At 38.1% G+C, this 288,358-nt stretch overlaps 1 protein-coding gene and 1 pseudogene across 3 annotated transcripts; both read left to right on the top strand.

Moving 5' to 3' along the window:
- The first annotated feature begins 50,586 nt into the window (after nucleotides 1-50,586).
- Nucleotides 50,587-182,073, top strand: Hnf4g (hepatocyte nuclear factor 4 gamma). Of its 3 annotated transcripts, XM_060385805.1 has the most exons (11): nucleotides 50,587-50,986; nucleotides 103,671-103,729; nucleotides 158,847-159,018; nucleotides 161,861-161,955; nucleotides 164,611-164,717; nucleotides 166,117-166,272; nucleotides 169,391-169,478; nucleotides 173,858-174,010; nucleotides 174,118-174,354; nucleotides 175,233-175,355; nucleotides 179,475-182,073. In XM_060385805.1, the coding sequence occupies exons 3-11, from the start codon at nucleotides 158,873-158,875 to the stop codon at nucleotides 179,594-179,596; spliced, it is 1,227 nt and encodes a 408-aa protein (XP_060241788.1). In that variant the 5' UTR covers nucleotides 50,587-50,986; nucleotides 103,671-103,729; nucleotides 158,847-158,872; the 3' UTR covers nucleotides 179,597-182,073. The 3 variants fall into 3 exon arrangements, with proteins under 3 accessions (XP_060241788.1, XP_060241789.1, XP_060241787.1); XM_060385806.1 differs by lacking the exons at nucleotides 50,587-50,986; nucleotides 103,671-103,729 and adding an exon at nucleotides 115,593-115,695; XM_060385804.1 differs by lacking the exons at nucleotides 50,587-50,986; nucleotides 103,671-103,729 and adding an exon at nucleotides 154,761-154,950.
- Nucleotides 182,074-274,269: 92,196 nt separating this feature from the next.
- On the top strand, nucleotides 274,270-280,762 carry LOC132654886 (bifunctional phosphoribosylaminoimidazole carboxylase/phosphoribosylaminoimidazole succinocarboxamide synthetase-like; annotated as a pseudogene).
- Nucleotides 280,763-288,358: the final 7,596 nt, after the last annotated feature.

The following is a 288,358-nucleotide window of genomic DNA, read 5'->3' as shown; positions in this document are numbered from 1 at the left end:
ATTGAGCATGCCAGTCTCTCAGATAGTAATTTAATGGATTTCAAATGAGTGTTCATCTGAGGATAATCCAAGAGGTCAAAAAGGTCTTTGTCCTTTACAGAGCCTTGGCATCTAGCTAAAACTTGCTCTAAATATTCTTTTTTAATTGTTCAAAATTAAACACAAACAAACCAGAACAGGACTAGCCAAAGAAACAGAAAACTAAGAACCAAAGGAAGAACACACAACTCACATATAGGTGTTGAGATACACATATTTGTACACACAGAAAACCCATAAAAGCAAAATTGGTAATAGATAAACAACAACAACAAAAAATCTGTAAGGAAAAAAGAAAAGCTCAGAAATATCACTGTGAGCCAACAAAACCTCCAAATATACCACTGAGTTTATTTTGTGTTGGCTGTGTACTGCTGAGCGTGAACATGCCTGTTAAGGATGGTCTGGGTATTCAGTGAAACTTGGTTGGAGAAAATGAAGTTTTCCTTTGCAAGCAGTTCTCAGTTGGAGACAGCTTCTGTGTTGGGGCCTGGGGCTTGTGTGTACGTGTGTCTCCTTCCTCTGTCCATGCTGAGCCCCAGGTCCCTGCAGATGGTGCTACAGCCACTGTCAGTTCCCATGTGCTTCAGTCCAATTGGTCTGGAAAGCCCTGTTTTCTTGTGTCCTCCATTCCTTCTCGCTTTTGCAGGTGTTCAGCTCCTCTTCTACAGGGTTCCCCGAGCCTATTCTTAAAGGTGCTCTCTTTTAGATATGGCAGAAATTCAACTGTCTGTCTCTCCTGTACACACCCTTTATTAGTCAGCTCCTTCCTTTATTGTCCACCCTTCCTTCTCTCCCTCAGAAACACCCCAAGTCTGGTAGCTGTATCCAGCTATTCGTCTGGATGGAAAAAATTAGACACACTCAAGCATATTGCAACCACGGCTCTCTCAGTATTCTCTAATTTGTCATTGAAAACCAAAAGTGAATTGCCCCTTACAAATGGTCTCTGTTTTCATAGGCCAGCACTTGCCTTCCATCAGATGCGGGTGATGTATTTTCCTTCCTTTCTGATTTCATGCTGTGCCCCCAGCTCTATGGCACTTTTTTTTTTTTTTTTTTTTTTTTTGCCACATTTGCCCCTGTGCTCTTAGTTCAAACAATGAATCAATGAGACATGGATTAATCTGGCTCCAAGACAAAAAGAAAAAAAAAAGTGAGCCCACAGCAATGGAAGACTCTAGTTATTAGTCCTTCTTCCATACCTTAGAGCCATCTCGATTTCTACACCCCCCCTTAGCAACTCTTACCTAATGAGAAGAGCAAAGCAAATATTACTAATGTTAAACATTTGGCCTCAAAATGTAAAGTTCTGCTTGCTCATTCAAGTTCCAAACCATTCTGAGAGGAGGTCAGTTTTGTACCCCTCAGTAATAGTTACAAGGATCTAAGGCTTTGGGCACTTAGCTCTTTGGTGTGCGTATCTGACATTCCTCGTGTCTTTTCACATCTACTAAAAATTCAACTTCCTTATCTTCTCACTTCACTGCTCTTTCAGGTAAAAAGCATCTCCAGTTCGACTGCCCTGGCTGTCCGGGCTCTAGTAAATAGTCTTTAACTGTCCCTGTGAATGTGTAGAGTAGGAACTGCTGTCACCATGGGACCCCCTTCGCTAAAACTCAACCAAATACAACCCAGTTCCCCCACCGGGAGCCTTGTCTGGCTATCATACATGAATAGTTCAGACCCAATATCTGAAGGTCTCTATCTAAAAGACTGACAGCAGAGTCTCATCTCCAAGGAAAACAACCATACAACTCATTGAATATAGGAGGTCAAGCAGGTGCCTGAATGGAGACGCCATCCCTCTATTCTAGTCTTTTGGGTGTGGATAGGTAACATTCAAGCTACAGAAACAAAAGCCTGGGCACCAGCCGAGCCACAAAACACGCAACCTACAATCTGTCCCTCCTGCAAGACATGCTCCGGCAATGGTGGCACAGAACTTGTGGGAGTGACCAATCGATGTTTGCTTTAACACCACCAGAGGGACCTCTTGAACCTGAATAAATTCTATCTTAAGATTCAGAAATAGGGACTCCAAGATTATGGTGTTTGGGGCACAGGGAGTCTGGGTAGGAGGATCACAGTGACCGCAGAGAGGGTGACTGACTATGCCGTGGACTCCAAAACAACAGTGTCTTTGTTTCCTGGTGATAGGAGAAGCCCATGAAGACTCGGAACTCACCAGTTCCAGCCCCCCACCATCTGGCTATTCTATCCTGAAGAAAGCTCCTTGATTCTGGGTGTGACTCCTGCTTCTGGCTACGAGGCTATTTCCACCCTCCCTGTGGAAAGCCTGGGACTCCCCAGGTGCTTGGTTCTAACCACCCAGCTAGTTCCACTATCCAAAGAACGCCCCTGGGTTCCGAGGGTCCATGATTTCAGCCTCTGGCCACCTACCCAATTCTTCCTGCCTCTAGAAACAGTCCCAGTATCCAGTCCATAGCTCTATCTGTCTCCTTGAGAAGACCTGCACCTGCCAGACCTCAGGATCACACAAGATCCCACTCCAAGAGGGCAGTGCCCAGAGCACAAGGCATATAAGGAGCGGGGGCTCAGGGACAGAGCAAGCGAGCAAGCAAGTGGTGGGGCTGCTGACCCCTGGAGTTCCTTCAGCAAGAAGAGCACTCCCAGGTTCCTGAGGAGACCTGCTGGTCCTCAGGACCAGGCAGGTTAGACACCCTGCATGTGTGTCCAGCTAAGGCACGCCCACCAAAGGAGAGTTGCCGAATAGTCCTTGAGAGCCAGCCACCAGTCTATAACCCTACCAGCCATTCTAACCAAGGAGGGCTGCAGGACTCCAGGAATAGATAGCCTCCAGCCCAAGGCCCTTCCTGAACCCCTGAGAAATCTAGTGAGCATCAGAAACAACCAGGCAATGCCAGGGAAAAAGTGGCTAAAGGCCAGAATTAAAACAAAATCAACAAAAGCCAGGACAATATTGCACCAACAAAACCCAATTATCATGCTACAAGCAGTCCTGGATACGCCAACACAACAAAAGCACAAGGAAATGACCTAAAGTCTATACTTATGAAAATGATAGAGGCCTTTAAAGAGGAAATGAATAAAGCTCTTAAAGAAATACAAGAAAATACAAACAGGTGAAAGAAATGAATAAAAGGCTTCAAGATATGACAATGGAAATAGAAACAATAAAGAAAACACAAACTAAGGGAATCCTAGAGATGGAAAACTTAGGGAAGAGAACAGAAACAACAGAGTTAAGCATTGCCAACTGAATACAAGTGTTGAAGGAAAGAATATCAGTCATAGAAGATAATTTGAAGAAATCAATATATCTGTCAAAGAAAACATTAAATCTAAAAATTTCCAAGCAACCAAGGACACAATGAAAAGATGAAACATAAGAATAATAGGAACAGAATAAAAAGAAGACTCCTGGCTTGAAGGCCCAGAAAATATTTTCAACAAAATCAGAAAAGAAAAAATTTCCCCACCTGAAGAAAAGAAATGCCTTTAAACATACAACAGGCTTACAGAACACCATATAGTTAAGCCAGAAAAGAAATTCCTGCAGCCAAATAACAAAAACACTAAATGTACAGAACAAAGAAAAATATTAAAAGCTGCAAGAGGAAAAGGCCAAGTCACATATAAAGACAGAATTATTAGAATCACATCTGACTTCTCAACAGAGTCTACAAGCCAGAAGGACCTGTGCAGATGTATTCCATACTCTAAGAGGTAACAGATGTCAGCCCAGACTACGATACCCAACAAAATTTTAAATTATCGTTGATGGATAAAACAAGATATTTCATGACAAAAACAAAATTAAACAATGTGTATGCACAAATGCAGCCCCACAGAACATACTAAAAGGAAAACTCCAGCTGAATGAGATAAACTACACCCAAGAAAACACAGGAAACCAATAACTCCACTGCAGCAAAACCAAAAGAAGAGAAACACACAAACACACCACAAAACACCAACATCCAAATAACAGGAAGTAACAATCATTGGTCATTACTATCTCTCAATATCAACAGACTGATTTCTTCAATAAAAAAAACACAGGCTAACAGAATGGATGTGTAAACAAGACCCATGATTCAGCTGCATTCAAGAAACACACCTCAGCAACAGAGATAAATATTACCTCAGAGCAAAGGGCTGGAAAAAGGTTTTCTGAGCAAATGAACTATAGAACCAAGCTGGAGTAGCCATAATAACATCTAATAAAAAAATTTTTCATATAACATTAATCAAAAGAGATGAGGAAAGATACTTCATACTCATCAAAGAAAAAAAAAAAGCACCAAGATGATATCTGAATTCTGAACATCTATGCCCCCAAATACAAGGGCATCTGCATTTGTAAAAGAAACATTACTAAAGCTTAAATAACACATTGATACCCTCACATTGATAGTGTGAGACTTCAATACCTCACTCTCACCAAAGGACAGGTAATAGAGACAGAAACTAAACAGAGGAATTATGAAACTAACAGATGTCATGAATCAAATGTAGCTAACAGATATCTACAGAACATTTCATCCAAACATAAAAGAACATACCTTCTTCTCAGCACCCAACGTTCTACAAAATTGACAATCACAAAGCAAGCCTCAACCAATACAAGAAAAGTGAGATAACCCCTTTTATTTTAGCAGATTACTAGAAACTAAAGGAATGCAGGGATCATTCAATAGATGAAAATTCATCAATGTAATCTGTCATGTGAACAAACATGAAAAAAATGTTCATCTCATTAGATGATGAAAAGCGTTTGACAAAATACAACACCCGTTCATGTTAAAACTATTGTAGAGATTATGGATACAAGGCACATAAAACAAAATAAAGGTAATATACAGCAAGCCTATAGTCAACATCAAACTAAATGGAAAGAAACTTAAAGAAATTCCACTGAGATCAGGGACAAGATAAGGCTGCCTACTCTCTCCGTATTTCTGTAATATAGTACTGGAAGTACTAGCTAGAGCAATAAGACAACTAAAGGAGATCAAGGGATACAAACTGGAAAGAAAGAAGTCAAAGTATCACTATTTACAGATGATATGATAGTATATGCAAGTGAACCCCAAAATTCCACCAGAGAACTCCTACAGCAGATAAACAACTTCAGCAAAGTGGCTGAATACACGATTAAATAAAAAAAAAAAAAATCAGAAACACTGCTATTTCTGTTTCTCCAACCAAGGACCATTCATGGATATAACCTAGAACCCATGCCCAGATGTAACAATGGCAGCTCAGTATCCAAGTGGGCTCTCTAGTAAGGGGAACAGGGACTATTTCTGACATGAACTCAGTGGCTAGATCTTTGACTGCCTCCCTTGGATAGGGAAGCAGCCTTGCCAGGCCATAGAGGAGGACATTGCAGCCAGTTTGAATGAGACTGGATAAGCTAGAGTCAGATGGAAGGGGAGGAGGACCTCCCCTATCAGTGGACTTGGAGAGGAGCATGGAAGGATGAGGGAGGGTGGGATTGGGAGGGGAGGAGAGAGGAGGCTACAGCTCGTATACAAAGTGAATAAACTGTAATTAATATAAAAAATTAAAATTAAAAAAACCTCAAGTGACAGCAGATGCTGGCAAGGATTCTTTAAATCAGTGACAGAATAATTTTAACTGTTCTATTAATATTTTGATTATATTACCGTGGAGAAATTTTTCCAAATCATACAAAAAATCTTCCATAAAAGTTCATCGTAGATTGTTAAAAAAAAAAAAACTGAAGGCAGGATAAGAAATCATAAAAAAAAAAAAGAGGAAGATGATGCAGCCAGCCCTGCTGAGACCTGATAGGTTAGGGTCAGATAGAAGGGGAGGAGGACCTCCCCTATCAGTGGACCAGGGGAGGGGCAAGGAGAAGAAGAGGGAGGGTGGGTGGGACTGGAAGAAGCCCAGGATGTGGGCTACAGTTGGGATACAAAGTGAATAAATTGAAATAATTAATTAATTAATTAATTAATTTACAAATAAAGAAAGACACTAAAATGTGTGGTTGAATAGGTATGGTCCCCATACCCCATAGGCTCATATGTTTGAATGTTTGGTCACAGAGATTAACACTGTGGAGGTGTGGCCTTGTGGGAGGAAGAGTGTCACTGTGGGGGTGGAATCTGAGGTCCTATATACTCAAGCTATGCCCAGTGTGATATAAGGTCCCCTTCTGCTGCTTGTGGATCAAGATAGAGAACTCTGAGCTCCTTCTCGAGTGCCAAATCTGCTTGCACACTGCCATACTGCCTGTCATGATGCTAATGGACTAAATCTCTAAAACTGTTATCCAAGCCCAATTAAATGCTATCCTTTAGAAGTGTTGCCTTGGTCATGTTGTCTCTTTACAGCAATTAAACCCTAAGTAGTTTATCCTAGAAGCCCTAACTGAGAACAGGATGCTCTTATGAGTTTCTCAATGGCCCCTTTCCCCTTTTCTTTTCCATAATATAAGGCACAGTTTGGTGACATTTACTGTGAGATGCTGGTCATGCTTACAGTGGCCAGTCTCACAAGAGCTGAGCCTTTCCCATGACTAGATCCTGTGTACCACATATGTTTAGAGTGAGCCTCCCTCAATACAACCTTCACCATTCAGACTTTTTATTTCCCAGACTGGGGACCATTGAGGTTTTGCCCCACTGTTTCTGTTCCTGATAGTTGTGGTCCATGTCTGCCTGGCTGTCTCTGTAATATGAGGGAACAATGATTTGTCCTGTGACCTCTGGTCTCTCATGAATCTAAGAAGAGTTATTACTTATTTTGGTCAGCATTTTCTCAGGTGTTAGGGTACACTTCTTCTACACTCCCTCCATGAAGTACTGGAAACTATTATGCCTTTGACTTAACATGTTTTCCTATATGGACTCTACAAAGAAGTGATAGCTGTCTGACATAGTACCATACGAGAGGGAAGCTCAATTAACTGGGAAACGAAAAGAGGGAGTGTCAGTTAGTGAATGAAAAATGGATAAGGTTATGGCTTGATCCATCAACTAAAGAAGATATGATAAAGAAACACTAAGCAAAACCAGTGTTGATGTAAGGTCAAAGGGCAAGAAACTGAACTTGGCACAGCTTTGTTTAAAGGATGACAAAATCATAATAATTATAATAATAATAATAGACTAATTATATATATGTATATATATAATTATGCTTAGATAAATATTACTATTTACTATACTAGTAATATGATTACTATTTATAGTTAGAGAGAGTGTGAACTAGAGGTTCAGAGAATAGGCCATTGACTCAAAGTTGCAATGGCTACGTGGTACAAGAAGACCTAGACTTTCAGGCACACCAATACTTTATTTATAATTAATTTTGAATACTTTACTTCCCCCAAGGAAATGAAATACCAAGAAGTTTCTGTAGTAGGCAGTCTGTATTTTATAACTACTGTTACTTGTCAGACATGCAGTTTATAGGGCTGTCTTGCTGCTGCTGCTTTTGTTGATTTTAGTAAACACTGCCAGAAGCCTTTTTAAGAAAGCCACTATTACAAACATGGTCCTGTGACTTTACTTTGGGCCTTTACCCTGCACAGTTGTTTCTTCTGAACATGAAAGGACTGTTATACTGAGGTCTGCTTCATCTTGATTACATCGGAAATAAATGAATGCGTGTGCCTTTACACACGGGAAGGCAAGAAATGTCCATTTTTTTTTCAAAGTTATTATGACATCAAAAGAAAGAAATACAAATGATTGGGGAAATGGGTCACAAAGCAGCAGGAACAGATGACAGAGTCACACTTTTGTCAGTAGATGCAAATCTGCACCACAATGATGCAGTTGTGTGGATGCATGATGCAACAAATTAAATAATATGTCAAGTAAGTACTATTAAATCACATTTAAATATACTACACTTGATTGCTAGAGTGGAGCTCTGAGTGTACGCCTGGGAAATCAAGTTGTTTTGAACTTAGTTATCTGGCCCTTAAGTCAATTATGCTTTGCTAATGCATTTGCTTTTGAACAAATTTCAGTCTAGACAAAAGTGGATACTAATATAAATCTCCTATGTATAATAAGATTACCAAGATTTGTTCTTACCATAATGAGAAATGTAATCATTTTCTAGGTCAAAAACATGATCTTGATACTATTCAATTAATAGAAGGGTAATATTTGGGGAAAATGGCATTACATTTTATTAAGAAAAATAAATTACAGAGTAGTCTTTGTCACTAATGTGACGTTGGGCTAATCAGTTAGATTTTCAAGGCTTCAATTTCCCAATGACATAAATGGCAGCATCGTAGCTCATAATTCTAAGATGTTTGATCTTCTTATTAATTACCATGTAAAGAGAGGTTACTATTGGCTAAACAATTTAATAGTCTTCTGATTTTTTTTTCAGCCACAATCATCTATAATGGAAATGTCGTCATCATCATCTGCACACAAAAGAGCAGAAGTTTGAAATGGCTAACGACTGTATTTACAGCTGACAGGTAGTTGGTGGTAGGACCAAAATTCCTACATATCTTTTAGTCTTGAAAGAAATCTTTACCAAAACAGCTATGAGCTGACACATCCAAGCTTTGAAATTTTGCTGCAAGTGCAATTATTCCCACCCATACCATGGCTAAGTCTAGTCACAACTGGAAGTATGTATGGTTCCTTTGAGATATTTTATTAATTCTTGGATATTCACTTTCTCTTAGTAATAACGTTGGAAGGAAAGCCTGGTATTAGACATTTGTTATTAGATTCAACACATAAAAGGCCAAGTCAGGATTTGAGTTGAGACGAGAATGGGTTACATAACAAAATTCTATGAAAGGAAAAGAGGAGGAGGGGAGAAAGGAAGGAGAGAAGGAAAAGAAAACAAAGAGAGAGAGAAAGAGAGAGAGAGAGAGAGAGAGAGAGAGAAGGAGGAGGAGGAGAAAGAGGAGGAGGAGGAGGAGGAGGAGAAAGGGAGAGATGAACTGGAAAGATCCAGTAAATTTCCAACAGCCACTAAATATTCAAAAGAGCACCAAGAGCTCCCTCAGTGCCCCCAAACTGCACATGGTTTTTCATTTAAAAACTGAAAGGCTGAAGGAGAGAATGGTCTTATATGAACAGGTGCTAATTAAAATTTCAACACAGTTTACACAAAGAAACTCCACAAAGAGATCTTTTCATATAACAACAGGGACAAAAATAAAATAAAACTTAAAATAACAGTTGTACATTGAATTCTCTCTTGGTTCACCAAATTAATTTTATTTAGGGGGAATTTTGTGGAGTGCAAGCTCTTTGAAAATTTGTAACTGATAAATGAAAACAATTCAAAAAAAGAAAGGAGGAAAGATCCAAAGGCTCACTGTATAGTAAGTGTAGTGTTGTAAGATATTTTTAAACCTTAGAATTGAATGTTCACTTAACCTCAGGGAATTGCCCAGAGCCTAGGCCTTGAACGTAGCTGGAGCTTCCACAGAGATCAAGTCATGCTGAAACTGTTAGAGAGCTGAAGGTTGACTGGGAAGCCCAGATCAGAGAAAGACTGAATTATTCTCATGTACTGCAGACATCTCTTCAACTCTAGAAAAATGTGCCCAGAGAAACATGTCTAGGTGACTACTTCCAGGTGTTCTCCAGGGTAAAGAATTCATTCAGCAAATATTAGTTAAGACGTAATATCTGCAAAACAATACTATGAAATAGTGTGAACACCTTCCATTTGGTTCTAGTTATAAAAGTCTTTATAGGCCCAGATCATCAGTATGTTATCTTTGTACATTTTAAAACCGTTGTTTCTTTTTTGTAGTTATTGGTTACGAAACTAGAAAAGCCAGAAATGGAGGAGCATGAACTTAATATCAGCACTCTGGAGGCAGAGGCAAGAGGATCTCTGTGAGTTTGAGGCCAGCTTGGTCTACAGTTCCAATTCCAGGACAGTTAGGACTAAATAGTGAGATCCTGTCTCAAAAATGAGCGAAAAAAAGATGTAGAAAAAGAAATAAAGACAAGAAAATGAGAGATTAATATATAGGTCTTCCAACTAGTTATATACTTCCCCTCAGAGTTTTTTTTTTTTCTAAACCAAGCCTTTATCCTAATAAACTAAAATAAAGTTTGTCAGATATCATTCATGAAAAATGTCATATCGAAATGCACTTTGACTTTCTTGATTTCTTTTTAATTATTTTATTTTTATAACTTATTCGTTTTACATCCAAATTCTAACCTCCTCCCTCTTCTCATCCAGGCTCTACCCTCCCTCCCTCATACCGCTGCCCTAGTCCTCAGAGAGGGAAGGCTCTCCTTCCCTACCATCTGACCCCAGCTAATCAAGTCTCATTAGGATTACCTGCATCCCCTTCCCCTATGGCCTTGTTTGGCTGCCCTCCCAGGAGGAAATGATCAAAGAGCAGGCAACAGAGTCCATGTCAGAGTCAAGCCCTGCTTCACTCACTAGGGCATGCACATGGACACTGAGCAGGGAGTTTAGGGTGTTCTCCAATCATTGTCCTTGGTTGGTGCATCTGTCTCTGCAAGCCGCCCTGGGCCCAGATGTGTTGGCTTTGTTGGTCTCCTTGTGGAGCTCCTGTCCTCTCCTGGTTCTTTAACCCCAACTCTTCCACAAGACTCCCAGAGCTCTGCCCAAAGTTTGGCTGTGAATCTTAGCATCTGCTTTTATTTTCTTTTTTTTTTTAATATTTTGATTATTACAATTTATTCACTTTGTATCCCAACTGTAGCCCCCTCCCTTATCCCTTCCCAGTCCTACCCTCCCTTCCTCTTCTTCTCCCATACTCGTCCCCCAGTCCACTGATAGAGGAGATCCTCTTCCCCTTCCCTCTGACCCTAGTCTATTAGGTTTCATCAGGACTGGTTGCATTGTCCTCCTCTGCGGCCTGGTAAGACTGCTGCACCCTCACAGGGAAGTGATCAAAGAGCCTGCCACTGAGTTCATGTCAGAGACAGTCCCTGTTCCTCTTACTAGGGAACCCACTAGGCGACTAAGCTGCCATAGGCTACATCTAAGCAGGGGTTCCAGGTTATCTCCATGACTGGTCCTGAGTTGGAGTATCAGTCTTAGAAAAGACCCCTGGGTCCATAATTTTTGGTTCTGTTGGTCTCCTTGTAGAGCTCCTGTTCCCTACAGGTCTTTCTATTTTCCCCTTCTTTTGTTTATTTCAGATTCCCTGCACTATGTCCAAAGTTTGGCTATGAGTCTCAGCATCTGCTTCGATACCCTGCTAGATAGTCTTTCAGAGGCTCTCCGTGGTAGGCTCCTGTCCTGTTTTCTCTTACTTCTGATATCTACCCCATTTGCTTTCTGAGTGAGGAGTGAGCAACTACCCTAGGTCCTCCTTGTTTAGCTTCTTTAATAATATAGATTTTAATATGTTTATCCTATATTATATGATTAATATCCTCTTATAAGTGAGTATATACCATGTATGTCTTTCTGCTTCTGGAATAGCTCACTCAGGATGATCTTTTCTATTTTCTAGCATTTGCCTGCAAATTTCATGATTTCCTTGTTTTTAATTGCTGAGTAGAATTCCATTGTTTAACTGTACCACAATTTCTGTATCCAGTCTTCCATTGAGGGACATCTGGGTTATTTCCAGATTCTGGCTATTACGAATAATGCTGCAGTGAACATGGCTGAGCAAATGTCCCTGTTGTATATGCATATTAGAGCTAAACAGAGAATTCTCAATAGAGGAATATTGAATGGCAGAGAAACACTTAAAGAAATGCTCAACATCCTTAGTTATCAAGGAAATTCAAATCAAAAGACCCTGAGATTTCACCTTACATGCATCAGAATGACTAAGATCAAAAACTCAAGTGATAACACATGCTGAAGAGGATGTGAAAAGGGGGAACTCTCCCCCATTGCTGGTGGGCATGTAAACTTGTACAACCACTTTAGAAATCAATCTGGCATAAATTAGGAATTATGCATCCTCAAGGTCTAGATATACCACTACTAGGCAAATATACAAATTTTGTGCAAGCCTCTGCTTTGATCCCCTGGTGGGTGGATTTTTTAAGATGGCATCTGTGGTAGACACCCTCCATGTTCTCTCTCTTCAACCACTTCAGGTCTCTATTCTATTTGCTCTGTGAGTTAAGAGATAAGCATCTTCCCTAGGGTCTTCCTTGTTATTTAGCTTCTTTAGATCTGTAGGTTGTACTATGGTTTTCCTGTATTATATGGCTACTATCTGCTCATAAATGAGTATATAACATGCATCTCTTTCTGGTTCTGGTTTACCTCACTAAGGATGATCTTTTTTTTTTCTTAGTTCCATCCATTTGCCTGCAAATTTCATGATTTCCTTATTTTTAATAGCTAAGTAGTTTTCCATTGTGAAATGTACCACAATTTCTGTATCTGTTCTTCAGTTGAGGGACATCTAGGTTGTTTCCAGAGTCTGGCTATTATGAAGAAAGGTGCTATGAATATAGTTGAGCATGTCCCTGCTTTATGGTGGAATATATTTCATGTATATGCTCAGGAGTGGTACAGCTGGGTCTAGACTTAGCTCTATTTCAAATTTTCTGAGAAAGCACTGCATTGATTTCCAAAGTGGCTGTACAAGTTTTCACTCCCACCAGCAATTGAGGAGTGTTTCCCCTTTCTCCACATCCTTACAAGCATATGCTGTCACTTGATTTTTTTTATCTTAGCCATTCTGAGGAGTATAAGATGAATCTCAGAGTCATTTTGATTTGCATTTTTTCCAATGACTGAGGATATTGAGCATTTTTTTTTCACGTTTCTCTGCCATTCAGTATTCCCCTGTTGAAAATTCTGTTTAGGTCTATCTCCCATTTTTAATTAGATTGTTTTTTTTTATTTGTTGGTGTTTAATTTCTTTAGTTCTTTATATATTCTGGATATTATCCCTTTGTTGAAGGTAGGGTTGCTGAAGATCTATTTCCAATCTGCAGGCTGTGGTTTTGTTCTGTTGTATCCTTTGCTAAAGATAAGCTTTTCAGTTTCATGAAGTCTTATTTATTAATTGTTGATATTACAGTCTGAGTTGTTCGTGTTATGTTCAGGGAGTTTTCTCCTGTTCCAGTAAGTTCAAGGCTCTTGCCCACTTTTTTTTTCTAGCAGATTTGATGTGTCTGGCTTTATGATGAGGTTTTTGATCCACTTGATCTCTTTATTAAGGCAGTTGGTGTTATACACTTTCCTCTTAGCAGTACTTTCATTGTGTTCCATAATGTTGGGTATGTTGTGCCTTCATTTTCACTAAATTTTATAAAGTCTTTAATTTCTTTCTTTATTTCCACCCTGACCCAGTTGTCATTGAGTAGAGAGTTGTTCAGTTTCTATGTGTTTGTAGGCTTTTGTTATTTCTGTTATTGTTGAGGTCGAGTTTTATACCATGGCGATCTGATAGGATATAAGGCATTATTGTATCTGTTGAGGCATGCTTTGTGACCTACTGTATGGTCAATTTTGGAGATGGTTCTGTGAGATGCTGAGAAGAAGGTATATTCTTTTGTATTTGGGTGAAAGTTCTATATATATCTGTTAGGTCCAGTTGGTTCATGACATCTGTTAGTGTCAGTATTTCTCTGTTTAACTTCTGGTTTTTGCCTATCCTTTGGTGATAGTGGCATGCAGAAGTCTCGCATTATTACTGTGTGGGGCTTGATGTATGGCTTAATCTTTATTAATGTTTCCTTTACAAATGTGCGGTCCTTGTATTTTGGGCATAGATGTCAATAATTGAGATGTCATCTTGGTGAAATTTTCCTTTGGTGACTATGAAGTGTCCTTCCTCATCTCTTTTGATTAATTTTGGTTAAAAGTCTACTTTATTAGGTATTAGAATGGCTATTACAGCTTCTTGGGTCCATTTGCTTGGAAAACCTTCTTCCAGCCTTTTACTCTCATGTAATATCCATCTTCATGGCGGAGATGTATTTCTTGTACACAGCAGACAGAATGTTGGATCCTGTTTAAGTATCCATTCAGTTATTCTGTGTCTTTTTATTGGAGAGTTGATTCCACTGATATTGAAAGAGATTAATGAGCAGTGACACTTCTTTTTATTTTGATGTTGGTCATGGTAGTAGGTTTGTGTGGTTGTCTACTTTTAGTTTTGTTGTAATGAAGATATTTATTTCCTGTGTTTTCCTGAATGTGCTTAACCTCCTTGGGTTGGAGTTTTCCTTCTAGTATAAGTTATGTGGGGCTGATTTGTTGACAGGTACTCTTTAATTTTTTTTTTTTTTTTGGCATGGAATATCTTGTTTTCTCCATCCATGGTGATTGAACTTTTTGGTGGGTATTGTAGTCTAGACTGCCATCTGTGGGCCCTTAAGGTATGCAAGACATCTGCTCAGGCCCTTCTGGCTTTTATCATCTCTGCCAAAATGTCAGCTGTGATTATGGTAGGTTTGTCATTATATGTTACTTGGTCTTTTTCCCTTGAAGCCTTTAATATTTTTCTTTCTTCTGTACATTTAGTGTTTTTATTATCATGTGGTAGGAAGATTTTTTTCTGGTCTAATCTATTTGGTAGGCCTCTTCTATGCTTATAGGCATCTCTTTCTTTATATTGGGGAAATTTGGGGAATCTTCTCTTTCCTCTATTCCTATTATTCTTAGGTTTAATCTTTTCATGGTGTCCTTGATTACTTGGATGTTTCATGTCAGGAACTATTTAGATTTAACATTTTCTTTGATAGATGCATCAATTCCTTCCATTGTATCTTCTATACCTAAGATTCTTTCCTCCATCTCTTGTATTCTGTTGGAGAGGCTTACCTCTGTATTTCCTGTTTCCTTTTCTAAGTTCTCTCTTTCCAGTATTTCAACAGTTTGTGAGTTCTTTGTTTCCATTTACATTTTCAGATCTTGAACTGTTTTATTGATTTCCTTCACCTGATTGTTCATGTTTTCTTGTATTTCTTTGAGTGATTTATTTATTTCCTTTTTACAGGACTCTTAAAGGATTCAATCTGTTCAACTGTATCTTCCTGTATTTATTTTTGGATATTATTCATTTCCTCTATTTTATCTTCATAAACATAGATTTAAGGTCATTTTCCTGTGTTTCTTTTGTGTTAGTGTTTTCAGGGATGTTTCTCTAGGGATAACTGGGTTCCAGAGTTGACATATTTTACTTTTGTTGATTGTGTTTTCTTGCTAGTCTTTAGCCATCTAGTTGTCTCTGGCATTAGCCGTCAGTTTGTGTTGCCTGCTGGAGTTATGGGGTGAGTGGGAAGGGAGGATGCAGGAAGAAGCCCTGGGTAGAAAGCTGGATGCTCCTGCAGAAGCCCTCCTCAGATTGGTGGGTATGGTCTCAGGTCAGTGGTTGGTTGCCAGGGGATTGCCCACAGCCATCCTCAGACGTATGATCCTGTGGACTAACTGGACTCCTCAGGAGCCCAGGGGCTCTACTCTCACCAGGAGAAACCCCGGAGACATCTGCCCCACTACTGGTCCTGTTCTGAGGTTAACGAACTGCAGCTGCCCTGACACTGTGCTTGCTGGGCTCAGCCAACCTGGAGAACCAGAGAGCCCAAATGTTCACTCAGTCTCCCTAGGGAGACAGGCTGAACTTTAGATTGGCATCTGTGGTGTTGCCGTGGCTCCAATGTTGGGGCTGCGTGCCCCAGTACTCAGAAGGTACTCAGTGGCTCAGGAGAGTAGCTTGAAGGCCTGTGGCTATAAGCTGAGACTTGGGTTGTCAGGAACCTTGGAACTTTTCTGGAGAATAGCCATATAACCAGAGGTCAGACTGGCTTATTTCCCTCACTTTGGGTCTTCTTCTCTTGACTGGGAGACCCAGACACTGGTGTTTTGGCCCACAATTCATTCTGGGAAGGTGAGTGCAGCACTCTGGTGTGTGACTAGATACTGGAGATGGCTGGTCAGTGGGAGCCTGGGAAGTTTTTTGGAGATGGGGGAGGTGACCTGAGATTGGGCCCACCTGTTTCCCTCATAATGGGGTCTCCCTTCATCTGGGAAACAGAAACAATGGTATTTTGTGGCCCACAGTTCTTCAGTCTGTCTGTCTCTGTGCAGTCTCTGCTGTCCTGCTGATCAGACACAAAGATCTTGGAATCTCTCTCTTTTTATGTTTTTAAATTCTTTTACAACACATAAATAATGCACTTGATCCCTCTACTATCATCTTTTCTTCTCAACACCAAACAAATACCCCTCCATGCTTCATTTGTGTGTGTGTGTGTGTGTGTGTGTGCGCGCGTGCCTGTGTGTGTATGTTCCACTGCATTTAATGTGAGTTGCTTACAAGAGTCTGGGTAACAAATTATTTACTTGTGCAAAGATATTTATTTGTAATTATTTACTTGTGCAAAAATTACCCTCTTTTCTTTGAAAAATGTTCTAGATTTTACTTGTAAGGTCAAGAACATTGCTAACCATATCAGAAAATTTTATTTCAATCCCTTTTTTTACTGAAGTAGAAATTTTGCACATTCTAGAAAGGATAAAATGTATTATTTCTCTCTGCTCATTTTTTTGCAGCTAAAATAACTGAGATAACTAAAACTGAATTCAAAACATCTCAATGTGTTTGTTACCCCTGCTTGCATGTTAGATAAACATACTTACACTCAAAAAAATATGTAGACCAAAAGTATTTATCTTTTAAAACTTCACAGAAGTGGAATATGGGAAAAAATGTCAAAATTGTAATGTATGAAAAATTCCAACTTTGAATTGTAAATCAGTATAGAAAAGGAGACTGGATGACTTTGCCTCACGTCAGTAATCAGATATGCAGAAAGCTAATCTCGTATCTTTCATTTAGTCTCATGGGAACTGTGCTTCATTCCTGTCTACCCACTAGCTAGATGTTTAAAATGAAAATGTCAATCCAACTTAAACTTTATCTGATCACGGGAGCAATCACAGGAAGTGGCTGTGCTCCATGATGAAACAATCAGCCTTGTAGCCTACTGATATGCACTGGAAGAAACAGAAACATGAGTCCTCCATAGGCACCCTAATAAGAAACTCAAACAGAACCCCACTACCCCTCCCCACCTCTCTTGCCTTATGTCTTCTGTCTATCAAGACATCATATACAAAGAGCTAGAGGGTGGCTCAGAGCTTAAGCATTTTGCCACTTAAGCATTTGACCCAAGTTTAGTTCCCAGAACCAAGACATAGCTCACTAGTCTCTGGGAGATCCAGTGCCTTCTAACGACTTGTATACACACACACACACACACACACACACACAAAGAGGACACACACATACACAAAGAGGAAGACATTCACACAGACACACACAGACACTTGGTATTTAGGATAATAATTAAAAATAAATCTTCAAAATAACATCAAGCAAGTAAAGAAGTTTTTTCATTTTTTTTAAACCCCATTTGTCTTATTGTTTTTCATGCCAGGATTGTGAGGCCAATTTTTTTCTTTTGTCCTTTTCTGTCAACTATCAACTATCCTTAAACTTAACTTATTTGTCACAGACAAAAGGTCTATCTTCTCTACCTGTGAGACAGCTCTAAAAGCTATGCTCTTTTGATTCCTTACTGATCTGTAGGAAGAGGAAGAGAACTTCTGGCAGAATTTTTTTTGCACAGTGAGAACTGGATATAACCTTGTTTGTTCTGTAGAAGATTCTGTGACTCTTCTCAATTCTAGTCACTGCTGTCAGTAGAGACAAATGCCATTGGCTTGCCAGGATCAATATATCTTCAAGGGGGAAAAAAAAAGAAATATGTGTTACCATTTCTTCATGCATTACTTCCTCACAGTTACGTGTGTAGGAATGCAATGTGAACTCCTAACAGGCTATTCCTGGGACCCTCTTACACTTTTCTAGTGAGCTAATATTTCCATTTGGGAGAACAAATGCTTTCTGTACAGTTAGTCCTCCTTTTTTTCTTTAGTCATTAATTCCTTCTTCCATGTATGTTGTTATTTTCAAAAAAGTTCCTCACAGGTTCATAGACGCTGCTTTAAAAGTATTAGTTCTACTCCACCACTTATTCCCAACTCTCCTCAGCCAGCTGTGACCATTGTGCCTCTCCCTGTGGCGTTTGTTTGGCTCGTGAAAACTAGGAACAGAGGAGGCTGGATAGGAAGCTGCACGTTCAAGGAGAAGAAATCCTCTTTGATGGCCATTGCAAACACCCTCAACATAGCATGTAATATCATGTCCACTGCTGCAGTTGCCATAACCCTTTCTTCGGATGTCACTTGTTTTCATGAAAGACAGGGACTCCTGCCTTTAAATGCACTTTAGTGACTAATTCACAGAATTTTCCTGCTTCTGAAATTATATCGCAGTGTTTTGATAGCACTCTGCTTGCTGCCCTCTCTGCCACCCCAAATTCAAGTCACAAGGCTGAGCCGCAACTTCACGCCTTCACAAAAGGGATTCACCAAAAGCTGCTCTTACCTCTTCCTCCATCTTTAGTATTTGTAGCAACAAATAAACAAATAAAGAAAAAAAAAACTTTTACAGTGTACTGCTTTAAGTCAGACAATGAACCTATCTATTGGCATATATTGATTATTAATCCATGTGTAAGTCCCAAAGATGAACACTGCGATTTTCTAGGACACAGAAGGGAGGGGAATAACACCGCACAGATGTAAGTAACATGCTGTGTTTTTACATACATTTTAAAATTGTTGCTGCAGGATTTTATAACCAGAGAATACCCTAAACTTTAGAGAAACAGTGATCTCCATGAAAGTATATGAAAAAATTATCTTTGTATGTGCAAATATAGATGCAAATGTAGTTCTTTCCATCTAAAAGACTATATCTGTAGAGCTGGATTTGTTTTTAAACTCTAAGAACAGTTACAAAAGAACTGTTGCTTCTTTCTCATCAAAAAAAATGCATAGATAAGATTTTTAACCCTTTACAATATATATAAAGACTCCAGGTGGTAATAAGTGAGCAAGTAAATTAATCAAGAAAAAGTAAATGAAATCACTATTAATTTATTACTCACTTCTGCTGAATTATAGTGATCTGTGGAATGTAGAAGTCCAAAAGCATACAGCAATAATTTTGTCAAGGCAATGATGATATTCTCTTTCTCAAAAGACAAATGATAGCAAAACTATGATAAAGGTTACTCCATGAAATCAACGTTGTGATAATGAGCTTATGGAAACATAAAGGTCACGTTTCACCTTTAAAATTGAAAGTTTTTTATGATTCCTATAGAATTCATATAATAATGGTTATATATTTGTTTTGAATTATTTTAAATTATTTGAATTATTTTAAGTGCCTTCTGTAAAAATATTTAAACATTCTTTTCTAATACTGTCTTGGCTCAATGTTGGTATCTCAACAAATATAATTTAGGTTCTTAATGGTCCTAAGAGCTCTAATACACACAGAGTCATATGCACACTTCAAACATCTAATTTGTAACTACTCAATACTGGGGTTACAAGCATGAACAGCCGTGTGCTGAGGATTCAAACCCAGGTCCTCATGCTTGAAAAACAAGTATTCATACTCACCAAGCTACCTTCTAGACCCCTTAAAAGATATACTGGTAGCTGACAAATATTAAACAAGCATTCTACGTTGATGCTACTTTTTCCAATAATGTTCCCAGTTTTGATATTTGTTTACTTTGCAAATGATTTCACCTTATAACAGGACTGTTCTAGAATATCTGAAAATATAAAATGAATCTTTTGAAACAACCAAGGCCCAGGTGTGAAATCTGTAGGGATTTCTATAGTCCCAAGATGGCATTGAAAATAGTTTATGTTTGCAACTCATGGCAGATTTGTCTTGAAAATAACTTGTTCGTAGCCCTGTGCGATTCTCCAGTCCTGTGTCATTATGATAAAAAAGGCAAGAGGGTTTTAACATTCAGTATATTCTGAAATGCAATTTTCTGCAAAGATGTGAAGGCTCCTCGAACATTTGCTACTTTGCTTACTTGTAGTCCTCACTTGTACGCCTGTTTCTTAGGGCATTGCCTGCTCAGTGATCAGTGAGTATTAAATCTGGGGTCTGAAGCATGCTTGGCTCACCGGAAATTCAGTGGTTACTGCTCAGTTATGTTCATCTTAGAGATGTAAACCGACTGTCTTCTAAATCTGTAAATGTTCCAGGGTTTATTCCGCAAACACAGCAAGTTCATGCACACAATGGGAAAAAGGCCAAAATACAAATACATTATTTTTACAAATAAACCCAAATGTTTCCACTTGGCTCTGTCACTGGTTGTGTCACTCTAAAGTCTTCACATGAGCTATCTCCGTGACAGCCAGAACCTGGTTCTGCTGTGTCAGGTGATGTCACAGCTAGTCTGAGTTGGACTGAATCTCATATGTGCTAAAAATACCATACAAATAAAGGAAAAATGTTGGAATATAATATTCTCTATTTCTTAGGCAATAATATGATAATTTAAGACCTTATGAGCTACCAGAAAGATCAAAGAGACAAACTCATGTCACTCAGGGTTGGAATGATTAGATAGTTGCAACCAGAGAAATGACAAAAATGAGTAAAAATTAGGAAAGTTATAGACAACCGAAAAGCTCTTTCAAAGCATCAGCATGAATTAATGTCAGCATAAAACAAACAACAACTCTCATTAAGAGCAAAGTACTCCATACTTTGTCATAAAACACAGTCTTATGCTAATCATTTTGTTCTGTTCTACACAATACCATCAGACTCACAAGAACAACAGCCATTTTCTACAACAAGGTTAATCTCGAGCCCTGGGCAGTGAATTAGAGGTCTGGAAAATTAATTTATATTTATCATTCGTGCCCAGGAAGAAAACCAAGGAGAAACTGAAGAGGTAATTAGAGTCCATTAAGGTAAAATAATGTCTTGTTATGGTGTTGGCTACCTAACTGAGACAGAGGGATGAAAATATAAAACATAAATATTACATGAAATAAAAATAGTAAAAGTTATTGTGTTGTTAGAGAACCCTATATTATAGCTCCAGTGTCTCTTCCCCACTTAATATTAATTTGAAGGTGATTTAAGTACACTACTGTATCTGTCCCACAAATTTCCTTTCTTTCTACTAGATAGATCTTTTCTTTTTATGAAAATGTATTTGTCAGCACTGAACACAAAACAGGGTGTTACAAGTCACCAACTACATATGTGTTTATATTTGTAATATAATTACAGTGGAAAAAATTTAAATATAATTACAGTGCTCCAGGGTCTTCTATGAGACTGTTTATCCAACCAAGGACCATGCATGGATATAACCTACAACCACTGCTCAGACCTAGCCCATAGTAGCTCGGTATCCAAGTGGGTTCCCTAGTAAGGGGAACAGGAATTGTTCCTGACATGAACTCATGAGCTTCCCCTCCCCCTGAGGGAGGAGTAGCCTTGCTAGGCCACAGATAAGGACATTGCAATGATCCTGAAGACACCTGATAAGCTAGGGACAGACAGAAGGAGAGGAGGACACCCCCTCTCAATGGACTTGGAAGGGAGCAGGGAAGAGATGAGGGAGGGAGGGGAGGATTGGGAGGGAAAGAAGGAGAGGCCTACAGCTGGGATACCAGTGAATGTATAAAATTATTTAAAAATTAAAAAAAATAAATAAATAAATACAGTGCTCTAAAATCTTGTAATATTTATTCACCCAGCAACTAATTTTTTTGTGGCTATCAGGTGGATATCTCAATTCAGTTGAGTTCTGCAATTAACTAATAGTTAAAACCACATCCCACAGTTAAGATCTCAATGCCCTAAGATGTTGCCCTCTTCAGATTCTGTCTGCAGGTAGTAGATTGCTACCTCTACTTCTGATGGGGTAAATGTACATTGGAGTTGCTATGACAATTTCTTCAGTTTGATTAATATGCTAGCACAGATCACAGAGCCTGAGTAGACACATTCTAGTTTATTGTATTGATAAAGGATATAGTAAGTGAGATAGATGGGCAGCCATATGAAGGGACCCATGGAGTGATGTTGAGTTCCATCAGAGTGGACCTACATGCCGTACCTCACCTGCACTCAAGGTTCTTAATCCAAAACAATGCATTTGTGGTGATCATTCAGATTCAAAGACTATCTTTGAATATTTTAAATTCCTTTCTGAAGTACTTTGCGACCCCAATTAGTCTAGCACTTAAAAAAGCATATACTGGAACCCCTGCACAGATGTAGCCCACGGCAGTTCAGTGTCCAAGTGGGTTCCATAGTAATGGGAACAGGGACTGCTTCTGACATAAACTCAGTGGCTGGCTCTTTGATCACCCTCCCCTGAGGGGGGAGCAGCCTTACCAGGCCAGAGAGGAAGACAATGTAAACAATCCTGATAATCTTTGCTCCTGATGAGACCTAACAGACTAGGATCAGAAGGAAGAAAAAGAAACCCTCCCCTACCAGTGGACTTGGGGAGGGGCATGTGTGGAGAAAGGGGAGGAAGGGAAAGGTTGGGAGGGGAGGAGGGAGGGAACTAGAGGGGGGGGATACAAAGTAAATAAAGTGTAATTAAAAATAAAATTAAATTAAAATTAAAAAAATAAAAGATCACTCAAAAAAAAAAAAAAAAAGCATATGCTGATAGTCTACTATGTCCCTAGCCCATGCTGGTCTGTAGCAGCCTAACAGACACTAACATGGTCTTTTATTTACACACAGTCTAAAATTTAAAATGTCTAATTTTGACAGTAGAGTTTTAGCTTTCATAGTTATTATTTAAAACTAAAATTAGGTATCTTCAACAGCAGGAAATATTTGGCATAAGTAAAATGCTTAATAGTCATCATCATCCATATAAGTACCATTGAAGGCTCAGATATAATTACAGTGCTCAGCTTGCTTGGTAAGCAGAAACATACCTTATTCATTCATCTACATTTAAGTAAGCAAAATACTTTTAAGTAAAATCACTTTATTGTAATGAACCCACCAATTAAAAAATCAAAATCACTGACCTAGATTATGGTAGGTACTCAAACACTTCAGAGCAGCCATTCTGAAGCAATGGAGCTTTGCTTAGGGTTTTACACTTTCACGATCAAGCTATATACAAATATGGAGGGGGAAAAGGTTGGGAACAAAGAATAATCTCCTGATACTATAATGACAGCTAAAGTTCTGTGAGGTTTTATGGACTCCTGTGTTTTCTGATGCCCTTTTCAGGGACATAGCTCAGCAGTAGTCAAGCCTTGCATAGCCTATGCATGGCCTTGGTTTCATTAACAAGAAGCAAAGGAAAAGTGATTCTTTCTTTTTGGCTACCAGTTCTTGTGTCTAGATTAGCAGTGTGGTAGAATCTATGTCGTTTCTTCATTTTTTTAATAAAACCCCCTTATGTAAATTTTTATTCTGATATTCTACATAGAGGATTAAGTAAATAGTTTTAATTTTGTTTCAGTTAGATTTGATTATTCTCAGCAGATAAAGTTTACCAACATGGTGATTTTAGTTCCATTTTGGCTTTTAGAATCTTTAAAAATCGTTTTGCTTTCTAAAATGCTCAAAATAAAAGACAAATGTAATGTCTGAAAGTAGCACGTGTATATTTAAGCTATATGACTGTGTGCAGTGTTTTGGGTACAGACTTTTCAATATATTTATTTCAAAGCTGAAGAAAGTCTCTGCAGGGACAGGCACCATTCAGGTTCAGCAATTATTCTGCCTCCAATAACTCGCCTCCATTCTTCAGTGTTCAAGGGAGAGCTTGAATAGATATTTAATCAAAAGCTATTGAGGTAACAGGAAACTTTAAGCAGAATCAGCTCAGATACAAAGGCACAATTCAGGTGGGGTGGGGACACTTAACTGAACTCAAAAAGTAGTTTTAATTGGTAGTGAGGTTACAAGATGGAAAGCAGATGTCCGCGGAGACAAGAGTGTTGGAAACGTGGTGAATCTAAGTAGCTGAAGGCATGGAAGATTTTGCTTGTTCGCTGGAGGTCGTTCTTCAGGACAATTTCTCTTCCACAGCAGTATGTTTTTCAACATCGCCTGTGAGCTCATTAAAAATGGTACCTGCAGCTCTAATCCAAAATGAGAAGCATTGATTTAGAAAATAAGGTGTAAGAGCAAAGAACAAAAAGCATTTTGTATGTATTTATTTGCTTTGAGAAAAGTAATCAAGAGTATCATTGAAAAAGAAAGGGACTCGGAACTGGTGACATGGCTTAGTAGGTAAGAATTTTTGCAATATATGCTTCATGGCATAAGTTTGATCCACAGATCCATGGCAGAATGAGAAAGCTTCTATGAGTTTTCTTCTGTCTTCCACACACATGCTGTGACATGCATGCGCCTATACATACACATAAACACACAGACATGCAATAATTGTAATAATTTGAAAGGAAGCAATAGAGAAAGAATAATTGAGATGTTGAAATGTATATGAAAGCCAAATCTATAAAATAACATACTAAAAAGTACCGGCTGTAGCTTCCATGAGATAGAAAAAGGCTCAGGGTACAACTCAAATTTCTAAGAAAAACAACAACAATAAAGAAATATCACTACCAATTGTGCATGATTTGAACTTCAGAAGGCGAATGTTTGTAATTGTTTTCATGAGCTGATACTTAATTTATAATTTTATAATACAATAAAATACTATATTTCTCTGTAGTGATTATTAAAGTAATTCATGTAACATTTAAAAATCATTTTGAGATACCTAGGCATCAGGAAAATTTGCTACAAATTTATTAAAAAGCAGGGATGTCACAGTCTTGAAAATTTTTAACTTTAGAAATAAAACTGCCCTCTTCCAGTGCTCCATACCTTACTGCTAGTACTCAGAGATGGCATTGGAAAAAGCAAGTCTCCTCATTTCTTTCTATGTGAACAAATGTTCAGGCTTTTCTTTACTCATTCTTGAGTTCACCTGGCTCCTAGCTACTGGATATTAAGTATCCATCAGGCATTTAAGCAAGGGCACAGATTCAGTGTGAGCACAAACATGTGCATTCCCTCTTCCCCAGAGCTTTCCATCATTTTCCAGTGATGATGCTGAGAATCCCTGGTTAACAACCAAGAAAGGGTACATGTAAGCAACCATCTTAAAACTATCACTAACATGTTGTTTTGGGTTTCTAAATATCCAATCAGTACAAGTAAGCCAGGTTGATAAATGAATGACTTGTTCATGCCCAAAGAGAAAATAAGTATGTACAAAAAATTTATAATGAGAAATTATTCTTGAGTGTATCACTGTCTTTTATAGTTAAGTAACAGAACATTGGCTAACATATGCTTCCTGATCTCACTTATCAGCAAAGAGAGAATAAACACAGCCCTAGTTTTCTTTTTATTGTTATAATAAAGACTAAGATGTAAAGAAGCTTAGGGAAAGTCACAATCATGTACATCACTAGTGAAACCCAGGGAAGGAACTCAAGGCACGAGCCTGGAACCAGGAACTGAAAACCAGAAGCCATGGAGGAATGCTGCTTGCTGGCTTGCTCATGTTTGCTTTCTTACACAACCCAGAACCGCCCATCCAGGAGTGGAATCACCTACAATAGGCTCCATCAGTCAGCAATCAGGGACCTGCTCTATGGGCTTGCTTATAGGCAATGTAATGAAGGCAATCTGCCTGACTCCCCCTCTTTCTGGAGTAGTCTTACTTGTGCCAAGTTGACAAATAAGCAGCATAAACAGAAAGTTAAAAGGAAAGAAGATAAAATGCATAAAAGCATCATGTAAATTATGAATGACTATGGACACCTCAGAGGACGTGTAAATAAGGTACATTATAAAGAACTCCATCAACATGGAACTCATATAGGGACATGCTCAGTGAGTCTGTTTCAAGAATTAGTTATGAGTAGTACGAATTTGCATATTGCTAATCATATTGTTACCTAATTACCAAATTAAAGTCAACAACTGTTAAAATTTTTTCAGTGGTTGTACCTTTAGAACTTTATTTTGGGGTTTGGAGTGGTATGGAAACTCCTCTTCTTTGTTAACTTGTCACTGCTTAGTTTTCAAGAGTCTCATGGTTTGAAATTCCTACTTAAATAAACAGAACTGTAGGGTAGCCATAGTTCCATATGTGAAGTTACAGGGTAAACTCAGGCTTCTCCAAATGTTCCTTAACAGAAACATAAATAATCAAGCTTTCCAACTTTTGTAAAATGGGTAAAAATTAAACTTTGAGAATGAACTGTTGACAAGACTTTGGAACATCGCAAGATTAAATTTGGCTTCACTCACAATAAACCTTCTTCTATCTAGATAGTCACTGCATAACCATAGCTCCAGAATTCTCGTTTTTGTTCCAAAATGTCACTGGAAAAGATTTTTGTCCTTGCAAAGTGCATAAAATTTACAGTAGAATATTTGTAAAAGCAGCATGCTGAAATAGATCTGCTCTGATTCCTCGGTAAAGAGAAAGGAAGGGCAGGAAGTCACAGCTTCTATTTACCCTGGCATTAACTCAAGATAAGCCTGAAAATTACTTTTTGGTGTACAAACAGTGTGGTTTTGCCATCAAAAGGTTATTTTTTATAAAAGGGTTTTATTCTGTAAGACATTGGGTACATTCACTTTTTAATTAGAGCTGCCAAACCCCAGGCCAGTGTGAGGTCAAAATCATGTCTTTTTATGTTATACCTTTTCCTGATTATAAAGTTAAAACAAGTACGACAGAGTCAATTCCTTTCCCTGAGGATTCTCCAAAGTTAACAGTGATACTGATACATACGTACATACATGTGCATATATATTATATATAATTATATGTTATATAATCATAATGTATATATACATACATGTATATTATATAAAATTAGGATTAGGAGATATGTTTACGAGTGATATGTATATTCTGTACTTTTAATGTTCTCAAACCTTTTAACAGGGCAATGTATTAGAGAGACTGGGTTAAGGAGAGGATTGTGTTGCCATGGCAATAACTGTAGTTCCTTTTAGATTCATCTAGCTCTGCATGAGTGAATATATGAATAAATAACTGAACGAGCTTTTATGTGAGGCAGGTTACTTTGCTTTCCTCGCTTTGCCAAGTGAGTGAGCGACAAATAGCAGAGGTGATCAGATACCAGTCTTAGGCTGGTTAGTGTGAACTGCTGGGTGTTGTGATGTAACAGCAAAACACAGTTTCTACCTGGGAGGTTTTCCACCTAGTCTTCATAATGAGACTTTGAGAGTCTACCTACTATGACTTCTGGCTTTTGTGTTTCTTCATATATTTATTTCTTTAATTTATTCTTTCATTTACGAAAGGTAAACTATTTTCAAATAAATTATTATTATTCAAATTTCAGACTCAAATACTTTCACTGAGAAATGAAACTCTGGAACATTAGGTAATGCTCAAAGAGACGATCTTGTTTTCAGCTCACAACCTACTGTAAATCCTAAGCAATTCTAGTGGCCAGTAGGCAGAGTTTTCCTAAAGGAGCTGCAGTAGAGAGAATGTAAATAAAGTTGTGTAATCCAAATAGAAATGACCAACTTTTAGCATCATGATGGAGTTAGGAAGATTTGGAAGAAAACACCATGATGGGGGTACAACTTCCCCTTCTCCATTCCTCGGGAAATGGTGGAAGAGAAGACTGGGCATCGAGGTGTGAGCTGACACAAGACAGGGAAGGGCAAGCGGGCTTACACCAAGGCCCCTGCTCTGCCTGAATGCTTCGTAGCAAGTGATCCTCAGGGCACATAATAGCATCAGCTACATAATAGTTCACCTGAAACTGCAGGTGAGGTTTCAAGCCAGTTTGTCATTGCGTATGTGGCACACTCAGAGGTCCCAGATGCTGAATAAGAGGACATGGAGATGATGAGAAGTCCGGCAGGCCCATATCATCGGAGTGGCCTATGCTGGGTAGCCAATGACATAAAGGCCTCAGAAACAACTCTATGAAGACAGTGTACCCTGGGAAAAGAGCAACACCCAGGAAGCCTTTCTACCCTAGCAGAGAAAGCAAGAGGTGACACCTTGATCATATAGTACCATGTTGTTGGGGGAGGGGATCCTTGCAGGCCACATGAAGTTTGAAGTGACTAACATCAGAAATAAACATCACTTAAGGCAATGAAGGCCTTTTGTTTTCTTTATTGTTTGTCTTTCGGCTTTGCTTAATCACTGGGAAAATGTACTTGAGATCAAAGTGAAATCATTTATAGAAGACTGTTTAATATATCTGAATTATAGTGTATAAACTCAGACTATAGAGAAGTGATTCCATCACACACACACACACACACACACACACACACACACACACTCACACTGCCTCTATTTATTGCCTAGAGACTTCAGCAAAGTAGTATTACCAGTCTTGGGTTAATGGTCAGTTCGCAACAGGAAAAATACAGCTTGTTCATTGTGAATAAAATCTCCCAGTTGTAAAAATACACAACATTTTCTCACATATAAAAGAGTACATGGCCAAATTTATTCCAGTAGTATTGATTATAATTTTAAGAACAGTTTTACAGAAGTAAACTGAAAGCCATATGCTAAAATGTTTAAATAAAAATATTTGGATACAGTTCAGAAAACTATAACAAGTCAATATTTTTAATAACGGAATTTTAACTTAAAATACATTATAAAAACATTTTCAGACATACATTACATAAAACAATGATATTAGAACTCTTTCCTTCCACACTTGAAGTCCACAGCAGATGTGATACAAGCTGGTTCTCAAGGGAGTTAATTCTTCATGTCTTTGTACTCTCTATCCTCTTGGGATGGGGATGTCAAGTATTTGTTTTGACACAATACTGGCAGCTTTAGATGATGTCCTTTGAGGAGCCAGCATATTTCTGAGCGCTGCAGCAGCCCAAGGAGTACTTTGAAACATTCCAAGCTGTATAACTTGCACACCCTTCTTAGTGCCAGAGAGAAGGATGGCTGTTTCAAAACAACCCATCCTCCACTGCATTGAGGAAGCAGCGACCCTTGTGTGAGGGACAAAACCTGTACAGTTTTCAGCTATGTGTGGAAGAGCAAAAAGATACTGTCGATCTTCAAAGATCATCTCTAGTGCTTGTCTTTAAACTCTATTTTATTTGTGGTGCTTAGGCCTCCAGCTCCTTTCCGCCAACCCTTTAACCCTAGGTAAGAAAGAGATGGTTACTGGAGAAAGGGGTGCAGATCCCTTTATTTCTCCCAGCTGTTTAGGGTTGATGGGTTCTTTTAGTGTCTGTCAACAGCAAAAGCAGCAAAGAGTCTACTCTGTCTTTCTCCTCCAAGTGCTGTGTCACTAAGCATCTCCAGCTCTCTATCCCAAGCCGCTACACCATGTCTGGTCTCTCCAAACTGCCACCTGCCACAGGCCACACTTTCTCTCTTAGGGCTCTCCCATTTTTATCCCTCAGAATCATAGACCATGCCCCTCTCTGCATGAGGCAGGCCAGAACCAGCTGGCAAAGACCATGCCCCACAACAGGCAAGTATCAGCTGTGGAAAAATTAGACCCCAAACTAAAATCCCATGCTTGGAATTAAAACAAAGACATATACTTAACATACATGAGCTTTTAATGAAACTAAAACTTCCATGACAAGCGTCTCTGCCACTAGCATTACCTCCTCATTTTCTAGGGCAGCATGTGTGCAGTTTTGGCCAATACTTGTGTGTTAATTGTGAATGAGAGATGTGGCCAGGAGGGAAGGAAATGGTTAGGATTGTGTTGCTTAAAATTGGGCACTTATTGAGTAAGAGTTGAAACAATGAATAGAGCAAATAGCTAATTGCTTGATCATATGTCTAGAATATTTTGCATTTTCAAAAATTTTCATAGCATCATCAGTGAGGACTGTGAAAGACTGCTCTAAGAGCTGTGCAGGCTTAAACCTACACCTAAGGTCTAATGATGCCAACAAAAGACAAAGTCAGTTTCAGAGTTACCAAAACTGCCATTGGAGAGCTGGAAACCGATTTTCCTTGGAGGGAATATAAAACAAGAACATTCTTCCTTAGAGTGCTAATTTTTCAAGTCAGAGAAGTATCCTTTCCTAATTATGAAGTTATAAATATCAGTGTGTCTGTCTATCAAAGACACTGGCTCAAGTATTGTGTGAAGGCTGAGGAGGCAGGAGAGATGCAAGAAAAGGGCCTGTGCTCTCAGAGTGGAAACTTCTAGGGTTCTTGTTTGGTTGTTGTTTGTTTTTTGTTTGTTTGTTTTGTTTTTCAACATTGAGTCCTCAGACTTCTACTGGAAGCATTCAGCCACTGACAATACACATTTCATTGAGTTAGTTCAAGGTTGAATGACTTCAAAAGCCCTGGGCTTGAGAGGGATCAGCTTTCATATTGATACAGTGGTTCACTGAAAACACAAAACCTTTAGATTAGCAGAGGTCCAAAATGCTCCATCTTCAATCATGAGATTCTGGATATACTCAAGGCCTACATCTGGAACTACACTGTAAAATATTTCAGCCATGTGTTAAATGTCTGAAAATTTTAATTAAATGGAAACATACCATACTGGTTTTGCTTGTTTGTTTGTTTGTTTGTTTTCTCAAAAGAAAACCTAATTTTTTTAAAAAAAGGAATCCTAGAGAGAGTTATGACACTGTTTATTTTGGTTACTTCTTATAATGACATAAAAATAATTATATTAAAGTCTGTTATGTTCCAGAGAAAAATATGTTGTTAAAACTGTAATCATCAAAATGTTTCAGATTTGTCTTTTGTGATTGTCCTTATAAATTTATAAATGTACTGTTGGAATAAAAGCAGGGTGCATGGCGGGATTTCCAAAATAATGTAAAGGAATGACACTTTTACTTGTGGGAAATTTTTTCTGGTCCTTTAGTGCCATTTTTCTAATATGTTTGAACTCTCCTGATTTTGCCAGGGGAAAAAAAAAGCCCTAAATGAACAGGGCAAATCTTTCAGATCTCATGTTCTTACCCTGGAGTTTAGACAAAATGACAGCTACAACGTCAAGGTTTCAAAGTTCTGTTGATTGTGGATTATTTAAAATTCATCCATAGTCATTTTATTGCTTACAATAAAATCAAAAGAAACAATAATGCACACACTAGCCCTGTCTATATTGTATTCATATTTTAGTTATTACAAGTTTCTATACAAAGCATATAAAGAATTAGTTAACCCCTTTTTTTTCGTTTTCTGTAATTATATTCTTCCAGCTCTTCTTGCAAATGACTTAATACTTTGACATATCCCAGATTTAAAATTGAGGTGATTATAAAACTGAGATATTCTTCATCCATGGAAAAATCACCAAACTCTCCCAGTAAGAAAGAAAACAAAAGTTTTCAGTTTGTGGTGATTTTAAAAGGGAATTTTGTTTGATACCTTCTCTACTGAGCACTTGAACTTAGGGATATTATTGTTTTAATTCTTTATTAATTACACTTTATTCACTTTGTATCCCTCCTGTGGATCCCACACTTCTTTAAGGGGAAAGGGAAGAAGAACCAAAAACCTAAATTAACCTTTTCAATTGAGACAAAGTCTGTATAGCCACCTGGTGGCTACTTAGGAAAATACACTATTGCCTTTCTGTACAGCTAACAGAAAGATGTATTTCAAAAAGGAAACTATTCCTATCCTAACATAGTATTTGTTTAATTCCAAAAAAGCATATATTAAAAGATATTTTAATTCTTTATAAATGTCTATTTGCTGTTAGTTTTTTGTAAATGTAGGAGCTTTGTACATGCTTGTACATGTGTCACTAGGAAACAGTGCTGTCTTTGACAGTCTTGTAAAATGTGTAACCATCTTGGTTTAATGATAATAGCTCTGTGGAAATATAAGGATTGAATAAGCTAAACAAAATTGTGTGTTTATAAATGAGTGTTTTTGAGTACTGTGTTTGTATGTGTTGTGCATAGCTGCCATGAGTTAACACTCATCACCACGGACTATGATTAAATACATAGACAAACCGATTCCTCTCTTCTGTCAATGAACGTTTGTGTTATTCCCCCATGTAGTTGAATCCTACGCAAAATCAGCATAAAGATCTTACGCATGCCACATTGGAATATGCACATGTTCTCTAAGGGCCATACTTTACATACAGCAATACGGCTGCACAGTAAATAACACTGTCACTGAGTGATTTGCTATAGCTATAAAGAGAAGAGCAAGAAGACAAACTTTGGGTTAAAAACCATTATCCAGAATATTTTTTAAATCACTTTTCCTAAATGGATCGTGTTGATGAACATGTTTTAGTGACTATGCTTGGTGGTCTCTAAGACATGCATGTAGGAGTGTGGCCGATGGGTTAATACACCTAGGGTATATGCTCTTCTGGAAAGCCAGAATTTTTCTCCCAAAGTAGTCTCTACAGTGTATAATTACTTCTGTAGCTGAAAGTGCTTCTTTTACTTCAAACCATTTTGAGTGTTGTAGAGTCAAAATTTTCAACACTTAACTAATAGCAAGTTACCCAATGGCACCGTATTAATGCCCTGTTGCATATTCTTGATTACAAATAGTTTTGACTGTCTTTTTATCTGTATCTTGGCCATTCGTATTTCTACTTTTCTAAAGTGTATCTTTAATTCTCAGTGATATAGAGACAGTGTTATGTATATAGTTATGTATATAGTATATAGTTATGTATTAGGCTTTTATAGACAACTGGTATAGCAAAAATCTTGAAACACATTGTGACTTGCTTTTTTATAATTCTCTTTAGTGTCTCTTACCAAATGAAAGTTAAGTTTTATTGAGATATAATGTATATATAGTAAAATGCTCATTTTCTTTATTCTTCAGGAACATTCATGTACATTGGCTATTGTATTAGTTACTTTGCCAATGTGACCAAATTAGTAGACAATCTTTTATTTTATTTAGTATGTGTATTCCACTATTTTTAATGATATTATTACTATTATTTGATTTAAGTCCACCTTTGTATGTGTTTTTTTTTTCCTTGTGTATTACTTTGTTTTTGCTTCTCTTTATTATCTTTTTTTTTTAAATTACTAGTCCACAAAGAAAGAAAAAAAATTGTTGGGAAAGAATTCAAATGATATGCTTTGTCCTAGTTAGGTTTCTGTTGCTGTGGTAAAATACAATAATCAAAAGCAACTTTGAGAGGAAAGTATTTATTTTGTTTCATTCCTTGTAGTCCACCGTCAAGGAAGTCAGGATAGGAACCTGGAGGCAGGAACTGATTGATGCAAAGGCCAGAGAGGAGTACTTCTTCCTGGCTTACTTTTTCATGACTTGCCAAGCCTGCTTTCTTGTAGGACCATCACCCCAGGAATGGCACCATCCACAGTAAAATGGAATCTCCCACAGTAATCATCCATCAAGAATGTGTATCCACAGGTCTATCTTATGGAAGTACCTTCTTAAATGAGAGTCGCTCTTCCCAAAAGACTCCATCTTGTGATTAGTTGATGTAAACTAGCGAGGACACTCTTCCTGAATATTCCAACTTTAAGTTTAATTGTTCTGTCATTAGTATCAGGTAAATGTTATGTCTGTGAGTGGAAAAAGCTCTGACAAAGACCGACATGATCCAGGGGCTTCTTCCCTATTGTCTTTTTCTTTTCCTGAAGCATCATTTCCTGAAGACTGCTTTCCTACTTATTCAGGTTCATCCCTCTTAGATCTTAGGAATGAGGTAGTGATGTGAGAGATAGAACACTTGGTCTATGTACACAAAATGTGGAGCTCTTCCAAGAGGGACACTGTGAGCAACAGGAAGGCTACATCCATGCTGAAGATTCTGCAGACTGATTGAATGGTTAGAATGTTGTGATTTTGGAAAGTTGGAATATTCCAAATTGAAAGTCAAAGTATCTTGAGCTACATTTATAACACCTTTATGATCACTTGATTTGATATAAAAATTCTTTTGACTCTTAGCCCAAGGCTTTGGAAGATCATAACTTTTCCAACAATGAGTTCCCACCATATGCAAAGCTCAGAATGCCATCAGGTAACACCTCAGGCTGGAGATGTCTCTGCCTTGTTGGAAGCTACCCACAGAATATTCCAAGCCAGGAAATGGGTAAATGTGTATATTTGTGGGCTTCTTTTCATTTTATGACTACAAAAATTAATAAAAACTCTTTCACACCTGGGTGCATCATTCAAGATAATGTGGACACAGTTCTCCAGCCATGATCACTCACACTTGGCCCAGATGAAATCCCCTTTGGAGGAAAGGAGTGAGAGTTTACAACATATTTTTCTTAGCACTTCACTTTTTTGTCTCTTTAATTGGATTTTTTGACTATACTTCTCTATTTTCAGTGAGTTTTTTCCAAGGACAAAAGTGTTCATGCCTAATAAACTACTTTGAATTATGATCTTAAGCATTTACCCAACTCAGAAAACTTAAAACACTGTAAATCTTTGTTATCCCTGTATCCATCTTGTGGTAATACTGAATATGTTTTGTTTTCATAGATCATATATGTCATATAAAATTTAAGATTCACAAAATATATGGGCACAGGGTTTTTTTCTGAGACTGATACTCCAACCAAAGACCATTCATGGAGATAACCTAGAACCCCTGCTCAGATGTAGCCCATGGCAGCTCAGTATCCAAGTGGGCTCCCTAGTAAGGGGAACAAGGACTGTCTCTGACATGAACTCAGTGGCTGGCTCTTTGACCACCATCCCTCCCTTGAAAGAGGTGCAGTCTTGCCAGGCCATAGAGAAAGACAATGCAGCCAGTCTTGATGAGACCTGATAGGCTAGGGTCAGTTGGAAGGGGAGGAGGATCTCCCCTATTAGTGGACTTGGAGAGGGGCATGGGAGGAGATGAGAGAGAGAAGTTAGGTTTGGGAGGAAATGAGAGAGGGGGCTACAGCAGGGATACAAAAAGAATAAACTGTAATTAGTATAAAAATTTAATTAAAAAAACTTAAAAAAATCTAAGGTTCAAATAATGTGTATTGTCATCTGTTTCATTTGAAGGAGGTCAGATAGAGTGTGTATCATGAAAGGGATATCCTTTAAGGGCCCACATAGTACATTCTGTCACTTCTTCAGGCAGATTACTGTCTTACTTTTTTATTATTCTTTATCTTAAGATGTCCTGGGTTTTAATGATGGCTGTTGGGCTGATGTATAATAATCCTAAGATCTGATGAACAGTTCAAATAAATTGGGCCTGAGGAAATTAGACCTCTAATTTCTCTTTGTTCCCACAGTGTGCTATAGCCATGCCCTACTCTAAACTCTAATGATTGTTTACATAAATATTAGCTTTTTTTCTTTTGCTGAATAGCATGCTGTAACGAAGGCAATAAGTTCTGTTTAATGGCAGGCAATTGGTCTCTTGAAGGGAGGAAGAGTGAAAGCAAATGTATATTCTCCATGCTCACTAGCTTTATAAAGCAGAACAGTAAGTAAAATAAATTAACTGCATTTTTGAGCATGTGTCTTAGTAGATCATTTCTAGGGGAAAGAGGTGCAATTCGTACAGTCCTGTTTATTCTCTTCTTTATTCTCTTTAGTGCACTCAGTGAGGATATAAAACAGCAGAATCAAGGGAGGTGAGGCACACCCAGGATACATGAGGAGATGAAAACAAGAGCAGCTCATGAGTTGAAGTTGATAACATGTACTTTGTAATGCTGGGTATGGTATGGATTTAGCAGTTTCACAGAGTGGCTTCATACATGGTGAGAGGAGACCCTAAGATTGGTCTCTCATCTGTCCTTAGCAGTGCAGTCATGGCAAAGATAGTCCTCAAACAGAGGTAAATGTTCTCGGGCTACTGAGTCTATGCTTTCTCTATTTTTAAGTCTCTACTCTTTTGTTTTTTTCTTCCAATTTATTCATTATATATCCTGATTGAAGCTTTCTTTCTCACTCCTGCAGTCCCACGCTCCCTCCTTCTACCCCTCATCCTGTTCCCCTAGTCCCCTGAAAGGGGGAGTTCTCCACTATTACCATCCACCCATAGCTTGTTAAGTCTCATTAAGACTGCCTGGATCCTCTTCCTCTGTGGCCTGGAAAGGCTGCATCATCAGGGGTGAGTGATCAGAGAGCAGTCATCTGAGTTCATGATAGAGGCAGCCCCTGCTCCCCTCACTCAGAGATTCACATGTAGACTGAACTGCCAATCAGCCACATCTGAGCAGAGGTTTAGGTCCTCTCCATGCATGATCCCATATCTATCACCCAGAACAAATTTAAAGTCCAAGTGTATCAAAGATCTCAACATAAAACCAGACACACTAAATTTGTTGGAAGAAAAAGTGGAAAAGAGCCTCTAATTTATTGGCACAGGAATTTCTTGAACAGAACAATAACAGCTCAGGCTCTAAGATGTACAATTAATAAATGGGACCTGGGAAACTTCTGTAAAGTAAAGGACACTGTCTTTAGAACAAAACACCAGCATACAGACTGGAAAAGATCTTTACCAACCCTACATCGGATAGAGGACTAATATCCAGAATACGTAAAGAACATTCTTAATAGCTGATGTAATCTCATCATTGATTATGAATACAAAAGACTCACTATGGGATATTGGCATTTAAGTTCTTAGTGACAAAACTGCAGTTTTTGTCTTTGGATCCTTTGATACTTTATGATCCTTCTTGGCTAGACATAATAAGAAACTTATGCCTTGGGTGTCCTGGGGAGTTTCTTCTGTCATCTTCACTCTGCTGGATTAGAGGGAACAAGTGTCTCTTGTCTTCAGCATCTCTGTGAGGAGGCAAAGAATTTCTAAACTAAGGGGGCCAAGGTTTCATTAACCAGGCAAAGGAGACAGAAAAGCAGGAGGACAGCCTAGCTTATCCCAGAGGAAATAAGTAACAGCTTGTTCTGAGCCAAATGAGTAATCATTCTCCAAGGCAAAAATCAGACTTTGGTTGCCTTGAATGACATTTTCCATTGCTAATAAGGTACCAGAACTATTCTAGTCACAGTACAAACAGAAGTCATAACTAAGTATATTTACCAAATGGCTTGACACGGACAACATGTAAATGAGGCACAAGCACACACACAGGAATCTCTGCCATAGTTTTCTGATATTACTTGATGACTGACTTAGCTTGGGAATTAGTCAACGTTACTGGTGGTCTGCTAAATTAAAGCATTACAAGATTTGACTTGCCCAAATATTAGGTTAGATCCAGAGGTTTTTTGATAAGTTGTTACTGTCTGTGTAACCTTCAGGGTGATGAAGAGTAGGTTGGAGGGAACATGCAGCCAAGACCTAAAGTTAGGATCAAAGAATAAAGAAGCCACAACAGGGTAAACCAAATACCAAGAATACTTAGCAGTGGGTACATCTCAGTAGAAACCTTCGTGGACCCTTCCCTTGCTGCTCAGTGTCTGGGCACAGAAATATTGGTAAGGAGTGGAGTTGGGAAGGATCCTGAGTAGAAAATTTATCCTTAATTGACTAAGGTTAACTTTCTGTCATAGAAAGCCTTAGAGAGTCAACATCGGCAATAACTTCAGTCTCAGAAATCAATTTACAACTGGCTTTGTAAACTGAGCCATGATTGGCAATTTTGAAAAGCAAAATTGTTTTAGGAAATCAGCTAAAGAGATAGCACAGGTATTGCAATTTTCCGAACTTTGAGGGTTTTTATTATTCTGGGAAATTACTTAGCACACAGAGAATACAGAGCAAGGCTTCCTCAAAAAAGAAGCTCAGACCTAGAAATGATGCACATGCTCCCAGGTCTGCATGACTGTTCAGCAACCTGGACCTGATGCCTGGGAGGACATAGGTCCAGGCAGAGTGGCATGCCTTTCTCATTGCCTTCATAAAATGCCCAAGTGTTGAAGGGAACAAAGGAAAATGCCCTTCAAAATTTCATCCAAAGAAAATAGTCACAGACTTCCTCAAAGAACAGGTTGATGGAAGAGCCTGAAGGTCTTTGGCACAGGATGTCTTGTGTGGCCATAGGATGTGTACAAGTGACTGAGTGGAAGGGATTCCTTCTGTTCTGGCTTCTGGTGGGGGGAGAATGATCCCTGCCCTCCCTCACGACCTCATGGTGTTCCAGGCTCTGCTCCAGAGAACAGTGACCACTGGGGCCAGTGAAAACAAGGGGACTTATGAAAGAGTCTTGGAGAGGTGAAGGGAGAAGTAGCAGTGGAGCTATGACACGTGCTCTTTATACTCCTTTACAATAAACTTGGGGCAAGAAAATGATAGTGCCCGTTTCAAATGTTTAGGCTGTGTGGTGACTATGCCACCTGTTTTGGGGGAAGAATGGCTCCCACGTTATAACTGACCCACTTAGCGAACGGCAAAAACAATAAATCTGTGAAGGAACATCAGCAACCTTTCCAGAAAGCAGCAGATAGTTACGGAGAGCATGCTCAGAGACAAAGATTGAACAAAGGCTGAGGCTCACTAAGCCCTTCTTCCACGATGCATCATTTTTCCTATACTTGGCATAACTGTCTGTGCGAATTAATTTTATTCATTTTAATTCCATGACCTCTCGTGGAATTGTGAAATGATCATCATTTACAGGTTGGATTCATTAGCAAAAGAAGACATGGGTAGAGGTAAATAACGTGCATTTTATGTCAGGGATCTCAAATGCTGAAAGAAGTCCCGTCTAAGCACAGTTTAATAATGACTCAAGGATTTCTTCATGCAGTTTATGGAATCAATGCAGTCTTGAAATTTAGTTTTTTCTAAAGTGAAACATCAGATGTTACTGTGAATGTTACTCTGAATTCAATTAACATGGTCAAAGTTAAATACAACATTTGTATTGATAATTGAAAATAACACATTTTTGTGAGTCTTGACACTATAATGTAATTTCTAAATAGGAAAACAAATACACTATGAATAACCTGCATTGTAAGCATAATTTATAAATGTGTACGTACATTCATTTCTATCTTGGCTATATCAAATTGCCACAAACTTAATGCCTTCAAATAACACACATGTCATCTTGTGTGAAAGACCTATGAAATCTTAGATTTCAATAGGTCAGAACTGCAGACTTGTTTCTCTCATATACTGCAAACCAAACACATACACCTTGTACACATTCTAACATAGCACATACTCTCTCATAGCCACATATACCACACATGCATACATACATCATGTACATCCCAACACCCAGACACACATACACACGACACATTCTCATAAACATTCCTCCCTCCACATTCACACACAGCATATACACACACACACAAACACCTCACGGTCAAGTACCTCCGCACATATATACACACACTTATATACCATATATATATATATATATATATATATATATATATATATATATATCACGTGCCACAAACCACAGTACATACAAACACATCTCCTACCTAATATATACAAATATTCCACACATACCTTCACCACCACATACAACAACCTAATATATACAAATATTACACACATACAACCCATACATTTCACATAGTATATACCCACACCCTTCATATTCCAGTACACACACACACACACACACCACTTCCTATGAACCTTGCAACAGCACTGTTTCCTCCAGAGCCCACCAGTTTCCAGCTCTTCTAATCCACAGAGCCCCCTTGACCCTACGCTCCATCTCAGAGACTATCTGTCTCTGGGTTTCCTGGGCTCTTTCTCTTTTTCAAGTACCTTTCTTAGTATCTCTGTGTAGAATGATTCTCTCTGTCTAGCTCCCGTTCACATCACAGATAAATAAACATTTTTTCATTCATTTAACTTAGCTATTTAGGTAACGTAGGCCCCTGAACCCCAAATCCAGGTGAATCAGAATCCATTTCTCCAATTCTAAGCATAATTCACTTTGAGAGTTCTGTTCACTACTGCCTCATAGATGTAATCAGCTACGTCACCAAATATATCATGTTTTCAGCTCTATTTTCAGCAAGACCATAAAAACATCTACCCAAGGTTGAATATCAGAATGGATTTTCTGTAAACATGATTCAGTATTAGTGGTTATTGGTTATACTCTAAGTAGACAATAAATAGATGACAATTCATAATCAGAATTTCCAAAGCCTGAGCTGCGCTTAAGTAAGGGCAGATACAGCAAATATACAAGTGGATGTCTGGGAACAAGGAAAAGAGTGACCTGTGACCGGAAGGATTCTCACAAGCTTTGCCCTCATGGGAAAAATCGTAATGTGTAACCTTGAAGACACTGTAACAAGCAAAAGAATATGTTCTTACAAAGCAGACTTCTACTCTTGAAGAAAGACGATGAGATGTTCTACAGAGGAAGTTTACAGTGGTTTGAGTTCACTACTCAAAGCCTGTGACGGATTACACAGGAAAACACCCAGTTTTCAAGGCTCTCACTCTCTCACCCTTCATCACACTAAATTCGCCTTCCCTTTTCCACTTTAATAGCTAAGGATGTTATCACTTACACTGAGGTCACACACAGGGCAATGCTGAGCTTGGTGACGCTAATGAAAAGGAACAGTGGTGGCAAGAGTTAATTGCATAGTTACCACACAATTACCAAGCATGTTCTACTGACGCTACCAGAGAACAGAAGAGTGCTGGCATTCTGTGCATCACGTATGGCAGGGCATGACCAATATAATGACTATAATACTATAGTATGGACAACATTGGGTAGTGTCTGACACTGGCATGACTTTTTGCCACAAATAAAGATGAATAAAAAATAATTAAGTAAAAGCATTCTCAACTTAACTACTCTAGTCCGTGCTTGAAAAGAGACCCTATAACAATGATAAGGTCTTTAGTTTTAAACTATTTTTTTTAATTTACATTTCAGAACTCTGGGCACCACATTGCTTTATTACTTTATGTCCTTTTATTTTGAAACACATAAGCCAGCAAGCCTATTCCTCCTGTTTCTACCTTCACAGTCAGCCATTCTTGTGCTCCATGTTGGCTGGTAACTACTCTTAGCAAACTGCATTTCAGATTACAAAGAAAAAAATAATAATAATGTTACTTGAAAGCACAGCATCAGTTGGATTTTATCTTTCTGTAGGTATGTATCTGCATACCAAAACACAGCCTTATACTTAGAGGTATATGTAGCTCTCACCTCTAACCAAAAAGCTTCTCTTTACCCCAGAGACCGTTACAGAAACCACAAGTAATAATGCAGAGGTCAGTAAATTACATAAGCCCAGCCCCAAATGATACATCATAACACATATTCTCCACCACTCGTACAGGAGAAGAGGGGATGAACGGATTATCAGAACCAGGGGGCTGGAAATTCTACCTAGGGAAACTCTGCCCATGATACCTCTACATTACGGCTGCTTAAATGAGACTTGAAAATAGTAAAATCAATAGTCAGGCTAACACAGAAGAAAGAACTCTTGCAGGGGCACACCACTGGACAAAGATCTACAGGCAACTAATAACTGCTGAAGCAAACATTAGCCTCGCATTCATTATCTCCCTCCATGGCTTCTTCAGTGCTGAGGTCATGGATGTCCACCATCCCATTCAGTTCTGTGTTATACTTATAACCCTTAACATAGTAGATTTGTTTATGTCAGCGTTGCCTTAAACACGTGAGCTAGTGTTATGACTCTATGTCAGATGTAAGGTCACCAGGTGAGGGATATACCATACCGCTTCCAGCTCCATTCTCTCATATGACCACCCTATCTATCATGATGGTTTATACTGCCTGACCTGAATGTCATTACACAGTGCTTGACTGTATTCATTGCTGGTTCACAGCCTGTCCTCTCGCATTGTCCTTCCGTAGGGTGAATACAGCTTAACGGTAAAAAGTAAACTTACCTATTACTTTTCTTTGGCATGTATTTCTGCTCACATGTTCTTCAAATACTTCCCTGTTTTCCCTAACACTGTCCCTCATCAGGACGTTCTCCTGGGACCTTAACAATCATTCTGCCCCTTTTGCCAGGGATTGTCTGCACAATACCTCTGCATCAGGATGGAGGTCAGTTCACTGACCCAGACTGGGTAAGAAATACGTATTTTTAGATTCTGGAATTAAATTAAGAACTGCAATTTTCTAATTCAACCAGTCCCTTAAATGTTCCAATTCTCTGTCCTCTCAGATTGTATAACGGTATTTTCCTCCTTGTAGTAGGTTGGCAAAGATAGCCAGTGGCAAGAGTCACTGTTGCTAATGTCTGAATGTTCAGTGTGTTTCCTAGAACTGAGCTTAAGTAGACATGGAATACAGTCAATACTATGAGCAGCTTAGCAATCGTTTCCCTGGTACAATATTCTATAGACTCCAATATGGAAATACAGCTTTCCTAACCATGAACACACACCCAAGTCCTTTAACTCTTGTCACATGCTTTAAAGGGCCCAGCATCCTTAAAATGAACATCTAACTTCCATTCTCTGTTAAAACTGGATAGTTTAATCTGGGAGTGGTGGCTCATCCCTCTAATCCTAGCACCCTTGCAACTGAGGCAAGAAATTTGTCTGAGGTCAACCTGGCCTAAACAGTGAGTTCTAGGTCAGGTTCCACTTTAACCGACTAGTAAAGTTCTGGTTCAAAAGCAAAACAAAGCAGCTGCCTTATGTAACATTATCAAAGTCACACATTTCAGCTTTGAAACCGAGTTTCTTTTTCTCTCTCCAGGAAATATCCGTAGCAGTGAAGGTGGAGACTCTTCTGTACTCACTTCTGCCATCAAAGTTACAGAACTCTCAGTATCTGGATCATGAGTATATGGACCAAGTTCTTGCATATCAAAAAACCAATTCTGAGTAGGCTGCATGCAGCCACCACAGAGACAACCAGCTGTAAATAAGACTAAGCCCAGTTGATGCAGCATCTTTTGTCTTCTCAAATAACAATTGAGCTAATTTGTGTGTGTGTGTGTGTGGCTCCTAGACCTCAGTAATATAGTGTGCTCAAAGACCCTCAAAGGGAATAGAAAATACTACATGTGTGTTAAGAAGTACCTGTCTATGAACAAAACATTGGAAATTTAAAAATAAAAAAGGAGCCTAGATATGTAGCTCAAGGGTAGAGCACTCGGGTTGTATGCCCCAGGATAGTGTATTTCATTCCCCAGTTGTACAAAAGGAATAGAAGATGATTTTTTTGAAAATGGTGAATGTAAATTCTTGTGAAAATAGAGGATAGTTTTGAGAAGGTGGTTAGCCAACCAAAACTTCTGTAATAATGACACTTAGGGGAAAGCTTTAAGTTTGAAAAACAAATGGAATAAACTGACAAACTTTTTAAATTTTATTTATTTATTTATTTGTTTGTTTTGGTAAGGTTGTGTAGAATTGACAGAAATAAAGCAAAAACTTAGGCAACGCTAGTTGTTATGGGATGGTTGGAGGAAAGAAGTAAGCATACAGACAAAAGAATACAGACAAAAGAATGCTAAAATGGTTAAACATTGACATGGGTGGGCTTAATATAAGGGCTGAACATGTCCTTGCTGGATTTACCAATGAGGAGACACTCAGGCCTTTTTGGAGAGCAGAGTCTGTGGAGTGGAACCAGCTAAAGCCGGATTATGGTGGGTTGAGGAGCGAATGGGAGGTGCAGATAAGGAGAAGGTACAGAGCCTTGCCTGGTGAATCTTGGCTGGGCTGCAGAGGATGATACAAAACAAGGTAACACCAGAGGGGGGCCTCAACAGAGACAGCAAATTTTATTCTTGCTTTTTAAACACTTTTTGGTTTGTTGGTAAGACTTGAACTTATTTATAGCCTGCAGAGAAGATGCTATTGAAGAGGGAGCATTTGAAGATATAAGAAAAAGAAATAATTGATAGAACAAGGCCAAGCATGGCAGGAAGAGACAGGATCAAGAACACAGGTGGAGGGATTAACCTTAAACAGACGTTGAATCTCCTCTTCCTGTGAAAGCGTCAATATTTCTTCCTGCAAAGGGGAAGGTACACTTAGATCTACATGGATACACAGGAGAGATACAAAGAGTCTGACTGCTGTAGTCTTTGCTTTTATCTGCTGTCTGATCTTGATTGGAGGGAGGTAGGAGATCAGGAAGGCAGAACTGGTGGGTTCACCCAGGAATATTAAACCACGGCAGGAATCCTAAGCCAGCTGCTCTTCGTTTTGGAAGGCCGACTCTACTCTTAAATCAATTCCTATAAAGCACTGTGCTTCCTAATAGCCAATGTGTTGAAACAGAACAAAACAAATAAACAAACAAAACACTTTTTGTCATTGACAGATCCCTCATGTACCATTTGAAAACTTATCAGTGGAAGCAGGGACTGGCTCCCAAGGCACACAAAAGAAAATCAAATTCATCAAGTTTTAGTTTGTTAAGTTTTCAATGTCTAACTTGCTGATATTTATAAAGTGTTCTTTAAAAAGGATGTATATCTTCCCTATAGAAAAGAAAACTGTTTCGAACATACATACATCCTGAAAAAGAAGCATGAAATAAGAATGAAGCAATAAGAGAAAGAAATTGAGCTGAATTCAAGAGTAAAACTCTGCCATCTCACAATTTTCAAGATCTGTATTATCATAAATAAATTCATTAAATGGAAGCAAAAGTGGGCGTGGACTATAGGAGTAATCTATAATAAAGGATCACATTCTATTTGTTAAAAATTTTACAGACATACAGGCTGACTGAATATATGATTTGCTTTTTGCAATGTGTGTGATTAGTACTGGATTTTTACAAGGAACTTGCATCAACTTTTTTTTTTAAGTTGAGTATTAAGATTTTGCACACAGTGTGCATTTAAGCAATGTTTCTGTTGGAACAGCATGCCTCTGTTTTCTCCAGCAATATGAATTGCAATGATGCCTTTTGTTGCTTTACTCTCTGGGCAGCAGAAAGACAAAGAAGAATCTAGCATCCTTCATCAGGAAGCTCATCAGCTCTGGGTTTTTCAGAATCTTCACCTATATAATGGTGTTAATGTTGCAAATTTTCTAGGAATGTTATAAATACTAACGTATTAGCTAATTAAAACCCCAGGAGCAAACCTTTGGTACCCACTGATGGGACATAAGGGGGTTGAGCTATCATCAAATATGAAGCAGTTTTTAAATAGCTGTTGAATTCTGCAAACCATCCTGCACGTGCTATTATTTTATGATGTGAACTTAAGAAAACCAAGTTGCCGTACCAACTAGGTTTAAACCTGATTTTGGTATTTAATCAGGTCAAGTTTCAGAGGAAAATAATACAGCAAGACATCAGATTGAGCTTGGTGGCTCACACTTGTAATCCCCGCACCTGAGAGGTTGGGATAGGAGAATTCTCAAGCTCTGGGTCAGTCTTAGCTATATGGAAAATTCAACATCAGTCTTGTAAATAAAGTTAAATTCTGTCTTAAACAGCAAACAAGCTAGTGTGATTCTGGTTTGTTCCTATTATTCGGGTATAACAGTGACTGATCAAGGTGGAACACTGTGAGTTCTAGCCCAGCCTGGACTACAGGTATCAAGACCAGTCCAAACAAGCAACAACAAAAAGGAAAGAAAAAAGTTTATAAGTGAACGGAACGAATTCTCTCTCAAAAACAGGGGTGGTATTGGTGATGATTTGGTATGCTTAATTTCTGAGTTCAAACAGGAAGAACCAATCAGCTTCCTTTTCAAGGGTTCATTGCAACAGGACTGAAACTGAATTGAAACCAAAAGAGGAAAGATAGGACAAAATTTACAGGATGAAATCTGTGGAAGGAAAAGCAGTGTGATCATAAATACATTTTCTGAGTGAAGATGGAACATTAATGTTTTCTAAGCTGGTGGGGGGGGCAACTGAAGGGAAAACAACCATTACATTGCAAAGCCCACTCACATCCTTATTTAGTTCCTTTGTTTTAGCTTTAAACTTTTATTTTATTTCTTAGACTTGATTTGAAGAAAGAAAGAAAGAAAGAAAGAGAGAGAGAGAGAGAGAGAGAGGAAGGAAGGAAGGAAGGAAGGAAGGAAGGAAGGAAGGAAGGAAGGAAGGAAGGAAGAAGCGAAAAAGAAAGAAAAGAGCCAGCTGCAGTCTTGAGAGCTGGAGTGGGCGCTTTCTCTTGTGCCCACTAGATGGCAGGTGTAGGATTTGGAATGCCTTGCTGTAGCTGCACTGTCAGAGTCTGCAGCAGCTCCAGATGAGCAAACCCACTGGGATGAAAGCAGGAAATGTTAGAAGCAATTCTCTTCCTTTTCCTCATGGCCCATCTCCTCCTCACACACACCGTTGTTTATTTTTCTTTTAAACAAAAAATAAAGGAAAGAAAATCCATGAAAACTGGTAAAAGCCAGTAGAGTTTCAAATATGTCATTTAAGTTTTATGTAGAACTATATACTGTGAAAGAGGAGCTGCTTTGAGAGTTTTCAGATCCTGTTTAAAACAAAACAAAACAAACAAACAAGACATGAAACTACAGTACTTTAACAAGTCATATGTTCTGAGAAATATTCTGGGTGTCTTCCTCCCTCCCCTTCTTTCCTTCTTTCTTTCTCTCTCTCTATTCTTTTTTTTTTTTAACTCTGAACATATACTGTCCAAAATCATGTGTTGCCTCAGTGTGAGATCAGTGCTTTAATTTTTTTCACAGTTGAAGGCAAAGGAACTGAGTTTTCTGTTTCAAAGGGTGTGTGCCTTTCCAACAAGGGGCCAAGGCTTTGGAAATGTAAAGGGGCAATCTTTGTTACAGAGGGGCTCATTGCAGAGAAAGGTGTGTTCTGTAAAGACAAACAGGTCTCACAGATAGTTGCCAAGGGCACCAAACACATCTTTGCATTACACCGTGAACTAGCGTGCTCATATCACCTCTTTTATTGCATGCACCATAAATGACTGTAAAAGTTTGCAAATCTTGCAGAGACCTTGGCAATCAATACTTCAACAGGAAATTTACAAAGAGGACAGGGGAGGGGTCCATCCCAGTAATTTGCTTTTTTTTTTTTTTTTTTTTGGCACAAGACCATGTGCTGACATTGAGAATTATTAAGTGGTCGATTTTCACAGTGTCTCTGTCAGGTGCATAACATAGTCAGAGTGGCTTCAGTTTAGACGCTCAATTCGAAATCTTGGCTTTGCATTTTTTATGAACAGGTTAGAGAGCTTGGAAACAGTCTGGTGGTCTTCCGTATATAAACCGGTCCTCCTGAGCTGTGACTGGAGTGCCAAAGATAAAGTAATTTTAATCTGGGTCACAGTGGACCCAAGTTGGATGACAGGCTGGTTCCTAATGTGATTTTTATTTTTAAGTCTCTGATCCATCTTGTCACCCAAAAGACTAGGAAAACACCTGGATCCTTTTTTTATTTTGTGTAGGTGCTGAGATTCAACCTGCCAGATGTGCTGGTATTTCTTTTCCTCTTATTTTGCCTCTCTCTTGTTTATATTTTGTTCAGTCTCTTTCTTGTCTTGTTGTACCACTTAAAGTTTAAATTGTGGAAAGATGGGGACCTAGTGGAAAGCTCAACTAGACAAACCGTGGGTGAGGGTACCTGAGATGAAACACGGGTTTGCTACTGCCTCAGGCCCAGGGACCTTCCTCTTTGAAGGTTACTACCCAGAGCCAGTAAAAATGAACTGGGTCCCTGCTGGCAGGCTGTGGCCTAGCCTCAGGCTGCACTTGGGAGCTAAGGGAGTATGGATCCCCTAAGAGTTATCCAGATCCCGGAAGAGTAATCAGGATCACCCGAGAAAGCATGGTGCATGGTGCCTGCAATTCAGACAGTCCTGTTCCTGCCTTTACCCTCATCCTCCCCCTGCAGCAAGCCCTTCCCCCAGCTACCCACCAAAGCCATGTGACCTGGGTCTTGGCCTTTTCTACCTATGCATAAAACATTCGAGGGTCTTCAGGGAGTTTTGGAAATACCAGCGGAGGCTGTTTTATCCAGTGCTTTGCCCTTGGGTCAGACACAGCTTCCTCAGCTGAGCTTTGGCACAAACCCAGCACAGCTCAGGACTCATTTCAGCAGAAGTCTTCTACAGGCAAGTGGCTTTTTTTGCCCAAATCTAGAGGGTGGAGGCGGAGGCATGTGTGTGTGTGTGTGTGTGTGTGTGTGTGTGTGTGTGTGTGTAGAAATGTTTGAGCTTCATACTTTTCTTTGTATGTCTCCTGCAGGTAAACTTGAACACGCTGTTAGTCCCCTTCACTGCGCCTGCCTGCAGTTTTTGGCCGACTAAGGCCTGGGTACCCCAGAAAGCGCTCCAAGAATCATCACTTTAATACTGCTAGCAAAAGCAGCCTCAGCTGGCGGCTGTGGGGGTCGGACTTCGGCCCTTCACGTGGTACGACGTGTTTAAGTTCACCACAAGTGGGGCGGGATTGCCCCAGCAGCCAGCTTCAGAAGCTCCGAGTGGGCTTCAAGATTCAGCACCCCACTCCGCAGCATCCGCAAGTCAGCGGCTCCCTCTAGAACTCATCAGCTCTCCTTGCGGGGTGGGGGTGGGGGTGGGGGTGGGGGCGAGCCACATTTGTGAATAGCGGTGTCGCACTCTTCCTGGGAAAACTGGACCTTTTAGATCATCAGTGTGGCGTTGGGAATTAGAATGGTAGGAAGAAGGAGGGATACGTTCAGGAAGTGAAGTGGAGAGGGTTTCCAGGCCACAGTCTGAACGGTCAGTGTTAGGTTAAAGGGGCCGATGAGGCATAAATACGCGTGTATAATTTTCCTCCTGCCAGCGGCTAGCGAAAGGAAGCTTCACGTGTCTTCCAAGAACCTTTCCCCGAAACAGTCTCGCGATCTCTCTCTCCCTGCTCTTTGTGGGCCCACGCCCCACCCACGCGGAGCGTCAGGGAACAGCTCTGCACAACGGAGAGTTTCCATCTCCCGCAAGTAAAACCCATGCTATGGGGGAATCGCAATAAATTAGGTTCAGTAACAATAGGGTCTCAGGCTCTGTGCTTTGGCTTCCCTGGTAAAACTGCCAATCTCTGGAGCTTGGGCCACCTCTTCGGGTCACCTGTTAATAGCTTGCGTTCACACATTCGCCCAAAACCACTCCCTTCACCTTCTTGACCCAAAAAGTCGTCCCTGTTCAGTGAGTTTTCCGCTGAACGAAATTCAGTAATTCTCTCCCATGGTTTCTGAGACTTCACACCCTCTACCTCCTGACTGCTCCTCTTGGCTGCGCCTATCCTCATTAGTCAAAAAAAAAAAGCTGTTGATTAAATTCTCTGGCATACCTTTGAACAGATCCCAAAATTATTTCTTGGTAGATGAGAGAGAGTGTACCACACAGCCAGCAGGCATCACGCAAAATCAAACCTTACTGATATTGTGGATCCAAGGTGAAATGAAGAGTCCTTTCAAGGCAAATACGATTTCCTTGCTGGGAACAAGGGTCAGGTCTCAGCTTTTGCGACGGGAAAAGGGTGAAGTTCATCGGAAAAGTTTCAAGGTTTTAGGCTGATTATACATTTACATTTAGCATCTTACTAGACAATCCGGACCATCCGAACATCTGAAAACTTTTGTTCTTTTTAAAACAGACTCCTCAAGAAAGCTGTAAACAACGTTCCCGCGGGCGATTTGCATAATCAGTGGCACCCGTTAATTCTAACTCCGCCGCCTTCGCGGACCGGTTGGTATTCTGAGGTGACCTGGATGGCAGCCACTTTCCTCGCACTGTGTGTAAGGTCTCGAGGGCAGTGAGCACCTAAACCATGTGTTTTGCTCTGGATATTCCATTTAAAGAAAATTATATGCAATCTGTCTCCTTTGTTCGGATTTCTAAAACGACTAACCCCTTGCTTTTAAAGGACCCTTTCAACAAGATATTCAGAAGAGGAAACTGAGAAAGTTTAGTAAATCCCATATAAATAGAAAAAGAAAAGAAAAGAAAAAAAATCACACCTCGTTGTTTGAGCTCTCTGGCACTGTCACAATACTGAAGTAACAGCCAATCCCCTGGATAGAAAAGAAAAACCTGTGGATTAAATAACTGTTTATCTCACGAGCATAATTACTTGTTGGACCTGAAGCTTTTCATTCCTGCAAACACGAGTTTAAACTGATTTAAAAAAAAATCGCAGATCTGTCTGTTCCTGTTACAAACTCTCGGGCAAGGTGACCAGCTCTAGCAAGGATGTGTCAGAGAGCATTTCATAAGGAAGAAGGTTCTGGAAGGCACAGATGGGCGCGGGACAGAGGGAGGGGGAAGTTTTCCCTCTGATACATATGTAAAAAGGTACTTGTAGACTAGAAACCGCGGGCCACTGGAAGGGAAGCGCCTTCTCCCTTCCCTGTCCAGAATTCCTGCATAACACAGCACCCGCAGGAGTGGGTCCACTCACAGGCCCAAGGCGCAATTAAAGGAAGTGCCCATAGGGTCCGCTAGCGGTGTGGCTGCAGTCCTGCCCTCGGGAACCCATTTAATTCCCTCTAACGATACTTCCTCCCTTTTCCTGGACCTCTCGGGCGATGAATTAGATTCTCATCCTAGGATCACAGTCTTCTCCCTGCCACCTGCTCTAAAGCACTTCCTAGCCTGAGTAAATGCAGCCGCGACAAGCTTTTGCGCCTAGGGGAGGGGAAAGCGCCAGGTTTCGGGACTCCCGGTGGCAGGGAGGTGGGGAGCGGTCAGCTCAGGTTGGAGGCATCAAGCCGCGGGGGTCCTCGCCCTGCTGATCGCAGAATCCGGAGTGTGGCAGTCCCTGAGCAATGGCTGCGAAGGCCCCGAGGGTCGCGGTGGTCCAGGCCCGAGGGCTCTGGGAGTCCCTGGCCCGCGAGCCCCAGGGCTGGGGAACCGGGAAATGATTGCTCCCGGGCGGAGGCCGCCTCGCTGCTTTCAGTTTTCATTGAGGCTCGCTGGTTACTGTTTAACATCCCCACCCACGATTCAGTTTGTTTAGTAAATCGATCTTGCTGTGAGAGTCAGGCCCCGGCCCAGTCGCCATTGAGCCAAGCTAATATTCTCCCGGCATATGGTCCCCCAAAATCTTTGCTAGAGATCCGGGAAAACAAACAAACAGACAAAACAACAAAATCCCTGAGCCACCTCTCCTTGGGGCCTAACCCCACCTCCCAGCTGGCAGCAAACTTCCAGGCCCCCCGGACCGTGCACCTCGGGACACCGCTTTCAGGGCGGGTGGGGACCTGCTGCTGGGATGAGGCGCAAGCCGCGCAGCTGAGTGCGACGACGCGGGAGCTTCGGAGCCGCTGGAGTGGGTGAGTCGCTCCGCCCGCCTGCGCCCAGTGCCCGGGGAGGACCCACTCCACGCCTGGCTCCTGTCCTCCACTGGGAGTCTCTTTTCCCCCAAAAGGCGGTTGAGAGGCGGAGCACCCTGATCCCTAGGCCTGATACTGTTTGAAAGCAGATCACCCCAGGCCTCCTCCAGCCCGGTTGGGCTAAAGAAAGACTGGAGGCTGCTGGAGCTTGAGCATGTTCAAGCCCCTTCACCTGGAAAGGGAAAACAGAAGTTGCATTTGTTTGGGTGTTTGGAAAGCTTAGGTGGCTGTCGCTGGTCACATGACTGAGATTTGTTGGTGGTGTTGGGGGATTCCCTGGAGGATTTTTTGGGGGAAGGTCCAAGCTAGGACATATGACTGAATATTAAGGGACCATAGAGGTGTGAGGATTGGTGCTCTGTGCAAAAGCATCCCCTCCTAAGGCCTTTGCTCTAGTTTGCTCCCATATAGTCTGTCAGACATTTGGGGATCAGGCACCTTCTGGTGATGCTGTTGGGAACAACTGATTAGGTTAGGAAAAGGATCACTTCCTTTTGGAAGATTTGACCTATTGGATGTTGAGTTAATCCACGTTTGGATTAAGTGGCAGTCATTCCCGTGCCTAATGGGAGTAAGCCAGTACGTGACAAGATCTGAGAAGTGGCTGTCATGATCCATGCCTCAGGGGGTGTGTTTTTAAGGGTGTTTGCCTACAGAGCTGAAGTACTCCTTTACAATATGAGAGCTAATCTTGGTTTTCATCACAGGACAAGGGCTGGAAAATGTTAAGTACAGGAGCTCAGAACCTTGTGGGAAACCTCAGTGGTGGCAGCACTTCCTGTTTGGACTTTAGTTACTCTCTTCCACTTGACAACTTATTTTACACGTGACTTTTTTCTTGTCCCAAGCATGTGCTATTCCTCCATCTGGGCTACTACCATTCATATCATCTTCCAGTTCCTCCCCTCAGAACCCTCCCTCGGGTCTCACTCTTCTGACCAAGTCACTGTCCGAGTCCCTTGACTGCACTTCAAGACAAATGAGTTGTTGCTGATAAACTAGCCATTGTTTGTTCTTCAAAGCATGGTGGAAATTGATAGTAATTTGCCTTCTCCTTGCTGGTCCCCTGGCTGGTCTTCACTTAAGCATCTACGAATATGGGACCATTCTCGGCAAGCTTTAGAAAGGCACAGCCCTTAACTAAAATGTCACTGCAAAAGATTTCTAGAAACATTCTATTCTGCAATTGTGGCTATAAGTTTATGGGATAGGACAAATTAATTTTAGGGATTAAAAAAAAAAAACAAAAACAATACCCAGCATGGGAATAACTGTAATCTGAGTACGCCATTTTTAAACTTGAAAACTGACAAGCAGATTTTCAACAAGTGGCAGCATCTCAAACACGGGGCTACACACAGCGTTGCAGTCCCAAGAAGAGTGTATTCACTAGAGTGCTTCAGTACTTTCAAAATCTTTGTTATTTTCTATGAAGTCCAGAAGTCATTCCAGTTTGTAGAGCAACATGCAAATCGTAGTAAAATATGACGAGAATGGCTGGCCTCTTGTGTGTAGAGCCTTTGTTGACACTGGGGTGTATGTTTTCACAGTCTTCATGTGTATAGCTCATGAATGTTTTATTGCTGCAAAGACTGCATAATAACTCATATTATAGCAAAGTGCCTACTCTAAGGTAACCATGCTTATGCCGGGCACACTGAATAACAATTTTTAAAATGTTGCCACTCTCTAGTTGAAAAGTGCTTGGCAGTTTGGAGATTACTATGTGAAGATTATTTAAACCATCCCTGGGTAGGTGAGTTCAGGAGTTTGAAAGTTTTGCTTTGCAGGTAAAAGAAGGATTGACAAAGTTTGGGATGCTGTCATGGGCTGGGGATGTAGCTTGGTGGTAGAGCACTTGCCTAGCATGTCCTGTGTTCCCAGGACCGAAGTATTTTTGAGATCCTTAAAGATGCTCCTGTATTTGTTACCATGTGCCCGGGGATGGCTGTAGATTCTGGTTCCTGGTGAGAATGTCAGTATTCTTGGTGCCATGATGGTCTCACAGTAGTTGTGATCAGTGTAGGTAGTGATTTCTATGCTTTCCCTCTTCCTAAAAGAGGATTCTCTTCCTAGGAACAAAGCACCATTTGAAATGGAATGGGCTGTGAATTCATTTTTCTCCTCTTTGTCTACTTTGCCATCTTCATCTTCTTTTTTCCATTTTCCTTTATTTTTTTTTAAATTTTTTTTTTATTTATTTTTTGAGCCCGGCCTCATTTGTCTAATCCTGGCCTATCTTTGAGATTGCTATGAATTAATGGATGGTTTTGAATTTATTGCTTCTTTTTTTCTTCTATCTCTTCAACTCTGGGATTACAAGTATGTCCCTATCATACTTGATTTAGGTTATGATGGAGAATGAACCCAGGGATTTTGTACATGGTAGGTGAACCCTTTACAAACAGAGCTAGCTTCTCAGATCTCTTTGTTTTAAGCACAGGGTAGCCCCAGTTTCCAGGGATTTTCCTGTGCTGGGATTGCAGGAGTTAGCCACCATGCCCTGCTGGCTTCTTTAAAATTATGTAACTGATTTTCCAGAGGGAAGTCTCCAAATCTGGCATTCTGAAATGTCTTCGACAGCCTTGCCTCAGGAAGTAGAGGTAAAAAGAACTAAGTCCCAAACTGACTCCTCTAAACCATGGAATGCTGTCCCTGGTGACTTATGTTGAGGTTTTTTTTTTTTTTTTTTTTTTTTTAATAAATCGCATCACAACATCCACTTAAGTTTCTTAATTTGTACCATTCCTTTAAGTAAATAAATATAGAGCTAAGGAGACAGCTCCATTAGTAAAGTGCTTGCCACACAAGCATGAGGGTATGAATTTGCTCCTCCAGAACCAATGTTGAAAAGCCCAGGCATGCTGGGGAAGACTCTTGTAATCTGAACACATGCAGAGAAGGATGGATACCTGGCATTTACATGCCAGCCAGTCAGTCCTCATCTATGAGCCCCAGGCTGAAGAGAGACCCTGTCTCAAAACCACAAGGTGGATGGTGGATGGTGCCTGAAGTACACCTGTGTTTGTTCTCTCACCTCCATCCACACATGCATGTGGATACACACATTATATGCAGAAGCTCATGTATCCATAAAAGCACACAAAGAAACTCAGTACAGAAGGTCCACAGCACCACATTTACAAAGAAGTTTTCCTGTGTGGGTGGCAACATTTGGTTATGCTGTGATGCATAGTTTTAACTGCAAATACTTCTCTTATTGTAAGGAAGTATCCTCTTTCTTAATTCTGCCACTCATACCCAGGCATGGGTGGTTTCCAAACACCGCTTCCCTTCAAAGCTAAGCCAGTTAAGGAAATAATCATGTATGTACATGCACATATACACATACACATTTTAGTTAATTCTGAGTTCTTAATATACAGGTGAGATTGTTCTAAGCAATTTTCATGTCTCTATAATAATTCTGCACAGTCAGTACTAATCTCCTTATTTTACAAACAGCACAGATGAAGCAGAAAGAAATAAATTGAGAAAGACATTCACAAGGGTCTAAGGCTCCACATACTCCATGTGGCTCTGAGCTAAAAACAAACAAACAAACATGGATGACCTGTGTAGTCATCCCGTTGTTCAAGCCATGGGCATCCCCAGATGAGGGGAAGTGAGGACTGAAACCTTTATACTACAGGCAAAGCTGTGTTCCCTTGTTCTTGGACTGGAAAGGTACTTCCAGGCCACAAGGTATATGTGAGAATTAGTTCCTGCTGTGCCCTGTGCAAAGCTCCTTGCTTACATATTTGGGTTCTGACGTAAGTATCTCAACATGCTCTTGCCCATTCACCTTAAGTACACCTTAAAGAGCAGCACTGCCCATACTTGCCATCCTGTATCACAAGACACTGTGGTGGACTGGGTTGTTTATGTGGTAGAGTCAGCTAGCATGGAATGCCACATTCTTGTGAGTACCTTTCATTAGATCATTGTGGTTTTCTGTCAGATTCATAATTAGTTCAGAATGTATTACCAATGCATTTAAAATGCATTTAAAATGTAGGACAAAATGATTATATTCTGAGACAGGGTCTTTCTGTGTAGCCCTGGTTGTCATGGAACTTGCTCTGTAGGCCAGGTTGGGCTTGAACTCAGAGGTCTGCTTACCTCTGCCTCCTGAATACTGAGATTAAAGGTGTGTGCCACCACTGCCTGGCAATTTGTAATACTTTTTTAGAAATTTATTTTTAGTTTTGAGTTTTATATATATTCATGTGTGTGGAAGCCAGAAAAATGGTGTCAGGTTCCCTGGAGCTGGAATTACTGATGCTGTAAGCCCACTTATTATATGGGAGGTCGGGACAAAAGTCTGGTCTTCGACAAGATCTGTGTGTTCTTTTAAATGCTCAGCCATCTCTTCTACCCTGATTTATATAAAAATCATTAAATGTTATCTATTTTTGTTTCTTCTTACCTCGTGATTGTCATATGTATACAAGCAAACAAAGGGCATATGACTTCAAGAATGTATGAATCCCATAGGCCCTGGATCTCCAGTGATACCAACATATACTGCTGCTGTCTTCACAGAACCTTTGGCTTTTGAGTATGGAGGAAAATCACCCCAGAACTGTTCATTGGCTTGGAACATGTGTTTGGGCCTTGGCATGACCTGTGTGCAAATCTCAGTTTTGTTGAGAGCAAGTTACTTCATGTATCTGTGCAATAATGTACACAGTTGTGAAGCCATATTCCCTTACTCCCACACACTCCAAATAATGTGTGAATTCTTTCATTATTCATAAGAGACACTTTATTTCTTAGATATGACAGCAAAAAGTTGGCACAAACATCTGGACAGTGGATCTCCATCTGCTCTAAGTGTGTTTGCTGACATCACTTGGGCCTGGTGATTTTAGTTTTTGAAAGAATTTCACAGCTTCTGTGTTTAAGTGCTGTCTTTATTAAGGTCTTATTGCTGTGAAGAGACAACATGACCATCTCCTACAAGGGAACTCTTAGAAGGCAACATTTATAAGGGAACACATTTAATTGGGGCTGGCTTACAGTTTCAGAGGTTTAGTTCATTATTATCATGGCAGGAAACATGGCAGAGTTTTGGCAGACATGGTGCTGGAGAAGGAGCTGAGAGTTCTGCATCTTAATCTGTACCACAGGCTAGCTTGGGCATAGGAAACCTGAAAGCCCACCTCTACAGTGACATACTTCCTCCAACAAAGCCACACCTACTCCAGCATGGACACAGGCTTGTTTACTTTAGATATGGTTATGGCTTGCAAATGCAAATGATTTATATTAATTTAGAAATGAGTTAGAAGGATATTACTAAATTCATAGAAGGCAGGAAGAAAGAATAGATGCCTAGGAAGCAAAAAGAATTCAGTATCCCCACCCTCAAACATAAATAATTGACTGGGAAGACAAACATACACTAGTCAGGATGGAATACAAGGTTTGTAATTGCCATAATGCTGTGGAAAAATGGAAGCACAAAAATGCATGTAGCTTGTATCACCCAGAGAGACTTCAGGGAAGAATTAATTCTGTTCTTATTAGAATGTGTTAGGGGGGAATCAGAAAGGTGTTGGAAGAAGGTGGATTTTGTCTGGGGGAGGAGTCCTGCCGGGAGGCAAAATGGGGAGAAGCTTGGGTCCACAGGGAGGCTACAGTGAATGTGGGTGACAATGGTTGCAGCTGATGGGCTAGTCGAAGGGGAGCTGACAAACCATTCAAGTAGGTTGGATTATGACTAGTTTCAGATTTGCAGCATTTTGGAATATGGATTTCAAAAGGCTAGATGAGAGACACAGAAAAAGGGTAGGAAGCTTCACTCAGATTTAAATAACAGTGATGAGGAGATAAGGATGGGATTTAGACTGAGAGAGAGTAGAGAGGCTCAAGTCCACAAAAACTACATTCTCTACATTTATGTGGGGTTAAGGGAGTGAATTCTGTTTGCTTTCCAGGCACCTAGTCTTTCTACTTGCTGTCTGTGCTGTTCATACTATTTCTACAACTTAATGCTTCCTAAATTGAAATCGGCCTACTTCAGGTGCAATGAAACCGTTCATTTGACCACAGTCATTATAAATTTGTATGTTTTCAACTATTGCATTCCTGCACGGGTTCATTTTAAAATCTGATCTGTTCAGCAAAGCTAAAGTTTATTTGGTCATTCAGGAAAGCTGTTTCATAATTTCAAAGAATATGGTTCCCACTTTTGGTTAATTTTCACCTGAGTAATTTTTATTTCCAAGAATTTTTTATTACAATGACAATATTCTCTCTTTTTTTTAAAAACCTCAGCCACCCTATCTCTTCTAAGGTAAGAGAGCATTGTGCAGGAAGGAAATGTGTTAATTTCCTAATGTGCCCACTGAAAAAGCTGTCCTTCCATCATCAGACCCCTCATAATGTGACTTATGACCGCTACAAGCTCAACCCTCTCTTGTTTGATGATGTCAGTTAGCGGAGGAAGACTGATTTGTTTAGTTCCTCAAATGCACTATGCTAGCTATGTGCCATCAAATGCGACATTTCCAGACGTTGGAGCACTCTCAGTGAGAGTCACCACTGTTTTCTCTTGCCAATTTGCACTTACATTGCAAGTCTTCACTTACATGCCGTTTTAAAAAATGTTTCCCAACCTCCTGCCCCCGCATGTCACTTTAATTGCATTTTGTTCTTTCTCTGATCTGTTAATTTTTAACTTCAACAAGCAAGGTGGTTAAATGTTTGATGACTGTCAATCGAACATTAAGGTCTCTGATGGGAGGGGCTTTTTACTAGGAATGCCTACCCTTTAGGATAATCTCAGGAGCATGTATTAACCACCTGAATACGTAATTATCATGGGGAGTGAAGGGACATGTTGGTCACAGGATTAAGATGTATCTTAAGAGCCTTCTTTTATAGCTCTGACTTAAATGTTTTGGAGTAAGTCATGGCTGTCTTCTAAGTTTCTCATGTCTGAGGAGCATACACACAGGAGAATTACTATTCACCAAGATGCATATAAATGTTGAGTACTGGAAAAGTATTGTAGGCACCTGGTGAGAGGCTCATTAACTTTTCTTGAAAGAACTTGCAAAGAAATGATATGTGAATTAGACATTGTTGCATTCACTGACATATTTTTTTTTAAGAACACATGTCTATGACTATGACAGATATACACAGCTGTGTAACCATCCATACAAGGAAGATAACAAACGTTTCTGTATCCATACCCTTCATACCCATTCCCTGGGCCCCTGGGCAGTCATCTTCCTCTGCCACTCCCAGGCAACCTAATCTGAACTCAGTCTACAGGGTTGCCTATTCCAGAATACCATAGAAAGGAAATCCCACAGTATGTGGAATTCTGTGGTTTTCTGTTTGAATTTAGTACACTTACTCTGAGATTCATTCATGTACATAACTTGAAAACCATGTTGGTTATATCCATACATTTGAAACAATCGCCACAATAAAGACAGTGTATCTAACAAACTGAATCTTCCTTCATACTGTTTCTTATATAAGCTTTCACTGCCGTTCTTTTCCTGGTTGATCTATTTTCTGTCCCCAAAATTAGTTTGTCTGGTCTAGGCTCTCATACCCATAGGACCCTACAACATTGTTGTATCTTGTTTCTTTCATTCACTTCAAGTTTACTACTTTTATTACAAATGTGAGCAGTTCTTTTTTAAATGTTTTGCTGAAGAGCGTGACACCTGTAGAAATGTCACAATTTGTTTATTCTCTTGCTGATGGACGTTGGCTCATTTCCAGTTCTTGGTTACTTCAAATGAAACCACTATAAACATTTTTGTACAAAGTCTTTGTGTGCACATGTGCTGTTGTCTCATAAAATCACCCAGGAGTAGAATGGTGGTTCTGACAGAACAAATCATTCAGTGGGTTCTAGAGTACATTCACTGTCTTAGGTTCCAAAGGACAGTATTGAAGGTTTACAGTTTCTTCACATCTTTACCAACCAGGAGTATGAGCGACCTTGACTTTAAATATTCTGAAAGCATAGGGTGACACCAAATGCAGTCTTAATTTTTGTTTCCTTTGTGGTTAATGACGCTGAGAATCTCCTGAGCTGATTTAGAAGATGAATTTTCTCCGGTAGAACTGTTCTCGAAATTTTATGCATATTCGCCACTTTTTAAATTGAGTTGTCTTGCTGTTAAGTTGTAGCATATCTGTCTGTCTATCTGTCTATCGATTTATCTATCCATCTTCTACTATCTACTTATCTATCTTCTGTCTGTCTATCTATCAAATTGGTAGATCATTTGTAAGAGAGTTTTTGAAAATATTTCCCCTTCACATGAATTTATTCCTACATAAATGTAAAATTTGATATTAAAAAAGAGAGTTGAGAATATTACCATCACAAGTGTGACTAACACATACAAGTGGGGAAAATAGTCTGTTTTATGCAGCAGTGTAGTGGGAAATAGTAAGAGCTGGCATGTTTAGAAATATAAGAAGACTGACTATCAACACCTTTGTGTGTCATCCTAGATAGTCTAGACTTGCTGTAGTGAGTAGTGATACAAAACAAAGCAACATTACGGTACTGATGGCAGTAATTGAGGCGGAGACTTTACAGAAGTCTTTTGAATGCACGGTCAACATTAAACAGATTTTTGATCTAGCGTTCTATCTCTGTCAGTCCTTCTCTGTCTCACTGTGTCTCTGACTCTCCCACTTCATCCCCTTTACCCTCTCCCTGTCCCTATCTGTGTGTGTGTGTGTGTGTGTGTGTGTGTGTGTGTGTGTGTATAACCACTTAAGGGCATATGAAGAAAAATGACATGGCTTAGGTTGTCCATGCTCAAGAAGGTGCACCTATTTTTGCTCTATTTGGAAAATGAGAATCTACAGTTATAGAACTGTTAGAATAAAAATCCCAATCACAGAGGCTTTCTAGATCCTGTGAATCTTATTTTTCTTCCCAGGATATTTGTATTTATTATTTACTACAATTTATTCACTTTGTATCCCAGCTGTGGTCCCCTCCCTACTCTTCCTTCCAATCTCACCCTCTCTCTCCCTTCTCTGGCTATGCTCCTACCTTAGTCCACTGATAGGGGAGGTCTTCCTCCCCTTCCCTCTGACCCTAGCCTATCAGGTCTCTTCAGGACTGGTTACATTGTTTTCCTCTGAGGCCTGGCAAGGTTTCATCTCTAGGGGTAGGTGATCAGAGAGCCTGCCACTGAGTTCATACCAGAGACAGCCTCTACTTCCCTTACTAGGGATCCACCTGGAGACTGGGTCTATGGGCTACATCTGAGAAAGGATTTGTGGTCCTCTCCATGCATTGTCCTTGGTTGGGGTAACAGGTCCCCAGGGCTTTGTTTTATTGGCTCTGTTGGTCTCCTTGTAGAGATCCTGTCCCCTTCAGGTCTTTCTATCTCCCCCTTCTTTCATAAGATTCCCTGCACTCTGCCTAAATTTTGGCTATGAGTCTCAGCCTCTGCTTCAATACCTTAACCAATAGAGTCTTTCAGAGTCCCTTTGTGGTAGGCTCCTGTCTGTTTCCTGTCTTCTCCTGGTTCAGATATCTATCATGTTTACCTTTCTGAATGATTGAACATCTTCCCTAGGGTCCTTCTTCTTGTTTAGCTTCTTTAGGAGTATAGGTTTTAGTATGTTTGTTGTATATTATGTGTCCAACATCCACTTATAAGTGAGTGTATACCATGTGTGTCATTTTCCTTCTGGGTTACCTCATTCAGGATGATCTCTTTTAGTTCCAGCCATTTGCTTGCAAATTTCATGATTTCCTTGTTTTTAATTTCTGGGTAGATTTCCCTCTGTAAATGTACCATGTTTTTTGTTGTTGTTGTTGTTGTTGTTTTTGTTTTGTTTTTTTTTTTTTTCATTCCATTCCTCATTTGAGGGACATCTGGGTTGTTTCCAGATTCTGGCTATTACAAATAGAGCTGCTATGAACATCGTTGAGCAAATGCCCTTGTTGTATAGTTGAGCATATTTCAGATATATGCCTAGGAGTGGTAGAGCTGGATCTTGAAGTAACACTATTCCTAATTGTTTGAGAAAACACCAGATTGATTTCCAAAGTGGGCATACAAGTTCACATTCCCACCAGCAATGGAGGAGGGTTCCCCTTTATCCCCATCCTCTCAGCTTGTGTTGTCACTTGAGTTTTTGATCTTAGCCATTCTGATGGGTGTAAGGTGAAATCTCAGGGTTGTTTTGATTTGCATCTCCTTGATGGCTAGTGAATTTTCTTTTTTCTTTTTCTTTTTTTGTTATCTAGCTATTGGTGAACAAAGTGAAATTAAATCTGTTTGTTAATTGGTGAAGAGGAAAAAAGCAACAGCATGATCAGGTCTTTTTTTTTAGAGCATTATTTGTAGTAGCATCTCAAAAGGAGTTTGGAGAGCTTACTTGTTCATTGTTTGGTTCAATCCATTCTATTGATACTTTGCTGTTCAGAGCCCTGAATTCTTTGTCCATATTGGGCCACTGTACAACTTGTACTTCATGTGGCTGATTTCACAAACATGAAAAAATATACCCAGTTTGGATATGAACTTCTCCCCTCCTTTTCTCCCTCTCTCATTCTTCCTTCCCTTTCTCCCTCCGTTCTTCCCTCTTCTTTCCCCCCTCCCTCTACTGTTTTCTGCATTGCACTTCGAAGTTTTGAAGGCTTCTCATTTGCTGCCTATTTTTTTTCCCTTCAAGGCTTTTTCATAGATTCTTTTCAAGGTAAAGTGGCAAGAAAGCTGTAATCCAGAGTATACAAACTAATTACTCTCAAGTGTAGGACTTACACAATCAAACTATATAAGCAGGAGACTTGTTTCAGTGGTTATGAGCACTGGCTGCTCTTCCAGAGGACATGATTGAATTTCCAGCACCCACATGGCAGTTCACAACTGTCTGTAACTCTAGATTCAGGGGGTCAGATATGACTTTCTGGCCTCTCAGGGCATCAGGCAAACAAGTGGTCTTCAGACATACATGCAGGCAAAACGCTCATACCCATAAAATGAAATTAAAGGCTTTTTAACCTAGAAAAATAAATAGGGATTAATAATTAACTATAGAAAGTGTGTATGTATTAGCACGTGTTATTATTAACATCTTTTGTAAAATTGTTTAGTGTACCCACATTAAATCTAGTTATGGATTAAATTCCTAATACTTAGATGACTTGGGACCACTAGGCCTTGGAATCAAGTAGACTTTACTTAGCCTGTATGGCTCTGTGCACAACAACTATCTTACGTGAGCATGGCTTTACCCAGCGCACAGTGTGGTGAGGTACACTGGGCCTTTACAACACCTAGTGTTTCTGGCTGAAAGCAAACATCCTCAACAAATATTGAGACTATTTGCTATCTTGACTCCTTATATTAGGTTAATATCCCCATGAAATATCCCTATTTCCACCGACTTGATACACAAACATACTACGCGGTAATTAGCAACTACCATAATTATTTTCCGTGTGTCATTCAATAAAACCTGCACACGTGGGCCCTCATGTAATCTTTATGCCAAGTTTTCATGGAATAAACGTTACTATTTCCATTTAACAAGTGTGGAACCTGAGTGAGAGATAGGCTCCATTGCCATTTGAAACCTCATAGACAGTATTAGTATAAACATGAGTCAAAACCCTTCAGCTCCAAGGTTCAAGAAGTTCTTCTGATGATTTAATAACCTAACATGTTCTGAACTGTTAATCTCCTCTCACTCTTCTACAGTATCTTTTAAAGCTAAGAAAGAAATAAGCTAACTGAATTTTCTCACTCTTGGTGTTCTACCACTACTTAAAATATGAATGGTTTTACTGTTCTCATTTGAATGTACATTAGTTTTCTGTCTCTCCCATTAAATTTGTTTATCTATTAGTTTGGGAGAGAATCTTGCTATCCAAGAACTTATAGCAATCTACAAGCCTCCTCCTTCAGCCTCCCAAGTGCTGGCATTTACGTCAGGATCATCTGTACCTGAATTTAGAATTTCGTTTACACACAAAATTATGGCAGACTGACTTCTGAGACATGTTAAACCCCACATTTAAGCTTTTAATAAAAACTAATTTATTATATTAGGAATAAAAATTATAATAGTTGTATGCTTAATGAAATGAAAACCTGATGCTTATGGTATTAAAACTTGTCTATTAATAGTTTTACACAATGATTTGAAACATTTTGAATATTCATTTAATTATAGATGTGTACACACTATGATCACATCCTCAGGGATCACAATGATTAGTTTAAATTTTCTTTGATTAGTAAGTACTTAATCAAGAAACTTCTTAGGGAACAATTTAAGAAGTCTATGTATATTGCACACTGATTTGTTTTCTTCATTTGGGTAGTCAGCACCTTTCCAGACAAAGAATCAAGCTTCCTGAAAGTATTGTCATTATGGGGACACTGGGCATGAAAACCGAATGTCTGTGTGTGCACTGAGCACACAAGGTCCACGAGTCATGTTTTATTACCAAGTAGAGGATGGCATAAACTCATCTCTTCTTAGTCCTGGAATCAGGAGGTTCTGGTCAAGGCAATCATGGAGTTTAATTTGTGCATTTTTTTAATGCCTGCCTTTGCCTTGTGTCTTCACAAGATTGCCTCTGGACCTGTCTGTACCCTAATCTTTTAGAAAAACATAGTACCTCCTCTTACCTTAGTTACCTCTTTAAAGAGACTATCTCCAATAACAGCCATTGTGTAAAGGAGTTAGGACTTCAGCATATGAATGTTGCTCAGTCCACCCTCAGGTGACACAGGACAGAGGAAACTCTACCTATAACTACAGGACAAGCACAGAGTGAGCTAGTCTCGGTGTAACTTCAGATATTTTAACACTTATTAGGCTGTAGGCACATATTGGCTTTAGAGTATAAATTAACTCAACCTAATAAATATTTAGATCTCAAATTACTTATATTAACCCATAGAGGGAAGGTTTTACTGTGCTTTATTCTTGCCCAGATCGGCATTTTCCTCACTGCTTGTATTCTGTACCATCCTTTTTGAGCATTACCTCCGGCTAGGTCAAAGGACAGGACTAATGTAGCTTAAGGATGACACCTAAAACCAGTCATTATAGGCTATAAAACAAAGACCCTCTAGTGAGGAGGCCACTGGTATCTCCTTTCTTTACCCAAACTGCTTCTACTGACTGCTACTTCTGTGTGACAACTCTTCCCCACAGTGTCCTTGGTAAGGACTGTGCAGTGTGTAATCAAGAGGAGGCAGGAGGAAGGGCTGTAGCAGGTGTGTTTGTGTCACTGACCAGAAAGCAAGCTAAATGCCAAAGCAGGGCTCACAGGCTGAGTCTCTTCTTGAGGAGCAGATTAGGGCAGACTTTCCTTCAGGCTGCAGGTCCTTAGACAGGCCTTTAACCATCTCCTTAATCTAAAGAGATGCGCTTAGGTAAAAAGTGTTGAATTAAGGTATGCAAAACTTTCCAGACTGCTAAACTGTTATCACTCTTGAGTTAATGGGACGCAGGCTCACAGCAGACCATCATTTGTGGTGATAGAGGAGCCAAAGTCATCCGCCAATTGGAAAAGGAAACTCCCATAGTGGCATCTCTTGTCCTCTGGTTAAAAGAGATAAACAAATAACATTTTAAAGGAACGGAGGGAACTTTCTGTGCTCCAAGTTATGGGTGAAACAGAGTGATCCAGAGTTTTTCAAATAGAATTCTGACAGCTCAGGTGGCATGAAAACTCTCTAACCCACTTTGTCCAACACTTTAATGCTCTTAAAAGTAAAGGTAACTATAAATCATGTGTGCTTTGGAACCCTGTGCCATGCGTGTGTTTGAAAAAATGGTTGATCACTTGGGTAAGTATGTCTTTAGGTAGCCTGCAAGAAAAGGCTTAGGAACACTAGTTAATATGTTTAGAGCTAACTGTCAAGTGTTAACCTATTGCTTTTACTTTTTTCTTAACTGAAGATATTTCATTTTTGAAGCTGAGAAATTGAGAAAGTTACACTTGTAGAGAAATGGACATGACTGAGCTAACCCCCAACTCTACTTTTTTTTTCTCCATTTATATATTTATTTTCAATCACTTTACATCCCTATCCCAGCCCCCTCCCTCCTCTCTTCCCAGCCCCACCCCACACCTCCCTCCTCCCATTCCTCCCTCTCCTTTTTCCTAGAGAAGCAGAGGCCCCCAATTGGTACCAATCTGCCCTTGCAACTCAAGTCACAGCAGGACTAAGCCCATCTTCCTAACTCTACTTTTAAAGAAGAAAAAAAAAACATTTTTACATGTGTTTGTGTCCCCATAGAGGTCAGAAAACGGCACTGGACCTCTTGGATCTGGAGTTAAAGGTGGTGGCGTACTTCTCATACTGCTGGATACCTGAGCTGGAAACCAAACTCTGGTCCTCTACAAGAACAATATGTGCTCTTAGCCACTGAGCCACCTCTCAAGCTCTGAAGTGAAGAAGTTTTAAAATCAAATGATATCAACTATTTTAGACACTCTAATATTTTACCCATATCCCACCAAGTGCCAGCTTCCTGACAGATGCATCTGGACTCATGCCAGACAGAGTAGCCTAGCGTCCTATGTTTTGTAGCTTTTTCATTTTCCTTATTCTGTGGTGTGTCTTTGTGTGAATACATAGGAAATAATTTACCGAGCCCACTACTGGTGAACATCTATGTTGTTAGAAATAAAACTGTCTTTCACTGGACCAAGCCTCCCTTTATCATCATGTTCCCAAGAGTAGAATATCTAGGTGCTGCTGAAATACATATATTTACTCAGTATTTATTTGTTAATATTTGAGAGCAATTTGGGGTATGAAGACAAATATTACTATTTTGTGAGTTTGTAAGAATACGTTGCCATCATTCAAAAGGGGAGAAAGTTATTTAGGAAGATGAGGTCAAAGTTAAGTTTAGAAACTCAAAACAAATTTCAAATATGAATATAAAAATTTTGTTTTACAAATTGTTAAAAAAAATTACTACCAATCCAAAAGGACTAAGGAAATAAAGAGGCGGAACCAGAGTTGAGTCTAGAAATTGAAATAATATATTCTTCATGCTTTGATCATTGATTTTTGTAGAAATCTACTATACACCCCAATTATGTAATATCTGTTCACATAAATCTATTCCTGAGGTGTTTGTTTTTTATTACCATAATACCTATTTTGGCTATTGATACCTTTCACCTCCATTTCTCCTTCATTTCTTTATGACACTGTTTCTGCCTGAAATTATATTTTTGTCTGGATTCTTTCCTTATCTTCCCACCCCAACTCTCTGAACCATTTCTTCCTTAGTGAGTACTGGGCAGACATGAGTCACTGACAAACAGGCATTCATGCTAAGGAAGGAAGTGAAAATATACCCTGCCAAGACGGTTACCAAGCAATTCATGCCAATATCCATGTAAGCACACTTTATGATAATCTACTGCGTGATTTTTTTTTAAATAGCAGTAAATTTTAAGGAATTTAAGCTGTTCCTCTAAGTTTATCATTGAGATCCTCTCAGTGTAATTTTCTTTACACTAATTTGACACTTCTTTTATATCCTGTCCTGTGCTTCTGAACCAGGAAGTGAGCTCAAAAAATTCCTTCAGCAGGCTGTCATGCATAGTCTTTAAGCAGCTTTTATTTTTCGAGGTGTGTCAGCAATGAATGTTTTCTTGCTGGGACACATACATTATAGTTCTATAATGTACAGGTGTGGAACTTAATAGTATACAGGTATGGCGAAAGGGACAGTGTTTCCACTATTGCAGCTTTTGTTTAGTGGAGGACAGAAGGCTGTTTAGTGAAAAGCAGGTAAGCAGAGAATGATTGGCTGTGATCTAGGGAACTCCCTGGCTGATGGAACCCCCATAGCAGACTTTGAGAGCATTAGAATAAAGACAGTATCATAATGTTTTTCCCAGCGATATTGGGATAAAGAAGCAGAATGATTTGTTCTTAATGTGAGACAATAATCACATTAAACACTTATATTTTTATATAAGTTATCATATCTTAATTTTTGAAATTATTTTTTTAATTTAAAATAAATTATGGGTACTTAGTGTGCCTTCTAAGTATGGTTACTTAGCCTAGATGTATCTCTGTAAGTGTACAGAGTGTGTGCCTGGTGCCCATGAAACCAGAAGAGGGCAATGAATCCTCTGTAGTTACAAAGAGTTGTGAGCTGCCATGTGGGCACTGAAACTGGAAACTGGTTTCTTGAGAATTGGACAGTACACCGGACTACTGATTCATCTCTCCAGCCCCAAGTGATTACGTTTTAAAAGAAAAAAGTTTGCTAGCACTAGCTATTTGAGCTATTTGCAGGTCTTATTACTATGTTGAACATTTGATATGTTTAGTTGTATTTAATCTCAGCCCCAGAGGTTAGGCAACCAATGAGCTCGTGTTCTGGACGGGGACTCTACTAAGAAACTACATCCCAGCTCCCTCCTGTGTGCTTTTGTTTTAAAAGTATCCAAATAATTTTTAGTTTCTGAGGATTATTGCGTGAGCTGTGATGCTGAGCATCTGGCATGCATCTCAACTTTAGTCAACTCAAGGAATAAAGGTGTATAGAACTGAACATTTTTGGTACTCGGCACAGATCCTGACACACATTGGGTTACTTGGTAAGTGGTTGTTGAGTGAAGGCATACTTAAATTAAACAGGTTGAATGGTTAAGGTATACTTTTTTTTTGCATAGCTTGTGGCAGGCAGTGTGAAGCGAAAGGGAAGATAATGACATACGGTATTTCATTAATTATAAACACGCATGTGTGCAAGCAGTACAACAGCTTCTACTTTCATTCTCCCTGACCCACGAGAGTTTGTGCCTTTTAAGTGAGCAGTTCTTTGGCAAAGTATGTTCTCTAAGTCAGGTCTTAAACATGAAAGGAAGAAACATGTTCAGTGTATCAGACAGGGCATGAGCTTTTGCAACAGAAGAAACTGGCAAACTACAGTGGGTGCATGAGGAAAATGTTTTCCTCTGGCCATACACTGGAGTAAAGCCTTGAAGCAAGAAGAAATGAGCCGGAAGTGCTCCCATCAACACTGCTGAAGCTCAGAAACAACTTCAAAGGAAAGGAAAACCATAGAAAGATATTGAGTGAATACGATGAGTTTCACTCAATTAAATTTCACACAATTTAAAGTGATAGAAAATAGAGATGCTTTGTTTATATAAGTAACACATATTGTGGCCTTTACATTCTATTTATTTACTTACTTAGTGTGTGCATGAGCGTACACGTGTGTATGTACACCTGAAGCCAGAAGACAAACTTCTCTCCTACCATCTGCGTTCTGACAGAACTCAGTTCTTAGAGGCAAGTTCCTTTACCTGATGATTAATCTTGTCAGCCCATTCTCTGTGTTTTATGAAGGAAGGAATAGGTATAGGACAGCATGACGGTTCAACGGATAAAAGTGCTTGCCATTTGTCTCAAAAGCCTGGTGGCCTGAGTTTGTGCTTCCACATCCATGTAAGGGTGCAAAGCAATGACTAACAAAAACAAACTTGTGCTACGGCGAGTGAAATACCCCCACACCACCACACGCGGGCCATACACAATTATAGTGAACAAACAAGCAAACAGAGGGGCTGGAGAGATGGCCCAGAGGTTACAGTGCTCTTGCAGAGGACTAAAGCTAAGTTTCATGAACCCGAGTCCGGCTGCTCACAAACCAGCTGCAGAGAGCCTTCCCTTCTTCTGGCCATTGCAAATACCTACACTCATGTGCGTGAGTGTTTGTGTGTGTGTGTGTGTGTGTGTGTGTGTGTGTGTGTATACACGCAAGCGCACACATGTGCATACTCACACACAAATGCATACTCTTAATTAAAAATGAAATATAAAATTAAAGTGTTAATAAAGTATTATTAGGACTCGGATGTCTTCGGGGATGATGTTGTGCTCATGGTCACTCCTAAGTTAGTAACTGCCATTACTCAGGCTTACCGAATGAGAAATCCATGATGCTGGTCCGTGAGATGAGCAGCAAGTAATACAATCAGATTGATTCAGCCAGGACAGAAGGAGCTTCGCCTAGAAAGTGAGAACTGGGCTGCTGTCTAAATGAAAAGTTGGAACTCAGTGTGGGAAAGAAGAACGGAGGAAGGACATTCCTAACAGGGAACCTGATATCCCAAGACCTTGTAGTACCTGATGGCAGTAACTCTGTGGACGGAAGAGAAAACAAAACAAAACAAGCCAACAGAGCTGCCCAGAGACAAAAAGAAATATTGTGAAAAGCATTACTTGAGAAATAGCAGAGGTCGTAATGAGAATCTTGCAGATAATATTCTGGCTCCGCCTTCCCAGGGGATGATCAGAAGTGAGCAAATCCTCTCTTCACAGTTAGGAGGAAAGGACTAGACAGTGGTGGGTTTTGTTTGCTTGTTTGTTTGTTGTTTTTCGGGCAGGATTTCTCTGTGTATCCTTGGCTGTCCTGGACTTGTTTTGTAGACCAGGCTGGCCTCGAACTCACAGCACTCTACCTGACTCTGCCTTCCTGAGTGCAGAGATCACAGGCGTGTACCACCACTCCCAGCCTAGACAGTGTTTGTAACAGCCGAGGAAGTATCATGAATGCTCAGATGAGGGTCCTACTGGAAGAGCCAGAAAGAGGGAGAGTGGTAGTTGAGGCATTTTAAAGGTAGGATGACAGTGATTTGGTAGTAGATACAAGGAAAGTCAAAAATATTTCTCAGGAGTGATTTTTGGGCCAGAGTTACCAAGCCTGTCACCAAGCCTGAAGTCTCTTCCCAGAACCAACATGGTGGAAGGAAAGAACTGATTCTGAAAATTGCCCTATGACCTTAATATTCACTCTGTGGGACACAGATGCCATCTGTGTATTGTCTATTAGATTCAGACAGCGAACATTTATACATTTCAGGCTTTTGAAAACACACACTGACTTTGTATTCAAAACATGTGCTTCTATTTATCATCTATCTAATCATTTATTTGTCAGTCTGTCTACCTATCTATCCTATACCCTGAATGTGCTATGTAGCTGTTTCACCTTAAAATTCTGACTTTCCTGCCTCCATCCCTCAAGGGTTAGGATTGTGTATACAGCACTACCCAGGCTTGGCTCTCCAAAGCTTTGTTCTCACAATGTTTGTATTGTCTCAGCCTGAGGTCAGCCATACAATGGGAAATCATGTTTTCCTTTTTCCTACTTCTGGGAAACAGGCTATCAAGGCAGCCATTCTGTATCTCCATTTCTCTTTCCCATTTTAGTTTCTGATGTTCATCCTTTCCAGCCACCAAAGAAATCTAGGGCTGATAACCAACGCTGTAGATGAGGGCTGGTTGTTTCCTCACCGTGGTTAAAATATTACTCTCATAATGACTAGAAGTATCTGTTAGAGTTGTTCCGAGATTCATAAAGGGTGCTCTGTGTTTTGCATTCTTTAAGAAGGGGAAACTGACCAGGGCCAAAAATATCAAGTCTAAGAACAAAATCTAGAAGTTCAGCAATTAAAGTCCCGTGGCTAACCTCACCTCCGACAGCACTAAAGAAGCCCTCCTGTGTGTGAGCCAAACCCTGAAAAAGATAGGATGAACTGCGTACAGGTGAGGGTTATCTGCATAGCTGAGTAGGCAGAAAAATAGTACAATCCAGAATTTGTATTCAGCATAAAATCACACCCAGGAAGTGAGGAATATTGAAAGGAGAATCCTTCTCACTGGACAGACTTGGCTGTTTTTCATGGCACACAGTCTAAGCTTTTAGACACATTTGTTTTTAAACAAAACCTTTGGCTGGCTAAAGCTGGCAAGAGAGACTACAAACCCTGTCATGAAAACAGGATTCTTGAAAAGGGTCAGAGAACTAGAAAGGGATAAGGAAAACAGAAAGAGGAGGAGAGTGTCGTAGTGAAGACAAATTCCGGCTGTAGTGGAAGAAAAGGGAAGGTTATCTCAAGAAAATAGCTCATCTAACTCTCTGTGCTGCCCAGTTCTGTACCTCAACTTGACACAAACTGGAGTCATCTCAGAGGAGGGAACCTTGATAAGACAGGGACCCAGTTAAGTCTTCAGGGCAGGTCCTTCAACCCAACACTTCCAACCGAATTATTTCGGCCCTTTAAAAGTTCTTTTTTGAGTTTTTTTTAATTTTTATTTATTTATTTTTTATTACAGTTTATTCACTTCGTATCCTGGCTGTAGCCCCCTCCCTGGTCTCATCCTAGTCCTACCCACCCTTCCTCTTCTCCCCCTATGCCCCTCCCCTAGTCCACTGTGTCCGCCTCCCCTCTGTGGCCTGGCAAAGTTACACCCCCCAGGGGGAGGTGATCAGAGAGCCTCACCACTGAGTTAATGCCAGAGAAAGTCCTAGGTCCCTTTACTAGAGAACCCCCTTGGATACCAGTATTCTATGGCCTACATCTGAGAAGGGGTTTTAGGTCCTTTCCATGCATGGTTCTTGGTTGGGGTATCAGTATCTGCAGGGGCCCCTGACCCCAGTTTTGTTTGTTTGTTTGTTTGTTTGTTTGTTTAGTTCTCTTGGTCTTGTGCAGCTCCAGTCCCCTCCAGGACTTTCTATCTCCTCCTCCTTTCATAAGATTCCCTGCACTCTGCTCAAAGTTTGGCTATGAGTCTCAGCCTCTGCTTCAATACCCCAATTATTAGAGTCTTTCAGATGCCCTCTGTGGCAGGCTCCTGTCCTGTTCCCTATCTTCTCCAGCTTCCAATGTCTATTGCGTTTGCCCTTCTCAATGAGGATTGAACATCTTCCCTAGGGTCCTCCTTGTTGTTTAGCTTCTTTAGGAGTACAGGTTTTAGTATGTTTATTATATACTATATGTCTATGCCCACTTATAAGTGAGTAAATACCATGTGTGTGTTTCTGCTTCTGCGTTTCCTCACAGGATGATCTTTTCTATTTTCAGGCATTTGCCTGAAAATTTCATGATTTCCTTGTTTTTAATAGCTGAGTAGTATTCCATTGTGTAAAATGTACCACAATTTCTGTGTCCATTCCTCTGTTGAGGGACATCTGGGTTGTTTCCAGATTCTGGATATTATGAACAAAGCTGCTACAAACATGGTTGAGCAAATGTCTTTGCTGTATAGTTGAGCCTATTTTGGATATATGCATAGAACTGGAATAGCTGGATCTTGAGGTAGCACTATTCCTAATTTTCTGAGAAAGCTCCATATTTCCAAAGTGATTTGTACAAGTTTACATTCCTACTAGCAATGGAGGAGGGTTCCCCTTTCTCCACAACCTCTCCAGCATGTGTTGTCAGTTGAGTTTTTTATCTTAGCCATTCTGATGGGTGTAAGGTGAAATATCAGGCTCGTTTGATTTGCATTTCCTGACCATTTCATTAAAAATAGAATTCAGTTATGAAACAAAAGAAAATAAACCATTCACTTAAGTAACTAATGTTTTGTGAAGAAACCAGAAATTTAAAATATTAAAAAAAATGAATAATTACAACAATGCCACACACTAAAAGTAGAATGTAACTGATGTAAAAACAGAGGGGAAAGGCTGAAGGTATAGCTCACACCAGGTAAGAGCACTTCATACTTTTGCAGAGGACTTCCTGCACCCACATGCTGGCTCATAACCTGTAAATACAGTTTCAGCAAACCCAATTTGTCTGAGCTCTGAACATTCCTGCATGCATAGAGTATACATACATATATACTTAGGCAACACACATACACATGAAATTTAATAGGTAAATATTTTTTAAAAAAATATTTAAAGGGGAATTTAAATATTGTATGCTTCTTGTAAATAAGGAAACACGGTGAAGAATTGCATTAAGCCTCCATGTAAAGGCTCAGAAATAGAACACAAAATAAATTAAGATAAAAGAAAAAAAGGCATATTAGTAAGAAATTAATGAAGAAGAAATAATTATAACATATTCACAAAAAACCAATATAAAATAACCTTACAAAACTGAAATCTCCCAACAAAATGCTTCCAGGAAAAGAATAATGCCGTCATTACAGACACACATAGGAGCTCACATACACAGTAAAAGTTGGATATAACCAAGTCGCAGTAGAGACTGCCATGGTAAAATAAGAGGAGCATGAGCATCTTTATAGTCACGTATTACATTTTAAATTATATCTACAAAATGTAACTTATCAAACACCAGCTGGCCATGGTGGCACGTGTGCTAATCTGTCAATCAGGGGTGAAGCAGAAGAACCCCTAGACAGGGTCAACTTGGGTTTTACAGTGAAATCCTGTTTTTTTGTTTTGTTTGTTTTGTTTTTTGGTTTCTAGAGAAGCCAAAACCAAAAGGAAAAACTGCTATAGGCATGCTTAAAGTAATTTTGTTCCATAACAACAAAATAAAATTTAAAATTATTTTCTGATATAACAAGTGGTGAATATTTATTTTAGCTTTTAAAATGGCCTACTAAAGTAGCGATATAAATTAAAAGGTACCTTAGATCAATGGGAAAATGAATTTTTTTTAAATGTGGGAAACAACATTATTTTGGAAAACTCTCTAAGTGGATAGCCCTATTGCACCTGAAAAGACATCTTAAAAATAACTTTTTTTTTTCTCACGTGGCTCATGAATGTAAATGTCTATCACATCTCTCAGTGAAGGTTCCAGAAGGATACCTGGTTCATTTTCACAGCATCTAATAGGTCAAACGCATGAAAATTTAACTCAAGAAGAAGAAAACGGAAGAGTAGCTCCAGAGACTGAGGTAGGAGAGTCACCTGATCTAGGCAGTGAATTCCACATCAGACTGGGCCACACAGTGTAATCTTTTCCAAGAAACAAAAGAAATATCAGTTGGGAACACTGATAATTAACAAACTAATAAAATAAGCAAAAGAGCACATAAGAAGATATCTTTCATATTTCTCCATGAAGGGGTTTCTTTTTGAAAAGAGGTACTTACATGAAAAGATAGATACTTCATTGAAGTGAAGCCTTTTCTTCATGGAAAGTCACCATAAAAGAATAACTGACAATCCTAAGGCTAGAAGAAAGGCATGTGCACTGTCTGTGACCGACAAACTTCATGTTGCTTTGAGTCACCAAGCAGAACAGTCAACCAATAGAAAGGCTTAACAGCTCTTTCATAGAAATGAAATTAGCCAAAAACCACTTGCAAGCATCTTGCACAACAAACATAAACTTAGGCTGCAATAAATATTAGGTGATAGTCATTGTACTTAAGCATTAAGTTGTCAGAGGAACTCACTCAATAGAATACATATGTGATAACAAGAAGTATTACGTAGATTGGCCAGAGGTGGGACAATCCCACAATGGCCTGGAGATTAGAGAACCAAGAAGCTGGAAGGCTCAGAGTAAGAAGAGCCAGTGATTCATGCAGCTGCAGTCCAAGGTGGAAGGCTGGAGCCTCCTCAGCTGTTGTGTCTGTGTCCAAGGCCTGCCACAGCTGGAATGTGGTACTCCTACACAAGGGCGACAAAAAGGTATCTCTTACTCAAGAGCTGACCTTGCATGTTCTGTTCTACGTGGATCATTCTGTGCAGTTCAAAGTAGGTCTTCCTCTGGGTTTGTGTAATCCCTGTCAACATATCTTTGTCAGGTTGGTTTGCGGACAAGCATTACACATAATTTTGCATACGGCGAACCATGCACATTTAAGGAATGAGTCTTCTCTGAGGCCTGTTCTCTCAAGGATCTTTCTTCCCTCTCCCATTCCTTTCTTTCTTCTTTAACCGGAACCCTGACTCAAGCATCTCAAACCATTTATTCATTCACTCAGTTCTAGGTTAACATTAAAACTGCATCCAAATTGCTTCCAAGCAATGTCCCATGCAGTCATTCTTTCCCTGCTCATTTGTTGAGGTAGGACTAGGTTTGTTCTCATCCTTCCTGTTGTGAATAGTGCCTTGATAATAAATATGGGGTGTAGGTGTCTCTGTGGTACACTACTTTCACATCTCTTAACTACATATTTGAACTGGGATAAGCTGTTTCATATACACTTCTACTTTTCAGAGTTTGAGGGGAACACTCTTCCTGTTCTCTACAGTGGCTGTAAAAATTTGCATTCCTATCAGCAGTGTATAAGAAGTCCAATGACTTTATCCTGTACCATTTCCAGAGTGTCTTTTGTTTGGTTGGGTTTTTTTTTTTTTTTCTTCTTCTTGGTAATTTGTTTCCTGCTACAATGGCGGTTATTTTTTATGCAACTGACCCTCAATCAGATTGTTTTCATAGGTATATTATGTTTTCAAAAATAAAAATTTTATAAAAGGAATTCCAATAGAAATAGCACTGATTCTTGTAACTCTTCCATTCTATAACTCTCATTTGCTTCATTAATTTCCCAGGAAATGTTTTGCAGTGACAAGCAGCCATAAATATATTGATAAAAAAGTATATTAAATATATATATATATATCCATCAATATATGTATTTATTCTTTTTCTTTCTTTCCTAGATAGTAGCTATTCTGGGCATCCTTGCTTTACTTCTGTTTTCCTCATTTTATTTGTAGCTCCTAGAATTATGCCATACCGGTTAAAAAGCCATGTCACTGTTCTTCCTGGGGTTAACATAGTATCCTGTGTTTGTGTATATATAATAATGCATTTGATCACCATGCCAAGCTCAAATGCTTATGAAATTTCAATAATGTATTATTAAAAAATAATCTTTCCTGGGGCGACTGAGATGGCTCAGAGTACACAAGCTCTTGCTACGCAGACCTGATGCACAAGTTGGATCCTTGTAATCTACATCAGAAAGAGAGAGATGATGGCTAATTTTGCCCTCTTAATTCCACATGTATATTGCTGTGGTACATGTGCACCTCCACAATAGTAATAATGATTAGTAATAAAAATATAAATACTTTCTAGAAGTAAGCCTTTCATTAGCAACATCACACACACATTCGGGTGTGTCCTGAGAACAAAATCGTAGAAAATGAAAGCATACTCATTAGCTTTTAAACAAAATGAACCCAGTCACTTGCCACTACAGAAATCACGTCCAAACCTCAGTTAACTTTATGATTTATTGCTGCTGTAGCTGCTGCTTCTCCTTCTTCCTTCTCATTCCTCCTCCTTTTCTTCTTTCTTCTTCCTCCTCCTCTTCCTTCTTTTTTGGCTCTTGACGTGGTTTTTGTCCTCTTTTCTAGGCTGGTCTTGAGAACTCAATTCTCTTGCGTTAACCATCCGCTGCTGTTACAGTGTGAGACACTATGGCTAACATTTACCAGTTTATATAGGGTCATTTAGGGCATTCTCGCTCTCCCTCTCTCTTTCTGTCTCTCTCCCTCTCCTTCTCCTTCTCCCTCCTTCTCTTCTTCTTCCCCCTCTCCCTCAGGTGTTTTAATATACTCAGAAGCAAAGAGCAGTGCACACATACGAACTTCTAGATCAAGCACTCTCTATAGAAATTTGCTGTCATTGGATACTGAATTTTCACAGCGAAGCAGCATCTTTATTTTTTTTTTGTGTGTGTGTGTGTTATTTTTTTTGAAATTTATTTTTTTATTATTTTTTTTATCAGTTACATTTTATTAACTCTGTATCCCAGCCGTGTCCCAGTCCCTCATTCCCTCCCAGTCCCTCCCTCCCTCCCTCATCTCCACCGTGCCCCTTTCCAAGTCCACTGATAGCAGGGGACCTCCTCCCCATTCATCTGATCCTGTTTTATCAGGTATCTTCAGGACTGGCTGCAAAGCCCTCCTCTGTGGCCTAACAGGACTGCTCCTCCCTTCGGGGGTGGGGAGACCAAAGAGCCAGTCATTGAGTTCCTGTTAGAAACAGTCCCTGTTCCCCTCACTTTGAGAAACCAATTAGTTACTGAGCTACCACAGGCCACATCTGAGTGGAGGTTCTAGGTTATATCCATACATGGTCCTTGGTTGAATGTCAGTCTCAGAAAAGACCCTGTGTCCAGATATATTTGGTCCTTGTGGAGCTCCTATCCTTTCCCCATCAGACTAACTCCCCTTCTTTCTTATGATTCCCTGTACTCTGCCAAAGGTTTGGTCATGAGTCTTTGTTTGAAAACACTGCTAGTTAGAGTCTTTCAGATGCGCTCAGTAGACTCCTGTCATACGTTCAATGCACATCCCATCTGTCTTTCTAAACGAGGATTGATCATCTTACCCCATGTCCGCTCAATTGATTATCTTTTTTAGGTGTATGGATTTCATTATGTTTATCATATCTTATAGGTCTATATAAGTGAGTATATCCCATGTTTGTCTTTCTCCTTCTGGGATATTTCACTCAGAATGATCTTTTCTAGATCCCACCATTTGCCTGCAAATTTCATGATTTCCTCCTTTTTGATTGCTGAGTAGTATTCCATTGTGTAAAAATACCACAATTTCTGTACCCATTCCACCGTTGATGGACATCTGGGTTGTTTCCAGGTTCTGGCTATTACAAATAAAGCTGCTATAAACATGGTTGAGCAAGTATCCCTTTTGTGTACTTGAATGAACTTTGGGTATATACCTAGCAGTGGTATAGCTGGGTCTTGAGGAAGCACTATTCCTAATTGTCTTAGAAAGCGCCAGATAGCTTTCCAGAGTGGTTGTACCAGTTTACATTCCCACCAGAAGTGGAGGAGGGTTCCCCTTTCTCCACAACCTCTCCAGCATGTGTTATCACTTGAGTTTTTCATCTTGGCCATTCTGATGGGTGTAAGGTGTTGGCATAGAAACAGAAAAGAGGATCAATGGAACTGCATAGAAGACCCAGAAATAAACCCACACACCTAAGAATACTCGATTTTTGACAAAGAAGCCAAATCCATTCAATGGAAAAAAGACAGCATCTTCAACAAATGGTGCTGGACCAACTGGATGTCTACATGCAGAAAAATGAAAATAGATCCATATTTATCACCCTGCACAAAACTAAAGTCAAAGTGGATCAAGGACCTCAACATAAAACCAGATACCCTAAATCAATTGGAAAAAAGTGGGGAACAGCCTAGAACTCATTGGCACAGGAGACAACTTCCTGAACAGAACACCAACAGCACAGGCTCTAAGAGCAACAATCAATAAATGGGACCTCATGAAACTGAAAAGTTTCTGTAAAGCAAAGGATACCGTCATCAAAACAAAACGACTGCCTACAGATTGGGAAAGAATCTTCACTAACCCTTTATCTGACAGAGGACTAATATCCAGTATATACAAAGAACTAAAGAAGCTGAAAAGCAGCAAACCAAGTAATCCAATTAAAAATTGGGGAACAGAGCTAAACAGAGAATTCTCGACAGAGGAATATCGAATGGCAGAAAAACACTTAAAGAAATGCTCATCCTCATTAGCCATCAGGGAAATGCAAATCGAAGCAGCATCTTTAAATAGCGAGTATCCATACCGAGTTCTAATAAAAACAGTCTAACCTAAATAATTGCTGTTGAAGAGGCCATGGAGTTTGCTGTGTCACTGGGGCTTATTTTCCACTGCAAGTGTTTCCTGGTGGAAAATTACAACGCCTATAAATTCTTCTTCTGGAATTCAACTTGAGAATGTTGCAAATGTGCATCAGAACTCATTGCCTAGAACAGTGAAACCCCAGCTATTGGCACAAAAGTGAAATTAATTATGGTTTTAGAAATTCATGGCTATTAGTGTCCATCATCAATAAGGTTCATGGTTATTTGTGTCCATCACCAATGAAGTTGAAAACAATTATTTTTCTGGTACCGGCATTTTGTATAATTTTTCAAACTTACTGAAAACAATTGCCAAGTTCATAGTGCTTTGCATTCACTATGTTTTTAGCTACATTTGATTGATGGTCCCATCCTCTTATTTCCAAAGGACACTGAATTGTAATGCTGTTGATAAGATAAATGTGAACTACCTTTTTGTTTAAGATGCTGGTTTCACACTCAATAGAACCTCAGTCTAAGTCTCCCAGAGTGGTGGTCTTACATGCCTCTGTGAGTATAGTTGAGCAAGTGTCTTTGTGTTTGGATAGAACATCATTTTTGTATATGCCCAAGAGTGATACAGCTGGATCTTGAGGTGTGTCAATTCCCAGTTATCGGAGAAACTCCCATAATAATTCCCATAATGGCTGTACTATTTTGCACTCCCACCAGCAATGAAGGAGTGTTTTGCTTGCTCCACATCCTTACCAGCATGATCTGTCACTTGTGTTATTGATGTTAGCCTTTCTGACATGTGTAAATGAAATCTCGAAGTAGTTTTGATTTCCATTTTCTTCATGGTTAGGATGTTGAGCATTTCTTTATGTGTTTCTCAGACATTTAAATTTCCTATATGGAGAATTCTCTGTTTAAATCTATACCTCATTTTTCTTTTTATTTTTTATTAGTTTTTACAATTTATTCACTTTGTATCTCAGTTGTAGATCCCTCCCTTAGCTCCTCGTCATCCTACACTCCCTCCTTCATCTTTCCCTATTCATCTCCCATAGTCTACTGATATGGGAAGTCCTCTTCCCCTACTCTCTGACCCTAGCCTATCAGGTCTCATCAGGACTGGCTGGATTCTCTTTCTCTGTGTGCTTGCTAGGTTGCCCTACCAGGGAGAAGTGATCAGGGAGTAGGAAATCAAGTTCAAAAAGTACAGTCTTCATTGGATTCCAGTGTAAGTATTTGATCATAACAGCTCATAACACAGTTTATTATACATAACTGAACATTCATGATGCCAGGGACATTTCATAATGAATTCCTGAATGGCAGTGCCTGGATGGAATAGAGAGCAGGGGGACCTGGCATTGGTGTCTGCTTCTTCTGTCTGTGACCTTTTGCTCACTGTAGTTCTAATGCTGAAGCCTGGTACCAAAAGAAAAGGTACTAGGAGGTCACCATTCCTGGGAGATGACTCAGTCATGAGGCTTTCTACCTCATGAATGGGATTGGCTCTTTGATAAAGTCCTGTGTTTACTGCTCCAAAGTCAGTGGGACCTGGGAGGAAGCCTAAAACTGAGGCAGACTAAGATCTCATGCCATAGCCAACTTCAGAGGAGTCACACAAGTAAAGCGTATAATCACAAGGGTAAGCTGCACGTGGCAAAAACAGGCTTTTCCACAGACATGTGCAAAAAATAGCATTATCCACCTGTAAGGAATAATCTGTAGTATACCCACACCTGGGAGGACTCCTAAAACACATTCCAAGAACAATTCTGTGTTTTGAGAAAACTGAGGTCACAACACTCTTACCTTGTTTTCTTGGAATCTTCTGACAAGCACCCAGAACTCCCCTTACACTATTTCATTTTTGTAGAGGGAGTTGGAGAATAAAACCTTAATCCATGGGAGGGTACTGAAGGTACCAACAAGAACGAAAATTTCTGAGATACAAAGTATACATTGTAAAAAAAATAATTTTAAAAAAAGAACCAAAAGTTGACTTTACTACCCATTGAATTTGCCAGTGCTTTCATCATGGACTTCCCAGCCCTGAGAATTGTGAATAAAAAGAAAAAATCTTTGCTTTTTATTGGCTATTTATGGTATTTTCTTGACACTGCCAAACACTGAGGCACTGACTTTTTGTGATTATAATCAATCCACTTAATTGTATTTTCCAGCCTGAGAATTACAGAAGTGTAAATAATTGTATGAGTGTATATTAAAATAGCAATTACGTGAGAATATATATTAAAACTGTAGTCACTCCTGCATTAGTACATGACAATTGCCTATTATATTATTGTAACAAGCAGTTGTACAGTAACTGCTGGTTTCCTATGGAAATTAGAATTGAGTGCTATAGGTACTGTGTCTTGCTCACTGTGTCTCAGAAATATATGTCACAGAACACGTCAGTCTTCCTTTGTAATTATGATAAGTTCAACAAACAATTTCAATTCACATATTTACCTTGATTTATACAGAATATTATTCCCTTAAAACTAAGCTGTAAGTATGGATGGAATGATCATTCACAGTGGCTCTTAATCTTGAATTCTAAACTACAGTGGTTACAGTTGAATAACACTCATTTATAAAACTAATAGATTATTGGGATACTGTGAAAAACTATGAGATAGATGCAAATTTTATATAGTTGTAATATATGATTATGTGCTATTAATGTGAACATATACATGACTGATTATAATTTATATCACATTGAGAAATAGTAGTTCATAAGAACTGCTGTATATTTTATGGAATATTCATTAGAATAAAAGATTGTTAGTGAAATATAAAGAATTAAAAAACAAAAATATTTAATGTGAACTATGGGAATCACTTAAAATACAAAAACAATGAAAAAATAAAAGAAGTAATGAGAAGTTCTATTGGAAGATGTCACAACATATAATTCAAACAACTTATGGACATTATTTATCATGTATATTTCAGACATGTTTAAATCTCAAGAAAAATTATTAAAGATTACATTTCGAGACCACATTAAAAATGACAAGAATGGGGCACCAGGGTCCATACTAAAAGATGGCTGAGATAGGGTCTAAGCCAATGACCTCGTGTGTTTTCGTGACATTTTCTGGTTGTCTGTTGCAGAAGCAGTCTTCAGAAAACTGGTAACTGATGAATATGTTTCAGATAGTTGGAGGATAGACAGTGAGACTAAATCCACCTACGAAGTGGGGAACCTCTTTTGTCAACTTTAGAGAGCAGAGTTGCATGAGAAAGCATGGCATCACCATGAATTGTGCTGCATGGCGGCTTACAAGAGAAGACTTTGCCGTATTTGATTATACACTATATACGGAAGAAAGCAGTCTGAGAGATCTGAATAGAAAAGGTAATTGAGCTAAAAACTGCAAAGCTAAAATTCAGCTACTTGGGAGCTAGGATCCACAGAAACAACTTAATTTCAGTGGATAGTTCCGATGTATTGTATGACAACCTTTAGATTTTGACGGTTCTCCTCCATACTTTTTTCCTCTGGGGCTGTGCTAACTTCCGTGCCCAGTGGCAATGTACAAAAGTTTCCTTTCCTCCACATCTTGGTCAATGCTTACTTTTCATCCCTTTGAAGTGGTAGCTTATGGTGATGTTAATTTGTGTTCCCTTGATAATTAGTAAATTTAGAATTTCATATAAAATTCATATGCCTGCTGCTCATTTTCATTTCTTCTTTAGAGCAATGTCTATTCAGGTCTTTTGTCCATCTTTAAATTAAATTATTGCATTATTTGAAGTTTTGATCTGGATTTGATAATCTTCTTTTCTACTTTATAATGCACACATTCTAACTTATGTGTTCTCCCATCATGCTACAGGTTTCTGTCTTTTCTGTGGTCATTTCCTTTACTTTACTCTGAGAACCTTTCTGGGTAGATGAATTGCCACTTGCCTGTTTTTGGCTTCTGTTGCCCTTACTTTGGGGTAATATCCAAAAATTATTATCCAGACTTATACTTTGAGGCTTTTTTTCTGTCTACACCCAAAAAAAACCTTTCAGAAGGTTTATAATTTCAGATATTATATTTATGTCTATAATCCAAGTTAAGTGATTTTAGCATGTAACATGAGATGAGGAGCTAATTTATTTCTTTTGTATATGAATACGTGGCCTTTTTCCCAAAACTTTTTCTTTCCTTTTTTTAACTGAAGAGACCATCATTTTCTTTTGTGTCTTCTTGGCATCTTTGTCAGAAAATCAACATACCCCAACTGTGTTGAATAATTTCTGGGTTCTCCATGTATTCTCCTGCTATAGGTGTCTTTTTATTCAGGCCCATGCCATTTTGATTATGGTGGCTTTATATTAAACACTGAAATCGTTTCATGTAATTCAAATTTGCTTGATTTCAGTTAAGTCTGCACATACATCAGCTGGCAGTTCTAAATCTAGAATTAGGTCCTTCGTTGACCTCTATTATTCTGGATCTTTGATGTTACTGTTTCTTCTTCTTCTTCTTCTTCTTCTTCTTCACTTTGTAATATGAAGAAAGTAATAGGTATAATAAGATAGAATAAGTGTTATAGACTGCCTTATTCCCAAAGTGCTAGATTTAGAGATGGTGGCAATTAGGGTTGAATTGTGTGGTGAGAATAGAGTTCTCATAAAACAGAATTGTGCTCTTAAGGGGGTTTGAAGGGAGGGAGAATCCTCACTTCCTCTCTGCCTGTCCAGATCTTCCTAACACACTACAACAAATGGGTTTTCACCTCTCTGGAGTTGAATATCAGATATCCCGCATATCAGCTGTCTACATTACTGTTCATAAGAATAGTAAAATTACAAGTATGAAGGAGCAAGCAAATGATTTTATGTTTGGGGGTCACTACAGCATGAGAAGCAGTATTAAAGGGTCACAGCCCTAGGAAGGTTGAGAACCTCTGCACTTTCACATATCCGTCCAACCCTGGAGGAAGGTGATTAAGGAACCAGTGAGAAGATAGCTATTCGCAAGCACTCCACAGGAACGCACACATGGTATCACCTTGATCTAAGACTTGTAGCCTCTGTAATACAGAGACATAATTGTCACTTCACTCACATCAATCCAAGCTGACTCAAATGGGTACTCCAATAGTTATTGACTTAATGTCAAATAAGTAAAAATAGATAATTATAAAATGTTTAGTACACTTTCAAGTACATAATAAGTGCTTAGCATGTGCCTAAGTGTTGTCAAATATTGAATAAATAATATTTATTATTGATCTTTTAGTTAAACAGCAGTTATTCCTAAACCAGCTGTATACCCAAACTCACCACACAGAGACTAGGATTTATTTAATTAACTTAGAGCACAATGCTAGGCAATAGTTACTCCATCCTAAACTTCCAAGCTGGCATAGTTTCCTCCCATTCAGATTTCCCATATTATATTTGTTTTTAATCATATCTTAGGTCCAGTTCATCTCTCCTAGTGGTTCCAAGTCTTCTCCTGCTGATCTCTGCTCTCCCACTCCTCCCCCTCACTTCTTTCTTCTTCCCTCCAGACCAGGATGTCCTACTCTATTCTATCCATTGCACATCATTGGCTGGTTGTTTTATTGAAAATACAGGGGACAAATGTTGGCATGTTTGCACAAACTTGAGACAGGTGATGCTTAGAATAAACATCACAATGCAATGTCCAGATTGAAACCAGATAGTGGGGTAGAGAAATCAGCATTTGAATGAACAAGGGTAAATTGCATATATCCCAGAAGAACATTATACTAACATTTCCTCCTATAAGTCCAATAAAAGGCTCCTTTTTAAATACAATAATAATTATAAAACAGTTTTGAAAACTATTAGGTAAGATTTACATGTGCAATGTCCAGTCCATGTGCATTTGGCAACTTAGGAGAAAGTATTTGATTATCTATCCTATCTTCAGAAGTTTAGAGTTCAATACGTAAATTAACTTTTATCCTTATTGTTATTACCTATATGAAAATAATTTCTTAAATTCTAAACAACTTAAGCTTAGTTGTGGAACTGTAACTATTTGGTTTTCAACCCTACTAGAGACTTGAGAAAGAATAAAATCAGTTACTGGAGTAAATAGGAAGTGCATGTTAGCAGCTTCCAAAAATTAAAAAAAAAAAAATGTGTAGAGACAGTTTGCTGCCTGAACAATCTCCCAAAACTCTCTATAAAGTTGAGGCATCATCTTCAGCCTTCTGGCTCAGTATATTTGACAGACATATATATGAAGCAGAAAATATTTAGAACTTGCTTACTGTATCTTGGCAGAGTCCCCTTTCTTTCTTTTCAACCCCCTTTCTCCTTATCTAAGAAAGATAGAGAAAAAAAAGAGAGAAATCCCTGAGTTTAACCTTGTTTTCTCTCTCAGTATGACCATTAATAATTTATAACTATTTCCCAATAACAATAGACATTCATAGCCATAGAAAACAAATAAAAACCTACCCAATCCCATTAAAGGAAACTGGACGTCATTCTTACAATTTTTTTCTAGCTGACTTTTTGAACACGCAGAAATCCTGTTAGGGGGCCCAACGGAAATTGGGAAAAAATGGTTAATTAAGCAAGCATTACATTTGTGGCCCAGTCTTTGAATGTTGTAGCTAAGAAATTTCAGGCTTAATAGAACTCCTGTTTGGAACAGTCTAAAATGCTGGAACAATTGGGATTAGTAGCTTTCTTCAAAGCTTTCTTGGAAGCAGGCTTTGATGATAAACAGCAGTTGAGGCAGGAACAGACCCAGAGTCTCCAGTGTCCAGTCTTTTTGTTCTACAAACATATAATTTCTCACAAACATTGTACAGTCCTAAAATTATAATGTATGAGATGTGCAGGATAGAACTAAACTGTAAAGCAGTTTTATCTATGCCAATTAAAAAAATGGCATGATAAATTTTGATGATATTGTAGCCAAGGATTTATTGGCCATGTATGGTTGACGTTCTGGCTAGAGATATTTTTTATGTCTCAGTCAGTTTTAGAGTTGTTCCCATGTAAAGGGAATCAATTTATGTTACCTATTCTGTTTAGTCTTCTTGATTTCTGTCTTCTTGTGTGTGTCCAAGATCTTCAGGTGGTCTTCCTCTGTCATATCTGTTTTTATTAGTTTTGATGGAACCCATAATTTCTCCTCTCCTGTGTGAATATACACAAAACCTCTTCCCCAGCATAACAAATTCCCTGTTCTCCATTTTGGAATTAGGACTTTTATATGCTGCTCTAATTCAACAGTCCTTTCTAAATTCCATTGTATCTTAGCAGGTATGCTACTTATCTCATTTAAACATTTTAAAATTGATAAATCATTATTAATTCTACTTTGGGGAAATATTACATTTCTCTTCTGTTTTATGACCATCTTTTTAAAATTACTGTTAGATATTTTCATATTCATTTGACCTATAGGATTACAAGTCACATCTGTAACAGTTTCATGTCAAAAACTCTAAAATGTTGTTGAATGCCAATTGATATACATGTTCAAGCTCCATCAGCCCCAATTTGCAAGGGCATCTCCAAAACATTCAACATCTCTAAGAAACATGTAACCTTAGGATCAGGCTCCCCAGAATTTAAGGCAAAAGACCACTGGAATTCCGAATAGGAATCTATCACATGGTGCGTGTATTTCAGTTCCCCAAACTCTGTAAAATGGAGCATACCAGCTACTGTATGACCTTGTTCCAAGACACTAAAGAGGATCAGCATTTCTACTTTAGCATACAGAGCTTCATCTGGTAATTGAACCTTAAAAATACACATGCAATCTCCAGTCTGACCAAATTAGCCTATAGCTGAAGATTTCCTCTTCAGCATTTCAGTGGGCTCCCATTTTGCAATATCCTCAAGCCCCTGTGCACTTTTCTCATCTGGAACCACCTCTTTTGGTGTTATTGTACGTACCAGATTGGATTGCTCTGAATGTTCTCTCTTTTGATTCCGAGATTTCCCCAACCTCTGTTCTATAGCCTTTAATTTAGTATCTATTTTCTCAGTCTCTTCTTTCTCCAAGTTTGTCTTATCCTGATCTCTCCCAAAGAGGATATATAAAACAGAAATTGTCCCTGAAAAAATTATGTGTCTGCTAAGAGAAACAAACTCAAATGGTACCCCGAAGCACCGTGTCATTGTGTCTTCCTCCATTTTTAACATAGAAAATCATTTTCTTTAATCTTAAAATCTTTCCCTAAGGAATTTACTTTCTTAGACCCAGCTTCCCTTTCAGACCCTACCAGTTCAGATGCTTGATGTTTCTCTGTCTCTGGCTCCTGCTTTCAGGGAGAGGTATTTTTTTTCTGCCTCCCTCACTAGATCCTGACCCCTTCTTCACTCTGGGAAGTTGATGGGTCCACAAATGTTTGCTCCTCAGACCTTTCTCAAAGGGATTTTGCTTTCTGCCTTAGCTGGCAAAGTCTAGCTTTGGAATCTTTCTTGTTAAAGAGCCACTTTTCTTTCTCCACCTAAAGAACCTGCCTTTCTGGGTTTTGTATGTCTAATCAGGAATCAGTGAGCTCCTAGTTTAGAAACTGTCATTGCTTTGTTTTTAAGGAACAGAACTAAAAATCTGCTCTATAGTTAAACTTTCTTTGTAAATCCTTGCTAGATTACTGTAAATTCTGCTCTACTTTGGGCTCCATTTGTTGTTGAATATTAATGTTTATCATTTAAATATTTTTAGTTAAACAGTGGTTAGTCCTAAACCAGTTGCATACCCAAACTCACCACATAGATACTAGAATTTATTTAATTAACCTAGAGCACAATGCTGGGCAATAGTTATTCCATCCTAAGCCTCCAAGCCTTCATAGTTTCCTCCCATTCAGATTTCCCACATTATATTTGCTTTTAATCATATCTTAGGTCCAGTTCACCTCTCCAGGTGGCTTCAAATCCTCTCTTCCCGATCTCTTCTCTCCCACTCTTCCCACTCACTTCTTTCTCCTCCCCTCCAGACCAGGATGTCCCACCCTTTTCTCTCTATTGCACAGCATTGGCTGGTTGTTTTATTGAAAATACAGGGAACAAACAGTGGCATGTTTGCACAAACTTGAGACAGGTGATGCTTAGAATAAACATCACAAATGCAATGCCCAGATTGAAACGAGATAGTTGGGCAGAGAAATCAGCATTTGAACGAACAAGGGTTAATAGCAAACATTCCACAACAACATTTTACCGAAAGTTAAGTCTTGTTATTATTGCACATGTTAGGAGCATATGTGCCATGGTCCATATACAGCAACCATAGGACAGCTTATAAAGTTGGTTCTGTTCTTCCCTCCTTTATCTGGGTTAGAGACCAAGTTCAGAATGCTGGCACAACAACAGCTCTGACCTTGTAAACCATCTTCTCCACTCTTTATTTTTTTGAGGCAGACTTTTTCTATGTAGCACAGTCTGGTCTCCATTGTTTGATTACTACAAAGCGTGATTATGGGCATGTATGCCCACACATGATATTTGTCTTTATACTTTGAGGAAGGGACTCACTATGTAGCTCCGAGTGACCTGAAACTTGCTACTTAGATTGGACTGTCTGTAAGCTAACAAAGAACTACCTGACTCTGGTTTTTGAGTCTTGAAATTAAAGGCATGTTTCACCATGTCCTACTTACATAGCTTTTAAATGTTTTACATCTAGAGAGATTTTAATTGATTTTCAATTATGTAATTACATGTCTTTTTGGACAGATAGGGAATGACTAATAATTAAAACGTTCATTATCATAAAGTGTTAATATCTTTATTTACACATGTGTTCAACAATGGTAATCAATATAGACATCTGTGCTCCAGAAAACAATTAGATCAATTGCTGGAACCTGGTACTTTCTTCCTGTCTTGCATGAATGTAGGTAATTATAAATTTCTGAAAACCCTATACTGGCAGTGGTGGTGAAGGCCTTCAAACATGGTACTCAGGAGGCAGAATCAGGTGTGGTTTGAGGCCATCCTGGTCTACACAGAGACTTTCAGGACAACCAGGTTGGACACCGAGATCCTCTGGCTTATTAAAAAAATAATAATAATTCTGGAAGATTCAACCTAAAATTAAGCTAAATGAAATGTACAAAAATGTTGACAACTTATACTTTGCTAACAATTAGCCTGATGAGCTATGTCTGCTGATTGCTGCAGCCAAACAGCTCTAAAATCACAATCACGTGCAGAAGTAACAATTGCCCACCTGCCCTCTATGTTCATAGGATATCAAAAATATTAAAACAAAATTCAACAACAGTCAGATGCTGTGAACATGTTTTTTTACAGTTACTTTTGCTCCTTTTAAAACATAGGAAGCTGCAATGTTTTTATTGACTATATATGAAGAAGAGTGATTCTGTCTCTTTCAGATAAAAGCAAAATCAGACAATCAAACAAACAAACAAAGACGAGTGCCTCCAGAAAAAAATAAACCCACGCTAAATCTAAAGGTCTTACAAAATAAAATAATCATCCTATGAAATTAGTTTTTCTAACCTGTTTGAACTTTGCTGTTATCAAGAATTACTAAGTCATCATGAGAGCTATAAAATATATTCCTTATCTAAATATAGCTGGGAACGTCTTTACTCAGAAGTACACAGAGTTTTATAAGCCTCTCTAGAGCTTCACATAGATGAAAAGTTCATTACTACTTGTCTGAGACCTTATTCTCTGCATGAAACCATAACTGAATCATTCAAAAACCAACGCATTTTTTTTTAACACTACAGAAGAAACAAACCAAGAATATTCATTTTCAAAAGTTAGAATGGCAGGAAACGAAGTCGACTAAGGAGAGAGGTAAGGCAGAAAGCAATCAAGAGAATAAAATAAAAAACACTGTATTTTATTTACTTAGTATTGAGGAGAAGTTGTCAAAAAGAGGGAAACTCTAAGATCAAGCACAGAGGTCGGTTTAAAAGGCTTCCTATCCCCTCAAGAAAGCCGGGGCTGAGGTTTTGTAATTTCCCCTCAAACAATAATATCAAAAAGCAGAAACCTGCTCTGAGCATGAAGAAAGGACTTGCGACCCTCCTGTCTTGTGAGCTCCTGGGAAACGGGTATTGTGTTGTCTTATTTCCTTTGTTTTTTATGTGCCCAATACACGTGGTCTGTTTGTAGAATTGAGCTGACACCTCGTGGGAAGAAGCCATAATGTTCACTTGCATGTTGGCACTCGGGGGCAGAGTTCACGTTGCCTCACCACTGGAAATGGGTCAGAGTTAAGAACCCAGTTTTCATCTCCAGCAGGCTTTCTAAATAAAAAGCAAAAACTAAAGACGGGAACAGCTGCTCTGCTCTTCCATGTTTTCCTAGTGATCTTTTGAGATTGTTACTATTATTTTATAGGTAGAAGTTTGAGGAAAGTGTGTCACTTTTCATTAAGCATGCATGTTTCTTAGGGAAGCAGTGGCTTTTATTTCAGATGCTAAGGGTCATAAGACAAACTTTAATACATGTATTCAAAAATATCTCATAAAATCTTAGGCACTTTTTGACGTACTTTTCCTAGTATATAGTGAATGAATTCACTGTGCATGCACTGAGTGATTCTCTTTCTGTCTCTGCCTGCCTATCTCGCTGTCTATCTCACCCTTCAAAACAGGGAAGGGTCATATAAAAGATAGGACTCCAGGAAAGCTCTTCCTACTCCTGGGGAACTTACCCTGTGGAACTGAGTAGAACTCATGCTACATAGTAACACCAAACGTGCCTGAGGCCGGGAATGACTCTGTCTCTAGGCAGCATAGCTTTCACACAGTGTCGACAGTTCCTAGGAAGACTACACCACCGCAACCTGAAAAGCACATGCAGTGAATTTCAAAGTTACAGGGGAATTCTCCAATTCTGTAGGAAACCCCCTTTAATTTACGTGCTAAATAAACTGTATAATACATTTTCATGGGAAGAAGAGCCTGAAAAGAAGAGAGTGAAGATGCTGGGGGAAAAAATGCTTTTCAAGACTCGACCTCTTATGTTGCTAGTGTAATGGTACTGAGAAAGAGCATGAATGCTGTCTTCATTTTAATAACGAGGTACCAACGCTGCTAGGTTCTCCTGTGAGACACAGGTAAACACACACCTTGCACACATGAGTACCTATGTGAATTTTGGAAGTGTTTGTTCTCTTAGGCATTTCATCATAGAACCATCTGTCCACTCTTCCTAAAGCTGATGTGCCTGACCCACAGGCTGATGGTCCTGCAGGTCTACTTGTCTGCAGAAGAGTACCCACTTAAGTCACTGTCCATTTGTAGATTGTGCCCAGGGTCCGAAAGAGCTGTTTTCAGTAACAAAAGTTATGTCTAAAAGCAACTCACACACCAACAAAAAATCATATAGATAGCGGAGGAAGATAGTAGATCCTCACCTTCCTTAGTTATCTCTCTGTCTTCTTTCTGTGTGTGTGTTGGGGGGAACGACAGATTCACATATATCCCAGGCTGCTCTTGAACTACCAATCTTCCTTCTGGCCCCCAAGGGCTAGGATTCTGCATGTGCACTACTGTGCCTGGCTTTTCCTTAGTCATATTTTATACCATACTATGAACCTTCATGGATACTAATTGATACATTCAGTGCTCTGATTCTGCATGCAGAAAACATAAGTCGATATGTAGATTCTCAATAAGAAAAGCAAAGTAGGGCATCTTTTGGGCGTATGCCCAGGAGTAGTGTAGCTGGATCTTGAGGTAGTGCTATTCCCAATTTTCTGAGAAAGCACCAGATTGATTTCCAAAGTGGTTGTACAAGTTTGCACTCCCACTAGGGGAAGTGGATGGGGGGAAGAGGGAGAGAGCACAGAAATAGGGGGGCTTCAACTGGGATATATAATGAATAAATTGTGAAGAAAAAAATTACAGTTAAATTTTTTTAAAAAATTGCTAGCATCTCATATATGTATATACAAGCTGTTTCTCTTGACAAAAAAAAAAAACAGTAAAGTGTTTTGAAAAACCATATACCCAAAGAGTTTTTAAAACATCTAATAACTATAGGGTTTAAATGTGGTAATTAGTTTCCTACAGGGCCAATTAATGAAGACAGGAGCTACTCCTGCAAGTGAAAAATTACAGTAGTTACAATTCTCTTTCAGGTCTCTTCATATGGAGACACTGGTGATAGAAATGCTGATTTTAATTCGCTTTGCCATTTAATCTACAAATGCAAACCATGCTAGGTTAAAGATGCTTGGAATACGGATAAACTTGAGAATCAACATTACTATCCCAAACCAGCTGAAGGTACTCAAAAGACACGAAAAGAAAAATTTCATTATACATGCTTCAAGTGGGATTTTTCAAAAACCCATAGCCTTTCCAACTAAAATGATGAATGCTTCTCTGATTCTAATTGACAAGTGTTATATATAAAAGAGTTCTTGCCTTAGTTCTTATCAAAACTGTGGGGATTTCCAATGAGAGGGCAATATTATGTGGGCGGAAACTTCTCAGAAGAATAGGGAACTTATCAGTATTTACTTAGGTTCTATTACATTCAGAGCCATAAAAGCAACTACACTCATAAATTTATAGCCAGTCAAGGATATTGCCTCTTCCCCCAAAGAGGCTTGATATTAAAGGAGTGCAGAGAATAAGCTCAAACCATGAAGTGCTTTCAATACTGCAACACTTTTCCTTCAAATTTCAACTTGTAGACAATACATTATTAAGAATCACTGGCTAGCTTTTAAGTGTCAGAAAGAAAAAAAAATAATAGAAGGATTAGTATTTTCCACACGGATTTTATTCCATTTTTGTTTTCATTATTAAGGTACTTCATGGTAATAATAACCGCCTTTAATGAGTTCTGACTATAGGTTAATGATCACCACAGTTGTGTCAATAGATATTTTTATGATTTCAACTTCATAGATAAAGAAACAGAGATTGGAAGAGGTTTTGAATCCTTCCTCAAATCACATAGCAGAAGCAAGACTTAAGCTTATGTCATTACAATGCCGAAGGAGATTTTGTACTAGTTGGCTATTTCTGCTGTGACAAGTTGCCATAAGAGTGAGTTGTCTTGAAATCACAGAAATGCATCATTTTATAGCTCTGGAGGTCAAAAGTCCAAAAGAGGTCTCTCTGGGCTAAAATCAAGGCGTCAGCAGGACTGCCTTTCTCTGTAGACTGGGGGAAACCCCTTCTCTCTCTCTTTTTTCTGGTTGCATGAACATTTCTTCCTTCTGCCTTCAGACTTGACTCTGTCCTCTCATTTCCCTCCTGACTCTTCCGCATGTCCTCCGGATGTTAAGTGTCCTCACCATTATGCAGGGCATGCCCAGATAAAAGGACATCCTTAATCACAGCTGCAAAGTCACTTTTGATATATAAAGTCACCATCTGTAAGATGTCTTTGCCAGCCTTTATTCTACTTACCTAGACATTGAAGAGCTGACGAAGTATAGTGTAGTTAGCTGTTTGTGTATTTCAGTGCTAGTGCTGATAATTTTGTGGACTGAAAAAAAATAATCATTAAGATTAAGCATTAATAGAGTGATTAACAGTAAGATTAAGAAAGTTTCTTGCCCATGACTATTCACTCATGTAAACAGAAAACAGCTCTCACAATCGCTTTTGAGCAGATTGGAGTGAGTTGCATCAAATTTCCGACCTTACACGTGGGATCGCATGTGAACACTTGAGCTGAGAGGTGTTCAGTAAGTGCATGTTTCTTTTCATTCATCTTTTAGAAAATAAAAGCAAAGCCCAATAAAGGGCTTCTAAAGCTTGCTAAACTATGTTTTCTAAGTATGGGAAATATTCTGCATATATATATGTACATGTGTGTGTGTGTATATGTGTGTGTGTGTATATGTGTGTGTGTGTACATGTGTGTGTGTATATGTGTGTGTGTATATGTATGTATGTTCATCTAGTATTCGGTGCTTCATTTGTTCATTTTTGTCACTTAGATTTTATTTAAAACAGGTGCCATATTGTAAGTCAAGCTGGCCTCAAACTCAATTCTCCTGTCTCACCTCCTGAAAGCTAGGAATATAGGTATATGCCAGGAAATCCTGGTTATGCTTTCACTCATGTTTAAGCACTTTGGTAACACATTAGTCTGATGAAGGCATTTGCCACTTGGGGTCTTCATGCCTCATTAATTTTATGTAATATTTTTTATAACACAGGTGCATGTCTATTTCATGAAGAGTAAGTGTTGCTTCAGCATTTTGGAGATCATTTGGTTTTAAATGACAATCTGATTTTTCAAGAAAGGTGTGGCGTGCAGTAGGGTTCACTTCTGCCTCCTCCTTCTGCTATGCTAATTCCGTCGTCGGAGGGAACTTGCCTCTGACAACGTTATTTTAAAATTCTTTTCCCTGGGAACGGTGCTCTGCAATCCCTGGTCACGTGCCTGTCCACTTGGAGACATCACTGACTTTCAATATAAAAGCAGAAACTGTATCAATTGCCCGAATTGCCACCTGCTCCTATATCTAGCATTTACATTTTTGGTGTTATTTTATTGATTATTTTCGCAATGTCACAAAAGCTCACTCCTTTTCTTCAGTGGAGTCCATACTCTCCCTTTATTCTCTAGATGTACTGGGTCCTTGTTTTTTTGTTTTGTTTTGTTTGTTTGTTTTGTTTTTTGTTTTTGTTTTTGTTTTTTCTTTTTTGTCATTAAGGCCAGATGCCTGACAAGAAGCGTGTAAAAGAAGGATTTATGCCAGTCCATCATGGCTGATGAGGCATGGCTGTGGCAGCTTTACGGGCAGCAGGAGCGTAAGGCACCTGTTTGCTCACTTCTAGGTGGGCCAGTCATCAGAGGGAGAAGAGAGAGTAGGGCCAGGTCACAAACTTCAGGGCCTGACCCCGGAACACTGTTTCCTTCAGGGAGGCCCCATCTCCAAAGGTCCCACAACCTCCCGAAACAGCAGTTGGGAATCTTTGTAGGCACAAATCGTCTCTGGAACTGCCTCTTCTGTAGCTTGCTTTAGCTTATATTTACGATTTTTTTCCTATAATGACTTCACCAAGTTTTTTTTTTTTTTTTTTTTTTTTTTTAAGTACACTCACTCTAAGGTCAGAAATCTTTAGATACTGTTTACACTCCCCAAATACTGGCCAGTGCCGAGTCCCAGTATCCTTTGCTGACTGATTCACTTGGTAAACATAGGACACACGTGGGGGAAAGTTCACTAGGTCTATTCAAACGGACTGGCTTTTCCTTTTTTCTCTTCGACTCATTTACTTGAAATCCCAAATTTAAATTTAAATTTCCTTTTAATGTATATTTCCCTTGTATAAAATCATAGTAAATTTCTTTTCCTTGGGTTATTTGGTTTTGTATTTATGCAGTTTTGCTTGTATCTTGAACATGTAAACTGTTTTGTTTGCTTGTTTCCTGACTAAATTTGCCTGGACAGTCATATCCTCGCTTTTTTTGTTATTTCTCTCGCTGAGTCTTACATTATGTTGTTTCCCGATGTCCCCAGAATTCCCCAGTGGTGCTCTAAGTATCTGTCACTTAGAATTTGGCTGCCTCTCTAGTCAAGTTTCCTAGGAGGCTCTTGTTTTAGAAATCACTGCATCTCATTCTTGGACCAAATCTTTTGTTTCTTCAAGTCCGTGTAATTGGATCTGTTATTCTGTTAACTTTTCTGAGGCCACCAGGTTACAGCGTGGGAATATGAAACATTATCTTCTATCCACAGCTGGCCTCCCACCCAAGGGTTGATCCAAGACTGTCATTATCCCTGAATAACTTCGGGGTGCAAAAGATTTCTTCAACATGTGAAGAGGGTTCACTAATATGTTTGCAAATAGGAAAAGGAGAACTTGGTGGGAAAGAAAAAGGATTCTGTAGGAATCTTCTGTAGGAAGATGGAGTTTATTTTCTAACTCCTGGGTGGGCTAGGGCATAAGAGAGGGACAGTACAGTTTCCCAATATTTTCTGAGACCTCTGACAATAGTAAGGACTGCCCCTTTGCCTGTCCTAAGTAGAATTTTAGTATTTTATATATCTTAGATAGCATGAGAGCCTCTATTTAATCCAGTACTGCTATGCATATATGTGTATGTTGTGATGTGTGTGGTTCACATACATGTATATTTCCTACGTAAAATTCCCAAACTAAGTAAAATGGTGTCAATAGGCAAACACACACACACACACACACACACACACACACACACACACCACACACATCATGGTGATAAAGTAGATTGTTCAATATCTCAAAGTCATCGACTTTTTACAGATCAGTGAAAAATCAAGTAGCTTAGTTGGTAAACTTATGTGACCTGTATACCAACCAAAGGGATAAAAATAGCTAAGGGAGATTGTAGAGATGACTGAGTTGCCTGCCTTTAATTCGTGAAGAGGTGAGTTTAGATGCCATTGCTGTTCGTGCTTGTAACACCAGTGCTGTTGGCGGTGGTGGGTTACAGAGACCGGCAGATGGCTGACAGTTGTTGGTTAGCCAGCCTCGCTGAATCCCCGAGTTCCGTGTTCACTAAGAAACACTGTGTGAAAGAGGAAAGACGGAAAGTGATGGAGGAGACACCCCCAGTGTCAGTTTCTGGCCTCCACAAACACAGTCCCACTTAGGCACCGACACCTGCACGCACTTGTGCACACACCATTGTTAACAAGCACTTGTACTACACACAAGCGTCATATTGTACACACCCCCATTCCCGCACACCCCCAAACCGAAATTAGCCCAAGAAATTTTAGTGATAATATTGTATAATGTATGCTGTGTTTTATACTTTTTCAAACTTTTAAACACATAATCCTAGACATAGGAATGTAATAACCAAATGGAAGCCTGGAAACTAAACAATGAAAAGATTTCCTCTGTGAAGAAAAAACAGAATGAGGATGAGAAGGTGTGATAGGAAGGGGAGGGAGTAGGACATAGATGCTAAACAAAGCGGGACTGGGGTTCAGCACTGTTTTCCTTTCTAGCACTGGCTTTGCTCCTATCCCCTTCGACATGCCATCTTACTGCGGCCAGAGGGAGAAGCCTGAGATAGCTCAGAGGGGTTGCTTACTCTCTTGCCCCTTCCTTGTGAGTGTGTGCAGCCTATGCTTCCAAAGGGGTGTGCACAAAGATCAGAAACCAGCCAGTGTGTATTTGCCAACTTCATTCTTTGCTGTGTTTAAGACGTTTATCATTAAGTAATTTTAAAGGGATTTTTAAGTGACACTTACAGGCAATAGTGAAATGGGTTCTTAAGATTTTAAATACTAAACTCACTCCTCTTTGCTAGACATAGGTTCTTTTACACTTAAGCCAACATTTTCTTTTCACAGGAAATTTTGTTCTTACTGTCTTTCTTCTATTATGTCTTCCAAGGGACAACGGCTTTTTTGTTCTATTAACTCTCTTTTTTTTTTCTGAGTCAAGTGTTTCTCGGCTTAACTATCTTCTAATAATCAGATCATACTTAGTCAGTTCTCTTTACTAGGCTGTAGACTGTTTAGGTGAATCACTTTACATACCAATGGCAGTTCCCATCCTCTGCTCCTTCTGGTCCCGACCTCCTGTTCTCTTCCACTCTCCTCCTTCCCTGTCCCTCAGGAAAGGGAGGTCCCCCACTAACCCAGCTTAGCACTTCAAGTTGCCTCAGGTCTGAGCACATCCTCTTCCACACTGGCCTGGCAAGGCACCCCCACCAGGAGCAAGTGATGGAAGCAGGCAACGAGCCCATGTTAGAAATAGCACACACCCTCCCCTGCCCTTACCAAGAAGACCAAGGTGCCCAGCAAGCATGTAGATCCAGTCCATGCATGGTGAATGGAATTCTTTTGATAAAAACATGCTTCTTTTTCTTTTTGTGGGTTAGGAGGATCATCGCAGTGTTGTCTTTTGCTTTCACTGAGCGTGAAAGTTACCTTGAGTATAGGAGGTTGCATTTGTTTCTGTAGGTTGCATATTTCATACACACACATACACGCACACACACCACAGAAATTTAATATATTTAATGTTTATATTCTTATTTCTATGACCATTTTATGTCTTATTTTTCTTTTTAAAAAATTTTGTTTGCATATGGGTCTAATTATGTGCAGATGTTTAAGTAACTTTATATCCTCAGACTGGCAGACAATCTACCTATTTATGTGCATATATGTTATATATTTTAAATTTATATACTTAATATGGCTGCTATTCCAGAGGACCTGGATTTGATCCCCAGCACCCACAGGACAGTTCACAGCATTAGTAATTTCAGTTCTAGGTGGTTTGACGCCCTCTTCTGTCTTCTGCAGGTAATGCACACATGCATGTTTTGTTTTTTGTTTTGTTTTGTTTTGTTTCGTGTGTGTGTGTGTGTGTGTGTGTGTGTGTGTGTGCATACATGACATACAGGAAAACAAAATATCCACACAAGTTGAAAATTCAGCTAGGAGTAATTGTAACTGTGCAGTGGAGGGCCTGATGCCTAAGATATGAGCAGCTCTGGGTTCAAGTCTCAGCACCAAAAATAAAGAAATGAACAAACAAAATAAAAATATAACCAAATATTTGGGTCACTTTCTACCAAATCCAAGTTTCCAGAGGAATCCAAATTAACAGTGAATGCTGTAGACATTCTACGTTCACACTACATCGGAAATGCCCCTGAAATTGGCTAGTTTATTTTCTAGAAGGAAAAAGGTTGTCGTATCTTTTTTGATAAGAGTATGTATACAATAATATGTTTAATAAGAATTATGTCATTCATAATATAGTATAATAAAGTTATGTTAATATGGTATATACGATTATATGTTGTAATATAATATTATATATTAGGTTATGCAGTATAACAATTATATCTTTTCTCTAGTGATAATTAGGTCTTTGGTCAGGTGCGCGGGGCAGGGTAGGTTGGAATATCACTTACTCTTCCTTTGTCATTCCATTCTTTTAACTATTTTGTACATTTAATTCTATAATAAACTGAGTATTCCTTGTTTGTATGTGCATTCCTGTGACCATTTCTGTTCTGTCCTATTCAATGGCATCTTTCCTACAAATTGGTGAGTACTGTTGTCTCTTTAGAAAGGGACTACTTTTGGTTTTTCTTACCAACACTGAAAGAGGAAACTTGGTTTTCTGATAAACTGCTGCAACTGGCATATCCTAGGTTGTGTAGATTTTATGAATTAAAAAAAAAGTAACATAAGGGCTAGAGAGATGGCTCAAAGGTTAAGAGCACTGGCTGCTCTTCCTAAGGTCCTGAGTTCAATTCCCAGATCCCACATATTGGCTCACAACCATCTATAATCAGATCTGCTGCCCTCTTCTGGCCTGCATGCATACGTGCAGACAGAGCATTGTACACATAATAAATAAATCATTTTTTAAGGCAACATAAAATGCACTGTATTTCTATGCTGAAACTATTTGAAAGGGAAGTGCTTTTCACTTTCCCAGGTAACTTGGTCATTGGTGAGCAGCCCTTTCCTCTTAGTATAATTTCCCTGTCATTGATAAAGGAGTTTAAGACAGGTAGGTGTGGCTCTACAGAAAGCTACTGTCATAAGAAAAATATTTTATTTGAGTAGCACTACAGTAGTCAAGTAGTACTATAATAATGCCACTTTCTTTTTTAGTGGACATAAACCTTTTAGTGTTTTACTGTATTTTATTCCCCTTTATACTCACAGGGCTATAATCTGGTAATTTGAGGCTAGGCTCTTCCAGATTCAAATTAAAGCACAGATGCAAAGTTCTGATTGGGTGTCATATTTAAGCTCAGGTAAAAGAAGCAGGAAAAGCTTGGGGAAATTCTCAGGTGCAGAAGAAGGCATGCCGAGTCATTAGATCACGTAGATTCAGCTAGTGAATGCAGCTGCTGGGTCTGGGGAAATCTACTCCACCCACCACCAAGGCACTGCGAAATAAAGCACAGGGTGTGGGTAAGAAATCCACCCACAGGAACTGAATAATTGGGACAATAATGCAATCTCTATGGGAAGGAATGTGTAAGGTGTTGCTAGAGTGTTGTTGCTGTACCTGGTGTTTTATTTGCTTATTTGGTAGTTATGGGAGGCAGTCTTAAAATCTTGAAGCATTTTCTCTTATTAAAATAAAAAAAAAAGTTACTCATTCAATGGCTGCTGCACTTCCTCTGGAAGTGATAGGAGACAGGATCGCAGTCTCTTCCTTAACGTCAGACCTGTGATTCATACTCGTTTTTGAACATTCTGGAGGCACCTGATTCCCAACAACCAGCCATTTCTTGGGTTCTTTGTTTGTTAAAATCTACTTTTCCTTAATGTCCCCTTATGAATTCTCCTTGGATTATCCTGACATTTTCCTTCTTTCTAATCCTTAAACCAATACATATTAATATGGTGGGATTGAGCCTAGGGCCTGTGTGCTGGTTAAGCGCTCTGCCATTGAGCTCTATCTGTATGCTTCTTCTCACTTTCGTTTTGAAGTGTGATCTCTGTGTGATCCTCAAGCCTGCCTTGAACTATTTTTGTAGCCCAAGCAGACTTTAAGTCTATGATCCACCTGCTCCAACCTCCCAACTACCAGGGATTACAGGTTTAACATCATTAAATGAGGAAGATTCTCTTAAATCCAACTCAATTTGCCTTTCAAATTTCCTTACTTCATTTTATTTAACCAAGAGACTTTACTTTTAAGTAAAACCTTGTTATACAAAACCCTGGAGGCAGAAGCATCTTATTTTAAGAGGAAAAATTGAGAGTTCCTGTGCTTAGAGGCTTCACGTGTTAAGTTCTGTCTGGCTTCCATTGACTAGAGGATAAAACTCCGTTACATTTAGGTAACATCTAAGTGCTTTGTGACTCTATTCCATAATTATCTAACCTGCAGAACCTCCAATTTTCAACTTCCTTTCCCCACCCAACACTCAATGTTTATAGAATACATACTTCAAAACTTACTCTTGACGGGGTATTGTGGTACATACATATAATCCTAATATTCAAGAGTTGAGGCAGATGCTGAGTCTGATGGCCAACTGACAGGCAGAGTGAATGGAATTTTATGTAAGAAGTGGGAAATAGTAAGAGCTGGAGAGGACAGGAACTCCACAAGGAGAGCAACAGAACAAGAAAATTTGAACACAGAGAACTTCCCAGAGACTCATACTCCAACCAAGGACTATTCATGGAGATAACCTAGAACCCTGACAATGCAGCCACTTCTGATGAGAACTGATAGACTAAGATCAGAAGGAAGGAGAGGAGGACCTCGCCTATCAGGGGACTTGGGAAGGGGCATGCATGCAGAAATGGGGAGAGGGTGGGACCAGGAGGGGAGGAGGGAGGAGCTTATGGGGGTATACAAAATGAATAAAGTGTAATTAATAAAAGTTAAATAAAAAATAAAAAAAGAAATAAAAGAGTTGAGGCAAGAAGATTGTAAGTTTAAGATAAGCCTGTGCTACCTAACAAGATGCTGATTCAAAAAAAAAAAAAATCAAAGCAAACATTCACCTCTTCACAGTTTAGATGATGCACTCACTGTCTTTAGAGATCATGTAGTATCTTCTACATTTAGCAAATCCGGATCTATCTTCAAGAACCAGATCAAGTGTTAGCTTTGTTCTTAGGCCTTACCTGTCTCATATACAGAGTTAGTGGCCTCACCCCACAGATTTCAAAATGCTGCCCAACTATGTTTTACAGAATTTATTCCATGGGGAGAGAAATGTAGCTCTTTGATAAAGCACCCCCACACACACAGACACACACTTTAATACAAATAAGGCATAAGCAGCATCTTTGGTAAATTTCCAGCACTTTACCCAAAATGCTTACAGATGTGTGTGTGTCCTAGAAATATATGTATGTGTAAACATGTATTTTATGAATACAATTCTTTTTATTGTAAAAACATCAAAAGATTTTCATAAAATTTAGATTGTTAAGAACTACTAAAAAGAAAATATATGTATCATAAGTACAAGTAAGTTTTCCTTTGCTTATAAGAATTCAGTTAATATTTTGTGGTTGTTTCTAGAAATAATTACTATCTCCTTTAGCTGTATGGCATGGTTGTTATTTTCAAATACACTTCATTTTAGAAATTCATTTCATTGCTTCTCTATCACTCCAGAGCTTGCATTCCTTCAAGAGTCAATTTTTCTCACCTTATAACTTGCCCAACAAATAGAAATTACTTAAGAAAGCTTTGTGCCTCTTACATGTAATAGAAATGTGTTTTTAAGTTGAAATTAATCAGCAAACTAGGGAAAGTGGAAGGACTTTCAGTGAACAACCACACAGCAGGCCGTGTTTTGCTAATATGTGTACGTGTGTCTGTGTTAAGGGTATAAAATAGCACTGTCTTACCGCCCAATGTCAAGAGAACAGCTACACTGTCCTTCTGTATATAAACTCTGTTTTCTTGTATTTTGCTCTTTGTAAGCTATTTGCTGTAGGGAATCCAATCTCAGAGGCCCACACACATCAATCAAATAATGCTACTGTGCTTGCACCACACAGGTTGGCAAGGGGTTAAATCATTCTGATCTTTTCCTCTTCTTTTCTCCTTCTTTTAAAGCCATGTAACTTCTTGTCTGATCTCCTTATGGTCCTTGTCAGAACTCCATGGCTTTTAATCACTCATCCGTTCCATGACTTACAGCACTGCAAGCACCATAATAATGCTCTCGCTTGTTTGGGTGATCTTCCCGATAAAATCCTGACAATCTCTCAGTATAATATGAAGACAATCAAAATAAAAAATGCTTGAAGGGTTCAGGTAGTGGGGCATACTATTTATTTTTCGCTACGTGCAAGGATATTAAAATAGTGACTTTCATACTTTTGATTGAGTTCATGATGAAATCCAAGAAAAATTGAAAATTTGAATTATTCCACTGCCAGTAGAGACTGTATATCATGGAGAGAACGGCAGCCCCTGTAACCAACTGTATATCACGATCTTAAGAGTGTCTGGCTGTCCTCCTTTTGTTTTAGTTTCTGTAAGGCACTTAAGCCATTAGTTAACTGTATTTTTTTTTGTATTTCCAATCACATGAGGAACTGCATAAAGATATGTGATGTCGTCTTTACTGCTGTTGAATGGTTAATAATGATGGCTGATATTGGAGTGGTTCACATTTTTTAAAGGTACTTTCCGAGAAATTATCTCACTAGATTCAATAGCCCTAGGAAGTAAGCCGTGGGCTTCTGAGAATTCCCCCACCTGCCCCACACTGCCTGCCACCTCCGCTTCTTCTGACATTTCATTACTCCCCTTTCCTTCCTCAAGAGGAGGCAGTTTGGAGTGGAGAAAGGAGCACAGAGTGTGAATCCAGGTATTTAATTCCATCTCGTCTTGTTGAATTAACTTGCCTTGAGGATCGTTTTTCCCATCTCTGAACCTTGGGTTTTTTAATTGGCAAGTAGGAACAATGATGTAGTACATTCTCCAAGTTTCGAGGATTAGGTCAGGTACAAACGGAAAGAATGAACAGGATAGAAGAGGCCTGTTAGCTTCTCTCAAGGGAAGCTATAGGGGATTAGAAAGAAAACAGATTTTGCGCCCTCAGTTTCTTGGCTGTTGATTTGAAGACAGTCGAATTTTCTCAGCTTCATTTTCTTGTATGGAACATGGGCACAGTACTACCTGTATTTTGCAGCTGTTGACAATATTAAATGGTGTGATGGTATCACTGCTTCATACACAGAAAAAAAGAATACTCTAAACTCATTCCATCTTCCTTGTTTCCTCCCCTCCTTCCCCTTTCCCCCATTCCTTCTTTATGTTTTGAACTTGTGTGGCATCAAAGTTAGGCATAAGATTGGAAATTGAAGACTATTGAGATGTTATGATTTAAAAAGTACAAGATGAAATGGCTTAGTGGATAAGAGGACCTGAGTTTAAATCCCTAGCCCTCACATAAAGAGCCAGGCATGGCTTCCTGTTCTTGTAACTCCAGCATTGGTCCAGTGAGTAATGGCAGGTTGGTTCCAGGACTTTGATAACCAGGCAGTGTAGGTGAAATGGCAACATTCAAATTCAGTAAGGGAGTCCATCTCAGGACACAAGATGAAGACCAATAGAAGGAAGGCATCCTCCTCTGGCCTCCACAGGCATCAGTGTGGATATTCACACCTGTGAATGTGCGATGGTGTGTGCTTGCTCCTGTTCAAACATGCATATGCGCAAACACACATATTCAACATTAAGAATTTTTTTCTTCAAACCATACCTGGGTTTTAACAGTGGGAGCAGCAGGAGACCGGAGGAACTGCTCATTTGAGAGAAGAGCCCTTCTTGTCAGAGAGCACACGGGCTTACCCCTCCTGACCCTGGGTGGTAGGACTTGAGAGTCAGTCTCATAGCTCAATTCTTTCCTTTCACAGAGGAGAAAACTGGTTTTCAGAGACGTGAAGAGACGTGGGTGCCTGAGTTCACAAAGCTGGTGAGTAGACAGCTCTGAATTCCATTCAACTGGGTTGTCTTTCAGGTTCCTTTAGTAACTGAAGGTAACAGTGCTACTTCGGGCAGCTAAGATTACAGCGTGAAAGCTAGCATAGTGTTCTTTAGTAACATGTAAACGATGAGGGAAGCAAAGGGGCCTGGAGTAGCTGTGAAATGAGCAGAAATGAGGGGCAACGTAACCTCGACTAACAGAATAATATCCTGTGACTTTCGTGGATGAATACTTGAGGAAAACTTCATTCACTCCAAATACCACATTAACCACAACCACCTAGGCAAAAGTGAATATTAAATTTTGAAGTATATGAAAAATTTGCAAAAACGGGCAAAAAACTCTCCCAAACATGGTTAAGTCTTCCATTATTCTCCCTAAGTCTAACTGTGAGCCAGTGTATATATTAAGGTTAATTACAGGAGTATGAGTGAGGGGTTGCCAGGTTGTAGGAGCCTCAAAGGCAGCAATGTAATTGTAAAGCCCACTTTGCCAACCTGGTAAATTACTCACAAACCTTGCCTCTTTGGAATTGTTTTCACACCCTGGAAGCAACCTGGCTCTCTCCAGTAATTGCTACTACTTTTATAACTTCCAATAAGCCCTTATGAATTGTGTATCTTTCAGGAGGTTCCTGTGTCTTGTGAGTTTTGAGTACATCCTGAGTCCTGTAAAATTCACCTACTTCCTGAGCTTCAATGAGCCTCTCTCACAGAGTGCTTTTTTCAATTGAGAGTAGAAAGTTGTTAGAGTCCTGCTAATCCTTCCATTGTTTCTACCTGCACAGTAAGAAGAGTTGATGAACTATGCTAGGGAGATGTTAACCTGTCAGATGCAGACTGGAATTACGAAGATGGGAAAGAGAAGATACCTTCCTTACTTGTCACTTTTATTTATGTGTTGTTATGTGGGTATGGATGTGGGTAGAAAGTGACTCATGATGGGACAGCATGGCCTCTAAAGAAGGAGAGTATGGAAGGTAATAAAAACCTATGGTCTGAATGTTGGAAGGAGTTACAAGGAGCAGAAGCATACAGGGGGTGGGGATAGAAAAGAGCAGAGGGGTGGATCCGGCAAAATTAGGTAAGAATCAAAGTACCAAAAGGAGATGGGTTACTCTGCATGTGTGCTGTCTAATTTTATGTCAACTTGACACAAGCTGGAGTTATTTGAAAGGAGAGAAGCTCAATTGAGAAAATGCCTTCAGATCCAGCAGTAAGGCATTTTCTTTGTTAGCAATTGATGGGGGAGGGCTCAGCCATTGTAGGTGGTGCCAGCCCTGGTCTGAGCAAGCCATGAAGAACAAGACAGTAAAGAACATCTCCCATGGCCTCTGTGTTAGCTCCTGTCTCCACATTCCACCCTGTTTGAGTTCCTGTCCGAATTTACTTTGATGATGATGAACAATGATATGGAAGTATTCGCCAAAGAAACTAGCTTTCTCCCCAACTTGCTTTTGGTCATGGCATTTCATTGCATCGATAGCAACTCTAACCAAGACAATACATTTACTAAAATTTGCGAAAACTTTTAAAACAGGTGTTACTCAGTTCAAGAAAAAAAGTTTAATGGCTAAGAAAAGAGTAGGATCTAGGACAATTTTATTTTATAAAGACTGGGAGGAGGGGAGAATTTTGTAGAGAGAAGGAACTGGCAGCGAAGAAGAATAGACATAGATGAGAGGAATCTTGTGTGGGCATCAACTTACTAGCAGGAAAACATCCTTTGTAAGAAAAGGAATCCCCTTCCCTTACAGGCTAGGTTAAGGCTACTGTGGAATGAAGCTGACATTGACTGTGTGTAACAGCAAATGCATCATTAAACTGAAGACTAAAGTCTCTGTTCTCATGGGTGAAGTGCCATTTACCCAATGCCTTATATGTGTAAAACATTTCCTTTGCTGTGAAAGAATATATTAATTGACCATAACTATTTTGAATATATTACTTTTGCTTGAGAAACTTTATGACTTTGACCATTTCTGATTTTTATAGATAATTTGGAGAAGATTGAATATTGAATAAAAATATTAGAGTCGTGTTCTTAATCTACATAAAATGGATTGGAAAATGATAACCCCTTTTTTTTAAGTTAGAAATCTAACTCCAAAGGCTTGATGTCCATATACAAATCAAGCTTTTCATTTTAGTTTGAGTTTCCTCGATATTAACAGTAAATTAAGAAAGAAGTCAAGGACTATAAAAAGTTATACCCATTATTTTAAGAAAACATGGCTTAAGTTAATTACCTTTTAAAAGGAGAGTAAATATCACTTCTGCTTTTTAAAGTAAATCTGTGACATCAAGCATTGTAAATGTCACGAGAGCATTTATATGCAAGTCCATTGAATTAAGAAAAAACAAATACAAGGTTGTGTGCATGCACTCGTGCCTGCACAGTCACACGCACTCAGACTTGCAAAAAGTCCCCTCTGTTTCTAGGCACGGTCTGGTACAAAGGTCCCTCATTAGAGTGTTAGAACAAAATAAACATGTGAAGTTATAATTATTTTATTGAGCTTTCTTATTTTATGACCCAGTAATGATTCATGGATCAGCTATATGGATGCATGCTAAAAACCTACAGCTTCAGTGAGGATGTTTTTTTAAATTTTATTCATTTATCATTTTGCTTTTAAATGCCAAGAAAATGCTTAGTTCCCTGTCTTTTTCTTATGGAGAAGGAACTGAATTATTGTGTGTATCCAACTGGCAGTATGTATATAATTTTTTAAATTACTATTAATTTCAAATGAAAGTTGTCGAGATTTTAAGCTTAAGTGTATGCCTTACTACCGGCTACTCAATATCAGGTTTATTTTATTTCCTTCATGTTGTAGGCTGAAATTACTAGAAATGTAACCTGATGGAGTCAGTTATCATTTGTCATGAACTAATGTAACTGAAGGCTCCCTTATAAAAGTTGATATTCCATGGACTTTTATTTTGCTGTGCGCCATCGGTTATTTGCATCATATTTTCTGTTGTTGACAGAAAACATATTACATGAACAAAACAAAGATTCTGTTGTTTTCCACTGTTCTTGCAAGCTACTTCATCCCCAGATTAACAGGGTTTGGATAGAAAACTATATTTCCCAAGCTTACTCTTCCCAAACTTGTCAATAGATTAAGCGTCTTCACCTTCTCTAGTTTTGAGCAATAAATGAGTGAGCAGAGTAGAAAACACCTCCACTTCCAGAAACAAAACATACACAAATGAGAGTAAGTGCCCTTTCCCCAAGTATTAGCATTTCTAGTGTTCACAAGTAAATTCAATTTGAAAAGTAAGCATAAAAGATTGGATTGTGTTATTTATTTAAGTTTTAACAAGGCACCTTGACCCAGCAACACAAGAGGCTGAGATGGACAGGGACCACTTGAATTCATAGCTTAAGTCCAGTCTTGGCAACAAGAAAGTGTCAAACAAGAACAAGAGTGGTTCAATAGAGTGGCCAATAATCTGGCATACCCAGGTTTATAGTACAACTAAAAACTAAAGAGAGCTAAAAATTTTGTTTGTTTGTTTGTTTGTTTTTTTGTTTTTGAGAGCTAAAATTAATGTAGCCCCTTCAAACTCCTTGTTTTACCCGTGTCTTTTCTTGCTTGCCTTCAGTAGAGCTGTGTGAGTGGAGAGTAGCATTTGTCAGTTTTGCTTGAAGAATCTCAAGTATTTTTAAAAGTCATGTTTTTATGAAAGAGTAAATCATTTTGACATATATGTATTTCTCATTAAAATCAACATCCATATACAATGGGTTTTCTAATAAAACACATTTTTTCTATGAAGATAGCAATATATATATATATATATATATATATATATATATATATATATATATCAGTTCAAAAGGTAGGTGAGTGAATGTGGAAACAGTTGTGAACCCACCCTGACTGTTAGGGGAAAGGGGTACATTCCATGTTAAGATGGGATGTGACCACAGAGAAATATGTGTTGGCAGCATGTGTGCTTGCTCAAGTTGTTATAGAATTTCTACCCTCAGCATTCTCTATTTTAAAGCATATTTCTCCTAAGATGAGGATTAAGTGAGAAAAGAGCTGTGTGTGTGATGCCTGGCACAGTGTCAATTCTCAGGATTCGATAAGTGCAGGATTCTTCTCTATGGAATGCCTAAGATGACTGACCCAAGTCAAACCTTTGTTAAGAGTTTCATCAGCTTTTCTTTTTTTACTATATTTTGAGGCTTTATTAGTGAATGGTAGAAAATTAATTGCTTTACCCTAAGTAAAATAATTTCTCCAGAATAGTCCAAGGATAAACTGCACCTAAGTTAGGTGGCCTTCATATAACAGACATCAACCCTTTTATTTCTTTTGTGTTTGGCTGATAATGTAATTATTAGGTGCAGGTTGACCAGATAGAAGAAGGGATGTGGCTTTAGGTTTTCATAGTCCCCTGGAGACAATTCAGCAGAGCAGGAGTTTGAACTGGAAAATATTTTCTTTGGTGCTGTGCCCCCCCCCCCCCCCGTTCACAACATAGCAAAAATCAGAGGTAAGGCTAGCATAGAAAGGATTATCAGGCCACATTATCAGCAAGAAGCTGAATTGGATCAAAGTGACTTTCGGCTCTCTCTCTCTCTCTCTCTCTCTCTCTCTCTTTCTCCCTCTCTCTCCCTCTCTCTGTGTTTATATGTACACCAAACAAGGAAAACAAAATTAGAAATCAGGTAAAAAAAATAAGAAAGAAAAGAAAAACAACTTTAAATTCTGTCTCTTTTGTGCTGAGTTTTTGATTAATAATGTGATTCTAGCAATTTATCCTTTGCAGTGTTTTTAAATTTACTTACATAAATTTTAGGAAAATCATTATAGTGGTACTTTTAATTGATTAGGGTGTATATCATATTACCTGAAAAAAGAAAAAAAATTATGAAGGTTCATGGCAAAAAAAAAAATCTCTAATTTTTAGAAGTTTTTTTTTTGTATTTATGTACAATAATCCTCCAGACTTTAAAATTGCATAATTCTTAATAAATATATACCTAATTATTTATTAGGTAGTATTTTGTTCATTTATATTTACTTATCTATTTAATGCAAAAGTTTATTGAAAATTAATAATAACAAAATTTTACAATAGTTAACTGGATGATATCTAATATATGGAGTGAAATTAATCCAAAATTTGAGAAAATCTATTTTACTCTTAATTTTCAATTAAAGTATAATTTTCATTGTGTAACTGCACACTGAATGGTAAAGGTAATGGTTAAAATAAACCAAATTAAACAGTTAAAAAAATCTATTACTGATAGCTTTACCTCAAATTATAACATCCAAAATTACTTGTTTGTTTTGGTTTTTTTTTTTCTTTCTGTGACTTCCAATATAAAATTTACACATGGCAACTCATACAACTTCAGGTATGTATGAAAATAGGTAAAGGACTCTGTTTTCAGTTGTCATCATGGTCTCTAGTGGGTAACTGTATTTTCCTTTTTTTAATCTTCATATCAGAAGCTTGACATTAGTCATTGGTTTTCAAGCAGTGTTGTAGGGGTTCTACAGATCAAGGATGATTTAGTCTTCCATATAATTGTCATTTGGCTTTGTTCTTGAATGTTTCTTAAGTGTTTGAAAGGTTCCTGATCTCAATTACTTATAAAATTCCTTTACCCCTGTCATTTAATGATTCGTCTTTTTTAATTACTGTGCTTGAATCTGACCTGGGAGTTGTCACCCAGGTTGTTTTCTACTTCTGAAACAGTAGTTCACCATCTGTGCATTCGTTGTTTTTTTTTTTTTAATTTTATTTTTCTTTTTAGTTACATTTTGTTAACTCTGTGTCCCAGCTGTATCCCGCTCCCTCATTCCCTCCCCGACCCCACACTCCCTCCCTGGTCTCCTCCCTGCCCCTTTCCAAGTCCACTGATAGGGAAGGACCTCCTCCCCTTTCATTTGACCCTGTTTTATCAGGTATCTTCAGGGCTGGCTGTAGAGTCCTCCTCTGTGATCGTCTGTGCATTCTTAGTTGGCATTCAGTTCTGTGTCTATCTCCACTATGAACAGACATATAAACTGCGGTGGGAAGGATTCTCTGTCAGTCATCATGACAGTATGTCAGTATCACTCAGGAAGTACTTACTGGCTCTCAATATGCCTGCTTGTGGTGTTTGAGGCTTTGTCATTTCTCAGTCTTCCAGAGGCTCCCCATGGGATGAAGAGAAAATGACAGTGGTAGGACTGGGGTCACCCATCAAGAAGAAATAGTCTTCACAGCCACTAACCACCAGAGATATTTAAGATCAACATTGACAACATTTATTTCAATAAAAATTCACACGTTACAAATTTTAAAACAAAAGACCTACAAACTATCAACACATGAAGAAATAGACACAATGCATAAACAATAGTTCCTTGTTTACAATTCTTGACTTCCCAAGCAATACATGCCTTTGTTCTCTAAGGTGAACAAAATCTCTTCAGTCCATCTACCCAGCAAAATACGGTGAGTCTTTCTAGACAGGACAGATAGACCTCTCTTGACACTGTGAACAAAATCATTCAGTCGACTTAAAACAGTAACACAAAGCTGGCTATTAGCAGGAGGTATGTAAAATGTCCTCAACTTGGCAACATTGTGAGTGACTCATTCTCCTAGACTAGTTTTGTTTTGTTGTTTTCACCTTGTCCACAACTTAGTTCTTGGCAGTGTACTACAAAAGCCCCCCTGAACAAAAACTCAGTTAGGCTAACATCTCACAGTTCCTCAATTAAGCAGCAAGATAAAAGAAAAGAAAAGAAATAAGAAATAAAAAGTTAGCTGATCATAAACAGCTTATCTGGAAATTTTATTGTATTTTAATGAGACTCCTTTGGGTAGATCCTGAGTTTATGTCAGTCTCTCTTTTAGATGCTGTTCCTGAAGCATCCTACAGTTTTGAACACTCAGGAAAACACAAAGGTTTTGTAAATATTGCTGTACCAGGTCATCTCACTGCTCTTACCCACAGAAAACATGTTTTAATTGTAAACTGCAGAAACAACAAAAGAAGCACTCATATTTTGATTCTGTATGAAACAGAGGTAGTGTTTTAACAGTGCTCATTATATCATCGTCTTAAAATTGTTTGCTCTTTGAAGTAATTACTAATGACTTTTTTAGGTTTGGGTATTAAACTTTAATCTTTCCTTCTGCCTGACGCCAAGTGATAGTATTAAGGAAATTCTGTCTGAGCATTGTTATCCTCAATGGCATGAGTGTGAACATACCTAGATAGGCATCTTTTTTTTTTTTTTTTAATTTCTCTGTTTTATTTCCCTTGCTCCAGGTAGGTAGCCAATTCTTTTTTTTTTTTTTTCAATGCAGTTTATTCAGGAACCTTGAACAATCATCTGACCCTGGGTAAAGCCAGCCCACTTTAAATAGCCTCTGGGTAGCCAACCTCAGCATGCCACGTGGGCAATGCAGATAGGTCCACATACATGGAAGCAAGCCAGATCCTCAGCCTTAGCCAAGTGCGGAGTTGTTTGTGACAGAGAGCACTCACCATCGGGAAGGTGGAAGGCGGAAACCAGCTCCATCTTTAAGGCGCAGCATTACGCAGCTCTCTACAGTTCCCCCTTTTTGCTTTGGACGCATCAGGCAAGAGTAGAGGTCTGATCTCTGATATTAGAAATAAATTGGGACTTTGTACCGATGTTCATTTAGGTTCATCCACCCAACGAGCATCAGACCCGACCGATACCTTTTTCTCAGAGGCGGGACCTGGGGCATCAACCCACATGCAATCAGACATGCTCTTCTCTGGGTCCAAAGCGGCTGACCCTGAGTGCAGTGCTTAGCTTCGCATCCTGAGCGTAACATTTTGGCTTTTTATGGTAGCCAACCATGCTTGGGGAGACTGTCCTGCTTCAATGGCTATAAAGGCCTGAATGGTCATGGCTGCATTATGTTGTTGTGAGACTCTAATCTTGCATATATACCACAGGCAAACCAAGGAGACCAACACCAGAAGGCCTGCTAACGCTCCCATGCCCGCCCATTCCTTCAGATGATTCATGACTGCAGCAATCCATGATGATAATCCTGTGGCTAGTCCTGCGTCCACTCTGGTAGAATTTACTGTGACAATGGCCACTCTCAGCTGCTCCATCGTAGTATCCAATTCTCCAGTCTAATTACCTAAAATATAGCTAGACAATTGTTTAGACAGATTTGCAGCACAGGGAAAATTCTCATGTTGTATGCTAGTGACTCAAAGTCCAGCATACTTTCATTGACAGCCAAGTTGAGCTATTTGCCATAGGGTATCAATTTGCTCCTGCAAGAAGTCAATCCTCTGATTGAACACCATCAATCCTCCTTTTAGTTGAGCATTAATTCCTTTTTATACATCTAAGGTATGAGCTACATTGGCTAAAAGGTTATTCAGGGTCTGAGCAGTCTGCCCAGTATGACTCATGGCTAATGCCGTGGTGGTAGCTCCAACAGCCGCCAATGAGATGGCAGTAACAATGGCAGCTGTAATTCCAAGATCCATTTTCTGTCTGAAGAGAGTCATAGTGTGAGGGCATCAACGGGCACAGGCACCCAGCGAGGCATGCGAGTAAGCAGCTAGTAAATTTACTATCATTCCAGCATTGGGCAAAAAAGCAAGTATCATTACCACAATTACTTGGTTCTATCTGGCTAATAATGAATAAAAATGGGGGATATAAACAAACAGGTGTGGGCTTATAGGAAATATTATGAGAAGCCTTAACCCCCTCATTGGAACATCCTGCTTCAGTTCTAGAACTAGCAGTGGTGGTGTCCGAGCTCTGAGTAGGTTCAGGAGACCATTGCCCCCAGGGGTGAGACGTGCTCCATGTAAATTGACTAACTCCATGTTTTCCTCCACTTTTGAAAGTCATTTAAGGTTCTTAAATTATTTTCCCCCCCCCTTTTTTTTAAATTTTCATCAATTACACGTTATTCATTCTGCATCCCCCCATAAGCCCCTCCCTCCCCTCCCAATCCTACCCTCCCTCCTCCCTCTGCATGCATGCCACTCCCCAAGTCCACTGATAGGGGAGGTTCTCCTCTCCCTTAAAGTTAGAGAGGATGTGTTTATGATCCAAGCACTGGGTTGTGAGGAAATAGCCAGTAGCTTACCATGTTACATTTTTCTAAAATACAAAATTGACAATGTCTCTGGGAAATGAGTGTTGATCTGAAGATGTTCCTTCGTGTATTTCAAATAGCTCACATAAAAAGCTTCCTAATTACATTTTCCCACCTCGGTACTGAGAGCTGTTGACATCAGCTGATACTTAAACCGTATTGTTGTTCCTAAACTGCTAAGTGGGACTCAGCCACCTTCTCCTAATGGAGCCTGTGGACTTGAATCTAGCAGAGGCATTATCTTGCTAAAAAGAGAACCACCCTCCTATTCTGCAAGGGAAGTTGCCTGGGGCCTGACCCTGGGCACGCAATGGATGTAACCACTCCCTTAGCCTTTATTACACTGCCCCCTGGATCTCACAGGATGACTTTGCAAAGTCTAAAGCCCTGAGGTGGTGCCCTGATTTTTCTCCATGAAAACACCATCTTCTGTGGCACTCTCCACTGACGTTCAATGTGATTCCTCTCAAGTTGGATTAGTATAACGAATCATATGATTGTTCTTTTTAAGATAAAAATAAATGATGGAATTTAAAGAGAGCATAGGTAGTGTTTTAAGAACTAAGTTTGTAAGAGTAAATTCTAAAGCTTATTATAGCATCTGCCAATGGGAAGAACAGGTTTCTTCTTGACAAATTGGTTGGTTGACTCTTGCAGCTATCCTCTATCTGTTTATGTCTGTAAAGAGGAAAATGCTTTTGCACTGCCAAGAGTGGCCTTGTGGTGCAATCACCTAAGTACCAGGGCTCTTTCTCAGGAAAGAGATTTGTACCCAGATACATACAAATCATGAGGATCTTCATTGTTATCATGCTACATTTAAAATTGAAGTCTGGGACTATTCCAGTTAGGAAAATCAAGTAATGGCTAGATTTTGCAAACAAATTGTTATTGCTTTCATGAATGAAAATTTTGCAAAATTGACATTTTTTTTTGAGCTGTGGATAAAAAAAAACATAGAATTTTTTTTTTTCAAGACAGGGTTTCCCTGTGTAGCCTTGAGTGTCCTGGACTAGCTTTGTAGACCAGGGTGAAGCGGAACTCACAAAGATCCACCTGCTTCTGCCTCTGTGGGTGCTGGGATTATAGGTGTGAACCACCACTGTCTGGTCAAAGCTCGACTCTCAAAGGGTATAAAAGTAGTTTATTTTAAAGTCCTTTTGATTGACCATGGCCTGAGAGTACAGGTTACTGCAAAGTTCATATTCCAGGATTTTCATAAATTTATATAGTTTTTCAGAATAAGAAAAGTCATAAATCAAGGCAAATTTAAAATACCCTGGTGGCACATTGGAGAGGTGATTATAGCAGTGTGGGGGAAGCTTTTCAATAAGATAATCTGATAATATGTTTTAGCTTCCGGGTTGGTATAATACAGTGGTCGGCAAAGTTAGTAGATTTCCAAAGATTTTTATCTATTAGTCACAGGATGTTAGTTCTGACACAGAGGTGGGCAAGAGATGGGTATTTAAAGGATAAAACCAGCTCAAGATGAGATAATTCGTCCAGGACCTGGAACATTCCAACCACCCTGCCTCACTGCACATTTAATCAGTCTTTGCAAAGCACAGAGAGCTACCAGGAGGCCCCTATGGAATCTCATACTTGATGCAGCCCAAGCTTCTGGTTGCCTGTTGTTACTTAAGGGGCTATGAGGCAACCACATTCCTTCCACCTTCTCCAAACTTGAGGGTCTAAGTAGCAAAATTCACAACAGTGGGAAGGGTAATGGGCCCTCAGAGTTGCATCTTAGTTCTCTGATTGAAATGCAAGCGAACATCCCTAATGGTTCACAAGTCATTAATCTCCTGTAGCACTGAACCTTTAGGGATGTTTGTAATTATAGAACCAGCCCTGCTGAAAGACCCTAGAACTCAGTTACAGTCATCTTCTCATTTTCAAGATCCAAGTCGCAGGAACAGTGCTATAAAGCGAAGTTGAAAGTAATCAAAACCATTTACGAATTTTGTGCAGGGCATGAGGCACAAGTGCTACCACATTTGTCTGGAGGTCAGAGGACATCCAGCTAGAGTCTCTCCTCACCTTCTATCATGTGGGTTTCAAGAATGACCTTCGGCCTTGAGGCTGGATAGCAAAGAGTCTTTACACACTGAGCCATCTTGCTGGCCCGAAAGGCTACTTTTTAACCTGCCTCCATGGTTGTGAGTTAGGATCCTTTTCTGTTGATCACCTGAGGGTCTGCCTGTTGTGTTCTGCCTACCTCTTATTTAACGAGGTATTTATGGGGCTAATTATATAGTGCTAGGCCCATGTTTGAAGTTTAGACTTTTTATGTGCTCCTCACTAGGTACAAAGGGGCAGTTCCCTCTGCTCATTAGTGTTCTGAGAGCATACCACCTTTTAATCTGGTAGACGGCAAACAGAAAAGCTAACCAATAAATCTAAGTAGCTAGTTCTCTCAATATTTGTAACTGGTCCCCTGGCAGCTAGGTGGTATATGTCTATCGTGTCCATGTCTTGTGGAGACATGTTTGGGTAGCTTTTGCAATAGCAATAGGGTTTTCTTAAGTACAAACCACTTCCATGTCACAAGTTTATTGCCAGTTGCTTTGTTCTCAGGCTGTGTAGTATTCCTTTTGGGCTATTGGTCTTTCAACACGCAGGTAGGGGATTAAGGTAAATCATTTAATCCATGCAACATGTCACTCAATAGTACACTTTTGGAAATTGTTTCCACAGGAGCAACAGCGAAAGCAGCCAGTCTGAGATATTGACACTATAGAAAAAAAAAACTGACAGCTCACTCCTTGTATTGATCCCACTCTTCTCTACAAACACAGACTCAGCTCCCCACAACAGCCTGTAAGTGGTGCCTGCTGAGGCTGCTAAATCGCCGGGTAAATTATTTATGACATGGACACCTTATAAAGATCTCGTTTCTTCTTGTTGGGCTTGGTTGTGCTTTCTAGGGTCTCATATACACTGAAAGGTTTGAAAAGACATACTGAGCACCAAAGCATGGTTTCCTTTGCTTCCTATGCTACAGAAGTGATCTGCAGGACCAGCATTATGTTTGCACCACAAATCAGGTTCTTAGTTTTGAAATATTGCCCACAAAAATCACCAACATTTGTATGCACAGAGGCCCGGTGAGGATGAGACAGTCTGGAAACTTTGAGCCCAGCACTGGTCAGTTAGCACATGTTAAAACTAAAGTGGGTCAAGTACTGGAAGAACATTTATTTAGCTATGGTTGGGGACGGTTTCTGTTGATAATTGTTTATTAGAGAAAATGTACCTATTTAATCCACTTGAGCTAACAGAGCATCAGTACTTAGGAAAAATTATACACGTCTCTTTTATGAATTATGCTTTTTCATTTGGGGTTTTTGGTGATGCCTTTAAGGACCAGAATGTTTTTGATATTCATGATTCCCGTCATAAGAAACCTGACTCTCCGTCCATCCCACAGGGCAGTTTGCACAAACCGTGACTGCTTGCTTTTACACAAGGGTGCCGTGTATCTGCACACTAACGTACATCTCATATGCAGCAGGAACAGTAGAAAGCCCCCTCCACTCTTCTATCAGCCTTGCACATTGGTAGCTTGGGACCAGTGCAAACTTTGTGAGTTACGGCTGAAGTTATTTTAGTGACCGTTAGGAAATCCACGAAACTACTCTTCCCGTGCATCCTTACAACTGATGTAACGGCCAGGGAAATGGCTCAGTCAGTAACGTGCCTGCTGTTCAAGCCCTGAAGGAGCTGAGTCCAAAGACAACCCGCGTCACTGGCCAGCCAGCTTCGCAGAATCAAGGAGCTTAAGTTGCAGTGAGAACATGACTCAAAAAGGAAAAGTAGAAAGGCTTGCAAGATGGCTCTGTGAGTAGTCACCTATGGTCAAGCCTAAAAACCTGAGCTCGGTCCTGGGGACCTTCTTGGTAGAAAAAGAAACCTGACTTCTGAAAGTATACACACACACACACACACACACACACACACACACACAAATATAATTTTAAAAGACAATGTGGAAAACAAAACACGAGTGCAAGACATTTATTGACTTCTAGCTTCCACAGGCAAGGCCACTCATTCACCCTCATGCACACGTACACATAATTGAATGCGCGCACATATCCTCTCCCCAAAAGAATTACCAACTTGAATGCACTTTCATAGTGGGAGATTCTTAATACACTCTCTGACACATGAACTCAGTGTCTTTAGATAAGAATGCCATTTTTCTTTTCTTACCATGAAGTGAAATCATAATGGTGATAATTATATTATCACATAAAGGATTAAGAAGAAACAGGCAGGTGATAATGAACTTGAGCCCTAATAGAGATGCATAAGAAGTATCTTCCCTCCTTTATATGGTGGGAATAAAATTCAAGACTGCTAATTTTCTCCCCACATATAGATATTTTGTGTTTCTTACGGAAGCAAACCATGGGCTTCGCTTTTCTTGAAAATTTTACACAAATATATTTATGAACTGCATCTTGAAAAATACCATTACCCAAAATGATGCTCATCACAATTAAAACTTTGCAAAAACTAATAAAAATTAATTTTTAATATAAAAAAGATTCATATAGTAAGGTCGAATTTATAAACTAGGAATCATGTGTCTATGATGATTGTGATGTGTGGCTGATATTTAATGACAGTAGGTACATGATAAGAATAAAAGTGCACACTTAGCTATTGTACATTCATATTATAGTGTTTTATAGGTGTGTGTAATTGTAAAATTTAGATCTTTAAAACACTGATACTGTTATTTCCAATGAAAAGGGGAATGCCCAGATGTTATGGGACAGGCGTTTGCATGATGAAGATCTATAAGTAGAGGGCAGGCAGCTATTTCTAGCCAGGGACTGTGAAAAGCAAATTGGAAGTAAACATGTGGTATTCAAATGAAGATCTATAAGTAGAGGGCAGGCAGCTATTTCTAGCCATGGACATGAGAAAAGCAAATTGGAAGTAAACATGTGGTATTCAAATGACTTCATTACATATTTTGGTATTAACTCCTGGCATGAAGTATGTGTCGTTCCCTCACTTTTGTTCATTTATTTTGAATTAAAAAGTACATGCTTACGTATTTATTGGGCGTGGAGTGCAGAGGACAAGTTACAGGAGTCAGTTCTCTGCTTCCACCTTGTGGCTCCCGAGAGTCAGTCAAACTCAGGTCATCAGGTTTGACATCATAGCGCCTTTCCCCACTGAGATGTCTTGCCAGCCTCCTTTATTTATTTATTTATTTATTTATTTATTTATTTGTTTATTTTGAGGCAGGCTCTGGAGTCGCTCAGGCTGGATGAAGCTTGTTTTGTAGCTATGGCTTGCTTTTAATTTGTGAACCTCTTGCCTCAGTCTTACCAGGGCTGCCACCGTGGGGATACACCATCAGCGGGGAGAAGCTTGTTTCTTACCTTGGTCCCAGTGCTGCACGGATCAAGTGAAGTCTGCTTCTTCCACCCTGTCTGTCTTTAGTGCTTCCCCCAAATAGCTTTCTCCTCTTCTTAACCAGGGCCTCTGGGCTGCGGCTGACAACCGTGTTTGTAAGATTGTCTCCTCTGATAGTATCTAGCTAGAAACAAGTGGAGAAAGGAAGGATTCTTTCACAGTCCGGTCCTTTCAGTAGCAACATAATGACAGAATAAAGGGGAAGGTATGTGCTCTGGAAAGCAAAAAAATTTCATATAAAATTTATGGTCCCACACCAGGTTGGAGCTTTTTTCCTTCAACAAATCAAGTAATCCAATTAAATTAAAACATGGGATACAGAGCTAAACAGAGCATTATTAATAGACAAATATTGAGTGGCAGAGAAACACTAAAAAAAATGCTCAACGTCCTTAGTCATCAAGGAAATGCAAATGAAAACGACCCTACGATTTTACCTTACACCCATCAGAATGGCTAAGATAAAAAAACTCAAGTGACAACACATGCTGGAGAGGATTGGGGAAAGAGGGACCCTCTTCCATTGCTGGTGGGAATGCAAACTTGTACAACCACTTTGGAACTCAATCTGGTGCTTTCTCAGACAATAAGAAGTAGTGATTCCTCAAGATCCTGCTATACCATACCTGGGCATATATCCAAAAGGTGCTCAAGTACACAACAAGGACATTTGCTCAATCATGTTCATAGCGGCTTTATTCATAATAGCCATCTCAGAACATTATTGTAACTCCTTCCACGTGTGCATGTTATACATGCCTTGCCTTCACCAATAGTAAATAAATCCACTACATCCTTTCCTGGGATATATGCTCTTTCTTGTGAAGTGTATCTCATGTATTCCTCATATCAACTCTATAAGATGGATTCTGTAACCTCATTTCATAGAGGAGAATCAAAGTCTGTAAGTGGATGCAATTCGCCCTATGCCATACCAAAGTTTCTATCCGCTCCAGCTGACATAGCTTATTCCACTCACCCAGTAAGCTACGAAGGGAAAGCCAAACAGACATTTTATACTGATTTTTCCCTCTTGCCTGTTCAAACACTTGATAGGCATGTTCGTGTTCATAGAAGAATTAGGGTGTTTATTTGCATTTCTCAGCTATTTCATTAGGATGGGCTATGAGAGTTAAAGATACTCACTTCTGATTAGTGTTGATTCTACTGTAGCGGTTAGCAGCAGCAGCACATGTGTGTGCAAAGTGTGCGGAGGGTGTGCACGGAGAAGTGAACATGCGGGGTCAGAGGACAGCTGAGAGGAATCAGCTCTGTCCTCCTGCGTGACCTGGGGTGCTCCTGCGTGTACTGGGGTGCTGGGGATGGAACTCAGACCACCAGGTTTGCAGGGTCTGCTCTCTCTGCCGAGCCATCCTGTTAATCAAATTCAGGTATTGAAACTGTACTTATAAGTAACTGTGTGTGTGTGTGTGTGTGTGTGTGTGTGTGTGTGTGTGTGTGCGTGTGTGTGTGCCTATGATCCCGGAGGCACCTGGGAGCTATAATTCAAAAGTGGAACTCAGAAGAGAGTTTTCAGGCCTAGGTTCTTTGTTCTTTTTTTTTTTTTTTTCTTTCACTTTGGAGTCTAAGGATGAGCATAAGTCATCAGGTTTGTGCTGCGAGTGCTGTTTTACACCGAGCCACCTCTGCTAGGATTATGTTTTTACTTTGATTTAGTTTTTAAAATCTGGAAGTTTGTCCCAAGTAAGTTGCCATACATTTTTTTTCTTATTTTGTTTGTTGCTAGATCTCCCACTACAAGCACAATATTAAAGTGTCATATGCCCAACGACGATTGCATTGATAGTGAAATAAGAATGTACCTACATGTAAACACCACACTAAATCATTACGAACTGACTTTTTCATGAAAGTATGGCTTCATACTTTGTTCAAAAATGTGGGAAAATGCGAGTGACTGGAATGTCAAACCTTCCTGCAGAAAGCAAAGGTGCAATGGGCTTTACAGAGTTGTGCTTAGTAATTTAGAAGGAAGTGTGAAATAGGTGGCCCAGGAAGTGACAGAAAATGGGGGAGAGGAGGACAGGAGAGATGGGTCAGTGGTTAAGAGCACACTTTGCGCTCCCAGAGGACCCAGGTTCAATTCCCAGCACCCACATGGAGACCAACAACCATCTGCAACTACAGTTCCAGAATATCTTCTTCTGGCCACTTTGGGCATTAGGCATGCACAGAGTTTGCACAGATAAATCAACCGTACACACAATAAAATAAAATATTTAAACTGTGGTTAAAAAAATAAAAGAGGAAAAAAGCAATTGCCCTCTCGCTCCCACATGCTGTGCTCAAAATGTAGAAGATGTGCAAGAGAAGTGGCGGATAAGTGAAAATTGAAGTCATTTTTATTGCTTGAAAGAATGGGACGCACACTAATAGGATCTTCCATTATAGTTGCACAAATGAGGCTTTAATTTGTGACCATTGAGAATACAGCTCCTGACCAAGATCAATTTGTTTTTATTGAACATAATAAATAAAAGTTGCACATCGAAACACTGTGAAGCATGTGCACTTAGAAACACTCTTATCAAATGCAGGCATTGTGCTTTTTTTAACCCTTGAAGTTATTACTTAGATTAGTGCTTTGAACACAAGTGTCATTATTTCTTTTTTGAATGAACAGATAGTAGTGAAGAGTCGTCTTTAAAATACTCAATTTCACATAATTTTCCCAGCTCAGCATATTCATAGACATGTATTAAAATGCAAAATAATAAAAAGATATATTTTGATTTAATAATAAATGTTTTTAAAAGATAACAAAACTCTTTTAAAATTAAAATGATTTAAATTATGGCCTGCCAGTTGTAGGCAAAGTAACACTTCAGGGGGTCTAAAGAGATGACTTAGTTTTCTGGTTTATCTTCCATAAAGGAGCAGTTTATGCCAGTAGTAAACTGTTTATCTCATCAAGTAATAAGTACATTGAGAAAATGGTGACGATTATAGAAGAGAAAAAAAAATGAGACTCAGTTCTGAGCATAACGAATGCTTTGTTTATTATATTCATGCTGTAATAACCAATTCACACATCATATTTAAAAATTTAATATTAAATGATCAAATAAAGCCCCCCTACCCTTCTCAGCATGGCCTGGTACTGGGAATCGGGACAGTGGTCTGTTTGCTTCCACGCAGTTACCTTCCGTACAGTTGTGATATGTCCTGCCATCTGCATTTAGAAAATCCCCATGTGTTTCCATTCACCCCTGCCATTGTGAAATGCAGTTGCTAACAGCAAGAGGAGATTATGAAACAGGGCTTTCAGGCAGTAGGGCCAACATTGCCACAGTCCTCAGAACTCTCTGTGCTAGCAGCTCCTGAGACCCTACGATTTTATAGTTTTATCCTAAACAGTTGGGGATTTTTGACAAATGTACAAAAGTCAGTACATTTCCAATTTGTCATATAAAATTTAGCACTTAGTAAACATAGTGCGTCAAGAGAGACACTACAATAATCATATATAACTACCAACTTATTGAAAATGGAAAACAATACCAATATTTCGTTATGTTTCTGCCTCATTAATTACCAGTTACATCCCCCGTCCCTTTCCAATAAAATCTGTGGCTCTTGCAAACTGTGTATCTGTAAAGCTGTATTGCGGGTAATCATTTAAAGTCCTGTAGACCATACATAGGAGAAAGGACATAATGTTGGAACTAGTATCAAAGATCTATCACTGAAATAATAATTTAGTATTTTAATCCAATTTCATTTATTCATTTTTTATGTGTATAGATATTTTGCCTGCATGTATGTCTGTGCACAGTGCATATGTCCTGTGCCTGTGGACACTAGAGGAGGGCTTCAGATCCCCTGGAACCAGAGTTAGAGATGACTGTGAGCCTTCATGTGGGTGCTAGAAATAAAACCTAGGTCCTCTGGAGGAGCAAGCCATGCTCTTAACTGATCAGCCAGCACCCTTAATCCATTTTTAATATTGTAAATAGTATGATCATTTTCAGAGGATATAGAAAAGCCATTCACAAGATAAAACAAAATTGACGGTGAAATGAGGTTCTTTCTTTGGATTCTGAAGACAGGGTCTGGCTCTGTCTTTGTCGCCTCAGCCTCCTGAAGCCGTTATTTAAGGCATGCACCACAGCTCTTGCCTCTGGGATAGTCTTCTTAGAGGGTAATTGATACATTTTAAAGCACAACTCTGTTGAATGTTAACTCCTTATTTTTTTGTTTCTTATTTTTATTTGTGTCATGCAGCTTACCCGACACCTGCTGGTAGGGTTCTAGCAGCCTCTTGAATGTGTCTAAACATTTTAAATTATTTTCCTCTCAGTCCTTGAACGCTCAGGATGCGAGGCTAAGCACTGCACTCAGGGTCAGCCGCTTTGGACCCAGAGAAGAGCATGTCTGATTGCATGCGGGTTGATGCCCCAGGTCCCGCCTCTGAGAAAAAGGTATCGGTCGGGTCTGATGCTCTTTGGGTGGATGACACCTAAATGAACATCGGTACAAAGTCCCAATTTATTTCTAATATCAGAGATCAGACCTCTACTCTTGCCTGATGCGTCTAAAACAAAAAGGGGGAACTGTAGAGAGCTGCGGAATGCTATGCCTTAAAGATGGAGCTGGTTTCCACCTTCCACCTTCCCGATGGTGAGTGCTCTCTGTCACGAACAATTCCACATTTGGCTAAGGCTGAGGATCTGGCTTGCTTCCATGTATGTGGACCTATCTGCATTGCCCACGTGGCACTCCTGGGTTGGCTACCCAGAGGCTATTTAAGCTGTGGGCTGGCTTTCCCCAGGGTCCGAGGATTGTTCAAGGTTCCTGAATAAACTGCATTGAAAAAAAAAAAAAAAAAAAGAATTTGCTACCGCTAGGATGTCTTTACTCTAATCTTTGCGTTTGATATAGAATGTAGAATTTCTTACATGGATGTTTTCATGCCTCAGCTTTCTTCTGGGAGTTTGTGGCCTGGCAGTTGTTTGGGAGGCTTGCATTAGAATTCTGCCCCCATCCCACTCATCTTTTTCCAATACTAGGGATGAGCTCCGGGCCGTGAGCACTACAGGCAAGCTCTCTACCTGACAACTATATCCCCAACTAAGAATTTTCTACGTCATAACATATGAGAACTTGTTCTCTAGTGTTGGAATTCATGTGGAAGCCTACATCTACACGATTTAATGTATTAAAAGAGAAAATGCCTCTGCAAACCTCAAACACCTGTCGTTCCTGTTATGAAAGAACTCATAAAACATTCTGTTTTTTTTTATTCCACAAAAGTCTACAGCATAAATGCTGCTCCAGTCAGAGAGCAAGAAAATGACACTGGAAACACAGAAATGACATGTGCTTTTAGATGACCTGCACAAACTTTTCTGACTCTGCAAATTGCAGTTTTAGGGGAAATCAAAATTATCTTCTCAGTTTGTATTTGAATACCTTCCTTTGTGTGTGTGTGTGAGTGTGTTTTTGTGTGTACATGTGGGTGAGTTTTTGCGTGTATGTGTGTGTGAGTTTGTGTGCATATGTGTGTGACTTTGTGCATATGTGTTTGTGTGAGTTTATGTGTGTAGGTGTATGTGAGTTTCTGTGTGTGTGTGTGTGTGTGTACACTCTTCTGTATGGTATACAAGAGAGAAAAGTAGGTCTGTGTATGCTGGGCATGCCTCTTACCTCAAAGTTACATTTATAGTCTAACAGAGTACCTATAAATTCTTCAATCTCATGTATTCTATTAAATTGCTGATGTATGACCATTTTCATGAAAATATATAAAGTATTAAATATATCTCCTTATTCCTTGCTGCTTTCTCCTCTTTTGTCTCTCCCCTTTCAAGTTATTTCTATTTTCCTAGCAATTTTGCTTCTATTTTCATCTCTCTCTCTCTCTCTCTCTCTCTATATATATATATATATATATGTAATCAAGAACAAAAGAAAGTATGTGATATTTGTTTTGTTTTTCTGAGCCTCTATTACTTTGCTTAATATGATTATTTCCAGTTGCATCCATTTTCTTACAAATGACATATTTTACTTTTCTTCATGTCCAGAAAAACATTCCTTTGCACATATACACCAAACTACGTTTATCCATTCCTCTGTTGATAGACAGCTGTTGTTGCTGAAATCATTTTCTGAAGCTAGATCTACATTCTATTGTGGTAGAAAAACTTGCCAGGCATCAAAACACGGCCTAAGTTCACCAGGCCAAGGAAATCAGACCGGCTCTTTGTGGAAGGAAGTGCTAACTATGGACATAGTACACTCTAGGAAAGGACTTTAACAGTCATGAAATTAACAGAGGTGTAAATCACAGTAATAACAAAGTGATAAATGACTTCTTGTGAAAAATATTAATGTTGTATAGCTACTGAAAAGAAGAAATTACTGTCAACTTGTAGCAGAAAATATTTCATCTTAATTACTACTTCCTTGTTTTTTTTTTTAATTTCTGAATTTTTTTCTGGTCACTTTTAGATATCCTTTTATGATAACTTTTTGTTACTTTATGTTAAACCTATTATAGAATTATTATATTAGAGTTATTCCTAGAAGAGTTAGGGAACTTTTAAGGAACACATTATCAAAATTTACTCAGGAAGTTTCTGTACATCAGATCAGTTGCATAATAAGTAAGATGATTCAATTAATAACTTGGAAATCTCAGCATTAAATATCTTGAATTTTAAAATCATTGATTTACAAAAAACATTTTAAAGATGGATCCCTGTGTGAAAGGGAAGGAAGGGAGGAATTGGGAGGGGAGGAGGGAGGGAACTAGAGGGAGGATACAAAGTAAATAAAGTATAATTTAAAAAATGGATGAATCCTTTGAGACACCTTGGAATATTGAAGGGCACAGTTTAACTATTCTGTGTTGCCTTAGTCTGGTCCTCAAACTCGGCTGTGATGTCAGAAATAAATACAACCACAGACCAATGGCCCTTACAAACAGATGAAAAGCCCTTAACAAAACACTAGTAAATCAAATGCAACAAGAACAAGGATTGTGGCTGGGTGTGGCGGTGAATGCCTTTAATCCCAGCACTCAGATACCAGAGGCATTGCTGTGAACTTGAGTGACCAGCCTGATCAGCATACTCCATTTCAGGAGAGCCACGGCTACATAGTGAGACATTGTTTCAAAACAAGAACAACAACCCCAAAATCCAAGAGACGAAATAAGGATTATGTGGCGTAACCAGGTAGTACATTTTTTTTCCCACAGGAATGAAACCAATATATGCTGAACCAATAAAACTAAACACACACAGATACCCGTCAGTAAACATAAAAAGAATTTGGCAAAGTATCACACATTTTCATGTTAAACATGTTTATTTACTAGACACAGGTGTTCAACCAGATAAGCTCACCTATTAGGAAGCATCTACCTGAAGTAATGTTAACATGCTGGAAGCACTGTCAAAGATTAGGAACAAGATAAAGATGCCTGCATTTGTAAAATCTGCTTACCATTTTTCTGGAAGTCCTTGACAGTACATATGGGAAAGAGAAGAAAACCCAGTCAGCAGAGAACGAAATAAAACCGTTTCTTTGCAGATACTACATAGAGTTCATTAAACTGAAAAGTTACAGGAAACAAGAAAATGACTGATAAATATGTTCAACAGGTTGTGGGTTTCAAAACGAATATAAAAATCATTTGTGTTCTTACATATTAAGAAAGAATTATTAGATGTGCAATACCAACATAAAAATAGAGATATAGGAATGACTGGAAGCCAGTCATTGATGGTTAATTGACTTTGATAAGGCAAAGACTATAACTCCACACAGAAATCATAGTCTTTTCCAAAATCCATGGTAGGACAACTGGCAAATGGCAAGCAGAAATATGAAACTAAATCCCTGCCCAAAAACCATGTGAAAATACCTTAAAATGAACATTGATGGAAGCACTGCAGCTGGAACTCTCGTGTTGAAAGCAGAAAACATAGCTTTACAGCTCTGTGACCTGAGAGCAGGGAGCTTATCCCTTGTAGGAACATTCAATGGGCACCAACAAAGGACAACTATGTGTTAGACCATTGGGATTATAAGCTAGTTTGCTTTCAAGGATCAACAAAGTTGAGAAAAATCACAAACTCAGAGATGCCATATTCAAATCATATATCAAAAGAAAGAATCTCATTTTACAGCCCTATTTGGTGATATTATGAATAAACTACTCTTCTGTTAGAACATATTATTACTTGATAATGTGCATGTATATTTATAAATCGCTTTAAAGCAATTTCATGTAGAAATGAAACTATAAGATGAATACCTTGCTACTCCAGGATTCTAACCCTCACACTCACACATTGTCAGCAAAGATATCTGTAGGCTATCCATGACTTCATAGTCAACAACAAAACCTTGGAGGCAATTCAATTGTCTTTTAGAGTACATAAAGAAGTTACTGTTCAATAATATATAAATATTTATTGACTATACATTCAAATAAAAATGCAGATTGAAATAGTTTATTTATACTTTAGAAGTACAAAACATTTATACACATAGATTTGTTCACACAGAGTACAAAACACATACGCCTTAGGGTTTCTATTCTTGTGAACATACACCATGACCACAATCACTCTTATAAATAAAAACATTAAATTGGGGCTGGCTTTGCTCCATTATTATCATGGTTGGAAGCAAGGCAGTGTGCAGGCAGACATGGTGCCTGGAACAGCTGAGAGTTCTACACCTTCATCTGAAGGCAGCAGAAGAAGACTGTGCACTACACTGGGCATAGGCTGAGCATAGGAAACCTCAAAGCCTCCCTCCTCAGTGACACACTTACTCTAACGAGGTCACACCTACTCCAACAAAACCACACCTCTTCGTAGTATATTCTCTATGGGTCTAGCAGACAGACATATGAGTCTATAGGGGCCATTCCTATTCAAGCTACCACAACATATATAACACAGTTTTTACACCTATAGACGTTCTCTGGATAGAAGCATAAGAACATAAAAACAGTGAGGCTTTTCAAAATGATGCCACTAGAAAGGCCAGCATAGAGTCCTGGCACATACATGTATGCTGAGTGTTTCAAGAATGTTTCTGTATTAAAGAGAAATGTTAGCCAAGAGACATTGGCATTAAATATCTGTGTTTGATTTTGGTATTATTTACTACACCTTGGGCAATCACCTAAATTTTCTTAGTTTCATTTCTGTAAAATAGAGAAAAAAATAGTGTCAACCTTCAAATATGCTAATGCTAAAAATCCAAGGAACCTTGGTGTAGAGAAGTCATTTAATCAATAGCACATATATGGTACACAATTGTTTAGGGTGACTGAATGTAGGATGTTCTCAGAGTCCTATGAAAGATACTGTTAAGATAGTCTAGTAGCCACTGCTTGTCCAAATAAAAACTTCCTGTCCCTGATTCCTGGAGAACAAATGTGTCATAATCATTGTTTGCACTGTGAGTAATTTGTTACTTTGTAAGTCTTTAACAAAGTTTGATCATAGTTTCTCCTACATTAGAGCTGAATCAGAGCTGTCCCTATAAAATTCTTCTTTCTCTTTAAGTGTGGAATTTTTGTTTTGTTTTCTGACTGGGAGAGAGAGGATTGGAGCCACTTACAGTAGTATTTCTGAGAGCTGTGGAGAAGTCTGGGTGTGCCAGCGGCAGTGGCCCGTGGATGACGAACGGCATGGTAACAGCTATAATCCTTTGCTAAAGATGAGAAAGAGTTTAAAGTCAGTAAACAGGAAGTTCCGGGTCATCTAAGGGCCTAGGGATTACTGTGGACTGTTGTCAGAATACATGTGTATTATCCTAAAAGCCAATAAAATTCTGGGCATGATCAGGAAAGAAAGCAAAAAATACAGTCTTAACCTTTGTATCATAAACAGTATTTCTGCCTTTAAAATATCAAGAACAGCTTTGGATCTTAAATCATAAGGAAGATACATTCTTAGAAGTGGAATTATGATGGGAACAGTTGTGACTTTTTTTTTTACCAGTTCTTTGCACAGGTGTGAGTATGACCCGTTTCCCCATTTATACACACACGCATATACACACATGTACACACATATACACACGCGCACACACTTTTTGAGAAAGTCAATTTACAGTGCCATCATCATTGTATAAAGTTTTTTGATTATCAACAGGCTATGATATCCTCACATGACATCACTTAAAAATTAATGACTTTCAAAGCATATTATATTTTAAGATTAATATGATTATTGCCAAGTGAGCATTTTCCAGTGTTGGATTTTGATTTTTAATTCTCTAAGTTGTACATTTTTGTTCTTCTGCTGCTGGTAATTAGTTTGTTATGATTTTGTTTTTGTTTTTGTTTTTTTACCAATTAAAATAATGCTTTTTGTTTATAAGCAACCTGGGGGATTTTGTAGTGTGATTTACAGAATTAAAAAAGCTAGTTTGAACATATCTGTCATCAAAGATCATAAAATTCTGGTTGTTACAGGTTTCTGATCTCAATGATACAATATTTTGGGAACAGACGAAAGGCAATAGCGGAGGGTGTGTTTGGTAACAGGGCAGAAAGTTGGAGATCTTGGAAAATGCTGGGAGGAGGAAGAGGAAAAAAAAAGGAGGTAGAACTTACAAAGTAGGCAGACTTCTTGAGGTTTGAGAGCTGGAGAAAGGCTTTGGCATATGTAGATGTACATCTCATTAAGGGGTAGCTGGTTATTCCTTCCACTTTCCCTTCGGATCTTCTTGTGTACCAATTCTCTTTGCCTGTAGGATTTCAGTTTCACTCTAAAAAGTTGGATAGTAAATCCGAGTTTCCCCCTTAAGGACCTTGTCTGACATTGTCTAGATTAGGAGAACATTTATTAAAAGGGTGTTTATTATCTAGCACTGACCAAGCCACTTATGAAAGGCAGCAGTGGATGTCAACATACCGGTATTCCTATGTCCCAAAGGGGGTCCCTAACATAAGAGTCTCCCACTGTGGACATTACAAAGAATATCATTTACCACTGACCTTGCCTTTGTGATAAAAAATGCTGACATTGATATTCAAATTTCTCAAGAAACTTTGGGAGTCTACAGCTGCAAATAGCCTTTCATTTTCTTTCTCTATACCTAGTATTTCCTATCATACCCCACCCTTCAAGGAATATGGACCCTTAAATCTCATTAGGAAGGATAGATGCCATTCTTCTGGGTCTATGTCCTACTGGATGAGATTATAGCACCTATAGCCACATTCCTTGCAAAAGAGGGAGTGTGGGCCACTGCCTTGCAAACGTTACAACCTCCCTGACAGATGAACTGTTCTGGTGAAATTATCTGGAATCTCTTGAGGCATCATTATCAGGAAGAGAAATTTTGGGTCCTGGAAGGAACAAACTTTACTATTATGCTGAGAAGCCAAGTCTCAGAAGTTAACATTAAGACTACAGAGACCAGAAAGTGCCAAGTAAAATTAAAGTTAAAACTCTAGCAGACAAATTATAACTGCGATCATGTCCTTAGCTCTGTTTCTCCAGGTATGTCCTAGAATATATATATGAAGGTCAGCCTTTATTGTTCATAAATTATTCACATTAGCACCACAAGTAATTTTTGTTTATATTTTTGTTTTGAAACAAAACAAAACAACAGTTAAGACTGTTGCCTTGGCTAGCCTAGTACTCACTATCTAGACCAGGCTAGTCTCAGACGCACAGAAGACTGCTTGCCTCCATCTACAGAGTGCTGGGCTTCTGGGTGCGTGCTACAGCACTCATCCTAAACATTTGTGGTAAAAAGAACAGACTTCAATTTGCTCTGCTAAGTGGTAATGTAAAACTAATGGATTGTCTAATATGCTACTGGTTGGTGATTCAAGAGAGCTGTTTTCATCGCATATGGCCACAGCAGTAAAGGAAACCAAAGTGCTCATATTTTTGTAGGGATTTATTTATTTATTTATTTATTTATTTATTTATTTATTTTGTGGTTCAGCAAATGTCCTTTATTGTGTATTTGAGCATATTTTGGATATATGCCTAGGAGTGGCATAGCTGAATCTTGAGGAAGTAGTATTCCTAAGTGTTTGAGAAAGTGCCAGCAATGCAAGAGGGTTCCCCTTTCTCCACATCCTCTCCAGTATGCATTGTCACTTGAGTTTTTTATTTTAGCCATTCTGATGGGTGTAAGGTGAAATCTCTGGGTCGTTTTGATTTGCATTTCTCTGATGACCAAAGAAGGTGAACATTTCTTTTTGTGTGTGTGTGTGTGTGTGTGTGTTCTTCTCAATGCAGTTTATTCAGGAACCTTGAACAATCTTCTGACCCTGGGGAAAGCCAGCCCACAGCTTTAGTAGCCTCTGGGTAGCCAACACCAGCGTGCCACGTGGGCAATGCAGATAGGTCCACATACACAGAAGCAAGCCAGATCCTCAGCCTTAGCCAAATATGGAGTTGTTTGTGACAGAGAGCACTCACAATTGGGAAGGTGGAAGGCAGAAACCAGCTCCATCTTTAAGGCGCGGCATTACGCAGCTCTCTGCAGTTCCCCCTTTTTGTTTTAGACGCATCAGGCAAGAGTAGAGGTCTGATCTCTGATATTAGAAATAAATTGGGACTTTGTACCAATGTTCATTTAGGTGTCATCCACCCAAAGAGCATCAGACCCGTCTGATACCTTTTCCTCAGAGGCAGGACCTGGGGCATCAACCCGCATGCAATCAGACATGCTCTTCTCTGGGTCGAAAGCGGCTGACCCTGAGTGCAGTGCTTAGCCTTGTATCCTGACCGTAGGGTTTTATGACGTGACTTCATGATGAAAGAACATATTCCAGGAGGCTGTGGATTCCAGCCAAAATTAATTCAGTCCTCCCCTTATTATGACAGAAGTGATATGCATAGAAACTCAGAGGTGTGTGTCCCAAAGGATGGTCTCCTCAGTGGTGATGGTAATCTTAACAGATTAGGCTACTTGAAAATGGGCTTGATAGAAAGGTAGACCTATGTCAATTCCATAAGAGCACGGAGAGGTAATATTTCCTCAGAAGAACTCAGGCAAAGGTAAGTATTGAGCCAAGGAAGGGGAGAAGGGTGGAGAGAAACCTGGGGTTTAGCCTGAGGAAGCCAAGGAGACTTCCTCAACTTGAGGAAATCTTTGTGAATAGTTAGCTCTAGAAATCATGTCTGGTGAAGGCATGATTTTTTTTTTTTACCCTAAATAAGATCGACTGGATAGGTAGAGCCAGGAATTAGCACTGATGGGAAAACACCTGTCTAGGACATAATCACCAATTGCTGCAAAATTAAACACCGGATTGAAAGATTAGAATGAACTTGCAAGGTCCATGGGTCATGAGGGAGTGGGGAGCTATCAGTGATCGTGCAATTACTCTATTTCCTTGGCTTTGCTACCAAATGAGATAGCCAAAGCTTGGCATTAGTAATATCTGCAGCAAGTGGTAATAGAAGACAGATTTAAACATGACAAATTAGTGTGTTTTAGTTGTCCCATGTGTCATGGAGCTCGTTCGGGCTTGAGGCTCACAGAAGGGTCTATGCAGAGAAAAATGGAGTAAAATTAGAAGCAAATAGTTTGGTCTTGAGGATAAATACAACAGATCAAACACTGATGGGGATTTCCTCAACCAATCCTAACAATGGAGATGATAAATAGAATTAGATCCCCATTTATAGGCAGACAGATTCATCTCAACAGAATGCCTTAAAAGGTAAGCCTAGTCATTATCAGGAGCCCATCAAGACAGTAAGTCTATATATTACACTTTGAATGTATTTATATGACAGTTAGTCTTTGGGGTTGTTTTTGTTTGGTTGGTTTGTTTTTGTTTTGTTGTTATCTTGTTTGTTTTGTTTGCAAAGAAACACACGTTCTCAGCTGGTTCCTGCTACTGATAGACATCTCTCATATCTCACATGGAACACTTTAGAAAGAAGCTTTTAATCTGGACAGGTTTATTTCACTAAGAATGCCATTGAGTTTGAGAGGAGTTTGTATACTTAATAAGACTTTGGAAGGGGTGAATGACAGCTTTTAAAAAGTAAAACTGGGAATCAGAACCTTTTACAGCTACTGGTCAAGATGCCAGAGGTATGCTTGATCATTGTGTCACTATTCCTAGATACCGTATTTGCAGATGAACTTTGAGTAGCCTCTCTGATAGCCAGCCAAGTGCTCAGGACCCTTTTGCTGGCTCTTTTTGATATATCACCAGGCCTTTCACTATTCCTTGGAGTTTTTCTGTAGCATGTTTAAGTCCATGTATGTACACAGTTAAAAATGACCTGTTTAAGTAAGCCAAAACTCTACGGTATACTTCTATGGATGCAGGATAAGTTCCTTGGTTTCCTTAGGTTTTCCCTCTACCATTTCTCCTATCTACTTGGATAGGTCAAGGATTTCCTGATCATGTGACATTCCTTGGGAACATCTTCTTCCTTAGTGGTGCTCCTTTCATGGACACTTCTCTGGGTAGAGTCCAGTGCCTGCAGTCTTTGTAGGGTCTTTGATCAGGTGACTTAACCAGAATGGAAAGACCTTTTTAGAAAGACCCTTTTAGAGGCAGCTCACTGCCCCTCTGGGACCTAACTTGTGCATGGAGGTAAGGGTTAACAACAACAACCAAAATTAATTTCACTTCTCTTTGGCTTTTTATATTCATTGACTTTGGTTTCTATGTCTAGTTGTTGAATATGCAGGAGTTAGAACCTAAGTGAACAAGGAATTTTAATTTTAGCCTTTATATAGCATTTAGATATATAGCATTTGACACCCTTAGCTCTCAGATGTGTGTTTATTTTTAATCATGTACACATAACATTATGCTGATTATTTTCTGTTTGTTTGATTAGTAGATTGGTTGGGTTTCTTTGTTTCTGGTTTGGTTTGGTTAGTTTTACCTACTGTTCCTTTGGGTAGCCTTGGCTGTCCTAGACTCTCTTTGTAGACCAGGCTGGTCTTGAACTCACAGAGATCTGCTTGCCTCTGCCTCCCTGAGTGCTGAGATGACAGGTGTTCGCTACCATGCCTAGTGTTGATTCATTTTTTTATGGCCTTGATAGTTTAATTACAAATTATTTCTTATAGCTAAGCAACCTGCTGATCTTATAGCTATTTCTATACAAAAACTAGCTTGAGCCTCTTATCTGCATAATTTTCTATACTGTGGGATATATACTAATTATACAGAATGGAAGATGAGGACTTTTTAGTTCTGTCCAGTAATGTAGATGATTATTGAAAAATTTAAGCAAAATCTGGATTACATTCAACTCTTAACAGTCTTTTTTTTTTCTGCCACTGAAAAATTTCCTTTTTGAAAGATTTTATGGCTGGTTTATTTGAGTTTGAGAGGGTTTTCACTCCTCTTCGTTGACATTTTGTAAACATATTTTACATTCTGAGGACGGAGACTAACTTCAGCTAAATATTTGAGGCAGTTACTGATTTGTAAGCCGGCTGCTTCTGCTAACCTGGTGGTGGACTTTTGACAAGCCATCTCTCCTCTTTGTTTCCTCAGTCACAAGCTGAAAGGTTGCTTGTTTTGTGTCTCTAAGCTCCTGCCTGGCCTTTCTGATTGCTCGGTGCTCAGTAGCCCAGGCCCACATCAGAATATGCAAATGAGCCTTGGTGTGCCCTCAACTGGCATCTTCCTTCTTCATTTTTCATCATTTTCCAGCCAAAGACGAATGTTACAAAGGTCAAAAGCTAGGACGTTTTGAAGTTTCTTTCACTCATTTAAATGAAGGCAAAGCTATAGCAAGATGTTAAAAAAAAAAAAAAAACACTTTTATTTTTCAGTTCTTAAAGTCTCAGATTCGCTACTTTGACCTTAGGAAATTGTAGAGAGCAGCCACATTGCAAATCTCATGGAAACTGCAAAACACTACGTGACACTGGGACACAAGCATACATACCTACTTGGTACTTATTCCCACTTTTTAAACAAAGGTTGAGATTTTGTTGTTGAGGAAGAGTGGGATGGGTTCATTTAACTGTCTAGTAAGAGTTTAAGTGCTTTGGAGAAACACAAGGTCTGAATAATTAACTTTTCTTACCACTCCATGATTGAATTGGAATGACCCTTGACAGTCTGTTTGTAATAAATAACAAAGATCATTTTAATTAAATTTTTATTAGGAAAACCTGTCCCCAAGAATACACTTGAAGACAAAACTAAAGTCTTAAAATTATTTAGTTTAGTGTTTACTTTTTCTTGATGAAAATATGTTTTACATTTAAGCAATTCTGAATGTGACTTTGAGAGAAATATGTAACTACTTCTCTCTCTCTCTATATATATATATATATATTTATATATGAAACTGTATTTATGGAGAGAATTATAGATTTTTTCCACACAACAACATTCTTACATTCTTGCATACCATAAAGTTTAGCACAAAAAATAAATAACTGTAACCCCCAAACCTCGAAGATGTGGTGAGTTTTAAGAACCTGGGTTTGAATAATAAATAAGGAGTAAATAACCAAATAAGTTGAGAGGGAGCAGAGGGAGACTGGAGATGTTGAAGTGAGGGAGTGCATGGGAGACATTGCAAATACAGTTCTCATGTAAGAAATTCTGAAAAACTAATGAACTAAATGTTTAAAAATCTGGGTTTGGAAGTTCATCTGACAAACTAATGTGATAAAAACACAAGTTCACCTTTAAAGATTTAAAAAATAAAGCAGCCTCCCCATTTCGAGAAGCTTTCCAGGTCGATCTCACAAGCAGGAACCCTGTTCCTCCTCTCCTCATAGTTGTTTATCTTATGCTTGAACTCTTCCCGCATTTCATCCTTTTGAATAATACTGCACTAAAGTGAATCTCTGATTAATATTTAAATGCACATGCAGTGAAATAGGTAACCTAATCAGAGGAAATAATTAACAAACCACCTCATTCTCATTCCGTTTAATTCCTACAAGGAAGCATGTGTCTTGATTGCTGCACTATCATTCCCTTTGACCTCCTTTCTAAGTCACAGCCTAATAAAGCTGGTGCTTGAACAGTCTCAGTGACACTTAAGCACAACTTTGGAATTTTTTTCTGCCTGTGCTGGTAATGTCCTCATTTCTCTCTATTCTATTTTTCTTTGTTCTTATAATACCAAGAACCCCTCTTATTATTAGAGATTAACTGTTGTCTTCTGATAAATTTTGTGATAGAATCCAAAGACAGAGTCCCCTAACTTAGGTGAGCGCCAGAGAAATAAGATCGTTGTTGCTGGCAAGAAAAATAAAAAGCTTTTATGCAGAGCATAAAATGTGTAGTGTATCTTTCCATGTTAATGTAGGCTGACAGTCGGGTTCTGATATTGAGCACTACAATTTAATTTGAGATGGAAATTTGTGTATGTATAGGAAAAGAATATGTATACACATATATTGTATATATGTTTATATGACTGTATAGGATATGTATAATATATATTATATATGTTACATATGTTTATTCATGTGTTAGGAATACTAGATAGATTATAATCTATTTCTATATACAAATTTGTCTACTTATATTTGTGCCTAATTTGCCACATTTTCTATTTCTGTGTTCTATCACTGGAGAATAGTGTGGGGAAGGGGAAAGCTTTGTTTTCAATATTGTATTCAATATTCAAGAGTCAAACGCTGGGCCTCACATGCTGTAAGCCGATGTTCTACCACTGAGCCGTATTACTTGCTTTAAAATTTAATTTAAGGTTGCTATTAAACAAATCGGGATTATAATGATTTCACTTTGTTTTTATTTTTTTGAGATACTATCTTGCTTTGTAACCCAAGCTAGCCTATAACTCATGATCCTCACATCTCCTGACTAGTGTGATACTGTTATATACCAGTACCACACTAATTCTGGAGGAAGTAGATATTTTAAAATATAGTTTATTTCAAATTATTTATAGAGTCTGGAGAGAGGAGATAGCAGTTAAGAGGTCCTACTGCTCTTGCAGAAGATCTGGGTTTAATTCCCAGCCTCACATGGCAGCTCATAGCTGCCTGTCATTCCAGTCCCAGGTCCATTGTCCTCTTCTGGCCTCCTTAAGCTTCTGGACACACATAGTGCACATGAACTCAAGCACACAAACACACCTATGCATAGAAAGAGGAAATTTAAAAAGCCTTTAAAAGTACCAACAGAATTTAATACTGGTGATTACATGCACGAGTTATAAATAAAAATAATGCATGGCTGAAGGACTGGTGCTTACTATGATATTAACTAATAGCAGTAATTCCTCCAACCTAGGAAAGAATTTTATTACTTATACTGAATGTTCTAAAAGATCGTGCTGATCCCAGAAGCTTGGGTTTGATTGGAGATAAATTTATAGTCTTCATCTGTAACACTTATCTGATATTATTTTTACTTGATGGTTGCCTTTTGAATCTTATTATAGATCACTTGGTCAACTGAACTATTTCAGAGGTCTATGAATGCATGGAAACACAAGAGACGTATTTGAGATGTAAACTTTTGTATCAGGTGTCCACTTTAGGGACTGAGACATGGCTTTGTCGGTAAGTGCAGCAGGAAAGACTGAAGACCCAAGTTCAGATCCTCAGTACAATATAAAACATGGGGACATGTTTGTAGTGGAGACAGAAACAGGAAGGTTGCACTGTCTTACAGGCCTGCTAGCCTGGCCTAACCTGGAAGATCCATGGCAGGGAGGACTCTGCCTGAAAGACAGAGCTGTTAACAAAACCCCAGGACATCCACAAGCACACGTACCCTCATGCGCAGTGGGATACTTCTATCGCTTGTCAAAAATATCTCTGTATTATCCAGCGTCACCTGGGTAGCAGGTGGGGCTCAGAATCACTCCTTGTTGGCAACCAATGATGCGGTTTGATGGTTTTCCCCTAATTTGGCGTGTAAATTTTCCTTGATCCTTGTTTCATATGTTAACGTAAAGCAGAATTATAGAATGTGTACAAGTAATTAAATATTTAAATATTCCTCCTGGGGTTTGACAATTTTGATAGCATTAGAGAACAAACCTTTGCCATTAGAAGAGCTCTTTTGAGTTATTGCTCTGCATAGATGCTATAAAAGGACATTCATATCCTCATTCAGTATGACTATGCATTTCTCCTCCTTGCTGTTTGTCCAAGATGTGTAAATATATATATGCTAATAGAATCAGGAAATATCAGTACTGTGGTTCACAGGATTCCTCTGAAATATTTGGAATTATCTCCCCAGCCATATATAAAATATTTTTAGATACATACTAAACAAGCTACTCTAATATGTTTTGGAGCCCAGTAGTAAGCAATAGATAGGTAAGAGACATTTCTGTGGAATCTTTCTTCAAGGAGAGATACAGGTAACACAATAGGAAAACATTAACAGATGTTTTACATGGGCTGCCTCCCGTGACAGGTATTTCTTTAAGATCGTCTCACGTAGATTAATATTTTAAACCCTTTATTGAGTATAATATAGATATAGAAAAGCCGTAAGCATAGAGGTTAATAAAATTTCACAACTCTACACACCCATGTATCTGACAATTAGGATTTAAATATAGAGATATGGCTGTCCTTTCAAGACCTCTATGAATATGCATTTGGGAGTAGTTATTGGCAAGAGTTAGCCAATAATTTGAAACTACTGCATGTCCAACCATGCCTTTCTCAGTAAGAAGCAAAGAAAAAAAATTGTTAGTTTAATCTGACTAACACAGTACTCATAAGAAATAGACTACCTTTTAGTGTTCTGTTATGCATAGATTTGAAAGTCTTCCTTATAAGTCCCCATACTACATGATTTTCATTTGAAGTTGTTAGTTTTTGAATTAAAATAATGTCTCTGGAAAGTAAGTATTTTAGGAGCTGGAGAGATGGATCAGCAATTAAGAGCCTTGCTCTTCCAGTGGAACCAGGATTGATTCTGGAGACCCACTTGGAGGCTCACAACCATCGATGGATGACTCTAGTAGCAAGAATTCCAACACCTATTTTAGTTCTCATTTTATGTTGCTTCATGGACAATTTCTCTCATTTCCAAATCATCTCTTTTATCCAGAAAACCATGGCTTGTATCACTCAACATCACAGCCTCCAATCTAGCCCCTTCCCAGTGATGCCCTGTGCCATTTTCTTAGCCTGTATGTGTAGTTACATTTTTGGTTTACACTTGTATTATTGTTGAAGGATTTGAGGAAAAAAGGTGTCCTGGGGGAGAAATCATGTTCCAACAGCTGAGGTGCGCAGGTATGTTTTGTAGTAGAAAAATTTCTGTGATAAATATTTGGATTCTCTTCAAAATAACAATATTTTAGACATCTGAGATTCCAAGGGAAGAGATCAAACACACACTAAATTGTTAGGCTTGGAGGATGCATGTTCACAGGGAAGAGAAAGACGAAGAAAGGAGCTGTCGTGGAAAAATGAAGGCAACACAATTTTACAGGGAAACAAGTAAATCAAGCTCAACTTCAAGGGAAGGTATCAGCTTCTCTTTGAACACCAGTGAGTCCTTACCTGATGATGTGTTTCTCAGACTCTGGCCTCTCTATGAGGGCAGTCAGAATCATACAAGTTTTCAATCCCGAAAAAAATCTATGTGGGCAACTAAAAGCACTTTTGTTTTACACTTCCTATTTTTCACTCATTTTCATTTTAAAACAGCATTGTCGTGAATATAATCTTTTGTGGTGCTCTTTGTTCTCTCTCCTTTGGAGCAGGAAGGGTGTTTGGGATAAAGCCAGAATGTAGCTGGTACAATGTTTTCCTAGTTCTTATTCTTGATTTGTCCTGTGCATTTCAGAGGTACATTTTTATCTTTAACATTCCTGAATTTATTTACATTCTGTGTATTTGTGGCTTAAACTGTTCTGAAGGTCAGTATTTATGACCCAAGATATAATTTTTCATTATTTTTCTGATTTCCTTCCATTCTTTCTTTCCTTTTCCCATCCTTCTCCTCCTCTTCCTTTCCTCCTACCTTTTTCCTTCCCTCCTTCCATTCCTCCTGTCTTCCTTGCTTCCCCTGTTCTTTCCTCACACACAGGTTTTCTCCCTTTCCCATAACTGAAAGTAGAACAGTTAGAACATGATATCTGCTATCACTTATATTTATCACTGAAAATTAAATTGCCCCAACGCATGTGGGTATAACTCAGTGACTGAACAAACATTTCATGTACTGTCACACTGTCACAGTTCGGTATGGCAATTACATTATCATTTGCCCTGGGTTTTTTTTTTGTTTTTGTTTTTGGTTTTTTTTTTTTTTTTTCTTTTTCTTTTTTAGACAAGTTTTTACTCTGTCAGGTTGGCTTTGAACATCCAGTCCTCCTGCTTTTGCCTCTGAAATTCTGAGATTAAAGACATGAGTCATCATGGCCAGGCCAATGTGTTGTTTGTTTATGTTTGTGTGTGTGTGTGCATCTTTTGCCCACCTCACCCATGGGGTGGGGTAGGAGCACCTGATTCAAACTCTCACATAGCTAACTATGATCAGAAGGCACTTTCAGCAGTTTATTCTTTTACAATGTATTTTTCTCTTTCTCCATACTTGAGAAAGAAAGTTCCTTCTAGTCTGAAGCCAAAATTGTGGGAAAAAACATTCAAGTCTAAGCTCACTCAAACATACCACAGTAATGTGCCTTAAAATGGTTCAACCCATGGCTGAAGAAGCCAAGAACTGTAGAGGTGACGTGACTACTGCTGCTTCTTTAAACCAGTGTAATTTCTCACCACATTCTAAATACTTATCCTCATATCCACAGAGAAGCATAAGTCTCTCCTGCAGCCTTCATCAAAGAAGCTTCTTTTTACCAGGAAAACCTTTTACAGAGAGCCACAACTGGTCAACAATCAGAGTAACAAACCATGGGATACTAGCTCAAATAGATACATCTATAACACAATTGCTGTTTCTGCAAAATTGAATACTGAAAAGGATGGCTGAGGGGTGAAGGTTGTATGAGCTAAAGGGCTATGATGTCTGCTGAGAAGGATTGAGGGACAGGACATGAGAAGAGGTTGGGGAAGGAAAGGAAAGGAGAAATTATGTAAATAAAGCATGCCTATGAAATTCTCAAAGAAAAGATTGTTCCAGCTCAGACCCATAGAACCCATACAGGAAGATCTGCATAAGGCATTCATATGGTCCCGAGCCTTTCCTCTCTAGACGTGTTCCTTGAGTAATGCTGGAGAGGGAAGGGCTTAAACACTCTTCTAGGCTGTCGTCATGCATTTTTAGCAGCATGAAACACAGAAGGGTCAGTAATGTTACATGCAGAAACTTTCTTCTTGGGTTTTAATTGTAAAAGACCATCCTACTAAGAACATAAGGTTGGGGAACTGAAAGGGGAAAGCTTGGAGTCATTGTTTACTGCTGTGCTGATGGATCTCTTACTTGTCACATTAGTTAATTGTTGGTTGTATGAAAAGGACAATAATCCTACATTAATTTCATATGTGAAAATTCCACAGAAATAGTTTATGAGTGAACTATAGGGGATGTCTACTTTATATTGGATGTGAATGGCTTTTTATTAGACTGCTAAGTGTATGCACGAATCCATGGATGCTTAAATTTTAAGAATTTTGATTTTTCTTCCAAAGCAACTATGACTTTGACTTTGCATAGTATTTCTCTTTGTAGTATTTTTTTCCTTTACTGATTTTTAGATAAGTTTTAATGATTATTTTTTCCTCTCTCCATCTTGCTTTGTCTCTGTTTCTCTCTCTGCCTCTATCTCTGTCTGACTCTATCTATTTATCTATCTATCCATCTATCCATCTATCCATCTATCTATCTATCTATCTATCTATCTATCTATCTATCTATCTATCTATCTATCTATCTATGTGTTATATGAAGGAGTGCCCATATTTATAGAGGTTATATGTATTGAATACCCTGAAGTTTGAGTTACAAATAAGAAATAGTCAGTTGTTGGACATTCGTGGTTAGAAATGAAACTGGTTCTTTTTCAAGAGCAGAACCTTCTCTCCACTAACCTAACTTAAAATATTTTTTCTTCCCAGAATCATGCTGGGAAAGCTCCACAGCTCTTCTCTAAGTTGTGGCTTAATTATGTATGGGGTCTTTTTTTTTTTTTTTCACTCCTTCCAATGTGGTGTTTTTGTTTTGTTTTGTTTTTGTTTTTTGTGGGTGGGGTTGGGAGTTCAATTTGTAACTGAAGCAAGCCTAGAATTTGTGAATTTGTGATTTTCCTGCCTCACTCTCTAAACTTAGGGATTATGGGCAGATGCCACAATACCTGGTAGAATGAAGTTTTTTAATCCATCACCTTTTTGTTGTTGTTGTAGTTATTGTTCATGTTGTCTTTAATTTCCTGCATATTTTGATTTTCTACTTTTTGATTTAACATCTGAGTATATTGCCCTTTCACCTCAAGTCATATTTTTGACTGGCTAGGATATCTTTATTTATCCTTGTCTGTTTCTTTTTATTTTAAACAATCTTTTTGCCTGTGAGTGAAACATAATAATTTGCAAGAACATTTTATTATTTGTCTAATTCAGGATTTTTTTTTAATAAAATGTAACAGACCCAAGTATCATCAGGCATGATTTACTCCACCCGGGCAGCTCAGACCCTTACTTGTTTTCGCTCTCCCCTCCTGACTTCAATCTCCACTTGCCTTCTTATGAGGACATTGCTGAGAGGAGCTGGCAGCGGCGTGAGGAGGGTGTGAACAGCACCTAGCCAAGAGAGCGTCTGCAGAGGCCATCCTGTCCCTGATCTAGATAGGAGCCTGGAGGCCTGTGCCAGACAGTGCTGGGGCAGCAATCAGCGTGCTGACCAAGATATCCGGACCAACCCCACTGCTTTCAAGGATAGGGAGTGCCACCCTGAACGGGTTGTCATCTGAACAGCTCTGCTCTTCCAGGCCTCTCGGGAAAATGGCTGATCTGTAGTGTGAAGCTGAATTTCTCCATTCCCAAGCCCTCGGAGCAGCTCTGAAACTTCAGCTTGAGTGAAAAGCAATAAATAATGAATAATAGTAATAACAAACATACCCTTTTTTTTTCCGAGACAGGCTTTCTCTGTGTAGTCTTGCCTGTCCTGGGCTCACCTTTTAGACCAGGTTGGCCTTGAACTCACAGTGATCTGCCTGCCTCTGCCTAACTATGAAACCCAGAGGTCAGCAAAAGGAACCAGGGAGAACTGTCAAGATAGAACCAAGCAACTGGCAAGGACTTTATGTAACTGACTACTGATTGTCAGAAGAATAACAATGAATAGGAAACATTTAATTTTAAGTTGTGATTTTGAGCTTAAGAATAATAATTCACTGATACACTGATAGTGTGGTCTCTCCAGAGATTCAGATTGTGGAGAAGAGCATATATTACAGAATCAATTTCTGACCGAGAGCCCGGCCAGAGAGACAAGGAAGCCACAAAGACATGCATAGTGGTTTCCAATGCACGTTCAGCTTCTGATTCGTTTAACTTCTAAGGTAGAAATGCTGGAAGAACCTCACAGAATAACACAAGATTTGGAAGGAGAATAAAAGGCAAGGGTATCAGGAAGGTGCAGTCAGGGAAGATGTCTCTCTTCTTTGATGAAGAATTAGCAAGTCCAGATTAGAAGTGCTCACCCAGTTCCACAAAGAGGAAATAAAAGTAAAAGGTAGATTTCTAAATAATTAACAAACTTTCTGAATTCTAGCAACACTGAAAATTTACATTTCAATAAATGAGATGAGGACTGAAAAACTTTTTTTTTTAAGAGAATTTTGAAGATGGTACAGATGTTAGGTGAACTTGCTGCTCTTGCAGAGGACAGGTTCCATTCCTTGTATCCACAAGGCAGCACACAAACATCTGTGACTGCAGCTCCAGAGGACCTGACACCCTTTTCTTGCCGCTTTGGGCACCAAACATGCACATAGTTGACATACATACATATAGGCAAAACACATAAAAGAATAAAAAATTTAAAGATTAAGGAGTTTTAATCATGCACCCTAGGTTTGTGTCTTACATTCTGTGTAAACGAGATTGGCCATGAGTTAGCTAGTCTTACAAGCCACATGGATTCCAGATGACACTAGCCCACCCAGTTATAGGCAATACATTAGACATCTTACCTTCTCTTCATCTAAGATATAATTCACTGATTAAAACAAGATATTTTATATACACTCAGTTTTCTGTAATTGTTTTGCCAGCTTGTTTGGTTATTCTTTTTGAGACGGTCTAATATTCTATAACCAAGGCCAGCCACCTACCAGCAGCAAGGCCCCTGTTTCAGTTTCCTAAGCACTGATGTCTAAGCAACAATGTCATTGCTCCTTGCTGTTTCAAATGTAACAGTTTGCTCTAGGTTATTTCAAGTTGACAGTTAAAGGTAACCACCAAAGATGACTTTATATTATATTTGTGCCTCAAGTAGGTTATCTTTAGTGTTCTTTAATTTACTATATTTTTTAGCTTTTCATGAGTTTTATGTGTTTAATGATATGTCATCTAAAATCATTATATAACATCAGAAGTAAAATAAAACTGAAATTACAAATGCATTGCCTTATAATCAGAATTATGTAAGTTTTGAAAAAAGAATTATAGTTTTCATGAAAATAAATTCTCATAAATTTAATTTTTATGATTGGATTCACTCCTTACTATTTTTAAGACCATTTCTCATAGAATGTCCTACATTTTATAGCAAATATTTAATTTCTTTACCTATTGTAAATGATAGAATGTAAAGAAAATGTTAGCTAATTCTAGAGAACCTGTAAACTCCTATAATATTTTTAGGTTTCTAGGAACATCCTTAATGATTTTTACTTATGAATCTCAGTAATTTTCTTGTATGTGCACATGTGTGTTTCTATATGGACTGGCATGTTTGTAGGTCAGAGGACAATTTGTGGGAGTTAGTTCACACATTCCACCATGTGGGTTCTGGGCATCAAAGGCGAGTCATAACACTTGGCTGAAGATACCATTATTTCGGAGTCACCTTGCCGGCCCTACTTTCTTTGTAATATTGCATAGGCATTTTCCGTTCTAATGCTCGGTCTTTATGCTACATGAATTATGTTACAAAAATGTTACTTCTGATTGCAATTGTAACAGTATAAGTGAATGAGACAACTAGAACGGCCATGTCTGTGCACTGGGAAGTTTTAACATTGGTGTGCACTAACATGTAAGTTATAGCATAGCAACTAAGTATAGTTTTAAGTTTCTGTTTAAACTACCACAAGGCTTCCAATGATAAACATACACCATTTTCAACTTCCCACGGTTTCATGTAAGAATTACTAACAATGTAATTCAAGACAACATTGAGGGGTCAATAGGAGGGCTATTGTGTGTATCCCTATTTACCTTTATGTCAATAAGTCAGCTCTGCTTCAGGAGTCTGCATGGGTAGAAGATTAGTTACATTTTTATAATTCATTTTCTTGGATGCTGTGGAAGGACAATGCTCTATCTATCTATCTATCTATCATCTACCAATTTATGTATCTGTATGTCTATCATCTTTTTATTTTTCTATCTCTATCTTTCTATCTCCTATTATCTATTATAACCTATCATATATCTATCTTTACCTATGTATGTTTCTAACTACCCATTTGTCTATCATCCATCATTATCTGTCTATCCCTCTCTTATAAAGATGTTGATGATGTAGTTAATGAGAATTATGATGACCATTTTGGTAATGATTACTTGACTGATAGATCTAGGAAGAAAGATATTTTGGCTATTTTATGTAGAGATATTTAGTGATTGGAAAATATTACCAGTTCAGGCACTCAACATAATTGTTATACTTTGTCAAATTAATTATTTATATAGATCTTTTAGTCACACTTTCAGTATTTATGGAATTTATCAAGCAAAGTGTTACAAGTCCCAGAGCCACAATGCTTAGAAAAGAGAAAGTCTTTTACTCAACCAAATTCAGAAAATAGTTATTTCCAAGACCCTTTATGAATTACATAAAGTTATTTTTAAAACACCGGCACTATCCCCTTCTCCTTACATATATTTTTAAAAGATTTGTTTTGTTCGTAAGTATGCTTGTGTTGGGTGATGGTGGTAAGGGTGCCTGGGAAGTCCAGAAGAGATTATCAGGCCTCCGGTATGGAACTTGCAGAGTGCCATGAGCCGCCTCACTGTGGATGCTGGGGACCATGGTCTCTGCAAGAGTTTTTAGGCACTTTTAACCACCGAGCCATTTCTCCAGCTCCACTGTCCAAACTGTACCTGTTGCATCTTGGACCTTCTGGGGCCTTTCAGATTCTTTTGATGATTCTATCATGGAGCAGAATCTGTAAACTAATAGATTGATATGTATGTAAGGCACTAATATTTAAATACTTAAAGAATGACAACTTGAGCAGAAGTCACCACCTCACCTAAGATGATTAGTATATTTTAGATTAATGTTTGTCTTTAAGATCATTATAACTATGCCTTGTATATTTATTCAAAATATCAACTAACCCTTTAAAAATTGTAATAAATGAGGGATAAAATATTAATATTTCCACTGTGAGGAAAGTCTACTACCTTTATTAAATGCAGAGGCAAATATTGCCTAGGTTTATCCAAATTAAATGTAACAATTAAAATGTTCTCTTTTGGTACTTAAGAAAGCTTCATTGAGGAATACTGGGTACTTCTTCATTGTATGACCACATACACAATATATTAATGTATTTTAGAAGAACAGTTGTAACTATTACTTATTTGATTTTCAGATGCAAAAGTTCATGCTTACTACAGCACAATTGCATGAAAGGTGTAAAAGCTAGAATGTGCACTCAGCATTGTAGAACTGCTGCTAATTTTTCTTAAACCCCACATCTTTTTGGAATATATTTGAAATAAGTACTGGGACAAACTGATCTTGTCCTTTCCTTTCTTTTGTATAGTGCAGCAGCTCTTTATTGGCGTGCCACTCTAATCTTAATCACTCTGACTAGCTTTGCTGAGGTTGCAGCAGCAGCAGTGATAATACTCATTGTAAAAAGAAAAAAAAAAAAGAGTGACAAAGCACTGCCTGCCTTTACTAGCCTGTGCCTTATACCCACATTACTTTATTTTTCCTGCCACTGTAATCTGTATTCCAGTTAATAATTTAGTGCTAATCATCTTCTTATCTTCAGAAAAGGAGAGTCTATTTTGAATCTCAAGGTAACTGACCTTGAAAGCAAGTTTAATATATGCAGATTTTGTAGCACTCAAAGCTTTTTCACAGTGAATTTCTTCTGTCTACCTGGGTCTCAGTGTGCAATCCTCAACTGTCTCAACGTCTCAACTGATTTAATCATAATATGCATTCAGTATTTCTTAGTTTTGAATTGTATCTGTATTCACATATTTTGTTACAAATAATAATATTATGGTTATGTACAAGTGGAAAAATATATTTTTTGGGAGGCTAAAGCAGGGTAATCAAGAATTCAATACTAACTTGGGCTACAACAAGTGATCCATGCCATCAGCAAACATGTAAAATATCCAATTAAATAAAACATTTGTGTCATATTACTACTGATACAGAGAAAAACGACATCTCTTTCAATCAACTCTGTTGTTTCACAAAGTAACTGTGTGTCCCCAGTCTGTTTTGATTAACATTACTATCAAATGACATTTTCTAGAATTGTGTGATTATTCACTTTGGCCAGAGGGGAAAAAATGAATTAGGTATAAAAAAAAAGGTTTAAGCTAGTCCCTGAGATCAAAGTTTTTGATCTGCAAAACATTAGTTGAGAAATGACCTATGAGATAATTATAACATTAAAATAATTCAAAATATATTTAAACAGGTATAAGAATTTAATTTACATTTACAAAAGATCCACCAATGTTAAGGCAGGGTATTCAGTATATAACACATGATTATTCATGATAACAACAATAACACTAATAATAAAACAGTAACACACTTTTTGTAATGTTAGAAGAGATTGTGGTATACACGCTCTAAAGAGTTGACAGTTGTGATTCTTCTGCATGGGGTTTACTAGACCAAAGACAAAGAACATGAGAAGGAAAAGGTGCTTCTGTTCATCTAAAAAATGATACATATTCTGAACTTTATATAAAAATTAACGTTCTTTTAAAATTAAGCCTATCATTATGGCTAGTGTCAAATTTGTTCATGTATCAATGATAGTTATTTTTATTTCAAGATAAACATTTAAATTTTTGTTTGTCTTGGCTTTTTTTGCAATTTACTTTTTTTTCTCAAACTTAAGAAGAAAAAAGCTTTTTATTTCAAAAGAAAAATAATTTAGTTAGTACAATACTAGCAAGAAAGTACAGTAATTTTATTAAGTTTTTTATGAGAAGTGAAAAGTTGAAAGTTGTTTTTCTTTTAATTAATACATCATTTTGCTGAATAGATTTTATCAACTGTTGTATTTTTTTGTTTTCAATGGAAATTACTTTGTATTTGTGTATGTTATTACTCGCTTTCATTTCACTTTCAGTGATTGTATTTGTGTAGTTTTCATACTGGTAAAATAGAATATGGAAATAATGAAAATTACAGATATACTTTAGGGAATAAATTTAGAGGACAAATTTTACTAACTATACTTGAAAATAAAATGTTTTTATGTAGATATTAGCATCAAAATTGCTTTCATAAAAATGTTCTAATGAAAATAACCTTGATTTTTATTAGCTTGTTTTCTATTTTAAATCACACTATGAAGGAATGATTAAATCGAATATAAAGTATAGAACAATTTAACAGGTTTAATAGTCTTACAGATAAGATAGAAATGTTTCTGCTATTATCTTGAGAGTTGGTAGTGAACCGAGTTTTCTTCTTTAAGCAGTACACAATTTTCACCTCATTATGTTTCCTTATAGACAGACAAATAATGTATTCTTTAAGACAGTTCATAGAATCATTCCTTTGTGAAAAGCATTTCTAAAAATCTTTGATCACACTAAATTCAGTTGACAGCTACAGTCACTATTCCTTTCAGAGTGACTGACCTGACCAGAGCTCAGCGAATACTCATTTTAGCTGACAGAACACTAGGTTCTCCGAAGGAACAGTAGGTATTTTTCAACCCTCGAACTGATACTGAAAAGTGGGCTTCTTTAAAAGGGATTTACTGGCCAGAAGCAGAATCAAAAGGATCTCTAAGGACCCAGATTTTTTGGCTCTGTTGGTGGTCTCCTTGTGGTGCTCTTGTCCCCTCCAGGTCTTGCAGGAGGCTTACAGAGACCAATGCTCCAACCAAGGACCTAGACTCCCTTCTCAGGTGTAGCCCATAGGCAACTCAGTCTCAGTTGCCTAGTAATGGGAAAAGGGACTGTCTCTGACATGGACTCAGTGGCTGGCTCTTTGATCACCTCTTCGTGGGAGGAACGGGGCCAGCCTTGCCAGAGGAAGACAGTGCAGGTAGTCCTGATGAGACCTGATAGGCTGGGGTCAAAAGGAAGGGGAGTAGATTCTCCCCTATCAGTGGACTAGGGAAAGGTCATAGGGGGGAGAAGAGGGAGAGAGGGTAGGACTGGGAGGAGAAGGAGGGGGCTACAGCCAGGATGCAAGGTGAATAAACTGTAATAAATAAATAAAATTTTAAAAAGAAAAAAAAATAAAAGGTTCTCTATGAGTCCGATGTCACCTAATTGACTTAGTGAGCTCCAAGCCAGTCAGGATGACTGGAAGACCAGGTCTCAAAAACAGAGAACAGGTAGCGAAGGCTCAGATACACTATCACTTATTTCTCATGTTTTTGGGTGCAGATAAAGCTTGTGTGCTTCTAGTTTGCAAAATGTATGGTATGTACTCTCAGTGCTGATGTGATCATCCTCATCTCTGTGTGCAAGTGATTTCCAAACTTTCAGGGCTCAGCAGTTGTGTTCATACACCTAGCTGAATGGAGGGGTCAGTAGCATTGGTCCTATCTCCTTGAATATAATGCTCTTTTTCCTTTTAATTAAGCCTTTAAAGTAATCTAGTGTAGCCTTGATGATTTTTCTCCTACCTTTCCTAAAAAACAAATGACTTTTAATGTGAAACCATGTAAGCAAACATTTCACTTTTGTGTATTTAAGGTCAATGTAAAATTTATTTTGCAAGTTTATTTTGCCAACTAATGTCATCAGCATATTTTCTAAATTATTTGAACCCTATACTAATGTTTGAATGGAAAATAAAAGTAAAACCAAAGAGTATGATACTTATCTTCATTATGATACATATCCGCTCAAACTAATAACTTTTAAAACCCTTTTCTTTCATCTTTCCTTTCCTCCTACCATGCTTTTATCTTTTATTGGTAATCCATAATCACTGTTGAATGGAAAAAAAAAACAAGGAAAGCCAGATAGCAATACTTATTTTGGTTATGATTAATAATCATCTGCTCAAAAATAATAGCTTTTCCTGCCTTTTATTCATTTCATTTCTCCCTTCCTTCCTCATTCACCCCCTTCCAGCTTTCTTGTTACCCTTCATGCCCCCATCCTTCTCTTTAAATGAATAAAAATATTCTGAATAGGGTCAAATAAATTTTAGAAATAGAGAATGAGGACTCTTTTTGAATATGCTTGTAAGCTAATTTATAGGCACAAAGAATTGCAAATTAAAACCAACACAAAAAGAATACTTTGATTTAGGGTTAACTCCCATGATTGAGACGTTTAGTTTCATTAGAGGACGTAGCAATTATTATCCAGGTTGGCTACAACTCACAATTTCACACAATTAAAGAGAATTGATTGTATTTGATATCTAGGATGTTTCCTTCATTTTTTGTTGTTGATTTATTTCATAATGTATTAACAGCATTTTTAAAAAAATTAATAAGAGTAAATTTTCTACACTCTAGTTCAAAATGGGTTTAGTAAGTGTGTGACTTTTCTCCTTTATAAACCAAGAGAAATACTATGGAACTGGGTAAAACTAAGTCTAATTAAGTACACTAAATATTTTCTAAAACTGTAGAGGCATCCATATTTAAATTGCTTCATAGGTAGTTTTTACTTTTACCTCTGTTTATAAAAATACTGGAAATTGAGGATAGTTTGTGGAATTAAAAAAAAAAAAGCAGAGTTTTAGCAAGACTCATTGTGAGTCTTGGGTGTATAAGCAAAGAGTAGCAAGTCCACTTGTGTACCTCAAGGAGAAAGGCACATTCATTCCATTCTCATGATTCTCTATTCTACTTCTTTGTTTAATTATTTGAAAAAAACAATAGCAGTCCAAGAACGATAAAAGTAAAGATTATACCTTTTTTACTTTTTAATAAAAAAAAAAATGGCTGGAGCAGCTTCCTTTTATAAATTGGGGCTGGTTGGATCCAGTGGGTGTGCCCACTTCTGACATCATTAGGAAGGCAATCTGCACCTGAGGAGATGGGGCCACCATGTTGGATCTGTGCTAGCTCTTTGATTTTACTCTGTGAAATGCAGAGAATCGTTTACAATCACTTGGGTGGGAAACACTTTTTCTCTTGGAAGCCAGCTCCGACAAATGTGAGCAACTCTTCGAAGACCTGTGCTCAAACACGTCTACCCTGAAGAGGAATGCCCTTGTCTGATTGTCACATTCACCATGGAAACAGGATAGTGGGGAACAATTATAAAACTGTAGGGTTACTATCCTGAGCTATATTCGTGTTGTTTTTAGTATTGGCAGTGTTATAAACAAAGATTGTACTCATATCTCTCTGTGTGGGTTAGTTATTATGTAGATGAGAAAGTCTGAGGGCACACAGCCCTTTGGTTCCCATGGGAACACATCCCTATTACTTACAAGAGGGAACCACTTCATATAAATAAAAAGCATAGTATTTCACTTGCTGCCCCTACACCAAAATATAATAACTTTGTTTAACCTTCATTAAAAAGTTCTTAATTTTATACCAATTACTAGTTGGAGTATGGAAATAACACTGATTATGAGAACAAAGAGACTGCTCCAATGATCACTCTAATTTGGTATATTTGGTTAACATGACTTATCTTTTCCTCACAGTACTTCACATGTTTTCAGTTTGTCTTAGTATTCCATAATTTTTTATTAATTGCAACTCATATACTTGGCATCTCAGCTGTAGCCACCTCCCTCCCTCTTTTCCTCCCATTCCCCTCCCCAAGCCCAATGATAGGAAAGATTCTTCTCCCCTTCCCTCTGACCCTAGTCTATCAGGTCTCATCGGGACTGGCTGCATTGTCGTCCTCTGTCGCCTCGTAAGGCTGTTCCCCTCAGGGGGAGGTAATCAAAGAGCCAGCCACTAAGTTCGTGTCAGAGACAGTCCCTGTTCCCATTACTAGGGAGTCCATTTGGACACTAAGCTGCCATGGGCTACATCTGTGCAGGGGTTCTAGGTTATCTCCATGCATGGTCCTTGTTGGAGTGTCAGTATCAGAAACGACCCGTTTGCCCAGAGCTCCTGTCTCCTCCAAGTCTTTCTGTCTTCCCCTTCTTTCTTAAAATTCCCTGCACTCTGCCCAAAGTTTGGCTATGAGTCTCAGTATCTGCTTTGATACCGTGCTATGTAGAGTCTTTCAGAGGCCCCCTTTGGAAGGCTCTTGTCCTGTTCCCTGTCTTCTCCTACTTCCAATGTCTATCCTGTTTGCCCTTCTGAATGAGGTTTCATCCTCTTCTCTGGGGTCCTCCTTTCTATTTAGCTTCTTTAGGACTATAGATTTCAGTATGTTTATCCTATATTATATGTCTAATATCCACTTATAAATGAATTATGTACCATGTATATACTTTCACGTATATACTTTCTGCTTCTGGAGTACCTTGCTCAGGATGATCTTTTCTAGTTCCCATCATTTGCCTGCAAATTTCGTGATTTCCTTGTTTTTAATTGCTGAGTAGTATTCCCTTGTATAAATGTACCACAATTTCTGTATCCAGTCCTCAGTTGACAGACATCTGGTTTGTTGCCACATTCTGGCTATTATGAATAAAGCTGCTACAAACATGATTGAGCAAATGTCCTTGTGTACTTGAGCATCTTTTGGATATATTCCCAGGAGTGGTATAGCTGGATCTTAAAAACACACTATTCGTAATTGTCTGAGAAAGTGCATGATTGATTTCCAAAGTGGTTGTACAAGCTTACATTCCTTTCCATGGAGGAAGGTTCTCCTTTCTCCACATCCTCTCTAGCCTGTATTGGCACTTGAGTTTTTGATCTTAGCCATTCCGATGGCTGTAAGGTGAAATCTCAGGGTCATTTTGATTTACATGTCCCTGATGACTAAGGATGTTAAGCATTTCTTTCAATGTTTCTCTGCCATTCGATATTCCTCTATTGAGAATTCTCTTTTTAGCTCTGTACCCCATTTGTAAATTGTATCACTTGATTTGTTTGTCTTTAACTTTTTGAGTTCTTTATATATTCTAGATATTAGCCCTCTGTCAGATATAGGGTTGCTGAAGATTCTTTCCCAGTCTGTAGGGTTCATTTTGTTCTGATGACAGTGTCCTTTGCTTTACAGAAGCTTTCAGTTTCATGAGGTCCCATTTACTGATTGTGTTATTAGTGTTCTGTTCAGGAATTTGTCTCCTGTGCCAATGAGTTCAAGCCTCTTCCCCACTTTTTCTTCTAACACATTTAGTGTGTCTGGTTTTATGTTGAGGTCTTTGATCCACTTGAACTTTAGTTTTGTGCAGGGTGATAAATATGGATACATTTGCATTTTTCTACATGTAGACATCCAGTTAGACCAGCACCATTTGTTGAAGATCCTGTATTTTTTTTTCCATTGGATGGTTTTGGCTTTGTCATTTATCAAGTGTCCGTAGATATGTGAGTTTATTTCTGGGTCTTCTATTCGAGGCCAGTGATCCACTATTCTGTTTCTATGCCAGTACCATGCAGTTTTTATTACTATTGTTCCACAGTACAGCTTGAGATCAGGGATAGAGATAGAAAATCTGTTGTTGCACAGGATTGTTTTAGCAATTTGGGGGGTTTTGTTTTTCCATATGGAATTGAGAATTGTTTTGTCAAGTATTGTGTTGGTATTTTGATGGGAATTGCATTGAATCTGTAGATTGCTTTTAGCAGGGTGGCCATTTTCACTATGTTAATCCTAATGATCCATGTTCATGGGAGATCTTTCCATCTTCTGATATCTTCTGCAGTCTCAGTCACTGAGCTTGGAGGTTCCTGCTTGGGGCAACCACTGAGGCCTTACCAGGCAGGGAGGCCCATGTCAGGGCCAACCATGGTGGCCTCTGAGGAATAGGGAGGCCGACGCTTGGGGCAAGGGGAAGTACAGGGAGGTTGAATATTTGCCATTCTCATTCCTTGAGATGTCCACTGATGACCTCGACCCAAACTGTCCCGCTCATGGGTTGAAGCCTCTTGCCCAGGAAGCCTCAGTGTGGATATTCCTACTTCAGCTGCCTCTTCACTAACCAATTTCAGAGTTTCGGATCTTGTGTCCTCAGATGTGGTGCGAGATGATTGCTGCCATCTTGGACTCTCAGTATTCTATAATTCTGTGGGGAAATGTAATCGTATGGCAGAATATTCACATAAGTAGGAAATTTATTTATAATATTAAATTACTACAATCTTTAACAAATATAGGATATAAAATTAAATAATAATGGAATAGTATTCTTTTTAAAAAATAAAATCAATAAACGTATTTTCAGAAGTAAAATATTGACATTGAATGCTAACTTCTAAATATTTCCTGAACTCAGAATGTTTCTTTACATATAAAAAAATGTGTCTTTATATGACACATATAAAATATGCTATGTTATATGTGTTGAAGTTGATCAGAATATATAAACTCACACATAGCTTTATGTGGTTAACGCCTAGGATGTAATTAGATAAAGTCAAAATAAACAAATCTTTATTCACTGGGCTGTGGCCATGTTTCTGGCTCTACCTACCAGAATTTGCAGTTGTGGAGTGACATGATAGTAAGTTGATAGTTTGAGAGGATATTGCGCTGGTCATACTGACACTCTGCCTGTACACTGCTAGAACACATCATAAATCCCAATCTCACAAATTATAAATCTGTTTTACTCCAAAATAAACAGTGTCAGTTTTATTGTACATATAAACGGCTCCTGACCCTGTTACGTGTTCAGTGTGTTAAGTGACAGGTTACAGTTTTAGGTTACCTAATTGTAAAAGTCATAGGAACTTGCCTTTTCAAAATATGTGGTATGTGCTTTGCAGTTCCTCATGTGCTCTGCCATCCATGACAATTTTGGGATCAATCCTGACAGGGACTCCTGTCTGACTTGAATCCTTCTCTAAGTGACGTCATTTACTGTGAGCTGGGAAATCAATTTGGAAGATCATGTTAGTCTACTAAGCACTTCAGATAAGGCAATTCCACGAAGCATTCCAAGATTATCACAAGGAATGGCTCTCGTATGTCATAAAATAGTGACATGGCCTGCTGAAGGAGTTACAGTTTGACAGCCCCTCCCACAGAAGCCCTAAAGTCACCCAGTGACAGTTAGCTCTGGCTAGCACTCACAGGTTGAAAGCTTCACAGTTGGCACACCCTGGCCGTGCAGAGCCAGTCGTATGTGCGTCTCTCAACCGATGATGAGGGTTTCAGAGCCGATTCTAGACATGGACATGGGAAACTACAGCGAAGTTTTGGACCCAACTTACTCAACTTTGGAGTTTGACACCATGCAGATTCTTTACAGTTCCAACGGTGAGTTCTCATATGCTTATATGGTAGAGAAATAAGCACAAGAGGCAGAAATGGAGTTCTGTGAAGGTCTGGCTTAGCTACATTGCTGAAGAATCCAAGAGTTGTGTTTAAGGCCACAAATCTAAAGCTTTCTGTACATCATCACAAAATTCAAAGTCATGTTGCCATAGCTGTTTGATATTAGAGTTACAATAGCTTATATTTGTGTTATAAATTTACCTCAGAATTATATATATAGGCCAGTTGGGGTACAGAATTTCAGAGGCTGTTTTATTTGCTGTACATCAGAGTGACAAGTAATTTTTACAGATTGGCCTTGAAAATACATTTTCTATACAGTATGTAAAGTGGATTATGGACAGCTTTACATAGGATGCTGGGGGGTGGACGTGGTCTCATGTTCATTTTATCATTTCTAATACCCCATTGCTGTTGATGAAAAGCTACACTTAAGATTATTGTGTGGTCTTTTCACTGGCCACAGATATAAAAAGAAATAAATGTTTGTATTGTTACCTCAGTCGACAGGCTAATGTTTAGCTCCACAGAACCAGTGGCTTTTATCTACTGTAACATTTTAACTTTAAATAAGACACAGATTGTTTGGGGTTTGGGTCTTTTATGTAATACTGTTTACTATTCACTCAGAATGTAGATTTCTTTTTCTAAGTGGAAAGCTTATGCAAGACAGGTTGTAACTGTTCTACCTTTCAATTATAATATTCTATGGCCAAAGTGTATATCTGTGTGCATGTGTGTCTCTGTATGTACTTTTATTGTTCAGGACTGGTAAATCATCTCAAGATTATCTTAATATTCTGAACTGTGAGCTTCATTTATATTTTCAATAAGCAATAGCTTAACAGTGGGGAGACATTTAGAAATTGAAAACCCAGTTCTGTAATTTAACACAAATACAGAGAGAAGCTAGAGTGTAATTTGTAGGAAGACAGAGTTTTGATAAAAGATATTCAGTATTCATTTCAATAGAATCAGAGTTTGAATAAGAGACCACAGATTCATAAGCAGTAGGTACAGGTGTACCCTATGTATGTACTGTATTTATCAGTGTGAACTAAAATGATTCACAGTCAGAGCTATGTGTATGGAAGTATCTAATGTGCTTATTTAGAACATTGTCACTTGCACGTAAATATGGCATTAATTTGTTTTTGATATTTTAATGTTTTCCAGCAGAGACAATTGATTCCAGGCATTTCTTTTTAAAATATTTTTATTATTTAAAACAATATTTAAATTTAAATATATTTAGACAATTTTCTTCTCCTCTCCCAAGTCCTTCCACAGCCTCTGCTGCTCCCTGTCCACCCAACTTTAAATTCCTCCTCAGAGAACAAAATAAAAATAAAAACCCAATATAACTATAAAACCCCTCAAAACCAAGAAACCAAAATAAAACAACACCCAGAAAGAAAAAACAAAACAACAGCAGCAAGCCCCCCACCACACGGTAGACAAATAAAAACACACAAGAAAACTGTGGAATCCACTATATGAACCAACTACTCCTGAACCGGAGGCCTTCCTAGCAGTGGTTGGCATACCCCACTCCATTGGAGAAAACTGATTTTCCCTCTCCCAGTGAGTGTAAGTGATAGTTCAGTTGTTAAGTTTTATGCTAGTGGCTAGGTTTTCATTCACTTTTTCATTCATTTTTTTTTTTAACTATAGCAAAATAAAACATAATAAGATAAAACAAAACTTTCACATTGAAGTCAGACAAGACAAACCAACAGAAGGAAAAGAATCCCAAAAGAAGGCAAAGAATCAGAGACCGGCTCATTCACATCCTTAAAAATTCCATAAAAGCAATGAACTTGAATTTGCAATATATATATATATATATATATATATATATATATATATATATATATATGTAGAGGACTTGGTACAGACCTGTGCAAGCTCTGTGCTTTCTGCTTTAGTCTCTGTGAGTTCTTATGAGCCTTGCTCAGTTGATTCAGAGGGTCCTTCATCCTCTTTGGCTCTTACATTTTCTTTTCCTCCTGTGAGCTCTGAGGGGCGAGATTTGATGGAGACATTCCATTTACAACTAGGTGCCCCAAGGTCTCACATTCTCTGAGTAACATCTGGCTGTGATATTAGATACTTCTGACTTCCATAATGCTAATACCTTGTTAATGTTATAGATTTTTTTTTAGCATTTATAATCTACATTTTATGATCTCACATATTTTATTAAAGTTTTTTAACTTTATGAAATTACAAATCACAGTAATTGTCTATTCAAAAGTATTGTGCATTCATATGTAGAGTGTGTGTAATATCACATAATGTAATTAGAGATATAATAGTGGTTTATTATTATTCCTATAGTATATATTTAGTTTAAGTGTAATTATTATTTTGTTCTTGAACCTATGTTATTCTGCCTAATAGGCAAGTGTTTTGTCATTGAGCAATATTCCTATTCAACCGTTCAATTTTTACTATAGTGCCTTATGCATTTAATATCTTTGAGTACATTGGGATTCATAAAATATTTTCAACAACATCAATTCATTAAATAAATATTTATATAGTGAAAACATACATGTGCATGTATATGGACTTTTATAAAGGGCTGAGTGAGGCAGAAGATCCACTGGAAGGGAGAATTCAAGTTCTCTTCCAACTGTTGTGATATATATATATTTTTTTCTCTTAAAACTGTATTAGGTGTTCCACTGTCGTTGGGTACAGTTCTAAGAGGTAGGAAACAGAAAGATGAGTAAAACAGATGAATTCTCAGACATCATTATGTTGAAATTCTCTGTGTAAAAGTGGGTTTGTGAGTCATGCCACTAGTAGTACAGTTCCAGGAAACAGTAACGTAACGTAAAATAATGGTAGTTTGTAGAACTCTAGGCTCTTCTCGAAGGACAGTTGGGAGATGAATGTCTTTGAGCTCTCAAAGAAGATTTGTACAAAATGTGAGAAGTGATTAAAAAAAAATAAAACCTTAGAATTAGCTTTAATATAGGCTTGGAATTCCAGGAACCTCTGAAAAGGACGGTTGATGAAATCAGGTTTCAGAGAACACGAAAAGGCAGTAGGCATGAGAACAATGAGGAGAATGGTGCTGTAACAAGCAGTGGCGTGTGCCAGGCAGAGCCCTTCAGGGTGCAGATCACTGTAGGTAATGGTGAACTAATTGGCTTTATGCTTTCTGTGAGTCACGGTGGCATTGATGGGCTGTCATGAAGTCGCTGTCTGATAGAGAATAAAGGAGGAATACAGATGATAGTTTGAAAATTAGATAAAAAGTTATCCTAAGAACAGTTGGAAAGGATGATGTTGGTGGATTATAGAAGGCTATGCTAAAAGTGAAAAGTGGGATAAATACTTATCTTACATATAGGATAATAGAAATGTAAATGTGATAGCAAGAATCCATTAAAGACACCTAAAACTTCATCATGCATGTGGAACCATTGACTTTCATGATCAGGACTGAAGGAGGCAGAAAATACACTGGAAGAAAAAACAGTTAAGGTCTCCTTTCAACTATTATGCCTACTAGACTTTGAAATAATATCCTTACAGCTTCTTAAGCCTTTAAAACTGTATTCCATGATGTTGTCATAAAATCTGAACAAAAAACCTGAGGTTTTTGTTATCATTTAGTTGATATCTGACGTCATGAGACCGCATGAGCTTCTCTTGAGAAAGGTTGTAGTTCACTGATTGAGCCCAATCATAATCCAAAATTCAGTGATGAGAAATATTTGACAAGCTGAGGAGGATGGCCCCAGCACTTGAACGGAAGCACCGGTAAGGGAAGCCCTGCAAAGCAAAGGATGGCGTACCAGTGAACATCAGAGCACTGCAAAAAACACTTAGCTGCGCTGACTCTTCTCATCTTTCCTCTGCAGACAGCGCTGCCCCGGAGACCACCAGTATGAACACTACAGAGGGTAGCGTCAACTGTCTCTGTGCGATATGTGGAGACAGAGCAACAGGAAAGCACTACGGGGCGTCCAGCTGTGACGGCTGCAAGGGCTTCTTCAGGCGCAGCATTCGGAAGAGTCACGTTTATTCCTGCAGGTAGCGGCATGCTCACCTTAGCAAGGTTTTCTTCACTCGGGTCTAAAGATGGCGTGGGTGACGTGAGGAAAGTAAACTTAGAGCTTTCCTATCTCCGTAACCCCGGAGAAAATTGCCAAGCTTCAAGAAAGTATACGGTTGTATGTGCAGTTCACTTTCACACCGGCAGTTCCATCCTAAAAACAATTTGAGACCTGTAAATGGGCATAAAGAAATTCACACACCTGCCACCCAGTTTAGAGCAATATAGTTGAACACTCAGGTGGACGCCTCCCTGGCCATCTTGTCATTGGCCTCAGTGTCCGAGGAGGAATCACCACCTAGAATTTAGTGTTAATCTTTTCCTTGTGTCTCTTTATTGTTTTACCACGTGTTCACCTGCCACTAAACATTGATTTAAATCTTTTTAAATGTTTCTGAAGGTGTATAGGTTGCTTTTTATTTTTTTTATATTTCTCTTCAGGGTCAGCAAATCCTGAATACTTTCTATAACATTTGTGAATGTTTTTGTTTATTTGTTAGACTGTAATTTTTTTAATGGAAAATGTAGGCAGCATTCTTCTATTTTGTGCCTCCATCAAGTTCTTGAACATGTCAGGAGCTTAACGATGGCTGTTGCTACCATCTATGAAGAACAGCAGTAAATTATTCTGTAGAGACGTCTCTAATAGGGTGTCCTCCCATTTCCCCAACTCTGCTGCGGTGTGAGGAAATGGTAATCTGCTCTGTTTCTCTATTGCTCTCTTAACACTGTACCATGATATCATCGCTGTCACCTTTATTTGGAGGTGTTTTCAAGGTTCCTCCACAGTACAGCATGTGTGTCAGTGTTTTATTCTTAATTCATAACAAACAGAGCTATTCTCTTGTGTGAGGTTTTTATATGCTCAACACCTTAGCATTTTGCTTACCAAAGAAAATGCTGCTCTAGCTATAGGGTTTCCTTTCTCTTAGGTATATGCACAGTTTGAAACATCTCTGTCCTACATGTAGCTCTGTGTTTAACTTTGTGAAAAACTGCCAAGCATTTTAGCAATGTAGCAGCAATATTTAGTATTCTAACCACAGGACATAAAGGTTTTACTTTTTAACATCTTCATCAACACGTGTATCTTACCCACAGTAGGCTTTTTAAAGGGAATAAAGGGGCACATCATTAAGGAGTTATATTCTCACTCCTTTTCTCGATACCTTGTAATTTGATATTTATGGTAAATCTCAGTCCAACATCAAGTCATTAAAATTAATAGCATAGAAACACTTAAGAGGAGATAACCACACAAATGAAGAGGTATGAATCATGAAACATGATTCATGTCCACTAGGCTGAAATCATTTAACAATAAACACCAAAAATTTATATGACAAAGATTTTAAAGCTAGGTTTAACTTTTTGTGACTCAGAATTATTCACACTGGCACAAACTGATGTAGTCATTCAACTTCATTTTATTATCAAGACAATCTGAGAGGTGACTGCCATGTTAAGTACCAATCACGAGATGTGAAATTTCTTAGGAATTTTTTTTCTTTCTTTTTTAAAATTTTCCTTATTATTATTATTTATCATAGTTTATTCACTTTGTATCCCTGGTGCATCCCCATCCTTCATCTCCTCCCAGTCCTTCCCCTCCCCGCCTAGTTCCTCCCTTAGTCCACTAATGGGGAGGTCCTCCTCCCCTGCTGTCTAACCTTAGCCTATCAGGTCTCATCAGGATTGTCTGGATCCTGTTTCTCTCTGTGGCCTACTTAGGTTACCTTGCTAGCCAGGTGGAAGTAATCAAAGAGCCAGCTTCTGAGTCCATGTCAGAGACAGCCTCTGCTCTCCTTACCAGGGAATCCCACATGGAGACTGAGCTGCCCATAGGCTACACCTGAGCATGGTGTCTAGGTCCTCTCCATGCATGGCCCTTGGTTGATTCATCAGTCTCTGGAGGACTCCCTGAGCCCAGATTTTTTGGCTCTGTTGGTCTACTCGTGGAGCTCCTGTCCCCTCCAGGTCTTACTATCTCCCCCTTCTTCCAAAGTTTGGCGATGACTCTCAGCATCTACTTTGATACCGCTGTGTAAAGTCTTTCAGAGGCCCTCTGTGGTAGGCTCCTGTCCTGTTCCCTGTCTTCTCCTACTTACAATCCTTCTCCTACTTACAATCTATCCTGTTTGGCCTTCTGAGTGAGGTTTCAGACTCTTCTCTAGGGTCCTCCTTTTTTGTTTAGCTTCTTTAGGACTATAGATTTCAGTATGTTTATCCTATATTATATGTCTAATATCCATTTATAAGTGAGTACATACCATGTGTGTCTTTTTATTTCTGGGTTATCTCACTCAGGATGATATTTTCTTGTTCCCACCATTTGCCTGCAAATTTCACAATATCCTTGTTTTTAATTAAACCCATCAGAATGACTAGGATCAAAAACTCAAGGGAGGACACATGCTGGAGAGGTTGTGGAGAAAGGGGGACCCTCCTCCATTGCAGGTGGGAATGTAAACTTGTACAACAACTTTGGAAATCAATCCTGCACTTGCTCAGAAAATTAGCAATAGTGCTACCTCAAGATCCAGCTATACCACTCCTAGGCATATATAAGAAATAGGCTGAACTATACAACAAGGACATTTGCTCAACTATGTTCATAGTAGCTTTATTCATAATAGCCAGAATCTGGACAATGGAGGAATGAATACAGAAAGTGTGGTACATTTACACAAAGGAAATTATTTTTATTCATGCTTTGTATTGAACCTGATTTGAGTGTAATTACTTAGTCTTACTGTTTGCTTCTCTGCTTTTTTGATAAATGACGGGTTTCTGTGAACTAATGTGTGCTTCTTGTTACAGGTTCAGTCGCCAGTGTGTTGTTGACAAGGACAAAAGAAATCAATGTAGATACTGTCGATTAAGAAAGTGTTTTAGAGCAGGAATGAAAAAAGAAGGTAATAGTAATAATAATGATGATGATAATTGCGATTATTGATGAAAAGTGATAACAATGTGCAAACATTCTCATTAATCACAATAGCCTATTTAATAAGCCCTGATTTCCCTCAGTACATTAATGGGAAATCTGTCAGGGGTCCTAGTTAAGGAATTTGGCCCAAGGACGTACAGCTAGTAAGTGGTGGAACTGTGATTATCTGCCCTGATATCTAAAGGCATCCTGTCCATAGGCGAAATCTATGTATAGATTAAAGCTATGAATATACTGTACACGGAATTTTCATTCTGAGGAGTGCTGGGGTATCTTTACTTATCTCGCGAACATCACCTATATATTATCTTTTTTCGCATTCCTCTATTTAAAAACATTCATGGGACATTGCTGTCTCCCAAACACTCTTTCAGATACTGATTTTTGAATTGCAAACATGATAGACAAGATAATCCTCCATCTTGAGACCCTCATATTCTATTCGGTAACAGAAGTAGTACAGATATGGTATTTAGTGTACACTGGTTTTATTTTTATCATGTTAAGTCGTCTCATTTTATCTTTTCTCATTCTGATATGGTTAGAGAAAACTACATTATACATCCCAAACATCTGGCAAGTTTAACAGCTGTAAGACCAAATACCTGTAATTTGTTCTGAGCCCATGTTTGTGATATGTAAAGAGCTGTTTTCTGACAAGCATATTACAAACTTTTTTTAAAAAGTTAAATCAAATCACAATACTGCAGAAACATAAAATATATTAAATACATATTTTCTCTTAACTCAATAATTTAAAATTATGGAAGTTTTTTTGGCTTTTATTGAGCTTCGCATCTCAGAAGAATATTACAAAAGTAAAGCTCTCTAAATTAAAGAGACGATTTATCCTTTCACAAATATGATATAGCTAATTTTCTAAAAGCTCCATTATGTAGTTGATAGGAATAAATACGTAATTTATCAATATCCTTTTCCCTTATTACTCAAAGATTACTTCTTTCCCTAATAAAACTCTAAACAACACCAAGCCTGCATTTCCTGTTTGAGTCTTGACAATTTACGAAATAAAATTACCTTTGAAAATAGTAAAATTACGTCTTCTACTGTTCATAAAACAAGTTTGATTTTACTAAATAGATCACAAAGTGACTTTAGAGTTTAAAAATTGATAATCTAACTTCAATAAATAATACATCTTCTTATTAGTATTAATTAAATGGAAACAAAAACATGGATTTATGTAAAAATTGAGAGCAGTGAAGGCATTGTAAATGTTTGTGATATGTTTCAGTGTTTTTGTAATGTATTATCATAATAAAGAATTTATTAAAAAAGAGGAACTTATTTTTTCATCCTTTCATATGGATTTCTACCTAAGTGGAAAACCATTAAAAATAAGCTACTAGTAAGTATGCTTTTTAAGATGAAATACTAAATAATTGAATCACCCTAAAGATGTCTCTTTCTTTAGCAAAAATGCCACTATTTTTTCTGCTAACTTAACAGATTTGCCACAATTAGGTCTCTGTGACATTCATGTAGAAATTTATGGATTTCTTTGCTGGAGAAAAATATTGGTAGTTTGATATCATCATATTTTTCAACAGAACTGATTATAACATAAGCCTAAGTACTTGAGGACCTCTTGTTTTTCTTGTCTCTGGTTAACAGAAGATCATTTTCTGTCCTGAGTATTCAAATTTGACTATGTTGATTAATTTATTTTTACATTAACATTCATGCAAATTTATGGGGTTTCTTGCCCCCTTTTTATTATGCTTAAAAGTTTGGTTTTCAATAAGTGTTTAGGACATGTGCATCATTTATTCTTTTCCTTCTGAATCAAGGAAGCAGATCTACCTCTCTCCTGGAGACATATTATTCAATGTACGGAATTATTTTATCTTTCTGTAAAACAGGTATTTAGGCCTCCATATTCTTAGATACCTCATATTATACAATGATTTCTGAAAGTAATGACTGTAAATATAGCTTTATTAAGGTCTCAGATTTGCTTAAAACCATCTTAACTACAACAAATTTACTTTCTCTTTTGGTATTATTTTATAGTTAAAAGAAAATAGGAATTTAAGCATCTATGACATGGGTCAGGTGTTGTGGCACACACCTTTAGTCCCAGCACTGGGGAGGCAGAGGCAGCTGGATCTTTGCGGTTGAGGCCAGTGGTCTACAGAGTGAATCCAGGATAGCCAGGGCTACACAGAGAAACCCTGTCTCAAATATAACCAAAAGAAAAAAAAAAAAGAAAGAAAGAAAAGAATCCATGACTCATATCTTCTGTCAGTGACTCTGTTACTATCTTTGACCTGACAGTCTTCTTCCTCAAGTTACCTTACCGTCTTATTAGCTTTGAGAGAATAGAAAAACCATCTTATTAAAAACATACCATGTCAAAACGAATTTTGCAGAGTTCCCAGCATGCATCGTATCACAAAGTCTAAGCAACCATATTTTACGAACTCTGCTGACAAGGTTGGCTATTCTTACCTTTGAGAGTGGCTCAAGAAGGAAAAGGAAAAAAGAAAAGTCTTACTTTCTGCCTTTTGAACTTGCATTATTTTCCTTATCTCCAACTCTACATCATAGTCCAGGTTAGAGATATAACTGATAAATCTCTGTGGTTTTCTTCCCTTAGCCGTGCAAAATGAGCGTGACAGAATAAGTACTAGAAGAAGCACATTCGATGGCAGCAACATCCCCTCCATCAACACTCTGGCGCAAGCTGAGGTCAGGTCTCGCCAGGTATGCTCCGCCCCCAGCACTGGCCCTTTTGAACAGAATCCAGTGTTTGCCAATGCAAAGTGCTATAATCTGAGTTCATAGTTTCGTGCTCATTGCTAAAGATAATCTAAAACAGCTTAAAAATATCACTTTGAAAGAAGTAGGAGAATCGCTGACTCGGTTTTGAATTTTTTTGAACAAGATACTATCTTTAAAAGAAAAATGAAATTAATTTCAGTGTAAGATTGTTTGGAAGTTTATTTGTGAGGTCAAGTAAATGTGAAAGATATCATGATCCTCTAGTGGCAGTATTTATTGGATAAATCTCTAAAATCATATGCTACAATTTTGAAGGCATTTGTCATCAGATTCTTTTCTTAAACTTTATGTCTGAGATCAAGCAGTCAACTCACCTTCTTTTTAGGGAACAAGTGCTTTGATGAGAATTAAAGGCAAAACTCAGGAAATAGGGAAAAAGGTAAATTTCATTATTTTCAAATTTTAGAATAAGAGTATCAGGCTGGGCAGAAGTGGCACATACCTTTAGTCCCAGCACTCAGAAGCAGAGGCAGGTGGATCTCCATGAGTTAGAGGTCAGCCTGATCTATGGACAGAGATCCCGGAAAAGCCAAGGCTAAAAAAGAATCCAACCAAAGAAATGAAAATAAAATAAAAATATCAGGCATTAAAAGTTAAAAAGATAAATCATTCATTTTACACATAAAAACAATCATTGAGTCTGATATACAATCTTTTGAAAAGAGTTTATTTTAAGATTGCCTTTATTGGAAATGTTCAGGGTGTTTACGCCAAAGCAAGTTATGAAATAGCTAAGTAGTTAATCAGGTCTTCTAAGGAGGCAGTGAGTCTACTTTCGTTCTTGATAACGCAGGAGTAATATGATGAGGTTAACATCCCATTATCATCACTATTACTTGAAGATTACTTGATGGTCCAATAAAGCATTTAAAGAATGACTTAAAGGGGTGCTGTGAGGAAACATCTGGGGTCACATGACTAATACACACATGAACACACACGTACACACATGAACCTGTGGTTAAAAATGATTTTACAGAAATTTAATTAAGTAAAAATCATTTCCTGTGGTTACTCTCAGTTTCTTCATGTTGCCAGTTTGAACTGCAAAAGTCCTCTAAAACCCTAACCTGCTTTACAAAATATGGTATTTAAAATAAAATTCTGCTCTCAGACCATGTATTTATATACGCCTGTTTTCAATTTAGCTTTAAACCAATAAGGGTTTTATTTCTCAGATTAAAAATGTTTAATATATATGAAAGTACAATGATAAGTATTGCTTCCATGCTGTTTATAAATGTAATCAAAGGTAAAAGAGGAATTATTGGGCAGTCGGTAGTTTCGATGATAAATTCATACCATATTCTGTTAACGTTAGATAACAGTACCAAGCCCCGGTGCGAGTACTGACATAAACTTGAAGAAAATCGCAAGCATCAGTGATGTCTGTGAATCTATGAAGCAGCAGCTCTTAGTCCTGGTGGAATGGGCCAAGTACATCCCTGCCTTCTGTGAACTGCCCTTGGATGATCAGGTATGACTTAGAAGAAATCGCGACTCCCTTAAAAAAGTGTTTTCGATATTTGCTTAGTTCTTGTGCTCTTTGATTTATATTTGTAATGCAGTGGTTGAATTATGTGAACTAAGCACAAATGAGGTTTTTGTTGTTGTTGTTGTTGTTTGTTTTCTTATCATTTTACCCCTTTATTTTGTCAAGAGAGAACTGTCCATTGTCAGGATCTAACAAAATTATTGATTGGTTAAGAGCTAATTAAGACAATCTTCTGCTGTTTTGGAGTTTAAAAATTTACATGAGGAAGAAAGTTCATCAGCAAATAACCACAGTCATAAGATTTTGTGGGTATCAGAGGAGTAAATGTTTGGCAACTTAGGGGAGACAAGTGGTGAGTTGTGGTGTCTTGAGTTTCCCAAAGGGACTGAATGAGGGTAGCAACTTCTTAGACAGAAACCCAGTAGGATGTGATGGTGTCTTTGTGGATTCAAGTAACATGGAGGATTTTTCTATGCTATCAATTTTATTCTGGAATTTATTGTATTGAAATATAGATGCAGGTAAAATAGCCATAGGTTTCAGATCTGAAACCCACAGAGAAAAAAAAAAAAAAACAACAAAAAAATAAGATACAGTTTTTTTCCCCTAATGTACACATTTTTAAACTTGGCATATTAATAGTAGGAAAATTTAAATAATAATTAAAAACTTGGGTTTTTATCATCAGTATATAAAGACTTACTTGGGTATGACTCACTCTGAGTTTTTCTTTCGAAAGAGTGCATACCTGTTCATAGATGAAGATAATCTTAAAATTTCCATTGCTTTTGCCCTGAAAGGATTTACCACACTGAGAGTTCAACCCTGTACATATACCCTCTGACCAATGTTGTCACTGACACACACACACAACATGCCAAACAAAACAAAAATCAAGTGTGACTGTGTAAAAATCAAGGAAAAGAGAAATATCTACACACCAGAAGGGAGAAGGATCACTATAGAAAGACAGCAGTTACTCTTCTTTCTTTCTTTCTTTCTTTCTTTCTTTCTTTCTTTCTTTCTTTCTTTCTTTCTTTCTTTCTTTCTTTCCTTCCTTCCTCTTTCTTTCTCTTTCTTTCTTTCTTTCTTTCTTTCTTTCTTTCTTTCTTTCTTTCTTTCTTTCTTTCTTTCTTTCTTTCTTTAAAACAGTATGTTTTAAAGAAGGTATTTACTTGGTTCATGAAAACTGAAATCAGTTGTCCAGTGTTTTGTAACTCCCTTCCTGGAGTGAGTCACAGTTATTGACATGTCATAAAGATAGCTTGCCTCAGAAGATTATGCCAGAGTGAATAATGCTAAATTGCTAAAACCTGCCAGTCTCACCCCAAGCAATATAAGTAGGGCTGTGCTATTTATCAGCTTTATATTTTATTATCATCCGTTTTTAAAACCTGCTGAGTTATATATAAAAGACAATGGTCGAAACATTGGGAAATTGGAAATTAGAAACTAGTTTAAAAGTCTTTGTTTGCTTCTCATTAATATTAACAACATGACATTAATAGTTACGGTGAGTGAATGCCTGTTATGGAAAAGACATTGAGGACTGAACTCTCAAATGTATGATCAATTATGTCATCCTATTTAATTCTTTTAGGAGCTCCGTGGTGTAGGTGTTATCTCTGTTTTACAGTTCTTGAAACTGGACCCAAGCTCAGTTTATTCCATCTATAAATTCATGAGATGACTATTTATTAGAAGACTACTGGTGTCAGTTAGGATCTGAGGGGATCCTGCAGTATAAGTGCAGATTGCTTCACTTGGTATCATAAACTTTGTGGTCTAGTTGGCAGAGACGGACAATAAAAAATATATATACAAATCATGAGTCAGTTGCCTAGGTGGGGATAAGCTCTGTGAAATTTTATGAAATGGAAAGGATGCATTGGAGGATGAAGAGTACTTGGAAGGAACGGCTTTATGATGGGAATCAGAGAAGACATCACCCTAAGCAAGAATGGCAGGGGCCAAGGTTGAAGGAGAAGAATTCTAGTGTGTGCATGCTATGCTCAAAGGTTCTCAGGCAGGCGGTGCAGCACACACAGTGAGTGCTGCAAGATAGAGCAGGGACGGGGGCAGGGGCAAAGGAGGTTATGCCTGCTCACCTCATGTCACATGTGAGGCCACAACAGAGGAATCTGGATTTGATTTTAAGGACAGTATGAGGCCACTGGAAAGATTTTCACGGAGTTGTGGTATGTTTGTATGAGAAGCTTACGCAAAGATGCTGCAGGACTGGGAGTAACAAGAAAGCTAAAATAGCAACTGAGTGTGCTGCAGTAGTCTGGGAAACATGTGACAGTCTGGGCCAGGGTGGAATCCATGGAGAAGAAAAGCAGTAGAAGGATTTGCCTTACATTTTAATAACCATCACGATGCCACTAATAGTTGAGGAACACTCCAGTCATATTTGGATGACAGCACAAATTTACTACTGTGCAGAAGAACGTAGGGACGTAAGGGAAGCAGTCATTTGGGATGTGTTACACTTGTCTTGATTCCTCTGGTTGTTAGTGATGAGGCCCAACATGCAACTGAATGTAAGATTAAAAATCAGTTGAATGTTTACTGTTGCAAGTCAGACAGACACCCAATCTAGAAACAAGCAGAAGCCAATCAGTGTTCCTTTTCCCTAGAAGCCTGTAGCTTGCTTTGTTTATTTAATTTACTATTTGCAGGAAATTTTGTTTTATCCATATTTCATCATTTAATTCTCAGGAGTACATTTGGTTTTTCATTTTTTTTAATATGAAAACAAATGAAGTCAAGCCTACTAGTAAATGTATGCAAGGTTAAACAGGAAAAGCAGGAGAGTGTCACAGTGCTGAGATGTGTATGCAAGCCTGATCCAGTTGCTTGTCTTACTAACACACGATCTGCTTTTCTCTGATACCCCCAGAGCAAACACTTCTGATGTGATAAGATAGGGACCTGGAAACCCTAATCATTATAAGTATGTATAAATGTTATAGGTCAGGACAAAACAAAACAGGAAAAGAGTCGGGCTTAAGGAACACTGTTAGTCAGGCTAACCTTGCACAGTCTTTTAATTATTATATGTTATAAATAATTGTTAAACTTGGAAACTTTTATTAAGGTGGCCCTGTTGCGAGCACATGCCGGAGAACATTTACTGCTTGGAGCTACAAAGAGATCCATGGTGTACAAAGACATTTTGCTTTTGGGTAAGATTGTTTTAAAGAGGAAATTAAGCATACTTTATTTTTTTAATATGTGGAATCTATTCAGCATGTACAAATCATCCAGTCATTGGGAAATGGTGCTCCGATTTCCCAATGTGTCCCCATTTAGCTCTAGTGTGGTGGTGGTGATGGTGGTGTGTGCATGTATGTGTGTGTGGGGGGGTGTTGCCTATGAAGGTCACAGAGCAAATTCTGGAGTCCATTCTCTTCTTTGATTATGTGTGTCTTAGAAATGGAATCAGGTCTTAGAAAGGGGATCAGGTCTCCCTGCTTGGCAGCAAGCATCTTTCCCCATTGAGCAGTCTCACTGGTCCTGTTTTTTCTTTCTTTTTTTTTATTGAATATAAGTTCATAGTGCCGTGAGTTAACGGGGAGAGGCATTGAAATTAATTTTGTTCCATAATCCTAAGTTTGACTTCTATTTAAGTCTTATAAAGACAAAGAATAACAATTTAAATGACTAACTCTTGAATGCCAAAGTACTTTCATGCTCTTCCAGAGCATGTGTAGTAAACTATTTTATACTCTCTCGAGGAACATATTTATTTCCCAGGATCTTGTTGTTTATGGTATACTACAAAATAATTATATTAAAATGGTGGCAGTGTGTGAAATGTTTTGGTAGGTAGCATTGTAAGAAGCAGCAATGGTAGGGTATAGTTATAAGGGTAAAAGGACATGAGAAGACTCACTGTTTTCACTAAAAATCATCTCAGCCTTGTCCTGGCTAACTCAGAAGATTAGGTTCTGAGAGATATTTTGGTCCCAAACGTAAACAAATGGGACACAGTCTAAGAGTAGCTAATATTTATTGAAGGCTAATATTTATCGAATGCTCTGCTTTAAATGCATTGTGTGAACACTCACCCTCTAACTTAATCACTGAAACAAAACCTTATTGCCCTGCTAATTCTGCCGTGGAGAAATAGATGAAGGGAATACTTTGATCCTGATGAGAAGCCAGGCAGCCAACACCTGGAATTCTCAACCATAATGGTATGTCAGAATGTGTCCTGGACTTCGGCTGGACAAGTTCATTGTGTATCTACCAAACCACATAAACACTGTCTTCTCTGTAAATCTTCTCCCAATATACCCTGAAAAACACTGTGTCCTCTACCTTATTCTTGATTGCCTTTTTATTAGTAGCTAGGTCAGCTCTTTTCCCATGACAGTGTAAGACACATAGACAGGAAGATAACTACATACAATAATAGATATTATAATTCGTGTGGCTGTGCTAATCATTTCTTTCTCCATGTATGTGTATATGCAAGCATCACATTGTTCACTTTAAATATATGCAATATTTTAGTCCCTCACATATTAAGAAAGCTGAAATGCAAGCCCGGAGAGAGGTTATCACTCCAGCAGTACCTTCTGACATATGGTGAAATTCTTGTGCTAATTTTCCAGAGCTTTGTCAACACACCTGAAATAATTGAGTTATAAAAGCTGAAAGGTTTATGTGGCTCCCAGTTTTAGAGGTGTCAGTTCATATGTGCTTGGCCTGGTTGTTTTGGGCCTGTGACAGCCCAGAACACCATGCTTGGTGTGTTTTGAGTGTTTAGCAGAGAACACTCCTTATTTCATGTCAAGAGAGAGAGAAGAGGAGACAGAAAGAAACGGCTAGTGTCTACATGCTTCATTCAAGACACACCTTCAGGGCCAGAGAGATGGCTCAGTGGTTAAGAGTACTGACCCTTCTTCCAGAGGACCATGGTTTGATTCCCAGTATTCACATCACAGTTCACGGTGTATAACTGTAACTCCAATTCTAGGAGACCTGACAGCTGTTTCTAGATTCTGTGGGTACCAAGCACATGTGTCCTGCACAGAGAGACATGCACGCCAAAAACCCACACGTATAAAAAAAAAACTAAAATAAAAAGAGCACACTTTCAGGGACATTACTGCCTTCCTCTGAGCCCCAACTTCAAAGGCTTCACGACTTGCTAGTGATACTGTAATTTGCAGTTCAAGAATTTAATGCATAAGCCTTTGAGAGATAGTCAGGATCTGTTACATCTAATTAGATCAAGATTTAATTAGATCCACCTGCAGTGAAGTAATTAAAAATATACTTTTTCATATAACATCAGAAAATAGTAATATAAGTTTATTTGAGAATCTATAGTAAATGTTTACCATATTATAACCAGGGAATGTGTAAGGTAGAAAGATCTAGAGGAATTAGGTGGTCCTGCTCTACCAAATTTCTGAACTCCCTTGAATTCTGTTCAGTAAAATTTTTTCAAGTCAACTCTATTTAAAGAAACCAAGTGTCTTAGTTAAGGTTTCTATTTCTGTGATAAAACACCGACCAAGAGCAATTTGAGAAGCAAAGGGTGTGTTTTGCTTATGCATCCATTCCAATGATCATCACTGATCATCAGGCCAGGAACTCAAGCTGGGCAGAAACCCGGAAGCAGCTGCTAGTGCAGAAGTCATGGGGGAAGGGGGGGAGGTGCTGCCTGCTGGCTTCCTTGCCATGACTTACCCAGCCTGTTTTCTTATAGAACCCAGGGCTATATCCCAGGGATGGCACCACCCACAATGGGCTGGGCCCTCCCACGTCAGCCACTAGTTAAGAAAATGCCTAACACTAATTGTATCAGGGTTCAGCTGTCTCCCAAGGGGTGAGTCTCAGGTTGGGCCGGTCACTGACTGGATATTCCCTCAGTCTTTGCTTTATTATTGTCCCTGCCCATCCTGTAGGCAGGACAAATTTTGGGTCAAAGTTTTTGTGGGTAGATTGGTGTTCCCCTCCCTCCACCAGGAGTCCTGTCTAGTTTAGTTCAGTCTGCTTGACCATATTACTAGGAGTCTCAGCTAGAGTCACCCTCATATCTTCCTAGGAGCCTACATGATTAATGACGCTCTGGGAGCCAAGCATAGGTGTCCTCTGAGTGACTCCACCCAGCACCTGATTGGAACATATGCAAAGACCCACAACCAAACATTGGGTGGAGTTCAGGGTGTCTTGTAGAAGAGTTGGGGGGAAGGTTAGAAGGACCCAGAAGGGGCAGGAGCTTCACAAGCAGACGAACAAAGCCAGCTAACTAGGGCCCAGGTGGGTCTGTTGAGGCTGAAGCCCCAACCAAGGACTATGCATGGACTGGATCTAGGGCCCCTATGCAGATGTAGCCGGTGGGCAGCTCTGTCCTCCTATGGGTTCCCTAGTAAGGGGAATAAGGGCTGACTCTGACATGGACTCTGCTTCCTGCTTCTCAATCACTTTCCCCTAGCAGGGCTACCTGATGTGACCTGATAGGCTGGGGTGGGTGGGTAGGGGGCTCCCCTTCTCTGAGGAGTAAGGGAAGTGGGATAGGGGAAACAGGGAAGGGCCTACTACCGGGATGTAAAATGAATAAATGAATAAAAACTGAAAAAAAAAGGGAAAGAAAGTTCCTAACAGGCTTACCTAGAGACAGTTCTTATGGATGAAGTTTCTCAGTTGAGGGTCCTTCTTCTCACGGGACTGTAGCTTGAGTAAAGTTGATATAAAATCCATGCGCACAGCAAGGAAAAGGAGGCTGGAAAGATGGCTAAGTAGAAATAGCTCTGTCACACAGTTGTTAGAAATTGAATTCAAACCCCCAAATCCCATGTAAAGTCAGGTGCTATAGTATACATCTATAGGCCCATTATTGAAACCAAGAGATGGCAGGCTGAAAAGGGAGACTCCTTGAATGCTCAAGGACCCTGGGACACAGCATGCAACAACAAATATATCCTGTGTTAAACAAAATGGAAGGAGAGGTTATCCTCTAACTTCTATGCACATGTTGAGTCTATCACAGGCCTGGACTTATGCATCCTCACCACACCCCCAAATTAACAAGAAAGAACTCAAGAAGATGCACTATACTCTCAATGAGGCAACTCATGACAACGCACATGCTAATTTCCCTCCCCACTGCCCGACCCCATGTTTAAGCTCATTTAAACTGCATCTGATGGGTTCTTAGTCCAAGAGCACCAAAGCACGTTGGTTTTAATCCACTGTTAGCAAGGAGGATTCTTTAGGATTTGTGTTACTCTCTTAATGAGCGAGGCACTAATAGAGGCCTGACACAGGCGAAGGCTAATCATTATCGGTCGATTCTCCCCTGTCAATTATTAGCTGGTTATGAGTCTGTACTTTTCTGTTATCGCCAGTGACTGAGGCTGTTAAAACGCAAGTGGACACATTATCATTATCGATCAAGTGCTCTGACGCTCTCGCCTCACTAACTCAGTTCTCCAGGAATGTGTAAGAGCAGACACAGTCCCTTCCAGAAGAGACCATTTCCAACGCTGAGGCAAACACCGTCCAACAGTCCAGCCGAGACGGTGGCTCATTCTTCTTTCTCTCTCAGGAAACAACTACGTTATTCACCGTAACAGCTGTGAAGTCGAAGTCAGCCGTGTGGCCAACCGAGTTCTGGATGAGCTGGTCAGACCTTTCCAAGAGATCCAGGTGGATGACAATGAGTACGCGTGCTTGAAGGCCATTGTGTTTTTTGACCCAGGTTTGTTTTCCAAGTGGAAAGATCAGTATATCAGTGATGATCAACTACTCCTTTTCACCCGAAAGCCTTCACTGACCTGCGTGTGCCCCTGTTTACTCTCTCATCAGATGCAAAGGGACTGAGCGACCCTGTGAAAATTAAGGGCATGCGGTTCCAGGTGCAGATCAGCCTGGAGGACTACATTAACGACCGGCAGTACGACTCCCGCGGCAGGTTCGGGGAGCTGCTGCTGCTGCTGCCCACGCTGCAGAGCATCACCTGGCAGATGATCGAGCAGATCCAGTTCGTCAAACTGTTCGGCATGGTCAAGATCGACAACCTCCTTCAGGAAATGTTGCTGGGTGGTGAGTGCCCTGGGGTGCTTTTTCTTACTGCTCGGCCGTCCTGCCCTTGGCAGGTGGGTGCAGCCCCTTTGGCGTCAACCCTCATAGCCTTCCCCGTGTGGTAAATAGAATTTATTCCCTGCTTTGAGGGCATTGAGAAGTGTAGTTTTTCTGTTGTTGTTGTTTTGTGGGTTTTTTTTTTTTTTTTTTTTTTTTTTTTTTTTTTTTTTTTGGTTTTGGTGTTGGTTTTTATGATCTCTAGTTTCTTTAAAACTCGGAGAAAAGAGTTTATCGCTGCGTAGCCCATATATGAATCAAATGGCTTTAAAATGAACATTCTGCTGCTAAAGGAATTAATTGACATAAACTAGTGGAGGGAGGAGGGAGGAGAAAGAGAGAGAGAGAGAGAGACTTCAGGGCTGCAATAAATGTCAGGAATAAGTTAAGGAATAATTATTTTATATTCTGATTTAGATTAAATTTCCTTGTAAAGTCACTGTATTTATTTTTAGTTTTCTGGTACTTAATGTGTTCTTAATGATATCTTTCTGAAATAAAAGTTGTTCATGCTATTAGGGTGATTCCAAATACTATAAACTTGAGGTAAGTGATTCTTGGAATTGCCTTAACAACAGGCAGAAAACCTAATGATTCCAGGAAGCAGCATACAAGGCCTATTATTAATACTCCACATTATAATACAGCATTCATCTCTCTCCAATGCACCATGAAAGCTGACATTGTCTTTAACATGGATGTAGTTCTCTCCACTTGTTTTTGAATTTTCCAAAAGTACTTTGCAAATAGCAATATTTAAACTGTCACTGGCAATGTGCATCAAGGTAAAGGCCTGTTTTCCATAAATATCACTAATGCAAGTATCTCTGTGTCTTCTCCAGGTGCTGCCAACGATGGCGGCCATCTCCATCACCCAATGCACCCACATCTGTCTCAGGATCCACTAACTGGCCAAACTATACTTTTAGGACCCATGTCCACACTGGTTCATACAGACCAAATCTGTAAGTATCTGGGGAAAATGTCCTGCTGTAAGTGACATTTCGTAAGTGTATTTATTTGGGGAAAATTATTACTTAGGATTGGAAATTGTTAGTTCCCAGAAACTACAAGCCTTGGGTACAATTTCTTCTGCTATACTTAGCTGTGTAAGACTGAAAAAAACTAGGTTCATGACTTACTCTCGCTAGGTGTGAATTTACATTCCGAACTGAAGGTGTAAAAACTTAAATTTTGTTTTACTATAAGTCTGGGAGGTATAAAGCATATGCCTTTGTTACTGCTTTCATGTTGGTGTAGGGCCATACAAATAGCCATATATGCTGTAACCAAATCAATAAACTGTAATTAATATCAGGAAAATTATAGTTGCTGATGACCTTTAAAATTGGAAAAAAATGTTAAGGACTCTTTACTATAGATTAAAAATGTGTAGAAAAAAATTGAAAAAATTAACTTGTGATATGATTTAGGTAGTTTTAAGGGATCAGAAGCAGTGAGAACTAACACATTTCAGCAGTTTGGATGGTCCTTGCTGCTTTCTTACATTAGAATGTGTGGCCGGTTTAGGGGGTGGCACCACCTGGAAGAATGGGGCCAACAAATGAGGTGGACTAAAGTCTCATGTAAGAGCCAACTTTATCTAGAGCCTTCCTGAGGCTCTGAGGGTGAAGAAAGGTCACTGAGTAAAGATCTCATGAGTTCAAGCTGAATAAAACCACAAGGACAAGCCACATGTGGTAAAATCATGTTTTGTTTTGCCATAGAGGTATATAAAGGATAATTTAAGTATTTAATTGAATAATAACAAAAAGAAATAACAATAGAAAAAGAAAGTAATCAGAAGCAAACACACTGCTATTGGCTACACCTAAGAGAAGCGCAAAAACCATTCTAAGAACAATTCCACCTTCCGAAGAAACAGGTTACAAGACTCTTGCCTGGCTTTCTTGATGTTTTCTCACAAGCACTCGGAGTCCTCCTGAGGTGACTCTGTTCCTGGACTGTGTTCCAACAGAAAGAGAGCAATTTGCCCATGAGATGGTCAGTTTCATTCCTTCAAAAGCCTGAACCAGCTTCCCATCTTTGTCCATGTTAAATGTTCTGAAGTAGCTGTGAATGTGATGACTTTTATTTTCTTTGCTGATTTCACTTCATTGTTCTTTTAAAAATCATTATTGTTTCCCCCACTTCCATGAACAAGCAACTCTTCCTAAGTCCCTAGATGCATGTTGACAGCCTTGAACATTTGCAGCAATAGTATCTGCTGATCAACTTCTGCTACAGTTCTGTGTAGATTTAAAACTCAATTTCCAGCATCATATCTTATTGTTTCTTCACTGCCTTTCATCTCTCTTGGTCAATTCTCCTTTCAGCTAATTTGCTTTTATAAATGGTTATCTGAGTTCATCGCTGGGGAGACAAGAAGGCAACTCAATGCTGTGTCATCTACCTGAACTAAGTAAAAGATGTCAGTGCTCCATTACAGACAGAAAGATAAACTGTGATCAGTGGCTCATCACTAAGCAACCTGTTATTTGGTAGTAGTTTCTTAGAAGGTTGAGAGTAAAGTTCTATTTATGCAGGTATTCATGGAAAATTGTAAGTTATCAGAGTAACTGGAGCTTCAATCATATTGAAAGAGTAGTGCGTTTTAACGAAAGCTATGGTAACTAACATTCCTGCATATAATTGTGCAAAGGAAGGCTACTTATGAAACTTCTTTAGAATTCAAACAGTTGTTGGCGACTAGACTAACCACCCATTCATGCAGCTTTAATGCAGGGTCTACTCTTCTAAGCTACTTTAGGGTTAGGAGATCTATTTGAAAAGGTATCTAGAATTGATTGGTCAACTATATGCTAGTCAAGTGGCACCACTATGGTGGAGCTGAAGAGACACTCTTCCGCAGCACAGATTTGTTTCAGGGTGTGGTTTCAGTGTTTCCGTTATGAGGAGCTGGCTAACTTTGAAGGGCGTAAGACAACACTGTAAGCTAAGGGCTGTAGACTTGTAGAGCGGAGCCTCCCTTTTCAGAGCAGCCAAGAAACAAACAATGTGCGTGAGGAACAGCATACCACCCAGACACATTCCCCAGAGGTTTACTTCACAGCTGAAATTCCTACCACTCTCCAGACACCACCATTTCTAGACCAACACGTGGTCTGTGAGAAAGGTTTCATATCAAAAACATTAAACATTTTCTATGTGGTTGTACCTATTAATGCCAAGTTTACCTTTGATCTGTTGCCTCTGAATACTAAACCAATGAATTCACTGCACTGACATTAACTGTCGTGATATAATTTTATGTGTATGTGCATTGCCTTCTGAATAAACAATATTCTTTAATAATTATTTATAATGTTGGTGAGCTCAGATGCTCCACGTAATCAAACAATTTTGGAGTCCCACTAGAGTGTCAATCTATGGCAGGGAAAGCTGAGGTCACAGAAAAACCCATTATTACTCTGTCCTTTAGAAATAAATACTGGTGGACAGTTAATTGGGTGTCAGATAAAAAAAAGAGTCAGAAAAAATCTATACATGTTAGAAATAATATGGTGTGTTTATTACACTTTCTAAATGGCAAATATCAATTGAACAAAATAATTGTTTATGACATTTAAACACATGTATGTCAAGAATTTTAGTAATACTCGCTCATGCATTCCTTTTTCTCTCATCCCTTATAATGCTATATTTCATTTCATAAATGCTCAAGTATCAAGAGAAGGAAAGCCCAACACTATGACAGGGAGAATTCTGTCTTTTAGAATCTGGTTATTTATAAACTCAGAAATCAAAACACATTAGTAACATATTAACCATCATAAGGATCTATTAACCATCATAGGGATCTTCCTATCAAGTAAGAGTTTAATAAGATGACTGTGTGAGATTCCTTCATGTTTAAAATGCTAGTGTTCATCATTTATGAAATGCATCATCACTATTCCATTCTTTTTCTCTGTTCAGAGCCTTGTCTATGAGACTTGCTTGTTAAGGAAAACTTAGATTTCTTTGTGCTTGCCTAAAACTGTTCCTATTATATGTAAAGCAGGAAATTAAACATGTTAACTAAAAAATTCAGGGTTTTCTTGGTCTTTAGGGAAGACCCCTAAACTTTTTAATCTATTCTAAATGTCAAGGAATAATTTAAGTACCAAATCTCCATATTTATGTTCAACCAAGCTACATTAAAAATGTCATATTTTGAAGTAACTGCTAATCCATGCTTAGCAATAACATAAAGTATTAATGAGTACCAACCAAAAGGAGATTGTTCTTGTTTTTATAGACATTCATTTAAAACTGAAAAAAATCTATAAAGTTTATTACGTGAGCAGATACTTCCTGTTAGTTCTATCATATATTTTGTTTTCTAAAATTAAAGAATCTCCTGTAGATTATTTTTCAATATAGTAAAATTTCACAATAAGAAGGAATACTTTCCTACACCAATAAAATACTCAAATTACATTTCAAAATTTTTTTCAATTTTTAATATTCAATTACTTTCTATTCCGTTACACGGGCTAATTCTTAGCACTGAAGGGGAAGGGCCAGGGCAGGTCAATTGTAATAGAATTGTGAAACAACAGACTAGCATAATGCAGAAGCTGCTGACCACAGCTTAGATCTCAGAACCCTTGTAAAGTAACTGAACATTAATTCTTAGATAATCTAATATGTATGAACTTGTGAAATTGCAAGCCAAATATTTTCATCTTATGTATATCTTGACTGTGGATTTTATAAGATTGTTTGTTAATATTAGGAGAAATCAACATGCTATTAATTCTCTTCACCAAATTCTTCCTTCTTGGTGTGATAGAAAACTTAGTATTCATAAATGTTATTATGACAGGCAGGAAACATCCTGAAGTGAGAATAGATTGTTCAGCATGATCATCTATCATTGTTTAGCTGTATTAGGAAAGGGAGGGTGAGAGCACCCTGCATTAGTATGTCAGTGGCCTGATAATTCATTATACAAATCAATACTTTACATGTGACCTTTTATTCAGAATTTAATAATGCATGCTGACATTATGTAGGACTTTGAGTGGTGATGCAGGGTGGCTGCTACTATCATATACAATTTTCTGCTTCCTTTTCAGCAACTCCAGAAACCCCACTCCCTTCCCCACCCCAAGGCTCTGGGCAAGAACAGTACAAAATCACTGCAAACCAAGCTTCTGTCATTTCACACCAGCCCCTCTCTAAACAAAAGCAGTTGTGAGAACCTACTTGCTTCTGAATGGCATTGCATAAATGTGAAACACGTTGATATTGAAATGTCTCAGGATGGCGGTTTTTGCCTTCTTTTAGGCAAGGCTTCTTCATGGTGCTGTTGTAAGATGGTAACCTATTTTCTTGTTTGTAAACACATTTTGTTTATTGTCGCTGTAAACCTTTCACATGCAACCCTTGTATATTTAAATTTGAAGTTGTTTTATAGTGTTTTGTTTCCAATTGTCCCTGCACTGTGCTCAAACCACTGGGATCTTATGTACGACTTCCATTGTTTTTCATAATATTAATTTAAATCTGTAAATAATTGCTTTGTTGTGGTGTGATGCAGTTATTTTTGGTTAAGAGTAGATTATAAACGCCAGTTAATATAAAATTCAACCAAGCGTTGTTTTTAATAAATTGTAAACTTGAAGATTAGAAAAGGAAAGCTGTAGCTATAGAATAGAGTGTTTCTTGAAGGGGACTATATCAGGGCCTGCTGTGGCCAGCAGTAAATGTGCTTATGTAAAATTCAGAGAACTAACACCATTGTAAAGATGACTGGATAGTCTCTGCATTGTGACAGCTTTTGAAGATGTCTGCTATGGGAAGACATGTTTTTTTTCTTTCAGGTGGCAAACAAGCCAAAGCTAAACAAAGAAATAATAAACCATGGCTCAACCAAAAGGGACATTCATTTCTTACTCCTGGCAAATCTGGAAAGTCATCCATTCATTGGAACTTAGCAAGTCCCCACACCCAGTTCTTTTGGAAGCCAGGAGATTCTTTCTATAGGGACCCATGCCAGTTCAAGTTATACAAATCTGGGAGAAAGAATGCTGGGGAACAAGCCATTGAACACATTTGTTCAAACCCAGCTCTGGTGGGCTTTAATGAGATTGTGTCACAAAAGGACACATGCAATGCTTGCGGTCTGGTTTTGAAAACATACAATGACTGACGATGGAATATTATCTGTCATGGTACTCATGAATGTAAATAACAAATATGCAATTGTCTGCATTATTTGCATTGAGGATAAGAGACCAGTGTTGTACCTTTTGTGATCCTCACGTCTCCTAAAATTCTTAAGAAGTTTAATTGATACTAGATTGATTTTGATGACTTAGTGATTTTTTGCAATGTAGAAATATGCTAAACATCTAATTCTAGACTGAAATGTAGCCCCAACTACTTGTGATCACCTAGAGCTGGGGCTTCTTTTAAAAGCTCTCTTACTTCCTGCCTATTTTTTCTTTCCCTCTCTTATGTTTACTGAAGTAGCAAAGAAGAAAGTTGAATATATAGATGTATAGTTATATAAAAATGTAAAATTGAACATATATTAAAAGAAAAACAGTATCTGAAACTGTGAGATTTTGGGTTAGAGTTCTCCAGATTCTCAGATTATGAGTCAGACCTTCCATCTATCTACAGGTATAGAGATTCCATTTGATATTAACAATCTTGGCTCTAAATGTGATGTGACAGCTATCAGTGATTTCACAGACTCAATTGTATTTATTCAAATGTTGTTATCCTTGTGAAATTAAACTGTAACATTGATGGAAGGAAAGGGAAGGGAGAGAAAGAGTTCCTAAATTATTTTAATATTTTGAAAATTTACTCTTGTTTCACGAAATAAGCAAGTTACTAATTTTCATGACCACAAATATCACCTGTAGCTTTTTGTTTACTTGTTTAATGTTATTCTTCTAAAAGTCAAAAAATTCATATATCTGGACTATAACAAACTATATGGAACTGAGAAAAATAAACAAGAGAAATTTATTTCTCATAGCTGTCCATGTTGGAAGCCTAAGATAAAGAACTATCAGATTCTCTCTCTCTGATTTATAGATAGTTATTTGTGAGATAGCTCTCAGGGGACCTCTTTTCTAGGAACAGGATTCTCATTCGTGTAAGTACCATGACCTCTTCACCTGCCAGCATTCCCACCTTTGCATATCATCATATTTGTGGCTATATTTCCACATAAATGAGGAGGCATATGGACATTTAATACCATAGCAAATAATTTTAAAATGCAAAACATAAAATTTATTTTTGGTGAATGATATATCCATAATGATTTACTGACCAGGTATGTTTTGAAAAAATATTGTTAATTATTTTGTTTGAAAAACTACAGTCAGGGTATTTGTAATATAGTATTTTTATATACTGAACTGCCAGAAATAGTGGATAAAGAAGAACTGATGCTTTCAGCAAACTATCCAGATACTGTTAAGAAAAGTTATTACTGTTATACAATACATTTTTTTCAAGTGACAGATATAAATAATTTATTGTAAAATAACAATTCATTTTATAAATGCGAAATTATTTTTATAAATTTCATTGTTGAAAATCAGAAATGAATAGTTTTTTAAATGTTGAATTACAGTGAGATTAAAATATTTCTAAACTGTGATATTTGTTTTACTTGGCTTTATAAATAAAAACTGAGAAAATTAACTGAAATTCAGTAGTATTTTAAATAAATTTTATAATTTTGGAAATACATTATAATCATATAGTCATTGCATTATATTGATATGGGTGGTTTTTAGACACTACTTGTAGTGGAAGGAAAGACTAATTTTTAGTACTTCTCCAAGTAATCACAGACTTGCACTCTGCTGTAAAAGATCATTCATACATATAAACCTCTATTTTATAGCTGTGTTTGATTTCTGATTTGGTACTCATAATTGGCATAAATGATCTTGGATCTCCTAAACATCTCACTTTTTGTGCACATGTCTCAGCTCATAAATTGCTAACCTATTGTATTAGCTACTTTTCTATTTCTATGATGAATCAGAAAATCCAGGCAAATTATAGAAGGAAGAGTTTATTTGGCCTTATGGTTCCAGAGGAATAAGTGGCAGGCATGGTGTCAAGCCTGACCTTTGTAGTAGTGAGATGAGAGGCACAAAAACCGAAGACTCTTTAAACTCTCAAAGCCTACCCACTAGTGACAAACTTTCTCCAGTAGTGTCATACTTCCAAAACCTACCCAAACTGCACCACCACTATGGGACAAATTATTAGATGTCCTCAGGGGCTAGGAACATTTAATTCAAACTAGTTTATCTAAGTACTTATATTTAAAGATTGTGGGTACAAAATTTATAAATTAAAAGGACCAAGGTAATGGTTAATTTAATATACTGATTATAAAATAAACAGTACCTAGAATCACCTAAGAGGTTAGCCTCTGGCCACTAGCTTGCATGGGTTATTCTGGCCTCTAACGAACCTTTGAGAAATTATCTAGATTAGGTCAATTGAGGTGAAAAGACCAACCCTGAAGGTAGTCAGCACAATTCTTTGGGTTTCTGTTTCAAACTGCATAAAAAAGAGAAAGCTTGCTGAGCAGAGGCATTCCTGCTCTCTCTTTAATGACTGTGGATGCAACATAAGTTAGCTGACTCGAGCTACTGATGCTTCGGACTTCTCTGGCAGTTTGAGCTAACCACAAACTACAATCCAGAATGAATTCTTCCTTACTGAAAAAGTACATTAGCATAGCAGTGAAGGAGTAATTAATATAGAAAAATGGACCCATGCTGTGATAAGCCTGACTACATGGTTCTTAAACCTTTTGAAAGAGTTTGAAATACCAGAAGTACTAGCTAGTTTTATGTCAACTTGACACAAGCTAGAGTGACAAGAGGGAAGAGAGGCTTAATTGACAAAGGGCTTCCATAATATTGAGCTGTAGGCAAGCCCATAGGGCATTTTCTTAATTGAAGATTGATAGTGAGGATCCCAAGGGTCCCACCCATTTGAATGGGGCCAGCCCCAAGCTGCAGATCTTTGGTTCTATAATAAATGAAGTTGAACAGGCCTTGTGGAATAAGCCAGTAAGCAGTAATCATCCATGGCCTGCTCATCAGTTCCTGCCTCCAGGGTCATGCCCTGTTTGAGTTTCTGTCCTGACTTCCTTTGATAATAAACAGTGATGTGGAAATGCAAGCCAAATAAGCCCTTTCCTTCTCAACTAGTTTCTGGTCATGTGAACTTTGGTATGCTAGTCAGCAGCACAGTTAGCCATTTGTCTTGAGTTCCTTTGGGGCCTAACAAGTTCAAGACTTGAAAGTGAAAATAGTATCAATAAAGGTAAACCTGGAAATGAAAAATTTAGGAACTTTAACAGAAACCTCAGGGTCAAGACTCACCAAGAAAATATAGGAAAAGTTAGAAGAGAGAATCTCCTACCTTGAAGTCAAAATAGAAACGAAAACAAAGACTTGTTCAAAGAAAATAATAAAACTAAAAGATTTTGGAATAAAAAAATCCAGAAAATCAGCAATGTTATGAAAAGACCAAGTCTAAGAAAAATAACAATATAGGAAAGAGAAGAACCCCAGATCAAATGCACAGAAAATATTTTCAATAAAATCATACAAGAACAAAATTTCTAACCTAAAGAAGGAAATGCCTACCACGGTACATGAAGCACAAGACTGCAACAAAAAGAAAATCCCTGTAGCACATACTAATTACAACACTAACTGTAAAGAACAAAATATTTAGTCTCAAACTCGGGACAAATGACAAACTGAGGTGCCCATTTGATGTATCAAAGCAGATTTTGGCAAACAGGACAGATTCCTTCAGTCCCTACCTGCTATAGAGCCACCCTGTCTGGTACTCCCTTCCACCTACCTGAAACTCTCTAGGACAGAGATGGGGCTGGGTTTCCCTTAGCTATTCTTCCCTATATAACCCAGACATTCTAGCTATATGGTCCCTTTGCTTCCTAGGATCCATGTTTCCTGAAACTCTCCTTGTTTCCTGTCTCTTCTCTTCCTCTGTTGTTCATTGTCCCCCCCTACACACACACACACCTTGCCTTACATTGAGAGTTTAGTCTGGATCCATCCAGATACCTCCTGATGTGCTATTCTTCATATCTACAATAAATCTTCTCCTCACCTATATGTATGAGCAGTGATGGCCTGATTTTTTTTTCCATTTACTTGGTGGTGAAGCCATGGAAACAGCATAAATGAGTTCCATTTATCTTGACAATGGCCCTCACAACCTTTCACAATTTATCCCCTGTGACTTCCATGACCTCACTTCCTATTACATTTGCTTTGTTTGCTCCAAGGGACTCAACCACTCCAAAACAAGCTACTGATTTGACATTCTTGAGACATGTATCTGTCTTTTTTTTTTTTTCTGGTGGTTTCTGCCATCCCCCAAATTTGACTACAAATTCTACAGTCTACTTCCTTTTACCTGCTTTCTAACCATTTGTCTCTCCTCATGCTTAAGAGTGTCTGTTGGCTGTGACCTGCTACATCTTCCTGGGGCATCTCTATTCCCTGTATCTTTTCAAAGATACTTTGTTTTCATTCACAAAGAAAGAATATTAAAGGCTGTAAGGGGAAAAGATCAAGTAACATAAAAAGGAAGACCTATTAGAATTACACCTCTATTCTCAATGGAGACTGAAAAACAGAAGGGCCTGGAAGGACATGTTGCAGACCCTAAGAAACTACAAATGCCAGCCTAGACTACTATAACCAGAAAAATTTGCAATCACAATACATATAAAACATTCAATGATAATATTAAACTTACACTATATCTATCTACAAACACAGTCCTATAAAAGGCACTAGAAAGTAAACCTTGACCAGAGGAGGTTAACTACACTTAAGAACCCAGGAAATCACAAGGGATAAAACTCCCAGACCAGTAAATCAAAAAGGGAGAAACAGACACACATAGACACAAACACACACACATGAACAATTCACAACAAACACTCTAGTCAACAAACACTGATCATGGATGAATCTCAACATCAGTGGTCTCAGAAAAGACAGGCTAACAAAATCTGATGAGAAAACAGGATTCATTTTCTGCTGTATCCAAGAAAAACATCAAGGATAGATACCACCTCAGAGTAAAATAATGGAAAAAGATATTTCAACCAAATGGACCAGCAAATTGATGTAGTCGTTTTAATACCTGACAAAATAGACTTTAAACCAAAATTAATCAGAAGAGATATGGAAGAATACTACATACTCATCAAAGAGAAAATTCACAAAGAGGGCATTTTAATCCTTAACATGTGCACTAAATACAAGGACATCTAAGTTCCTAGAAATAAAACAAAACACTCTTACAGCTTAAATCACACATTGACCCTTACACACTGATTCTGTGAGAGTGAAAACCCTGCTTTCTCTAATATATATGTCATCCAGACAAAGACTGAACAGAGAAATGCTGGAGCTAATTGACATGGATCTAACATATATTTACAGAATATGTCACTCAAACAGAAAAGATACACCTTCTCAGCACGTCATGGAACTCTATCTTGACTACATACTTGAACATAAATCAAATCTCAACAGAGTAAAAAACATAGAAATAACTCCCTGAATCTTATCTAACCAACAGTGTTTAGAGATAGATATCAACAGAAGTGTATACAACAAAAAAGCTTACAAACTCAAGGAAATGAAACAACTCACTGCCGAATTAAAAATGCCTCAAGATACAAATTAAGAAAAAAAAATTGAATACTTTCTGGAACTGAATGAAAATGAATACACAACATACCAAAACTTATGAGATGTAATTATGGCAGTTCTGAATGGCATTATGTGTCTACATTAAAAAAAAATTGTAGAGTCTCATCTTTGTAACTTAAGAGCACACCTGAAAATTTCTTGAATGAAAAGAATCACACCCAAAAGAATCAGATGTCAAGAACTAATCACACTGAAGGCTGAAATCAATAAAATATAAACAAACAAACAAAAAACAATTAGAAATAATCACCAAAACTGAGTTAATTCAATGAGCAAATCAATAATATTGACAAACCCTTACATAAATTAATTAGAGGGTGGACAGAAAACATATAAATTAACAACATTCAAGAAGAAAGGGGACATAACAACAGGTACCACTGAAATCTCTAAAATTTTTAGGACATACATGAAAAACTGCACTTTATCAAATTGGAAAATTTAAGAGAAATTAATAATTTTTTTCTATACATACCACCAATATTGAATCAACATCATAAATGAAGTTTAACCATATTTATAACCTATGAAATAGAAGCAGTAATTAAAAGTCTCACAAACTAAAAGCCCAGGCCCAGATGGTTTTTAGCACAGAATTCTATTAGACTAATAAGAATTAAAAGCAATACAAAATATAATCAGGAGAAACATAACCCAATGCATTTTATGAGGTCACAGATTCCCTGGTACCCAAACTACAAAAAGACACAAGAAAGAAAGAGAATTCCAGACCAATTTCCATTATAAACATAGATGTTAAAATGCTCAACAAAACACTTGCCATTTGAATTAAAGAATACAAACAGAAGGTCATCCACCATTATCAAGTAGGCTTCATCCCAGCAATACAGAAATATTAAACAAACATAAACTGGGAACGTAATCTATAGTATAAACAAACTAAAGACAAAAATCACATTACCTCATTGATAAGAGAAAAGTCCTTTGACAAAATCCAAAAACGCCTTCATGATAAAAATCATGGAAAGGATGGTGATACAGGGACATAGTTTGACATAATTAAGACAATTTCCAGCAAGCTTATAGTCAACATTAACCTAAATGGAAAGAAACTCAAAGTATTTTCACTAAAATCATGAACAAAGCAAGAAGGTCCACTCTCTCCATACCTATTTCATAGTACTTAAGCTCTCATCTAGAGCAATACAACTGAAGGAGATGAAGGAGATAAAAATTGGAAGGCAAGAAATGAAAGTATTTTCAGATGATATAATATACACAAGCGATTCATGAAATTCCACAGGGAAAATTACACCTGATAAAGACTTTCAGAAAAGTAACAGGATAAAAAATAATAATAACTCATACAATGATCATGCCAGACTTCAGAATTCCAGGTAGGCCACTGGCCTACCTCCCCCACTGTCTCACTCTCAGTGCCAGGGCATCCTATGAGAAGTCCTACACCCTCCTCTTTCCATGATCTCAAAACTCAAGTGGGGCAGAGACTCTCTGCTCTACCAGAGTCCATCCTGGCCACCAGAAATACATAGAGGCCACCCACTCACAAACCTGTCCCCATGCTCTCAGTGTCTTCCAATCTTATTCTAAATCCTCACCTCTCCACAGGACCATGTCCTGGCCCCCAACTCCAGCAAAGACCCACTGCTTTAACAGAGAAATCTTTGGCAACCAGAAGTCCACACCAAATTGACTAGAAGAGAGGAAACAAAATACAAGGACACCCATACTTGTAAAAGAAATGTTACTAAATGTTAAATCACATATTGACTACAACACAGCAATAATGGAAGACTTCAATACCTTATCCTCACCAGTTATCAGGTCATCCAGAGAAAAACTAAACAGAAATACTGGAGCTAAGAGATGTCACAAACCAAATGGTCCTAACAGATATCTATAGAACATTTCACCAAACACAAAAATGTAAGGGTCCAGAATACACTGAAAGAACAATCCCAGACTCGAGTAGCATGCAAACATCAAGAGGTATTTATTCTGCAGAAATCCAGCATACAGGGGTCACCATCCAGGCAGAATGGAAAGCCCCAGATGAGCAAGAAGGCTGTATTTAAAGTCAACTAGGGGAATTTCAGGGACAGTTAGCTCCTTTACTTTGACTGGTGCAGGTAAAAAGCAAGTGTATGAGTGTATTAAGGATTGGCTAGGGCTTTATTAGAGGATGGGGGCTCTCTAAACTGGTTCATATGAACCCAAACTGGTAGGTGCCTATGGAGGCTACATTACTCTGATCAAGGCTTCGGGGCTTCTCAGGCTAGTAGTTAAGCAACCTTATATTCCCAGGCCAAATGTCCTGGCTGAGCAATTTCTGTGGCTTTTCCTGCAACTGATGTTTCTTTTTCTGAGGAACAGAAAACTCAGGTCTGTTCTCTGTTCTATCTCACCGAGGAAATGAAGCCTGTCACAGCGTCAGACAGGCTTATTTAACCAGGTCCTCTCAAAATGAATATACCCTCTTTTCAGCACCTCATAGACTTTCTCTATTCTGTTTACTGACCTGAACCCATACTCAGTAACAAATTACATCTCAACAGATACATGAAAATTGAAATTATTCCCAGCATCCTGTCAGACCATCTTAGATTTAAAGCTGGGTTTCAACAACATAAATAACAGAAAGCCTACAAACTCATGGAAACTGAAAAGTTCACTACTGAATGACTGGGTCAAGACAGAAATAAGAACGAAATTAAGGATTTCCTAGAATTCAATGAAAAATGCATGAACAACATTTCCAAACTTATATGAAACAATGAAAGCAGTGCTAAGAGGAAAGTTATATTACTAAGCATTTAAAAAAAATGGAGAGATCTCATACTTGGAACTTAACTGCATACCTGAAAGCTCTAGAACAAAAATAAGTAAGCACAACAAAGAGTAACAGAAGGCAAGAAATAATTGAATCCAGGCTTAGTAGCACATATCATCAATCCCAGTGCTCAGGAGACTGAGGCAGGCAGTTGTGTTGAGTTCAAGGCCGGTCAGATCTACAGATTCAATTCTAATATAGCAAATACTATTAAACAGAAAAACCCTGTCTCAAAATACAAAAACAAAGAAACAAACAAAAATAGTAACTAGAAGACAAAAAATAATCAAATTGAGGGGTGAAATAATTAAAATAGAAGTAAAGGGAATGATGCAAGGAATCAATAAAACAAAAAGTTGGTTCATTGAACAAATCAACACAATAGACAAGCCCTTATCCTAACTAAAAGACAGAGACAGAATATCCTATATACATAAGGTTACTGTATAATTCAAATGCTGATTGCTGTACACGCCCATAATAAAGCAGCTTACAGCCAGTCACTGAGCAGGGGAGATAATAGGGCTGGACTTCCTACCAGTCACAAGAGGAGTTAAAGGAGATTTAGTAAGGGGATTCAGCCATTGACAGATGTTCAGGAGGGACCAGGAGAGAGAAAGAGCTCAGGAAGAAAGCCACAAAATGCAAGCACCTCTGGGATCTCCATTAGGAAGAAGCAAAATTAGATTAGAAGTTTAAGAATAGATTAATAACTGCTCAGACCTTTTGCTGGGAATCTTGTTAAAGTAATAAAATAGAGGCTCAATTATTTGTGTGATAGTTGTCCTAAGAGAGAAACTGAGAAGCAAACATAGTTTTATAGAAATAACTTTAACAATATCTAAATTTTAAAAATCAGAAATGAAAAGGGGGACATAACAAACATCAAGGAGATCAAAACAGTTATTAGGTAATATTTTAGAAACTTGTACTCCACAAAATTGGAAAATGTAAAAGAAATGGTTAATTTTCTTGATAGATATCATTTGCCAAATTAAATCAAGATCAGTTAACAAATTTAAATAAACCTATAATCCCTAGGGATATAGAAGTAGTCATTAAAAGTTTAAAAACCATAAAAAGCTCAAGACTAGAAGTTTTAGGGCAGAATTCTACCAGAATTTCAAAGAAGAGCTAACACCAATACTCCTCAAATGATTACTCAAAATAAAAACAAAAGAAATCTTGTCAATTTTATTTTCTGAAGCCACAATCATCCTTATACCCAGATCACACAAAGACCCAACAAAGAAAGAAAATTTCAGACTCATTAATATTTTCTCTCATGAACATTGATTAAAATACTCAGTAAAATACCCTCAAACTGAATACAAGAGCACATCAAAAAGGTCATCCATCTTGATCAAGTAGGCTTCATCAGAGTGATACAGGGATGGTTTAAAAATGTGAAAATTTGTCAATACAATCCATTAGATAAATGAACTGAGATGCTGAAAATGCCTGTTACAAAAATCTAACACCCCTTCCTGATAAAAGTCTTGGAGCTATCAGGGAATCAAGGGGCCTACTTAAACATAAGTAAGGCAATACACAGCAAGCCAATAGCCAAAATTAAATGGAGAGAAATTCAAAGCAATTCTACTAAAATCAGAAACAAGACAAGGCTGTCCACTCTCTTTGTATCTGTTTAATTTATTACTTGAAGTTCCAGCTAGAGCAATAAGACAACTGAAAAAGATAAAGGGAAAACAAATTGGAAAGCAAGAATTCAATCCAGAATTATTTGCAGATGATATAATAGTATACACAAAAAACGCCAAAATTTTTACTAGGGAACTCCTACTGCTGATAAACATCTTCAATGAAGTGCTTGGATAAAAGAGTAACAAAAAATAATAAAGTAGCCCTCATATATACAAATGACAAATAAACTAAGAATTATAGAAGCAACATCCTTCACAATAGTCACAAATAATAAAAAATATCTTGGGGTAATTCTAATCAAGCAAGTGAAAGATTTTTATGATGAAACTTCAAGTCCTTGAAAAAAAAGAAAAAGAAATTAAAGAAGGGAGGCCAGAAAGATGTCTCAGCAGTTAAGAGCTCTGACTGCCTTTCCAGAGGACCCAGGTTCAATCCCTGGCACCCATATGGCAGCTTAGAACTGTCTGTAACTCCAAGATCTGACACCCACATACATACATGCAGACAAAACATCAATGTGCATAAAATAAAGATAAATTAATTAATTAAAATAAATTGAAGAAGATATCTGAAGATGGAAAGATCTCCCATGCTCATAGATCAGTAGGTTCAACATAGTAAAAATAGCCATTCTACTAAAAATAATATACAGATGTAACACAATTCCCATCAAAATTCCAACACAATTCTTTACAGACCTTGAAAGGACAATACTCAATTTCATATAGAAAAAAAAAACTCAGGATATCTAAAGCAATCTTGAACAATAAATACATATCCATAAACATCACCATCCCTGACTTCAAGCTGTACTTGAGTTAGAGTAATAAAAACATCATGGTGTTGGCATAAAAACAAATACATTGATCAATGGAATCAAATAAAAAACCTATACATAACTCCATACACCTGTGGACATCTGAGTTTTGATAAATAGATATTTAAAAACAGTCAGAAGGACACAAAGGAAAAAAGAATGCATCTTCAACAAATGGTGCTGGTCTAAATGGATATCTGCATGTATTTATAAGACTGCAGAAAATGCAAGTTCAAGTGGATCAAAGACTTCAATATAAAACTATATACACTGAACCTAAAGAAGAAAAATGGGGAACAATCTTCACTACATTGGCACAGCAGACAACCTCCTAAACAGAATACCAATAGCACAGGCACTAAGATTGACAATAATGGCTGGGCTGGTGTCTTAATCCCACAACTGGAAAACTGGAAAACTCGCCTGGTTACCGAGGATGGCCTGTTCGGCCTCTCTGAATCCTTCCTTACTAGGAGTCCTCACTACACTCAGCCTCTTGGAATCCTGGGAGTTTCTACTGCACTAGGTTTCACATTGTCCACCAAATGGCCTTCAATTCCAGTCATTGATCCCTATGAGCTCTCCTTTCATTATCCCCAAACACCTGATCCCTGCTGTTCTCATTCCCACCCAACCCCAGTATACTCACAAAATCTATTCTATTTCACCTTTGCAAGGAGATCCATGTGTCCTCATTAGAGCCCTTCTTGTTGCTAAGACTTTCTGTGTCTTTTAATTATACTGTGATTAACATCTAAATGTCCACTTAATAAGTGAGTATATAGCAAGTTTGTCTTTCTGGGCCTTGGTTATTTCACTCAGGATGATTTTTTTTTCTAGCTACATCCATTTGCCTGAAAAATTCATGATGTCATTTTTTTAACAGATCAGTAATACTCAGATGTTGCAAATATATCACGTCTTTATTAATTCTTCTGTTGTGGGACATCTAGGTTGCTTCCAGTTTCTGGTTATTATGAATAAAGCCTCTATGAATATAGTTGAGCAAGTGTCTTTGTGGTAGAATGACGCACTTTTTGGAAGTAGGGGTACCTCTGACTCTTTTGAGTGCTCTTGCGACCCTTTTCCTCCTACTAGGTTGCCTTGCCCAGCCTTGATGTAAGGGTTTGTGCCTGGTCTTATTATATCTTGTTATGCCATGTTTGGTGGCTATCCCTGGGAGGACTGTTGGGGTAGTCTTTTGTGCACTGTATAAAGGTAGTCTTTCTATTATTCAAATGCTGATTTCTGTACCAGCAGAAAGCAAGGACACTTTTCTTTTGTTACTTTTATGAAGCATCACTTGTCTCTTGAGTGGCCTATAGCAAAACAGGAGAGGATAGACAGGACTCCTAGGCACATACAAGAACTCTGGGAAAGAACCAGGTGCAGGAAGGCATAGGGTGGGGTGGGGTTGTGATTTGCCAGCTAGACCCAGAGGACAAAATGGGTGTTGGTTCTGAAAGGTAACAAGCCATGTGGCAGAAGGTTAATTAGTATAAACAGGTCAATCAGTTGCATGAGCCAGTTGGGAACAATCTTAAGCTGAGGCCAAACTTTCATAATAAAAAGTCTCTGTCTCACTACTTGGGCGGCTGGTGAGTCAAGATATTCCAGCAATAATTGGTGTCCAGCATCAGTAGAAGACTGCTTCTTTTGAAGGGAAACAGAGACAGATATGTCTGGAAAAGTGACATAGAAAAGATAGTAATGGATGGACAAGATGGAGGGCAGGGATCGGGATGAGAGGATCAAGTGGGGAAGGGGTTAAGAAGAGGACGAGGTATAGAATGTAGGGAGAGAAAGCTAACATTAAGGGCTACTTCAAGAAGATTATGGAAGCCTAAACCAAAGAACTTTCCTAAAATATATACATATACGAAGATGATCTAAATGAAATTGCCAAATATATGGAGAGACATTTCTTGTCATCAAGTGAAGCTTTCAGAACTGGGAATGGGTTACATCTAATTTTGTTGTTGGCCGGAGGAGTCCTATGGAAATCCTCACACAACCCAGGCTATTGCAAAGACTATAGGTTTCTCTCCACAAACTAATGGCTGAATGACAATATTTACACACTTACTGAACCTGGAAAGTTGACCTGGTGCCTACTAAGAGCTTTCCCTCCTAGAGGTTAGTTTCTTTAATGCAGGAAGCAGCACAGCTCCAAAGGAAAAAGTAAACACCGAACCTACAATAATGTTTTGCCTGCAAGAGATGCTAATGCATTGGTGTCATGATGTTTGTAAAGGTAACCAACTGACTACTTGGGTGAACAAGAACATGAGACTAGAAAGGGACCTGGGTGTAACCTTATTTTTGGTTACTTTATCTTCTTTTTCCTACCACCCTTCTCCACACTGGACTGTTCCAACCCCCAGCCATGGCAAGAGGAAAAGAAAAATAGAGGGGAATGGCATTCTTGATCTCATTAGACTACTTTCTGCTAATTAGGGGTGTCTAGTTCTGTGGGGAAAGTCCAATCTTGTTTTATCAGGATATCTCCACAAAGAAACCAGCAACCAACAATCCAGCAATAAACCAAAGCAGCAGCAGGGACCAGCAGCAACAGGGACAAGCGGCAGCAGGGACCAGTGGCAGCAAGGTGAGGAACATCTGCCCCCTCTTCAGGAATCCCAGCTTCCCCACTTCTCAAGGAATTATATACCCTCTGACGAGTCCCCAGAATTCCAAATATAGGCTATCTTCAGCTGACAAAATTATGCCCCTGCCAGAGCAAAAGTCAAATTATATTTAGCTGCTGTGGACTATGTGAAAAAAGCCGACATCCCACTGTACAAACTATAAAGGTTTCTCTACTGTTCTAGTTCCCAAATTATGAAATGGAGCTTTATTATATTTATTAATAGTCTTTAAAGCACTACACTGCACAAATACTCATTTACTCTAACCAGACTATCATGGTCTGAATTATTTCCCAGCCGTGTGCCCCTTAGCTTCCTCTAGTCTCGGCCTGGCTGCTCCTGCTCTATCTTTGTCCTTATGGGGACTTCTCATGGCTTCCTATGGCCTCCTTTTACCAGACATTCTTTCTCCCATCTCTAGGATTAGCAGTCTACCCCTAATTCTCCTGCCCAGCTATTGTCTGTTCAGGTCTTCATTAACCAATAAGAGATGATGAAGAACATTTTTTTATTCTTTATTAATTACACTTTATTTACTTTGTATCTCCCCTGTGGTTCCCTCCCTCTTTCTGTCCCAATCCCTCCCTTCCTCCACCCTGTGCATGCATGCCCTTCCCCAAGTCCACTGATAGGGGAGGTCTTCTTTTCCTTCCGACCCTAGTCAATTAGGTCTCATCAGGAGTGGCTGCATTGTCTTCTTCTGTGGCCTGGTAAGGCTGCTTCTCCCTCAGGGGGAGATAATTAAAGAGCAGGCCAATCAGTTCATGTCAGAGACAGTCCCTGTTCCTATTACAATGGAACCCACTTGGATACTGAACTGCCATGGGCTACATCTGTGCAGGGGTCTTAGGTTATCTCCATGTATAGTCCTTGGTTGGAGTATCAGTCTCAGGAAAGACCCCTGTGCTCAAGTTTTTTGTTCTGTTGCTCTCCTTGTGGAGTTCCTGTCCTCTCCAGATCTTACTGTTTCTCACTTCTTTCCTCAGATTCCCTGCACTCTGCCCAAAGGTTGCCCATAAGTCTCAGTATCTATACTGATAGTCTGCATTGATAGCGCTTCCTCAAGATCCAGCTATACCACTCCTAGGCATATACCCAAAAGAGGCTTAAGTACACAATAAAGACATTTGCTCAACCATGTTTGTTGCAACCTTATTTGTAATAGCCAGAAGCTGGAAACAGCCCAGATGCCCCTCAGTGGAGGAATGGATACAGAAATTGTGGTATATCTACACAATGGAATATTACTCAGCAATAAAAAACAAGGAAATCATGAAATTTGCAGGTAAATGGTGGGATCTGGAAAAGATCATCCTGAGTGAGCTATCCCAGAAGCGGAAAGATACACATGGTATATACTCATTCACATAGACATATAATATAGGATAAACCTACTAAAATCTGTACACCTAAAGAAACTAATCAAGAGGGAGGACTCTTGCTAAAATGTTCAATCCTTATCCAGAAAGGCAAAGAGGATGGACATCAGAAGAAGGAGAAAAGAGGGAACAAGTCAGGAGCCTGACACAGAGGACCTCTGAAAGGCTCTGCCCTGGAGACTATCAGTGCAGATGAAGAATATTTTTTACACAACATTGAAACAGTAGTTTCTTCATAGTGATGACAATGCCTATGTGTGGACTACAACCAGATATCTGGGTACATAAATCTGCATCTGAATACACAGTGCAAAATATCATCCACCTACATCTCCCCCTTTTAGTTCAATTAAACCTCTTTATCTTGCAATAATAAACTATACAATGAGAACAATTATGAAAACTATCATATAAGAATTATATTCACATTTGTAAGTAACAATCTTAGAGAAAGTATTTCACTATCTGTCTTGGTGAGTTCAAAGTTATGTACCTAGATAATTTTATATTAACATTTCTAAGCCTTAATTTATTCTAACTTTCACAATATGCAGTTATCAACCTTAAAACACCTGTTTACAACTCTCAAAACTTTCACAAAACACCTTCTTAGACCCTATAATCTCCATTCACCAATCTTAAAACACCTTACAACTTAAATCTTCACATCCTCTAACGTTCATAACTTTTATTTATATCTTTAAATACATCTCCTTATACCCTAAAACACTTTCTTAGATCCTTTACAACTTCAGCTTTTATGTAAGATTATAACTATCTGAACTTCAAACCCATCAGAGTCCTGAGAAGGATACATATTAACTGAGTAGCTTCTACAGGAAGGAAGAAACAGCTTCCAAAACTATAGAAATGTCAGAGAGAGATGCCTGCCTGGACAGTTGCCCAATTTTCCTCATCTTCAGCCTTCATCATCTTCAGCCTTCTAGCCCAGTAAATGACAGATATTTTTGTGAAGCAGGGATTATGAAGGATTGTCTACCGTATCTTGGCAAACCTTGGCAGTTCATTTCCCTGTGTCCACATTGTCCAATTTAGACAGCATGCTCTGTACAGTTGAAGCAAGCACAGTTTCTTGTGCAGTGGCCAATTTGCCACATTTGAAGCGAACTCTTTGATTCTTATCATCTTCTTTGAAGTGGAATGGGGATGCTCATAGGAGCTGACATGTCTCACAGTAAGAATAAATAAACAAACAAACAAATAAATTTTAAAAAGCCTTTTCTTTTTTAAAAAATATTTTTATTTTAATTTTTATTAATTACACTTTTTTCACATTGTATCCCCCCTGTAGCTTCCTCCCTTTTCCCTTCCCGATCCTACCCTTCCTCCCCCTTCTCTACTAATGACTCTCCCCAAGTCCACTGATAAGGGAGGTCTTCCTCTGCTTCCTTTTAATCCTAGTCTATCAGGTCTCATCAGGAGTGGCTGCATTGTCTTCCTCTGTGGCCTGTAAGACTGCTGCCCCCTCAGGGGGAGGTGATCAAAGAGCAGGCCAATCAGTTCATGTCAGAGACAGTCCCTGTTCTCATTAATATGGAACCTACTAGGACACTAAACTGCCATGGGCTATATCTGTGCAGGGGTTCTAGGTTATCTCCATGAATGGTCCTTGGTTGGAGTATCACTCTCAGAAAAGACCCTTGTGCCCTGATTTTTTTGCCTTCTTACAGTGTCCTAAGATACACTAAGTAACATTTCAGAAGCATAAGTATTCCTGTCATTGTAACTCCTCAGAATTAGCTGTACATTTCTCTATAATATACAGGAAAAAATACAGGAGATTAAGGGGTACAAATTGGAAAGGTAGAAGTTAAATTATACCTATTCTCATATGATATGATAGTATAGATAAGTGACCTCCAAAATTCTACTAAAGAATTCCTACAGCTGATAAACATCTTGAGCAAAGTGGCTTGATACAAAATTAACTCAAAAAAAATCAGCAAGCAATAAAAACACTTTGAAAGAAAATAGGGAAACAACATCTCTAACAATAGCCACAAATAATATAAAATATCTTGTTTAACTCTAACCAAACAAGTGAAAGATTTGTATGGCAAAAACTTCAAGTCTTTGAAAAAATAATTTGAAGAAGATATCATTAGATGGAAAGAGCTCATGGATAGGTAGGATTAACATGGTAAAAATGGTCATCTTATCAAAAGCAATCTACTGATTCCAAGCAGTTCCCATCAAAATTCCCACATAATTCTTTACAGATTTTGAAAAACCAAACCTCAACTTCATATGAAAAAATATGAAATGGAGAATAGCTAAAATAATTCTGTACAAGAAAAGAACTTCTGGAGGTATTTCTATCCATGATTTTAATCTGTACTACAGAGCAATAATAATAAAAACTATATGCTATTGGCATAAAAACAGACAGTTTGATCAACAGAATAGAATAGAAGACCCAGAAATAAATCCACACACTTATGGATATTTGTTTTTCGACAAAGAAGCCAAAATCATACAACAGAAAAAAGAAAGCATCTTCAATAAATGGTACAATTCTAACTAGATGACTGCATGTAGAATAATGCAAATATATATATAAATATATATATAAATATATATATTTATCACTGCACACAAAACTCTAGTACAAGTGGATCAAAGACCTCAACATAAAGCCAGATACAATAACTCTAATAGAAGAGAAAGTGAGGCATGACCTTGAATGCATTACCACAAGAGACAAGTTCCTAAACAGAGCAACTGTTTGGGCACTAATATCAACAACTATTGAATGGGACCTCATGAAACTGGAAAGCTTCTGGAAAGCAAAGGACACTGTCAACAGAACGAAATGGTAGCCTACCAAATGGGAAAAGATCTTCACCAACCCAACATCTAATAAAGGGCTAATATACAAAATATATAAAGAATTCAAGAAGTTAAACACCAGCAAATGAAGTAATCCATTTAAAAAATGGACTACAGAGCTAAACAGAGAATTCTCAACAGAGGAATCTCTAATGGTTGAGAAGCACTTAAAGAAATCTTCAACATCCTTTGTCATCAGGGAAATGCAAATCAACATGTGACTTGATTTGCTGGAAAGGGTTGATGTGGGGGAAAAGGAGCTCTACTTTCTGGAGGGAATGAGAGAGAGGAAGGAGAGAAAGGGAGGACTTGGAGGAAAGGAGGTAAGGGCACCCTTGCATGTAAAGTAAAGAAACTGAAATTAAAAAAAAATAAGAAGAAAATTTATCCATCATATACCCATCATAATGGCTAAGATCAAAAACTCAAATGATGGCACATGTGGAGAGGATATATAGCAAAGGGAACACTCCTCCATTGCTGGTAGAACTGCAAACTTCTACAATCACTATGGAAATCAAGCTGGTACTTTTTCATAAAATGGTAAATAGTTCTACCTCAAGACCTAGCTATATCACTCCTGGGCATATAGCCAAAAGATGCTCCTCTATACCTCTGGCTTAACTACATTCATAGCAGCCTTATTCCTAATAGTCAAAAATTGGAAACAACTTAGATGTCCCTCAACTGAAGAATGGAAAAGTAACTGTGGTGCATTTACACAATAGAATAATACTCGGCTATTAAAAACAAAGACATCATACAATTTTCAGACAAATTGATGGAACTAGAAAAGACCATCCCTAATAGGTAAGTCAGACCCAGAAAGACACATGGCAGGTACTCAGTTATAAGTGGATATTAGCCATAAAGTACAGGATAACCAGGCTACAATCCATAGACTCAAAGAAGCCAAGGAGGGCCCAGGGGAGGATGCTTGACTATAACACAGAAGAGGAAATAAAACAGACATCTGAAGCAGATGGATGGAGAGAACTGGGTGGGAGGGGGAGGTGAGGGTAACAGAGATGGGGATCAGCTGTGAGAAGAGGTAGATATCAGGACAGAGAATGGAAATCTGTAGGAGAGGCATTTCTGGGACAGAGGACACTCCCGGGAGTCTATGAGTATGACGCTAGCTGAGACTCTTAGCACTGGGGGCTAAGAAGCCTGAGGTTGCCACCTTCTGTAGCCAGGTGGGACTTCTAGTAACAGGAGTGGGACACCAACTCACCCATAAATCCTTAGACCCAAAATTGTTCATGCTTGTGAAAATGCAGGGATTAAGATGGAGCAGAGATTGAGGGATTGAGGGAATGGCAAACAAATGACTGGCCTAACTTGAGACCCACCCCATGGGAGAGAGCCAATCCCTGTCATTGTCAATGATTCTCTGCTATGCTTTTCAGACAGGAGCCTAGCAAAATTGTTTTATGAGAGGCTCCATCTAGCAGCTGATGGAAAAAGATGCAGAGACCCACAGCCAAACATTAAGTGATTCTTAGGGAATCCTGCATAAGAGCGGGGGAGGAACAAAATTGAGGGAGGTAGAGGGTTCAAGGATACCATAAAAAAACCTACAGTATAAATTATTCTGGGTCCATGGTGGCATACAGACTGAACCCTCAACCGAAGAGCAAACATGGCTATACCTAGAACCCCTACACATATGTAGCACTTGTGCAGCTTGGTCAACATATGGGTCCCTTAACAGTGGAAGTAGGGGCTACCTCTGATTCTGTTGCCTGCCTCTGGATCCATTTTCCCCTAGCTGAGCTACTTTGTCAGGCCTCAGTGGAAGAATATGTACTTAGTTCTATTGCAACTTGAGGTGTCAGGGTGGGTTGGTACCTGTGGGATGACCTCCCTTTCTCTGAAGAGAAGGGAAAGGCACGACTGGGGAGGAAGTATGAGGGTGGGGCTAGAAGGAGAGGAGGGAGTGGCCTGGAATCAGACTGTTTGTTAAGTGATTAAATGAATGAAGTTATTGTTTTAAAAAAAGATATTGTGGTAATTCTAGAAGAAAAAAATGCCACCAAGAAAATTTTAACAATTCAAGTGTAATTAATACTTCAAAAATATGTATTTTGTACATGTTGGGGTCAAGAAATAAATTAAGGAAATATACTCAGATGCACAAAGACACATTTTTATTTATTTTCAGTTTCAAATCTAGTGAGAGATACTGACCAGTCATTAATATTTATAAGGCAGAATCTGATATGGCTTAGGCTGCACAGTGACATAGAGATTAAGAATTTAGTCAGGCAAGACTCAAATGTGGGTTCTGGTGTGTAGTAGGTATAGAATTGTTTGCAAATTTGTCCTGAATGTTAACTTTCACAATAGAACAGAAGAATACATTTGGTACTTACACAAATTCCATTATAATTAGGATAAACAGAAAACATTGATAAAATATGCTGTTCTTAGAGCCTGGAGATTAGTAAGCACTCAGAAATGATGTTTGAAACTATTAGTTATGGAATGAACAATAGGGCAAGAGAGAAAAGGGGCAAGAATAGAATATTTATTTAAAAATGATCCACTCAATCAAGTATTGATCAAAACTGAAAAATACAGAAAGAATCTCTAAGCATACTATGTATACTTTTTCATATGTGGCTGAGTATAACAATATTGTTTGTATACTCTGGTGAAGCATTGCCATCTTTGCATAATCTCCCTGAAGACCTATGAGCCAACAGCTTATAAACATGACTAAGAACATGATAACTACTGGAGTATGAAATGAAAAACAAATACCTCCATCCTGTGAAGGATAAAGCTTTTGAACATATGAATAATAATTTCAAAGTGATGTGAAATATCTACTTCCATTCATTTTTTATTAAATAGGAAATGCTTGGCTGGGGAGGAAATCAAGATCAATGAAGTGGTTAATCCCTGTCCGGAAGTGATGGTGTACATGAAACCTGCAGCTAGTAAGAGCCCTCGACCAAACCAGAGGACCAGATTCTATGTGACAATGCTTCAGACTGAGGCAGTCTGAGTGATGTGATCTGTGTTCTTGCCAATCCAAGCACCACAAATAATTAGAGGTGTAATTGTCTGAGTGCTATACACAGGCGGATCTCTACCCTGTGGGTTGAGACTTCTCTGCACTTTCAGAGAGCTCACAGTACTCATAAAACCTGGATTCTGAGGTCTGGCTGAGGATTCCCAGAATTCCGTTGGGGTCAAGATGGTCTACAGATTCCCAGGTACTTCCAGATAAAAACAAAAGCTGAATTAAGCCTTCCTTGAAGAGCCACTTAGAAAACTGCAAAATAATTTCTTTCTTGTATGCACACTAACAGCTTAACATCCATGAAATTTTATTAGCGATGAATACCAAAGTGACGATATTGGTTTAAACTACAAATTATATTTAAAACGTATTATTAAACTACAATATTTTGGTTTTTTAATATATTTTTGACATTAAAAATATTTTTCTTTATTTCATACAGGAGACACTTTGACAAACCTGTGGAACTGGACTAAGATGTTATGATGAGAGAAAGAGGAGTGCTCTACTGAAAATTTGAATTTGTGGGTCAGAACAAAACATGGACGATCTTGGCCCTCTTAAGATCTCTTCCTTACTTTTACAGTCCTTGGCAGATGGTGTCATGGTACACCAAAGTCTTAGTGATATATGAAAGGAAAATATTTGCTCAGGACCCTCTAAGTGAAGTTCTTAGCACAAAGGAGATTGATTTGCCCCAGAGGGACAGAGGGCAGGGAATAAGACAGAAGATAGAGAACAAGGGAGAGGAAGGAAGGGTTTATCCCTGGAATAAAGGACTGCCCATGGATAGAGAGGAGGCAGGCATGGCATATAGGAAATGGAAGTTTATAAAAGTACAACAAGATTCCACTTGTTAGGATGAGGCATTTAATTTTAATTGAGCATGTTAATTAGGTAAGCCAAAGGGGCTTTTGTTTGCTCGATTTCAAACCTTTGATAGCTGGGCCTTTGTAGTCAGTCTCAGGAGGAGAAAGTGGCCAAATAAATGATTTTTTTAAATATATTTTTAAATTTATTATTATTATTATTATTTATTTTTAGCAAGGCAGAGGGAGAAGGACAAGGCCTGCCAGGGCCACGTGCTTGAGCAGGCTAGTGTCCCTTCAACATCCGTATCCTACTTCTCCACCCTCACCACTTATCAGTGCACCTAAGCGCAACACCAGGCTTTTGTAATTACCATCCTTACAAAAGCCTTCCTTCTGTTGGGGAAAATGCAGGCATTACCAACAGCCAGCTACCGCGCACACTGTGCTTCTAAATAAGAAGCAGGGCCCACCATGCTCCTGAAGTCAGAATACTGAAGAGGCATGAGGAAGCGGCCTGCACTCTGCACAGCTCGTGTCCTTCAGTGTGCTTCTTCTGGAAGGAGACCGTGAGGTCACAGGTGCCCGCTGTCCAATCTGGAGTAATGTGTTAACTAATCAGAGTTGGGGGGCTCCCGCTAGAGAAGTGGTTGCTCATGCGCAATAAAGCAGACCTGGTTCGCCGGAAGCACAAGGGAGTGTTTTATTTCCCCACCCTTTAGACTCACAGACTTTGTGGTCTCTCTAGGGGACGACGTCATTACAACGTCATCTACTACTATTCGTTGTTCTCATCCTCACAATTATTTTGGTGGTGGAAACCTTGGACTTTTCCACAGTGCTATTTTTTTTTTTTTCCTCCAGCTACTTCCATTGGGTTAACATGTTCTAACTTCTCACCTTCTGTCGTCTCTTCTGAGAGGGGTCAGCACTCTCTACTGTTACCTGAGGTTTTTCTGCTGTTCTGACTCTGTAGGGTGCTACTAAACCACCTATGCTGTGCGTCGCTGTCCCACTCAAGGACATCCCAGCTTTCATCTTTTGTTCTTAACAGCTGATTTTACCATAATTTTTATGCCGAGAACAAAAACCTAGAACTGTAACAAGAAGCATGCAAGTAGCCATCCCTTCTTGTCTTCTTTTTATTTCCTTTATATGACTGTATATACCACTTGTGGGAGGGACACCATGGAGGACACACAGATACAGCAGAACAGAGAGCTCAGAAAAAGACTCACAGAAAAAAAAAACCCTCAACTCATTTTAACAGTGTAACAATGTGAACACATCAGAGAAAATAACTGTCTTTTCCAAAAAAAAAAGTTTCTGAAACACCAGGATGTTCACCTGCTAATAAAGAGAATGAATTTAGACACAGATCTTATATCCTTCAAAAATTAACTTCAAATATACAATACAAAATGATTAATCCCATACAGTGTCATCGTGGGAGAAAAATCTGATGCACAGTGAACTCCAGAGACATGAAACCTGAAGTAATAATTTAAAATGGTCTGTTTGACCTTACTTAAATTAAAAACCATTTGAAATATGCTTTTATACAAAGTGAAGAGATAAAGCTGAAGACATGACTCAGCAAGGAAGGTGATGACTGCCAAATTGGTGGCTTAAATTCAGTCTCATTTCTCCTGGCACTCTTAATATTTCTTACTCCAACCTTCAAGTCCTCTTCCCTTTTAATATACATTTTTTTTTCTATTCCAGAAAGTGGAAATATTGCGGGCTGCATGTAATGGCGGATGGCCCATCCACAGATGCATGGACAACCTACCAATGGCCATACTCCCAATTAAAATGATCCCCCTCTGCCCAGTAGCCATTAACTGCTCATACCTCCTCAGATGAGCTGACGCCACCTGAATTCCTCTCTCACCAGCCTGAATGCTGATTGGCTTGTGTAGGCTTTGTATAGGTAGCCATAGCTGCTGTCAGTTCATGAGTTCAGAGGCCCTGCCATATCAGAGCAATGTTCACAGCACTCCTCTCTATCCTTCAGTTCTGCATTCTTTCTGTCTCTTCCATGATGTTCCCTGAGGTTTGAAGGTATTGATACTATACTGGCTTATTTTTATGTCAACTTGACTCCAACTAAAGCCATCTGAGAGGAGGGAAACTCAATTAAGAAAATGTCTCCATAAGTTTAGACTGTAGGCAAGCCTGTAGGAAATTTTTTAAATTTGTGATTTTTAAGAAAAAAAGGCCCTGCCCATTGTAAGTGGTGCCATCCCTGGGCTATTGGTCTGCGGTTCTGTAAGACAGCAGGTTGAGCAAGCCACAGGCCGCGAGTCAGTAAGCAACACTTCTGCATGAGTGTTGCATGAGCTGATGCCTCCAGGTTCCTGCATTTTTCGAATTTCTGTCCTGTCTCCCTTCAGACTACATTGTGAAAATGTAAGTAGTTAAACCCTTTCCTCCCTAATGTGATTTTTGCTCACGGCGTTTCATCATGCAAAAGATAAATTAAGATAACTATAACTATTGCTGAGCATCAACAACCACTTATTCTCTGTAGTTTGGCCAATAATTAATTCTTAATGCAAAATGGAAGCTTGTCTTTCTATGGTTGAGGACAGCACTAATTTATGTCTATACATTTGAATATTTAAAATACAATTTGACAACCTAGAAAAAAAATGTAAGTTCACTGCTTAGGGCGTATAAACTCTGGAGCATATTGATTGTGTTTACAGTAGCAAACACGGAATCTCTTCTGTGGAGAAGGTCTCAAATTCAAGAAGAAATTGATTATGGGCCTGGAGAGATGGCTTGGCAGATAAGAGTACTAGTTGCTCTTTCAGAGGACTCAGGTTCAATTCCCAGCACTTGCATGGTCACTTACAATCTCCTGAAACTACACTTCCAGAGGATTTGACACCTTCTTCTGGACTCTTTTTGCATGAGGCATGCACATGGTACATAGACATGCACACTTATAAAACATCCATACACATAAAATAAAAAAAAGAAAGAGAGAGAGGGAAAATAAAAACATGATTGACTTCATAACGTGAGGATCCTGACGGCAATGTTTACCTTTCATATTTCATGGCAAAAATTTAGGGAAGCTTCTCTGCCTAAACTTTTGGAATTAGTAATTATTCAAGGAAAAAAAAATTAGCTCTCTGGGATTCACTTTCTGTGCTGACTAGATTTCTGATAATTTGACATAAGCTAGAGTTTTCCTGGGGAAGGGAATCTCAACTGAAAAACGATGTTTCTAGGAGATTGGCTTGTAGACAAGTTTGTAGGACATTTTCTTGATTCACGTGTGATATCCCATCTCACAGAGCGTAGTACCCTGGGTGAGCGGCCGTTGGGTGCGTAAGAAAACAAATCAAGCAAAGCAGGAAAAGAAGCTAATAAGCAGCATTTCTCCATGTTCTATGTTTCTGCTTGCTCCTGCCTCCAGATTACTGCCTTAAAATTCTGCCCTGACTGCCCTCAGTGATGGACTAGAAACAAACCCATCCCCCTTCTAGTTGGTATGTTAATCGGGTTAGTAGAAACTCTAACTAAAACAATCTATGGTCATTTGAACATTACTATTCAAGGATTAGAGGCTTATTAAAATTAAGTTTCATATTAAATAAAAACCATAGATTTTAATTCATTTTAAGACCAACATATATGTTTTATTTTACTTCTAAATTTAGCAAATATTAATTAGTATATTAAGGAGGCTCTTTCAAATGAATAATTACATTTTAGTACAAAAATATTGAATTATCCAATAAGCTTCTTAATCACTAAAATAATTTTCATAATCTAATAAATTAATTTATATGTATAATGGTCTTAAATGTTTTTAAAATTTTAAAACCAATTAAGGGTAATAAGGTTACAACCTAAAATATGCATATATATTTTATTATATACTTTAAATAAAATTGCAAACCTATACTATGAAGCAATATGACAAATTCTAAACATAACAAATCTTAAAACAACAAATAATCACATTCTTGTATGCTATAAATGGGAATAATTATATTAAGTATTTTAAATAGCTTACATTAATACATAGTTGGATATCTTCTAGCTCTTTCAGACTTCTTTATATATAAGGGTTTTTTTGCCTTTTCTTCAATTTTTTTTAATTTTTTTCTTTATTAATTACACTTTATTCACTTTGTATCCCCCCCTGTGTACCCTCCCTCCTCCCATCCCAATCCCTCCCTTCCTCCACCCTCTGCATGCATGCCCCCTTCCCAAGTCCACTGATAGGGGAGGTCTTCCTTTAAGTTTTAAGAGTTAAGCTAGGAGCAGTAGCACAGGCCTCTAATCCCAGAATTCTGGAAGACAGATGCAGGTGGATCTCTATGAGTTTGAGACCAGCCTAGACTACAAAGTGATTCCAGAACAACCAACGCTACAAAGAGAAACCCTGTCTAGAAAAAAAAAAAAAAAAAACAAAGAAGTTTTAAGAATTTGAGTTGTGTATAGAAAGGCAGAGGATTGATTTTTTTTCCGTGGGAAAAAAGTGGGGAACAGCCTAGAACTCATTGGCACAGGAGACAACTTCCTGAACAGAACACCAACAGCACAGGCTCTAAGAGCAACAATCAATAAATGGGACCTCATGAAACTGAAAAGCTTCTGTAAAGCAAAGGACACTGTCATCAAAACAAAACGACAACAGACAGTTTGGGAAAGAATCTTCACCAACCCTTTATCTGACAGAGGGCTAATATCCAGTATATATAAAGAACTAAAGAAGCTGAAAAGCAGCAAACCAAGTAATCCACTTAAAAATGGGGAACGGAGCTAAACAGAGAATTCTTGAAAGAGGATCATCGAATGGCAGAAAAACACTTAAAGAAATGCTCAACCTCATTAGCCATTAGGGAAATGCAAATCAAAACAACCCTGAGATTTCACCTTACACCCATCAGAATGGCCAAGATGAAAAACTCAAGTCATAACACATAATGGAGAGGTTGTGCAGAAAGGGGAACCCTCCTCCATTGCTGGTGGGAATGTAAACTGGTACAACCACTTTGGAAGTCAATCTGGCGCTTTCTCAGGCAATTAGGAGTAGTGCTACCTCAAGACCCAGCTATACCACTCCTAGGTATATACCCAAAATTTGCTCAAGTACACAACAAGGACATTTGTTCAACCATGTTTGTAGCAGCTTTATTTGTAATAGCCAGAACTTGGAAACAACCCAGATGTCCATCAACGGAGGAATGGATACAGAAACTGTGGTATTTTTACACAATGGAATACTACTCAGCAATCAAAAAGGAGGAAATCATGAAATTTGCAGGCAAGTTGTGGGATTTAGAAAAGATCATTCTGAGTGAAGTATCCCAGAAGGAGAAAGACAAACATGGTCTATACTTGCTTATATAGACCTACAAGATATGATAATCATAATGAAATCTACACACCTAAAGAAGATAATCAAGAAAGTGGACACAGGCGAAGATGATCAATCCTCATTTAGAAAGACAAATGGGATGTGCATTGAACATATGACAGGAGTCTACCGCAGAAGGCATCTGAAAGACTCTACCTAGCAGTGTTTCAAAGCAGACACTAAGACTCATAACCAAACCCTCGGCAGAGTGCAGGGAATCATATGAAAGAAGGGGAGTTAGTATGATATGGAAAGGATAGGAGCTCTACAAGGACCAAATATATCCGGGCACAGGGTATTTTCTGAGATTGACACTCAACCAAGGACCATCTATGGATATAACCTAGAACTTCTGCTCGGATGTGGCCCGTGGTAGCTCACTAACCAAATAGTTTTCCAAAGTAAGGGGAACAAGGACTACAGGATCTCAAGGTCAGGCTCCTTGACTCCCCCACCCCCCAGGGGACGAGCAGTCCTGTTAGGTCACAGAGGAGGACTCTACAGCCAGCCCTGAAGATACCTGATAAAACAGGGTCAAATGAAAGGGGGTCCTTCCCTATCAGTGGACTTGGAAAGGGGCAGAGAGGAGACCAGGAAGGGAGTGTGGGGTTGGGGAGGGAATAAGGGAGCAGGATACAGCAGGGACACAGAGTTAAAAAAAATGTAACTAAAAAGAAAAATAAAATTAAAAAAAAAAAGAAAGGCAGAGGAGCTGAGCCCCATGTTTTAGTTGTATGCAAACATAATTCCAAAAAAATATATCCTCTAAATGAAGTGTTCTTCTGTATACATCCCCAAGTTAAGAAATGATTTCATTAAAAAGCTTTAAGTAAAGAAAAAAAAAAAGACTGGAGAAAAGGCTCAGCAGTTAAGAGAACTGGATGATCTTCTAGAGGTCCTGAGTTCAGTTCCCAGCAACCATCTACAATGGGATCTGATACTCCTCTTCTAAAGTACAGACATACATGAAGACAATGCAATCATAGACATAAATAAACAAACAAAAGAAGCTCTGCATCATGCTAAAAATGTGTGTTTTTTTTTACTCAATCCTATAGATTTTGCATCATCAGCTTCAATCATACATCAAAATTTCTTTAAGTTGTTTGTTTTTGTGGTAAAGTTTTTTTTCCTTACGTACTTATGAAGCCATAGTCCAGATTGTTTTGGAAATAATGACTTTCTTTTCTTCAATTTACTAAACCCTAAGGTAAGCATTTTGCGATACAGGTTAAGGGGGTATATCTTTCCAATGTCACCCTAAGCAGCATGAAGAGCTCTGTTCCAGTTTTAGGGACCATGACACAGGCCAAACCAAGATTTGTGGTTTGATATTAAAAGCCATTTCAGGTCCTTCCTGGTTATGAAGCAGAGTAGGAGACTAATGTAGACTTTTAGGGGAAAAAAAGGCACTCCTAAGATACTAAAGCACACCCCGAGTGTAGATACGGGACTCTCAAAGAGCAGTAGCAGCGCACTGCTTTATGATAGTCATATACACTATTTTATTTCTGTTTGAGGTTACTAAGTTATCAGTGGGTGGCTGCTGAGGGCATTTGGCTGGGAAAGTCTGGCCTTTGGGGATACAGGAAGGTAGGATACCTTTTCTGTGAACAAAATCAAGTTTTCCTTTTTGAGATTCTCAGATATTGGTAATGGATATCGAGGCCCTATTCAAAATAATAAAGATCCAGACCTTAAACTTGGGTCATAACAGAAAATATTTGTATAGGAAAGGGATGCTAAATTCTGTGGCAGAGGTCGTGGTAGTACATACTAACTGTGCTGGAGTCTTTGCTTCTCAGCTATCAGAGTCTGGGGGGGAAATAAATTGTTTTAATTTATTTATTTTTATGTCCCCACAGTTTTCTCTTCATTTTATCCTGTCTTACTAAGATTATGTGCAAAATTAGAGAATGAAAGAGATACAGTGCAAATACTAAAGCAAAGAGTTTATATTATGGTATAAAACAGACACAAGAGGAACATAATTTATGGTTTAAAACAGACATAGTGGAGACTTCAAATGAAAAAGGTACTCAGGTTATCAAAACAATTAAATAAAGATTACCAGCTTAAGAAATAAGTTTGGGGTCATACAGAAAGAGATCACCACTCCAGTCAAAGTGTCTGGACAAGACACAACTGTACTCTTAATGAGGAAGATGTATTCTGCACAAAGCACACCAGGGTGGGAGAGGCACATGTGGTTTCTACTCTAAAGCAGGTGGTGACTGGGTTTTTTTTCCCCCATTGGCTGGGGCCTCTCCTCATAATCTTTCCAGATTTGTTCTTTTTACAAAGGAATCTGCACAAGGAAAATGAAGAAAAGGGGAATTCAAGAAAAGTTCTGGAATGCAAGGGTGGGGCAGGGGTGGGAGGTGGGATAGGGGTGAAAGTGGGTACAGAGAGGTGGGGCTGGGTAGTTGTGGGTTGGTGGTGGCCTGTAGCTAGAGGGGACTTTGTGTAAACAACATTTTTACAGGATGGGAAGATGGAAATATTTTCATGAATGTTTTACATAGTAGCAAGTTGGTGGCATGGATTCAAAGTATATAGAATGTAAGTTTTCAGTACTATAGGATAAAAACAATAAAGCAATCATCTTGAAAAAAATATATCACGTTTTTAAACCAAGTCATAAATTAAAAAGAAGACAAAGCTAGTAAGGAAAGAGAAAATCCTAGTCTAAAATTTAAAAGTCCACAGACACATTAAAAAGAGCAACAATAAAAAAGTATAGTTTTGCAAATGTAATGAAACATTATTGACCATTGCTAAAAGGTCATTAATTCATTAAAGCACATTTCAATAGTTTCAAAGGGGTGGAATAAGTCAAAGTATCACCAAGTGATAATGCTGTGAAATGTTGTCCCCTGAGAGTCAAGCAAGGCCACTGTCCCTTCACACTCTCAGTAGAGGTAATCCCTTGCACAGTAATACGCAAGATTGGACTGCATAGTATTCCTTCATTGAAAAAGGGACTTAAGAGTCCCCCTCACATGCCCAAGGCTTTACATGCATCCAAAGTAGATTACAGGTTTTTGTGGGGAGGAAAGTTTGCTTTCATTGGCTAAGTACTTAGAAGCAGCCCATGTTTCTCTAAAGAACTCTGCATCTATATTACTGTACCCTCAATTAAATGCATTGGTTTCCATAACTAGATTAGGTAGACTTGATTTTTGGTCTGATCTAGACATCAGTATACATCTTATAGACATTGCATAGAGATGACAACCACGTTCTCAAGTTAAAAAAAAAAAAGGTTTAGTATTGTGAAGACATTGATTATTTTCAGAATGAGTTGATTGGACATTGACAAACATAAAATGAAGCCCTACCCTTTGTCATGTAAGAAATCTATTTGAGAATATGAAAAGCAAAGCATCAAAGGCATGAGGTGGTGCGAAATAGGTCAAGAGCATTATATCGGTTTATCAGGGTGCAAAAAACAAGACAATATCATTAGATTATTTGAAATAAAATATTTTCATCAAAAAGCAGTCAAACAAGCTACTCACAGGTTTGATGATATCTGTAATGAATTTATCCAGCAATTGTTTATCAGAACATAGAAAGAATGGTAGCAAATCCATTAAAATGTGGACAAGTTAATACAAAGTTGAGAAGTATGATAGGGGCCCTTTACAAAAAGAGCTGTCCATAGGGCCAAGGCACACAAAAAAGAGGGCTCAAATGTGTAGTTCCCAGGGAAATGGAATTTGACAGCATTTTATAATATAACTACACACGGCCATGAATATCCGGAATAAAAGGGCTGATAATGTCTGTGTTCCTGGGGAGGTAGATCAGGTTGAAAGATGAAATACTGTCAGTGGACTTGCTGAAAAATTACTTTGGAAAAATGTTTTTCAAGGTGACTTTTTCTAAATGAATATATATGTAGATATAAAAACTTTTAATGTGATAGTTTAACTTCTAGATAGATAATCTAAAAGAAATGTGCACAAATGTTTTTTTTTTTTTTCCCAACAAACATATGGAACTATTTATAGAAACACCATTAGGAACAGTTTCAAACTGGGGACTGCCCCACTGTGATATATATATGCAATATAATAGACGAAAGCATTCTACAGCAATAAGATGAATGAGCCATCCACAGCTACACATTTATCACAGAGGCATGGTTTTGAGCAAAATATATCAAGCACAAAAGGATATATACTATACAGGAGAGAGTTCAAAATAGTCAAAACTCATTAGAGGTGTTAGAAGTCAAAACAGTGGTTGCAGTATTTAAAATAGTTCATATAAAAGGGCTTTGGGGCATAAGTAATGTTTTATTTCTTGATATGACTATTTTATTTATGAAATTAATATGTGTGTTTATGTTCTAGACACTTTTATGTATGAGATGTGTAATTCAATTTAAAAGTTTGCAGTCCCAAAACAAATGCCTGCATTTGCCACTAGCTAGTCAAGGGGTTGGTTTACCCATCCAGTCTAAAGAACCACAGCACTGGCAAATGTGAGGAAGTGCTCTGAGATTTTGAACCGCAGCAAGCATAGAAATGACGTGCCACAGAAAAGGAAATCAGGTGACGTGAGTCCTATAATTACCCAGAATTTTGCCTGGAGGAACAGTCCAATCTTGTAGACCATGATATGGGAAGGAGAATCCAAAGCAGAGCATGGAAGTCATTAAGTTAAAAGACCAGACGATATATCAGGAGGAAGGATGGTGGGGAGAACTGATATTTAATAATCTTTCTTAGTTCTCTTCGGATTATATTTAAAAGCATTGCTTTTTTTCTTCAGATTGCTTCATCCATGGTAAAAGTCCATCACTGAACATTCATGTAGACCATTCAGCATATACAAATCATGTACCATAAAGTTATTTTCTCTTAGCAATAAACAAAATAGTTTAATACTGAACATATACTGTGCTTAGGACTTACATAGGATTATTTTTTCAGGTACCTGAAATTTATTTGATTTTCTCGAGATTTTTTTTTTTCAATATCTCTCAACTTCATAAACCAGACAAACCATTCCCTCTCTGCCCACTGTGTTGCAAAGCAGTAGCTTTTAATTTAGGGTTAGTACCACCTGTAACATATGAAATTGCTGAGCTTCATAGAGGCCCTGTGTTGACCTCAGTCATTTTGTTTTGTAATTCTTCAAAGCAGGCCAGGGGCTCGCTGGTGAACATGCTTGCAATACTGATGTTTGTGTGATGGGAAATTTTAGGAAGGGAATTCTATTTCCCTGAGCGAGTTTCTGAGCCTCTTTCAAATAATAAAAGAGGTTAGAGAGTAACTTAGGAAACAGATTCAATTTCTCAATGTGGCATTAATAGAGGTGAAACAAAGAGAGATTACACAGACAAGGAAACCAAAATGGATAATGGATTTAATAGCTTGTGTTCTAATGGAAAAAACAAAACAAAACAAAACATTCTCCATAAGATGGTGGTATTTTTTTTTTAAATGTGGCTACCATCAATAGGTCATACGTGGACAAAAAAGTGAGCTATGTGGTGGTATATAAATCATTAAAAAGCTTTCAGTAAATTAAATAGATAAGTATTTTTGTTTTCCTTTATTGTCATCGTCCATCTTCAATATTCCTGTGTTCTCAATGTCATTATAGAGATAGCGACACTGCATATTAAACAGCTCTTCAGCCTTTTGCCAGTTATAGCAACAACAGTAACAATAAAGAGCCCATAAGCAATCATGTGAAACATACCCGATTTTTAGGACAGATGCTTGTAGGCTATTTGTGGATATATATGATAATATTTTTAGAGTATTAGATCAGTTGGGCAAAAAGTTCACAATCTTCTTAATATTTCCTACCTTTTATATGAGACCTCACAAAACATGAACCATATGAAAGTTTTAAAAATTTCATGGAATAGACAGACTACATAACAATGAATGTATGTATGGTAATAAACCAAAATGTTGGATCTAACAGATCATAAAATGAAACTTGAAAATTTCACATTCAAATTTTATGATTTAAATTATAAAAAATCAAGCAACTCCTTTGGATGGTAAAAAACAGACTAAAGGTATAGCATTTTTTTTTAAATTTGTTGCAACAGAAAGGAAAAACATACCTCAAATATCAAATTGGTCCTACCATACAAAAAGGCATCCAAGACCTGATCAGTTTTATCAGTGTGAAGCAGTATTTGCAATTGATGTGGGAAGGAAGGGTGAGGGAAGAGAGGAAGATCAAAAGGGAGTTGAAAAAAGGGAGAAGAGAAAGCTTGACATGAAAAACTGATGAATAATCAGACAGAAGAGAAAAGTACAGAATAGCAAATGTTGGTATAATGTTCTTTTAAAATGTATATGCCTTACCCTTGTTAATTCAAATGCTGATTTCCCCACCCCCAACTCTCTGGTTTCAATCCGGATATTGCATTGTGATACTCACTATAAGCATTCTGTCTCAACTCTTGTGTAAACAGGACACAAATAAAGCAACTAGATACAAAGTTGTACAATGGGAGGAGCCAGAGGACAGGAAAGAGGGGAGGAGCTAGAGAACAGGAAGGGGCGAGAAGAAGGAGGAGCTCGAGGAGAGGAGAGTGGGAGGAGTGCAGAGCTGGAGGAGAGAGCTTGGAGGACTTGGAGCATGAACCAGACCTAAGATTTCATAAAAAGCAAGTATAATGTGGGAAATCTAAATGTTAGAAAACTGAGGGCTTGGAGGTTTAGGAGGGAGTAAATATTGCCCAGGATTGTGTTCTAGGTTAACTAAAAACCCAGTCTCTGTGTGGTGATTTGGTTTTACAGCTGCTGAGGATTAACAACAGCGTTACCAGAAGTTAAACCCATAGTAAATATTAATAACTTCCTACAACAAGCAAATTATTCTCATATATATGAAAATATATACTTGTTGAAGTACCATTTTTTTTTAAAAAAAGAATGATCTTTAAGTGGTTCCCATGCAGGTTATTTCCTTCAGAACAATTGAATAAACTAATAAGCACCTCAATGAAAACAGATAAATCATGGTATCAGTTCAAATATAAGAAACAAAAAAGAACAACAATCATCTCATGGTAGCCATGTGTTGCATATTAACCAAGAAGTATTTCTATGTCTGATTTTTATGACCTATTGTTAGGGCTGGTGTCCATTCACTGCAGTTGGATCTTATAAATGTTCACTGATGGCCTACATGTGGCTTGAGCACTATCAGAAGGACCAGTATAGATGGTTAGCTCATCATGTTTAGACTCTCCTGTGATAAAGAAACAAAAGCATTTCCAAATACTTAGTTATGGAAACCATTCATAACTTAATATACCATGAACTCTCAGGTAAGTTTTGTGCTTCAGAAATCTTGGACCCAGCTCCTGCTAAAAACGACCCTGAGATTTCACCTTACATGGATCAGAATAGCTAAGATCAAAAACTCAGGGACAACACATGCCGGAGAGGATGTGTAGAAAGGGGAAGCCTCTTTCACTGCTGGTGGGAACGTAAACTTGTACAACCACTCTGGAAATCAATCTGACGCTTTCTCAGACAATTAGGAATAGTGCTACCTCAAGATCCAGCTATACCACTCCTAGGCATATATCTAAAAGATGCTCAAGTATACAACAAGGACATTTGCTCAAACATGTTCATAGCAGTTTTATTCTTAATAGACAGAATCTGGAAACAACCCAGATGTCCCTCAGTTGAGGAATGGATACAGAAATATTGGTACATTTACACAATGGAATAATACTCAGCAATTAAAAACAGGGAAGTTATTGCAGGCAAATGGTGGGAACTAGAAAAAGCACTTAATTTTAAAACCGTCTGATTTTTTATTTTATTTTTTCAATTTTATGTGCATGGGTGTTTTGCCTGCATGTATGTCCATGTGCAATTTGTGTGCCTAGTACCTCAGTAGGCAAGAAAAGGGTGTTGGATCCCTTTCAGCTGGATATTCAGGCAAGTGTCTGCACACGGGTGCTAGGAACCAAAAGTGGGTCCTTTGCAAGAGCAGCCAGTGTTTGTAACAGCAGAGTCATTTGTCCACCTCCCAAACCTCTAATTTTTATGTACAATATTTGGGAGTTGTTAACATGTTGATAGGCCTTTTACTCGTGACGAAATTTTCCTTCATCTTTGCTAATCAAAGGTATCTATAAGGATAATTTTTCTTTGACTCCTAATTCTTCCGTCTAGCTGCGTTTTGGACTTTGCAAAACATGCAATTGCTTATCCATGCTCAGTCATTCATTTTAATTGGGTTATTGTTTGGATACCATCTTTTAGTATAATTTTTAGCAGTCCCAAACTTTTGGCAAAGTTAGAAAACAAACAAACAAACAAACAACCTGGGCCTTGAAGAATGAGAAGTAGTAAAGGATATAGGGGGAAGCATAATAGATGCAGAAGATACTGCCCACCCAGGCCAGGAAAAGCACATGAGCTCATGCTTGAGTCCGACAAAGGCTGTCCAACACTGTTCTGTGGCCACTCTGAATTCCACAGAGGCAACCCAAAGATCCGCAACAGTAGATTTTTATCCTTTCTTAGCGTTACAAGCTACTGTTGTGACACAGGCCATGATGGATGATGTCATTTAGCTGCAGAGCTGTGTCGGCAACCTGGGTCCTTCTGAGTAAAAGGAACTCTGCAAGTAGATCTCCACTCCCTTGAGAAGTTCAGATTTGAGCTTCCTAAAGGACCTCATTGCTTCCCCATCCAAACTGGCTGTGCTTGGCTCTCCAGTTGGTGGCCATGTGGCTGTGGCTTCAAGTCCCCTGTACTTGCCTTGGTTGTCCTCTTCCTAAGCACAACTTCTAAATGCTGGAAAGTCTTAGCTGTCTTGCATCTTCTAAGACCAGACCTGCTAATGAAATAGCATACAGCATCAGCTCAGCTCTTCCTCCCTCAAGAATATAAGAATCCACACCCCAGCTTACATTATACCAGTAAGAGGTTTTTGTTGTTGTTGTTGTTTTTTTAAATGATTTCCAATTTTTGACTCTTCATTTTTACCCTTCAAACTACTCGCTTTGTGAGGTTTACCGTCTTTCACTGCTTCAGAAATGTGACTCGTCTTTTCGAGTGAAATAAATGATACCAGTGCCACTGAGTAGAGTTGAGGTCATGTTATAAGACATCAATAAGATGATCTTTCCAGATTACGTGTTCTAATATCCTGCCAGGATTAATGGAAAAGAAAAAAAAAAGAGTTGGATAGTCTTTTATAGAAGCCTTTGTAAATGTGAAATTCCTCTCAAAAGAGCAGGGGACTAAACAATTAGGGTTTCATGGCAGTATCAGTGTGTGTGTGTGTGTGTGTGTGTGTGTGTGTGTGAAGAGCATATTTTTAAAAACATCAGCAATACTGTTTAAAGGTGAATTAAGAATGAGAAAAGGCAAGACTGAAACAAAATGACTGCAAAAGAGAAAGTGGGCTAGGCTGGTGACCTGCATGTTTAATCTGAGAATTATGGATGCTCAGACAGGATGACTGGCAAGTTCAAGGTCAGACTGGGCTAAAGAACACTAGGCTGGAGAACACCGAGTTCAATGATTGAGAACTTACTGAGCACGTCGTGTTTTGTCTCTGATCTAGTCATCACTGCGAAAAGAAATAGCACATTTTATTCAGCCAAGATAGAGATGAGAAAATAAACCGATTTAGTGTACAAAGACTCCTCTAAGGAGAACAGACAAACATTGATGCTTTTCTGTTTATGAGTGGTGAATAGGACTATGCTGAGTTCCAAAAAGAACAAGATTTTTTTTGAGCTGGTTTATTGGCCATTTGTATTTAATCTATTGAGGATGGTGAGTTTACGTCATTTGTCCATTTATTGATTGCTTGTTTTTGGTTTTGTGTTTAGTTTTTTAATTCATTATTTGTTCGGTTCTAGATATTACTTGTTGCCTCGTACACACCAAGATTGTCGTATGCACACTTTAATCAGTTAACTGGCTTCTTTTCCTGTGCAGGTGCTTTCAAATTTTATTCCGTTTCACTTGTCTGCCCTTCATATTCTTTCTTGAGCTCCTGGGATTCTTTTCAGGAGGTCTTACCCATATCCACATCTTACTGCCTCCACTTCTCATATGCCACGACTAGTATGAAGGAGGGCCTTTGTCCATTTGGGATTGATTTGGGGAGGATGGGTGATGTCATCTGGTTTCATTCTTCCACAAGTGGAAGCTTTCCCAGCATCCATTGTTGAAGAGTCTGTTTTTCCCTGTTGTATGCCTTCGTCATCACTGTCAAAATCAGGGCTTTGTAGCTCTGTGGGTTTATTTCTGTGTCCTCAATTTATTCCATTGGTCTCTGTTTCCATGCCAGTGTATAAAGCTCACTATTATATTTTGAAATCAGGTTTTTGATATCTCCACAATTTAAAAAAAAGAAAGAAATTTAGTCTTTGCTAGGGATTGCTTTGGTTTTATGAGACCTTACTGCTTCTGTGTGAATTTTTATGATTGTTTTTAACTTCTGTGGAGAATGTCATTGGAATTTTGATGGATACGGTGTGGAGTCTGTGGATTACTTTTAGTCTGATATCAATTTTGTGATATTAATTCTGCTGATCCATATGCCAGTCAGTCCTTTTCATCTTCTAGTGTCCTTTTCAATCTCTTTCTTCATTATTTTAAAATTTTCACTGTGAGAGACTTTTGCTTCCTGAGTTATGTTCATCCCCAGGCATTTTGAAAGCTATTGTGATTGAGATTGCCCAATCTTTTTCTCAGCATATTTATCATTGGTTTGCAAGAAGGCCACACCTCCTAATGTTGCTACTCCCTGGTGACCAAGCATTCGCATCTCTGAGCCTACGGGAGCCTTCCTTATTCAAACCACATTACTGACATTCATAGTTAGTTTGGCCTAAGGTTTCTTTCATTCATGATCTTTTTTAGGTTTCATATCAGAGTAATACTGAGTATATGAGAGCTTATAGCATTCCTTCTATTTTATATGTAGAGTGCCATAAAGAACACTGGTTTTAATTCTTTAAAATTGACATAAAGTAGAAGTGAATCCAGCCAGATCTGTGTTGAAAGGGGAGTACTATTATTTCAATAGCATTAGTCGTTATCAGTCTAATACAATCATTTGTATCTTCTTGGAATTATTTCGCGTGTGGGTGCCCAATTTCTTCTGAATTTTCTACTTTTTAAAAATACAGGTTTTCAAAAGTATGTCTTAGTGATGTTGTGAATATCACTCTTGTCTGTTAGAATGTCTCCCTTTTTATCGCGATATTTATTAATTTCAATCATCTTTTTGTTATGGTTAACTTAGCCAAAGGTTTGTTTATGTTATTTACTTTTTTTTAAGGAAACAATTCTTCAGTCCATTGGCTTTTTCATATTTATTTATTTGTTTAGTGTTTTCCATTTTATTAATTTTTCTCTGGTCTTTATTATGTTTTATGAGAATTTGTTTTTTGATTTTTTTGTTCTTGTTTTACATAGCCCCTAAGTACATAAATTACTGATGTGAGGACTTGCTGATTTGCCACAGAGACACCTAAGGGTTTACTTCTTCCGTGCTTTAACTGTATTCTGCAAGTCCTAATATGTGGGTTTTTTTGTTGTTGTTCTAAGAACTTTAATTTACTCTCCCTGATTTTTTTGATAATCTCTTTTTTCATTCAATAGTGTTATTGTTCAATTTTCTTCAGTGTGTTTGTTTACTGTAGTTTCTACTGCTATTGATTTCTAGTTTTATTACATTGTAATAAGCTTTCAGGGAAATGCAAATCAAAGGTACTTTAACATTTCATCTGCTCTCAGAAGTGTTGACTATCTTAAAGAAAGCAAATAACAAGAAACAAACAGAAAACAGTAAACCCTTGTGTTTTTTGTTGTTGTTGTTTTGTATTGTTTTTTTTTTTTTTTTTTTTTTTTTGCTTGTAGGAATGTGAATTAGTCCAGATACCATGTAAATCAATTGTGGAGGCATCCTAAAAACCTAAATAGTAAACTACCTCACAATCTAAGCATAACTAATCCTAGCAACATAAGTTTTGGTGAAAGTATTCTAGGTAGACATCCTCTTGTGGAGGTCCTTGCCCATTCATGCTTATTGTAACATTATTTGTATTAGCCTTATGATGGAATAAACTTAGGTGCTTATCAACAGCTACATGAATAAAAATGTGGGGTATGCATACAAAATGGAGTTTTAGCCTTGTATAAAGTGAAAGAAGTGAAAGAACTGAACATTATCATATTATCAGAAAGAAGGCTTATTCAGAAAAAAAATGAATATTGGATGTCTTTCTCACATGTACCTTGGATTTTTATATAAATAAAATCATTTCTGTATCTGTGACAGGAAAGGAGAGGTAAGACTTTAGGAGAAAAAGGGGGAAGAGCAGGGTGGGAGGGAAGGGAATAGAGGGAAAGGGGGAAGAATGGTGAGGTACTTGGGTGAAGTACTTCATACATGGCTCAAGTACATGGCATACTTGAATGAAAATCCTTTTATGGAAACTATCACTAGCGAAATGAAAAATGATGGGGCTGGAGAGGTGGCTCAAGTCTTTAAGAGAACTTGCTGCTCTTCACGAGAATATGGATTCAGTTCCCAGAACCCACATGGAGGCTCACAACTGTCTGAACTCTAGTTTCAAGGAACTTGATGCCCTCTTCTGGCCTCCATGAACACCAGGTACAAAAAGATGCACAGACATACATACAGGCAAAACAACTATACATATAAAATAATTTTTTAAAGGATGAACAAATATAACAACCCTTAAAAAGGTAAAATAACATGATTTCATACTACTTCCAATCATCTACACTAAACTGCTTGGCATACTTCTCATTTCCACTTAGGTATTACAGACATGAAAAGGTGGTCTATACACCACATATTTCAAACTTGTCTGTTGTACAGACTCTGAAAGGAGGCCAAGCAAATATTCTCCCCTTGACCTGCATCTTCCATTGCTCTCCTGAATGATGTCATTAAAAATAATAGTCAATACTTGCTTTAAAAGGCTACTGTCTTACCTAATTCATGGTAAATATACATCAATGTATTTCCCCATGTAAATAATAAAATACCCCTTAGCAAGAGGCGTAAGCGCAAACTATCTTGTTTTTTTCTATGTCACATTGCTCTATCTTCCAAAGTATTCCTTTGGATGGGCATATTTTAAGTAGAGGCCATATTGCCACTGACTATCAAACAAGCTGTAGAGTGTATCATTCATGCAACTGAAAAAACTGACAAGCAATGTTAACATGGTCATCACAAAACCTATATCATTGCTTTCTTTCCACCCATGCCCTATATTGTCTGTGGCCACAGGATGAAGTAGCAGAATTTGAAAGGTCTGCACACCTAGGAGAAACAAGGAATAAGAGTATGTCATGCATACAAAGAGGTAAAAGAAATGTGAAGTTGGAATACCACAGAGATGTTAGGAGGAAACAACTCACATGCAGAACAACAACAGATTTAAGAAAACGTTCCCTTCTCCACCTTTCTATATATCTTACGTGTTCGTGTGTGCATACAAAAAACATGCAAAAGCACCAACACAGAAAGTGCTTCCATTCCATTCTGATGCTCATTAGAGGTAAAGATGAATATTTAAGAGGGTTACGGTTACTAAAATTTAACTTCCCATGCTTTTCTTTTGAATTAAGTTTTATTTTAAAAATTAGTATGCAAGGCATTAGATGTCATTGTGCATCTCCAAGCAAAGTGTACTAGATGAGGGTAGCCTTGTTTTTCCCCCATCAGCCTACTTTCTTCTTTTAACTTTTTATTCTTACAGGACCTTTCATTTTCACCCTTTTCATTAGATTTACTTGAAAGGAAGCCCTACTTGAACACTGATTGTTTTTCAGCGATGACTTTTTAATCTCAGAGAAAGCAAGGTTAGAGACTAGAAATTCGTCTTAACTTGTCTCCCTGGCCTTTACAAGATGAGACAAAGCATGTGCTCGGGAAGGGTGTAATTGGTGAGTGTCACCTGAACTCACTTATCATCAAGGTTACACACATCAGCCTGTGGTGTCAAAATCGGGTTAACAAATAATTTTATGCTAGAAGCATGAGCTAACAGAAAACATAAAAACCGAGGGTCAGAATGTCTTTGGCTTCAGTGCTGTGGATATAATTACAGCAACACTTTCTCTGGTTCAGGTTCTGCATATGTGTAAAGTGAGTCTATGCTAGGTATTCGGGATAATGTACTTCTAAGAGTCTAAATCCTTAATTTCTAAGAAAATGTTTAAGTATGCTCATTAAAACTTTTTTTCCTTTCTCTAATTTATATCTAGATGTTCTGTAGTCTTGAAACGAGTTGAATTTAATAGATCATTAATAATTGTTACCTCTTTAGAGATTTATGATTTTACACTAATGTGAAAACCTATAAACATGCCTTGAATGTGAAATATGTCAAGAATATGCAAAACAAAAAGATTAGTCTGTTACTCACTTGTTTAAGGAAAAACATTGTGTTCAAATCAAGTTCTTTTTTAATTAAATTTTTATTTTTTAATATTAGTTACAGTTTATTAGCTTTGTATCCCAGCTGTATCCTACTCCCTCATTTCCTCCCAATCTCACCCTCCCTCCCTCATCTTCTCCCTACCCCTTTCCAAGTCCACCCTCTCCTTTCATCTGACCCTAGCTTATCAGGAATCTTCAGGCCTGGCTGCAAAGTCCTCCTCTGTGGCCTAGCAGGGCTGCTCTCCCCTCTGGTGTGTGTGGGAGGATGAAAGAGCCAGCCATTGAGTTCATGTCAGAAATAGTCCCTGTTTCCCTTAATAGAGTACCCACTTGGATATTGATCTACCATGGGCTACATCCGAGCAGGGGTTCTAGGTTATATCCATTCATGGTCCTTGGTTGGAGATACAATCTCACAAAAGACTCCTGTGCTCAGATATATTTGGTCCTTGTGGAGCTCCTGTCCTCTCCAGGTCATATTAACTCCCCCTTCTTTCATATGATTCCCTGTACTCTGCTCAATACTACCTAGCAATTAAAAACAGGAAATCATGAAATTTGAAGGCAAATGGTGGGATCTAGAAAAGATCATCCTGAGTGAGGTATCCCAGAAGGAGAAAGACACACACGGTATATACTCACTTATAAGTTGGTACTAGACATATAAGACAGGATAAACATCCTGAAATCTGTACACCTAAAGAAGATAAACAAGAAAGAAGACCCTGGGTAAGATGATCAACGCTCACTTAGAAAGACAAATGGGATGGACATTGGGTGTGGGAGAAAACAAGTAACAGGACAGGAGCCTACCACTGAGGGCCTCTGAAAGTAACTAGCAGTGTATCAAAGCAGATGCTGAGACTCGTAACCAAATAAAGTTATTTATTTAGAAAGCTACTTTAAACTATTACTATCAACTGGGAGGCCATTTTCCTATATACCAAATTTACTTGAAACAAAATATTTAACTGTGAGATAAAATGAAATCGTCATCTTCTTTTATCTTTATTGTTGCAGAAACTCTTCAAAAATAGATGATTGTAGGCCAAGTGCTGATCACATCCAAATATAACACACACTCAGTTAAGAATCTAACAATTCCTGAACAGACATCACTCTGGTTGCCTCATGCAACACTGCCATTGTACGAACATACTTCTATTGCTAATGGAACAGCCTGACAATTTTCAGAAACCCAGAGCACTTGAGTGAAAATTCAATAAGTAAGTTAAGAATACAAATGGTAACCAGGCCTTGGGGAAGCTAGAGAATTGAAACATAACTTTTTTTTTTTTGACAGTTTGGAATGTAGCTATGGTAGTCTGTTTCAAAAATCTGTCAAAGAAATGATAACTGGAGTTAAGAGTTTAGTTTGATGCATAAACCAAATAATCAGACAGGCTGTCTGGCCTTACTGCCCTTGGCCATCAAAGAAAAAGAGAAAGTTTGAGTTCGAAAAGCAAAAACACTAAAACCATCAGATCTCTGTTTTATTCCGACTGAATCATTTTCTAAGTTTCATGCTATGAACATACAACTAGGGAAAACAGATAACGAAGGCATCTTCCCTGATGTCAATTGGACTCTGCAACAAATATATCCCTAAAGAAATGCTCTTCTGTCACCCGAAGTGGTGGTGACTCAGCTTCCTTTATCTCAGTGGTGACTCTCATTTCATTTTCTCAACATTAATAAAATAACCCACCCACACTTGTTGTATTATGTACCCAAATTACACAGAGGAAACTGACATAAATTATTAAACTGGTTTTTAATTCTACAAGGTTGCTATCAGAGATCAAGAGAAAGATAAGGGAAACAGAAAATTACATTCTAAGTTTCCACTAAGAATATTTTGTGTCTGAAAATATTCATAAGCACGGTTCATACTGATATGTACCATACAGTCTTTACAGACTGCATGCTGTCTGTTTGAATATGACTTATTCTTATATTTTTATAATAATGATGTTTATATATAATAAAATATAATAATTACATAAAATAATCTTTATATAGTCTGGATAACAAACTGCTTGGTGTGATATTTATGAAAAATTTCAGCTTTATCTCTGTTTTTATAGCAACAAATATTTAATACAAAATCCTCAAGTGACTACTTAAAAGTTATTTTTATTTAAATATTTTTTCATACAATATTTCTTTTCTTAATTAATTCAAGTTATATTGCAACCATAGGCCTCTCCCTTCTCTCCTGCTAGTCCCACCCTCCCGCCTGCATCCCCTCTTCCCTAGAGGAGCTCCCCTATCCAGACACCCTAGCTCATCTATTTACGTGAGGACTGAGTTTGTCTTCCTTCCCTGTGGCAAAATCCTCAAGCCTTGTTTGTGGCATTTTTAAGAAACATTATGAGAGCTGGAAAGAAGGCTCAGTGGTTAAAAACACTAACTGCTTTTTCAGAGGACCCAGTTACATTCCCAGCACATTCAGGTATGCTTGCAACAGCACCAGCACACATTTGATATATATTTCAAGACAGGTTTTCTCTGTGCAGCCTTGGTTGTCCTGGAACTTACTCTTTAGACCAGGCTGTCCTTGAACTCAGAGATCTGCCTGCCTCTGCACCCCAAGTACTGGGATCAAAGGCTTGTGCCACCATACCTGGCTCACAGAAAAATTTAAAAGTTAAAAATAATTATAGAGATGGAGAGTGTGCCGTTGATGTCATCCAAACGTAACTGTAAGATATGTTCACCTAGACAAGATTTCCTCAGCTAGCAGCAGTTGAACAGGTACTTAGTGGACTGTGATGTCCCATTACTGCCAGAACACCTCAAAGCAGTCTTGACCCGGCACCCCTCAGCATTGTAGCTGTCACCTGTCCTGGGAGCCCTGGGACTCTCTGAACCTGCCCGATGTGTGCGGTGATGAGAAAAAGCAGAACATCGAAAACACTTTAAAATGTATTTGAATCAAAAGTTATATGACAAGATTTTGCTTTAAAATTATGTCTAAACATTTGCAGGCATAGACAGCCTGGAAAGTTAATATTGGTATTGTTGACAGATAATACAAGTAAAGGTCAGAATAGGCCAGGAGCAAGAATAACCACGGGGTGAGCCCCACCCCAACACTGGACCAGAGACTTCCGATGCCAGAGCCTGAAGACATTAGGAACCTTCCTAAGACTTAGTAGTTCACTTCAGCACAGAGAATTGATTCTCCATTTCACTTAAATCTATTGGTGTATTAAATGTACACTCTCTTATAGGTATGCTTAGTCTTATTAGCGAATGTTGTATATTGCAGTTAAAATTTCACCAAAAATAATGTTCATTTGAAGAGTACTTTGACAAATAAGTGATAGAAGATTCAGATATCATCTAACAAAAAAAAATTCTTAGAAATATAGGAAAATGTTTTCCACAGAGTATAAAATGAAGAAGTACTAGGTTGAAATGTGTGTATGTAGTATTATTAAATATTATTAAATATTATTAATATTATTAAATATTAAATGTTGGACCTTGCGGTGCTTAGTGTTTGGATGTTGAGATTAAGAGTAATTCCTTTCCGTTTATTTTCTTCAGTGTTTAGATGCCATATTATTAACTCTGAGAACTTACAAAAGAAGCTTCTGTTTCAGCGAGGAACATGCATGGCTCTTGCTATTAGCAAGCAGGGGACTTTCCCCAGAGCAGGAACCAGGATGCCAGTGCCAGTAGAAGCCTGGTGATGAGCTGGTCGGTTTCACTCTGGTGTGCTGAGACCTTGACCTGGAGAGTGACTGTAACCAGGGCGAAGGGTTTGCACAGTGTGCGTTGTTTTCTTCCTGAGGTGGAGACAGAGAGAGGGGTGGTCGGATAACCACCTCCTCTTCCCTCGCCTTCTCTGCTCTGCTCAGTCCACTCTGACTTGCAAATCTCAGTAGGATTTAATTGCGTACTTTTCTCAAACCGTACTTAGGAATTTCTCCTTGCCGAAGATGGAGACAGTAATTTATGTAATTCAGAGTCTGCGCCTGGGAAAGGCAATGAGCTGTTATGTTGGTTTAAGGGGTGTTGTTAAAAATGAACAGCCCTGACGCATGCAGCTGACAGGTTGAGGAAAATGAAAATTTTCTAAAATTCAATTATTTTTTAGGGCTACCAGAATTTTGCTGACATTAATCCAATTTTTTTTTTTTTTTTGCACAAGAAATTCACTTCATTCCAATTTACTCCAGCCAGATTTCATTAATGCACAGCCTCTCTCTTTCTTTTTCTCATCCCCCAGTATTTCACATCATGTTTATTTACACAGGTATACACACTGATGGAGTCATGTACACACAGTCTCCTGATCACAGGCTTACCACGGCTATTCCATCGGATAGCCAGTTCACCGAGTTTAAAACCCCAACTTCCTCCTTCTCTCTCTCAGCTCAATCCTGAGCCTCTCCCAGTCTGCCCTCAGGGAACCCCCAACTCCCCGGCTCCCTCTATGTCGGGATTTTTAAAATACTGATGAGCAGGTGTCCTGTCTATTCTTAAATTACATTATTGTGTTTTCCCATCACCTTCATTTCTGAGTGTGTTTCCGAGGTGTCCTAACCAGGCCACTTTGCTCCAGTATTGCATTTCTGTTGATCCGGTCCTCAGGTCAAGACACGCCCCTCTCGCCACTCCCTGTGGGAGACCTCTGGCTGCCCCCTCTCTCACACGCCTTAGACAATGTTTACACCACCGGCTTAACACAGATCCCCAGGGGCGGTTAACTCCCAGGAATCTGCGAGTGGGTTTATTTAGAAACTTCTCACCAAGACTTGCTTTGTTCTTCCAATCTATTTTTTTTCACACTAACTTCAATGATTTTAATATCTATGTTAATGCTTCTATCAAGAATGGCTTCCCGCCACTTTCTTTAATATGGATATTCTATGAATTTTTTCAACTATTTCAATTACTCATCAGATTAGATAGAAATGAGGTGTCAGTACCATTCAGGATGGCTCTTCCTGCACGTTTGCTCAAGAGACATTTTTCCTAATGTCCAATGTTTCTATAATTTTTCTAGCCCACCTGAAAGGATCATTTTCTGACTCAAATAAAAACATTTATACATTTGTAAGTGTGCGATGATGTTTTTAATTCTCATTTCATAATAACTTTAGGTTTCTTGAAAGGCATATGCAGGGCTGAAGAGATTGTTCAGCGGTTAGGCTCAAAGTGTTAGCTGTTCAAGCATAGGATCAGTTTGAATTCCAGCACTCATGAACCCCTAGTAACTTGAGATCCAGCCAGGCAAATTTCTGGCTTCTGAATTTCATGAAAACACACACACACACACACACACACACACACACACACACACACACACAGGAGTGTGCAAGCCCAAACAAAATATAAAAGTCATATGCTAGTAGAATAGAAGTTACTCTTTTGGATTGCATTTCTCACACACTCAGACTTATTTTCATAATCCCTGCACCATTCCGTCAGGTTCACACATCCATCTAACATGTGCCCTCTTCTGCGCAGATTTTGTCAGAGACGAACATTCAGGTCTGGGGACCCTGCTGAGAGATGACCTGCAGATTCTTTTACACGTTGTGTAAACTGCTGTGCGCTTGTGCTTTGCATTGGTTCCAGGTTACTTCATTTACACATTTTACTTTTTAAACTAAAAATCATTATAAGTCAATTACATTTCCTTTTCCTTTTTCTCTTTCCAGGTTGCCCTATATGCCCCTCCCTGCTCTGCTCTTTAAATTAATGGCCTCTTTTTTTAACCTGTTATTGCATGTATATATATACATATATCCTGTTAAGTCTGTGTGATGCTACCTCTATGTGTGCTTTCAGGACTGATCCTTCAGCACTAAGTAACGGATGGAGGTGCTCCTCCCTAGGGAAGACCACATCTTCAATTTCCAGCTTTCCTCAGTTGTCTGTAGTTCTTTGTGTAGGGCTGAAGCCTCATGGGCCTTTCCCCTTCCAGTTCAGCATGTCCACTGGGGTTGTTTAGAGATTATATTCAGTCACTTTTCCTAGAGCTGGTATTTTGGTAATTATGAGTCACTCCCAAGCATCTTTTTTTATTTGTTCTGTCTTCCATTGTCTGCCTTTTCATCATTTAAATCTTTTCATGAGGTCTGATTCTTAGAACAGTGCAGAAGCTCTTTCCACAACGGCATTTATTTTGTTAATCTTTATTTTAGATGGCATGTGTGTGTGTGTGTGTGTGTGTGTGTGTGTGTGTGTACACATGTGAGTGTCACGGGGTATTTGTAGAGATCAGATTACAACTTGGAGTTGGTTCTGTCTTTCCATCATGTGGGTGGAGGAATCAATCTCAGCATGTCAGGGTTGGTGGAAACGGCCTCTATTAGTTTAGCCAGTGGGGTTCAGAATGATGTATTTAATCTAGTTATGCTTTGGAGGGTATTATGTTTTAACTTCTGGTAGTTATGTTTAAACTGTAAGCAAAAGTTGATTACTGGCATAATTAATGCTTTAATTATTTATTCTGGATTAAAATTAATGTTAACTCTTATTGTTAAACTGATTTCATGAGTTATATTTTTCTAGATAATTGGTCTAGAAACATGATAATGTTTCCTTTTATCATATCACCAATTTCTCTAATATCTTAAAAAGAATACTTAGGCCATTAAAGTTCAATCTTCTGTTAGCTTTCAATATAACTATAATGTTTATATTCTTAGCTTTTAGTTGTGCATGGGTACATCTATCTGTTGATATTATTATTTAGCTACAAATATTTTATAATTCTCATCACTAATTTATTTTCTAGTTATAGAATTCATTATTGTCTGACCACAGTACAAGAATGGAATAGTGCAAGGGGAATTCTGGGTGCTTGTGAGAAAACTCCAAGGAAACAAGATTAAAAGTCTTGTGACCTAAGTTTCTCCAAAATACAGACTTGTTCTTGGAATGTGTTTTCAAGCTCCTTCAGGTGTAGTGATAGACGTGAGTTTACTTTCAGCTCTTCAGCTTTACCTCTGTGAAAAAAAACATGCTTTGCCACACCTGGCTTGTCCTTCTGAATAAAAGTCTTACTCACGTGATTCTTCTTAGCCCTCAGAGTAAAAACTGTCTGAATCTCTGAATGAAGTTGGCGACTGCATGAGACCTTAGTTCACTTCATTTTGGGGGGGCCCTGCTCTCCCAGGCTCACACCACCAACTAGAGTGGCTCCGGAGATTAGGGAGAGTGGGTACTGTCACAGAAGGAGGTGAGTGAGAATAACGGCACAGAATCCAGGGAAGGCTTTGCCTTCTGTTGAAATTTTGTAAAGCAAGAAGGAACACAAGTATCAAAGTGACAACTACCAGACTGCTTACAAGTTCGTGATTATAATTCCTAGTTTCCAGAAGAAGAAACTTTAGATTAAGAACTACGGGACAGAGTCTGAAAGAATACTGAAAAGGTATATAAACAAGGGGTTTCAAATGGACCCTGTTCAATTTTGGGTCATCTGAGCATTGATTTAAACTGTTATTAAGATAACTAAGGAAGATAAAGAGGACATTAATCATGAGGAAGCAATGGCTAAACTCTTGAATGACTATAAACTGGATGATCAAACCAAAAAATTGGTATTTCCAGTGAAATACCAAAGAAAAGGCAAAAAAAAAAAAAAAAAAAAAAAAAAAAAAAAAAAGAAAAGAAAAGGAGATTTTCTCCATTCAGGCAAAACCAAAAGTAAAACAGCTATGATGGTGAGAACTCCCTCAGCTTCCCTCCTGTAGGCATACATCCTCCATTGCTTGAAAACGACCCTAAAGCATGGAGTGGGAAATCTGATAATCAATGTAATCTTGAATCCTCTTCACTTTTTGATGAGGACTTAGGAAAGCCTATGAAAAACTAACTTGACAACATAAAGCAAGTTAGGCCATGGCAGAGAAAAGAAATTGGTTTTCCTATTTTTTTTTCCCCATGGCCTCATGAGCTATGCTTGGTATTTTTAGTGCAATTTCATCAAGATCAAAATGTTTATCTAATTATGCGCTAATCAACTTACTTAAAACTCTGGAAGCAGGAAATGGCAGTGGAGAGTCTTCACATAATACCAAGAGGCAAGAAGAGAACCACAGCTATTTGAATCCAGAGTAAACGAGACATTTGTGTATCGAGTGGGATCCTTCACTGCCTTTAAACTTACTTATTTTCCCTACTAAATTGTCTCCCACAAGTATTATAGCACAAGAGGATAAACCTTTAGAATGGATCTATTTACACCATAAGGGCCATAAAATACTGTTTACCTCATTCTTTTTGCTCAGTTAGTAAATCAGGGGAGGACCTGATGTCAGCAATTATATAGATTTGATCCTTGCTGTACTATATTAACCCTAATTAACAATCATTTTTTTTCAGAGTGTTATAGAACTCTATGTATTCTCGAATTTCATTCGCAGATTACCACGGAAGGATAGGGAATCATTAGCTAACTGTTAAAATGTTGGATTTTCTCATACAAACTGAATCAGTGTTTACAAAAAAATTGTCCAACATTCTCATTCAACAGGCAGATACTCACTGTAGTCATGGTTGCCTAAGGTTACAGAAGGAATTCAAGGTTGAGATCTTCCTCAGTCTAGTAATACTATTTTTTCTTCAGTACACCTGGTGGAACTGGCTGTTTTGACTCATTTATTGGAGTTAATTTATGAACCCTTAATATCATTTCAGATTTTGCTTATGTTGTAGGATTACCTTCCAGCTATAAACTTGTACTCATGCACACTCTAACCTCCCTGGTTTTGTTGCAAATGGAAATATGAAGTTGATGCATTATCTGGCCCCATTTTCACTTTGCCAGAATAAAATTGGGGAAGGGTTTTTGCAGAGGATCCGCTGAAGTGTTACGGAATTTTCTTAGCATCTCCAGACCCTGGACATCAAGGAAAACAATGGAGGACGAGAAGACAGTAGAAGATAGCAAACCTCCATGTAAAGGGACAAAATGACCACATCAGAAGTCAAGTCTATCCACCTGGGGCCCTATGCACCAATGGAGAAGTTTCTTTACTAATAATTCTGTATTTATGACTGGACCTCAGGACACAATAGACTCACTTACTCATCTGAAGATGGGACTGTATTTAATTTTTCCTTTGTGTTTGACTCACTTTCCATTTGTATAGAACACCATAATATTTGTACATTTTTAAAAGGCAAATATGGGCTTCTATCTTATAAGATACCAAAATTAGTAATCATATGGGTCTCTTTCCAAGATGGTCTCTAGATTTTTCTGATCAAAATAATAATGTAGCCAATAGCACTGGGCATAGTTGGGATCTCTGGTCTTGGTGGAAGAGTACTAGACATAATGCCTTCCCTGTTCTAACATTACAATTTCCTTGCCTATAGGATAATTAGATTTATCTATAACATCTCACATCAAACACACTCTGGATACACTGTTATTGCAAAATAAAAATGAGGAGAGGCATCAGAACACAGACCAGAATGGAGTTAAACAATTACATGAAAGTAAAGCTCAGATTTTGAATTTATTATTCAACTCTATTATTAATAAAATTTTACTTTTAATTCATCCTTCGTTTTTAGTATTTTGACAATCTTTTGAATGTGTATAGATTTAGAATTAGCCATAGTCATATAGTGGCTTTTCTTTAACATTCATGCAACAGCTCGTGTTCTCCCACATCCTTCATCCGTTCTGTTCCAGTTTTTGGTGGTTCTGGAACTGCTTGAGTCAGTCTATGACTTTAATCTCTCAGCTTCTCTGTGTTTACTGAAATATCATTAAATGTTAAACCCTTATTGTGCCTCCATCAAAGTGGTTATTAGTGGTTTTACAAATGAAAATTAATTTTAAATATTATTGTGATGCTTAATATTTTGTATCATTGCCTTACTAATTATTATACTTAAATTTCATACTATACTTATCAAATGATAGAACTGATTTCAATTACAGGGAGCAAAGCCAAGCCATAGAAGTCGAAGTCTAGAAACTTCATACTACATTCTATCCTTTATGCTTTTCAGTACTGTATTTCTTTGTTCTTGGATATTCTTCCTAATATATATATATATATATATATATATATATATATACACTTTTTGTTAGTGTGGCTAATATTTGTTTAGAATTTTAATGTACTTTTCTTAATGATTCCTGTTTCTTTTTTAATGAGTTGATATTTAATATTCCATTGTCACAAAAGTGTATTACTTTAGGCTCTGTCTGAAACGTCTTCATTCTTCCATTTTCTTTAATAGCCATTTAAATGAATATCACAGTTGAGATTTTTTTCCTCAGTATTTGAAATATTAATTAGTTGGCTCCTAGCATCTTTTTGTTTATAAGAATTATACTTAATCTAAGTTTCACAAACATTTTTTTTATAAAATTGGGGCTTATGTTCTAGTTGGATTTGCTTTGACTTTTAAGCTGCTAAAACAATCAAATAAAATATTAGTTTATTATAGATATCAAATGTCTTCACATGATTGTAATGTCTATTATTTACTGTTTTTATATATAACTACACTGTATTTTAAGTCATCACTCTAAATATTGGAATATACTGTCTCTACTTAAAAAATATTCTTTCTCATTTTCATAGTTATATTCATTATATTTGGGTTATATTCCCCAGCCCTCCAAATCCTCCCAGAACCCTGCTCATAACCCTCTCCCAACTTCCTCTGTCTCTGTTTCTTTCTTTTTCTCTGTAATATCTGAAACCAATTAGAGCTGACTATGCTTATGGATGCAAGGCCAGCTACTAACATATAGTAATGTACTAGGGGTCATGCCCGTGAAAAAAAAATGAGCCTCCTTCACCCATCAGTTATCAATTGCTATCAGCTCCTGAGCTAGAGAGGGGGCCTTTTGAGCACTTCCCAATTCATGCTGGAATGTGGATTGGCTTGATTATCTGTAGGTCAGCTCCAAGACTACCACAGTGGCAGTGACTTTATGGACACAACGGCCTTGCCTTCTTGTACTTTTAACAGTACTTTGATTGCTAATACTGTACGATTTCATTTAAATTTTGGGTTTTATTTGGCTGTTTTCTCAAGGCCACCATAGCAAGTTACGGCAAAGTGAGTGTTTTAAAACAACAGACATTTCTTCTTTTCTGCCTTTTAGGTTGGGAATGTGAAGTCAAGGATTCTTCAGGGTGAGGTACCTCTGCTGGAGAGAAAGTCTTTCTTGACTCTTTTAGCATCTTACATTTGCAGATGATGGAGCTTCAGTCTTTCACAACAGCTTTCCCTGAATCTTCCCCCGGCACTTTCCTGCTTTTGAATTGTTTCATAAGGACACCAGTTATTCTTTTTTTTTTTTTTTTTCTGTGTTTCTTTTTTATTCCTATGTTTTTTTTTTTTTTTTTTTTTTGTTCTTTTTTTTTCAATGCAGTTTATTCAGGAACATTGAACAATCCTCGGACCCCGGGGAAAGCCAGCCCACAGCTTAAATAGCCTCTGGGTAGCCAACCCAGGCGTGCCACGGGGGCAATGCAGATAGGTCCACATACATGGAAGCAAGCCAGATCCTCGGCCTTAGCCAAATGTGGAGTTGTTCGTGACAGAGAGCACTCACCATCGGGAAGGTGGAAGGCAGAAACCAGCTCCATCTTTAAGGCATAGCATTCCGCAGCTCTCTACAGTTCCCCCTTTTTGTTTTAGACGCATCAGGCAAGAGTAGAGGTCTGATCTCTGATATTAGAAATAAATTGGGACTTTGTACAGATGTTCATTTAGGTGTCATCCACCCAAAGAGCATCAGACCGTCCAATACCTTTTTCTCAGAGGCGGGACCTGGGGCATCAACCCGCATGCAATCAGACATGCTCTTCTCTGGGTCCAAAGCGGCTGACCCTGAGTGCAGTGCTTAGCCTCGCATCCTGAGCGTATCATTTTAGCTTTTTATGGTATCCAACCATGCTTGGGGAGAATGTCCTGCTTCAATGGCTGTAAAGGCCTGAATGATCATGGCTGCATCACACTGTTGTGAGACTCTAATCTTGCATATATACCACAGGCAAACCAAGGAGACCAACACCAGAAGGCCTGCTAACCCTCCCATGCCCGCCCATTCCTTCAGATGATTCATGGCTGCAGCAATCCATGTTGATAATCCTGTGGCTAGTCCTGCGTCCACTCCGGTAGAATTTACTGTGACAATGGCCACTCTCAGCTGCTCCATCGTAGTATCGAATTCTCCAGTCCAATTACCTAAAATATAGCTCGACAATTGTTTAGACAGATTTGCAGCACAGGAAAAATTCTCATGTTGTATGCTAGTGACACAAAGTCCAGCATACTTTCATTGACAGCCAAACACCAGTTATTCTATTTAAAACCCAATCATTTTAGATAAAATGACTTCATTTTATTTAGCTACATCTGCAGAAGCTGGGATTCACATTTACAAGAATTGGGAGAGAGCACTTGACTGTACCATTCTGGTAACAAGATTGTGTACAGAATTAATATTTTTTTCTATTGAAAAAAATCTTTTCCTTGATTATTTTCCTTTAACATTATTGAAAAGTTTGTAACAAGGGAGAAGGCAGTTCATACCTGAATTCAGCTTGAGTTCTTGCACTAGCCAGACACCCATTTGTTAGCCAGGCCTGGGAAAACTATTTCTCTGTTCTACCCCACTTTCTGGCTTCTTAGGCCATCTCATTTCCTTTTTATCTGGTGCCAGACCTAGCAGGTTTATAAAGGGGTTCAATCAACCTGGTGCCAGGCTGCCATCGGTGTGCCCTCAGGCCAAGCCAGGATGACACAATCTTCACCTCTTGTAGTTTCTAGTTGCTGTCTATTCTCATATAAAATATGCTGCTTACTCTTACATTTCTACTTCCTGGATAAATACTTTTTTAATTACAGTGTTTTCCTCAGAATTGATAACATTAAGTATGGTGGTTTAAATGAGAATGGCACCCATAAAATCATGTATTTGAATGCTTAGTACCCAGATGGTGGAAGGGTTTAGGAAGAATTATGAGGCGTGGCATTGTTGGAAGAAATGTGTCACTGAGTATAGACTTTGACATTTCAAAAGCCCAAAAGTATTCTCAGCTCTGGGCCTCAAGCTTGTTTCTCAAGAGGTGAACTCTCAGCTACAGTTCCTGCATCATGCCTACATCATTGCCGCCATGTTCCTTTTCCTGACGCTCACTGACTCTAACTCTCCGCAACTGTAAGGCCTAAATAAACACTTTCACTGATGAGTCACAGTGGCCATGGTGTCTTATAACAGAAATAGAAAAGTAACAAGGGCAGTAAGCGTCTTGGGAAGCAGGGTGTACTGAAATTTACTGAACCAAGGTAAGAAGCAATAATGAACAAAGTCCAGTAGACAGATTGGGAACATTTCTCTTCTCCCCTTGGTTTCTGGAATCGTGTTTCTATTTCATTCCTTTACATTTCTCTGTGGAATATGTTGCATAAAAAAGTCACTTTTAAAATTCAAGTTGCAAATTAAATTGAAGTTACTGCCATGTGGTAGATTGAGCAACATTCCCATGCCAAAAAGGCAGATAGCTTAAGTTAAAGACCCGAATTTTCTATAGAAAAATAGCTCAACATCATAAAGCTATTAGAGTGAAGAAGCTAGATTTTTTTTATCAGATTTATTTATTTGTGTATGTGAGAGTGTGTGTGTGTGTGTAAATCACAGTGTATTTTATTTTATTTTTTTTTAAGGTCAGAGGAAAACTTTTACCCACTGAGTCATCTTGCTGGCCCAGAAGAAGTTTTGTGTTTTTTTTTTTTTTTTTTTTTTAAGTTTTAGAAAAATTTCAGTCTGAACTTCAGACTGAAAAACTATTCCTTTTATACTGTGTGTCCAACTGTGTTTTATAAACTGTTTTTTTTTTTTTTTGTCTTTTATGATGGCTTCTCGGTGTTTTAAGAATAGAATCATCTGTATCTATTTCTGTTAACTAACAGAAAGTAAATATGTCATTTGTGAAAACTGAAATGATTAAAGATGAACTTTTATATTCTTTTTTATTTTTAAAGTAATCAATGAACTAATGTATTTACTTTATATCTGATTTGCAGCTTCCCCTCCCTCTGCTCCTTCCAGGCCCTTTCTTCCTTCCCCTCACACCATCCCATTGTTGTCCTTTTCTCCTCAGAAAAGGGGAGGCCTCCCTTGGATATCCATCCACCTCTGCATATCAAGTGTTAGTAGAATTGGGCACATCTTTTCCATTGTGGCCAGACGATACATCCCAGTTAGGGGAAAAGCATCCATAGGTAGGTAGTAAACTCAGAGACAGCCTCTGCTTCTATTGGTAGAAGTCTCACAGGAAGACAGAACTTTACAAACTATGTGCAGAGAGCCTCGGTCCTTCCCCTGCGTGCTCTGTTTGGTGGCTTAGTCTCTGTGAGCTCCTATGATTGCTGGTTAGTTGATGCTGTAGGGTTTTTTTTTTTTTTTTGTGGTGTTTTTGACCTGTCTGGCATCTTCAATCTTTCCTTCCACTGTTCCACAGAATTCCCCAAGTTCTGCCTAGTGTTTGGCTGTGGGTCTCTGAATTTGTTTCCATCAGTTGCTGGGTGAAGCTTCTCAGGTACAACAGAATTAATAGTGTCAGTGATGGGCTCGCTCATGGCCTGGGTCAAGTTGGGTCAGTCATTGGTTGGAATTACTTTCATATTTTTATTTCACTTATTGTATCACATTTGGAGAATAGGTCATCTTTTTTTTAGGTTTCTTTTGTTTTTCAGTGTTTACTTTTTTATGTATCTTCTATGTCCTTATACCAAACAATATAAGATAAAATAATTTAAGTTTGGAAATTGTTTTTATGAGAGAGTTTTCAGGGAGGAAAGCAAAAGGGGGAATATTGTAATTATATTATAATCTCAAAAATAAAGAAGAGACAAAAAAGTCAGTCCTAACTTTCGTTAAGCCTTTTTCATCCATGCCGTCTAATACTTCAATTCACAATGGAAATGTTGTAAATTTAAGTCCACCTTAAATGCTTGACTATTTTTTTCTCCTTTCTCATGCAAGTGTCCTGCCTACCCAGAGGATCTTTCTTCCTTTCTTTTGAGTTGTTCATGTTTTCACCAGTGTTGTACTTCACGTGTGAGGTTCAGATTTCTGTGTGGGGCATTTTGTCTGAAAAGAAGAGGGTCTGGATTTATCCCCATAATATTTACCTTTCCACTACTGTTGTTTATTTTCTTAATGTTCACTAATTCGCATAACATTCAGAGAGTTCCTACCACTAGCCAAGAATCTGATAGTGAAAAGCACTCAATTTTCTGCTCTTAATCACAGAGACAGGTGATGAAGATAAATATTGATATATTTGAGTCAACCGCTAACACCCTGGCATACCACAGGAAGCTCATTGTCTGACTGTCACCAACTAACAGTCTACTGTGAGCCTAAGTCAGGTGGAGGGCTGTCAGGAGCCATTGCTCCCATCATGGAAGTTATCATGTTCAGAGCTCCTCAAATTCTGTGTTTTCTCACTGGCTGCAAATTATGTAAATTGTTTTCCCCATATGTTTGGAATGTAAGGATGATTGTTTCTCACATAAATTTTTAAACTTGTATGAGCAGTGTAAACAGCGTGAGAGGTGGAGAGTGGGAATGTCACATGTCACACTGCATCAGGGTAATGAGATGTCTAACACAGCCTCATAGACACACAGCCTAGAGAGCCTTTCTTCATATTCATGTTCTTAATAACCACGCATTCATAACACAACATAGCGCAAGGCGGACTGTTTCTTTCACTAAGATTGTGGGTCAACTCAAGGTAAACCATTATTCTACAAAACCGTGGTTCAGAAATAACCTAATTAGGTCTCATAACCACATTTCAAAGGGCTACCGTTCAGTTATTGTGTATAAGATACAGAAGCCTTCCTCAATAAAACAAAAATGAGGAAAGGTGATATAAAATAGAGAGGAGTAGGCTAGCAATTTTCTAGACAACATAGCTACATTTTTGCATTTTTATTCCGAAGACTCCTATAGGTTTGATTCCTTGCAATTTCTTTTTTCTTTCTTCTTTCTATTTTTTTTTTTTTTTTTTTTTTTGTTCCTTGGTTTTCCTAGCAGTGCCTCAGAGTTAATTTTACCGGTATGAGAAATATGAAGCTAGGGAATTTAATAATTGTTTCGCTAGGTAAGGGATGAAGCAAATTCCATTGCCTTTCGTTTGATTACAATCTTCCCTGCTGGTTTAATTAAAAACATCCATGTGAGAAAGAAAGAAACATGGTTGAGGATCTAATTGTTTTATTGTATTGGATGTGGAATAGGAACAATGACACCAAGGCTTATAGTTGTAAAACTTAAATGTTTCATGTAAATCTAAAATGCAGACATAGGTCAGCCACAGACAAATGTCAGTAGCCTGAAAGATTCCAAATGCAGTGCAGGCAGCAAAGATGACACTTATCAGTCATCCATACATCAGTAACTAAAACAATTTTAGGGTTGTCTAGACAGGCATGTATTATGTCTTAAATTTAAATCTTTAGTAGAAGGACAACAGCAGGCTCAGGATCTATATTTAGTTTCATCAGAAATGAGAAAAGCCTAAGAAAAAAAATGTAAGAACATTTTCAGGGCTCTACATGTAGAAACGCCTGGCATTGCTGCTCTCTGAGCAGATTAGCTTTCTCAGTAACCGTGACATGGTCCTGCAATTTATACTAAATTCTGGTATATGTGATCCAATTTTCTGATTTTTAGATAAATTTTCAATCACTCTTTAAAAAAAAGAAAGAAAGAAACAACCAAATCTTCACCACCGTCTTTGCAAATCTTTGTTCTTTTAAAAAAATGTTATTGAGTTAAAAATGTGCTCTTAATTGACAACTGGGGGCTAAGAAGAAGCATAAATTTACAAGCGCCATGAAATAGCTCTCTCTCTTCTGAAGAGGAGACAGAGACAGAGTGAAGCATAACAGGGGAACTGACTACCACACAGGAACTGTAAATTAACTTTCAGCCCCAGAGCAAATAACCAGGGAGGGAATCTTACTTAAATTTGGTTTGAAATTAGTTTAGCATACTCTTCTATAACAACAGCTAACGTCACAAAATTTTTGAATAAAAACGAGAGGGAAATTTTTTTTTTCTCCTGTCTGACAAACTGAAAACAGCAATATAGGAAAAATAACAAAGAGCAATAATGCAAGCAAAAGAACAACAGGACAGGGTTGCTGTGACTGTTTCAGGAGGTTTTCTCCTACTGCCATTGATTTAATTACTTCCTGGCACCTGTAGTTTTTAGTCTGCTAATTTTCTTCTTCTTCTTTGTTTTCTTTTTGGCTTATATTAATATGATTTTCTATGCAGGTAGCCTCTAGACCCTAAATCACAAGGTTTCTATGGGTCTACTATTTGGCATTATTTAAATGAGTTCAAATTTCATCTTGCCTTTTAAAAACAATTATGACATTTAACACCATTCTCAATTTGATTTCAATAACTAAAAAGAAAACTTTGCTGATGCTGGTTTCCTAGCAATGGTTTATTCTAATGTACTTTTTTTTTGTGGCAAGATGTCAGTGAGTGGTGTCTATTCTTTGACTCTGTAGGATGCATATCTTCCGCCCTCCCCCAGCATCCCCTCCCCCCATTCACATCTTCATGATGAACATCATTGCCCTAAATATATTACAAGGCACACATTACTTCAGTCCACTGCTTCTAGATCTTATGGCCGTAAATCACAGCTTTTAAATATTTATAACATTCCCTCGAACGCTTAAAGGGAGAAAGACAAAATAAAATTTTTCATTTCCTCTTAGAGCAAAAATGCCTGCACTGTAAAAAAAATACTACTGTTTGCTTTAAGAACTTAAATCATGTGTGGTGACCTCCGTGTAACCATTGGTATTAATGGGCTTACTTGAGTACCTAGCTTTCCACCACCGTGACATCACAATAGTTGTGAGTATGTGTATATATATATATATGTGTGTGTGTGTGTGTGTGTGCATGTGTGTGTGTGTGTATCAGTGTCTTTTATTTTCTTTATTCAGAATTTTAATAGATCTCACTCACATATCTACCAAACCAAATGAAGTGATTTTCAATATTATCTTAAAAATCCACATCTTCCTATACAGAACACAGTATAACAGTATAGCGCACGGTTAACATATCCTAACATAACTGTACTTCTGCTCAGCGAGCAGTGGTGACTATACAGAGAGGCATGGCTTGTTCTGTAATATTTACATACAGAATAATATTGTCTCATTTAAAAAATATTCACAGCCATAGTATCATCATAAAATATATAAATAATATATTTATATATATTATTTATATATATAAATTTCATTACAATTAGACTTTGCTGTTTTTTAGCATTGGGAATTTCGAAAATTTTACTTTTTGCACTTGCTCTACTACTAGTATCCACTAGGTGGGGATATAATTATATTTTTGGCTTGAACATTCAAGCTGTTCTGCGAAACGAATATTCATCTTCACATTTTGAGCAAGAATCACTTAATTGGTGTTTAGTAAATACTCTGATATAAACCTATATTATTTTAATATCAGATGGCATTTTCTTTTTTTTTCCACTTTATTAGAGAGTCTGAAATTGAGACAATGATGCATTGGTTTCACTTGTGTAATTTCTATCTGCATGCGGAAAGGGAACAGTGGGAAGAGGAGTCTCAGTTCCCAAGCATAGCTCCTGTAATCCCAAGCATTATGTAGAGACGCTTTACAACTAAGTGCAGGCTGTTGGCAGGGATTTAATTGGAGGGTTAGTGGAGGAGAGGTAGGAGATTTTCCTTTTTTCTCTAAGCCAGGTAAGAGCGATCCACTCAGCGGCAGGGCTGCCAGGAAGCAGAGGATGTGAAAGCAAATGAAGTGGTTTTATGTCCTGCAAGGTCTTTTCTTTGTAAAAACCTACCTCTGCTCTCCTGCCTGCTTTTTCTCTTTTCTCTTTCCTTCCCGTCTCTTCTATTTTTAAAAAGTCTGTCTTGTTTCCAGGCTTGTTTATCTGTCTATCATCTACCATTCATCTATTGATCTATCATCTGTCTGTGAGAGATACACAATCACACATGTAAGTTTTTTTTTACTGCTTTTATATAACACAAAAGTATATGATATATACATATATATATTAATATGCCCCTACACTGTAGACCTTTATAATTTTGATAGTAACTAAAAGTAGTATCCATTGTAAAATGATTCTTTTTATTTTTCTGTCTTTTTTTGGTAGGAACTTGTTTGATGGGACACTAAGGCATCTAAGTATTTGACTTCTGTGCTCCTCCTTTTCAAGACAACAAAATATTTCCCATGATTTTTTGTTCACATTCTGTCCTGGAAGATAAGGTCCTTAAGCTCTTTGGAGGTGTCAGGGCAAAAAAAAAAATGCTCTTCCCTACACAACAAGAGACAAGAGTAAAGTGATTTTCTGAAATTTCAGAATAGTCAATTTCATGAGTGAATTGAGCAGAAAGCTCTGGTTTTCAGAAAGAATGACAAATATTTAGCCAACACCTCTCCTTATCTTTGTAAGAAACATAGTCCTAAAGTTTAAGGCAAAATAAAATGGAAAGCTTTGAACAAAATGTTCATTTACTGAGATTTCTGAAGATAGGTGTGATGTCTTGACCATTTTTTAAAAATAAGCCATCAGAAATAGAAATGGTATCTTCCTTGAGCTGCTTTAAATTTTGAAGACAGGTGCAATGGCACAGAGCTACCTTCCCAGCACTTGAAGAGGCAGAAACAGGCAGATCTCTGTGAGTTCAGGGCCAGCCTAGTCTCCAAAGTGAGTACTGGACAGCCAAAACAACACAACACAGAGAAACCCTGTCTCAAGAACAACAAAGAAACAAAACAAAAGACAAAAACAAAAAGATAGAGCTTAAATTTCGAGGAAATACTGTACCCCTCCCATTTGTCTTTTCTCTGGCTATTTATGCCAGAGATCTGTTAATTTTAAGTATCTGTGCCCACAGTGACATTAACTGTGTTACAGGTATTTTTTTCCCCTAAAAATAGTCTTTAATACTGCTGATCAAAGAAATACAACCTTTCTCAGTCTGGGCCTTTGACTAATCCATGTTGTTAAAATTAGTGACGGAAGCTATCTTTACAGTCTAAAGCTTCCTAAGTCCAAGAAATATAAGACAAGTTAAAGTTTCTCAAAATTCTCAGTTCCATTTAGCAACATCACAGTGATAATGTTCGATGGGTTTAGGCTTTTCACTTAGTGCCAGGCTAGAATAAAACAAATGTTACTGACTATAAATACTACATTCTATAACTAAAAAAGTAAGCCATAGAAAAGATAATGAAACTGTACCTGTTATATAAAAATAAATAAGAAAAACAGGCTGCTGTTCTTTTAAAAAAGAATGTATAGGCTTAGCCATAAGCATTTCTTAATAAATGTCCTCAAAGATTTTATGTCATGACAGTAATTAAAACAAACAAATAAAATGGCAACAAAATTTAAACCTGGTGTGATAGCACATACTTTCAATCACAACCCTTCAGTGCTAGGAGGCAGACAGGAAGGTGGGAAGTTGAGGCCAACCTAGGCTATGTAGAAAGACCAAAAAATAAATTTCCAACAAACACACACAGACACTGACACACTAACACACAGGCACACACACAGACACAAACACATAGATACATACACACACACACACACACACACACACACACACACACACACACACACACACACCAAACAAAAAACAGGGCTTAGCTTAGCGTTGCACACATTTAATCTTAGCACCTGCACAGGTGCATCTTTCTGAGTTCTGGGTCACCCTGGCCATGTTCCAGACCAGTCAGGATTACAGAGCGAGACAATGTAACAAAACAAGAAAGCCCTCAAACCCCAAAGAAACAAGGAAAGAACGGGTCTGCACTACTCATTTACGCATTTTAAAAACTATCCTCTGATAGTCAGAAGTATCTTTTAGGTGCTGTCACGTGTCTTGGTTCTTGCAGCAGCTGCCACTGTGGAAGCAGAGTCCACACTGTTGGGGTAGCGGCACTCCTCTTCCGCAGAAGCTGAGGACTCAAGGATGGCACCTCCGCTTACTTACCTTAAAGCTTCAGAAACCACCAAGACCTTGGTGTCATTCCTGCTTGTACAGGTGCATGTAGGCCTGTGGACTGTTCACTAGCCCCATCCTGCACCCCTCACTCGCCTCCTTTTACCTTCGGGTGAGTAAAGATTGGCTTTTACTTTGATGGTAATTTTTATCCTTTTTTTATTTTTTACAATTTTTTCATTATATATTCCGACTGAAGCCCTCTCCTTCAACTCTCCTCAGTCCCACCCTCCATTCTTCTTTCCCCCATCCCCTTCCCCTAGTCCACTGAAAGGAGGAGTTCTCTTCCTCTGCCATCTGCCCATAGCTTATCAAGTCTCATCAAGATTGCCCGAATCCTCTTCCTCTGTAGCCTGGCAAGGTTGCACTGCCAGGGGCTAGTGATCAAAGAGCAGACAACTGAGTTCATGACAGAGACAGCCCCTGCTCCTCTTACTCGGGTACCAACATGGAGACTGAGCTGCCTATGGACTACATCTGAGCAGGGGGTCTAGGTCCTCTCCAGGCATAGTTATGGTTGGTACATGGCAATCCTTTTAAGACAGGATATTTTGCACTCATAATTGCTGAGTATGAGCTGAACACTGTGAACTCAGAGAAAGAGGGCATGCCTGACTAAGGTGATACTGAGAAAACTATTTAACTGGATTCTTTTTTTTTTTTTGAAATTTTTAAAATTAAAATTTTTTTATTAATTACAGTTTATTCACTTTGTATCCAAGCTGTAGTCCCCTCCCTCATCCCCTTCCAGTCCCACCTTCCCTTCCTCTTCTCCTACTACATTCTTCCCCAAGTCCACCTATAGGGGAGGACTTCCTCCCCTTCCCTCTGTCCCTAGCCTATCAGTTCTCATCAGGGCTGGCTGCATTGTCTTCCTCTGGATACTTAATTAATTTTTACCAGTAAAAATAAAAAGTCCACATTACCAATTGAAAAGAATGTGAATTTATATAAGTATAAAGCCTTTAGAAAGTAAGTCTGGAACTCACTTGGAGCATATTAACCATTCTTCTTGCTTTATGTAACCTAGACAACCTGGTAAAGACAATCTGGTAAATATTACCTTGTGCTGGTGTGTGTGTGTGTGTGTGTGTGTGTGTGTGTGTGTGTGTGTAAAACATTCTTCAATAGTATTTGATACTTTTATATTCATATTCATTCTTGTTCTTAACAGAAAAGCCTTTTAATTATTTTCTTTTTAATTTTGTTTCCTTGAGGCATTGCAAGCTATGGGCAAATATAATGCGGCTTTCTTAGCTTTATCTTGTGGGTAAAATAGAGCTTAAATCACTGTGTGATATACCAGGCTCCTTTACTATGGATCCCATCTAATCATCACTCTAAGATGAAAAAGAATAGTCTATTCCTAATTAACAATAAAATAACAGCACTATTATAATTATCACATGTACAGAATGACCTTGAATGTACGTTTTTTTCACTCTCTTTGTTTTATTTTGAACTCCACAGTAACTGTCTGAAGAAAGCATCATTAGTCCTAAACCACAAAAAAAAAAAAAAAAAAAAAAAAGAAGAAGAAGAAGAAAAAGAAGAAGAAAACAAAGAAAAGCTTCAGTGGAAGCTTCAAGACCTAAATAACCCTCCAAGACTCACTTAGCAGGAAATAGAGGAAGTATATCTGGGATTCAGTTTCCTGTCTGCAGAGCTCCCGCTCCTAATAGATCATTAGGACGTCAATGGACCTTCAAATTCTGTAGTCAAAATTGTTATTTATTCCGTGAGAAAATGGAAGACAGGGAAGAGAAAACAGGCAATGTGATGAAGAGGCAGGTTCGGAACTGGCGCTCTTCTGTCATTTTAAAGTCAGTGGCCTTCTTCATATGTCACAATGCTCCATAACCTTCATTTTAAATGGTTTTTGTTTTTAAAATCAAATTTGAGAATGTGAAATGTTTAAAATAAAAAAAATAATCTCATCAATTTAGATATTCTTAGTTGACATAAGCCTTTGCATCAAAAACAATAAGGTGTTTTTGATCCACAGCAGGTCTGTGGCAGTAGGTGCGATTGTAATGCTTTGTGGAACCTGCCTGATACTCACTATCTGCTGTTACAGATGACTAGGAGTTCCTGGTCAACCAGAGTAAAAATAGGACGCTGGGAGAAAACAGATATGATGAGAGAAGACAGAACTTCCAAAAGTAGAACAAGACACCAGCCTCAGTTCCCCACAAAAGCACATTTATTCTCAATTACTACCTAGGAACTTGCTGTAGACTCTGTGCACATAAGTGGGGCAGAATATGTTTTGGTTTCGTAGAATCTTCTTTGGAATGCCACATTTATATGGGTAGCACTGAACTTGAAGAAATTACAGTTGATCTCTCTCTCTTTTTTTTTTTTTTTTGGCATGTGAAGCCATTTAACAAAAGCTTTAAAAATAAATAGTGCAGATTGAGCCCAAAGCAGAATAAACCCAGTGCTCACAGGCTGAATCAAATGTGGTCCTTTGAACACTACTGGTTCTTTCAAAAAAAAAAAAATCAAACCATGCATATTTACTTATTTAACAGTACTTTAATTTATGAAGGCAGTGATAATTCCTAGCTTTTTGATGGGTGCAACTAAGAGGCAAACACACGAGGAACTGTAGAGTGCTCTACAGGAACCCACGAGGGGAAAAATATTCATAAAATCAATTACATGACAAAGCAGAAGATGGGAGGCTATGGTAGTTCATGGTATCGTATGTACGTGACAGGGAATAAGAAATTAGGGTGTGCTATTAGGATGATTACAGAATGGTTGCTGAAGAGATAGATTTTGCTTAAGAAGGGTACACTTGGCCTGGGTTTTAGTTGATTTGGCAGAGTGCTTGCCTAGCAGGAACTAAGTCCTGAGGTTGATCCCCAGCACTGCATACTATGGTCAAGTAACTGACCACAGAAGGAAGAAGGTAAAACGTGAAAGACCATCTTCATCATTAAACCGGGGCACAGAACACCGTGGCTCCAGAAACAAGGAAAACAAACAGAAAAAAAAAAAGAGTTTGTGAGGTTGGTGACCAACACTTTTAAAGAGAACAGCACAAAATGAAAATTCAAAGAAAAGCAGATAAGTAAATAAAAGGAAGTGGGGATTAATAAGCTATGCTTTCTGTCTAGAACGTGAAATCAAAATATCAACAGAAAAGATTAGATGAATGTATGTGTGTGTCCATGTGTATTTGTGTGTACATATATGTGGGTCTCTGTTTGTATTTGTGTATGTATGTGTGTATTTTTATTTTAAATGATTTTAAGCCCAGCGAATTATCTTGCGCACATAAATTCCCATGAACAATGACATACATAGAGAATGTTTATTGCAGAATGTTGTAATGTAAAATATTTGAAATACCTACGTGCTCCTCAGATTTATCCTGCATGCGGTGCCCTGCCCTGATCACAGCTCCACTTGCAAATTCTACTATCCGCATACAATAACTACAGGGCATCAATTAAGGCAAAAAATGTCAGCCTTCAGTCAGAGGAACAGAAATGAATGCAGGCGATTTCATAAAGACTGACTCTGCACCCTGCATATCCTATCAGATGCTAACATTAGTGCATAATAGATAATGTGCGCTGCACATAATTGTGTAAAATTTGCAGACTAAACAGTATGTTTAGACCTAGGCTACAAGAAGGGATAGCGATGAAAGCTGTTACATCTGGGAAACAGATCTGTATTTCTAGTGGACCTGGGAGGAAGCCTTTTCCTTCACTTGAGTATCATTTAATATATTTAAAAATTTTTATCTATATTCAAGCATTTTTTAAGAACATATTTTTTTTTTTTTAAATCTAGAAATCCCAGCTTGGGGTTGCATAATCTTAACTCTTTTCAAATCTAATGGAAGAATACACAGTGTCTTCTTCCTTTTAATAGTGGATGTCATGGGTCTGCTTCGAGGCAGAAGTGTGGAGATAGATGGATGGAGTGGAAATGAAATAGAAAGTAAGTGAAAATTATAGGATTTAGGGCAGAAGTGGAAAGGCTGGGATCTTAGAAGACAAATGTCTTTTCCATGAGGCATCTAAACAGAGGTACTGAATCCCATCTTTTGGACAGAAGTTGACAGGCCATTCTTTTGTTTTGGTATCAACAGCAGTGATTGGGAGAAGTGTGTCTGGTGAGATGGTCCTCAGGGCAGGGCACAGGCCTCGGGACAGGGACCTTGAGCGGTGCAGGTGGCTTTAAGGTGACAGATCAGAAATATAGTTTAATGTCTGATGGCTCAGTGACTATTTGTCTAGAGAAGTATCTGTTTTTTATGCACAGGAGAAGTGGTCCATGGCCAAGATGGGAGGGTTTGGGATGCAGTAGGAAGAACACTTGCTTGACATGCTTCAGTGTGACCTCTTCTCAACCATACACTGAGGAGCTGGGAGAGACCATGCCACCAGTTCAGGTAATTTGCTCATTTGTGAGGACAATTAGGTGATATGGAAACAATGTATCAGGGGAAAAAAAAACCTTAAAAACGTAGTAACATGAAACTTAAAGAGTATTTTTGTTAAGTATTTTGGTATTTCCATTGAAATAAGTTGCAATGACAAAGTTTGCAAGTGAATAAGGGTCTTCTTAACATTAAACAAACACTTTGAGATATGCTATCATTGTGGGCATTTTTTTTGCACTGACTCCAAAGACAGGTAAATAGAAAATAAAGCTGAACTTTGTTCTAAAGAAAGATCATTTCTTTTTTTTTCCAATCTATGTTTAATTTGAAAACAATTTTGATAAATTCTTTTTTATATGCAGTTAGTTTATTTAAATTATTTATGTATATATAAAATACATATAATTACATAGGTATTAATATATAAAAGTATATCTGTGAATGATATATATATACATATATTTATTTTTATGTAATTGAAAAAGAGGTTATCAAATATAGGAGACATGGTAGGAATTGAAAGGGAATGGGGAGAACAAAATGATGGAAATACACTACTCCATAAAATTTTCTTTAAAATTCAATGTAATTTTAATAATAATATAATTATACATTCCCCCTTCTCTATTCTCCATCAAACCCCTCCCATGTCCATCACCTCAGTCCTCAAATTCATAGCCACCTGTTCTTTGATTGTTATATATAAACATACATATATAAATGTGAACTGTTTAGTTTTTATCTACACACATATACATATATATATATACACATATTTATATATGTATATGTACACACATATATACACACTCTTGCCTGTCATTTCTGTTTTTTTAATTTATTTAAAAATTTTTATTTTTTTAATTTAAATTTTTTATATTAATTAAAGTTTATTCACTCTGTATCCTAGCTGTAGCCCTCCCTCATTCCCTCTGAATCCCACCGTCCCTCCCTCATCTCCTCCCATGTCCCTCCCCAAGTCCACTGATAGGGGAGGTTCTCCTCCTCTTCCATCTGACCCTCGCCTATCAGGCCTAAGTAAAAGCTGACATTGTTCAAGAGAAGGGGTAACCATGACCTTTGTGCTCTGCAGAGGAGGGACAACACCTGCTCTCAATTCTGTTTTATTCTTTCTCCGTTTCATACAGTCTAGAATCCTGGCCCGTGGGAGCGCCGTGCTCCCATAGAGGACTTCATGCCTCAAGGTCATCTCTCTGTGAAAGCACTCACAAACATGCCTAGAGGTGACTCTCCTAGATTATTCTAAATCCTCAGAGGTTAATAATGGATATGAACCATAATCTAGATATATACAATGTTAATAATGTATTATTATACATATCTTAGATTATTAACATATAGCATAATTATTTTAACAGTATTAACATTAACATGTCACTAATGTATGTGAACCATAATCAGTCATCACATAAGATAGCATTTGGCACTTCGATATATATATATGAAGAAATACAAGCAGAAATTTTCTTGGAGAGAAACCTGCCTAACTCTGCCATTTGAAATCACTTTGAAGCTTTGGGATTCTAATCATCACGAAATTTGTTTCTCTAGGGAAGGAGTGAAGTGAGAAGAAATGAATCTGGACATGAGATATAATGAGCTCCAGAGTATAGACAGTGGTCAGAGAATATTTTTTTTTCTGATTTATTTTCATTGTTTTAAATTATGTGCTCATCTGTGTGGGGGTTTGTACATGTGAGTCCAGATGCCCTTAGAGGTCAGAGGTCTTGTATCCACTAGAGCATGAGTTATAGGCAACTGTGAGTCACCCAACCTGGGTTCCAGGTAACGAAGTGCTAGAGCAGTACACAGTCTTAGCCTCGTACAGCTCCGCAGCCCTGGCCAGAAAATATTGTGAAAATGGATTACCTGTGTGGGTGAGCAGGGGATCTCGTCTAGGTTATGACGCAAACTACACTTACAGCTACCGTGTAATCTGTAATATAACGTGTGTGTGTGTGTGTGTGTGTGTGTGTGCATGTGTGTATGTCAATATTAGGCACTATTAGAAAAGATGACTGAAAAGTTCCACTCTTATTCCATTAATAGAATTAACTAATTTTATTAATAGTCATAAGTCCAACCAATGAATCCAGGAACATGCAAGATTAAGCTATGCTATGTTACCTATGCTTATACACACACACACACACACACACACACACACATATATATATATATACATACATGTATATACTTAAACAATTTAATTATTTCTCTCTAGGATATTGAAATCTGCACAATTTTGTGAATATGTAAGATAGACAAGTATACAAAATGTACTTGTTCTGAACTTCTTTGTTCTGGACTAGTGTGTTTCATTGGGCATGTTCTTTGTGGAAAGAAAATGTTCCGTGACACAGTATAGCAGGTGTCCTCACAGATACATACTGTCCAGGGTTGTGCCTTAGTAAATCTTTTATCTTAAAGTTACTGAATTCCTCGGCATTAGGTTATACATTAACAATATTTATGTTCCGTCTTTTAGAAATCATATTAGGTGAACACGTGGCAAGATGTAATTATGTCAGAGATGATCAGCTGAACATCTCTTTAGTGACAAAGGCCACAAACTATGCCATGTTATTTTTCATACTTGCACTTATTCATAATTGTCTTGGCCACATCCATTGTATTTCTCTTGAAAAATGAGAAAGGTTGGCTGCCTCCCTCCCTCCCTCCCTCACAATCCAGGCCGAATTTCCTGTCACCAAAGACTCTCAACCGTCTATCTTTCTCCTACCCCTCTTTGGGTAAATCACCTTCTACCACCCTTCACTGCCTTAATTCAAATTAATAAAATCCTTAATAAAACTTCTAGCACCTTCAACATTCTCTCAAATGATTGAGAAGTTTTACAAGTCACAATAACATATTTGGGGCCTTTTATACTCTCGCCTAGACTTTACTGACACTATGAAGTTTCACACAATTTCCAGTCTACATCTCATCAAATACTGGCAAAATTTATTCAATTCAAATTAAATAGATGTAGCACGGCGTAATCTTTCTCTATTAAATATGTCACTTTCTGCAATTGTTTCTTAATATCCCTCACAGCTTCCATCTAAGATTAGCACTTTCTTTGCTGCCAGAGTTTCACTAACCCACTGAATTATTCAATGAAGCATAACCTTCAGATAGCAGGTTAGAAAGACCTTGATTATGGCAGGAAGTGAACTGGAGAAACCATTTTTCTTTAAAAGAAATTTTCTCAGCATAGCAGAGTCTAAAATGAGATAAGTATTAAATGGGTGTAAAAATTAAGTTGATAATTGGAAGAAATTTAGCCAACTGCGACATCCCCATGTTTTGTTTATTATAATGCAGAATAACAGACTAAGTACCCAAAGCAACATAAAACATCTGCATTGTCATCGGGTTTATTTAGCCTAAGAACACACCAGCCGGGCACTCATTTAACATACAAAATTGTTGTAAGTCAACTCATGTGAGGTTTTACAAAGGCTCTGAATATTCAGATTATTTTAAAAAATTGGTTGCATTCTTTCTTCCCTCCTCACTTTGATTCCCTCCTCTCCAGCTTTGTTTCAGTGTCATATAGCAGTAGGGTTCATGTTAAAGTCAGCAATTCACCATGGGCAACCCCGAAGCAAATTCTATTAGCGGCGTCTTCTGCTTTATCTCAATTCAGTGTTGAAAGGTCATTAGAATACCAACGGAGGAGACAACACTTTTGAAACACCTTTGCTGGTGTTGAGATCAGAAAACTCTCCACTCACGAATCAGCCACTTCATGACAGATTCACTGGGTACTCAAGAGCAAGGTGCAACCATGATCCACAGCAGGGTGTGTTCATTCTTGTTTTGTTTTGTTTTCTAACAGATGAAAAGACATGCACCAAGACAAAATTCTAGTCTACATTTTTACCATGTCTACTCTATGAGCCACTGAGAGAGTTTTGTTCTCTGCTACAATGTATTTGACCTCAGACACTAAATGACTTTCCAATACTCAAGTGTGGCACATGCATATTTTCAATAGCAGTCCACTTAGTTATGAGACTTCTCCTACCATTACTGCTATTGTGAAGTCAACACAACTTAAGAAAGATGATGCATTATTGAATAATGTGTTTCAGTCAGGTTTCTGACACAGATATGCTATTTAAATGGAAGCAATAAGCAAAAACTATTTTTCCTCATGAATCATTGTAAGTGGTTTAGACAACATTAACCATTTTTTTTAATACTGCACATCCTACCCACCAATGAATGTACCAACTGTATTTTCTTCTACAATTTTAATCTGGTTAAATTGTTATTTGAAAGGCTTTTTATAAGCACTTAGGGAAATACTAGATAAACAAATGAGATGACAATTACTCAGAACAGTCTACTAGGAGAGACAGACCCCAAAAATATGTTGACCAAGAGATTCATGGCAAAAGTCCCTCTTTAGAGAAAAGGCAGAATCTATTGTGAGCAGTAGGACAATGGTTTGCTTTGTGGATCAGGAACGAAATTAGATTATCATCCCCCAAAATTATGAAAGCAGCAGAATGTAGGGTTTTATAAGGAACAGCATATGGTTTGTTACTGTAACAATTTTTTCATTTTTTTTTGCTTCACATATTTAACCTTTTATTAATTTACCCTATGTGTATGGGTGTTCTGGCTGCATATCTGTATGTCCACTTTGTAAGTGCCTACCGCCCATGGAAGCTAGAAGAGTGCTCACCTTTCCATACTGGGAGTTACAGGCGGTTCCGAGCTGCCATGTGGGTGCTGGGAATTGAATCCTCAGCTTCTGGAAGAGCAGCTGGTGCTTTTTTTTTAATTTAAATTTTATTTTGTTTTTAATTACACTTTATTTACTTTGTATTCTCCCTCTAGTTCTCTCCCTCCTCCCCTTCCAATCCCTCTCTTCCTCCCCTTTCTCCACTCATGCCCCTCCCCATGTCCACTGGCAGGGGAGGGTTTCTTTTTCTTCCTTCTGATCCTTGTTTGTTAGATCTCATCAAGAGTGACTGCATTGTCTTCCTCTGTGGCCTGGTAAGGCTGCTCCCCTCTCAGAGGGAGGTGATCAAAGAGCAGGCCAATCAGTTCATGTCAGAAGCAGTCTCTGATCCCATTACTATGGAACCCACTTGGACACTGAACTGCCATGGGCTACATTTGTGCAGGGAGTCTAGGTTATCTCCATGCATGGTACTTGGTTGGAGTATGAGTCTCAGGAAAGACCCCTGTGCTCAAATTTTTGGTTCTGTTGCTCTCCTGTGGACCTTTTGTCCTCTCCAGATCTTACTATTTCCTGCTTCTTTCACATATTTTCTTACTTTTATCATTGCCATGTTTTCTAGCTGGAATAAGAACTTAAGAGGTAAGAGCCTCAGGGCTAGAAAGATGTTTCAGGGGTTAAGAGCCCTTGCTACACAGATAAAGAGCCAGAGTTGTAGTCTCAGCACGCAGGTTAGATTGCTCACACCAGCTCCAGGAAATTTGATACTTTCTTTTGGCTTCAATGGGGTCCTGCATCAAGTCCACACACCACATTCACATAATTAATTATAATACTGAACATGTCAAGAAGAAGATAGTATCCTCTAACTGTTAACATGAAATGTGTATGTGCTAAAATGGGTTTTGCCCATGCTTCCAATGCTCTGGAGACTGATGCAGGACAGCTGCGATGAGACCAGTCTAGGATACACAATGAGTTTCAGACAAGTTCGGGCTCCATAATGGTATTCTTATCACTCACTCACTCACTCACTCACTCAATGACTCACTCACTCAATGACTCACTCACTCAATCAGTGGCAGGAAAATGAAGGAAAGAAGAAATATACAAAGCACACTGTGGCTGTGGTAACATCTCAACCTATTTATAAGAAATAATAGAAAATGTGTGAGAGAGATTAATTGAAGGGGCCGATTCTCTGGAAGAGTCTACACAAATTTAAGTGAAATCCCTAAAAGTGCACATATGATCATGGTCTTTTCTAGATCTCAGTGAACTTACTCCCACAAAAGGCTGTCAGTTTAGTCACAGAGGATGTGCTCTGACAAGAGGGATGGAAAATGAGGTGATTCTTTTTCTCCTTATCCTTTGTCACAAATATTTTTTAGAGACTTCTTTTCATGGATCTAGAGCATGACTTCAGTTATCTTTTTAATGAAGTATAGGCTGACATTTGACTATAAACTGTGCGGACACCCTTCACTTAGGGACTAGTTCTTGTTATATGGTACGCCCGTGCAGGAGACTGTGTTCATGATTTATATGAGTATGTATGTTTTGAATGACTGAAAAGTGTCTAAGTAGATGGCCTAAATGACAAAAGGTGGGTCAAACCCACCTGTTTGAAGGTTGGGAAATATACTAATATTAATCATAACTCAGGAGAACATCTTTAGTAAGGTACCCCTCAACTCTTTCAAATCAAGATAAGCCATAATTGTTTAATAATCTTGTGCCTACTAAAATGAGCACCAAGTACATTGTAATTTTCCTTAAATCTATTTCTACATGATGCCAGGGCAGGATAAATATGTCTTCCTCACTGCTTTTTGCAGTATAGCAAAAGCTGATACTTTGCAGAATTTAAATGTTCATTCAATGAATATTTAGAAATTTAAAACATTAAAAGAATAGTTTTCTGATGGGTACAAAATATATAAAAACACTTCTACTTCCAGAGATAAGATGATTGTATGTGATGATTTTACCTGGGTCTTTTGGACATTGTCTTATTTTTCCAAAGTTCATAAGATTGATAAGGAGTGTAAGTGTCTTCAAAATGACTCAATATTTAAAACTTAGATTTGCATAATTTTTTTCTTGTGTTGCTGGAGTTTGAACACAGTATCTTGTACATGATAGACAATTGTCCTATGATCTATTGACACCTCTAGCCTTCAAACCACCCAATTATTAAGTAAATTCATGTTAGAGAAGAAGAAGAAAATGGACGTTGGAAGGGGTAGGTATATTCCTGAAAATGCAGAAGGCATTTGGCAGACCTTACAGAAAGTTAATAACTAGGTTAATTGGTCATATGTTTATCCATGTTTTGGACTGGAGAAGGTATGGATTAGAAGAAGTAGGAATCAGAATCCTGGGCTTCTTTTGGATTTGAGTACTGTGGCTTTTTTCTTTAAAGGTAAAGAGCCATTGTCCCCTTTAGAGTATTTCCTATTATTTCTTATGTACATTCTTCCTTAGTATGATAATACTAGCACATGTTTCAGAAAATCCAACGTAAATGATACTTATTTTGTGGCACTGAGTTTACTCATCAACCAAACAAGTTCCCTTCCTCCCATGATTCTATTTTCTTTAAGCATATCTAGAAGAGATTTAATGGATATATGTGAGACGTCACCCTAACAATTTGAGCAAACAATTCTCCTTCCCCAACATTTGTCCTCATTGAGAACCTTTACTTTTTTGTCAATAACTATTCTTTTTTATTGAAAATAGATTCTTTCAGCATATAATATATATTGATTATAGTTTTCCCTCCTTCCACTCCTTCAAATCCTCCCTGTTTCCCCTCTCTCCTGGATCCAATCCCATCTGTCTCATTAAAAAAGAACATGTTTCTAAGAGCCAACCAACATGACAAAAGAAAATATAATAAGACAAATCAAACAGTTCATATCAAAGTTGGACATAGCAACGCAACAGGAGAAAAAGAGTCCCAAGATCAGACAAAAGAGTCAGAGATATACTCATTTTCACACTCAAGAGTGCCCCTCCAAAAAACCCCAAACTAATAGCTATGATATATACACAGAGAACCTGGTACCACATTTCGTTTAATCATTCTTCTGTCAAGGGATATCTATGCTGTTTCCAGTTTCTGGCTATTGTGAATAAAGCCAAATTAAGCACGATTGAGCATGAGTTTTATAAAGTTGATGGCTAAGATTATCTTATCATCCTTCTGTTTAACCTCCCTTTCTAGTTCTTCTGGATACAGGGTTTACTGTGTTATAGAAACAGCAGTGGTTGCTGGCACTCTGGACCTCATTAGGAGCTTTTCAAGAGCTGAAAATTTCTATTAATTGACACATCTTCTACCTCTGTCCCTATGAGTATGTTGTCACCAGTGAAAACTACACTCGTGTTACATGGCAAGCAATGAGTTGCCCTCGAGTAGAACTACAGACCACAGGGATGACAAATAAAATTTCTGCTTCTGGCCATTTCACAGCACTGGCTTCAAACCACACATAGGAAATATGAGTGATGTTGCCAAGCCATATTACAAGGTAGGTCAAATTACTCTTAGAACAATTACTCATTTCTGTGGTCCCTTTATCACTTCCTTGACTAGCCAAGTGAATATTCCACTGGTGGGCTATTCATGGACCCAATCAAGATTAGTGCCAGGGTGATAATTTATTTCAAATTTATGATTGTATTCCCAGTACATATTCAAAGAAGTAGTTTGCCCTTAACTTTCCCCATCGCAGGCCACTTGAGGAGGACTGTCTGTGTCAGGTGACAATTTCATGATTAACTCCAGGCTTCTATCCAGGCAGACACAGTAAGCATCCAAATGAGAGTGATTTATAGAGTTTTGAAAAGTATTGTCAAGCTGATGTTTTACTCCATCTGTGGATTATTATCATGCCTGAAATTTTCACAAAATACCTACTTACAGTATTTATCCGTCAGGACAAAGTTCTTAGACGCTTAGAGCAGTCCACTTTGAGGAGGAATAAGGTATCAAATAATCACAATTGTGGATTATCAAGTGCCAGAATTTTCCAGAACTCCATGGTTAGACTGTTGCTCCTTTATGCTTCCAAAGAGAACATACTTACCTAATCAATGCTCTAAGTATGATTCATGTGGCAAGAGTTACATTTTGCTCTAACTACCCATTGTGCTGTAGTATTTGCCTTCTAACTTCCTGTAACAATTGCCTCTCAGTTCTCCAGACAGTGCCACAAATCTCATCTTAAAACAAGTCCACCTCTTGTCCTTCACACTGGCAGAGAGTACACCATGTACCCAGTCATACAGGCTCAGGCACAGGTGTTCTTGGAGCATTTGCTTGTTTTGCTTGTCTGTCTTATTGATAACTTTTGTTCTCAATGTATTAAATGTATGTCCATTATCTGTACCTTACCCAGAAAGAGATTATAAAAATGTCAACTGAATAGGACAAGTGTCCCCTTAAGTTTACCAAATATTGCTTTATAGAAACAGGACTTAATGCAATTCCAACTTGAAATTGTCTGGCATCATCTGCTAATGCTCTCATCAGGTTCACTAAACTTGGTGATTAATTACCTAAGATTAATTACTTTCTTTCTGTTCCTTAAAACACTAACATCTTCTATAACAAGACCTTTGTCTACAAAGGCTTATTCCTTTATTCCATTCATGTTCTAACTCAAAGGCACAAAGGCCTCCTTTAATTACCAAATTTTCTCCTCACCACTTCAGTGTTATAATAATAATGTTCTCATCATGGTACTTTCTAATTTCTCATTTAACTAATTTATTTACTATTTATTTACCCAATCCTTATTCTGCAAACTACCTACTACTATATCCTGCTTACTATTGCTAGGACAGATATGAAACCATTATGAAAATGATTGCGTAAGGCTATGATTATCTTTGGAAGAAAAAAGTAGACCATCAACTTCCTAGTATCCTAATATATGCCCCATGTATTATTTCCAGTCAAGTGGAGAGCTATTATATCCAGCTGTCACTAATTAAGAACATTGTTACAAATGTCCTTGCTGTATACTTGAGGATATTTTGGATATATGCATAGAAGTGGTATAGCTGGAGCTTGAGGAAGCACTATTCCTAATTGTCTGAGAAAGCAGCAGATTGATTTCCAAAGTGGTTGTACAAGTTGACATTCCCACCAGCAATGGAGGAGGGTTCCCCTTTCTCCACAGTCTCTCCAGCATGTCACTTGAGTTTTTGATCTTAGCCATTCTGATAGGTGTAAGGTGAAATCTCAGGGTATTTTGATTTGCATTTCCCTGGTAGCTAAGGATGTTGAGCATTTCTTTAAGTGTTTCTCTACCATTCGATATTCCTCTATTGAGAATTCTCTGTTGAGCTCTGTATCCCATTTTTTAATTGGATTATTTGATTTGTTGCTGTTTAACTTATTGAGTTAAACTTCTTGAGTTTAACTTCTTGAGAGGGCTAATATCTAATATTAGCCCTCTGTCAGATTCTTTTCTAGTCTGTAACAGGCAGTCGTTTTGTTTTGATGACAGTGTCCTTTGCTTTACTGAAGCCTTTCAGTTTCATGAGGTCCCATTTATTGATTGTTGCTCTTACAGCCTGTGTTGTTGTTGCTCTGTTCAGGAAGTTGTCTTCTGTGCCAATGAGTTCAAGGCTCTTCCCCACTTTTTCTTCTAACCCATTTAGTGTGTCTGTTTTTATGTTGAGGTCTCTGATCTACTTGGACTTTAGTTTTGTGCAGTGTGATGAATATGGATCTATTTGCATTTTTCTACATGTAGACATTCAGTTAGACCAGCACCATTTGGAGAAGATGCTATCTTCTTTTCATTGTATGGTTTTGGTTTCTTTGTCAAAAGTCTGGTATCCATAGGTGTGTGGGTTTATTTCTGGGTTTTCTGTTCAATTTCATTGATCCATCATTCTGTTACCCTGCATTTTTATTACTATTGCTGTATAGTACATCCTGAGATAACGGATGGAGATACCTCCAGATGTCCTGTTTTTGTACAGGATCATTTTGGCAATTCTGTTTTTTTTTTTTTCCATATGAAGTTGAGAATTGTTCTTTCAACGGCTGTAAAGAATTATGTTGGTATTTTGATGGGAATTGCATTTAATCTGTAGATTGCTCTTGGCAGGACGGCCATTTTCACTGTGTTAATCCTATTGATCCATGAATATGGGAGATCTTTCCATCTTCTGATATCTTCTTCAATTTCTTTCTTCAAAGATTGAAGTTTTCTTTTTTTCAAATAGGTCTTTCACTTGCTTGGTTAGATTTGCACCAAGGTACTTTATGTTATCAGTGATGATTGTGAAGGGTGTAGTTTCCCTAATTTCTTTCTCAACCCTTTTGTCCTTTGTCTTCTGTATACAGGAGGACTACTGAATTTTTTGAGTTAACCATGTTTGTTGCAGCTTTATTCATAATAACTAGAATCTAGAACAACCCAGATGTCCCTCAAAGGAGAAATGGATACAGAAATTGTGGTACATTTATACAATGGAATACTATGCAAGAATTACAAACAAAGAAATCATGAAATTTGCAGGCAAATTGTGGGAACTAGAATAGATCATCCTGAGTGAGGTATCCCAGAAACAGAAAGACATACATTATACTAACTTATAAGTGGATATTAGACATATAATATAGGACAAACATACTGAAATCTGTACACCTACCATAGTTGGGCAAGAAGGGAGACTCTGGGCAAGATGATCAATCCACACTCAGGCAAAGGGAAGGACATCGAAAGAGGGAGAAAACAGGGAAAAGGAAGGAGCCTACCACAGAGGACCCCTGAAAGATCCTACCCAGCAGGGTATCAAAGCAGATGCTGAGACTCATAGCCAAACTTTGGGCAGAGTGAAGGGAATCATATGAAAGAAGGGGGAGATTGAAAGACCTTGAGGAGACTGGAGCTCTATAAGGAGAGCGACAGAACCAAAATATCTGCACTGAGGGGTCTTTTCTGAGACTGATACTCCAACCAAAGACCATGCATGGAGATAACCTAGAACCGCAGCACAGATGTAGTCCATGGCAGCTCAGTCTCTAAGTGAGTCTCCAAGCAAGGGGAACAGCGAATCTCTCTGATATGAACTCAGTGGCTGGCTTTTTGATCCCTTCCCCCTGAGGGATGATCAGCCAGTCCTGATGAGACCTGATAGGCTAGGTTCAGAGGGAAGGGGAGGAGGCCATCCCCTATCATTGGACTTGGAGTGGGACATGGGAGGAGATGAGGGAGGAGGATGGCGTTAGGAGGGAATAAGGCAGGGTGCTACAGCTGGGATACAAAGTGAATAAACTGTAATTAATAAAAAGAAAATAAACTTAAAAATATTGAAAAATTTAAAAAAAGAAAAATAAAAAAGAACATTGTTACAGCCAGAACTTATGAAAGCATTTTCTCAATTGAGGTTTCCCTTTTTCAGATAACTCTAACTTGTGTCACGAAACACTAACTTGTCTAACTTGTTGACATGAAAACAGGAAGCACAAAATGCACAGCACTATTTTACTTTGATTCCAAGTAACTTTTCATGTTTGGAAACTTTTATGGCTCCTTCTCTATTATGAAAGCTAGTCCTCAGAGAGGAGGCCCTCATTCAGATTTTCTTGATTCCTGCTCCTGTAGTGTCCAGTGTGGTTTCTTCAGAAGTAAAAGAAGTTGTTTCTATGCATCAACATCACTCCAACAAGTCTGCTGTGGACAAGGCTAGGCTATTCATGGGCTCTCATAATATATTCTGTAAGCAGCGTTGATCCTAACAATGGTATGTTACAAAATGTAGAAGTGTATAAAAAAGGAGTCAAAATTAATTGATTAAAATGAACTAGAAATAAAACAAAGAGAAAATATTAATATAAAATATACCAATGATGTTTTCCTCACAGTGACCACACTAACTCAAGCCTAGTAGTAATCTCCACTATATATATGTAGAGATTATATAAACATTATATATGTGTATATATATATATATGTCTGTATGTATGTATCCATGTGTTATTGTATCTAGGTATCTATCTTTGTATTTATAATCCATTTATCTATCATCTGTTCATATATCATCTGTTTATCTATCTTTTATGTATTTATCATTTTGTCTACTGCTTCCATTTGGCTTGCAGCTGTTGCTGACATCATTTCCAGCTCTGGGCCTTATTTGAAAGTTTGCCTCTTAAACTCATGTTCTTCTTGATTCTTTTGCTCTAAGGCATCTTTCCACACTCAGATGTCTCCACCTCAGGCTTGTCTTTGTGTTCCACTTCACAGCTAATCATCTTAGATTAATACCAGAGGCACTTTTGCCTAATGGAGTTTTAGCTAGAAAGAGAGCAATGGGAAGGAAGCTCCTGCTAAGTGAATGTCTACTCATTTTCTCCTGTGTTTTACATGCTCTCTGGTATAAAAGAAATCACAGAAGTCAATGGATTAAATATAAATGTGAGGTGAGGGACTATGTGATAAAAAGAGAGAAGGATAAAATGTACTTGAAACCAATGGGCAGACTCTATGGTGAGCTGATATAATACTTTAATTCTGGCATCCCTGTGGCTAGCCCAGGTTGACAACATTTCAAAGACGACAATTATTTGGAATAAATCCAAGATTATGCTTTAAATAAAAATGTTCATAAATCATAGCTCTTCCGTATGAATAGGACAAGCATGCAAGCAATCACTCAGAGAGGCAGTCTTATCTTGCAATTCAAGCTGCTTCTTAAGTTGATTTGACTAAAAGCTTATTTTTCCCCTTCAAAGTGAAAATGAAAACATTCAACTTGTTTTATCCTATATATGAAGTTCAATTAGACGAATCATTTCTCCTCTTAAAAAGTTATATGAATGGAAACTTTGAACAGAAGAAGAGAGAAAACAGAACCAATGTTATTTACAGAGGGAAAAGGGCCTGGGTCAGCTGTTGTAAACCATTGGTTAGGAAAGATCACTGTCTGTCCTACTCAAGTGGAATCTTGGCCTAAATGTTACAGTGACTTTGTGAAGAAATACTCTTTCGGTTGTTGGTTCCCCAAATAATACAGTCCATCTAACAACCCCCTTTCTTTTCCATCAGGCGATACAGATCTTGTGAAAGAGCCAGCAAATGTAACTTCCTTGTCCAGAGCACATGGTGTCCAACCTTGTTTTGGGGTTGGAGGAGTGGGTGTCTAGATTCATGTGTCAGTTTCACTATTTCCACAATGAATATTAAAATTTCACACAATTAATGTAAATAAGATTGTGTATGTGAGCAAAATGCTAGCTGTACACTATATTCTGATTTGAAGTCTTTTTTTATTAATAAGAATAATCTCATATGTGTGTTTATGTGTATGTGCTTGTGTGTGTGTGTGTGTCAGTGTGTGCGGGTGGGTGCATGTGTGTGAATCTGTATATATGTATGCGTGTGTATGTTTGTGTGAATATGTGTGTATGTTTTGTGAGTATGTATGTGTGTATATATTTGTGCATATGTGTGAGTGTGAGTGTATATGTATATGTGTGTATGAGTATATGTGTGTGTGCGTACATATGTGTGTGAGTGTGTGTATGTGTATGAGTGTTTTTGTGTGTGTATGTGGGTATATGTGTGTATAATGTGTGTATGAATCTGTATGTGTGTGTCTCTGTGTGTGAATGTGTATGTGTGTCTTTGCATTATATCCCTTGGTAATACTTCTGTTCCCTGATAGAATGAATGACACCACATATGTGCCAGTTAGAGGCATGAGAGAAGAAATCACAGAAGACAAATTCATGCTGATTTCCAATCATGTTTTTATTTTTATTCGATAATAATAAAATAAAACAAGATAAAACCAACATATCTGACTTAGACGAAATAAACATACAGAAGTAAAAGAGCCCAGGAGAAGCCACAAGAAACACAAAGCCACTCATTTGCATACCCAGAAATGACACAAAAACGCTACAAAGGACCTGCAGAATAAAAGAAGTAAAAATATAAATAAATTGAAATAAAATTAAAACATAAGGAGTGTGTGTGTTTGTTAATGGTAAAGAAGAGCACTGACATTTCATTATGAGACAAAGAACCTCGGAAGATGTCACTGACTTCATTTTATTTGGCCATCTACCCCTGGGCTTGCAGCCTACCCCAGCGAGACTCCTTTAGGGGAAACTAAAATTTCATTTATAAGTAGCTATCAGTTGGAGATGGCTTCTGTGTTAGGGATGGAGGTGTGTTTCCACTTCTCCTTTCAGCTCCAGGATGCAATCTGATGGTCGCAGACCTGTGCAGGCCCTGTTCATGCTGTCCCAGTATCTGTGTGTTCACCTATAAGTTCATCATGTTGATTCTGAGGCTCTTTAGTGTCCTCCATTTGCGCTGGCTCTTACACGCCTCTTCCTGGGGGATTCTTGAGGCCTGAGGGGAGGGATTATAGGAAGACAGTCACTTAGGACTGAATATTACAGGGTCCCTCACTCTCTGAATAATATCTTCCCATGGATCTCCGTATTTGTTCCCATCTGCCTTAGGAGGAAGATTCTGTCATGATGGTTGAGCTAGGTGTTCATCCTGGAGTATAGAAAAATGTCATTCATGAGCCGTCATTTTGTTGCTCTGTTCCTTTATCAGAACAATAGCATTTGGGTTTACCATAGGTCCCTGCACTACGTAATATCAATTTCATGGTCACTAAGCAGGGTAGGCATGGGCTCCATTTCATGGGGTAGGCCTTCAGTCCAATGAGACATTGGTTTGTGCCACCATGGCACAAGAGTAGCTTACAGTGAGGACACCATTGTAGATCTAAGGGTTTGTGGCTGGGTTAGTATTTACATTACTTTACAAACTGACAGCAACCTATAGTCTTGGCTACACCTGGGTATCCCATGGGATCCCTTTGGCCAACAACTCAATTAGATGAAAACCAATTCTGGGACTGGAATCTTCATTTGATAACACAAGATGGGTAGTTGTGTCTCTGTATCCTCCACTTTGGGCAATTTCACTTAGATTGTCTTCATATATGTCTATATATTAGGAAGCTTCTACTGTATTAGGTTTCCATATGACCCCTCAAAGGGCCCTTAATTTTAGCTGTGTCTCTCTGTAATCCCTTCCTCATCCCCCTCTTCCCTAAATCCTCCTATTCCAGTATCATCCCTATTCATCCATAACTCTCTATTCTATTTCTCTTTCTTAGAGCTATATGTTCCCCAACCCTGAGCCCTTACTCTATACGTAATCTCTTTTGCTCTACGGACTGGAGCTTGCTTATCATTGAATTAACAGCTAATATCAACATACTGTATTTGTATTTCTGGGTTGGGTACCTCTCAAAATGTCATTTTTTTTCTAGTTCTGTCTATTTACCTAAGAATTTCAGGTTTTTAGCAGCTGAGTAGTGCTCCATTGTGTAAATCTACTATATTTTATTTAGCTATTCATCTGTTGAAAGCCATCGATGTTGTTTCCAATTTCTAGTTATTATGAATAGTACAGCAATGAACATGGCTAAGTAAGCATCTCTGTGGTAGGACAGAGCATCCTTCAGGTACATTCCTAAGAGTGTTATCGCTTGATCTTGATGTAGATCCATTCCCATCTTCCTGAGGAAACGCCACACTGATTTCGGTAGTGGCTGTGGAAGATTTATTTAACACTTTGGGAATATTTAAATGTCATGGGAATTGATTAAACCTTAGACTTCATTGTAGACTTCATTTTAAAATTCATTTTTAAAATGGAAAAATATGGTGATGATATAACACAAATGAGGGTCTCAAGGAAAAGATTTGGTGAGGGTATTAAAACTTGAACTAATTATTTTAATATTACTTGAGTAAATAAATAGGATATAAGGGTATGATAGTTTTAATAATACAATACTTTCTCTAATATAATTTTTAGAATTGAAATTCAGTCCAAATTCACTCATATCCAAACACACATATGCACATTAAATAGGATATAAATTTTAGTAAAACAATATGTACTCTAAATAAATGAAAAAAAATCAATATTTTTATTATCTTTCAGTACTTGCTATATGCCAATAAGATAACTGCAGGAGAAGCACATAGATTACAGTTCACATACATTTTAAACATTGCCTTATCAAATACTTAATTTGTCAAGCATAAGACTTATAAATGAGTTTATTTATTGTATATTTTCATATGTTAGAAAGATACAGTCATATGTTAAAATATAAATCACTGAATTATGCCTACATTTATAAAGTAAATTTATATACACCCAATATATACATGTGATTTTTTAAGTTTAAATAGTACAAAGTCTATCTTAGTGTAAGCCTTAGCCATTTTCAAAAAAATCATATCATATTACTATGCAATATATATCTAAAACAGGATAAGTATGTTAAAGATGTAGCTATAAAAGCCTAAAGAATAAACATGTTAGGTGACTGTGAGCAATATCTAATTTGGAGCCACGAAAGACTTTTTCAAACTGAAAGTAAAGTCAATAATCACTTAAAAATGATAGAAGTAATAACTTGCAATATGAAAATGTTTATCTCTTAAAATCATGATGAACACAATTAATTCCCAAATGGCAGCCTGAAGATAACCAGAAACATTCAGTGTTCAGACTCTTTCTACCAGTGTTCAGATGTGTGCTTTCCTCCATACTTAAATACTATGACAATGAACCTAATGAGTACAGAGTATAAACCTAAATCATGAGTAAATCAAACTGACTATTAAAGAAGCTCAGGATTCAGTAATAATAATAATTGTATAGCTAATCAAGTCAGAACATATATGGTTTTAGAGCTATAATACCCACTGTTCCCTGGCTGGTATTTGTTGTTTTTTTTATGTATCAGCACTGTTTTTAACATGGAACATCTTGTTTAGTCTTTCTTTTAAAACCTCAAAAGTAGATATTAAACTATTACTTCTATTTACAGAACTTGTGTTTATAGTCTGCGATAGGTTGTTTCTGCTTGCATAGTTAATAAATAATTGAGTCATGTTTTGAGGCCAGAAAAATCCAACATCTAAGCCCAATTTTTAATCAAGATTTGCTTTTATTTATAGTATTGCACAAAATGGGAAAAAACACTTTAGAAGAAGTATGAAATACTGCCATATTTCTAGAGAGTGTTTTTACCAACCACTACTGGAAAACGAAAATTATGCAATCCCATTTCTACAAAGTAACTCAAGATGCAGCATCAAACCTGTGCAAACAGCAGGTTACACGGGTTCCATAAAACCTTTTCAAAGCAGAAGATGAACATGAAATTAGATTGAATATTTACTAGCTGAATACATTACCTGTGGCATGTTTGTATAATGGAATACCTTTCAGAAATTGAAGCACTGCTTTTGAGTTACTGATAATGTAATAAATATAAAAACAAGATATAAAATGGTAAATATAGCATGGATTTTGCTAGATATTGTTGCTTTTACAACTAGATGCAGTCTCCATTTTTTCCTACTGCGTTCTCTCTCCCCAGAGCACAGATTCCATCATCATATTCTTATCTTTATCATCTTGGATTTGAAGGAATTTTAGATTTTTCTTCTCAGAGGAAGAAAGCTTCTTCAATGGAATATGGGCAGATTCTAGTAAATTCTATCCTTCATTTGCATTCTAAAATGAAAAAAAAAGCTATAAAATAAGACTAAGTAAGAGATGTGTGTTCCTTGCATTGCCCATAATATTTGATTCTAGCTTCTGGGAAAGGATATTTTATTTCAGCTCCATAACAGAAGCAAAGAAGAATTTTTTTTTATTGCATTTGCTCATTTATCTGTATATGCACTTGTGCCATGGCATCTGTATGAAGGTCAGAGGTCAATCTGAGGTGTCAATTCTTTCTTTCCGCTATATGGGATCAAACCCAGATTGTCAAGTCTTGGAAGCAAGTTCTTTAGCTGCCCATTGTGTGATCCCGCCAGCTCAGAAGAATCCCCTTATGGTCTAGGGATTTTTATAGAAACAGCTGAGGATAGTCACTTCCTCAAGAAATTCACTCAGTAGAATGTAGTCAAGGAAATGAATGCATTGATAGGATAGGAAAGCAGAAGGCAGAACTGTCTTAAAGTACGAAGCAGTCTGCAAGAGGGCTAGAGGTAAAAAACTGAAGGGATAAGCAAGAGAAAAAAATCCAATGAGCATATATGTGTAAATATACCAAAGTGAAATAGATATCTTTGTATTTTAACTTAAAATTATGGATAAGATTAGAAAACAACCCAGTTTCAAGAAAATAAATATTTCAATGTTCAATTTCTGATTATGCTATATGTTAAAGTCATGATTATGTAATTCAAGTTTCTCTGAAGGTGTAGTTGTCTTTCTACTTAGTAACCCTACTGAAAAAAAGGTTGTATCTTTCCATTTTTGCACAATTTTGACAGTATATTTTAACTATTCCATTGGGTTTCACTTTATTTCAGCTTTGACATCTTTCATTATTTCTGGTTATGTAAATGTATCCCTTCCCATAAAAATAAAATCACATGCTTTTTGAATAAAAAAAAGAGATACAAGAAAAATAGTTCAGAAATTGTACTTAGAGAGTTTGAATATGCATCCTTTCTATTAGAGACACAGAATTCTGCTTGGACAACGCACACGGGTAAATTTTGAAAGAAAAGGTAAATGAAATATTTTCCATTCACTGCTTTCTATCTACTCTTTCTCCACCTGTTCCATCACTGCATTCTACTTTCCCTGTTTCTGTTTGGAGGTATCCAATGTAAAGTTCTAAGGGGATAAAAGAAGGAAGAAACTCAGGTTTAGGAAACTTAATTTTCCTGGGCCCTCCCTGTGAGGCCCCTTGGGACTTGCTGTGTTCTTTGAACCCATATATGTTCCTAAACTGACATTGTACAACCAATTTTCCATTCTACGTGTCAATGAACATGTTCATATTCTTATTTACTTGTAGTTATGATTTGTAACCATTTACCTGGGTCAAGTTTGGGATCATTGTACTAAGCGTTCTCTCTCTCTCTCTCTCTCTCTCTCTCTCTCTCTCTCTCTGTGTGTGTGTGTGTGTTTGACATTATTAAAGTTTTGTAGTTTCTGCTTTTTTAATAGAAATGTCCTCACACACCAATAAGACTGGGTTGTACATTCAATACTGAGAATATGATATATTTGTTTGGATACTAAATGCCCACCGTAAGTCTATGTGTTAAAGGGCTGCTGCCAGGGTGATATAGTGGGGAAGCATCCTGGACCTTTGGCAGACAGGTGAGGTGTCACCTGAGATCACTGGGGGCAGACCAATGAGGGTATTGTGACCTTTCTCCCTTCCCTCTTGCTGTCTCCCTTTCCATTTCTGCCTCTCTATGTTCCTGCTATTATATACTGTCTTCCTCAGAGGCCTAAGGCATGAAACCAGCTTTTTTTTTTTTTTTTTTTTTTACTAGAAAGTTCTGAGATATGGAAGTGAGGAAACCTTTCCCCCTTTTCAGTTAGTTTCCTCAGGTGTTTCATTCTATTAGCTGAGTCGCACAAGATTAAAAAAACTGCCTATAGCCCCAATCATAAATTCACAATAGGAAGGTTAAAACATGTTTTATTTATTTATTTACTTATTTGTTTGTTTACTTATCTATCTATCTATCTATCTATCTATCTATCTATCTATCTATCTATCTATCTATCTATCTATCTTTATTCACTTTGTATTCTGTCTGTAGGCCCCTCCCTCATCTCTTCCCAATCCCACCCACCCTTCCTTTTCTCCACCTATACCCCTACCCTAGTCCACTGATAGGGGAGTTCCTCTTCCGCTTTTATCTGACCCCAGCCTATCAGGTCTCATCAGGACTGGCTGCATCATCTTCCTCTGTAGTCTGGCTAGGGTGCACAGTCCAGGAGGAGGTGATCTCTGAGTCCATGCCAGAGACAGCCCCAGCTCCCCTAACTAGGAAACTCACTTGGAAACTGAGCTGCCTATGGGCTTCCTCTGAACAAGGGTTCTAGGTCTTCTCTATGCATGTCCTTGGTTGGAGGATTGGTCTTTGCAGACGCCCGTGGTCCCAGGTTTTTTAACTCTGTTGGTCTCCTTGTGGAGTTCTTGTTTTGTAAAAATCTCCTCCATTTAGGCTGTCTGTCCATTTCTCATCTCTCTACCTAACTAATTATCATCTATCTATCTATCCATCTATCTAAATATTAATTAGATATGCTCTGAAGATGCCAAGTTATTTTCTTGAAGCATCAGAGGAAATCAACAACCATTGTCTTGTGTTTTTATCTGTACTAAAAGCATGTATTAACAATATTAACAACTACCAGGTAATGGTGTTTGGATGTCTCCAGAATTTTTTTTTCTTGAAGTATTTAAGAATAATTTAGAAACTCTTGAAATAAAAACCTAAGATGGTAGATACGTTAATTATCTTGTATTAATCATTATATAATAAATATACTTATATTAAATATACTATGTGCTCCACAAAAATATACAATTGCTTGCAAATAAAACTTTTAATTGAGAATACTAGGAAAAACATTAAAAATGTTTGGAATCATGGACATATACATGACAGTTCACTAACGGTAAGTTAGTCAAGACAAAAAAAGAACCTGCCAGGTATATTGTGTTTTTATTTATTTTTTAATAGCATAGATCTGAGAACGCTATCACCCAAATGAGTCTCTGCTATAAGATATTTGTTGATTTTCTATTTCTAGCTTCTTCCACAAATTAATGATCTTGACTTAAAATGAGAGATGTGATACTGTTACAATGGTTTGATTAGAAAGCTGGCGAAATTACTGTAGCAGTGAGTGAATTTATTGAAAAAAAAAAAGATTGCTATACTTAAGGACAGATACAAAAGCTGACAGCCCTAGGTTTTCATCAAAGATTTTCTGATTTTAAGTGGAAAGAATAAAAGAATAAAGAATAATGTTAGTAGAAAGAGGTGTTGACTGGAAAAAGAACATTTTTCTCTGAAGCTGCTGTGGAAGGTTCACATTTGAGGTAGTAGTTTTTAGAAGAAAGAAGAAAACTGTAATTTCATGAGAAGAATGAAGGGAGGAAGTGTAATTTATGTAAAGAAAAGTGGTCCTAACTTTCAAATTCTGAATTTGGGATGAAGGGGAATCCCTCTATTTAGAAATCTACAGATAATTTAACCACTGGCCTTCCCCCGCCCCTACGTTTCTTAAAATGATCCCCCCCTTCTGCATCATGCATGCAGCCAGGTGTACAGTGCTTTGGCACAATAGCATGGGCGGCAGGGGCAGTTCTTTCTGAGCAGAACTGTAGTAGCTTCAATCCTTGCACTTTGCTATTGTTGCCGACTGAAGCAATAGATGGTCAGACCCAGCACATATGCTAACTAAAAAAAAAAAAAGTTAACTACCATCCTTGATATGCTTGTGATATGCTAAAAATGAATCTCAAGTCCTAAAAGCACAGCATACGAGGAAACTATCAAAAACTGCCAAGTTTGAGATTTAGAAATGTCACTCACCGATGCTGTTTCTAAACAAAAAAAGCTTTTCTTCTTCTGGCAGGTTTTCACAGCATAACAGATAAGCCTGAGCTAGGTGTTTGCATGTTGCTTCTGAGAGAGGTATTTTATGAACAAGGGCAATGGTGTGTGTGTCTGTGTGTGTGTGTGTGTGTGTGTGTGTGTGAGGAAAGGGGGCGTTAATGGGTTAAAAACTGTGTAAATGTTACTCCGGTGAAATTACAGCTTGTTGTTCAGATGAATACTCTCCACTTCTCATATAGCTTTAAATTATGGACAAATGCTTGCAATTGTGAACTCCCCGCATTCTGCAGCCTGTTCCCAGGCTTCATCAACCAGGGCTGTCCAATGGGATTACTGTAAGCTTTCACGGCAGTCTGCCAGCCACTGATGACAAACTCATAGCCCTGGATGTTAGATTGCTCTCTTTATTCCATCCTTGTGACGGCTGTGATTGCTGTCATGGTGTTAGCTTAGAAATTAGCATTGTGTAGCCCAGATTTTGCCATCCAGAACATACTCAGGGGAAGAAAAAAAAAATATCAAAGAATACAGAATAGAAAGAAAGCATGAAAGACAGGAAAGAGAAGCATTCAAAGCCTGCATGATACAGATGTTTACAGAACGTGGGTCAGGAAATGTTGTGTGGTCCTGGCTGGCAAAATTATCTAAGACAGGTGTGTTCTCTTCTTATCAGTGAATGGCCCTTCCCCCATATCCCCCCTCCCAATAAAAGAAAAAGAGAGTGCCTGCTTTTGATAAATTAGCTCACGGAGGCAGCTATGGGTGAGCCCTTGAGAGTGTTCACAATAGTCATGGCTTTTAGCATTCGTTTTAAGAAAAATAATCCGAATTAGTCAAGAAGGCTAGTGTGTTACAGGCCAAAGTCTGTTTTCTTAGTATCATTTCAGATGCCATCAATGGAGCCATAGCTTTATGTACTGGTGATGGTTTCATTGTGACGCACAGTTCGGAGTGACCCATGGAAAGATGAGGGGTAAAGGAAATCAGACATGGAAATAATGTCCTAAATGAAATAATTTCCCCATGTAATTTTCCTTCAGTCATGTTGAGGAAATGACTGACACAGAATGGCCACAATAACCAGTGCTTGAAGTCAGGTGGTTCTGTAGCTGGATTGGCCCTAATGTTCTCTTTCTACTTTTTGTTTGATTATTCTTATTTACTAAAATTAAAAAAAAAATCACTCAATGCTTGCTGACCTTTTAGTTCCTGATGAAACAAAATTATCTTGAAATTTTAAATTAATATCTGGTTTATACTACGGATTAGTTACAGCAAAAGATTGAAAGCCATTTAAATTTGAGCTAAAGAAGAATATAGGCCCCTTATCTTTTGACTCTTTCTAGGCTAACCACAGACATGCTAATTTTTTCTTGTCATTAACAGTGAGCAAGCTGGAAGGATTCTGACATGTGAGGCACACGTTCTGCTAGGAATCTTGATTTTTACCCAAGCTTATCCGTCATCTTTAATCATGCAAAAGGGAGAATTGCTTAATCACTTCCTTTCATTGGAAAAGAAAGAGAAAGATTTACATTAAAATGATGACATGAGCGAAAAAACAAATTGAAAGTGATCACGAGGGAAAGGAAACCTGGGGCCTGAAGCTTCGTTGGTTTTGTGATGCTCATTTAAAGCAATGATCTAGTCATAGCAAGATATAGAAACAGGGGTGGGGTTTGCTACTGCTGTGTATCCATCCTTTCCTCTCAATCTAAGATGTGGTCTGCATTTTCAAGAAATTCTGGGTGAAGGCAATACAAATAATTAAACATTTGACCCAGTTGCCTAACCCTCTCTCTTTCATCTCACATTAAGTTACACCTCAATGATAATGTTATTTACAGGAATAAGACCTCAAATTTTATAGTAAGACCCCAGTGATCTTTATACAAAATTGCTGTTTTATTTCCACAGATTTAGTTTTGCAAACCCCAAATAAAATAATTGTTTGAAGTATTTTCCAATTTCCCTTGCTTTTCCATTTAATTTTATTTCCATATTTCAGTTGAAATGTAGTAACAAATTCTTTTAAGAATAAGAAATTTCATGACAATGTGTTAAATATCCTCTTTTTGCAACATAAAACAATACTAGTCAGGCCTCTTGCATTTTTATTTCTCTCCTTTAAAATATCTATTGTCTTGTGTATTTAGTTAGCCTACATGTGAGAACAATATATACTTGAAAGAAATTATCTGTAGTCACTTGAGTTAAGTAAACACAAACACCTACAAGAGAAATGAACAGAAATATATTTGATTATTTTAAAAAGCCAACGAGTAATTGCATTTATTCTTAAACTCTTCTTGTAAACAGTTATTTAGTAGGAAGTGTATGCCAAGGATGATCCTCCATACTACAGGCACTGCTGTGAATTCTTGATCCATAAGATGCTTTATTATACTGCCTTCATGGTGCAAATCATTCGATAATCCAGAAAAAAAGATTCATTCTGAATTCTTGAAGCAGAATGATGGACTGTATTTCACAAACGGTGAATACTCTTATATGTACAACTATAGAAGAAATAGGTCACTCAGTGAGTGAGCCTCTGATAATTAAGAATATTAACACATTATGAAGCCTTTCTAATACTTTGAATTTAAATTGCAAAATTTGAGGTGATCTAAATATATTATTACATTTTATGTGAATATGGAATCAATAAACAGTTCAGTGTGATATAATGCAATATGAAAGATGTAACTGAGAGATTTAAATAAATATTATCATCAAATTACAATGATTCTACACAATCCTAAGAGGAATTATAATTTCAAAAACCATATAGTCTATATTAGTTTATAAATAATGCACAATTGATGATACTATCCCTAATGATTGCAATGGGAATATCATGTGTTTAAAAAGCTGAGCCATTTCTTTTTTTGCTTATCTACAGGTTCCAAAATTGGCAATTATCACTTATGCCATTGTCCTTTGGAGAAGAGAGGAGAGGTTCTGCTTCCCCTTTATTTGAATTCATTGGATGCTTTAGCATAGAAATTGGAAGAACTTTTCTTAATATTTGTAGGTAGCCTAGTATATGAAACCATATGCAACTTTTAATGTATAGTGAAAATATGAAATCATACCATATTATAAAAGTATAAATTTGAAAGTTGTAGATACATAAGTAAAGATTGAGAAATTTGTTAATCAAATACACGTTTTATTCATGTTTATAAATAGGCGGTTACAGTAGAAATATCAAAATAGTATTTTGCTAAAAGAAGCATTGATATTAATATATGAGCATATGTGCTATTAATTTATATGAACATTTGTTTATAGTTGTCTTTGTATTCTTATCACAAAATAGAAAAAGATAAAAGTATGTATCCTGTTACAATATAAATATTTTCATGCAATATAAATATTCTCATACAATATAAATATTCTCATGCAAATCAAAATTAAAGGACTGATAAGTTTCTTAGATAAAATTTATAGCTTTTATCACAGCAAAGAAAATTTGATTTATGTATTCTAATAATATTTTGAAATGTTCTCCTAAATTATTTGCCACAGGTGATATTAAATTCTACTTATTCATGAAAATATAATAAATTACTGTAATGTGGTTTTACAAAGTTAGAGATTAAAATGTAAGCCTAAATTATTTCATTTTGATGTTGCTTCTCAAAACTTTATACATTTAAATATACATTTCAAATATATATTTGAAAATTTAATATTTAAAATTACATATTAACTACTATAAAATATTATTATGACAAATGAAATTTAAAAATAAGAGAATTGGATCAAATACTAAGGAAATCATAACAATAAAAGATACTTTAACTTCATAGCAATAGGTGGCACTGTTCCCTAAATACTCTGATTTGAATCGAAGAACTAGAAACGGGTTGTCTTTGCATGTAATTTCATACATGTAAACAAATGAGAGCGCAGTTGAAAACCGAAAATGCAGGCGATTGACTCAGTATTGCATTTATTTATACAGCCAGTAGTATCTCAAATAGTATAAATGGAGATTAAAATGTATGGCCATAAATATGATTCGATTGGTACACATTTAACGAAACTCATAAACATTTTGCATTTTTAGTACAAATAGCAGTAATCCACAGAATTTCCCTGCACTATTTTACTTTATAAATCTTGAATTCTTTGGGTTTATACAGTAGCTATGTGAGGGTGTTTTAAAAACCAAGCAACAAATTCCAGTACATAGGTGGATTAATATGATGCATTGTCCAATGCGATATATTTCATGGGTTTTGTGTGGATGTGTATGTGTACCAATAAGAAAGTCCTCAGGTGATGTGTTTTTTTGCTAATTATCCCGAGTCTTCACACTACTGCACATTTTTGGCTGATTGAACAGAAATGGTTTTCTTTGATCACTGCCAATTTGATTATAGGTAGTATCTGAAAGAAATAAAGATGGGCATGTGTTCACTATGTTGAGATGAAAATGAGAGGGAGCGATAAGAACCTTGGTAGAGTAGCTTAGTACTGGCTAGAAAAGGCTGTTGCTGGAGCCTGGAAGCAGATTTCATTAAAAACATCCTTTCTTCCTTGTGACAGTCTGCTGCAGGACCAGAACTGCAAAGTTGAAGGCGGATGAATTTCAGTCCCTATGGCTCTGCCACCATGAAGCAGTGTGGACCAGCGTAATTCTCTGTCCTCCGTGTAATGAAAACCGAGTAATGACTGGTGTGGCCTTACCTGAAGTTATTCTAAAATGTACGTGGATGCATGATTTGGTTGTTTTTGTGTGGCTGTGCTGTATTGCACATAAACGCTCTGGAAGAAAGCTGTAAAAATAACATAGTGTTCTGTGTTAAAGATTGGTTTTCAATCTGTAAGCTCTTATCTAATAAGATAGAGGTCATTACATCATTAGACAGGGTTCTGGCTCTTAACTCAGTGTGGTTAACTCAGCACATCAACATGGTGAACTGATCCCAACCTCTTTCAGACTTATGGACTTAGTTGCTATAAATGCCACCTGAGATTGACACCAGCTTTCAGCAGGGTCCTAAGGAAAGGGATTCTGCTCAGCAGATGTTTTTGGCTCCAAAGTCATATTCTTTTGTTGGGGAGACCACACGCAATGAATATCATGGAGGAAACGTGGCCCCAACAGGAGACAACTCGTTGCTTTTCTGCCCCAGAATATGGGTGAGCAGTGGTTTTGTCACCGTTCAATGTCTCCAGACATCTCTCTCCCTCTTCTCCTGTCTATAGACTGGTCCTCTAGGCATCATCTGCTAAATGTCATTCACACCAATAACGTGAGCCAACTCTAAGCCTGCTCCCAAGGGATCAAGTCTGTGCTCCACACTAAGATAGGTGCAAACTGGAGTCTAAGCTAGGCCACCTAGCAACACCAAGTTCACTACACTAATCAGCTAGAAGAACCTAGGTCGCAGGCAGCATCAACAAACAAATTTTATAAATAACGTTTTCAGTTTAAAAAATAACTTTGACTCATAACCAAACCTCTGGCAGAAGGGGAGTTAGTATGACAGGGAAAGGATAGGAGCCCCACAAGGACCAAATATATCTGGGCACAGGGTTTTTTTCTGAAACTGTTTCTCCAACCAAGGACCATGGATGGATATAACCCTGAACCTTTGCTCGGACAAAGCTCCTGGTAGCTCAATAACCAATTGGTTTCCCATAGTAGAGGGAACAGGGACTATTTCTGACAGAGACTTAAGCAGGCTCTTTGACTCCCCATCCCCCAAGGGAGGAGCAGTTCTGGTAGGCCACAGAGGAGGACTTTGGAGCCAGTCCTGAAGATACCTGATAAAACAGGATCAGATGAAAGGGGAGGAGGTTCTCCCCAATCAGTGGACTTAGAAAGGAGCAGGGAGGAGATGAGGGAGGGAGGGTAGGATTGGGAGGGAATAAGGGAGGGGATACAGCTAGGATACAAAATTAATAAAATGTAACTAATAATAACAAACAATAAAAAAGGGCAAATATAAAAGAAAGAAAGAAAGAAGGTTCAGACATTAAATGGTTTTGAAATTTACAAATAATAATAATAATAATAATAACTTTGAAGGGAAAGTTAATGACTGAAGAAGACCAGATGAAAATGTCTGTGGCAGTGGGCAACACGATTTGACAAGGATAGCCTGGAGGGGCTGGAGAGGGGGCTCAGCAGATGAGAGTACTGGCTGTTTTCCCAGAAGTCTGGGTCGATTCCCAGCATCCACAGGATAGCTCACAACCATCAACCATAGATCTGATGTTCTCTTCTGGGCTCTGTCGTCACCAAACACTAATACACACTGTTGTGTGTGAGTTTTGCACAGGGATACATGCAGGCAACACACACATACATAGTAAATTAAACATTTAAAATAAATATTTTAAACAGCAATACATTCAAATTGCATGTATGGACTGGGTACTATTTAGCAATCTAATTTGTTCCTGTTGTACTTATTTCAGGCTCCAGGGAGAGACTCACAGTTAACTAAAATCTCTTCTTGAGATGGTCCTGGGTCATAAGTGGTCCCAGACCATCCATAACCTGTATTTACTTATGCTCAGTTGTCTATGGGGAAAAAATGTCAATTTGAAGGGTGAAAATTTTTCTAAAACTAAAACCTTTTTTTTTTGGCCCTATGATAAAAATCAGTGTATTTGGGATAATTTTGAGTTTTTATGTGTAAAATTATTACTGATTAACAAGTGATGTCATGTTGTATTTTTCTTTTCATCAGGTTAAAAGATGCTTTTGAAAACATTATTATATACTTTATACTTTTCAGAAGAGCTACAGAGTAGTTTATTTCTTTACTCAATCCGACCCGAGTGAAAAGAAAGATGTAGATTACAACCCACTGTACCCCTATATCTGCTCCCTTTTCCCTGGAGCCAGATGCAAAATCAGAAAATGAGGCTCAGCCCAAGATCCTCCACAGTCACCATGAATTAATTTAGATTGACATTGGCTCCTATTTGTAGTCTGGGCCTAAGCGATTCACCTCACTTCCCGGTAATTCAGGAAACTGAGACTTGGGAACACGAGATGTTAGCACGGAAGGAGAGCTTATGATTAGTCCCACTGGCCAGTTCCGTCTTACAAAAGTCTCAAGGGAAATCCTCCACTTTCTCTACACGAAAGAGAAACAACTGACAGATCACTTTTCACCATGTAGTGTTGCTGGCTTGAGCCAAAGTGTGTGGCTTCATGATGATTTTATTTCATCCTGTGTAGATTAAACATATGGAGTCTACCAGAATGTTCAATTCACTGGACATGTTTATTAAAGATCCGGTTTTCTTTTCTTTTCTTTTTTTTCACTTTTTTATTAATTTTTTTTATTTTTTTAATTTTTATTTTTTTAAATATTAGTTACAGTTTGTTAACTTTGTATCTCTGCTGTATCCTGCTCCCTCTTTGCCTTCCAATCCCACTCTCCCACCCTCATCTCCTCCCTGCCCCTTTCCAAGTCCACTGATAAGGGAGAACCTCCTCCCCTTCCATCAGCAGTCTTTAGGACTGGCTGCAAAGTTCTCCTCTGTGGCCTAGCAAGGCTGCTCCTCCCTGTGTGTGTGTGTGGGGGGGGAGGTCAAAGAGCCCGCCATCGAGTTCATGTCAGAAACAGTCCCTGTTCTCCTTATTAGGGTATCCACTTGGATACTGAGGTACCAAGGGCTACATCTGAGCAGGGGCTATAGGTTGCATCCATACATGGTCCTTGTTTGGAAAAATAGTCTCATTAAAGACCCCTGTGCCCAGATATATTTTATCCTTGTGGAACTCCTGTCCTCTCCAGGTTGTATTAACTCCCCCCTCCTTTTTTTTTTTTTTTTTTTTTTGATTCCCTGCATTCTGCCGGAGGTTTGGTTATGAGTCTTAATATCTGCTTTTATACACTGCTAGGTAGAGTCTTTAAGAGGCCCTCTGTGGTAGGCTCCTGTCCTGTTACTTGTTTCCTCCTACATCCAATGTCTATCCCATTTGTCTTTCTAAGTGATGATTGATCATCTTACCCTGGGTCTTCTTTCTTGTTTTTCTTCTTTAGGTGTATAAATTTCAGTATATTTATCTTATCTTATAGGTCTATATAAGTGAGTATATACCATGTGTGTCTTTCTGCTTTTGGGATAACTCACTCAGGGTGATTGTTTCTAGGTCCCATCATTTGCCTGCAAATTTCATGATTTCCTTGTTTTTAATTGCTGAGTAGTATTCCATTGTGTAAAAGTACCACAATTTCTGTATCCATTCCTCAACTGAGGGACATCTAGGTTGTTTCCAGGTTCTGGCTATTACGAATAAAGCTACTAAAATCATGGTTAAGCAAATGTCCTTGTTGTGTACATGAGCCTCTTTTGGATATATGCCTAGGAGTGGTATAGCTGGATCTTGAGGTAGCACTATTCCTAATTGTCTGAGAAAGTGCCAGATTGATTTTCAAAGTGGTTGTATAAAATGACATTCCCACCAGCAATGGAGGAGCATTCCCCTTTCTCCACAACCTCTCCAGCATGTGTTGTCACTTGAGTTTTTGATCTTAGCCATTCTGGTGGGTGTCAGGTGAAATCTCAGGGTCGTTTTGATTTGCAAAAGATCTGGTTTTCTAAGGTGAGGTCCTATAATGGTAAGACGATTATAAAAAGCCAGTAGGTACTTTTACACTTTCATCAAATGTTTGCATTGCTGAAGCTTGTTATGAGCTGTTAAATTAAGACTTAAATGAAATTTATGCATCACAGTTTTCTGGATGAGGGAAACAGATTTGCTTCTTGCTTATATATATATCGTATATATATATACAATATATATTTCTTTACTAAATGTATATACATACACACACATATATATACATATATATAAGATTTGGTAAGCAAGAACCAAATCTTATATATATGTATATATATACGTATGTATGTATATATATATGTATATATATATATATATATATATATATATATATTTAGTAAGGAAATACAACTTCTGGGTGTGACTTCCATTTCGCCTTGACACATTTTGGTTTTAAATATATTTTTGATGCCAAATACTTTCTGGATGTATCCATCTTGTGAATTTCATTTCATGCAACGGTGATAATTGTCACAGCATACAAACAAATCCCAATTGGTTCTTCCTCCAAGAGGAAGTTTTAGGGCTAAAAAAAAAATCTAATGAAATATAAAACCTAAAATGAGCATGGTCAAAACAAAGTACTTCAATATTCTTCAAGGATGCAAAATTTTGTCATTATTTACTGTTCGTATGCCCTAAACAGAATTTTAAATTTAATCTTTCGATCTGATGTGCCTGGTAAATTCATATTCTTTGAATGACACCTCCTTAATCTTCTTGTCTAAATTACTCAATCTCCAATAACCACGAGCCTCCTTTCTACTTTTCTGAGATCAACTTCTATTGATTCCTGACAGAACTATGCTCATATGAGGTAAGGCATGTGATAATTAGCAGCATCAATTATTCAGTATCAGCACCAACCATTCCATCATACATACAAATATATATATATATATATATATATATATATATATATATATATATACTTTAAAACTTGATTTCATACCTGATGTATGGACAAATTCACCTGTCAATTGGAAGAACATTATTTTTTAAAGGAAAAGAACAACATTATCAGTATCCGAAGACACAGACTTGGCTAATGATAGCAGCGTCCTCTCATTAATGTTTTAGACACCAGGCACAACGGTCCATGTCTGATAAATATTTCCATATACTTAACAAGCAATTGCTCTCATCCGTGGTTGGAAGAAATAATAACCCATTTCTGACAAGGAAATTATTTTTCCACAAACTTACTGACTGGGATATGAGATTCAAATCCAGATAGTCTAGTTTTCCCTGCCTGCTTTGCTCTCCAGCCTGTACACAATAATAACGGCAGCTGAGGTACTGAACAGTGGGAGAAAACTCCATGAGAGTAAGACAAAATAAGTGTGAACTGTTAGATAATCCTGGAAGAGTCGTTCTGCAGTCCAAGGACCAGATCACAGCAGGAAATGCAGCTAGAAAGAACCACCTGGAAGACAAGGTTGCACACTCCAATAAAGTCACCACCAGTATTTTTCAGTTGTTACAGGAAGCCAGTATCAAAGCTACTTTCACCAAGAAATGTGGGGAGACTGCTTTCATTGCACCCCAAAATGAAATGATTCCAATTGAATTGGTGTGCTGAAGAAAAGCAAGTAGATCTTTTCTTACAGGGAACCCCTGCTGTAAAGGAGGGGTTCTCCAAGGATGATGCACACAATGATCTGCCGTGGTCTGAGGAGACACTCCTGGCTACAAAACTTTGCTTTTCTGTATTTGTTATATGCCAGACTGAAGTGGACATCATGAGTCATGCTACATAGGCTATTTTTGAAATACTGAAAAAAATCCTGGCTGCTCAGAACTGTATACTGGATGATATAAAGATTGAATTTGGTGTTGATGTAACTACCAAAGAGATTGTTCTTGCTGATGTTATTGATAATGATTCATTGGGACACTGGCCTTCAGGAGATGGGAGCAAGCAGAAAGACTGTCTTACTGTGACCTCAAACTTCTAACTGTCGAAGGACTCCAAATGATAAACAAAAGGTCTGAGCGAGCTGCTGGTCCAGGGGGGATAACTGTTGAAGTCAGACAGTAAGTGTAGCGCTGATAGGTTCAACTTTGGACCTTGGTCACTGTAAAAATAATTAAGAAGGATTGTGGAGATTTTGAGATTCCATGTGAACTTTGGGATACAACATCTGCCCATAAGGAGCCGGATGAAATTATGAAGATTAAAGCAGACTATGAACGGGCTAGTATACCTACTGTATGTGTCACAGTGGCAGGCAGAAGCAATGGCGAGGGCCCAGTGATGTACATTTCAGCAGACTGTGGTGCTCAGGATACATGCTCATGTCTTTGACTGCCCAGTGTTGTGTGGTCAACTATATTTTCTCCAGAAGGAGCAGGCCAGTTTGCTGCTCAGATATTTAGCAACTATTCCGTGTTGACAAACTACAAGCAAACATATTGAACATATAGGTATCCTTAAATCATGTTCAAAAAAAAAATCAAAGGATGCAGTTTGCTAGAAAGTAATTTTAATTTTTAGGAGAAAAGTTACATATTTCTGGTTTGGATAAAAAACATCAAGCAAGATTATTTTACATCAGAGAAAACAATTCAGTTTACTAGCCCTCTAGATTGATGAGTTGATAAATTGTTGGTGGGTATTTGTCGTTAAAATATTTTGGCTCCACATACTTATGCATAACTGTAATCTCTGCACTCCAGAGTCTGAAGCAGCAGGATCACTTTGTGTTCAAAGCCAGCCTAAACTATGTATTGAAAACAAATCCTTATAGTTAGAAAAACTGATATGACATTGTTCAATTCTATCTCACCCACTGTATGGTCTTTATTAGGTAGATACATACATAACATTAGCAATGAAATGTCATTTATGGGGCTGGAGCGGTGTTTCTGTGTTTTTAGGACCAGTATGGCTCTCTTGCAGAGGACCTGAATTTGGTTCCCAGTATCCATGTCAAGTGAATCAAATATCTTTTAAGTCTATCTCCAGGAGGTCTGACCCCTTTGGCTTCTTTCTGTACCTGCAGTTGAATGATATCTCTCTCTCTCTCTCTCTCTCTCTCTCTCTCTCTCTCTCTCTCTCTCTCTCACACACACACACACACACACACACTTTAAAAATAACAATAATAAAAAACTTCAGGTAGCTTACATTTCAAGGTGTGGCTCCTTGTCTCTGAGCTGGACCTGCCTCTTTGTACTTTCAATTAAGCTCTGACGTGAGTATTTAAGTAAATGCATTAACTTACATAAGGCAGTTTTGCCTTTTCTCTTAAAAAGAAACAGCATTTTCTAAAAATACTCTACGAAGACAATTAAGTTGCCTATTCATATTATTCCCATCCTCAGGAAGGTCTCAGGAAGCTCTGAGAACTGTCATACCCATTGTCTGGTAACATAGTTTCTAGACTGCAAAGCAGTGAACTTTGAGGTGTATACTGTACATCTGCCCTGCGAAATTCAGCGTGACGTGCATCCCTAAAACCATCTCCAAATGCTGCATGGCATGCACAGAAAGAAGATCATCTTTTGTAGGAATGAGATCAAATAACCAAAGGCTGGGTCCTCTTAGTGATAACACAACCCTTTACATTGACTCTCTTCAAGTGCTATTTAAACACTTCTTGTAAATGAGTATTGAAATACAAATGCACATATTCAGATTTCTAAGAAACATAATTTTGTGTGTGTGTTGAAGAGAATATAACATTGTGTTATGATCTGAGTAGTTTTTTAACCTTTATTTGGGCCCCAGTATTTTTATTACAAAGATAGGTAGGCTTATGTAGGAGTTGTACCCATGCACAAAAATATTGACGAGAGATTTTGCTTTAAGGACTTTGCTTTAAAAAATTTTTTTAATTACCTGTTGATTTGTACAAAACTCTACTGAGGTTCTGTGTGTGTGTGTGTGTGTGTGTGTGTGTGTGTATGTGTGCAGTGTGGTGTGGCTTATGCTTACTGTATACATTCATAATGAGGACAACCTTTGAAAAATTTGGTTCTAAATGTCAAGAGCCAAAAAGAACTCTATCATGTGTGTTATTAATATGTTTCACTATCTAAAAGAGTATTCCATCATGTAGGAGGAATGTCACATTACCATAATTTTCTTATATCAAATGCATGCATTTAGCAAGTCCATTACGCCAGTGTCTGCCTGGAAAAGAGAAAAATCCCTTATGTACTGAGGTTTATGATGTTGAACTGTCCGGTTCACTTTGAAAATATGTCAATATGTTAAAAGTAATTTTTGTATTTTTGTTTAGAACTTTGATGCATTTATACAAGCTGTCTAGTGACCATTGTGTACAGAGTAAAGTACAATAGTTTTGGATAACTTTGTTTATTAGGATGTGATTAAATATGTTAATTTAAATACTTTTTTGTTAAATTATGTATTTAGGAAAAAGCAGTCAACCAATAACTTTACTTTCTCTTAGCAGAATATTTAAATAATTTCATATACATATGAATCAAATGTTTTGTGCATAGATTTTTAATTTTTATTTTAATGTGCGTCCTTAGATGTTACATAGTTTTATTAATTAAATTATTTATTTACTTTAACTCCCAATCACAGCTTCCTCTTCATCCATCTCTTCCAGTCCCTCTTTCTCTAACCCACCCCCTGCATTCACCCCTTCTCCCTTTCTTCTCAGGAAAGGAGAGGCTTCCCATGGAAATCAATCAGATTTAGCATATCAAGTTTCAGAAAGGCTAGGCATATCTTCTCCTATTGAGGCTGGACTAGACAGCCCAGTTGGGAGAAAGGATCTAAAGGCAAGCAAGAGAGTCAGAGATAGCCCCTGCTCCTGCTGTTAGGAGTCCCACATTAAGACCAAGCTGCACAGCTGTAACATGTATGTACAGTTCCTATGTTTGTCCCATGCATGCTCTCTGGTTGGTAGTTAAGTATCTGTGAGCATCCATGGACTTAATTAGTTGTTAGTATAGATTTTCTGTGGTATCCTTGACCCTTCTGACTCCTCTGGCCTCTGCATGTGTTTCCATCAGTTGTGGGGTGAAGCCTCTCTGATGATGGTTATGCTGGGCTCCTGTCAGCAAGCATAGCAGAATATAATTAGCAATGTTAAGGGTTGGCTCCCTCTTATGGACATTGGTTTCAAGCTGGCCCAGTCATTGATCGACAAGTCTGTCAATTTCTGCTCCATCTTGTAGGCAGGAAAGATTGTGGGTCAAAGGTTTTGTGGCTGTGTTAGAGTCCTCATCCCTCTGTTAAAAGTCTGGCCTGCTTATGGGAGATGGCCAGTTCGAGCTCCATATCCCCCATAAGTAGCAGTTCTATCTTGGGTCACCCTCTTATATTCCTGGGAGTTTCCATTGTCTTAAGGTTCTAGCTTGTCCCATTCCCCTGATCTTCTAGTACTCTCTCCCGTCATCCTGCACATGAAAAAAATAGTATCTGTCCATCAAATAAACTAAAAGTGAGAAATTTCTGTTCTGCTTTAATAACTTCAATTCTACAACTTACCCATCTATTAAAGATTACATTTAAATTATATCTTGTACCATATGTTTGCCAGTATTCAATTATTTAGAATCTTCAAATTTTTTTGTACTACATTACTATCCAATGCTCTAGTTATAAAATAATATAGTATCCTGTTAAATAATTTATAAATGCAGTTACTGTTAGATCATCTGTCTCACACATGACACCATACATGGTCTATTTTAAGCTTTCCAGTTATTCATATTGCCTTTAGAGGCTTTAAATTCCATAGTTAGCAAATATATTTATTACACCATGTTTGCAAAAAACATAGACACTGTAAAAAATTCACCACCTATTAATAGTCCTAGGCCACCATCTCTATGGGAACAAAGATGAGAAGTTTGCCAGACTTTCTCTTCCAAGCCACCTGCTCGGATGTGTGGCTTTAGGATCACCAAATACCTTGTTTTGTGTGCCTCTGCACGGGTTGTGACACAGCTTCATTCTTCTGTCCCTGAGGTGTTCTACTTGTCCCCTAACAGTTTCAAAGGGCCCTCTGTGCTGCCATTCTTCGACAGGTACCTTTAGAACCTGCCGGCCTCCTAACTGTGGCCTTGTGTTTCCAAATTTGACACACGCATCAGTCTTTCCTGGTGTCTATTTAATAAAGGCAGTGTGGGTCTCTTCTCTAAAGAGAAAATGGCTCCTTCATGCCTCCTAAAGATTACTATGGTCTTTTCAACTCAATTAGTATAGTCTTCTCTTTCCCTCCTGTTTCTCTGATTCTTTCCTGGATAATAAAATAAGTCATTGAGAAGTATTCCTTGAAAATTGCACACACCATCCCCTTTCCCACTATTCGCTGATCCCAGGAGCTATTACTGACTCCCTGGGCAAGCTGCAGTTTCCTCTGCTAGGTTCATGTTCCCTGTGCCATCCTTCACATTAACAGATGTCTCATCACCATTCACCGTTAACCCGCTCCAAGGCTCTTGATTCTCTATTAAATCCACACAAAATGGCTTGGCTTGCGAAGGGGAAGACATGAACATAATTGGGGAGGTGCTTATGAACAGAGCATGTGACCCACATGGATGAAAAAGACATTAAGTCTCATAATTCTGTATGCTAATTAAAATTGGTTTACATTTTATTTAAGATCTCTCAATTTAAACCCCATTTCCTTCTGTTATCACTTCTTCTTAAACAACTCATCACTTCACAGAATCGGTCACTCAGGAGGAGGTGCCTGTGTCTCACTTGTAATGTTGCACATACCTGAATTTTCTCTCTTCTGCTAACTTACCAGCTGTCTTCATCTAGACTGTCCTGGCAGTTATTCTCTGACTCACTGAAAAGGTTACCGTGTGTAACCTTTTGATAATCTGTTATCATCTGAAATTATACATGATGAATGTATTGCTATTTACTTTTTATATTTTACTTCCCCAACTAGATTATGATTTCTTGAAGATAGATTATGTACCACCATTTTGACCTTTTTATTGCATCATACTACTGATTCTGAAAAAGTCTAAGTATTTAATGTGAGTTTCAAAAGTATCTCTCAATGTTACAGACTGCCAAATATTAATAATTGGCAATTTTGTTTACAATCACAAAGGCCATGGTAAATTTAGAAGTAGGACTGCCTACATTGATTAGAAAGTGCATCCAAACCAATGTTATATCATTAAAATGGTCTGGGGTAACAGACTGCTCTTGAACACAGGGGAGATAATTGAATAAGCAGTGATGTGAGCTATGGTTGTAAGTAAGGAAAAGAAGAAGAAGGAGGAGGAGGAGGAGGAGGAGGAGGAAGAGGAGGAAGAGGAGGAGGAGGAGGAGGAGGAGGAGGAGGAAGAAGAAGAAGAAGAAGAAGAAGAAGAAGAAGAAGAAGAAGAAGAAGAAGAAGCAGCAGCAGCAGCTTAATACAGGTCCAGTGAAATTTCCGATGTATATGGCTTTACAGTGATATTCCTAATTCAGTAGGACCATTCTCAAACAAGTCACAATGTGTGATTTTTTTTCCCACTCTTCTAGCAATTATAAATGTTATTAAGTCTGTTGCAGCACGGAAGGTTTTAAAAATTGAAAGAGAATTGGTAAGGACCTGGGGTGCAGAAACATCCAAAATCACGCATAAATTGGCGGCGGGTAGTAGACACACTCAGTGAGTCTACAATGCTCATAAACCAATGTTAATGACAAATCTCAACAAATCTCAACCTGTGTGACCCCACCCTCACACAGGCAACTCCTTGACAAGCTTTGAAAGCAAAGGCTTATGGTACAACTTGGAAGTTGGTGCCAGGGCTTGCAATGGTGCTCACAGGTGGAGAAATGTGGTGGTTAAGGTGGTGGTGGCAAGGAAGTTGCTAGTTTGTTAGGATCTAGATTAAGTTGAAGAGGGGAGAATGAGGGGGATGGCAGTTCTTCTTTAAGGTCAATTTTATTTAGTTTCTATGGTGTGTGTGTGTGTGTGTGTGTGTGTGTGTGTGTGAATGTGGAAGTTGGAGAAAATCATGGGTATTTTGAAGAGCAGGGACTTTGTTGCTTGCCTTTATTCTGCCTACGTCAGGCTAGCTGGTTTACAAACTTTGAGGGATCCTTCTGTGTCTCCCCATAGTTACTGTAACAGCATTGGTATTTTGTTCCACTTCATCTGGCTTCTGGGGGTCTTGGTGCAAGTCCTCAGGATTATATGGCTATATGATTATATTACTCATCGAGTGACCTCCCAAGCCAACTTGCCAGTTCCAGAGTTAACCTAAAAACAGGAAGGAGGAACTGCTGTGCTATTGTTGACATGATTCATGAACTTCCTGTGGAGCCTCAGTGTCCCTGCCCTTGTATCTTCTGGAAAACGGCAAACAACATCCATGTAATTGTTATAAATATATCAAAGAGGGGCTGATGGGATGGCTCAGTCATTAAGAATACACTCTACTCCTGAAGAGGACCCAAGCTCAGCTCCCAGTTTCATGTCAGATGGCTCTCACCTGCCTCTCACTGCAGTCTAGGGGGATCTGAACCATCAGATCTCCACAGGCAGCTGTACTCATGTGTACTCTCCCCCCCCTTATAATTAAAATAATAGAAAAACTGCATCTTAGAAGTGCGTCAAACAGCATGTTTACAATTTCTAAAAATGGCAAATTGATACAGAAACAATCTCAGATATCACCACCAAAAACACCCAGAATCACAGTTCGTCCCTGGAAAAGCAATGGCCACTATGTTAGAATTTTTTCGTTTTGATATCTTAATAATATCAGCTGATTTTATCTATACAGTTGATTCAAATATACCAAATGATACTCTTTCATTTAGAAACATTTATAACTTAATTGTGTGTGTGTGTGTGTATGTGTGTGTGTGTGTGTTTCTGAGTGATGGTATGCTTCATGTTTACAGGTGCAGGGTGTGACCAGAGGAACAAACTTGTGGTCAGAGGTAAACTGCTCTCTGTGGGTGCTGGGAATGAAACCTTGGCTCACTGAAAAAACGAGCACCCCTAACTTCTCTCTAACCCCTGTAAGGGCAACTCTAAAATCTTAACACTGTGAAGAAATAGGACTGCTTCCTACCGAAACACGAGGTTTTTATAGTTAAAGATAACATATTGACAAGATGGAGCTCATTTTCTTGTTAAGAGACCAAGATTGTGTGCTCATGAGTATGTGTGTATTGTGTGCATTCACCTGTGTGTATGTGTTCACTTGTGTTCATGCCTGGGGGGGGGGGGGCTTATCCTTCATTTGATGTTATGTGGCCACCCAGTAATTATTTACACTTCCTGAATAGCATTCAATACATTGTTCCAGATGCTAGGAAAGGGCAGTCACTACACTAGAATAGAAAGAGAGCTGTCACTTAAATGCCAACACATTCTGGGACTTTAATGGTTTCTGTTGAATTTTATTATACAAGCAGGAAAAAAAAAGTTCAGTTATGGGTCCTAGTACCAGAGTTTTCTGTTGATATTGTTTAAGAACACTGAGAATTTAGTAACAAACACAGGCTTCCTGTTTCCCTTGCTAGTCTAAATTAATGTCTGGTTACATGAAGTTTTTGAAGACAAATGGCACCATTTTCTATCTTTATGTCCTGGGAAATCACCATGGCGTCGCAAGTCAAACTATATCTTGAATGTGTGGCTGGGAAAAGATGAGTGGGTGATAGGGCCAGGGAAAATGCAGCAATGTGTTTGGTGCAAACTCAAACGCTATGTTTAAGGGCCACAGTCCTCCTACTGGTAAATGAACTACGTTCAAGAGGCATAGTTTGTTTGTCTTTTTTTTTTCTTTCCTGGAGGCTGCCATACACACTGTCACATGACACAGATATTTTTGTCTGTAAAGTGTTGACAAAGTTCTGCTAGTTTCTACTCTTCCATCCCCAAACTATTTTTCATCTTTCTTATTATTTTCTAACTGTATATGGTATTTTTATTTTCCCATATATAGGGTATTTATTTTCACACACACACACACACACACACACACACATTGGATTTGTATCTAGCTGCTGAGGAGAAAAAAAAAGATTACATTATGTACCCAATACCTAGAGAATTAGGTAAATGACCCTTTGTTCAGTAGTGAAACCGTGTTGCATATATATTAATGTAGGAAAGCTGG

The sequence above is a fragment of the Meriones unguiculatus genome, chromosome 6 (assembly GCF_030254825.1).
Source record: "Meriones unguiculatus strain TT.TT164.6M chromosome 6, Bangor_MerUng_6.1, whole genome shotgun sequence".
In the NCBI taxonomy this organism is placed as follows: Eukaryota; Metazoa; Chordata; class Mammalia; order Rodentia; family Muridae; genus Meriones; species Meriones unguiculatus.
Note: the sequence above shows the minus strand (reverse complement) of the source record. Positions and strands in the feature narration are given on the sequence as shown.

Excerpts from the sequence above, each read along its gene's own strand:
- Hnf4g (XM_060385804.1), top strand. The coding sequence starts at position 154,815 with ATGTGCGTCTCTCAACCGATGATGAGGGTTTCAGAGCCGATTCTAGAC. Across the intron at positions 164,718-166,116 it reads CTGAGGTCAGGTCTCGCCAG|ATAACAGTACCAAGCCCCGG; the intron begins GTATGCTCCGCC and ends TGTTAACGTTAG. Across the intron at positions 174,011-174,117 it reads CATTGTGTTTTTTGACCCAG|ATGCAAAGGGACTGAGCGAC; the intron begins GTTTGTTTTCCA and ends CTCTCTCATCAG.